The sequence below is a fragment of the Somniosus microcephalus genome, chromosome 1 (assembly GCF_052327205.1).
Source record: "Somniosus microcephalus isolate GS21.2 chromosome 1, FLI_Smic_1.0, whole genome shotgun sequence".
Lineage (NCBI taxonomy): Eukaryota > Metazoa > Chordata > Chondrichthyes > Squaliformes > Somniosidae > Somniosus > Somniosus microcephalus.
In genome coordinates this window covers 421,654,386-421,942,743 of record NC_140987.1, presented here as the reverse complement: position 1 = coordinate 421,942,743, position 288,358 = coordinate 421,654,386, and the positions used below count along the sequence as shown (strand labels likewise).

General features: G+C 44.7%; 3 protein-coding genes across 8 annotated transcripts; 1 reads left to right on the top strand and 2 right to left on the bottom strand.

Moving 5' to 3' along the window:
- Positions 1-66,360: 66,360 nt before the first annotated feature.
- On the top strand, positions 66,361-150,682 carry lnx2b (ligand of numb-protein X 2b). 2 transcript variants are annotated; one of them, XM_085999556.1, is made up of 10 exons: positions 66,361-66,590; positions 102,884-103,348; positions 124,585-124,775; positions 130,004-130,200; positions 131,875-132,249; positions 133,279-133,434; positions 135,184-135,358; positions 147,812-148,034; positions 148,582-148,740; positions 150,377-150,682. In XM_085999556.1, the coding sequence occupies exons 2-10, from the start codon at positions 102,960-102,962 to the stop codon at positions 150,510-150,512; spliced, it is 2,001 nt and encodes a 666-aa protein (XP_085855682.1). In that variant the 5' UTR covers positions 66,361-66,590; positions 102,884-102,959; the 3' UTR covers positions 150,513-150,682. The 2 variants fall into 2 exon arrangements, with proteins under 2 accessions (XP_085855682.1, XP_085855689.1); XM_085999563.1 differs by lacking the exon at positions 66,361-66,590 and adding an exon at positions 67,306-67,492.
- Positions 150,683-151,672: 990 nt separating this feature from the next.
- Positions 151,673-199,017, bottom strand: LOC147125229 (pre-mRNA 3'-end-processing factor FIP1-like). Of its 5 annotated transcripts, none has more exons than XM_085999584.1 (16): positions 198,575-199,017; positions 195,899-195,941; positions 194,114-194,189; positions 191,725-191,822; positions 189,538-189,593; positions 185,790-185,900; positions 184,191-184,321; positions 183,182-183,306; positions 170,768-170,873; positions 169,824-170,007; positions 167,759-167,785; positions 166,695-166,752; positions 159,773-159,831; positions 157,042-157,234; positions 153,420-153,566; positions 151,673-152,061 (listed from the first exon to the last, which is right to left on the bottom strand). In XM_085999584.1, exons 1-16 carry the CDS (start codon positions 198,678-198,680, stop codon positions 151,935-151,937), a joined length of 1,647 nt encoding a protein of 548 aa, XP_085855710.1. In that variant the 5' UTR covers positions 198,681-199,017; the 3' UTR covers positions 151,673-151,934. The 5 variants fall into 5 exon arrangements, with proteins under 5 accessions (XP_085855710.1, XP_085855703.1, XP_085855719.1 ...); XM_085999577.1 differs by having other exon boundaries at positions 170,768-170,885; positions 198,575-199,015; XM_085999593.1 differs by having other exon boundaries at positions 153,420-153,539; positions 170,768-170,885; positions 198,575-199,013.
- Positions 199,018-208,104: 9,087 nt separating this feature from the next.
- Positions 208,105-262,044, bottom strand: chic1 (cysteine-rich hydrophobic domain 1). The gene is made up of 6 exons (XM_085999545.1): positions 261,871-262,044; positions 246,431-246,485; positions 234,458-234,613; positions 217,646-217,702; positions 213,674-213,733; positions 208,105-212,971 (listed from the first exon to the last, which is right to left on the bottom strand). Exons 1-6 carry the CDS (start codon positions 261,990-261,992, stop codon positions 212,921-212,923), a joined length of 501 nt encoding a protein of 166 aa, XP_085855671.1. The 5' UTR covers positions 261,993-262,044; the 3' UTR covers positions 208,105-212,920.
- Positions 262,045-288,358: the final 26,314 nt, after the last annotated feature.

Genomic DNA, 288,358 nt, shown 5'->3' with positions numbered 1-288,358 from the left:
GCCACTCTGTCACGTGGGCAATGTAAGAGTTTGTCATCATTTCCTGTGGGCGGATCTGTTTATCTTTAGTTTTGTGTCTCCCCAGCAGGAGTGCTTTCCTTCCTTGTTGTGCCTGACATCTATTGCAAATGCAGCTGCCTCTTGTCTGTAGCATGTGGCCCATTATTTTAAGTGCCACTGTCTAAGAGAAATCAATAAAGGAAAGGACAGCTATCATGGAGGATGACTGGGCATCATTATGGGTTTCTGCGTCACCAGTTAGAGCTGGATCCACTCCACTCCATTTCTCACCTTTCGCATTACTGGGGAATTTTCTGGCTGCTTTTATTTTTGCTTACCCATTTTTCTCCCCTTTCCTGAAGGCATTGGCTCCTTGCTGGAGTGCAGTACTATGGACACCAGTCAACTTCTCTTAACTCGCCCAAGTGGCCATTCTGTGTGTGTATGCCATTCTTAATGCTCTGGCGGTAAATCGAAAATGACACCCCAGATTATATTGCACGGACTGGAAGTGGTCCCGGAATGAGATTTGTCAGGCAGGATCATCCCCTTCACAGAATTGAATCTCACTGTATTTTCTTTCAAAACTGAGGCAGTGAGCTTAAGGCTCACACTTCACTATAGAAGACAGATGAGCTATTTGGTGCTCACACAAAAGCATGTTTGTGTCTCAGCCCCACATCAAAGCGGTGAACGTTCTGTTTGATATTCGCCTTGTCTTACAAAGGATCAGACCTATGATAAGCAAATCATTAGAGGTGAACAATACTGCCCACTTCTTACTGCATATTTTCTGCTACAAGGAATTGGTTTACTCACAGTTGTGCTTGAGGGCAAGACCTGATGTTGCCTCAGTACAAATCAAACAATTTTTTACAATCTACCTGGATACTACTGCACTCTCCAGGAGGCAATTTCCTATATATATATATTTCTATTGCACTTAGATTGTATTTAATTTGTCCTCTTGAACTGTACTTGAGTTAAGATTGTCTCCAAGTTAGCTCACAATGCCTGTCTCTTACCTTAAGTAAGTTCATGCGTTAGAAGCATTGCCTGAGCCAGGCATCGGCCTTATGGCACTTTTAAAAGTGGTCCCAGGGAGCAGCACTCAAACAGAGATCTTCAACCTCCACGGCACTCTCTTCTTTCTGTCACTGCTCCCGATCAAGCCCAGAGACCTGTGATTCCCACTGCTAAAAGAGAGGAAATCTGGCACCATGCTTTTAGCTGAAGACTCGACAGCAGCTCGCAAGACACATGAGAATGTGGGTCTTGGACGCCATCCGCTCGCTGATGTTGAGCATTAATATTAAAGACTGCCATTAATGGAAGGAATACCATTGGGTTCATTTTAACCCAACCCGCCCAGCGGAAAGAACATAAGAACATAAAAAATAGGAGTAGGAATAGGCAACTTGGCCCCTCGAGCCTGCTCCGCCATTCAATAAGATCATGGCTGATCTTGGGCTCAAAGCCACTTCCCCGCCTGCTCCCCATAACCCTTCACTCCCTTATCTTGCAAAAATGTGTTTATCTCCACCTTAAATATATTTAATGACCCAGCCTCCACAGCTCTCTGGGGCAGAGAATTCCACAGATTTACGACCCTCTGAGAGAAGAAATTCCTCCTCATCTCAGTTCTAAAAAGGCAACTATTCTGAGACTGTGCCCCCGAGTTCTAGATTTCCCCACGAGGGGAAACATCTCTCTGCATCTACCCTGTCAAACCCACTTAGGATCTTATATGTTTCAATAAGATCACTTCTCATTCTTCTAAATTCCAATGAGTATAGGCCCAACCTGCTCAACCTTTCTTCATAAGTCAACCCCTTCATCTCTGGAGTCAACCTAGTGAATCGTCTCTGAACTGCCTCCAAAGCAAGTATATCCTTCCTTAAATAAGGAGACCGAAACTGTACGCAGTACTCAAGGTGTGGTCTCACCAATACCCTGTACAGTTGTAGCAGGACTTCCCTGCTTTTATACTCCAACCCCTTTGAAATAAAGGCCAACATTCCGTTTGCCTTTTTGATTACTTGCTGCGGCAGCAGGCCAGCCACCCGTTTTACGCCTGTTAGGAATGTTAGCCTGAAGGGTTGTATTAAAGAATCCATTTCATGTTAAAGATTCCATTTTGTAACAAACAGACAGCTTTTCCAGAATCTGCTGGCAACAGGATTTTGGAAGATGTCCAAAAAAAACCCAGCCTAGACGCTCAAGGTCCCTCCATGGCTGGTATCTTAATGACATTTGCCTATTCTTTATGTAGCTTCAACATCTATAGATAAGTTTACCTGTACTACTGTCTTAAGGCCAGATGAGTAAAGGCCATGGAACCTTCAGCCACTGATTCCACCTAGAAAGCGAGTCTTTGGAATGCTGAGCTGATGTAAGTTAGCACAAACTAAGGATGAAAGCCATGGAAGAGGTATGATGTAATGGCCTTTTAGCTGAGGAATAAAAGCAAGACTATTGTATCGAGAAGTTAGGAAGACTCGGATTGAGTTCCTCCTGGATCATTTACCATATAGAATTCATCGTGTGCCATCAGTAATTAGTATTTACACATCGAAATCTTTCTGTACCATGACTGATAGGCACTTACAAACACACTAACCTAGAAAACTATCAAAAGCTGACCAACAGCTACAAAAAGGTAAAACAGCCTCAAAAAAAGCTGACAACTCAAAAGCTGCCCTGTATATAAGAGCATGACATGTGAAAACAGGCAATTACATGGAAACTACAGTAGGAAAGGGGCTTGTAATGTAAACAGTACATATCCAGCATTCCTTTAATTGTTTTGGAGCAAATAAAGCAGAGGGTAGAGAGGCAGAGAGGTTTAGGCAGGGAGTTCCAGAGCTTAGGGCCTAGGCAAGAGAAGGCACGGCCACCAATGGGGGAGCGATTATAATCAGGGATGCTCAAGAGGGCAGAATTAGAGGAGTGCAGATATCTTGGGCGGTTGTGGGGCTGAAGGAAATTACAGAGATAGGGAGGGGCGAGGCCATGGAGGGATTTGAAAACAAGGATGAGAATTTTGAAATCGAGGCGTTGCTTAACCGGGAGCCAATGTAGGTCAATGAGCACAGGGGTAATGGTGAGTTAGGACACGAGCAGCCAACAGTATTTACTGGGGAGAAAAGTGTTAATTAATTATCTTCTATAAAAAAAAATCGTCCTTTCACAGAGGAAGTCATCTCCACCACTTCCCTCTGCCCCCCTTCATCAAAGCACATTTCACCGTCAAACCCCCATTACAGTTCACAGGCACTCTACCTCTTCCAATATCACCCATTCCCAGGTCACAGAGGCAGCGTACACATCCCTCAATTCAAACAGGTGCTTGTCTCCTCTTCCAACTTCAGCCTGGCTCTCCTCATCAATGGACAGATAGCTCTTCTACTGCTCCTGGCTCCACATTAAAGTATGATAAAAAAGAAAAATACATAACTTTATGTTGGCGGCCTGGTCCCTTTACAGACACCTGGTTAGGCAGCAGAAGGAACCAGAAAATCATGCATGTTTCTGACCGATTTTGGAAAGAAATCCATAAACAGGTGTTAAGCCCTACATTAGCATATATAAGGGACCTAGCACCTGTTAAAGGTGGCTGCGAGGGACATCTGAATATCACCCAAGCCAATATAGTGTTGGACGTATTTCATAGCCCCATGAAATTGGACATTTTGTCCCTGTTTGGTGCCCGAGAAATGGGCAAATTTTGCCCCGTTTGTTTAATCTGAAACTTTTCAGGCAGCTATTTTGGGTAGTTTAAACTACTAATTTCATCTTCTAAATAAATATTTTATTTCAAAAGAGATCTGTCACTTAGAATGTTCCTGAAAACTCAATGCAGCAGCTCAATGTGTCCATAACTCAATCAATTTTGTGCAAGTGATCAAGTTCAGCATTGTGAGAGGATTTGAAATTCAGAATTCCATGACTCGAATCCTGCCAATATTGATCTACTTAACTAGTTCATTGCTGCTGATGGGATAAGCCATTGGCTGTGCCGCTTCTCAGGTCCCTGATCCACCATTATGTTCACTGTGGCGTATTCAAATTACTTTCCCAGGAAATTTTGGACAGAGTTTGCAATGGGAAGATCAGGGCACTAAATGGCAAAATTTATGGCATAAGTCACAGATGGAGCTGTTCCAGAAAATTCTGGCCCACTATGCCCAGAGATGATAATGGTACATCGTATTTTTAAACAGTCGGCAAACCACTACCTTAATTGCAATTTACATTGTCCTTCATGTAGCCAGTGGTCCAAGATTTTATTTGTCTGGGACTAATTTAACTGTTTTCAGTAGCACTGTCAGCTGTCACTACTGGAGCTTAGGGCACTCTCCCACAATGTACTGTATCGGCAAATACTCTAAATCGAGAAATGTCAGCACAAAGAATATTTCAGGCAGCCTAAAGCTGCCTGTTGTTTCATGCAAAATTAATTTGCAACAAACACTTGCAGCAAATTTAAATTTGAGAAAGTATTTATTGAACAGCATAATATAATAATAATAATAATTCAACTTTATTGTTGAATGTCCCTTTACAGTATTCAGCTTTTCCTTAGTACACCGGACAAGTAATATCTGTTCTTTTAACTGTGAGGCTTTGCAGCTATGTAAGTGATGAATCTGACAATGATGTGTGAACACTCTAGCCTAGTGCTAAATGGGAGCTGGGTGGAGCAGGTATATGCACAGCAGCCTTGCCTATTGTTAGTCACATACCAAAATGCTGTGTTGACTATTGTTAGATAATGGCTTCTCTTTCTCCTCCACAATTAGGGTTCATCTGAAGTTTTTCTATGCTTTGCTTTTAGATGGTCATCACTTCCTATTGAGGGTCAGCGTAAGGTCATGACTTCATACGCTAGGTTATGTTGTCCATACTTCCCCTTTCCCTCCTAGCAAACTACAAAGTAACATGTAGACTCTGCACTCACTGTGATGGGTAAACCCTCCACTTAAGGCTCTCTTGCATTGTGGGAGGGTAACACCAAAGCCACCTGCATGCACTTTCCCATGTTTATACTACGCAAGGCTTTTCCTCCACTCTTAGGCTGGATGACTTGCTTCCACATTAAGAATGAGTTCTCAGGTGACTGATGAGCCCAATGCGAGACCTACAGTCCCTGTCACAGGTGGGGCAGATGGTGGTTGAAGGGGCGGGTGGGTGGGGTGCTTGGGTTGACGTGCGCTCCTTGCGCTGCCTGCGCTTGGCTTCCGCTTGCTCCCGGCGAAGAGACTCGAGGTGTTCGGCGCCTTCCCAGATGCTTCTCCTCCACTTCGTGCGGTCTTGGTCCAGGGATTTACAGGTGTCGATGGGGATGTTACACTTTTTCAAGGAGGCTTTGAGGGTGTCCTTGAAGCGTTTCCTCTGCCCACCTAGGGCTCTCTTGCCGTGCCGGAGCTCCGAGTAGAGCGCTTGTTTTGGGAGTCTCGTATCGGGCATGCGGACAATGTGACCCATCCATCGGAGCTGATTGAGCGTGGTCAGAGCTTCGATGCTGAGGGTGTTGGCCTGAGCAAGAACACTATGGGCATGTTGGATGCAGATTCAGAAAACAGATACCTGAGGCTTCAAATTCCAGCCCCTCAGCCCCTGGGCAGGTAGAATTCCAGCGCAGTTGGGGTGGGGTGAGGGGGCGGCTCTCACATTTTGGGGTGGAAGCCCGATCTGCTGTGTTTTATTCCCCAGTTTCCATTCCAACCCCCAATGGTGGACTTGATGCTTTTTCTGTCCACCCTCGCCACTCTTTGGAAATCCCTCCCTAAACCCCTTTGCCTCTCCATATCTTTCACTTCTTTTAACACCTTACTTAAAACCCACTTTTTTGATTAAGCTTTTGGTCACCCTTGCTCTATAAATCCAAGTTGTTGTCGTTGATCTACGTTTGACTGGGCTATTATGACAGGTTAAAAAGTCTTCTGGTTAAGTTGGCACCAGTTCAAAGAGGGCATGGTATAAAACTAACCCAAATTTACTTTATAACCAAGACATTCTGTTACCTCATTTATCACTGCTGTTTTGATTGGATTGAGATGTCCCTTCTATGGTAGTTTCTTTGGTAGTTTCAGAGACTTAAGGCATTTTTATACTTACTTTTTTTATTCCAGTCTCTAGGAAATTACCTGTGTGCTGCCACTTTGCCATGTTTAGATTTGTGAGCTGATCATCATGGGCCTGCTGAATGTAATGCAGAGACTCACTTCTTTACAGGTGCAGCCCCCATGGTTAGCTGGTGTGATGAGAAGGACTTGATCCAGCAAATTTAGAGACACACAGGTTCCAGCAGGTTATGTCATTTATATTCAGGAGTGCAGCTGATGGTGCAAGATCTGTGTATTTGTTGTCGGCTGTACTCTTCTAATGTAACGGTACCTCTACACACAAACGTATACACACACACACACACACACACACACACACAATCATATCGACAACAAATAAAATCAAGTGACTCACTGTGACATGACCTTCAAAACCAATGCCAGGTGGGGCATGAGCTAGTTCCTTTGGCCTCAATCAGCAGGAAGGGCAGCTGTGTTAGTTTTTTTATTTGTCTCTGGTTATGTGCTTTAATGACAGAGTTGCTCAAAAGCAATGATTAGCATCTCAGTGCAGGGACAAGGCTGTGTTTGATATCCAAATGAAAATGCAAAGAGGATCAGCAGTAATGATCGTTTTGCGTACTCAGTGACTGCACACTCTCCTCAGCTGGAGTGTCTGATAGGGCAGCCTTGTTCCCTTGGTGTTTCTTTAAAAAAAACTGATGTTAGCTATAAGGGCTGATTCCCTAATTGGACTCTCCCGGCAAAGGGGCAGTGTTTGTAGAGAATACTGGTTGGCAACTCGTGGACACACTTGCCTGAAGTTCTGTAATTTAATGGATGGAGAATTGGGCCTGTGATATCCTGACCAGCACGCCCTCGCGAGTGACGCTCCACCAGCGCCTGATCGTAGAATCAGAGCTATAATCTGAAAGTTTCTCACTTTGACATGAAGGAAGATAGATGGGTGGCTCAGAATCAATTTAGAATCATTTTAATGTTTTTTTAAAAAAAAGAATACGTTGCAAGAGTCCCAAAATAGCACATAATTGTATCATACAACTAGGTGGCAATTTTCTCTCTCTAACTTTTCACCCTTTTCTTTCCTTCTCTCCCAAAGGCAGTGCCTCCTGTTGGGTACATTTCCACAGAGTGCTGCACTGTCGGAGGTGCCGTCTTTTGGATGAGACGTTAAACTGAGGCTCCGTCTGCTCTCTCAGGTGGACATAAAAGATCCCATGGCACTATTTCGAAGAAGAGCAGGGGAGTTATCCCCGGTGTCCTGGCCAATATTTATCCCTCAACCAACATAACAAAAACAGATTATCTGGTCATTATCACATTGCTGTGTGTGGGAGCTTGCTGTGCGCAAATTGGCTGCCACGTTTCCTACATTACAAAAGTGAATCCACTTCTTTTTTAAGTACTTCATTGGCTGTAAAGCATTTTGAGATGCCCAGTGGTCGTGAAAGGCGCCAGTAGCAGTATGTTTGTGTGTGTGTGTGTGTGTGTGCGCGTGTGCGCGTGCGCATGCGCTAGGGCGTTGTAGCAGAGCCTGGTCTCCAATCATCTTGGATCTCCTTGCCATTGGACCAAGACCTTGCTCTGTCAAGCCCGTGTGGTAGCTGGTGTGCAACGGCCACCCCGCATTAAAACAATTCACGCACAGGCATCTTCCACCCTTTAAAATGAAGTTCGGGACCTGGAACGTCAGGACCCTCATGGACAACCCCAACAGTGACAGACCGGAACGCCGTACTGCTATCGTTGCCCGGGAGCTCAGACGTTTCGACATTGGCATCGCCGCCCTAAGCGAGACCCGGCGGACAGCGGAAGGCCAGCTCAAGGAGCAAGGCGGTGGTTACACCTTCTTCTGGAAAGGCAAACCTGAAGAAGAATGCCGCCTCCATGGGGCAGGCTTCACCATAAAAAATGAACTAGTGGGGCATCTCAGAGACTCCCCTAGTGGTATAAACGAGCGCCTCATGACTCTTCGGCTCACCCTAGCCGGGAACCAGTGTGCTACGGTCGTCAGTGCGTACACCCCAACACTGGAAGCCACAGACAAGACCAAAGAGGAATTCTACTCCAGCCTCGAACAATCCCTGTCCCGAGTCCCAACGGGCGACAAGCTGATCCTCCTTGGCGACTTTAACGCCAGAGTTGGAAAGGACACAGACCTCTGGGGAGGTGTGATCGGCAGAGAGGGGGTAGGGAAAGCCAACTCCAACGGTACCCTCCTCCTGACAAAATGCTTAGAACATGGCCTTGTCATAACCAACACCTTGTTCCAGCAGAGAGACAAGTACAAGGCTTCATGGCAGCACCCTCGCTCCAAGCACTAGCATGTGCTGGACTACGTCATCGTCCGAGCGAGGGACCGCAAGGACATCCACATCACCTGTGCCATGACAGGAGCTGACGACTGCTGGACAGACCACCGCCTAATCCGCTCTGTCATCTTCATCAATGTAGCAACAGAAACAATGCCGCAGGAAAATCAACGGTGGAGCACACACAGACCCCGCTAAGAAAGCTCTATTCAGCCTGCACCTCACAAACAACCTGACAGCTCCCAGTGATGCAGAGACACAGAGTGTCCACAGTGCCTGGTCTGCACTCAAGGCCTCCATAATCAGCACCTGTGAAGAGATGCTCGGTCACTCGACCAGGAAACACCAAGACTGGTTCGACGAGAACAACCAGGAGACCCAGAAGCTAATAAGCTGCAAGTGCAAGGCATTCCTGATCTGGAAACAGCAACAGAACTCGAGAGCAAGAAAGCAGCTCTACAGACGCCTGAAGGCCAAGGTCCAACAAAAGGCTCGCGACTTAAAGAACAGATGGTGGGTGGAGAAAGCGCAGGAGATCCAGCAGCTAGCCGACAACCACGACGTGCGTGGATTTTTTAGCGCAGTCAAGACTGCCTATGGCCCAAGCACCCAAGGTCCTACCCCACTGTGGGCCAAGAATGGAGAGGTACTCATCAAGGACAGGGAGGCAGTCAGTGCCCGCTGGAAGGAGCACTTCAAAGATCTCCTTAACCGAGTCTCTGTCTTCGACACGAGTGTCCTCAACTCCATCCCGCAGCATGCTACCCGCCACCATCGCAGCACAACCCCAGCCCGGCATGAGATTGAAAAGACCATTCGACAACTGAAGAACAACAAGGCCTCAGGAGCAGATGGAATCCCTGCTGAGGCGCTAAAGCATGGCAGAGGAGCACTACTGGCACGAATTCATGAACTAATTTCTCTTATCTGGAAGGAGGAGAGCATGCCAGGGGATCTCAGAGATGCCGTAATTGTGACCATCTTCAAGAAAGGTGACAAGTCCGATTGCGGTAATTACAGAGGAGTTTCCCTGCTGTCTGCCACAGGGAAAGTCATCGCAAGAGTCCTCCTCAATCGCCTTCTCCCAGTGGCTGAAGAGCTCCTCCCAGAGTCGCAATGCAGATTCCGCCCACTAAGGGGCACAATGGACATGATCTTCACCGCATGTCAATTACAAGAGAAATGCAGGGAACTGCACCAACCGCTGTACATGGCCTTTTTTGACCTCACAAAGGCTTTTGACACTGTCAACCATGAGGGATTATGGAGTGTCCTCCTCAAATTCGGCTGCCCTCAAAAGTTTGTCACCATCCTCTGCCTGCTTCACGATGACATGCAAGACGTGATCCTGACCAACGGTTCCACCACAGACCCAATTCATGTACGGACCGGGGTCAAGCAAGGCTGTGTCATCGCACCAACGCTCTTCTCGATCTTCCTTGTGGCAATGCTCCATCTCACCCTCAGTAAGCTCCCCGGTGGAGTGGAGCTAATTTACAGAACAAACGGAAAACTGTTCAACCTCCGTCACCTCCAGTCCAGATCCAAGGTCATCCCTTCCTCTGTCGTCGAATTACATTATGCAGACAACGCTTGCGTCTGCACACACTCGGAGGTCGAACTCCAAACCATCGTTAACACCTTCACCGAAGCGTACGAGAGCATGGGCCTTACACTAAACATCCGTAAGACAAAGGTCCTCTACCAACCTGCCCCCGCCACACATTACTGCCCCCGATTATCAAAATCCATGATAAGGCCTTGGACAATGTGGACCACTTTCCATACCTCGGGAGCCTACTGTCAACAAGGGCAGACGTCGATGACGAAGTCCAACACCGCCTTCAATGTGCCAGTGCAGTCTTCGGTCACCTGAGGAAGAGAGTTTTTGAAGATCAGGACCTCAAACCCGGCACCAAGACCATGGTCTACAGAGCAGTAGTGATACCAGCCCTGCTGTATGCCTCAGAGACATGGACCATGTACAGCAGGCGCCTCAAAGCACTGGAGAGGTACCACCAACGCTGCCTCCGCAAGATCCTGCAAATCCATTGGCAGGATAAGCGCACCAACGTCAGTGTTCTCACTCAGGCCAACATCCCCAGCATCAAAGCTTTGACCACGCTCACTCAGCTCCGATGGACAGGTCACATCGTCCACATGCCCGATACGAGACTCCCAAAACAAGCGCTTTACTCAGAGCTCCGACATGGCAAGAGAGCCTCAGGTGGGCAGTGGAAACGCTTCAAGGACACCCTCAAAGCCTCCTTGAAAAAGTGTAACATCCCCACCGACACCTGGGAATCCCTGGCCCAAGACCGCACAAAGTGGAGGAGAAGCATTCAGAAAGGCGCCAAACACCTCAAGTCTCTTCGCCAGGAGCAAGCGGAAGCCAAGCGCAAGGAGCGCACGTCAACCCAAGCACCCCACCCACCCGCCCCTTCAACCACCGTCTGCCCCACCTGTGACAGAGACTGTAGGTCCCGCATTGGACTCATCAGTACCATTTTTAATGTGGAAGCAAATCATCTTCGGTTCCGAGGGACTGCCTAAGAAGAAAAGATATAATTGCAAGTCTTTCTTTCTTTTCATTGTGCAGATATCTGCAATAGCCTGTTATGAGAAGCACAATCCCGTCTTACACTGCTCCTCACCGAGATTCATGTAGCTCAGTCTGGGCCTGTAGACATGAGCAAGGTAAGGTTGCTTGCGAGCAGCCCTTCTGCTTCCAGGACTCCTTCCAGGGTTATGTGCTACTCTCTGGAGCGCCGCTACCTGTTGCTACTGCTGCTTCTGTTCCTCCTCCTCCTGCTGCCAGTAATGGGTGGCCAGCATCACTCCCATTTTCTAGTAGGGCAAGCACCTCTTTGCGCTACCGGCCCATTCCTGCCTAAAATGGCAAAAAATGTCAGCCAGAAAATACTTTCATTAAACCTCCTTCAACTCTTCAGATAGATACCAATGATCTGAGTATTTTCAGGTAAGTGCCCCTTTAAATAGCGCTGGAAATGTCCGTTTCCGACCTTCACTGTCCAGTGGTGCCGGTTGGGTCCAGTACTGAGCGGTCACCGTGCTAAAGTGCATGAAGATGGCAGGAGCGTCTAATGGAACCCTGATTTGCATACTTTAATGGCCCGGAATTTGCGGTGGGTAATGACGGTGAACTGTCAGTGTTCGCCGTTATTACCCCTCTGAAACTGACCGCCACTTCAGGATTTAGCGCATGCCCATCTAAATGCGGCGATCCTGTGGTCAGTCGTTTACTGCTCCGACACTGGCTACACTGTGGGCCCAACCTGCTCAACCACCCCCCCTCAAACCACCCCCCCACCGCCCCCCATCCCCTGCCATAGCCGGCAATCAGTGAAATCAGTGAAACTGATGAAAACTTAAGCCTTTCCGCGGTAAGATCACTGTTAAATACCCCATTAAATGTTAAGCTTTGTTGGATTAGGTGCTTTTAACAGCATATTGACTGCTAAACAAACGTTGTGGCTGTGAAAAACTAATTTTTATATTTATGGAGTGTCAAATTTCTCCATTATGATCAAAATTACAATTTTTTTCAAACGTAACTTTTTTTTAAGGTTTGTTCATATTTCAGGTTCTACCTTATCCCCATGTGAGAGTCCCAATCTTTGTTTCACTCTCTGCAATGCTTTACTAAAGTCCGGATAAAAGCAGCTTCTCATTTCCTGGTTTCCTGTCTGTGAGAATTCTGCTTTGTGATTGGCTGCTTAGACAGCTTGTTGCCATCACTGCAGCATCGCACTGGGGATTCCCATGACGGAGCGCTGAAATCAATTGAACGTCGAAAAAGGCAATCCTCTCGCCACAGAAATCGTGAGATCTCTGTGGGCAGCTTTCGTCGGGGCCAGCAGTGAGCGTCTTTGCTTCGCCGCATGACCGCAAATTCCGGGCCAGTGAAACTCCCGCCTATTTCAGGCAGCTGTTCTGGACGCCTATGTCGAGGCCCTGATGGAAATGGCAGATCAGCAATGGGAATGAGGCAACAAGTCCTGCTGTCTGACTATGATAGCGCTACCGGCCCATTCCTGCCTGAAAGCAGGGGCAAAAATTAGCCCCTCTGTTTTTATTTCAGATTTCAGGCATTCACAGTTTTTTTTTCTTTTTATCTCTGCTTATTTTAACCTGTTTGCAGATCATCAGGATATTATTTACCATCAATTCATTACAACACAGAACACTGCAAGTTTGCATCTGCATGGATTAAATATCAATACCACGGCTGTGGAATTGGAGAGTCAGCAGGGTAAGCTCGGGAGGCTCTGCTCATTTGGACTACTGACTTGGATAAAAGCTCTGGGACACAGTATAAACAAGACATCAATTGACTCATTGCCTGAGTTTTAAATAAAACAGGTATGCTGTATAAAATAACAGGCTCTGCAAATCCGTGGTGCAATAGATTTGCCTGAGTCAGTGGACTAAATATACAGAAGGAATCTTCCGGATGTTCCCGAATACTGCCTGCAAGATAAAATGCTTTGGAGAGCAATAAATCCCAGACAGTTGTCAGTAGGTTCCTACCCTGAAGGCACACTGATTGCTTATTACTCAAGATGGAAGTTAGATAATGTGTTTTAGAGAAAATCCTGAAAGGAAAATTCCTAGTAACAGACCTCTGAGACCTCCAATGAAAGAAACCATTACCCTTCACTGGCCAGATAGTGGCAGCTGGGCCAACAGCAACTACAAATGCTATTGTTTGTTTTTTCATGTAATTTTTATTAAAACTTTGGCCACATTATTCTGTACGTATACTCCATTCCCCAAAACAGCACCTAGGTTTTGAAATTCCCTTCGATGTGAAAATGCCACTGAGGCATATGGGGGTCAGGGAGGTCACAGGTTTAGTCCCTGGATCTTCCTTTCTCCTGCTTGTATTGTGTATAATAAAGGGTGAAATGAGGAAAATCATTTGGCCATCAAACTCAATCCTCTGCGCAGTCTTCAATCCGTCCTATCAAGAACTCTACTCCATCCATTTAATCTCCTGATGGGTCAGGGTTCCCATGAATCACGGTAATCCCCATGAAGGTGGCGATGCTGTGAATTATGGCCACTATAAATCCATAGTACGTGACATGGATTCAAATATCTCAAAATGTCTCACTCAACACATTTTTTGTTCCGTCTCATTTTTGCATGTGGGCTAATACAGTTAGATTTTCACATGTGTTTTATAATTTGGTGAACAAAATTAATAGGAAGTAAGATAGAGAAGTGTGCCTGTTAGATAAGAAAAAGTGATTTCATGTTAAAATAAAGATATCTCAGTGACTCAGTGAGTAAATGGAAGGTGCGGTACAGAGCAGGAAGGTCACAGATTCAATCTCTGGTCTATGCCGAGCTAGCTGCGTCCCGGTACACTTCCTGTTTTCCACTCTTACTTCCCATGTTACGCTTTTGTTATGCTTTGGTGGAATGCTTGGCTATTACTTTTATGTACGTAAAGTTACTTTTCAGTGTGCCATAACTAGGTGGCGCTGCATTGCCCATGTTTGTTCCTCAAGGTGGCACTGCAAGCAAGTTTTAGTAAAATTTCATATTTATTTTGAACTTCTCTAGATCCTGTTTCCTGAACGTTACTATTTGTTTTAAGTTTAAATTTTTATTTTTATTATTTCTGGCCACCCATCTGACTTCAGGCCTCTGGCCTGCTCACCTGCCCCACTGGCGATGCTCCCATGCCCCTGGGCCACGGTGTCCACCTCCAGCTCCCTGTGCCCCGCTCCTCACTCAAGCCCTGGGTGCCTGGCCAACCGTCCTTGTCCTGTGGTCTCTGCCCTTCACCCTGTTTCCTATCATCATTGCTTTTCCAGCACTAAGCTAGAAATTGGCAGCTTGTAACGCTCTATATTCTATTTATGAATGGGTGAGAGATAGGCGAGGGGATGGGGTAGAGGTAGGGGGAAAGGGGAGGAGTATAATGGGGAGCAGAGTGGATGGTGTGAGCAGGAGGATAGGGTGATGGGGTGGAAATAGAGTGAGGGGTGGGGATGAAGGGATGGGTGAGGGAGAGAGAGAGAAAAATAAGTGACAAGCAGAAAAGAACAGAAAGGCACAGAGAGAAACAGAAGAGCAAAGTGAGGAAGAACCAGCAACATGAAGATGACAGAGACAGGTAAATGAGAAAGTTTTCACTGTGACTAACCAGAAACATGGAAAATGTATTTTTAAAGTTCCATTAAATTGAGGTATTCTTTTTTATAAAACACAGCACCCAGCATAAATCTTTTCTTTCCCTTCTCCACCAGAAATCACAAATCCTGCCCTTTCCAACTTGAAAGCACTGACTGTTATGCTGGGGTACAGTTTGTCCAGTCTTCGTGTATAACCCTACAAGGCTGTTTGAGCATCATACCCAAGTGTGACCCTGTCCTGCCCTGGCATCCACACAGGCACATTTTCCAACTGCAGTTCCTGGATAACCATCAGGAGTAAGAACATCGGCCGGTTTTTGCCCTTTCTATCTCAAGGGCACTCAGACCAGTTACTGTGCCCGTACTGCCAGCTCAGCTAACTCAGCATAGATTGGGGAGCAAACTTGGTACTTCCCTGGTCTGGATGATTCAGTTCCACTCCAGGCAGTGAACTGTGGAATTAGACCATCGGGAGCCGATTGTGATGTCACATGATTCTCAGAAGGCAATTATTTTGTGCTCTGAAGCAGAGTTACAAGAGAACTAACAGCCCAATATAATACCCTATAAGATTAGTCATTATTAGAGTCACTGGCAGGTTATCTGTGCTCCGAATCTGGGAGGCTGTTGATTGTTCACTTTATTCAGCAATGTTCAGAAGTGTTGTGACAATATATTATTATTCATTTGTATTTGTTCATAGGAACGCCATATCCTTTTTTATTCCAGATGGAATGAGAGTCTCTCTCAATTTATGGTCACTGGGGAGCTGTTCAGAAGAAAGTAATTGTACCATCAGTTGGAGCAGACAGGATCTGAGTGTTCTGATCTGTCTGGACTCAAGCAGATGTTTCACAGTTTGTTCCCTCTTGCATGGAGGAGCAGAGATGGGAGGGGGGGTTCCTCTGCTTCTGCCACGTATTTTTACGACTCATAATAAACCCCCACAAGTTGGAACAACCTGTTGTGCACCTGTGCCACAGAGTAGTTCACTAATCAAGCGTTGATTTGAGACATGGCTAGAGGGGGGGATAATAACAGAGTAGAGAGCCGAAACCTTGAGGCTGAACTGGGGGAGGGTAAAACCTTGATGAAATGTTTCACTGCACGAAGGCTAAATGCTTAATTGTTTGCCCACAACGTTCTTCCGAAGTTATAAACCAGATAATTAGAGCAAGGATGTCAGATTGTGGCTAATTCAAAATGAAAGTACCTCAGAGAATTTGATAAATAGTTGATTGCACTGAAGTGAATAGCTGGAAAGTAAATGGAGCCTGAGCAGCTCAATCCATTCTATCTATTAAATGTGATTGTTTTAAGTTGCAGGCTGTGACAGCGAGAATTTATCCCCTCCAACTCAGTCATGTATTATTAATATATTTACAGCCACATTATAAAATCCATGCGCTGTACTGGATCCTGGGTCTTACTTCCCTGCTGTTATAGCACTTTTAACATTATTTTTTACTTTTACTGAATTACAAGGTAAAATTTAAGCCTACAGTACAAACAGTATAGTCAACAATGAAAACTGAAAATTTTAAAATATGCCACATAATCTTCTTTCATTTAGCATCTGAGAAATGTATATTTTGTAAATGTCTAATCCTGATTACCTACATTGGCTACCGGTCCACCAACACCGCCATTTTAAAATACTCATCCTCATGTTCAAATCGCTCCATGGGTTAACCCCTCTATCTCTGTAACCCTCTCCAGACCTACAACCCTCTGTGAACTCTGCGTTCCTACAATTCTGGTCTCTTGCGCATCCCCCACTTCACTCGCTCCACCATTGGCGGCCGTGTCTTCAGCTATGTGGGCCCTACGCTCAGGAATTCCCTCCCTAAACCTCCCTACCTCTCCCTCCTCCTTTAAGACGCTCCCTAAAATCTACCTCTTTGAGCAAACTTTTGGTCACCTGTCCTACTGTCCTCCACCTTTGGCTTGGTGTAAATCGTTGTCTGATTACGCTCCTGTGAAGTGCCTTGGAATGTTTTACTACGTTAAAGGTGCTATATAAATGCAAGTTGTTGTTGTTGATTGTCCACAGGATAAAATATACCGGCTGGTGTGTGTCATAGGATAACACACAGACTACAGCATATCACATACAAAGTAACACATATGCTGGAATGTGTTGCATACAAGATAATAACCAGGTTGAAGTGTGTCACATACAGGATAGCAACCACAGGTGAAAGTCTGCTACATACAGGATATCACACAGGCAGTGTTACAAGGCAGTAACACAGTCATCGAGAAGTTCAAATAACGTCAAAAATCAGGCAGGTACTTCATTACCGTATTCAAAGAGGGACATGGACGATTTCCGCACCATTTTCTGCCCCAGGGGCATGATGTACGGTGAGTCTCCAACATGTCAGTCAAACCTGGCAGGAGATAAAACCTGGGGCGGATCTGCAACAGAAAAACATTTAAAAGGCTCCTGCAGTTTTGTGGTAAGTGCATTAGGCCTTTTAAAGGCCATTCTTGTCGTTTTTATGGGATTTCTTTTGTTTCCAGCTGGCACTTAGGCTTTCATGAGCCTTAGTGCCAAGTGAAATTATGGCCCGTAATTTGCGCTCTGCAGCGAAGCAAAGGCATTCGCCGCTGGCCCCGAAGTAAGCTTCGCACAAAGATCTCGCGGTCTCTGTGGCGAGAAGTTCGGCATTTCCGACGCATAATTGAAATCAATGCAAGTTAATGGGGATTCCTAGCGAAGGGGTAATGTGACGTCAACAAGCTGTCTAAACGGCCAATCAAAATGCAGAACTTTTCACAGATCGCAAACCACAAAGTGGGTAAGCTCAAATGAAAACAGAAAATGCTGGAAGTACTCAGCAGGTCAGGCAGCATCTGTGGAGAGAGAAACCGAGTTAACGTTTCAGGTCGATGACCTTTCATCAGAAAGTGGCTAAACTCCTTTGATTCTAACTTTTTAAAAATGTTAGAAAGAGCAAAACAAAGATTGGGGCTCTCACATGGGGAAAAGGTAAATCTAAAATAAAGATGAACAAACTTTTAAAAGGTCGGGGGGGGGGGGCGTGGAGGAGGAGGAGGTTGTGCAAAGGCACAGCGCAGCCTGTGGAGGAGCAGTGACTGACAGATCGCAACTTCAGGATTTCCGCGGTAGGCTGCTAATGCGCTAAATCCTGAGGCTGTGGTCAGTTTCAAAGGCGAAATGACGACGAACGCTGCCAGTCATCAGGACCGCAAATTCCGAGCCTATGTATTTATTTATTTTTGCCCCGAGCTCCCTATGTTGGCACCAGAGGGTTTGCCACCAGGAATTCTTTGAGCTGATGTGCTTGCAGGAACAGGCTGACCAGCAGAAGGATGCCAGGCAGGTCAGGCTGCCCGAGAGGTGCTCTGAGCCCACCCGTCTGCACCTGCACCCCAACATCTGTAGAGCGAGGTGGCAAACCTCGCTTTGGCAGATGTTGTCGATGGAGTATCCTCTTCCCAGTGACGGCTGTGCTAGCAGACCTCCCAGTGGCATCACAATCAGATGCCTGACTACCTGTCTAACCTTTATACTGGAAGGTTCTTCAACAGTCTTCTTCCCTTCTTAGGCAGTCCCTCGGAACCAAGGATGACTTGCTTCCACATTAAAAATGAGTTCTCAGGTGACTGATGAGTCCAATGAGGGACCTACAGTCTCTGTCACAGGTGGGGCAGACGGTGGTTGAAGGGGCAGGTGGGTGGGGTGCTTGGGTTGACGTGCGCTCCTTGCGCTGCCCGCGCTTGGCTTCCGCTTGCTCCCAGCGAAGAGACTCGAGGTGTTCGGTGCCTTCCCGGATGCTTCTCCTCCACTTTGTGCCAGGGATTCCCAGGTGTCGGTGGGGATGTTGCACTTTTTCACGGAGGCTTTGAGGGTGTCCTTGAAGCGTTTCCTCTGTCCACCTGGGGCTCTCTTGCTGTGCTGGTGCTCCGAGTAGAGCGCTTGTTTTGGGAGTCTCGTATCGGGCATGCGGACAATGTGACCCGTCCATCTTGCTGATTGCGCGTGGTCAAAGCTTCGATGCTGGGGATGTTGGCCTGAGCAAGAACATTGACGTTGGTGCGCCTATCCTGCCAATGGATTTGCAGGATCTTGCGGAGGCAGCATTGGTGGTACCTCTCCAGTGCTTTGAGGTGCCTGCTGTACATAGTCCATGTCTCTGAGGCATACAGCAGGGCGGGGATCACTGCTGCTCTGTAGACCATGGGCTTAGTGCCGGGTTTGAGGTCCTGGTCTTCAAACACTCTCTTCCTCAGGCGACCGAAGGCTGCACTGGCACACTGAAGGCGGTGTTGGACTTCGTCGTTGACGTCTGCCCTTGTTGACAGTAGGCTCCTGAGGTATGGAAAGTGGTCCACGTTGTCCAAGGCCTTGTCGTGGATTTTGATAATCGGGGGCAGTACTGTGTGGCGGGGGCAGGTTGGTAGAGGACCTTTGTCTTACGGATGTTTAGTGTAAGGCTCATGCTCTCGTACACTTTGGTGAAGGTGTTGACGATGGTTTGGATTTCGACCTCCGAGTGAGCACAGACACAAGCATCATCTGCATACTGTAATTCGATGACAGAGGATGGGACGACCTTGGATCTGGACTGGATCCAATCACACCATGCCACGCTTTACATGGTATTGCATGAACGACGGCATGCCAGGGTGATCAGGATACCATCATCTGAACATTGAGATGAAACTAATTATGAAGCTGGTACTGTGGCGAGGGTGCCTTTGTTAGTTTGGATACACTTTACCAGCAGTTGATCCATCAGTGGCTGTTGTCAGTGGGGCCAGTGGGCTCTGGTGTTATTAATACGTGATAGGGGCCCCATTTTCATGTGGCCCATTCATCGGGCAGGCAGTAGGCGGAGCAAGCGCGCTGCCCACCTGGTGAAGCTCAAAGGACACCTGAATCATTTGAAGAGAATCAGTGAGCTGCTCAAGCTGCATGTTCTTTGCTGCAATGATCATCTTGCTGCTGCCCCGTTCTTGTCGAAAAACGAGGCGGTAGCAAGATGACAATTAGTCTCCTAATGTCCACACTGAAAATATTGGATCATAGAATCGTAGAAATGTATGGCACAGAAGGAGACCATTCGGCCCATCGTGTCTGTGCCGGCTGAATATGAGTTATCCAGCCTAAGCCCACTTTCCAGCACTTGGTCCGTAGCCCTGTAGGTTACGGCACTTCATGTGCATATCCAAGTACAGTACTTTTAAAATGTGATGAGGGTTTCTGCCTCTACCACCCTTTTAGGCAGTGAGTTCCAGACCCCCACCACCCTCTGGGAGAAAACATTTCTCCTCAACTTCCCATCCAATCCTTCTACCAATGATGTGAAATCTATGCTCCCTGGTTATTGAACACTCTGCTAAGGGAAATAGGTCCTTCCTATCCACGCTAGCTAGGCCCCTCATAATTTTACACACCTCAATTAAATCTTCCCTCAGCCTCTTCTGCTCCAAAGAAAACAACCCCAGCCTATCTAATCTTTCCTCACAGCTAAAATTCTCCAGTCCTGGCAACGTCCTCGTAACTCTCCTCTGTACCCTCTCTCGCACAATCACATCCTGTAATGTGATGACCAGAACTGTACGCCGAACTGTTCGCCTTCTAATTTAATGACTGTAAGTTAAGAACATAAGAATTTGGAGCAGGAGTAGGCTATGCGGCCCTTTGAGCCCGCTCCACCATTCAATAAAATCATGGCTGATCTTTGACCTCAACTCCACTTTCCCGCCCGATCTCTTGATTCCCCTGGAGTCCAAAAATCGATCTATCTCAGCCTTGAAGATACTCAAAGACTCAGCATCCACAGCCCTTTCGGGTAGAGAATTCCAAAGATGCACAACCCTCTGAGTGAAGAAATTCCTCCTCATCTCAGACTTAAATGGCCGACCCCTTATCCTGAGACTCTGCCCCCTAGTTCTAGACTCTCCAGCCAGGGAAAACAACCTCTCAGCATCTACCCTGTCAATCCCCCTCAGAATCTTTTATGTTTCAATGAGATCACCTCTCATTCTTCTAAACTCCAGAGAGTATAGGCCCAATCTACTCAATCTCTCCTCAAAGGACAACCCTCTCATCACAGTTTTTCAAGTAATAATTAACAATGGATTGCTGGCAATCACTGTACATGTATTATGCACTCTATTAATTTTAGGAGATGGCTTTAATCAGTCTTGGGTCTATTATTGAGACAACAGTGGCTGTAAATGGAGATTGCCAGTTTGGGTGCTGACTGTTATTGGGCATCAGGGCCACTGATTTGTGATTAGATGCACAGTAAAAGACTGATGGGTGTTTGTTTTCGCTTTTTTTACCCCACATTTCTTGTCTTTAATGCCCTCCTCTTCACCTGAAAGCAATGACTTGCTGGGTAAAGTTCCACATGTACCAACAGCCGTGCCAAGTAGCCATACTTCATCTGTGAACCTAGGCAGTGAGAGCGAGAAACTTGACCAAATTTCCGCTCCCTAACCCTGAGGCCAATTGTAGCATCCGTCAGTAACGCAGCTGAGATCAACTAACTCAACACAGAATGGAGATCCAATCTGGGATCTTCCTCATCTCATAGTCATAGAGTCATAGAGTTATACAGCACGGATAGAGGCCCTTCGGCCCATCGTGTCCGCGCCGGCCATCAAGCCCTGTCTGATCTAATCCCATATTCCAGCATTTGGTCCGTAGCCTTGTGTGCTATGGCATTTCAAGTGCTCATCCAAATGCTTCTTAAATGTTGTGAGGGTTCCTGCCTCCACAACCCTTTCAGGCAGTGAGTTCCAGACTCCAACCACCCTCTGGGTGAAAAAGTTCTTCCTCAAATCCCCTCTAAACCTCCCGCCCTTTACCTTGAATCTATGCCCCCTAGTTATTGACCCCTCTACTAAGGGAAAAAGCTCCTCAGCATCCATCCTATCTATGCCCCTCATAATTTTGTACACCTTGATGTAAGAAAAAGGAGACTTACCATCAAGTAACTTTAAAGTAAGCTTTAAGTAACTTATAAACACACTATATACACAAGAGAGGTCTTTACCATGCCTCTGGTAGAAGCCTCTTACAATACTGAACAGACCAGTATTTATACCAGTCCAACAGGAAGTGACATATGACAGGAAGTGAGGTATGTACACAGTTCATAGTTCATAGTTCACAGGAAGTGATGACATAACTTCCCGGAAGTTATCATTTTTATCACATTCTTCCCTCCTGCAGGATTAGGAGGCTGTGGTCTACCTTTTGGTCCGCAGCCGCCGAACAAGGAAGAGTCTCACCCGTTTGGATTCCCGTCATAGAGGGTCGCTGGTCCGCTTACATGCGGTTGGCCATTGGTCAGAGTCTGTGTGGCCTGGATTGCCCTGTGAAGGGTCGGGGAGATCATGGCTTCGAGTACGAGCCCCAATAGGTTCAAAGTCGGACTGCCTCTGTTCAGAGGGAGGTGCAGAGCTGTTCTGTGGCGGATCAGTACTTTCATGCGCGGTACTGGGAGGGTCGCAACCTTGAGCACGGGGTTCTACCGGCACCAAGCTAGTTGGTGTCCGATCAGGATCCTGGAGAGGGGTACCCGATAGGTCCCAAGAGTTTCCTGGTGAAATGCCATCACCCGATGTCCCACTAGGTCCTGGTGGGCAGGGAGCCAGATCCCGTAATGATACGGTAGATTCTCGGCCGTCGGAATATCGTATGTTTGCATAGGTGGGGTTGGCATCGATTAGTTCGACCTCGTCTACAAGAGGGTCATTTTTAGACGTCCGAACGTATCTTCGGAGTAATACAGGTCCAGGAGTAGTTAGCCATGACGGGAGTGATGTCCCATGAGATGAGCGACGCTGGAATCCAAAGAACCGCTCATGAGGTGTAGTATTTGTGGCTGTAGAAAGCAGGGACCATATAGAGTGCAATGCATCCGGAAGCACTGTTTCCCATTGCTGGTCTGGTAGGCCCCGAGATCTTAAAGCGAGACGTACGGAATTCCAGATGATACCGTTATACCTCTCTACCTGCCCATTTCCGATGGGATGGTATGGTGTTGCTTTGCTTGTAGCAATTCCCCGTTCTGAGAGGTAGTCCTTGAGTTCCCTTGACATAAAGGATGGACCCCGATCTGAGTGAATATAAGCCGGCATGCCACAGAGAGAAAATACCTGCTCAAGGCAGCAGATTACTGTGGACGCCAGCATATTGGAGCAGGGGAAGGCAAACGGAAAACGTGAATATTCGTCGATCATGGTGAGCAAATATGTGTTCCGAGTTGAAGAGGGCACTGGGCCCTTAAAATCGATGCTAAGTCATTGCATCGGTTGGGTTGCATGTATGAGTATACCATCTGAGGGGCGGAAGAACTGAGGTTTTAATTCCGCACAAAGCCGGCATTCTGAGCATATTTTCTTTACATCTCCAGTGGAAAAAGGGAGATTCCGTGATCGTACGAAATGTAGCATGCGCGTAACGCCAGGATGACACAAACCATTGTGGACATCCATGAGAGTGGAGGATGACATAGTGGAGCAGAATGCCCATGTGAGGGTGTCCGGGGCCACATTCTCCTTGCCAGGCCGATAGAGAATGGTATAACCAAAAGAGGCCAGTTCCATCCTCCAAAGTTGTATTTTATTATTCTTAATTTTGGTTCGTTTTCGATTATCGAGCATGAAGGCGACTGATCGTTGGTCCGTGATCAATGTAAAGTGCTGGCGAGCTAGAAAATGGTTCCACTTCCGTACTGCCTCTATGATGGCTGTGGCTTCTTTCTCAACCGGAGGATAATGTAGCTCGGCACCTTGTAAGGTCCTGGACATAAATGCTACAGGACGACCTTCCTGATTCAGAGTAGCCGAGATCGCCACCTCCGAGGCATCACATTCAACCACGAAAGGGAGATTCTCATCAATGGAGTGAAGAGCCGCTTTCTCCAACTGTTTTTTGAGAAGGTTAAAGGCTGCAACAGCCGCTGTTCCCAGTGGAAATGATCTAGCATGCAGCAAGGGTTGGATTTTGTCCGAAAAATGAGGAATCCATTTAGCGTAGTATGCAAACAGACCGAGAGCCCGACGTAAAGAAGCTGGATTCTTAGGTGACGGGAGCTCTTGGAGCGGGCGAAGTCTTTCTGGGTCTGGCTTAATGATACCATTGCCTACGCAGTAGCCAAGGATGTTGATGGTCGGTTGCGACTCAACAGATTTGGATTCATTCAGGGTCAAATTACGGCGATGGAGGGCATCCCGAGATTTTTGGAGGTTGGAGTCGTGTTCCTGTTGATCGTGACCTGCAATGGTAATGTTATCAAGATAGGGAAAAGTGTCCCTTAGGTTTTCCTGCTTAACCAGGCCATCCATTGCCCGTTGAAAGACAGCCACTCCATTAGTAACCCCGAATGGGAGGCGACGAAATTGGTACAGCCATCCATTAGCCTCAAAGGCTGTGTACTGCTTATCTGAGACCTTCAAGGGTAACTGATGATAGGCACTTTTTAAATCGTAAGTTGAGAACACTTTGTATTCAGCCAGTTTATTAACCATATCATCAATGCGTGGCAATGGGTAGGCGTCCAAGTCAGTATATTGATTGATGGTTTGCGAATAATCGATGCATAGTCGCTGTTTGTGAGGTTTTAGAGGGTTCTTGACAATGACGACTTGAGCCCGCCAGGGCGACGAACATGGTTCAATGATATCCTCTGCTAGAAGTCGAGAGATTTCAGCCGCAATAAAAGATTGGTCTTCCTGATTAAAGCGCCGCGATTTCGTTATTATCGGTTGGCATTGAGGCGGAATACTGGCAAATAATGAGGGTTCATCAAGTGAAGCTGCTGATAATGCACAAAATGGTAATTTAGACGGTATATTAGAAATAGTAAGTCCGGGTTTGGATCCACCAAACTCAATGGTGAGTTTCTTATGCTGTTTTTGGAAGTCCAGCCCTAAGAGCAGATCACTACATAAGTCCTTGAGCACCGAAAGTCGGGTGGAGGGATACATACGACCATGAAGTGTCATATCAACAACACAAAAGCCGGAGATTCTGGTATTAAGTGATGACTGGGCCATCGCAATTGCCTGGTCCGATGGGAAGACATGTAGTTTCAATTTCGCAACAATCTGTTCCTTAATGAAACTATCAGTACTTCCTGAGTCAATTAAGGCATCTAAGGTATGCCCTTTAATTGAAATTTTTGTGGCTGCATGAGACAGGTTCTGTGGGCAAGCAGCTGTAATTGGTGTCGTTGCACAGAGAGTGGCTAAAACTCTCGGTGTGCTTCTTCGGGAGAGAGCTCAAGAGGAAGCTTGATAGGTCCTAGCTGGAGCATCTTGATAGGCCCTAATTGGGGCAGTTCGGTAGGCCTTAGCTGGATTGGCCCTCGTAGAGGCCCTTGATAGGCAAACTTTAGCAAAGTGTCCTTTTTTCCCGCAATAACTGCAGATTGCATTGCGAGCAGGGCTGGTTTTCCTAGGGTGAAAAGCATCTCCACAAAAGAAGCATTCCTTCCTAGATTGCCAAGAGGCTGTTAAAGTGGGGTCGTCCTCCTCTTCTTCATCAGAATTATCAGAATTAGATTCCCCCATGATAGGGTTCACCTGAGACCGCTTGAATTGTCTGGTTGCAGCTATAGCAGCAGATCGAGATCTGGGCAGCTGATAGAGGTCTGCATTTCTCTTTGCCAAATCCAGTGAACAAGCTAGGTCAAAAGCTTTTTGTAGCTCAAGTGTTTTACTTTCTAGTAGACGCTGGCGTATAAATGGAGAGGCAATCCCGCAGATGAAAGCATCACGAATCATTTCTTGGCGGTACAGCTCAGCTGAGGCTGCCTGAAAGTTACAATCTACGCTGAGCCTGCGAAGTTCTTGCAGGAATTCGTCAATTGATTCCCCTGGCCCTTGTCGGGCTGTGGCCAGTAGATGTCTAGCATAGACCTCATTTGGGGTCTTCGCATACAGTTTCTTAAGTTCCCGAATCACCTCTTCGTAATTATCCCAGTCATCAACATATTCGAACACTTTTGGGGTCACATAATTGACAAGTATCTTCAATTTAGCAGGAGCATCCGCTTTACATTCATCCAGAAAATTCTCAAAAGTACGATACCAATGCTTCCATACCCTGCCAGCTACTGGTGTATTCGGGTCCAAGTCCAGACGAATAGGTCTAAGGATTTTCTCCATGATGGGTGGTTCCCTGGATCCTTAACTTCCGAGTTTGTCTGAAGGTCTAGTATTTGTCAGTGTAAATACTAAGTTACTTAAATTGATGTAAGAAAAAGGAGACTTACCATCAAGTAACTTTAAAGTAAGCTTTAAGTAACTTATAAACACACTATATACACAAGAGAGGTCTTTACCATGCCTCTGGTAGAAGCCTCTTACAATACTGAACAGACCAGTATTTATACCAATCCAACAGGAAGTGACATATGACAGGAAGTGAGGTATGTACACAGTTCATAGTTCACAGGAAGTGATGACATAACTTCCCGGAAGTTATCGTTTTTATCACACACCTCAATCATGTCCCCCCTCAGCCTCCTCTGCTCCAAGGAAAACAAACTCAATCTGCCCAGTCTCTCTTCATAGCTGAAGCGCTCCAGCCCTGGTAACATCCTGGTAAACCTCCTCTGCACCCTCTCCAACGCGATCACATCCTTCCTGTAGTGTGGCAACCAGAACTGCACACAGTATTCCAGCTGTGGCCTAACCAGTGTTTTATACAGTTCCATCATAACCTCCTTGCTCTTATATTCAATGCCTCGGCTAATGAAGGCAAGTATCCCATATGCCTTTTTTACCACCTTATCCACCTGTTCCGCCGCCTTCAGGGATCTGTGTACTTGCACACCCAGATCCCTCTGACCCTCCATCTTGCCTAGGGTCTTACCATTCATTGTGTATTCCCTTGCCTTGTTAGTCCCCCCAAAGTGCATCACCTCGCACTTTTCCGGGTTAAATTCCATTTGCCACTGTTCCGCCCATCTGACCAACCCATCTATATCGTCCTGCAGACTGAGGCTACCCTCCTCGTTATTTACCACCCTGCCAATTTTTGTATCATCCGCGAACTTACTGATCATACCTTTTACATTCATATCCAAGTCATTAATGTAGACCACAAACAGCAAGGGACCCAGCACCGATCCCTGTGGTACCCCACTGGCCACAGGCTTCCAGTCACAAAAACAACCTTCGACCATCACCCTCTGCCTTCTGTCACTAAGCCAGTTTTGTATCCAATGTGCCAAGGCACCCTGGATTCCATGGGCTCTTACCTTCTTGACCAGTCTCCTGTGCGGGACTTTATCGAAGGCCTTACTGAAATCCATATATACCACATCCACTGCGTTACCCTCATCCACACACCTAGTCACCCCCTCAAAAAATTCAATCAAATTAGTCAGACATGATCTTCCCTTGACAAAGCCATGTTGACTATCCCTGATTAATCCTTGCCTCTCCAAGTGGAGACAAATTTTGTCCCTCAGAATTTTTTCCAATAATTTTCCTACCACTGATGTTAGGCTCACTGGCCTGTAGTTCCCCGGTTTTTCCCTACTTCCCTTCTTGAATAATGGTACTACATTAGCGGTTCTCCAGTCCTCTGGCACATCCCCTGTAGCCAGAGAGGTCCTGAATATATGTGTTAGAGCCCCCGCAATCTCTTCCTTTGCCTCACACAGCAGCCTGGGATACATTTCATCCGGGCCTGGGGATTTATCCATTTTTAGGCCAGCTAAAACCGCCAATACCTCCTCCCTCTCGATGTGAATATGTTCGAGCATATCACAGTCCCCCCGCCTTATTTCTATGTCTACATCGTCCTTCTCCATAGTGAAAACAGATGCAAAAAATTCATTTAGAACCCCTCCTACATCTTCCGGCTCCACACACAGATTGCCACTTTTGTCCCTAATGGGCCCTATTTTTTCCCTAGTTATCCTCTTACCCTTAATATACTTATAAAACATCTTAGGATTTTCCTTTATTTTGCTCGCCAGTGTTATTTCATGGCCCCTCCTTGATCTCCTAATTTCTTTTTTAAGTATCCCCCTGCACTTTTTGTACTCCTCTAGGGCTTCCTCCGTCTTTAGCCTTTTGTATCTGCCAAAAGCCCTCCTTTTTTTCCTAATCCATTCTCGTATATCCCCTGACATCCAAGGTTCCCTGTGGTTTTTGGAACCACCCTTGACCTTTACGGGAACATGTTGCCATTGTATGATCCCAATCTCCCTTCTGAAAGCCTCCCATTGCTCTGATGCGGATTTTCCTACAAGTAGCTGATCCCAGTCCATTTTGGCCAGATCCTGCCTTATCCTATTAAAATCGGCCTTCCCCCAATTTAGAACCTTTATTTCCGGCCCATCCCTGTCCTTTTCCATGACCACCTTAAATCTTACCATATTATGGTCACTGTCACCAAAGTGCTCACCTACTAGCACTTTTTCCACTTGGCCGGCCACATTCCCTAGAATTAGGTCCAGTACCGCCCCCTCTCTTGTAGTACTTTCTACATGCTGGCTCAAAAAGCTCTCCTGGATGCACTTTAAGAATTCTACACCCTCTGAGCCTTTCACACTCTGACTATCCCAGTTAATATTGGGGAAGTTGAAATCCCCCATTATTATTACCCTATTATTTGCACATTCCTCTGAGATTTGCCTACATATCTGTTCCTCTATCTCCCCCTGACTGTTTGGAGGCCTATAGTACACTCCCAGCAAAGTGCTTGCCCCCTTTTTGTTTTTAAGCTCCACCCATATGGCCTCATTAGAGGAACCTGCTAATATATCATCCCTCCTTACTGCAGTAATTGACTCCTTAATTAATATTGCGACACCCCCTCCTCTTATACCTCCCCCTCTGTCTCGCCTGAAGATTCTGTACCCCGGAATATTGAGCTGCCAGTCTTGCCCCTCCCTCAACCATGTCTCCGTGATAGCAACAATATCATACTCCCATGTGTTTATCAACACCTTCAGTTCATCCACCTTACTTGCAAGACTCCTTGCATTAAAATAGATGCCATCCAGCCTTGCCCTTATATATTTGCCCTGTCTACCAAGCTGACTTGTTTTTTTCTCTATAATTGGCAACACATCACCCCCTATTTCAGCTCCCCTCTGTATCCCATCCCCCTGCCAAGTTAGTTTAAACCCCCCCCCCAACAGTGCTAGCAAACCTCCCCGCAAGGATATTTGTCCCGCTCTGGTTCAGGTGCAACCCGTCCGACTTGTACAAGTCCCACCTTTCCCAGAAGCAGGCCCAGTGATCCAGGAAAGTAAAACCCTCCCCCCTACACCAACTCTTTAGCCACGCATTCACCTGCTCTATCCTCCCATTCCTATACTCACTAGCAAGTGGCACTGGGAGTAATCCAGAGATTACAACCTTTGAGGTCCTGCTCTTTAATCTGTTACCTAGCTCCCTAAATTCTTGATGCAGGACCTCATCCCCCTTCCTATCTGTATGGCTCAGTGACTCACTGGAGAAAGTACAGTAAGTTGAAACAGGTTCTTAAACACAGATGCAGGTGTTTCAATAAAGCTACTGGTGCCAGTGACTAGATGTGTTGCAATTCTCTGTCTGTCCACCAGGTGTCTGTATAGTCTTACCTTCAAACACATGTCAAAAGGACGTATCACCTCGAACAGCTTGTTATGAAAACTAAGCTACAATGCCTCCATTTTGGATGTTGTGGCAAATTTGCATTGTGTGACATTTTACATTGCATTTAAAAAATATATATTTTTATCAAAACTATAACATTTTAAAATTATATGTTAGCAGCCTGAGACTGGATAACATTACCAACTTTTTTGTCAATTTTTACTAACCCCCAAATCCCCCCATCCCAAGGTGTTGACTGACTCTGAGTGTATGGGTTCCACAGGTGCCAGGCACTGTCTGCTGTAGTGTCCGCGCATTAATAACACACGGACTGCAGGAGAACGATAATAAGAGATGTTTACTGCACAGAGAGTATGCTGGAACTGAAAGTACAGAAGCCTGCTACTGCTTTATATACAGGTGTGGTCACTGCCGGTACTACAGCATAAAAGCAGTTCTCTCTTGAAAGGTACATACACAACAATTCCTCCGCTTTTAGATAACCAGTACATAACATTCATTTAACAATTGAATAATAACTAATTACAATTACAATTTTCTTTGTACTATATACATCAGCTGAAAGTAAACATTTATAAATTCAGTCTTTGAGGAGGCTTCCTGATCCTGTCTGGATAGCGCCTTTCTAGAGTATCCTGTTCTTGCGGCGGAGTCGATTCTGGCTCATTGTCATTGGTTGGTTCGTCAGCTTCCAATACCACTGATTCTGAGGTAGACGCAAGCTGTGCTTCGGGTTCATCACCAGGTGCACATGCTCGTGGTATGGGTTTGACTTGTTCCTGTGACTCTAGAATCTGGTCAGCATGGCGTCTCACGATGCTCTCTCCAACGTCCACTGTGTACATTAGTGGTCCCTGCCGTGTGCATATCGTTCCTGGCTGCCATTTGTCTGTTCGGTAGTCGCGGGCCAAGACTGGTTGCCCTATCTTGAAGCTCCTGGTTGGCCTTTCATTGATGTGCTGGAATTGCTTATTCTCAACATCTCGTCTTATGTTTGGTTTGAGCAAGTCCAGGCAACATCGTAAACCGCGGTTAAAGAACATCATGGCTGGAGATTGGTTGGTGACCGCATGTGTCGCATTTCGGTAAGCGAACAAGAAATTATCCACCTTGTGTTGCAGTGGTATGTTGTCATTATACATCGCCTTTATTGCTTTTTTAAAGGTTTGAACAAACCTCTCGGCCAAACCATTTGTGGCTGGATGATATGGGGCGGATGTGTAATGCTTTACCCCATTATTCCTCAAAAACCTCCGGAAATCCTCGGACACAAACTGTGGTCCATTGTCGGAGCAAATCTGTTCTGGCAAGCCATTCCTGGCGAAGATGGTCCGTAGGACTGCAATAGTTTTCTCCGTGGTGGTGGAGGACATTTTGATGACCTCTGGCCATTTTGAATGGGCATCCACGGCGATTAAAAACATTGAGTCCATAAATGGACCAGCAAAATCAATGTGTACCCATTGCCATGGAGATGAGGGCCACTCCCATGTGTGTAGCGGGGCCTGTGGTGGAGCGTTTTGGACTTTCTGGCATCCTGTGCATCTCTTGGTCATTTCCTCGATTTCTTTATCGATTCCCAGCCACCACACAAACGCCCTGGCTAGGCTCTTCATTTTTACCCCTCCCAGATGACCCTCATGAAGCTCATTGAGCACTCTATCTCTCAACTTGGGTGGAATTACCACTCGGGATCCACACATCAAGGTCCCCCGGCACACTGACAGCTGTTCGCTCCTTGGCGAGAATGCTGGCAACAGTGAGTCGCCATGTGCTGGCCATCCCTTCACCGTCAAATCATAGACCCGAGAGAGTGTCGGGTCATTTCGGGTTTCCTTCTCTATACTTGAGTTAGTAACAGGTAGACATTCGACTATGGTCGAATGGAATATCTCAACAGGGTCCACTGCAGGTGCTTCCTCCACCGTAGGCAGCGGCAGTCGTGACAGCCCATCAGCGTTTCCATGCTGTTTCGTGCCCTTATACTCTATGTCGTATTGATGTGCTCCTAGAAAAAGGGACCATCTTTGCAGCCGTTGCGCCGTCATCACCGGAACGCCCTTCTTTGGGTTAAAAATGGAGACAAGAGGCTGGTGATCAGTCAGTAGGGTGAATTTCTGCCCGTGCAGGTAGTGATTTAACTTCTTCACCCCCCACACCAGGCTGAGGGCCTCCCTGTCAATCTGGGCGTAGTTATGCTCGGCTGATGTTAACGAGCGTGACGCAAAGGCTATTGGCCCCTCTGAACCGTCAAGGAATTTGTGCGACAGCACCGCTCCAATGCCGTAGGGAGACGCATCACATGCCAACCGAATCGGTAGTGATGGATTGTAGTGAGCCAATAATTCTTTTGAAGCGATTAGGCATTTACATTTCTGAAAGGCACGCTTACACTCATCACTCCACTTCCATGCTACTCTAGTTTGCAGCAGGGCATTCAGCTGGTGCAGAATTGTAGACAAACTTGGCAAGAACTTATGGTAGTAGTTCACCAACCCGAGGAACGACCTCAGTTGTGACACATTTTCCGGTGCTGGAGCCTTGACTACTGCCTCAATCTTGTCTGGGGACTTATGCAACCCCTCTTCATCAATCACGTGGCCACAATACGAGATTTGTTTATTGAAAAACTCGCATTTGGGGCGGTTGGCTCGTAGTCCATATTCTTGTAATCTAGTGAGCACCTGCTCCAGGTTGGCAAGGTGTTCACTGTCATTTCCGCCCGTAACCAGGATGTCGTCCAAATAACACTGGGTCCCCGAGATCCCTTGCAGGACTTGTTCCATCGCCCTCTGCCAAAGCTGATGCTACCCCGAATACCAGTCGATTGTACTGATAAAGACCTTTGTGAGTGTTTATCGTGAGGTATTTTCTAGATCATTCATCTACCTCCATTTGTAGATACGCTTGGGCCAGATCAATCTTCGTAAAGCGTTTCCCCCCAGATAGTGAGGTGAAAATATCTTCTATCCGTGGAAGTGGATATTGTACCGTGTGAAGGACTGGGTTCACAATAACCTTAAAGTCCCCACGGATGCGAACCTTCTTCGGTTCCCCAGGCATGCTGCTCAATGATTTCTTCATTACAGGGACGATGGGTGTGGCCCACTCGCTCCAGTCCACCTTGGACAGCACACCCGAATGCTCCAGACTCTCCAGCTCTGCTTCAACGGCTGGGCGGATCGCATACGGTACCGGTCTGGCCTTAAAAAATTTTGGGTTTACGTTATCTTCAATTTTTATCATTGCCGTTATGCCTTTTAGAGTCCCAAGTCCTTGCTGGAACACCTCTTTCGCGTCAGTTAGAATTTTTGACAGTCGTCTAGGTGTGGCGTCGTCATCTTTTTTGTCAGCCACAGTTAGTGTCTGAATGGAATGCCAATCCAATTGCATTTTTTGGATCCATTCACGTCCCAATAATGGTGGTCCTCCATCTTGCAGTATATATAGATACAGTTCCTGTGTTTCCTTGCCGTTGTATTTAACGGGCACCCTTATTTTTCCTCTGGGGCAGACTTTTTGCCCCGTATATGTCTTCAAGACAATTGACGTATCCTTCAAAGGAACGTGTGAGAATAGCTGCTCGTAGTCTCATCGATTCATGACTGTTAGGGCTGATCCTGCGTCCAATTCCATCTTTACTTGGGACCCTGCTATCACGAGGGTGACCCAAATGGTTCGGTGATCCTCCTTTGCGATCACGTTGTGTAGCTTTAGACAACTTAGTCCCCTGCTCCCGGAGTCATTGTCACTACTCTGGTCTTCTGAACTACTGTCCGTCATCTTTTTTACTTTCTTGTACTTTTCCTTAGTAGTTCTTTTAGTGTTGGTTTTCTTTCCCGACCTGCAGACTCGTGCTATGTGTCCCATTTTTCCACATTGCCTGCATACTTTGTCCTTAGCCCAGCAATCCTTCTGGTCATGGGTTGTTCTGCCGCAGTGATAGCACTTTTCTGCTCCATATGCCATTTCATTAGTGCTATATTCTTGCGGTTTCTGTTGTATTTCCGCAGCTCCCCGTGCTGCTGCTTCGTAGGATACTGCAACGCTGAAAGCCTTTTCTAGCGTAAGGTCCTTTTCCGAAAGTAGTCATTTCTGGGTTCATTCACTCTGGAGCCCGTAGACAAACTTATAATAATTCAACTTTATTGTCATTGTACAATGCACAAGTACATGAACAACAAAATGTGATCTTGCAAGCTCCCATGAGTCCAGTACAAATAACATTAACATTAAACGTAAATAGCACCGTCCTGGGAGAAGCAAAGCCGCTGCGTCTGTGCGCGCCGCCATTCCATTTCCACCATTCCTCCTGTCCGACAATCTTCAGCCCAACGCCCGGGCCTGCTCACCAGCCGCCCCTCCCGGGGCTCCTTCCGTGACCTTCTCACCAACCGCCCCTCCTCGAGGCTCCTTCCGTGACCTCCTGTTCCGAACTGGCAGTGTGTCGATAACTTGCGTAGTTCCGTAAGATAGTCAGCATTACTCTCGTCTTTGTGCTGGTTTCGTTTATGGAACTTGAATCTTTCTGCTATCAGCAGCAGTGTAGGGTTTAGATGTTCCTGTAAGATATTGACAATCTCTTCAAAATTTTCTCCATTGGTTTAGCTGGGGTAATTAAATTTCGCAATAGGCCGTACGTTCTCGCGCCCATCAAATTTAATAATATCGACGCCTTCTTTTCAGTGGCCACCTCATTTGCCCTGCAGTACACTTCAACTCTTTCCACATACGTGGTCCAGTCTTCTATTTCGTTATCGAAAACAGTGATGCTGCCACTCTTTGGCATCTTGGGTGGTTTAAAATTGCACCTCCCGCGCTTTTCCTTCTTCCCCAATGGATTAAAATCGCACCTCCCGCGCTTTTCCTTCTTCCCCAATGGATTAAAATGGCACCTCCCGCGCTTCCCCAAAGGATTAAAATGGCGCCTTGCTGCCAATGCTGCTCCTCGCGTTCTAACAGGTAATGGCGGTGCCCCGCGGCTTTCTGCGCGTCTCTTTTTCAACGCTGCCCGACTCTTGAGCACCGGCCGCGCCCTGTGGGTTCCACCCTCTCTCTCTCTGTCTTCCCGACGACGCTGCTCGGCCCCCTTACAGAGCCGCTCACCCGAGCTCTAGCCCGCCGCAGTCCGGGGAGGGTCAGCGCACTACCTGCTACCAGCCCGATTTGCTGGGACACCTTGATTGGAGAACCAGGCCCAGCTCTCCACAGCTTCCCCTGCAACTCTCTGGACTCCGATGGATCACTGGGCGGTTGCCCCCGGTCGACGCCCGTTGCTCTGGCTTCGACCTCCAAGAAGCTTCTTCCCAGGGATGGATCCCCGTGAGGTGATGCAGTACTGCAGGTGAGTTTGAACCTGCTTGTCGCCACTGTAGTGTCCGCGCATTAATAACACACGGACTGCAGGAGAATGATAATAAGAGATGTTTACTGCACAGAGAGTATGCTGGAACTGAAAGTACAGAAGCCTGCTACTGCTTTATATACAGGTGTGGTCACTGCCGGTACTACAGCATAAAAGCAGTTCTCTCTTAAAGGTACATACACAACATCTGCTACTTTGCCAAAGTGGCCATTTTTCATGTATGAGCCTTGAGTGCTGATAGGCTATTCAACAGTGGAGGGAGTTCAATCCTGTTCTCACTCAATATCGACAAGCATGCACTGTTCAACTGGATAGCAATCAAGAGTTGGGATCCTGGATGATTTTCCCACTCCTCAGTACAGGGGTAATGAGGTCAATTGTAGGACCCTAACGGTTGCCCAGCCTGAGATCGGCTAGTTCGGCACGTACCCAGGGGGGTGAAATTGGTCTTCAGCGGTAGCGCAAAGCGGGCAATAATGATGTGGCAGCCCATTTTACACCCCACCCAATTTTCTTTTCCATTGAAGTCAAGGGACAGAGAGCCACTGCAGGTTGGCAAGGATGGGTGTGCAGGATTTTAGTCATGAGAGTAGTTGGGACACAGAGTTCTGGATTAACAGTTGAAGTAGAAGTGTCAGCTGTGGCTCAGTGGGTAACTCTGAGTCAGAAGGTTGTGGGTTCAAGTCCCACTCCAGGGCTGACACTCCAATGCAGTGCTGAGGGAGTGCTGCACTGCCGGAGGTGCTGTCTTTCGGATGAGACGTTAAACTGAGGCCCCGTCTGCTCTCTCAGGTGGACATAAAAGATCCCATGGCACTATTTAGAAAAAAAAGCAGGGGAGTTATCCCTGGACTCCTGGCCGATATTTATCCCTCAATAAACATAACAAAAAACAGATTATCTGGTCACTATCACATTGCTGTTTGTGGGAGCTTTCTGTGCACAAATTGACTGCTGCGTTTTGCACATTACAACAGTCCACTCCAAAAGTACTTTGTTGGCTGTAAAGTGCTTTGAGACATATGGTGGTCGTGAAAGGCGCTATATAAATGCAAGTCTTTCTTTTTTTTAGCATTTAGGACCTCTAGTCTGTATGGTTTAGTCCTGCCCTCGGGCAATGATTTCACTCATAGGTGCAATGACCGCCCGGGACAGTTGTGAAAGTTCCATCTAACATTTGCTGATAGAATGGAAAGCAGAAGAGGCAGCAGCTCCTGTACAGTCAGCTTTTACAGGAAATCCCGGAGTTAATACGGAAGCACAGTGCTGTTTCTCTTGCTCCCGCAACACTTCTGTATTAACTCAGAAACTCACTATAAAAGCCAACTGTATCAGCACCACTGCCTCACTCAGTCCTGAATCCAGCATTGTCCACTAGTTCCAGATTCTGGCTGCTGATTCCTCCACCCGCTGCTCCTGATTCTACCCGCCACTGTTCCTGTAACCTTGGGCACTTGAACTCCCCTTCCCCCGTTTATGCTACAGGTGCTTATCTCCTGTGTCTAGCTGTACCCGGACTGGCTGTGGAATGCAGCAGCAGTCTTTTGACAGCAAGTTCCACTATTATTTAAGGGTGCACTTCTTTTCAATGTTTGTTGTTCAGAGTTGCCTATGCACTGCGCTCGCAAGGATGGATCACTGTGCAGTAATGAAAATAAAAGAAAGAAAGACTTGCATTTATATAGCGCCTTTCATGGCCTCAGGATGTCCCAAAGTGCTTTACAGCCAATGAGATACTTTTTGAAGTGTCGTCACTGTTGTAATGTGGGAAACACAGCAGCCAATTTGCGCACAACAAGCTCCCACAAACAGCAATATGATAATGACCAGATAATCTGTTTTTTGTTATGTTGATTGAGGGATAAATATTGGCCAGGACACTGGGGATAACTCCCCTGCTCTTCTTCGAAATAGTACCATGGGATCTTTTACGTTCACCTGAGAGAGCAGACAGGGCTTCAGTTTAACGTCTCATCTGAAAGGTGGCACCTCCGACAGTGCAGCACTCCCTCAGTAATGCACTGGAGTGTCAGCCAAGATTTTTGTGTTCAAGTCTCTGGAGTGGGACTTCAACCCACAACCTTCTGACTCAGAGGCAAGAGTGCTACCATCTGTGACACTGTTGACAGATATGAAATGAGGTTACTGAAACATTAAAAGCCATGTGGGTGGGATGGGGTGTGTCCCACCCTTACCTTTATTTTGTCTTTAGCCATTGGAGGAGCATTGCCACAATGAATTATAAAATTGCATCAGAGCAATGGTGCATGTTCCTGGTATGGTGCACGCCTTCCCAAAAGTGCACGCCTTCACTTAAAGAAAGAACTTGCATTTAAATAGCACCTTTCACAACCTCAGGACATTCCAAAAGGCTTTACAGCCAATGAAGTACTTTTTTGAAGTGTAATCACTGTTGTAATGTAAGAAACGCGGCAGCCAATTTGCGCACAGTAAGCTCCCACAAACAGCAATGAAATAAATAATCAGATCGTCTATTTTAGGTGTTCGTTGAGGGATAACTATTGGCCAGGACATCAGGAAAACGTCCCTGTTATTCTTCAAATAATGCCGTGGGATTTTTTACATCCACCTGATAAGGCAGATTGGGCCTCAGTTTAGCGTCTCAACTGACAAACGGCACCTCCGACAGTGCAGCACTCTTCCAGTATTGTACTGAAGTGTGTATCAAGTCTCTGAAGTGGGTCGTGAACCCATGACCTTCTGACTCAGAGGTGAGAGTGCTACCTTTGAGCCAAGATTGATACCTTAATATATTAAAAACGTAATACATTCACCTATAAAATCTCATAAAACAAGACTAATTTCAAGATTTTTTAAATTATTCATTCATGGGATGTGGGCATCACTGACAAGGCCAGCATTTATTGGTCATTCCCTAATTTCCCTTGAGAAGGTGGAGGTGAGCAGCCTTCTTGAACCGCTGCAGTCCGTGTGGTGAAGGTACTCCCACAGTGCTGTTAGGGAGGGAGTTCCAGCATTTTGATCCAGTGACGATGAAGGATCGGCGATATACTTCCAAGTATGGATGGTGTGTGACTTGGAGGGGAACTTGGAGGTGGTGGTGTTCCCATGCGCCTGCTGCCCTTGTCCTTCTAGGTGGTAGAGGTCGCAGGTTTGGGAGGTGCTGCCGAAGAAGCACTGGCGAGTTGCTGCAGTGCATCTTGTAGATGGTACACACTGCAGCCATGGTACACCGGTGGTGGAGGGAGTGAGTGTTTAAGGTGGTGGATGGGGTGCCAATCAAGCGGGCTGCTTTGTCCTGGATGGTGTGAAGCTTGTTGAGTGTTGTTGGAGCTCCACTCACCCAGGCAAGTGGAGAGTATTCCATCACACTCCTTACTTGTGCCTTGTATAAATGGGTTATCACTCTAGTCCATGTGTAATATCACATTTATGCAATGTAAACAGATAAGAAAACAATCATCACATTGTGATTTATGTCATTGTTACCCCATTCAAACCATGTGTGTAAATGTACCACAGCAGAAAGCATGTGACAGCCTCTTTGGGTGTGGGGATGGGGATGAAATTCCTTCTTTCCTGAAAAATACAAGAGCAGCTTGCTTCTAATTCAATATTCCAAAAGCGCTAACCAAATGCAGTAAAACACAGTTTTGTAATATGTGATTCCTGTGAAAAAGATTTTGAAACCATATCAGCCAATCAACAAAGCATCGACAATAATACTCCTTCAAAGCCTTTCAAGCAGCTATTGAGCCACTTTCTCTAAACTTTGTTGAAGAGCTTGTTAATCCAGCTGTGCAGTGCACAGTTCTAATACAAAGAGACTCAGGCCCTCAAGTATCAATCCTCTCTTTCCTTCTCAAGGATGTTTCGAAGTGCAGCAATGATAAAAAACTGTTATTTTTGACACTGGTAGCAGTTTCTGCACAGCAGCCTGATCCAACTATTTAATATACATTATTTTTTGAATTTTGATGTTCACTTTCATGTGATTTAAAATATTAATAAGTGTCTTCAGCCACACAGAACATCATACCCAAGATCAATCCTGCCCTAGCCTCACATCCACATCCAGCAGGGGTCACAGGATAGCAACCTGAAATAGAAACCTGGCTGAATTCATCTTTCCTAACGTAGGGCATTAAGACCAATTGTACCTGCCCTTCTGCCACCACACTGAGATTAGCTAAGTCAGCACAGATAGAGGATTGAACCTAGGACCTATCAAGTCTGTTTAACTCAGCTACTCACTGCCTTAACCAGCTAAACTACAAAGGGAGCTCAGTGTTTTATTTTAAAATGGAGACTATGGCCTAAAAAAGGCCAGTGCACACTGGACACAAGTGCCGATCTCTTCTCCTGATTGGGTAGGCCCGAGGCACACCTGATATTGGGCCTCAGGCTTCATTAAAATGAGACGGGCAAGCTGCTGACACCTGCTGGGCATCCCCAGGCAGCTTGCCAGTGAAGAGGCTACGAATCCCGGGCCACTGCATTACCAGCAGCAGCCCTAACATAGGCCATTAAAGGGGAAGGGGATGCGACCGGGAGGGGGGCAACTGGGACATCAGGGTGGGGGCGATTGGGACTGGGAGAAGTGGCAGTGGGATGTAGGGGTGACGAGCGGTGGCCGGCAGCAGCCTGCGGTTTTAATGTGGGATTGGGAGGAGCACTCCTGCTCCTTCCAAGCTTCAGATTCAGGTAAGTATTTTTTTTATAATGTTACCTTTTTGGTAGCAGCCGGTTAGGCCACATGTATGTGGACCTGTTTTTTCTGAATGCAGCTGGCCCAATTTTGCACAGGGGGCTTCCAATAGGCATTGGGCCCCTTATTTGCATATGCAAATGTCCTAACACCTGTTTCAGGCACAGGCCCTGGATGCCTATTCTTTTACCTATGCCAGTATGGCAGATGGTGCACTTCTGACTCATAATGAGGGCACGCTTTCTGGAGGCTCAGGCACGGCACCATTGAATTTCTAGGCCTATAGCAAAGATGGATGCCTCCAGAGGTCCTCTTTTGCATTGTCAACCAAAGTAGTGTTAAATAGGTTATTCACTGAAGAAAAGGAGGACACTTATGGTGAAGTGATCACCTGTACTTCCTCTTGAACGTTATCCTACTGATGATGTACTGGGAGATTCTTTACCTCATTTCTGGGCCTGTTGTAGACTAATTGACAGATTGATTGCCATGATTAGTCAGCAACTCCATTATTGTTTTATCATGTGACTACCAGAATGGTAGAAGTTGAACTAGATGGACTTTAGTCTTTTGTTGTCTAGCAATTCCGATGCCAAAGGTCATGGCTCCAGGTCAAAAAGTTGTGATGGGAGAAGTCATCAAAGCGAGTCAATGTTTCAGTTGATAAATGCTCTGCCCAATACAGAACTGAGTCATACAGACCAGGAGATCCCTAGATTTGATCCCACTCTGTAGTGATGTCATGATGGAGATAAAACTTTCCAGTACAAATCTAGCCAGGTTTAACAGGCACTCTTCCTTTGCTGCCTGTCTTTGCTCTGCTAGCTTGGCCCAGTGGTGGCACTCCCACCTCTGAAGTCAGAAGATTTTGTATTAAAGCCCCATTCAAGGGACAAACATATAATCTAGGCGGGCACTTCAGTGCACTATTGTGGAAGTACTCCGTTGTCAGAGGTGCTGTTTTTTGGATTAGGCGTTAAACATAGAAACATAGAAGATAGGAGCAGGAGTAGGCCATTCGGCCCCTCGAGCCTGCTCTGCCATTCAGTGAGATCATGGCTGATCATTCAAATTCAGTACCCTGTCCCTGCTTTCTCCCCATATCCCTTGATCCCTTTAGCCTTAAGAAATATATCTAACTTCTCCTTGAATATATTTAATGAATTGGCCTCAACTGCCTTGTGTGGTAGAGAATTCCACAGGTTCACCGCTCTCTGGGTGAAGAAATTCCTCCTCATCTCAGTCCTAAATGGCTTACCCCTTATCCTTAGACTGTGACCCCTGGTTTTGGACTCCCCGACCATCGGGAACATCCTTCCTGCATCTAGTCTGTCTAGTCCTGTCAGAATTTTATAAGTTTCAATGAGATTCCACTGAGGCCCCACCTGCCTGTTCAGGCAGACGTTAAAGATCCCATGGCAGTATTCGAAGAAGAGCAGGGGAGTTCTGTCAAGTGTTCCGGCCAAGGTTTATCCTTCAATTAACACCTCCAAAAATAGACTAGCTGGCCATTTATTTCATTGCTCCCAGTGGGACCTCACTCTGAAAACTGGCTGCTACGTTTGCCTGCAAAACAATATTGGCTACATTTCAAAAGCAGTTCATTAAGTGTGACATGCTTTGGGAGAACCTGAAGACGTGAAAAATGCTATACCAAGGCAGGTTCTCTCTGTGTGCGCGCTCTAGCTATTTTTCATTTTATAGAAATTAAATAACACATTATAGAATCAATAGTCATGTTCTTCTGAGTGAGTGATCAGTTCTCTGGTTGACTTAAAAGCCTTAAATAATTTCCCATAACCTTATGATATCCCTGGTGTATCACTTGAATCTTTCACGTTAAAGGGTATTTGAGCAACCTCTGATGTTGCTGCTGGCATAGATTCAATTTCTGAATGAGATTCAGAGTTACTATGAGTTCTGTTGCACCAATCCTCTGTCTCATCTGATTGGACCTTATTTCTGTTCCGCTCTACGTTGGAGTTTGTTTCAGGCATTGGCCTCGATTTTAACTGACCCGTGGAGTCGGGATTGGAGGCGTGCGGGGGGGGTTAAAGTCCCAAATTCAGGGGTCCCAACACCATCCCACCCCCAGCCCGCCTCCATGTAAGTTTCAAAGGAGGCGGGTACCCGCCCCGCACTGGGACCCGCCTACCCGAGGCGGGAAGGGATTAGTGACAATTAACTGCCTGTTAACAGGTAGTTAACGGGCAGTTTTTAGCCTAATCCCTATTTTAAAGCTTGAAGTGTGGGATTCCCGACGGCTCCAAACCACGCCAAGTTAGAGGAGTTGGGCCGTCGGGTTGAAGGACTTGGAGGGGTCGAGATGTCGGTGTTCAGGTGAGTGATGTGTGCATGAGTGCAAAGGTAAGTGTGTTTGGTGTGTCTAAAGTGTGTAAAGAAGTTTAAATTACCTGTACTTACCTTTACAGCCTTCCTTCCTCTAGGTTTCGGGAGTCCATCACCTAACCGGCACAGAAAGCAGAATGGCTGCGAACTGTCAAAAGTGACAGCCTGCAGCTTTTTGTGCAGGAGAGATTTCTAACTGAGTCTGTGGAGAAGGACTCAGGTTAGAAGTAAGGCTGTCAGTGTTTGACAGCTTCAAACAGCTGTGAAGCACTGATATTTCATCTGTCAAAACGTCTTGACAGATGAAATTTCAGTCCGTGACCTCACCTGTTGCCGGGTGGCCCTTACCTTAATTGGCCTGCTGAGCCCGCTGGGCGGGCTCAACAAGTTCAATCAAGTAAAAATTGCATGGATTGGCCGCATCTCGATGGAGGCGGGACTACAACCCCGAAAGTTGTAGTCCCGCCTCCTTCCCGACATCTGAGTGAAAATCATCCCCATTATGTCCAGCACTCCCATATATTCAGAAGGGCTATTCACATCATCTGGCTCATGCTGCTGCATTCATTCTTCAGACTGAGTTCCACTATTTACAGTTTGTACACCTGGTCCCTTCTCCCAGAGCTCTCTATATTTGGGCTTTCTCCTGTTGTTGTTGTTGTTGTTGTTTTCTCCTGTCAGTGAAATGAAACTATGGTCATTTCTCCTATCACTGAAAGGAAGGACATTAGTTTGCATCGGACGGTTCCTGTGAACGCTTCACCATTGAGACATCTTTTATTCTGTATACTAGGACTTGCCTGCACTTCCCATTGGTCTGCTAACTTATCTTTTTGTTAGCAAGAAGTACTCAATTGCCTACTTCTATTGAGGCTCCTTTTACATTTCAATCATGCTGCTTTCTCTGGCATTGACACTCATCAGTAACATTCTGCTGGCTGACTCAGATAGCTTCACAGAGGTCATCACATCGATTTTTGTTATATGCACCGTAATTTACACTGTTCTCATCCTGCAGAACGCAGCATTTATAAAGCGTTCTGGAATCTCCCTGAACACAAGGATGGTGCAAATCCAGCTAATTGATATGTGGTAAGGTTCTAAGAAAAGGGAAGGATCATCACCATTTGACGCCACTTACTCTTGCAGCAAAGAGGCAGAGCTCTAGTCACGCTGCCAAGCGTCCAATTAAATCGTTCCATTTTGTGTTGAACTGACTGATCTCCATTGAGATGCTGCAATTGGCCTCAGCATCTTTGGGTTAGGAAGGGGAAAAATCAGCCCTGTTGTCCATTTCTGATTACATTCCAATAAACTCTGCTGGAAAGCGTGGATGTGTGCATGTCAGATTCACACTCGGCTATGATGATGGGGAAACAGTCTGCCAACGCTTCCTGTCCAGGCTCACATGTTAAGAATAGCCACTTGAGCAAAGTGTTGGAGGGTGGCTGATGCCTGTGAAACACTTCACAAGAGGAAGGGAGAAATTGGAGGGGGAGAATCAAAGGTATTCCAATCTACCTGATTAAGACTGTAAGGGGACAAAAATGACTTCTTAGAATTAAAAGTTAGGAGAAACTATAACTTCTTAGAATTAAAATTAGTGGAAACTAGAAGCTGATAAGTTTGTCTCCTATCCTTGCTTAGGAATGTAGGACCTAGACAAAACAGGAACTGTAAAGCTAATAAGCTGGTCTTGTGTCCTTGCTTCAGATAAGACAGGAACTGTAAAGCAAATAAGCTGGTCTTTTGTCCTTGCTTAAGATAAGACAGGACATACAGATTCTCAAAGCATGATTCTGTAAACCAATCAATGAGCGTAGAAGGGGGTGGAAGAGGGGTGCACACCTCAAGTTAGGGTATCATTGCTGTATGTATTTGATACTCGGTGGAAGAATCCTTTCTCTGGGATGAGTCTGAGATTTTCCCCTTGCATATGCTTGAATAAAGATTGTGAAACTTATCCAAGGTGTCCATCTGGTGAATTCGTGGTTGCTATAGGGCAAGTGTCGACCCCTTATCTCAGGGGGTCCGCTTGAGAGGAGGGAAGACTTCTCTTTTACCCCAACAAGACCAAGCAGCCCCGAAGAAACCAAAAGAGAATATCCCAAATCTCCCTATAAACAGTGTGAGTGAATTGTTTGAAAACAGAAAAGTTGCCCACATCCTGATCTCACAAAGGTTGTCATTGTAACAGCCCCTAGTTTTCTCCAATAGCAGCAGAGAGAAGGTGGGGATATAGGGGGTTTGATTTGGGTGCCCAACGAACGCGATGAGTGATACGACCATGGCTCAAAGAGTGGTGTGGGCGAATCGAATAACTAGGGCTGTAGATAGGGCTTTAAACTAAAACGGGGGGGAGGGGTCAGGTGAGAAGAAGACTTGCATATATATTGCACCTTTCACGACCACCGGATGTCCCAAAGTGCTTTACAGCCAATGAAGTACTTTTGAAGTGGAGTCACTGTTGTAATGTGGCAGCCAATTTGCACACAGCAAGGTCCCACAAACAGCAATGTGATAATGACCAGATAATCTGTTTTTTTTATGTTGGTTGAGGGATAAATATTGGCCAGGACACCGGGGATAACTCCCCTGCTCTTCTTCGAAATAGTGCCAGGGGATCTTTTACGTCCACCTGAGAGAGCAGACGGGGCCTCAGTTTAACGTCTCATCTAAAAGATGGCACCTCCAACAGTGCAGCACTCCCTCAGCACTGCACTGGAGTGTTAGCTTAGATTTATGTGCTCAAGTCCCTGGAGTGGGACTTGAACCCACAACCTTCTGACTCAGAGGTGGGTATGCTACCAATTGAGCCACAGCTGACACTGGAAAGGGAAATTTCAAAATCTAAAGAGAAAAGTCAAGTCAATCAAACAGCGTAGCGATTTGGGTAAAGATAAGCAGAGTGTGACAGGAAGGGGCAGAGAGTTTAAAGGTGACCATGCACCAACAAATACGATGAAAGCAGGGAATAATGATAAAAGGTTAAAATTAAAGGCTCTTTAACTGTATGCACGAAGCATTTGTAACAAGGTAGATGAATTAGTGGCACAATTAGTGATACATGGGTATGATCTAATAGCCATTCCAGAGACATGGTTGCAAGGTGACCAGGGTTGGGAACTAAATATTCCAGGGTGACCTGACTTATTGAAAAGACAGGTAGACTGGAACGGGGGGCCGGTGGGGGGGGGGGAGGGGTGCGGTAGCCCTGATAATTAAGGATGACATAAGGACAGTAGTGAGATAGGATCCTGGCTCAGAAGATCAGGAAGTAGAATCAGTATGGGTGGAGATAAGAAATAACCAGGGGCAGAAAACAGTGGTGGGAGTAATTTATAGGCCCACTAACAGTAGCTATACCATTGGACAGAGTATTAATCAAGAAATAATAGGAGCTTGTAACAAAGGTAATACAATAATCATGGGGGACTTTAATCTGCATATAGATTGGGCAAATCAAATTGACAAGGTTAGTCTGGAGGACGAGTTCATGGAATGTATTCGAGACAGTTTCCTAGAACAATACTTCATGGAACCAACCAGGGAACAGGCTATTTTAGATCCTGTACTGTGTAATGAGACAGGGTTAATTAGTAATCTTATAGTAAAGGATCCTCTCGGAAAGAGTGATGATTATATGATAGAATTTCACATTGAGTTTGAAAGTGACATTTTTAAGTCCAAAGCTAGAGTCTTAAACCTAAACAAAGCCAAATACATAGGTATGATGAGGGGCGAGTTGGCTAAGGTAGATTGGGAAATTAGATGAAAAGGTATGACGATAGATAAGCGGTGGCAATCATTTAAAGAAATATTCCAAAATTCTCAACGAATATACATTCCATTGAGAAATAAAAACTCCATGGAAATGTGAACCATCCGTGGCTAACTAAAGAAGTTAAGGATAGTACAGCCTATTAGATTAAAAGAAGAGGCTTATAATGTTGTGAAGAATACTAGTAAGCCTGAGGATTATGAGAAACCAGCAAAGGATGACCAAAAAATTGATAAAAAGGGAGAAAATAGAATATTAGAGTAAATTAGCAAGAAATATAAAAACAGATTGTAAGAGCTTCTACAAGTATGCAAAAAGGAAGAGAGTAGCAAAAGTAAGCTTTGGTCCCTTAGAGGCTGAGACAGGAGAAATTATATTAGGGAAAAAGGAAATGGCAGAAACATTAAACAAATATTTAATATCTGTCATCACAGTAAAAGAGAGGAAAAGTATACCAAAATAGTGGGGAACCAAGGGGCTAATGAGATCATTATTAATAATTATTAAAGTAATTAATATCAGTAGAGAAAAAGTACTTGAGAAACTAATGGGACTAAAAGCCAACAAATCCCCTAGGCCTGATCCTAGGGTTCTAAAAGAGGTGGCTACAGAGATAATGGATGCATTGGTTGTGATCTTCCAAAATTCCCTAGATTCAGGAAAGGTCGCAGCGGATTGGAAGGTAGCAAATGTAACCCCGCTATTCAAGAAAGGAGGGAGAGAGAAAACCAGGAACTATAGGCCAGTTAGCCTGACATCAGTCATCAGGAAAATGCTGGTATCTATTATTATTATTCATAGGCAGTCCCTCGGAACCGAGGATGACTTGCTTCCACATTAAAAATGAGTTCGCAGGTGACTGATGTGTCCAATGCGGGACCTACAGTCTCTGTCACAGGTGGGGCCGACGGTGGTTGAAGGGGCGGGTGGGTGGGGTGCTTGGGTTGACGTGCGCTCCTTGCACTGCCTGTGCTTGGCTTCCGCTTGCTCCCGGCGAAGAGACTCGAGGTGTTCGGCGCCTTCCCGAATGCTTCCCCTCCACTTTGTGCGATCTTCAGCCAGGGATTCCCAGGTGTCGATGGGGATGTTACACTTTTTCAAGGAGGCTTTGAGGGTGTCCTTGAAGCGTTTCCTCTGCCCACCTGGGGCTGTCTTGCCATGCCGGAGCTCCAAGTAGAGCGCTTGTTTTGGAAGTCTCATATCGGGCATGCGGACAATGTGATCCGTCCATCGGAGCTGATTGAGTGTGGTCAAAGCTTTGATGCTGGGGATGTTGGCCTGAGCAAGAACACTAACGTTGATGTGTCTATCCTGCCAATGGATTTGCAGGATCTTGCGGAGGCAGCATTGGCGGTACCTCTCCAGTTCTTTGAGGTGCCTGCTGTACGTGGTCCATGTCTCTGAGGCATACAGCAGGGCGGGTATCACTGCTGCTCTGTAGACCATGAGCTTAGTGCCGGGTTTGAGGTCCTGGTCATCAAACACTCTCTTCCTCAGGCAACCGAAGGCTGCACTGGCACACTGAAGGTGGTGTTGGACTTTGTTGTCGACGTCTGCCCTTGTTGACAGTAGGCTCCCGAGGTATGGAAAGCGGTTCACGTTGTCCAAGGCCTTGTCATGGATTTTGATAATCGGGGGGCAGTACTGTGTGGCGGGGGCAGGTTGGTAGAGGACCTTTGTCTTACGGATGTTTAGTGTATTATTATTAAGGAAGTGTATCTATTATTAAGGAAGTGGTAACAGGGTACATAGAAAATCATAATATGATTAGGCAGAGTCAACATGGTTTTATGAAAGGTAAATCATGTTTGACAAATTTGTTAGAGTTCTTTGAGAATGTAACTAGTAGGGTAGATAAAGGGGAACCAGTAGATGTATTATATTTGGATTTCCAAAAGGCATTCGATAAGGTGCCACATAAAAGGTTGTTAAGCAAGATAAGGTCCCATGGGGTTGGGGGTAACGTATTAGCATGGATAAAGGATTGGTTAACAGACAGAAAACAGAGAGTAGAGATAAACAGGCCATTTTCAGATTGGCAGGCTGTAACTAGTGGGATGCCGCAAGGATCAGTGCCTGGGCCTCAGTTATTTACAATCTATATTAATGACTTAGATGAAGGGACCAAGTGCAATGTATCGAAGTTTGCTGACAATACAAAGCTAGGTGGGAGAGTAAGCTGTGTGGAGGACGCAAAGAGCCTGCAAAGGGATATAGACAGGTTAAGTGAGTGGGCAGTAAGGTGGCAGATGGAGTATAATGTGGGGAAATGTGAGGTTATTCACTTTGGTAGGAAGACTAGAAAAACAGAATACTTTTTAAATGGTGAGAAACTATTAAATGTTGGTGTTCAGAGAGATTTGGGTGTCCTCGCACAGGAAACACAGAGGGCTAGATTTTCGGGGAGCCATCAGGCGGGGTTTCAGGTGTGTGGGGGGGGGAAAATCCCGAATTTGGGGGTCCCGACACCATCCCGCCCAAAACCCCGCCCCACGTAAGTTTCAGGGGTGGCGAGTACCAGCCCCGCACTGGGACCCGCCAAAACCAGGCGGGAAGGGATTAGTGCCAATTAACTGCCTGTTAACAGGTAGTTAACAGGCAGTTTTTAGCCTAATCCCTATTTTGAGGGGTTTTGTGTGGGTTTCCCGACGGCTCCAAACCACGCCAGGTAGAGCAGGCGGGCCGTCGGGTTGAAGGAGTTGGAGGGGTCGCGATGTTGGCGCTCAGGTGAGTGATGGGTGCATGAGTGCAAAGGTAAGTGTGTTTGGTGTGTCTAAAGTGTGTAAAGAACTTTTACTTACCTTAACAGCCTTTCTTCCTGTAGCCATCAGGAGCGCATCACTCAGCCGGAACGGAAATCTGAACGGCTGCGATCTGTCAAAAGTGACAGCCTTCAGCTTTTAGTGCCGGTGAGAGTTCTAACTGAGTCTGTGCAGAATGACTCAGCTTAGAACTCAGAGTGTCAGTGTTTTACAGCTTCAAACAGCTGTGAGACACTGATATTTCATCTGTCAAGAACTCTTGACAGATGAAATTTCAGTCTGTGACGTCACCTGTTGCCGGGTGGCCCTTAATTGGCCTGCTGAGCCCGCTGGGCGGGCTTAACAAGGTCAATCAAGGGAAAATCACGCGGATTGGCCGGATGTCGAAGTAGGCGGGTCAAAAACCTGAAAGGGGAAGTCCCGTCTTCTTCCCGACAGGTTCGGCAAAATCTACCCCAGAGAGTGAGCATACAGGTACAGTAAGCAATTAGGAAGGTAAATGGCATGTTGGCCTTTATTGCAAGGGGGTTGGAGTACAAGAGTAAGGGGCCTAGAAATTCAGTGGGCTGCGCCACCCGTTAGTGCCTTAAGAGGGCACTAAGTGGGTTGGACGCCACTGGCCACGCCTCCTGCTAAATTTAGCGGTACGCTAATGGCGGCGCTAGCCGTTAGCGCTGCGCCACTACCGATGACGTCATCGGTGTGCGCAGCGCCCCGCTACCGCCCCGATCGCGAAATTTAGTTGCGCCCTCTGCTTTAACGCCGGTCGCTATTCGCAACCGGTTCAGGGGGGCCTACCTGCGGCGGTAGAGGCGCTGAGGTGCGGGGCGGCCTTTTTTTTGCTGGCCGCCTGCCAGCACCTCTCCGCGCCGCCGTCCCCGGCCTCCTGACCACCCCCCCCCCCCCTCCACAGAGTGCCAGCTGTGTTCCAAGAGCCCGGCACTTCTCCTCGGTGCCGGGCTCTTTTTCCGGCACTCGTGATCTTTGATCGCGCTGCAGCAGGCCCCTCCCCTTTAAGAAGGGGAGGAAGGCCTGCAGTACCGCAGCGCACCGTGCCACAGTGTGTGGTGCTGCGGCATGTTGCACAGCGATATTGAGTTGCAGCGCCCCAAGAGGGATGCGGGGCGCCTCCAGTAGCGCCGCGCTTCCCTCTGGGGCGCGCAAAGTCAATTTCCGGCGGGCAGCCGCGACTACTTCCGGGGCACTACTTTTAGCGCCCTGGCGAGGCTGGCGCCCCAAACGGGGCGCCACTGAATTTCTAGGCCAGGAAGTCTTACTACAATTGTACAGGGCTCTGGTGAGACCACACCAGGAGTACTGTGCACAGTTTTGGTCTCCTTATTTAAGGAAGGATATACTTGCCTTAGAGGCGATGCAATGAAATTTCACTAGATTGATCCCTGTGATGGGAGGGCTGTCCTATGAGGAGAGATTGAGTAGATTGGGCCTATACTCTCTGGAGTTTAGAAGAATGAAAGGTGATCTCATTGAAACATACAAGATTCTGAAGGGGATTGACAGGATAGATGCTGAGAGGTTGTTTCCCCTGGCTGGAGAGCCTAGAACTAGGGGGCAGAGTCTCAGGATAAGAGGTTGGCCTTTTAAGACTGAGGTGAGGAGGAATTTCTTCACTCAGAGGGTTGTGAATCTTTGGAATTCACTGCCCCAAAGTTCTGTGGATGCTCAATCATTGAGTATATTCAAGGCTGAGATCGATAAATGTTTGGACTCCAGAGCAATTATGTTCTAATTGTAGACAGCAGGCGTTCTTTGGTATCTTGCCCAAGTGTCCATTCTCCACATAGGAGACTAGACAATGGCTGTTGGCAGGTTATTCCCTAGCTGTGGAGGGATCAAAACCAAGTTTAATTCACCGCTCCACTCCCACTCTGACCTCTCTATCTTCGGCCTCTTACACTGTTCCAACGAAGCTCAACGTAAGCTCAAGGAACAGCACCTCATCTTTCGATTAGGCACTTTACAGCCTTCTGGACTCAACATTGAGTTCAACAATTTCAGGCTATAACCTCTGCCTCTAGTTTTTCACATGGCAGCTGTTGATGATTCTGCCATTCCCATTTATATCTCTTCTAGACTCATCTTTTGTTTCTTTACTTGTCCCATTACCATCTCCTTTTGCTTTGTACTATCATACCTTTTGTCATTTAATCTCTCCTGCCTTCCACCCTATCACAGACCTTCCCTTTTGTTCTTTCCTCCACTCCCTCCTTTCTCTGCCCCCGCACTTGTTTAAAACCTGTTACATCTCTAACTTTTTCCACTTCTGACGAAAGGTCATCGACCCGAAATGTTAACTCTGTTTCTCTCTCTACAGGTGCTGTCTGACCTGCTGAGTATTTCCAGCACTTTTTGTTTTTATTTCTGATTCTGTTCATACTCGATGTCCACACACATGCTTTTTGCAGCAGGGGTCACAGGAGTCGGTTTGCCCATTCCTAACCAGGGTTGCTGAGGACACCAATATGGCTTCTATCATCAGCCCAGTTGTGAATAGTTAGCTCAGCACAGTCCATGATTTTCAATAACAATTAGAAACCCTGAATTTGGGGGTGGGGGGAGGGCTGCGGTAGAGTGGAGAGAAAGTTACTCACCAGAGAAATGTACAAATATGACAAAAATCAATGTTCTTTTTCAAAGGGACATTTAGAGAATGGGATCAAAATATGTCAAGCAGTCCAAAATGGGGCTGTTCATTTTCATCAGTTATATGGTTGTTTAAATATTTGCAATAGGCTTGGCATTGCATGCACTGAAATTGTGAAATTGCTAGATCTGCCCAAATGTATAAGCCCATATTTTGTGCTGACGTATATGTGTAATACTTTGTAACACCCTTCACCTGGTCTCTTTTTAACACTTTCTTTCCTCCCAATTTTCTCCCCTTCACTTTTGAAGGTCTGATTCCCGCTGGGGTATCCTCACATGGATGCCAGGAACCTGAAGTCACCATTCCGTATGCGTGAGCCTAGATAGTGAGTTCGAGCAGATTGTGGTGTGAATCTAGATAGTGTCAGCAGGCTATTCTATAATGGGTGATCACAGCCAAGCCCGACCCTGTCCTTACCTGAAGACCGCATATAGGTGTACGGGCCAGTGGATGGCAAACAGGAGCAGATACCCGTCCTGGAGCAGTTGTAGTGCCCCACCATGACACAGTTGAAAGCAACTTAACGAAGCACAGACCTGCATTTGAACCAGGAATCTTCCTGGTCTGTATGGCTCATTGCCACTCCACATGGTACATCTACCCACAGAACTTTCTGGGGGAGCTCCAACATACATTTTTAAAAAGAATAATTATTTACAGAATTTTATTTGTTGTTGCCAAGACTCTGGCACCTCAAAAGAGAATATCCTGAAAATTGCACCAAACAGCTGTAACATCATGGGCTAGATTTTAATTCAGGGGCAGGCTGGGGTCGTGTAATCCGCATTTCGTGTTATCCACCCGAATCTAAATCGATGTGGGAGATTGATACGATTTTAACTTAATTGGCCAATTGAGTTCCAACGTGTGGTAACCCATGGCCAATGAGTTTTTCCAGTCTGAAAGTCGCCTCCGATTACGTCATCATTGCTGCTGCATTTAAGGTCTGCAACAAGCCTTGCTTCTTCTGCAGACTTCCAACCTTTTGGCCTTTCATGTTAGAGGGACCTGGAGTCAGAATGACCAGCGAGAGACCTAGGTCTGCTCCCAGGTTTGATGACGTTGCCTTGCAGGCTTTAGTTGAGGGAGCAAGAGCCAATAAAGAGGTGCTCTTCCCTTCTTTAGGGAGGAAGAAGCCTCCCCAGCAGACCAAGGCTGTGTGGATCCAGGTGGCAGAGGAGGTTAACTCGTTGTCAGTAACCCGCAGAACCTGGCTTCAGTGCAGGAAGAGATTTCATGACCTTCTGCGCACTGGAAAAGTGAGTATGAATTTCCCATCACCCTCAATCTGATCCCCATTGCCTCTCCTCACCAGCACTCAGCTTTAGCAATCTCTTCCTCCACATCCCACTTGACACTGACATCCCTGCACCCTTACCCATTCCCTCTCTCTCTATGGTCACATTCACCTAACTATTCGACTATGCAGCCCTCACACTCCCTTTCACTGTGATGCTATGAAAACAACTGACAACACATAGGGAGGGCCCTTGGTCTTTCCACCTCACTCCATCTTTGTCTCCTTCTAAGTATCTATTTTATGGAATCTCTACACTCACTCCTTCATTCTCACTCAACCTCCACTTGTCTCCCTCATTGCAGGAAAAGAGAGCCCATAGTAAGAGAGAAAGAGCGAGGACAGGAGGAGGGCCACCCTCAGTAGCCCACCTCACCTCCTGGGAGGAGGCAGTCCTGGAGATTGTAGGAGTGGAGGAAGATGCACAAGTGGGGACGGACAGAGGGGTGCATCACAGCAAGCTGGTGACAGAATAGTTTTCCATCTCTCTCATTGACATTGCATGAGTCGCTGATAATGATTCTGAAGCTCTAACAGATGGACTAATGATCATCTGCAATATGCAATGTGCGTGTAACCTTGGCATCACATCTCTGACTCTTTCCTTTACTCCCCCACAGGACCATCGCAAGCACCCGTCCCCACTAGCCAGGAGGAACAGCATGAGCCTCAAGACTCCTCAGAGGAAGCTGCAACCTCTGAGGGCGCAGTGTCAGCAGAATTGAGCGCACCCAGCACCAGCACAGACACTCACACCTCGGTGGGACCTTCGTGACATAGAGTAGTGTTGTCACCTGGTGTATCACAACTCACAAGTGAGCATCAGCAGATTGTGGAGACAGGGACAGCAGTGGAGAGTCCTAGTCGGAGGGCGCAGGACTCTGCCAGCTCGGCTCAGCTGCATGTCGACCCTCTGTCTCTGGGTCCATCCATAAGATCAGCAGTGCTGGAACTCCAGAAATAGATGCAGGAGTCTCTGGCAGGTTTTGTCTCCAGGGTCGCTGCGAGTGTGGAGCGAATGGAGGAGCCCATAGCGAACATGAGCAGAGCCTTTGTGGAATCATTGGCGCATGAACGCATCACCATGGAAAGGATGGCAACCTCCATGGAGGTGATAAGTCGCCAGAGTGCAGAAAACATGATGAGTGTTCAGAATAGAATGACATCTCTGGAGGAGCGATGGTCATCTATTGAACAGAGAAACCAGACCTTCATGGAAGTCCTTCTGAGTAGGACTGCCAGTGCAGATACAAGTCCCCATGGCTCCCCTGATGTGCAGCAAGGTGCTCTCAAGCCACTTGCAAGCGCTGAGGGGGACCTGACCCATGAGAGGGAAATTGGTGGCAGACATCAAGGAAGTGGGGGCTCCTCTCCAAGCGCTCACACTTCCATGCCACTGCAGAGCCCTCGGTCAGAGCCCCACCAGAGTCCACACCCATCTGAGATTGGCGTCTCAACCCTTGCACAGCCGCAGGAGCAGCAGACTGTTGCCAAGCCCTCACAGGTTCGCAACCCCAGAGGATGCCCGCCAAAGGTGTTGAGACAGGAGCAGCAGGAAAGTGAGCAAGGGGCCTCCACATCTGCTGAAGCCACAGGGGAAGCACCACATAGGAGCACGCGTAAGAGAAAGATACTGCACAAATAGTCACAAGGGTAGTCACTTGGTTGAAATTTGATGTTTTATGTGAAAAAGCCATCAGATGAATAATGTAAATAAAAAATCTGATGGCTACTGCTGTAGTTGTGGCGTGTGTCATTTCGCGAATTGGACTTTCACATTGAGGGCTTAGGATTACTTGCAATTGTCAGTATGGTGGTCAAATTGCTAGGAATCCGCTGGTCCTTGGCCATTTTCGATGCTCAGGTAAGAAGCTGCGAGGCAAAAGTGCTTGATTGGCTAGGCTAAGCAAATCTGGCCAAGATGAGTGCGTTCCTTGCATCCCGGGCAGCAATGTTCTCGCGTACTGCTGCCGCTGGTTGATGGGCCTCTGCAAGATGTTCGTCTTCGCTCTCCTCATCTGAGGAGGATATGTGACGAGCCACTTGGTCCTCGGGAATCTGCAAGCCACGACGCTGTGCCATGTTGTGAAGTGCACAGCAAACCACGACGATTCTGGAGACCCTGGCTGCTGAGTACTGCAGGGCTCCACCTGATCTATCCAGGCATCTGAAGCGCAGCTTCAGCAAACCGATGGTTTGCTTGATTATGGCTCTGGTGGACATGTGGCTGGCGTTGTAGCGCTCCTCAGCTTCGTTGGCTGGGCTCCTCAACAGCGTCATTAGCCACGTCTTCAGGTGATAGCCCTTGTCTCCAAGTAGCCATCCGTTAAGTTGGTCTGGCGGACTGAATAGCGGAGGCACACTAGACTGGCGCAGTATGAAGGAGTCATGGCAACTGCCAGGGTACTTGGCACAAACATACAAAATTTCCTTCTTGTGGTCACACACCAGCTTAACGTTAAGGGAGTGGAAGCCCTTGCGGTTGACAAAAATTCCTGGATTGCGATGGGGTACCTTAAGGGCCACATGTGTGTAGTCAACGACGCCCTACACCCTTGGAAAGCCTGCCAGATTAGCTAATCCAACCGCACGCGCCGTGATACTTGCTTGATCCTTGGTGAAATGGATGTGATTGTGCGCGATGGCAAAGAGGGCATCGGTTACCTGCGTGATGCAAGTGTGTGCGGTCGCCTGGGAGATGCCGCTGATGTCTGCTGCTGATCCCTGGAATGAGCCTGAGGCAAAAAAGTTGAGTGTGGTGGTGACTTTGACGGCCACTGGTAAGGGTTATCCACCTGGTCCTCTGGCCTGCAGGTCTTGTTGCATCATTGCACAGATGTCACCCACTACCTCTCGCGAAAGTCGGAGCCGCCTTTGGCACTGCTGCTCAGACATGTTGAGATAGCTGACCCTGTGTCTGTAGACCCTGTTTGGGGGGTATCTCCTGAGCCGACGGGCTTCCATGCGCTGGCCCCTTCTGGCCTGTGCAGCTTCAGGTGGGTGAGCAGCAGCTTTGCGCTCCTGTTGTTGCTGCTGCTGTTGGTGCTGCTGTTGTTCCTGGTTCTGCTGGTGCCACGGCTGGTCTTCGTCCTCATCTGATGTCCAGAAGGGAAGGAAATAAATGCCTCCCATGCTTCTGGTATATGCCTCAGTTGAGGAAGCGCTCAGTCAAGGTGGCGAGAGGGGTTTCCCAGGAGGTCACACTGGAGATGGGTGTCAGGCTCCAAACTTCCACAGCTATGGTTATGCCTTCTAAAAGTTACCCTAAACCTGAGACTACAAAGTCCTGCCACCTGTAAATGATGGCTGATCAAATCTCCTCTTTAATGGTTGAGCTGCAGCTGATAGTCAGCAATCCAATAGTGCTCTCGGCAGGTTTCACCGTCGTATTTCAGAACAGGCGTGTTTCACGTGGGAAAAGGGTTAAAATCGCAAAGGCCTTTCAAAATGGCATTATAGAGGCAATTTAGTGCTTGTTAAGGGCCTTAATGGCCTATCCCGCCTCTTGGAGGCGGGATGGAGATGGGACCATTAGACACGAATTAATGAAAATTGCTTGGAGGCGGGATGGAGGCGGGGTTGGACCCGCACGCCAGTTTTTGTTATTTTAACCCCCCACACACCTCTAATCCTGCCTCCATGGCCCAATGAAAATCCTGCCCCATGTGTCTGATGATCTCATTGTCAGGTGGATTGCGCACCAGGGGATGTTAATATCACAATTAGTTTAAACCTTTAATGTTGTAATTCATTTCAATATTTTATTTTGCTTAAACTTTAACAGCCTTAGTTTTTTTTGAACCATGACGAGGCCTTGGACAACGTGGACCACTTTCCATGCCTCGGGAGACTACTGTCGACAAGGGCAGACGTCGACAACGAAGTCCAACACCGCCTTCAGTGTGCCAGTGCAGCCTTCGGTCACCTGAGGAAGAGAGTGTTTGAAGACCAGGACCTCAAACCCGGTACTAAGCTCATGGTCTACAGAGCAGCAGTGATACCCGCCCTGCTGTATGCCTCAGAGACATGGACCATGTACAGCAGGCACCTCAAAGCACTAGCGAGGTACCACCAACGCTGCCTCCGCAAGATCCTGCAAATCCATTGGCAGGATAGGCGCACCAACGTCAGTGTTCTTGCTCAGGCCAACATCCCCAGCATTGAAGCTTTGACCACGCTCGATCAGCTCCGATGGACGGGTCACATCGACCACATGCCTGATACGAGACTCCCAAAACAAGCGCTCTACTCCGAGCTCCGACACGGCGAGAGAGCCCCAGGTGGGCAGAGGAAACACTTCAAGGACACACTCAAAGCCTCCTTGAAAAAGTGCAATATCCCCATCGACACCTAGGAATGCCTGGCCCAAGACCGCACAAAGTGGAGGAGAAGCATCCGGGAAGGCGTTGAATACCTCGAGTCTCTTCGCCAGGAGCAAGCGGAAGCCAAGCGCAAACAGCGGAAGGAGCACACGTCAACCCAAGCACCCCAACCACCCGTCACTTCAACCATCATCTGCCCCACCTGTGACAGAGCACAGAGACTGTAGGTCCCGCATTGGACTCATCAGTCACCTGAGAACTCATTTTTAATGTGGAAGCAAGTCATCCTCGGTTCCGAGGGACTGCCTAAGAAGAAGAAGAAGACATTTCTAAAAAGAATAATTATTCACAGAATTTTATTTGCTGTTGCCAAGACTTTGGCACTTCAAAAGAGAATATCCTGAAAATTGTGTCTGATGACCTCACTGTCAGGTGGATTGCGCACCAGTGGATGTTAATATCACAATTAGTTTAAACCTTTAACGTTGCAATTCATTTCAATATTTTATTTTGCTTAAACTTTAACAGCTTTAGTTTTTTTTAATCTAAGCAATCAGTGACTATACAGTTATTTGTTAACACAATTGGTTTTGTTAAATGACCAGCTCTCAGCAAAATTTACCCTTTGGTACAATAACAATCTACATTTCTGTAGCGTACAGCTTAAGTTAAATAACCTCCTTATATTCACATTATCCATAGATCATGTCTGTGCTCAGCTATTTTTCTCCAATCATTCAATTGTGCTGCCTCTCTCATAATAAAGATCTTGAAATTATGCTGTGCAAGTATTAGCATAACGACGTCAAAGGGAAACATGAAAAACTGGTAAAGTGGAGTACTGCCAAGTCCACTCTTTGAAATAGATCTGGAGATTTAAGGGTAGAAGTTACTGTCAGTGGTGTTAATGTATGAATGCTTAATGTGGTCATCAAGTTCTTCTCTCAATGTATTTTTTAGTAGCCATGACTTGTCCAGAATTCAGAGAGTTGGATTCTATGTTTTATTGTTTCCTAAGGAGGAAGGGTTTTCATGGTTTGATAATGTTCTCATTACCCTACTCTTTGGCAGTCCTCATCTCTGTCTCTCCCTCTGTCAGGATGTCAAAGTAAAAAGAGATGATGGCGCCACCTTGTTTCTTACCTTTCCACATTGGGTTCTTTAAAGTGTAGGAAGTCTTCAGATTTGGTCCGATATAGTATTTACATTTAAAAAGATGTATTTTATGAATAAAACAACTTGCATTTACATAGTGCCTTATCGCATTTTTAGAACATCCCAAAAAACTTCAGATTTAATGAATTGATTTTTGAAGTTTAGCCACTGTTGTTATGTAGGTGAACATGGTGGCCGTTTTGCACAAAGCAAGATCCCACAGATAACAATAAGATGAATAACTAGTTAATCTGTTTTTGCTGGTGTGGGTTAAGGAAGGAATGTTGGTCAGGACACCTGCCTGCTCTTTTTCAAATAGTCACATGAAATCTTTTACATCCACTTGAATTGGCAGACAGCACCTCAATTTAAAATCTAGTCCAAAAGCAACCCCAACAACGCAGCACTCCCTCAGCATTAAAGTGTTAGATTATATTCTCAAGTAATGAGTTGAATGGGGCTTGAACCCACAACCTTATGACTGAAAGACTAGTTTTATCAACTGAGCCAACCTGATATTTAGTAAAAAAATTTATTGCATTTAAGATAAAAAAGAATATACACTGATAAATTCAATTGGTAGGCCTCTATTCTATTTTCTTGTTTCAAGAATGTTTTTTATGTATTGATACCAGAATTATATGAATAGTAATTTATGCAACACTATTAACATAGATTTGATTGGAGCAGAATATCACTGTTAATACACAATATATATATCACCCACCATGTGAGGAGACCAAAACTGGACATAGTATTCTAGATGCGGTGAAACCAAAGTCTTATACAAGGATAGAAAAGCGCTTTTTGTTTTATATTGAATAGTCCTAGCAATACATCCTAACACTCTATTTGCTTTTGCTATAGCCTCGTGAGAACCTTTAGAGATTCATGTTCTATAACACCAAGGTCTTTTTGCCGCTCAACAGTTTTTTAGTTCAGAACCCTGCATGGTATACAGATGTTTGGTATGAGCCATATCCACATGTATAACACTGCATTTACCAATATTAAATTACAGCTGCCAGATGAGAGCCCCTTTCCTCTTCACATCTAAATATAATTGTAGTAGTTTTTTTCTCATCTAAGGTCCTAACGTTCACGTAAATCTTTATATCATTCACAACTTGCAGACAGTTCTTCCAATGCCTTCATCCAGATTATTAATAAAGATTTTGAACAGCAATGTCCTAACAAAGATCACTGCAAGGTTCCACTAGTAAGCAGTCTCCACACAGAACCTGTACCATTAATAAAAAAAACCTTCTGCCTATGAGAATGCAACCAGTTCCTTGTCCACCAATCCCAGAGGACTTTATCTTATTGAGTGGCACCTTGTCAGAAAGTTTTTCTGATATTGAATGTCAACCGGGCTACCTTCATGGACCAACCTAGTAACTTACTCAAAAATTTCAAACAGGTTCTTTCCCGTAAACCATGTTGAGAGTTTTCTAATAACCCTTTCTCTGTCCAGGTGGTCATACTGAATATCTCCAATGAGCCCTTCTAGCAACTTGCCTCTAACCAAAGTCAAGCTAATGTGCCTTTTTATATTCGTTCATGGGATGTGGGCGTCACTGGCAATGCCAGCATTTATTGCTTATCCCTAGTTGCCCTTGAGAAGGTGGTGGTGAGCCGCCTTCTTGAACCGCTGCAGTCCGTGTGGTGAAGGTACTCCCACAGTGCTGTTAAGGAGGGAGTTCCAAAATTTTGACCCAGCGACGATGAAGGAACAGCGATATACTTTCAAGCCAGCATGGTGTGTGACTTGGAGGGGAACTTGGAGGTGGTGATGTTCCCATGCACCTACTGCCCTTGTCCTTCTAGGTGGTAGATGTTGCAGGTTTGGGAGGTGCTGCCGAAGAAGCCTTGTCGTGTTGCTGCAGTGCATCTTGTAGATGGTACACACTGCAGCCACGGTACACCAGTGGTGGAGGGAGTGAATGTTTAAGGTGGTGGATGGGGTGCCAATCAAGCGGGCTGCTTTGTCTTGGATGGTGTCGAGCTTCTTGAGTGTTGTTGCAGCTGCACTCATCCAGGCAAGTGGAGAGTATTCCATCACACTCCTGACTTGTGCCTTGTAGATGGTGGAAAGGCTTTGGGGAGTCAGGAGGTGAGACACTCACCGCAGAATACCCAGCCTTTGACCTGCTCTTGTTGCCACAGTATTTATGTGGCTGGTCCAGTTAAGTTTCTGGTCAATGGTGACCCCCAGGATGTTGATGGTGGGGGATTCAGCGATGGTAATGCCATTGAATGTCAAGGGGTGGTGGTTAGACTCTCGCTTGTTGGAGATAGGCATTGTCTGGCACTTATGTGGTGTGAATGTTAACTGCCACTTATCTTCCCAAGCCTGAATGTCGTCCAGGTCTTGCTGCATTCGGGCATGGACTGTTTCATTATCTGAGGAGTTGCAAATGGAACTGTGCAGTCATCAGCGAACATCCCCACTTCTGACCTTATGATGGAGGGAAGGTTATTGATGAAGCAGCTAAAGATGGTTGGGCCTAGGACACTGCCCTGAGGAACTCCTGCAGTGATGTTCTGGGGCAGTGATGATTGACCTCCAACCACCACAACCATCTTCCTTTGTGCTATGTATGACTCCAGCCTGTGGAGAGTTTTTCCCCTAATTCCTATTGACATCAATTTTACTAGGGCTCCTTGATGCCAGACTCAGTCAAATGCTACCTTGATGTCAAGGGCAGTCACTTTCACTTTACCTCTAGAATTCAGCTCCTTTGTCCATGTTTGGACCAAGGCTGTAATGAGGTCTGGAGCCGAGTGGTGCTGGCGGAACTCAAACTGGGCATCTGTGAGCAGGTTATTGGTGAGTAAGTGCTGCTTGATAGCACTGTCAGTGACACCTTCCATCACTTTGCTGATAATTGAGAGTAGACTGATGGGGCCTTGTTGCTCTTTTGAATATTGGCACCACATAAGCTTCCCTCCAGTCCATGAGAACAATCCCAGACGCTAGTGAGCTATTAAATATATAGGCATCAAATGAGGATAGGATCTAGCATGGCTGTGAGGCTCTCCCTGAATGAATATCTTGCCGACATTGATTGTCTAGTTATGGACCGGTTAAATGGTTACTTGGGTAAGATACCACAGCACTTCTATACTTGTAGAATTATACCTCAACTTGAGACATAGCATTTAGAAATTCAGGGAAGAGAAAATTGGGCGGGATCTAAGGTTCCTAAATTCTTTCTTGTAGGTGCTCAGAATTTAAGAGAAAGGATTTTTAATTTTGTAGACTGTACGATAAGAGGATTTCTGCAGGGCGTTTTTGTTAGGATTTGTTTTTGGCAATCCTTAGCTTGTAAGTATTTTGGCCAAAGGGTTTTGGCAATGCCATTTTTATTTTATGCACTAAAATTGGGAACCGGGGTATTCCAATAGGATCGAAATGGAGGAGCAACAAAGAGATGCTAAGCCAGAGAGGTTGCATCGCTGGCATGCTGCCTAGGTCCACTGTTATTCTTGAACCCAGATATTTGGCAGAGGTGTACTTACTTAGATTTGTCAGAGGAACTCTGTCTAGGGTGGTTGTGACAGAGGTGTACAGCACACTCGTATCTGACCTCCAGCCAAACTCCACCACAGGCACAGCTCTGTCAGTGGCTGTCAAGGTCACTTTAGCCCTGCACTTTTATGCCTCGGGCTCTTTCCAGGATGCCACAGGGGACATCAAATGATCTGCATGCACATATATATGAAGCAAGTGTTGTTTACCAGAGCAAGCAACTTCCCCATATTCCCTATAGATTACTGATAACACCAGGAGAGGCTGCTGCACTTTTTCCAAATGGCAGGATTTCCCAAATGCCAGAGCATTATTGATGGTACCAGCCGTGGCTCAGTGGCAGCACTCTCACCTCTGAGTCAAAAGATCATGGGTTCAAGCCCCACTCCAGAGACTTGAGCCAACATTTATCCCTCAACTAATATCACTAAAACAGGATATCTGTCCATTATCACATTGCTGTTTGTGGGATCTTGCTGTGCACAAATTGGCTGCTGCGTTTCCCTACATTACAACAGTGACGACATTTCAAAAGTTCTTCATTGGCTGTGAAGTGCTTTGGGAATGTCCTGAGGTTGTGAAAGGCGCTATATAACTGTAAGTCTTTCTTTCTTCTATATGGCTCCTACACATAATAGTTGCACATTCACGAACTGCAAAGGCTACCATTTCATCAATGTGCTGCTTGTGTGTGAGCATCAACAAATAACCAGTGTAGTACTGAGGGAGTGCTGTACTGCTGGTGCCCATTTCCCAAGCAACAGGCAAATTGCATTTATTTTAAGATAACCTGCAGTGCCTCCGTTATTTGAGTCAGACAGAAGAATGCAAAGTTGGTTACATAGAACCATAGAAGATAGGAGCAGGAGTAGGCCATTCGGCCCCTCGAGCCTGCTCCACCATTCAATGAGATCATGGCTGATCATCCAAATTCAGTACCCTTTCCCTGCCTTCTCTCCATATCCCTTGATCTCTTTAGCCTTAAGAAATATATCTAACTCCTTCTTGAATATATTTAATGAATTGGCCTCCACTGCCTTCTGTGGTAGAGAATTCCACAGATTCACCACTCTCTGGGTGAAGAAATTCCACCTCATCTCTGTCCTAAATGGCTTACCCCCTATCCTTAGACTGTGACCCCTGGCTCTGGACTTCCCCCACCATCGGGAACATCCTTCCTGCATCTAGTCTGTCTAGTCCTGTTAGAATTTTATAAGTTTCAATGAGATCCCCTCTTATTCTTCTAAACTCCAGCGAATATAAGCCCAATCGACCCAATCTCTCCTCATACGTCATTCCTGCCATCCCAGGTATCAGTCTGGTGAATCTTCGCTGCACTCCCTCCATGGCAAGAACATCCTTCCTCAGATAAGGCGACCAAAACTGCACACAATACTCAAGGTGTGGTCTCACCAAGGCCCTGTACAACTGCAGCAAGACATCCTTGTTCCTGTACTCGAACCCTCTCGCTACGAAGGCCAACATACCATTTGCCTTCTTAACCGCGGGGTTGCTGAATGAATCATGACTCATAGTGCATGGCTCATGACACCCTTCAGATAGCAGCAAATACCATTAGAGCACAGGTACAATAAGATGCATGCAGCCACAAGGATTATAATAAAACACAACATAGGTATCTTCAAGCAGTGCTTCAAATACATTCACAGGAACATGCTCCAATACAGTCCAGCAAAGTCTTCCCGGATCATCATTATCTGCTGCACATTGCACAACTTTGTAATGCAATGAGGCATAAACATGGAGTGGGTGGAGGAGCAGCGCAACCAAGGAGAGCCAGGAGATGAACATTAGCAGAATTTCTCCCTGCAGAATAAACCTTTGCAGACTGCTACAGCCATAAACCAGGCTCTATTAGATGAAAGCTTCTAATAAGTACGCCATCCACTCAGAGCATCAGCACTAATTTCTGCATCTTCACCATGCCATACCCATATACTCCCTCATTTGCATTACTGCATCTACACAACCATGGATGACATTAGTTTTCCTCTGCTGAACCGTTATCCAACATCGTACCAAGAACACTCTCTGGACACAATTAAACTGAAATGTAACCAAATTTTAATGAATTTAAAGTGGTTTGTGTCTGGTGTGTGCATTCCATGGCAAGAATAAGTGAGGTGGTTTTCTGCTGTGTGTCTGTATGAGTATTTTGGGAGCAAGGTGGCCCTCTATCTCTCTGAGTGGAATCGTACATAGCCAAGCTACTGACACTATCATGTCTGTATCTGCAGGGGTGGCTTGGTGCTACACAATTTTTTGCATATCTACAGTTATTTGAGTGGGGTGGCAGCAGGGTCCTGAGAGACAGCAGCTTCATCCGTGCCAACCCCAGCCATGCCCCTGCTCCTGGGCACTGCCTCACTATTCATCTGCGTGACAGGTAATCTGAGGGCCCTCTCAGATGCATCCCCAAGTGTCCAAAACCCCAAAGGAGATAGCCAAAGGCCTCTATAACTGCAGCCTGAGCATTCACGAGAGATGCTATGACTGGCCTTTGAGTTTCTCCCAGTTGGAGTTCCACTGCAGTTGTCCATGAAGTTGCCATATGCTCCATGGTGGCTTGCAGTTCTGAAAATGCATTCAACACCATTTCACAGACGTGGGTAGTGGACTCCTCCACATTTCCTTTAGTTTCTTCAGTTGTTTAGCATGGTCTCCAATGACTTTGTCAAAGTTCTGTGCTCAGAGAGTATCCTTCTTTTAAAAGCCTGCCCGTGAGGTCTAGAGCAGACCCCGTTAAGTTTGGATTCTTGGGCTCAACTCTTATGTAAGGATGTAATCAGGCCCTTTTGGCAGCTGGTTTGTGGTCCTCTTTTCCCTTCACTGCCTGCTCCTGTGTGCTCTGTGCATGCTCTAGTTCAAACAGAGAAGAGGCAAGAACTTGATGCTGTCAGAAGGACAAGCAGTGATACCCCAGTCCCACCATGCAGCCTACAGTGAGTGCAATTAGACATTCATGCATTGTGCAATTATATTGAGATGGGAGGAATTTCTTTAGTTGATTCCTTTAAGCTTGTGAATGCAGAGAATTTACAGGTGTAAGTTGCTGGTGCAAAGTGTGTCCTGCTGCAGTGTCCATGTGTGGCAAGCATTCAACACACTTTACAATAGTGTGAGGGGGAGGAAAACTTTGAGCTACGAATACTTTGGATGGATTCTTTTAAAAGGTACTGACGGTTAGCCCTACATGGCTGACCTAATGAAGTCTTTAAATATCTCCCCGAGTTGCAGGGAGCTCCTCTGAATGTTGCTCTCTTGTGTTGACATGTGTTGTTACCTCCTGGTAAGCACCCTGTGCTGTTCTCCCATGTGGATGGTGGCCGAGGGTGGAAAAGAAGACCACCTTTTCCTGTCACACTTACTCAGTAAGACTTCCACAGAAGCAATGGAACATTTTAGGAGCATGTTTTGTCTATGGACTTTCAAAAGGCGTTTGATAAAGTATCATGTATTAGGCTTGTTAGCAAAATTGAAGGCCATGGGATAAGGGGGGTAGTAGCAGCATGGATACAAAATTGGCTAAGGGAAACAGAGAGTTGTGGTGATTGGTTGCTTTTCGGACTGGAGGGAGGTATACAATAGGGATGTATACAGTGGTGTTCCCCAAGGTTCCGTACTAGGATCATGGCTGTTTTTGATTTACATTAATGACTTGGACTTGGGGGTACAGGGCACAATTAAAAAATTTGCAAATGACACAAAATTTAGAATTGTAGTAAACAGTGAGGAAAATAGTTATAGACTTCAGGAGGACATAGGCAGACTGGTGGAATGAGTGGACACATGGCAGATGAAATCCAATGCAGAAAAGTGTGAGGTGATACATTTTGTTAGGAAGAATGAGGAGAGACAATACAAGTTAAATGGTACAACTTTAAAAAGGATACCAGAACATAGAGACCTGGGGGTGTTTGTGCACAGATTTTTGAAGGTGGCGGGACAGGTTAACAAAGCAGTTAATAAAGCATCTGGGATCCTGGGCTTTATAAATAGAGGCATAGAGTACAAAAAACGGGAAGTTATACTAAAAGTATATAAAACACTAGTTTAGCGCTAGCTGGAATACTGTGTCCAATTCTGGCGCCATATTTTAGGAATGATGTGAAGGCTTTGGAGAGGGTACAGAAGAGATTTACTAGAATGGTTCCAAGGATGAGGGATTGTAGTTACGTGGATAGACTGGAGAAGCTGGGATTGTTCTCCTTAGAGCAGAGAAGGCTAAGAGGAGATTTGATAGAGGTGTTCAAAATCATGAAGGGTTTAGTAAATAAAAAGAAACTGTTTCCAATGGCTGAAGGGTCGATAACCAGAGGGCACAGATTTAAGGTGATTGGCAAAAGAACCAGAGGCGACATGAGGAAAACAGCAAGTGGTTAGGATTTGGAATGCACTGCCGGATAGGGTGATGGATACAGATTCAATAGCAGACTTCAAAAGGGGATTGGATAAATATTTGAAGGAGAAAATATTGCAGGGATATGGGGAAAGAATCGGGAGTGGGACTAACTGGATTGCTCCTCGAAAGAGCCGGCGCAGACTCGATGGGCCGAATAGCCTCCTTCTGTGCTGAGCTATTCTATGATTCTATGTTGCTCTTTCATGTGCCCAAAAAAGGCCGACAGTCATTTATATAACTCAAAGAAAAGATTTTAAATCCTGCCAGTTTCAGATATTCCGCCCTCCAAGCAGGAGGAGTTGGTCATGCTTGGAGCTCACTGCTCTTGTGAAAATGGAGCTGACTTTGAGCATTTTACCAGTTGTCACGATTGCCATCTGGTTCAGTTCAGTCTGGAAAACACATCCTCAAAAGGTCTTTTTTTAATGTAATGCCATTTACTTCTGTGTCGAGGTGGTGGTGGTGTGTGTGTGGGGGGGGGGGGGGGACGTTGGTTATCATGGATAATAAGATTTCCAATGAATATTCATCGATATATAATTTCAGATATAATCCTACCCTGTGTCCCTTGTCTGATTTTGGGCTGGGCTTAAATGTGACAATCCTAGTTGCAAATCTAAGTATCTTTCACTAAATGGTTAGTTGCATTTTGCAGTGAGATATAATCTACACCGAGACGGGACTCATATTTCACAGCTAAATTATTAAACCCAAGGGCATTGATCACACATGAGTGAGCCAGAACCTTCCCAGAGTGGCTGGCTGACGCACAGGTCTGCAGGCTGACGCAGCCCGCCTCTCAAAACGTCAGTTCCTTTCTTTTATTTCCCCCCTTCCCAAAGGGATTAGGTGAGGAGTGAGTCTTCAGTCAAAGAATGTTCACTGTGCGCCTAGCGATTGGCAATTGGTGAACGCGGTTTGAATGTGTCTCTTTTTCTTTGCGGGGGGGTAAAGATCTGTGTTTTTGAAGCGCTTGTTGAATGGACTTTTTCTGTTCCTGCTCAATCAAACAAGGACTCTTTCGACTTTGGTAATTCCCTCCCACTTTCCGGAAAGATTCTACAGGTAAGTTTCAGGCGCAGGCAAACCTGAAATTAAACGGCGCGTTAGTTGCTGGTCTCTGATTCGCGGTCTGTATTTTATTTTTTTAAATTATTGTTGCCCCAGCTCTTTGTTCTGGAGAGCGATGGTGATTGGCGTCAGCCGGGGAAATGAGTTGAGCCGCAGGTAGAGAGGGATATATGTATGCATGGTGGCGCGGAGTGCTGGAGAATGGAATGACCGGCACTAGTTAGTGGCGGGCTAGCAATTCAGTCATTTTTTAATTACATTAAAACAAAATTACAGCGCTGGGACAAAAAAAAATCCACAGCCCATGACCCCAGAACAGTGATACTGTGTTGAAATGAGAGCGGGGGAGTGAAATCGCAGTGAGTGAGGGTCCCGAACTGAGCAATCGTGTTGAAATTACAATAATGGGGCATTGTAATCCCAGACTTTGAGATCGTGTTGGATTTATTACAATATAGTGGGACTGGGATCAAGTAATGAATTAGTTGTAGGATAAATCCAATTGTACGAATCTGAGTGTTCAACACTTGGGTAATTATGTTCACGGTCAAGTTGGAGATCACAAGACCGGTGGCATCGAAGTTGTAACATTGGGAGTCTGGAATTTCCATCCCATTGAATTACAGTTCTGGGCACTGAGATGGAGGCTCTCGCTGATAACATCAGTCAGTGCGACATCATAATTCAATTGCAGTTATTGAATTGAACAGTCAGAAACTGTCGGAAGCATTGCAGACTGTGTAAATCCGAGTATTTACTGTTTAAACGGCATGGAGACACCAAACACTGGTCGAATGATGATTGGCTCTGGCTGAGGTGGGGGTGTCGCTATAAATCGGTTCTATTCTAGGAGGGGTGATTGAATGTGTACTTGGAACTCTGAACACGTCAGGCAGGTAAAACAGGTTAAGGTGCAGGATTCAGGTCCAGAGTTTATTTGTATTTGGCGTTAGTCTTCCAAATCTACATTTTGTTATTCAAATGTTTGGAATGTCCCCCAAAGCCATGGTTTTCACAGTTTATTTTTGTAATACTGTACCACATCTATACTGCAAAACCAGTTCTAAATGGGGGTGAAGCTACTGGTGTTCTGAATTCATTCTTTACATGAAGGGCAACATACCAGAAAGTTGTCTTTTTCTCTTTACAGATGTTGACTGACCTGCTGTGTATTTCCAGCAGGTTGTTTTTATTTCACTCTTGTTTACACTATGGGCTGTACTCAAAGCAGCACTGGCAACAATGCTGCAACTGCACATTTGCAGTTACATAAAATGTACATTTGCTGATTTAAAGATGTTTTTACTTTGAGAGAGTGCTGCTGATGGTCTTGGTGGCACTCACAGTCAAGATGGCCGCCTCCAGCGACCTAATAACACATAAGAACCACAACTGTGTGGGTTTCGTGAGCTGCTGTCAGATTAGGCGCCTTCTATGCTTGTCTGCTAAACATCTGGAGCTGATCCCATGTACCTGTATGTTTGCATCATAATGCTGTTCGTACTATGACATGAGCATACAGATGTGCAGAACCACCTCGTGGTCAATTCCTAGTCTCTGCTATGGAGATTGTGCTGCAGTTGGGGCACTTTGATTTGGGAATATTATTTCCGCTGCCTGCAGTTTGTAAATGTTATTGCATTATTGCCTGACAATTTTTAATGCAACCTACACAAGTAGATGATGCATACAATTTTCAAAACTTGGATTATAGTTTGATTTTTTTTTGTTTCTGGTTTCGAAACTCAGACCTTGGTTCCACACAGTAGGAAATACTTGGGGTCTAGCGCCTGGAATAAGTGTCTTTCAAAATCAGACAAACAGTATCGTCGGTTAATCAGGCTGTGGAATTACAATGCTATGCCTAATTTATTTCCTGCTATTCGGAGCAGCAGTAACATTCTCGGCCATTACTTTAACAATTAAATTGCCATCAAACCACTTGAGAAGTGCAAACTGAGCGTCGTTGCAGATGAGTCCTCATTGACCTGATTTCTGCTGGGACGGCTGAAGAAATTCTCTAGTCTGGACCGAACTTGCCTAGCAGAAACTGAAGTAGTTAGCACTTGTATTAGTTAGCGTTAAAATAAATGTGGCAAGATTACACTCCAATTTCTAAAAGTAGAAAACAATCTGTTAAATTGCCAATCAAATTTCAACAGAACAAGGCTTTCTAAGATGGGTGGGTTTCTCTCCCACAGCAGCCTCTCTCAAAGTCAATCACCGTGGGCTCAGGAAAAATAACGGTCAGCTTTATCATTCAAATATCAGCGCTAAGAACAACAGGCTGATCTTAAATGCATGCTAATTTGTCCATTGAAGCCAGTCTCTTGAAGAAAATCTTTACCTCCTTTTTCCAAGAGTACATTTAAATGCTCCTCTACAATTTTGAAATTATTTTTTCTTGAAATGTTACATTTCCCTATGGCATCATATTGTGAATTTTTTTTTGATATGCAAGGTTTCAACTGACTACTTATTCTCTAACAGTGGCTGTTGAATGGAAAAGAAACTTGCTGTACAAACCTGTGCAGTGTGAAATCTGTGAATTATTAAATATGCTTTATTCGCCATAATTATAACCGCTTACCATCGTAAATGTTGCATTTTAGTCAACTGGTTGTTACATATTTTGTGAAGCTGTCAGAAGGAACAGGAGTAAGTTGTTCAGCCCCTCAAGCCTGTTTTGCTATTCAGTTAGATCATGGCTGATCTGTATCTTAATGCCATCTACCCGCCATGGTTCCATAACCCTTAATGCCCTTGCCTAACATCAATCTCAGTTTTGAAATTTTCAATGGGCCCCCAGCCTCAACAGCTTTTTGGGGGAGAGAGTTCCAGATTTCCACTACTTTTTGTGTGAAGAAGTGTTTTCTGACATCACTCCTGAATGGCCTAGTCCTAATTTTACTATGCCCCCTTGTTCTGGACTCTCACATGAGGAAATAGTTTCTCTCTATCCTTTCAAATCCATTAATCATCTTAAACATCTCAATTAGATCGTCCCTTAATCTCCTATACTCAACGGAATCAAAGCCTAGTCTACGCAACCTGTCCTCATAATTTATCCCTTTAAATCAATAAGTTAATACATACTTGCTGCACTGGTGAAATACACATTGTCTTCAACACTTAAAGAGCCCTTTCTGCAGTTGTGCGCCGGTTTCCTCTAAAAGGGATAGGGTATATTCAAGCAAGCAGTGCATTCCGGGTAGGGACATCCGACATTCAGCCCCCGAATCGCAGAACAGATCCTATTCCATACACAAACATTTGAAGGTGGCAGGACAAGTTGATAAGCTGTGTTTTTTTAAAAGCATACAGGATCTGTGGCTTTATAAATAGAAGCATAGAGTACAAAAGCAAGGAAGTTATGCTAAACCTTTAAAAATCATTGGTTAGGCCCCAGCAGAAGTATTGTGTATAATTCTGGGCACCACTTTAGGAAGGATGTCAAGGCCTTGGGGAGGGTGCAGACGCGGTTTAATAGAATGATACCTGCGATGAGGGACTTCAGTTATGTGGAAAGATTAATGAGGCTGGGATTTTCTTAGAAGAGCAGAGGAGGTTAAGGGGAGATATAATAGAGGTGTTCAAAATTATAAAGGGTTTTGAGTAAATAAAGAGAAACTGTTTCCACTGGCAGGAGGGTCAGTAACCAGAGGTCACATATTTAAGATAATTGGCAAAAGAACCAGAGGGAATTTTTTTTCTTAACGCAGCAAGTTGTGATCTGGAATGTACTGCCTGAAAGGGTGGTGGAAGCAGATTCAGCAGTCACTTTCACAAGAGAATTAATCTATACTTGGAAAAGGAAAATATTGCAGGGATATGGGGAAAAGAGCAGTGACGTGGGGCTAATAGGATAGCTCTTTCAAAGGGCACAGGCACAATGGGGCGAGTGGCCTCCTGTGCTGTATGATTCTCTGATTAAGATCGGGACTGGGGAGAATCATTTTTGGAGCAGGGAATTGATAAATTGAACTAATTACTTTAAGTTCCTGGCTGCAGTTTGGGCCTGTCTCTAACCCTTGAAGTGAGAGTGCACAGCAGCAGACCGTGAATGTGAAGTACTTTCCCCCCCCCCCCCCCCCGTGGGGCCTGTCAGCCGCAGTGCCCGGGAGACCAATCCTCCACTCTGGGAGACTCCCGGACAATCCGGGAGGGTTGGAAACCCTACCCCTGGATCATCCTTGGAAACCTATCTCGAGATGAATTTGATTGCCTCCTGGGGTACCGGAAACATCTTGTTTATATTACTTTGCTGCCTTTTGAAGGCAGTACAAGAAACGGCAGGTCAGGGCTTCCCTGCTGGCTCAGTGAATTTGTCTGGAAAGTAGGTGAGTCACAGACCGGGACGGTTCCAGTCCATTCCTGTGCTGAAGCAGCTGTTCTCGGTGGGTGTTGGGAGGGTGTTAACAGTTGCCTGCAGTACCCTTTTGCTTAGGGAGTGGGATATTCAGCTGGGTTCCAACTCCTGATCGTTATCCAGTGACCCCTGCTGGATGTATATAGTAGCCCAGCAAGGAGTTAATACAAAATAACAGCGAATGCTGGAAAAACTCAGCAGGTCAGGCAACATCCGTGGAGAGAAATTTTGTCCCCACGGGCCTATTACCATCTCATCTGGCTTCTAATACCTTTTATTGTTTCCTTTTCTTCTTTTGTTTGATCACAGCTTTGCCTTCGATCTTTTTATTTTCTTTCCAGTTTTGAAGAAGGGTTTCAACCCGAAACGTCAACTCAAATTTCTCTCCATGGATGTTGCCTGACCTGCTGAGTTTTTCCAGCATTCTCTGTTGTTATTTTGGATTTCCAGCATCTGCAGTATTTTGCTATCGTACAAGGAGTTAATACAGTTGGGAGAGGGAAAATAGGGGAGTAAATTTATGAGGGGAGAAAAACAGTCCAAATTATTCCTAAAGACTTGCTTCCTTGTGTTTGTTTTGTGTGTGTTTCTTGGAAAATGCAAGTGTATTACAACTGTATTTTATCGGGACAATATATAAAAGAATCATTTGCCACATGCGATGACATCATGAAAGATTTGTCCGTATGTTGTCAGGTTGGGCTCAGGAATGCAAGAATTCTGCAGCAAGTTTCACTGATTCACGAGCTCACCTCAAGGAGTGGATTGAATCATTTTTCAGAAATTGTAACACAATTGAGTTTAGTGTCAGTTTATGATGAGGTCTTCACGTAATACAAGGATGTTGTAATGTGTCTAGTATATTTTGTTGTTAAGCAAATCATGTCATAGTAGCTCCACCTTGTAATGTGTTTTGACTGTTGTGTTGTTGCCATCACAACTGAGTAAAACCCAGTATGAACAAGGTGTACCCAATAAGTGGCTAAATGTACTGTGTAGTCTGGTATCCAAATGGGGATGATCTCAGATTTGTTCGATTCCCAATCAGCAGTTGGGCTGGGAATGAGGAAAAATGAGTCAGTGTTCCGACTTCTGATTATTGTCTCAGGGCTCCTGATGTAAGATGGTGTTTATGTCTGATGGGGGACAGCGTTAGGCTTGACTGATGGGGACAGTGTTGGGCTTGGCAATGATTCCTCCTGCAGTCAGGTGATTTGCTGGCAATCACTTTCTCACAGCTGGGAACTGGCCCTTTGGCAATATACTAAAGGTCTCCCAGCCAGTACTTGTGGAACCATATTCAATTATGGGTCACTGCTTTACAGGGAGAAAATTGAGGGGGCAGGGGGAGGGTGGCCCCCCAAAATCAAACAAAACAATTGTTTTCTGTTCCCTCCCAATTTTTGCTGCTCTGCTGAATAAGTTGACACCCTTACTTGGTTGGATCCGTGGACAGCAGTGACTCTCTGGTATCGCCCTAAGTGGCTATCGCTCATGTGTAAGCTTTGAGAGTCAGTGCGGAGGGCATCAAAGTTGGGTGTGCCTTTCCCTTCAGCCAAGCATCCACACATTACCAGTTCTAGCAGGGGGTCACTGGATTGTGGCCAGGAGTAGAAACCCATGTTAATTTTTTTGCTAACCCAGGGGGACTGAGGTTAGTTGTAGCTCCACTGCCCCTGCCTTGGCTCAGACCAGCTAACTCGGCATAGGTTGAGTCTGGGACCTTCCTGGCCAGAGATGGTACTTCACCTTTGAGTCATAATGACCATGTTACTTTACTCACGTGTTTCAGCCCCATCTGCAGTGGTATTTATATTGTCACACTTCTAGTGAGAACCTCGGGTCTTGAATGCTAATGGCTGCGCAAGGTAAAGAACATGTATTTAAAAATTGCAAAGTGGCTGTGTCCACTTCATGTAAGGACAGGCTTGTCTGTGATGCCTTCTGCAGTTGAATAGCTCAAATGTGGAGAATGGCCACTTTGGTGAGGCACCGGAGGGTTGCCAGTCACCATGGAACTGCACGTCAGCAGGATTCGTATCTTTGGTGTATTGGGGGCAGGGAGAAAACCCTGTAGAAAATGACCCAGATGAGTGAACAAAGGCCCTTTTTGGTTGCAGCCCAATGACGCAGAACCGATCTCCATCCCTCCATGTGTGTTTAATTCCACTTTGTTTCTGTTCCCCCAGGAGTTAATTCGAGGCTAGCTCAGAAAATGGAGACCCAGTATTCTGGGCATGTGATCCGCTCTCTCTTATCTCAGCTGTCCTTCATTGGCACCCACAAGAGAGCATAGACAGAGGGTAGTAAAGACAATGCTTCCATTTAAAAAAAAGTCTTTAAAAAAAACACTTAAAAAGAAACCTGGGTAAAGTTGTTGCATCAGCCCACTGTGCTATGTGTGCCGTGTAATGGTGCACTTTTATGACACAAGGTATACTGCCACTTGCTCAGGATATTTAATGGCCCAAAAACAGAGGCCATAGTTCCAACAACACATCAAGAGACCTGGAAAAAGGTGAGTCTGCAAACCCATTGTGGAGGCCAGTAAGTTTGTATTTGCTGGGTCTCACTGCACAGGACTGTGTGTGGGAGTCCGTAACACTATAATAATAATTAGAGTAATGTAAAAGCAGATTAAATTTTGCTGCATATAAGAAATTAAATTGGAAGCATAAGTGAGACTTTTTTTCCCCCCTACAGCATATTGATACCAGCATGCCAAGTAAGCTTGGTGACAACACTGTACAATCACACTATTAATGATTCCCATCAATAAACAGCATCAGATTGAGACAGAAAACTGAAGCTGACCTTAAGATGTACACCTCGGAGTGCAGTTGATCTTTCCAGGCCTGTTATGTATATGAAGGTTGCAAATGGCTACTTTCTGCTTAATTCAGATTGATTGCAGAAGTTCTACTGGGTCTGCATTGAATGGCACGGCAGCTGGGGAGGGCTTTCTACGGCTTGATTATGTTGAAAGAGGTTTTTGAGCATTATATTTTTTCTATTGTTTTTGAGACCTGGGTAGGTGGTCTAGTGCGGAAGAGGAACGAGATTAAGGCTGCATTAATCCTTCTGGTTAAAGGAAAGCAATTTATTGCATGCAGTAGTGTGGTGAATAGAGAAATAACACGTGAATCAGTCGCTGGAACCCTGACTGACCCGGTCAAAGGCCTTAGTAAATATTGACTACGGGAACACTCCATTCCAGTTACGTGAATACTTTTTGTTCAGTGAATTTTTAATAGTCAGCTGACAATTAGAAATTCCATTTTGGATTTTTTTTTCTAGAAGTGTGCTGCTCTGAGACTTTGATTTATAACATTTGTATGGAATAGTCAGTGCTGATGAGGTTGCGGGGGGGGTGGGGGGAGGAGAAAATGGGTACAACTTTACCAGGGCCCCAAGCTCAGAGTGGGGCAAATTTATGTTTACCAGGGCCCCAAGCTTGGGGAGTGGGGAAAGTTATTGGTTTTCTGTTAAACTTAAAATCTTGTATTATTTTATTAAATGGTGAAAATTACATAGTCATTTCCTAAATTCCATTTGATTTATAATCTGTAGCAAATTTTGGAATTGAATTCATTGGCAACAAAGCTCAGCATATGGGGGTGATCCCCAACGAAGGCGATATACTGAGCCCCCAAATTCCCCTCAATGGGCCTGGGAATAGCATCAGTAGAAATTCTTCAAACCAGATTTACTGTAATAGTGATGAATTCATATGTTGCAAAATCTAGCACAATTTACATTTTATATCAATTGCATTGAATTTGGGTGAAGTGTTGCTTCTGTCTTTAATATTAAATTTGCTACGTGTGTCACACACTCCTTATTTGGGCATCACCATTCTGTGATACACCCTGAAGCTTGCAGTGGCAGTAGATGTCATTTTGTAAACTCCAGAAACTGCAAATTCCATACCTATACTTATAGTATCACTCACACACTCTTGAGGGAAAATTGCTGATTCTGACTTTCTGGGGGGTGGGGGGGCGGAGGTGAACTCGGGAGGTCCACTAGTTTATATTTTTGGAAATATTTCCTCTCCCTCCTCGCAACTTATCTTAGACTGTGGTTCCATGGACATGAACAGCTCTCTGATACCTCAGGTGGATGTAAATGATCCCATGGCACTATTTCAAAGAAGAACAGGGGAGTTCTACCCAGTGCCCTAGACAATATGTATCCCTCAACCAACATTACTAAAACAGATTATCTGGTCATTATCTGTTTGTGGGACCTTGCTGTGTGCAAATTGGCTGCTGCGTTTCCTACATTACAACAGTGACCACTCTTCAAAAAGTACTTCATTGACTGTAAAGCGCTTGGAGATGTCCAGAGGCCAGGAAAGGTGCAAGCCTTTCTTTCATCTAAGTGGCTATTTTTCACACGGGAACTTGGATAGTGGTCAGCAGACTATTATACCATGGAGGTACATTACAGCCAAGCCCAATTATGCCTTCATTTGACATTCACGTGCACTTTTCAGCAGGGCTCACTAGTTAGCAGTTAGGAGTGGTGACTGCAGCTGATTATTTTTAACCCCCTTCTTGGGCAACTCAAGCCACTTCAAATACTGTTGCTGAAGCCCTGTCACTCCCATCCCCTGTGCATGTAATGAAGCTTCACTCTTATTTTTCTGTAGAGAGCCTTCCCATCATTGAAGACATCAGAGGGTGGAATAAAATAAATTCAATCTTTTTCCAAAACAGTTGAATGAGAGCAAGCTGTTGCTTGCACATGTGTACTTATTGTAAAGTTTTAAACCTATTTTGTTCTGGTTACTTCCCAATGCCCAAGGAAACTCCATATAGCTGAGATGTACTAAAACTGCTTCACTGCAGGCACAGGGCAAATGGGCTTCAGAGACTTGGCCTGGTGACCACTATTTTATTGCTGTTTTTGCTGCCTCTTCCTGACCTAGTTTCTGTTAAAACCATCCTGTAACTGTAAAGGCAATTGTTTCAACATTAGGGATGGAGGGCTGGAATGTACAGAGGTAGTTGTATACTATGAATAAATTATAACTGACCTCCTACTGGGACCCCTGTGTAACTTGTTACAAAAAGTCTCGCTGTTAACTTTTTAGTTAACAACTCATTTTTTAAAAAGTCACTGCGATCATGTTGCAGTTTTTGTGGCGTCTGCAATGTTGCTAACTATTGGTGGTAGTGAAGGAAAGAAAATGAAGAGCAGAATAGGATAGCAGCCAGGCCACGAAAAAACTGAGAGTAAATCCAAGAATGAAGCAGGTGTGGAACAGGGATGAAGTAATGTCCAAAGATAAATGATATGGTGGAAAGAGAGGGTAGGGAAGAAAATAAGAGGGGAGGGGGGAGATTAACAGAGCAGCAGACTTGGAAGCAGAGAGAATAAATTGACAAGGGTCTGAATGGACAGAATTTTAAAGTTCCTCTAAGCTTGTATTTATTTTCCCAAAGTTTTGGAGGTGTTTATCGGTAGAGTTTTGTGTCCTTAGTTTATTTTCGCAGCATGTGTGATGCATGTGATTTTGTTGGTGGTCCCATGCTGCACCTGTAATTGTGTGTAAAAGGACTGACCGACTCTGGAGATCACAAACTTGTGAACGTAATGACCACGGGCTGTCTTGATGACTCGGTTAGTGAAAGGTACAGCCCGTGGTCATTACTGAACCAGACAGATCAAGAAGATCCCAGCATCACTCCATGGTCTGGTGAGTTAGTCGAGCTCTGCTGGGGTAAATAACTCCGATGAGGTGGTGCGGTGGAGTGTTGAATTTATTTAACTTCAGTGCCAAACAGAAGAAAGTGGCAATTCTTTTATTAAAAAAAAAAAACCACAAGGCTCCATTTACACCAGTGACAGTTTGTTTGCCTATCATCAGTGTGCAAAGACATGTTTCAGATTAATTTGCAAAAGGATGTAATTGAAGTGTGAACTACGTATATCTGTTATCACACAGTGTGCTCTCGGCCATGATTCAGCAGGTAAATTACTGCACACTTATTAATCATATCCTCCAATAACTGCTGCGCTACCCTTTCTCTGCTTTCTTAGAGGTAAACTTCCCAATCTTTGGAGATTCTATTCCTTATTAAATGAGGGAGCGAGATGTGGTAATATAAATAAAGCAGGGAGCAGTGGGCAGAGAGATCTCCATTTCCTCAGATGGTTCATGCTGATTAGCATACAGCCGGCTGATGAAATGGAAAACAAGTTGACTTGCTGCCAAGCCTCTACCTTCAAATAGGAGCCTACAGCAGTGCTGGCTCACAGCTGCTTGCAAATACATGTCCTGATAAAGGTTGTTACTGTTAATAATGGGTGGGGTTGTTTGACGACTTTGTACAGTGACAGGTGTGTTCTTTTTGATAAAATGTATCATTGCTCTAGCTGTGCACATTTGATAAAAGAAATGCGAGAGGTAGCATAGATCCCTTGGAGTTATTCTCAAGAGCTGATGCCTGGAATAGTTGGCCTGTTGTGACATTTGTTATTGGATTGTTTTCAGATTTAAATCAAAAACATCCATTTAAAAGTATCACCTTTTTAATTAGACTTGAGATCAATTTACAAAGATCGCTTGCATACATTATCAGCTCCTTTTAAGCCCCTCTATCAAGCATATGAAATGTACATCATAACCTACATGAATTTCCTGTAAGCAAAATCCAAATGAACAAACTATCGTGTTCACACATAGCATACGCCTTCAAATAAATATAAAAAAATTCTGCTTTGCACATACCTGCCCCTTTTAGAGGTCCTGACTGTTCCTAGGGTAAGGTTTCACAGGCTCTGTACACCCTTGCCCAAGTGGCCATTCTTTACATGATTTCAGACAGATTTAACTAAGGGGGATGTAACAGCTGAGCTCGATACTGTTCCAACCCTACGTACTCTTTAGCAGGGAGTGACTGGATAGTGAGTAGGAGTACCAAATACTAGCTGAATGTCCTTATCCTAGTCCAGAGACAATTATACCTACATCTGATGGGAGGAATTATTTGGGTAAGTGATGGTGGCAGTTATTTGTAGAACTAACACTTCCCTTTTAACCCGACAACTATTGGTCCAGTTTCCTGCAGTCCAGTGAGAGGGGCATGCCTGATTCCTGCCACAGCATGTGTTTCACTGCTTTGTGTTTCTGAGATTTTGGTGATGACTGAGCAGTCATTGGCTCCCTGGTGGGCTATAGTTATGGATTTTCCTTGACAATTTTCTTCCTTTCCCTTCACCACCTATATAACAATCACCTGAGCTCCAAAAGTTAAATCATTGTTTGAAGCATGTTGAGATGTTTGAGAAATATAAGCTGCTGTATAAATACAGGATCAGTCTCTCTCTCTCTCTCTCTCTCTCTCTCTCTCTCTCTCTCTCTCTCTCTCCCCCACACCCTTTCTTTTACCTGTTGCTAACTTGGACCATGGGTAGGAACCACTGCTACCTTCACATGTAGACCCTAAAATTTAGATTTTGGATTTGGAAACAAATTTTGGATCATTGGGAGACTAGTCCAAAGTCTTAAATGATTCCAATGCTCATTCTAGTCGTGATCTTCCTGTCTCAGCATTATCAAAATGTCCCTATGTTTTGTCTGTTTTGAAATAATTCTGTGCTATTGATGGATATTTTGCCCTCAAGGATTCTTGACACAGCAGGTCTGATTACACAAGATGTAGTTAATTTAGAGAAATCTGATCATGATTTTCTTTTGCTTTCTTGTTTCCATAGCAGAAAGTGTCAAAAAGCAGAGAACTGAATAGCGAATTAAGTTACAGTAATGATGATACACAATGCCGGGTCTCGTAACTGTCAAAACCAATAACACTGATCTTTCAAGACTTGCTGTTTGGTCCATGTCACAGTCTGGAACACTGCAGGGCAAGTTTAACAATTATACTGCCAGTGAAGTAATTCTATTGGGATGGTGTAGGGTGTGGGATACAGCTCAAATGTAGAGCAGGGTAGATAATATAGACAAGGGGGAACCAGTAGATGTAGTATATTTGGATTTTCAGAAGGCATTCAATAAAGGTGCCACACAGGAGGTTGTTACCCCTAGTCCCATGAGCCCTAATCTTGTGTAATATATTAGCATGGATTGGTTAACGGACAGAAAACAGAGTAGGAATAAACGGGTCATTTTCGGGGTGGGGAGGGTGTAACTAGTGGAGTGCAGCAAGGATCAGCATTTGGGTGTCAGCTAATTTACAATCTATATCAATGACTTGGATGAGGGGATCGAGTGTAATATATCCATGTTTGCTGATGATACAAAGCTAGGTGGAGAAGTAAGCTGTGAGGAGCATGCAAAGGGATGTATACCGGTTAAGCGATTGGGCAATAAGGTGGCAGATGGAGTAGGGAAGTGTGAAATTATCCACTTTGGTAGGAAGAATGGAAAAGCAGAATTTTTTTTTTTTAAGAAGGTGAGAGACCAGTAAATGTTGGTATTCAGAGGGATTTGGGGGTCCTTGTACACTAATCACAGAACGTTAACATGTAGGTACAGCAAGAAATTAGGAAGACAAATGGTATGTTGGCCTTTATTGCAAGGGGTTTGGAATATAAGACTAAGGAAGTCTTGCTGAAATTGTATAGGACTTTTATTGAGACCACAGCTGGAGTACTGTGCACAGTTTTAGTCTCCTTACCTAAGGAAGGATAGACTTGCCTTGGAGGCGGTGCAACGAAGGTTCACTAGATTGAACAGCCCTCTCATCCCAGGAATCAATGAGGAGAGATTGAGTAGAATGGGCCTATATTCTCTGGAGTTTAGAAGAATGGGAGGTGATCTCATTGAAACATAAAATTCTCATAGGGCTTGACGGTGTTGATGCTGAGAGGCTGTTTTCCCTAGCCGGAGAGTCTAGAACTAGGGGTCATAGTTTCAGGATATGGGGTCGGCCATTTAAGACTGAGATGAGGAGAAACGTCTTCAGTCAGAGGGTTGGAATCTTTGGAATTCTCTACCCCAGAGGACACTGGATGCTCATATCGATGAGAGTGTTCAAGACTGAGATCGATAGATTTTTGGACTCTAAGGGAATCGAGGGATATGGGGACAGGGCGGGAAAGTGGAGTTGACGTAGAAATTCAGCCATGATCTTATTGAATGGCGGAGCAGGCTCGAGGGACCGTACGGCCTACTCCTGCTCCTATTTATTGGGGCAGTAATTCCTCCCCAAACGCGTGAGTACGGAAGGGGTACTCACGCGTCTGGCTGGAGGAAATGCCGGTTTTCAGCATGCACAGCGCATGTGCTGAAAACCGGCATTTCCTTTCCTAACCCAAGAGGTGAAGAGGCTAGCGCGTGCGCTGTAGGGGGCAGCGCGTGCGTCTTGGATTTCCTCTGTTTTGGGGGATTTGCGCGTGTGTAAAGGCCTCCGGTCTTTACGCTTGTAAAAAGCACACCTAAGTATTTATTTTTACAGGTAAGTGGTGTTTTAGTGCAATTTAGAATTTTTTTTCCCACAGGTTTATTATTTTAAAGAATCTACAATAAGGTAAGTTTAGTTTTAGACCCTTTTTTATTTAAAAATTTATTTTTTTCAAAAAAAAAAAATTATTGTTTAAATTATTTTTTAAAACTTATTTATACTTAATTTAATGATTGGGATGTTTTTTTTAAATTTTATTTAAAGTTTAAGTAGTGTTTTGGGGTGCAGTACTTCTCATGAGTTTGACAGTTCTTACACTCAAACTTATGAATGAAGTTTCCCCTCCCCTGATTGGCTGAACAGTGCTCACCTGATCCCAGCCGGCACATCGCACTAACTACGCCGCTGGGTCAGGTTAGCACAGCGCGCCGAGATCAGAACCGGGCCACTGACAGGAAATCCACTGCGGGCCAGGTTTCAGATGTCGGCGTGCCGGGTAAGTGCACATCGGGGGCTTGCACGCGCGGCAAGCCCCCGACACCAAGTTCTGGGCCATTATGTTCTTATGTGACCGCCTCACAGAGAGGCATAAGGATGGCTGGATTTGGAAATGTCACACTTAAGTAGCATGTTCCTCTACCACACTAGTTGTAATATTAACCTCTGTATTGTGAGGCAAGGGTTTTAAAAAAAAAAAAAAAAAAAAAAAAATTGCTGTTTATATACTGGATAGTGGAACACCTCTATTTTTGGCACCTAGTTTTAACATCAGGTACTCCTGGGTCAAATATAATACAGCCAAATGCAAAATACCCTCTGCCTAACAACATTCCTCAACTTTGCCCTCCGACAAGAAGCCTAACCCAAAGACCAACAACTTCTATTTCCCACATAGCCTATCCTGTAGACTGAGCTGAGACTGCCCAAATGTATTTATTATAATACTGTTATGGCTAGCAGAGGGAGCAAACCTTTATTCTCTCTAAGCTGGGTTCAAACCTGGGTCCCAAAGGTGAAAAGAACCACCACACCACCCAATCCTCTGTAAAACAAATATACTTCCACAGTTCTCATTTCCATTTTGTTTTAATTGGAATTATTGTCATTTCCAACATGCATTTATGCATCATTGGGATACTTCACAATATTCTCAGTCTAGTGTACATGATTCGAAAAAAAGAAATAACTCATGCTAAAATGTCTTTCTCATCCTCGGGTTGTCTTAAAGCACATCACAGCCAATGAATTACTTTTAAATAGTGTCTTGGGATCTTTGGACCTCGGTTTAACGTCTCGTCTGAAAGATGTTCTGGCTCGGTATCGGGGAATAAGCCTTATATAAAAGCTGAAAGATAACTTGGGTTGGGACGTCCAAACTTTGGCTGTGAGGCATAAGCTGTGGTGAGCCCCTGATTGGCAGGTGATTTAGATTTATATGCATTTATGTTCCTTTCCCTCTGCTTTGTCCTGTTCGAATATTGTGGACCGGAATAGGGCTGATTTTTAACATTGTTGCTTCATTTAAGAAATAAATCCTAAATCAGAACACCAAAAACTGTTGGTATCAGGTTCTTGATATATGCACAACTTAATGGGAAAACGTTATGTGGCCTGCCAGGCTCCATGGTATGTATCTAAGTGAAGACAAAAAAAAAATGGTAAACTGCTGACCAAGGGACTGATTTTGGTGATTGGTATTGCTATTTACTATTGTGGCTGCCTGTTGCAAGGATACCTATGTTGGATCCATGGACAGATGGGTTGTGACATGTTCCTTTCGAATGGTACCTTGGCATATTGGTGGGGGCGGGAGGATATCAAATATATACCGACCACCTGATACAGTTCTTATTTTTGGTAGTTTACATAGGGTTACTGGAATGATTTTTGTGAAATAAAAGAGCAAAATGGAAGATTTTCCGGCATTAAATTGGAGCAGGACTTAGCCCCTTGGTCAGTTCAAGCACGTCGAGATGGTTTACATAAGCAGACATAGTTTCCTGTGAAACAAAACCTGTGTCCTTATTAGGGTTGCAAAATTCTGGGAATTTTTAAGAGGAAACTTTCCATGGGAATTTATGGGAATTTTGAGTTTTTTTGCACACTGATGGTTTCTGTCTCTGATCCTTATATTATCGTTGTCGTCAAAATAGACATACTGTTCCATACAAATAAAAACAGGCTTTCAAAACTTTATTTAGGTTATAATTTTGAACTTTATTGAACCCCCACAAAAAAGACCCATCTAAAATAAAATAAAAAGAGCGTCAGCTTATTTAGCCTGTAATTTGTCCTTATTTTGTCCCTTTGAGTCTTCTACTCATGAGTCTTCTACTCCTCATTGCTCCTCCTGATTCTCTGACTCTGGCTCTGACGTGTCCATTTCCTCCTCTGTGTCAGTGTCTAGCTGTGTGGTGGACACTTCTGTATCTGGCTCAATAAGTTGTAGGTTCGCCCGGATAGCCACCAGTTTCTCCACTCTCGTTAGTCAGCCTGTTGCGCACCTTTGTATGCGTATTCCCAAAAAGTGACCAGTTTCGTTCAGAGGCCGCTGATGAAGGTGGGATTTGGAGTATCACCGATGCAATAGGTGACAGGGCCTCAGATGCACAAAGTCCCTTCCACCAGGTATGTGCACTGATATGCTTGCATGATTCCCATATCCCATCCCCATTCCAAAGACCTTGCTTGGTCGAGAACTTTGCCAGACTTCCCAGAACTTTGCCCACATCCAGATTGAGATGGTGTGAGAGGGTAGAAATCACACTGTAACCGCTGTTGATCTGTTCTCCAGAAAGTATTGGTCTCCCAACATGCTTTGGGTCCAGCATGTATGCTGCAGCATGAATCGGCTTGACACAAAATTCTTGACGCGTCTGTATGAATTGAACAATTGCCTTCTCCTCTGCTTTGAGCAGCAGGGATGTGGGTAGGGCAATGCTGATTTGTTCTTTTAAATCAGTAAAAAGCCTGAACATCTGACAAGACAGCGTCATCTCCTTCAATCTGAGCAATTGCAGATGCTACTGGTGAGAGTAGTTTAAGGCTGCTAACCACTCTCTCCCAAAACACATCATCCAGCAGTATTTTCTTGATGGTGGTTTCCATATCCCCAGATTGGGATATTGCCATTTCTTGCAGCGACTCCTTACCCTCCAGAAGGCTGTTGTACATTATGACAACACCACCTCATCTAGTGTTGTTGGGCAGCTTCAGTGTGGTGTTCTTGTTCTTTGTCATTTGCTTGGAGTTGTAGGTTGCTGCAACTACCTGTTTTCCCCTGACATACTTAACAACTTGCTTGGCTCTCTTGTACAGTGCTTCCATGGTTCTCAAACCCATGATGTCCTTGAGGAGCAGGTTAAGCCCATGAGCTGCGCACCCAATAGACGTAATATGAGTGAAGTTGTTGCATTTGGATAAATGCTGCTGCATCTTTGTGGCATTCTTTACATATGGCTTTCTACAGTGTTTGCACATGTACACAGTCTTTCCATCTTTAATGCCTGGGGTAAAATGCTTCCACCGACGGTAAACGTGGCATTGTTCTATGCCCTTTATTTCTCTGCATTCATCTGTGTCGACAGCACGATTGCAACAGGGTGAGTACATTTTTGCTGATGCTCCATGTGATGGAAGCATGACCTGTACACATGATGCTACATCACCAATAGTGTATTATTTTGTATATTTTAAATTGAAGGACAACAGAGTTCAACAAGTAACTGGTTTATTTGGTATAAAGTCTGATTTACTTACTGCATCATCACAACATCAGCAGAAAACAAAATGATTTCCCTCAGGACCCCTAACCTGGATCTTAAAAAAACTATAGCAGTCTTACAGATGCCTGCAGGCCAATCACAATTCGATATGCAAATATTACAAATCGAGGGAGCTAATCGCTCATCCACTCATCCAACCAATCAGGACACATTTGTTCACAGTCACACACAAAACTTGTAATTATTAAAACAAGCCAAGTAAGAAGATAAACATATATTGATTAAGAAATTCCTTAATAATTAAGATTCCATCTCTGTTAGTAATTTTAAGAGAGGACCTGTGGGGGGGAAAAAAAAAGAAAGAAATACAAAAAAACCAATATTATGCTAGCATGTGCTTTTTTGGGCAAAATTCCCAAGCTAAACTTCCCGTGGAAAATTTCTGGAAATTTACCGGAAACTTTCCACCCCTTTGCAACCCTAGTCCTTATACCCGTCCTGAAATGGGTTAGAGTGCCCAGGTTCAACAATCAACCTCTAGTTGCAGTATATCAATCACTGGAGAGTATGTGAGATGCCCACCGTGTTCTCCTGTCTTTTCTGAGAGGCAGAAAACAGCATCAGATCAATTAAATAATCAAGTTTGTTTCTTGGTAGACTTTTCACATGTGATCTTTTATGTGGACAATGTAAATTTCTAATTCCTCCACTGAGTTTGGATCTCGACGGGGCTAAAACTGAGCCAACCAGAGCAGTGATTTATGCCATGGGATATCATTTACATCGCAACCATTTGCTTGACGTAAACAAATAGACAAAGTTCACCAGATTTCATGCCTCATTAGTTGAGGTGTTAATGTCAGAATGCTCACCACTTCTGGTCTCCATTTCCCATAATGGCTCAGTAATGAGAACATTAAAATAGTCTATTCCACTGTCTAAATCCACATAAACTAAAAAGAAAAGACTTGCATTTATGCAGTGCCTTTCACAACCTCAGGATGTCCCAAAGTACTTTTGAAGTGTAGTTACAGTTGCAGTGTAGGAAGCACAGCAGCCAGTTTGCACACAGCATGCTCCCACAAACAGCAATTGAATAAATGACCAGATAATCTGTTTTAGTGATTCTGGTTGAGGATAAATGTTGGCCAGGATAAATGTTGACCAGGACACTGGGGAGAACTCCCCAGCTCTTGTACAAGAACAAGGATGTCTTGCTGCAGTTGTACAGGGCCTTGGTGAGACCACACCTTGAGTATTGTGTGCAGTTTTGGTCGCCTTACCTGAGGAAGGACGTTCTTGCCATGGAAGGAGTGTAGCGAAGATTCACCAGGCTGATACCTGGGATGGCAGGAATGACGTATGAGGAGAGATTGTGTCGATTGGGCTTGTACTCACTGGAGTTTAGAAGATTGAGAGGGGATCTCATCGAAACCTATAAAATTCTGTCAGGCCTGGACAGACTAGATGCAGGAAGGATGTTTCTGATGGCCGGGGAGTCCAGAACCAGGGGTCATAGTCTAAGGATAAGGGGTAAGCCATTTAGGACTGAAATGAGGAGGAATTTCTTGACCCAGAGAGTGGTGAACCTGTGGTCTTCTCTGCCACAGAGGGCGGTGGAGGCCAGTTCATTAAGTATATTCAAGAAAGAGTTGGATATATTTCTTAAGGCTAAAGGGATCAAGGGATATGGGGAGAAGGCAGGGACAGGGTACTGAATTTGGATGATCAGCCATGATCTCATTGAATGGCAGAGCAGGCTCGAAGGGCCGAATGGCCTACTCCTGCTCCTATCTTCTACGTTTCTATGTAATAGTGTCATGGAAACTTTTACATCGACTTGAGAGGGTAGGTTTAACATCTCATCCAAAAGGTGGCACCTCCAACAGTGCAGCACTCCTTCAGTACTGCACTGAAGTGTTAGCCTAGCATTATGTGCTCAAGTCTCTGGAGTGGGACTTGAATCCACAATCTTCTGACTCGGGCGAGTGTGCTACCACTGAGCCACAGCTGACACTACAAACTAGCATATGACCTAGGCTGTTCTAACCACCAAAGTAGCATCTGAACAAAGGCAATGAAATAAACAAAGAAAACTCACTTTAGGATGAAAAAATAGAACAGTTGGAAACACTCAGCAGGTCAGGCAACATCTGTTGAGAAACAGAAGTCAGTTGACATTTCAGGTCTAATACCCTTCCTCGCTTTAGGACAGCTGTTTCCCTTTCAACGTGCTGTCAAGGTCTGATTGCACAGCCAGTTATATGTATAGGTCATTGTTGCCACGGAAGAATGAGGTCCTCATAGAAATGGTCAATTTTTTTTAACTAATTGGCATCACAAAATAAAAACACACTTCTTTTCACAAGATCATCTGCAGACTGCCTATGATAAGCTGCAAAGGACTCAATAAATATTGTAACAACTATAGGTTTTTAGTACAACTACCATACAGCCTGATGTGGGAGAAGGGATTTCAAAAGCTGTATATCTATGGAACTCAGTGATAATGAAACAAAGTGCCACTTTACTAGTGTTACTAATTCATGTGTAGGCTGGATTCAGCCCAAAGCTGACTTCAGTCCTGTGGCCTCCTTGTGTTCAATTCAGTGCTTTAGAATTGGCTTGATGCTGCCCCATTTGTACAGTGTTGTGTCATCTATTTTCTCACCTACAATTTCCTTCACTCCTCCTGAAGGTACTGACTGTTACTGAGAGCACTCTGGTACCTTGCCCAATTGTCAGTTCTGAACCTGGATACTGGTTGCTGACAAACTATTTGATTGTGGATGCATCACAGCTGAGCTCGACCCTGCCCTTCACATGTGCTTTCCCGAAGGATCATTGGATAATTATCAGGAGCAGGATCCCTGGCTGATTTCTCACAGACCTGATTGTCCAGGTGTTGAGACTAATTTTAGAGCTCTGACTGACATCCTGGCTGATCACTGAGCAGAGACCAGGGATCAAACTTGGGACTTTCTGGGCTGTATGGAGCAGGTCCCCACTGGGAGTATCTTTTACCAGCCCAGCCTTCAGGTGAGCCCATGCCATGTTGTGTAAGACAAAGGTGTTGTATGAACGCATTAAAACATAGAATCAGGCAGACGGGCTTCTAACTGCGATGTTCTCTTTATTGTGTAAAATGGTGACTGCCGTTTTCCCGGGTAATTCCCATAATGCAATGCACATTACATTACCGTATTGACTGGTGTCAAACTCGCAATCAATACACGACATCCCCCTCTTCCTTGGAAACAAACTTGCAGTTTACAAACAGTTGCTTACAATAACACTGCATAACTTATTTGGTTTATAAACTTTTTACCAACTTGTGTCTTACCACACAACTAAATAATTCCCAGGTTTAAACATTTAACATCACCCATGCAGCTCTCGCACAGTTTATGTTGTGACATAATCAGACAGTCTTTGGGGTTTTCTTTTAACCCTTTGAGGTCTGGCTGTATTGGGTATGTCTGACATGTTGGGGTCAGTGGGCATTGCCTGTGTCACAGTGGTATGTGTGTCAGGGTCTACTATACTGTCCTCAGTCCCTTGTGTTTCCTCCTGCTCATGGAGTGTCTCCTTTGGTCCATTGGTTCTGTATTTCTTCACAAACGTAGTGTTTCTCGAGTAGTGTGCTCTGTCTGGAGATTCTACTACTACTTGACTCCCTCTTTTACTCAACTTTGTGGGGTGTGGCATTAAAAGGAGTGGTGAACTTGTCCACTTTGTCCTGCCGTATCTGCATCGTGTCGCCAACTTCCACCTCCTGAGTATTGTGTTCTCCGCTGTTCATCTGCGTACAGTTTGGACTTGCCTTTTAGTTCTGTGTCCCGGTCACGTACTTCCATGTCTGCGCGCGACTCTGTGATGTCTGGTAGCTTTCCTCTCTTTCCGTTTAAAGAGCAGCTCTGCCAGGCTCTTTCCTGTCGTGGCATGGTCAATGCTCCTGTACACAGTCACATATTTCCTAAGTTCATGTTTCCAATCCAGTCCTCTGACTGAGCAATTCTGATTCTCTTCATCAGCGATGCATTCTGGCGCTCAACTTCTCCGTTAGCCTGAGCCCATTTTGCTGTCGTTTTCAGGTGTTTGATCCCGTTGTTTTCACAGTATTCTTTGAATAATTCAGATCTGAATTGGGGACCATTATCAGATTTGCAGGTGATTGGCAAACCATGACGGCTGAAGATTGACTCTAAACTACCTTCTCCGTTGTTGTGGAGGTCATGATGTCGTATTCATAGTAGCGACTATAATAATCAACTACCAAAAGAATGGAGTGGTTGGATGGCAAGGGTCCCAGTAAGTCTATAGCTACATCCTGCCAGGGGCCCTCCGGTAATGGTGTTGGTCTCAACGGTTCAGGTGGGTCGGGTCTGGCTGCTATCTGACAGCCATGGCATGCTTTACGGTGTTTTTCAGCTGCCTTGTCCATGCCAGGCCACCAAACCTTGGTTCTGAGATGTTGCTTTGTTCCAACTATTCCCAAGTGTCCTTCATGTGCTAACACCAGGGCTCGTGCGTGTAACACTGTGGGTAGCACGATGCGTGTTCCCCGAAGAACTAGGTACCCCACTACGCACAGCTCGTTTGCAATTGCTGTATAAGCTTTACAGTTCTCAAAATGTCCGTTTGTGATTGCCTTCCGTACCTCAATCAGCTCTGGGTCGGTAGCAGAGGCTTCCTCCACCTCTCTAGTAGTGAGTGCTTTTGGTGTCGCACTCACAGCTACAAATCTCATGTATTCATCTGAGCCATGAGAATGTGTCTCCTGTTTTGCTGTCTCCCCCCAGCAATCGTGACAGTTGGTCTGCAATGTTTTGCTTGCCTGGAATATGTATCACCTTAAAATCGTACGGCTGTAATCTAAGTACCCATCTCTCTATACGGACACAGGGTTTAGAGTGTGGGCCGTATATCACTTGTAATGGCTTATGGTCAGTTACCAAGTTAAATTTTCGGCCATACACATATGGATGCAGCCTCTCAAGCCCATACAAGAGCTAAGGCCTCTCTGTTTGAGAGTATTTCCTCTCACAGTCTGTTAAACTACGACTTACATAGCATATTGGCACCTCTTGTCCCTGTTGGTCCTGGACTAGTACTGCGCCTAAACCTACAGGACTGGCGTCTGCTATCACCTTGGTTGGTGCGTCCTTATCAAAAGATGCTAAAGTGCCGGCTCTGGCCAACTCTTCCTTGAGTGCACTGAATGACTGTCTGTCTCTGCTGTGATCCAAATTTAAATGGTGTGTCTTTTCTCGTCCGGCGTCGCAGTGGCTCTGTTAGCGTTGCAAACTGCGGGATGAATCTGCTACTGTACCCAACAAGTCCCAAGAAACTCCTCACCTCTGTAGCATTCTCTGGTTCCCGAGCTTCTGCCACTGCTCGCACTCTCTCTGCTGTTGGTCCGATGCCCTTTTCAGACAACAGGATTCCCATGAAAATCAATTGGTCCATGTTGAATTGGCACTTCTCGGAGTTTAGTGTCAGTCCACTTTCCATTAGTCTGGTCACGACAGTGTGCAGGCATCTGTCGTGCATTTCCTGGTCGTGTGCATGCATGATAATGTCATCTGAGATGTTTTCAACACCCTCTATTCCAGCTAAGGCATTAGCTATCTCGTGCTGATATTGCTCACTAGCTGAAGATACACCAAATATCAGCCTCTTGTACCTGTATACTCCGTTATGTACTGCAAACGTTGTGATTTCTCGTGACTCGGGTCAGTTCTAGCTGGTGATTACCCCATTTCAAGTCTAGCTTACTAAACGCCGTCGAGCCGTTCATACCTTGGAGTATCTCATCAATGGTGAGTATTGGATATCGTTCCCTCACTATTGCCTGGTTTGCTCGTCTCATGTTTAGGCATAACCTTACATCCTTATCCGCTTTTGGTACAATAACCACAGGATTTACCCATGGGGTAGGACCAGTTACAGGTTCGATAATGTCCATGTCCCTCAATTGTTTTATTTTGGCCTCTACTGCCCCCCTTAAGTTGAATGGTATACGCCTGAGTGGCTGGGCCACAGGCCTCACTTGTGGGTCGAGATACAAACTGATCTGTTTTGTGTTCAGCCTTCCTACTCCCTGGAACACCTTTGGATACTGCTGTTCTAGTAGCTGTCTTACATCTACCACAGCTGAGACATCTGCGCCTATTATTAAAACTCCCAGTTTCATGGCTGTCTCCCTTCCTAGCAACAGCTCTCCATGGCCTTTAACCACAATGAACTCTGCCTGCTCAGTTCTCTTACCTATTGTAATCCCACATGTGAATATACCTTTAACTGACAGTGGTCGGCTAGAAGCATAAGAGAATAGCTTTCTCTCTATCTTAGGGACATGTGACTGACACTTAATGTGTTCTGACTTTAATCCTTCCCATGTATTGTCATCTATCACATTACTAGTTGCACCCGAATCAATTAACATTCTCAGGTTTACTCCCCCCACACAAAAGGTAAGCCTCTCCGTCACGTTATTTCCAGTAACAGCAAATGCAAAGTCATTTTGTTCCTCTACATTGTTCACACTGTTTCTTTGTACCCTTTGTGCGGCATACTTTAGAGAAATGATCCTTTCCCTTGCACTTATGACACGTTTGTCCGCGTGCTGGGCATTTCGGATCTCTGCCCATGTGGTCTGTGTGTCCACATCTGTAACATTTCCTTTCGTTCCTATCGCCATTTCCCTTTGGTTTCTCTGTCGAGCTTTTTGCTTAATACCCTCTTTTCTGTGTAACACGACGAACAGTATCTGTCTCCGCCTTCTCTGTACATGACATGACATCTGCTCCTCAATGTTTTCACATTGTGAGGCCAATTGTAATGTGCGGGCGAGCGTTGGACCTTGCCCTTCTTCTAGCAATTTCCTCCGCACATAGGCTGACGTGCACCTACTCAGGATAGCATCTCTTATTTGATTATCCGCATCCCCCCCCCCCCCCCCCCCCCAAAAGCACAGTCTTTAGCAGCCTGCCGCAAGCAAGTCGCAAATTGTTGCACAGTCTCACCTGTCTTCTGGGACAACTTATGAAAAGTCTGTCCAGCAAATGCTGCGTTGACTTGGGGCACAAAGTAGTGATTCAAAGCACTAACTGCCGCCGTGTAGTCTGCTGGCTCTCCTGTGTCCGGTAGAGTCGAAAAGATATCCTGGATATCTGGTCCTGCTAGGTGTAGAAGTAGAGCTCTTCTCTGCTTTGTGGGAGCTGTAGAGGTATCGTCGATAATGAGTCCTTTGCCGTCGGCATAAAGCTCAAAAGACGTTAACCACCTCGTCCATCTTGGACCCAACGTGGCTGGCTCGGCGAAGCATGCAAAATTTTGAATGCCGGTCTTCTCCATCCTTGCTAACTAAAACTTGGGCAACTACCTATCTAAAATGATTCCGTTCGTTATCCTTGTCGCCAATGTTGTATGAACGCATTAAAGCATAGAATCAGGCAGACAGGCTTCTAACTGCGATGTTCTCTTTATTGTGCAAAATGGCTGACTGCTGTTTTCCCAGGTAATTCCCATAATGCAATGCACATTACATTACTGTATTTACTGGTGTCAAACTCGCAATCAATACACGAAAAAAGGGGATTCATTTATTGAGTGCGATATATAGCGGGCATTCTGTAATTTCTAACAGCTTGCTCTCTTCTGATAAGTTCTGAAGCATCTTCGTGTCTGGCACAGAATGCGCTACTACAGAGCAACACAATTGAGGAAGTTTGAGATGAACAATAGCAAAGTTCACACCACTTATAATTTGGACTTTTGGATTGTTTTACACTCTTGTAATCAAACTGCTGTTATAATCAGTAGTGTACATAAAATGGAATTTTATTAGAGGTTCACCACAGCTAAAGACCATTATTGTCAAGATGTGTGGTACTAACGGCTATTTAGCAGCTTGAAAGCAAAGTACCATGCTTTTTATTCCTCTCCCCAGTTAGTGATGGTGCAGACAAATACTAACTTAATGAGGTGCAGCAAGCATTGGCAAAGGAATGAAATCAGCCAAAAAGCTCTGGCCTCCACCCAACAGAGCTGATAATGCTACCTCAGAGTGGTTCGAAGGTGGGCAGACCAGATCAAAGACTTTAAGATGGTTGAACTTAAATGTAACATATGAAAGGTGAGAGATGCATTTGCCAGAGGTGACGAATTGAGAAGCACAAGTGAAGGGCCAAGGCCTGCGATACAGGACACCACCAAGGTTGGAAAGAGTAGGAGACAAGTTGAGGTGAATTAGGCAGTAGTGGTTCGGTGGAGTCAAACTTGGATTTAAAAGCCTGTAGGTTGTACAAGGATGGGAATACTAAGGAAGGTAAGCAGTTTCATAGCTTTGAGGTCTTGGGAAAGAATGAGTTACTAGTTCAATGAGCTAACCTAATCCCCTACTTAATGAGCAAAGCCACCAATGTAGAATCGTCATGGGAAAATAGGCAGATTTGTGCAATTCGATCCCTGGTTTAAAAAAAACTCAGAAATCTCGTTTAATAAAAGAATCTGAACAGTGATCATGCTGAACCAAAATTAACTTCATATTTACAGTGAACATCATCAAATAAATAATTTAATTAAGATTAAATTCAAAGACAAAAGTCTCACCATAGTTAGCTTCAGGTCCTACATGTACCAGTTCTGAAGATAATGCTTGAACTGGTTCAATTAAGCAAGAAGAATAGATTTTTAAAAATCTGAGTAACCATTTTCCAGGAGATAGTTACCTCGTGCTGAATGTCCTCATCTTATTAGGCAGTCCCTCGGAACCGAGGATGACTTGCTTCCACATTAAAAATGAGTTCTCGGGTGACTGAGTCCAGTGCGGGACCTACAGTCTCTGTCACAGGTGGGGCAGATGGTGGTTGAAGGGGCAGGTGGGTGGGGTGCTTGGGTTGACTTCCGCTTGCTCCCGGCGAAGAGACTCAGTGTTCGGCGCCTTCCCGGATGCTTCTCCTCAACTTTGTGCGGCCTTGGGCCAGGGATTCCCAGGTGTCGGTGGGGATGTTGCACTTTTTCAAATAGGCTTTGAGGGTGTCCTTGAAGTGTTTCCTCTGCCCACCTGGATCTCTCTTGCCGTGTCGGAGCTCTGAATAAAGCGCTTGTTTTGGGAGTCTCGTACCGGGCATGCGGATGATGTGACCCATCCATCGGAGCTGATCGAGCGTGGTCAAAACTTCGATGCTGGGGATGTTGGCCTGAGCGAGAACACTGACGTTGGTGTGCCTATCCTGCCAGTGGATTTGCAGGATCTTGCGGAGGCAGCGTTGGTGGTACCCCTCCAGTGCTTTGAGGTGCCTGCTGTACATGGTCCTCATAGTGAATCAAGGGTTGCTATATTTATTGAAACCTTTCAGTGTTTGTGATTTTTAAAATATTTTTGTTGGTGAATTTTGTACTCCTTCAGGTGATTGATGTTGATGCTGGGAACACTGCCCCACTCTCCCACCATTAGTTTCCGTCAAGCACTCCAACATCAGGTAGCGGCCACGACTATGGTGCACCTTTAACGTGTCAATTCTTAGACTGTCCAAGATTCTGGCTTGCATGCAGTTGTGTCTGAAGTTTTGTTTCTTTTTGACTGATGTATTTACATTTGACTTGACACTCAATGTGTCCGTTTAAAAACTTATCCTGAATCACAAACGGGTCGTAACTAACTGTTCTGGTGAGTCCCTTACAGGTTTATTTATCTCAGTGTACTAAAAAAAAGACAAAGGATTTGAATATTGTTAATGTGCTTTCAGTGGTAGGTACATCATGTTCCTGCCATACACTAATATACAGCAGGTGAGTTGCTGCAGTAAAAAAAATTCCCCAAAACGCTAGATTTTTGGGGAGGATTTAGCATTGTTGAACATTTCTAGAGGTGAGCCGTAACTCCTGAAGTCCCAGTGCTTTCCTTTGCTCAAATACCTACACCTGTTTGTAGAGCCGGAAGATGTAGGTGAGGTTTTAAATGAATATTTTTGCATCTGGGTTCACCTATGGAGAAGGACGATGTAGGCATAGAAATCAGGCAGGGGGATTGTGATATACTTGAATAAATTAGTATTGAGAGGGAGGAGGTACTAGCGGTTTTAGCGGGCTTAAAAGTGGATAAATCCCCAGGCCCTGATGGGATGTGTCCCAGGCTGCTGTGTGAGGCAAGGGAGGAGATTGCAGGGGCTCTGACATAAATTTTCAGAACCTCTCTGGCCACGGGAGGTGCCAGACGACTGAAAACAGCTAACGTAGTACCATTGTTCAAGAAAGGTAGAAGGGATAAACCAAGGAATTACAGGCCAGTGAGCCTAACATCAGTGGTAGGGAAATTATTGGAAAAAATTCTGAGGGACAGAATTAGTCTCCACTTGGAGAGGCAAGGATTAATCAGGGATAGTCAGTATGGCTTTGTCAGGGGGAGATCAGGTCTGACCAATTTGATTGAATTTTTTGAGGGGGTGACTAGGTGTGTGGATGAGGGTAGTGCAGTTGATGTGGTATACATGGACTTCAGTAAGGCTTTTGACAAAGTCCCACATGGGAGACCAGTCAAGAAGGTAAGAGCCCATGGGATCCAGGGCAATTTGGCACATTGGATCCAAAATTGGCTTAGTGGCAGGAGGCAGAGGGTGATGGTCGAACATTGTTTTTGTGACTGGAAGCCTGTGTCCAGTGGTGTACCACAGGGATCAGTGCTGGGTCCTTTGCTGTTTGTAGTGTACATTAATGATTTAGATATGAATGTAGGAGGTATGATCAGTAAGTTCGCAGATGACATGAAAATTGATGGAGTATTAAATAGCAAGGAGGGAAACCTCAGGCTACAGGACGATATAGACAGGATGATTAGATGGGCAGAACAGTGGCAAATGGAATTTAACCCTGAAAAGTGTGAGGTGATGCATTTTGGGAGGACTAACAAGGCAAGGGAATATACAATGAATGGTAGGACCCTAGGAAGGACAGAGGATTAGAGGGACCTTGGTGTGCATGTACATAGATCCCTGAAGGCAGCAGGACAGGTAGATAAGGTCGTTGAAGGCAAGTATCCCATATGCCTTTTTATTAGCCGAGGCATAGAATATAAGAGCAGGGAGGTTATGATGGAGCTGTACAAAACGCTAGTTAGGCCACAGCTGGAATACTGTTTGCAGTTCTAGTGCCACACTATAGGAAGGATGTGATTGCATTGGAGAGGGTGCAGAGGAGATTCACCAGGATGTTACCTGGGCTGGAGTGCTTCAGCTATGAAGAGAGATTGGACAAGCTGGGGTTGTTTTCCTTAGAGCAGAGAAGGCCAAGGGGGGACCTGATTGAGGTGTACAAAATTATGAGGGGCATAGATAGGGTAGATAGAAAGGAACTTATCCCCTTAGTAAAGGGGTCAATAACCAGGGGGCATAGTTTCAAGGTAAGGGGCAGGAGGTTTAGAGGGGATTTGAAGAAAAACATTTTCACCCAGAGGGTGGTTGGAATCTGGAACTCACTGCCTGAAAGGGTGGTAGAGGCAGGAACCCTCAACATTCAAGAAGCATTTAGATGAGCACTTGAAACGTCATAGCACTTGATATACCTATCAATTCGTCCAATAAAAAGCGACGAGTTAGGAACATAACTAAAGGTTTTTATTGACTAAATAACAGAGCCCACCCTCATGGGTGATCGGGTCCAACAAGGAGGAATACCAGCCAGTCGACTACCTTTATACCTGGGCAGGTAGGTGGAGCCATGGGCGGAGTCGGAGGTGGTCAGCCCAGGTATAACAGCGCGACAAGAGGCGACCTCGTATAGTGATACAACAGTGAGAACAGTGAGAACAATACAACAGTGATAACTATAGTGTAACGATAGTGAACGATAAAAGTGGTTTACCACATTCACCCCTTGTTTAGATTTGAGTCCGGCGGGGTGAAGTGTACTACCAGTTCTGGTATGTCAGTCTGTCCGGAGGCCTCGTAAGCCTCTCCGATCGTCGCAGCGGCGGTGCTGCATTGTCCGGTGTTAATGCTGGTGTCTGCGTGGTCGGCGAAGGCTCGTGGGGTTCCGGCATGCCGTCTACCTGGGCTGGAATTGGGGGGGTGGTGGGGGGGTAAAGGTGGTGTCTCCGGAGTGCCCGAGGGTGCGAGGTCTCGTAAGGAGACAGTGTCCTCCCGCCCGTCCGGGTAAGCCACGTAGGCGTACTGGGGGTTGGCGTGCAGGAGGTTCACCCTCGACCAGGGGGTCCGTTTTATGGGCCCTCACGTGCTTTCGCAGCAAGACGGGCCCCGGAGAGGTCAGCCAGGTTGGTAGAGTGGTTCCCGTAGTCGACTTCCTGGGGAAAACAAACATTCGTTCATGGGGGGTGGCGTTAACGGCAGTGCAAAGTAGTGACCGGATGGAGTGCAGCGCTGTCGGGAGGACTTCCTGCCAGCGGGAGGTTGGGAGGCCCTTAGACTTTAAGGCTAAGAGGACGGCCTTCCATACCGTCGCGTTCTCTCTTTCCACCTGGCTGTTCCCTCGGGGGTTGTAGCTGGTGGTCCTACTTGCTGCAATACCTCTCGCTAGTAGGAACTGACGGAGTTCCTCGCTCATGAAGGAGGAGCCCCGGTCACTATGTATATAGTTCGGGAACCCGAACAAGGCGAAGAGGTCGTTCAGGCACTTGATGACCGTGGTACTGGTCATGTCTGGGCAGGGGAAGGCAAAAGGGAAACGGGAGTACTCATCAACGATGTTGAGGAAGTACACATTGCGGTCAGATGACGGTAGAGGCCCCTTAAAGTCGATGCTCAGGCGCTCGAAGGGGCGGGTGGCCTTGATCAGGCTTGCTCTGTCCGGCCTATAGAAGTGCGGTTTGCACTCGGCACAGGTCTGGCAGTTCCTGGTCATGGTCCTGACCTCCTCGATGGAGTAGGTCAGGTTGCGGGCCTTAATGAAATGGTAAAGTCTGGTGACCCCGGGGTGGCAGAGGTCGTTGTGGAGGGTCTGAAGTCTATCAATATGCGCGCTGGCGCATGTAATTCGTGAAAGAGCATCAGGGGGTTTGTTCAGCTTACCTGGCTGGTACAAGATATCATAATCGTAGGTGGATAGCTCGATTCTCCACCTCAAGATCTTGTCATTCTTGATTTTGCCCCTCCGCTTGTTATTAAACATGAAAGCAACCGAACGTTGGTCGGTGAGGAGGGTGAATCATTTGCCTGCCAGGTAATGCCTCCAGCGCCGTACCGCCTCCACAATTGCCTGGGCTTCCTTCTCGACCGACGAGTGTCGGATCTCGGGGCCCTGTAGGGTCCTTGAGAAGAAGGCCACCGGCCTCCCCTCCTGGTTAAGGGTAGCGGCTAGGGCGAAGTCGGATGCATCGCTCTCCACTTGGAAGGGGATGGACTCATCCACTGCGTGCATTGTGGCCTTGGCTATGTCTCCCTTGATGAGGGAGAAGGCCGCACACGCTTCCTCCGTGAGGGGGAAGGATGTGGACTTCATGGGGGTCTGGCTTTGTCCGCATAATTGGGCACCCATTGGGCATAGTAGGCGAAGAGCCCCAGGGTTCTCTTAAGTGCCTTAGGGCAGTGGGGGAGGGGTAGCTCCATGAGGGGGCGCATTCTTTCGGGGTCGGGGCCGATGAGTCCGTTCTCTACTACACAGCCAAGGATGGCAAGGCGCGAGGTGTTAAACACACATTTCTCCTTATTGTAGGTGAGGTTCAGCCGTTGGGCCGTACGGAGGAATTTCTCCAGATTCACGTCATGGTCCTGCCGGTCGCGGCCGCAGATGGTGACGTTATCTAGGTAGGGGAATGTGGCCTGCAGTCCGTTCTGGTCAACCATCCGGTCCATCTCCCTTTGGAAGACCGAGACCCCGTTGGTGACACCGAAGGGGACCCTAAGGAAGTGGTATAGGCGCCCATTCGCCTCGAAGGCGGTGTACTGGCGGTCCTCGGGGTGGATAGGGAGTTGGTGGTAGGCCGACTTAAGGTCGATGGTCGAGAATACGCGGTATTGTGCAATCTGATTGACCATGTCAGATATGCGGGGAAGGGGGTATGCGTCCAGCTGGGTGTATCTGTTTATGGTCTGGCTGTAGTCGATGACCAGGCGATTTTTATCGCCGGTCTTAACGACCACGACCTGGGCACGCCAGGGGCTGTTGCTCCCCTCGATAATGCCCTCTTTCAGGAGGCGCCGCACCTCAGAGCTAATGAAGGCTCTGTCCCCAGCGCTGTACCGCCTGCTCTTGGTAGCGACGGGTTTGCAGTCGGGGGTGAGGTTAGCGAACAGGGAAGGTGGCGGCACCTTGAGGGTGGATAGGCTGCAGGTGTTACGCGGTGGGCGGTTTAACATTCGCTGGTTGTCGACTGTGAGTGGGGGGAGGGGTCCACCGTATGCTAGGGTTACACTTTGGAGGTGGGATTGGAAGTCCAGCCCTAGTAGGACGGCAGCGCAGAGCTGGGGGAGGACGAGGAGTTTAAAATTTTTATACTCCGTACCCTTAACCGACAAGGTCACAACACAGTAGCCGCTGATGTCCGTGGCGTGGGACCTCGATGCCATCGAGATTCGGTTGCGCGTTGGCAGGACAGGGAGGGAGTAGTGGCTCACCGTGTCTGGGTGGATGAAGCTCTCCGTGCTTCCGCTGTCGAACAGGCAGGTCGTGGCGTGGCCGTTTACTTTGATGTCCATCATCGACTTGGACAGGTGGTGCGGGCGGGCTTGATCCAGAGTGACGGAGGCTAGTGTGTAGGTAAGCGAGTCGTTGTCGTCTGCGGGCGAGGCGGTCGTCGGGTCCGGGGGCCCGGTGGCAGTCGGGCGTGGTGGGTAAAATGGCGTCTCCCACGAGGTAGGACAAAATGGCGGAGAAGATGGCTGCTCCCATAACTCACATGAGGCTCTATTGGGGTCGGTTGCCTTGATCAAAGATGGCCGCCCCCATGACTCACGTGTGGGGATGCTGGCCTCAGTTGCCTTGAAAGAAGATGGCCGCCCCCACAGTTCGCATGAGGCACTGCTGGCCTCTGAAGATCCGCTCCTGCAGGCCTTAGAGAAGTGGCCTTTCTTCCTGCAGGTTGAGCAGGTAGAGTTCCTGGCTGGGCAGCGCGACCTCGGGTGCTTCTCCTGGCTGCAAAAGAAGCAGCTGGCGGCCCGATCGCGGGTGCCCGATGTCGGAGCCGGTACCGGGGGTGGCGGTCCCAGTCGGGTCCGGGACGCCGACACTGAGGTAGGTCCCGGGGGCGGCGCTGCGAAGGGTATTGCGGTAGGGGTCGGGCCCGAGTCCCAGGGTCGCGAGCAGTACCTGGAAAACGCCTCCTGGTCCTGATGGGCCACCTCTAGGGAGAGAGCGAGGGCTTCAGCTTTGTCCAGGTCGAGGTCTTTAGCTTCAAGCAGTCTTTGCCGTGAGTAGTCGGACCGTAGGCCTTTCACAAAGGCATCGCGGATATTATCTTCCGTATTTTCAACAGCCGTCACCGCTTTAAAGTCACAGTTCCTGCCGAGTGCTTTTAGCGCCCGTAAAAATTCAGCTACAGACTCTCCTGGCTGTTGCGGGCGGGATCTTAGGAGGTGCCTGGTGTACATGTAATTTACCGGGCTCCGGTACTGCTGTTTCAGTAGGTTGATAGCGGCCTCGTATGTAGTCATGTCCTGGATGAGTGCGTATACTCTCGGGCTCGCTTGGGCGTTCAGAACTCTTAGTTTGGATCTCTGAGGGACGCCGGATTCTTCCAGGTAGGATTCGAAGCAGCCCAGCCAGTGTTTGAAGTCGAGGGCTGAGTTTGCTGCCTGTGGGTTTAGATCCAGGTACGGTGGTTTGAGGGCTTGCAGCCAAGCCGGCTGGTGTGGCTGGTGTAGCCCGGTGTCTGAAGGCTGCTGTGGCTGTGCTTCTGGGAGGGCTTCTGGCTGGCTAGTAGTAGACATCTTTAAAATTTAGTCAATAAAATTGATATACCTATCAATTCGTCCAATAAAAAGCGACGAGTTAGGAACGTAACTAAAGGTTTTTATTGACTAAATAACAGAGCCCACCCTCGTGGGTGATCAGGTCCAACAAGGAGGAATACCAGCCAGTCGACTACCTTTATACCTGGGCAGGTAGGTGGAGCCATGGGCGGAGTCGGAGGTGGTCAGCCCAGGTATAACAGCGCGACAAGAGGCGACCTCGTATAGTGATACAACAGTGAGAACAATACAACAGTGATAACTATAGTGTAACGATAGTGAACGATAAAAGTGGTTTACCACAGCACTTGAAACGTCATAGCATACAAGGCTACGGACCAAGTGCTGGAAAATGGGATTAGAATAGATAGGGCTTGATGGCCGGCGCAGACACGATGGGCCGAAGGGCCTCTTTCTGTGCTGTATAACTCTATGGGCTGGATTTTCATTCAGGAGTCGGGTTGGAGGCGGGATTACAGCTTTCGGGGTTGTAGTCCCGCCTCCATCGAGATGCAGCCAATCCACGCGATTTTAACTTGATTGACGTTGAGCCCGCTCAGCAGGCCAATTAAGGGCCACCCGGCAACAGGTGACGTCACAGACTGAAATTTCATCTGTCAAGAGATTTGACAGATGAAATATCAGCGTTTCACAGCTGTTTGAAGCTGTCAAACACTGACAGTCTTACTTCTAACCTGAGTCCTTCTCCACAGACTCAGTTAGAAATCTCTCCTGCACAGAAAGCTGCAGGCTGTCACTTTTGACAGTTCGCAGCCATTCTGCTTTCTGTGCTGGTGAGATGACGGACTCCCGGGACCTAAAGGAAGGAAGGCTGTAAAGGTAAGAAAAGGTAATTTACACTTCTTTAATCACTTTAGACACACCAAACACACTTACTTTTGCACTCATGCATGCATCATTCACCTGAACACTGACATCTCGACCCCTCCAAGTCCTTCAACCCGACGGCCTGCCTCCTCTAACTTGGTGTGGTTTGGAGCTGTCTGGAATCCCACAGTTCAACCTTCAAAATAGGGATTAGGCTAAAAAAACTGCCTGTTAACTACCTGTTAATTGGCACTAATCCCTTCCCACCTCGGGTAGGTGGGTCCCAGTGTGGGGTGGGTACCCGCCTCCTTTGAAACTGGCATGGAGGCGGGTTGGGGGCGGAATGGTGTCGGGACCCCTGATTTCGGGATTTTAACCTCCCACACGCCTCCAATCCCGACTCCACGGCACAATGAAAATCCTGCCCTATGACTCTAAGTCTAAAGATTGAATAGAAAATCCTCTGTTTTATTTTGAGTTAGTTACTGATTTCATTACTTGCCTGTCTGTCAAATAATTCTTTTGTCAAAATCTCAAAAGATGTTGTCAGTAAGACATAATTCAAATCGATACTGCAAGATGTTTGTGTTTGTATTTGAATTGAATGGCTTGTCCCCTCCTTCAAACAACTCAGTAAGACAAACAGCTAATTGCTCCAATCATCATTGTATCAAAAGTAAACTGGAGCATGTTTTCTTTGAATGACTAAAAACCCAGTTACACCTCTTTTAAGCCCTTATGTCACAGGAATGAGGGACTTCAATTCTGTGGAGAGACTAAAGAAGCTGGGATTGTTCTCTTTAGAGAAGAGAAGGTTAAAGGGAGATTTAATAGGCATTCAAAATTTATGAAGGGTTTTGATAGAGTAAATAAGGGCAAACAGTTTACATTGGCAAGAGGATCAGTGGCCAGAGGATACAGATTTAAGATAATTGGCAAAAGAACCAGAGGGGGGGTGATGGAGAATTAAATTTAAAAAAAACCACTGCGAGTTGTTATGATCTGGAATGCATTGTCTGAAAGGGTGATGGAAGCTGATTCAATTGGGAGTTAGATATATACGTAAAAAGGAAAAATTTGAAGGGCTATGGGAAAAGAGCAGGGAAGTGGGACTAATTGGAGAGCTATTTCAAAAGAGCCGGCATGAGTACAATGGGCTGAAGGGCCTCCTTCTGTGCTGTAAGATTCTGTTATAATCAAAGAATATCTTGTTAAATCTTAAGACATTTTGTCATATTGAGCTCTGTGCCTCCAACAATGACCAACTTCTGACATTGTATGCCAAGCCGTAGGAGGCATGGAAAAAAAAAAAATAAGGCTGCTTCTTATTACTCCACCAACAAATCGGTCAATACGCCATTAAAAACCCAGTTGCACCTCTCAACAAGGCTTAACGTTTTATGGGGTTTTTAAACAGCAATATTCCATTGTAAAAGGGAAGTTTTCGTTGGTTCAAGTGATTTGAATTGATTGCCGGTTCTGGGGAGTTCCACGGTGCAACCTGTGGCGGAGCAGGAAATGACTGACCGCAACTTCAGGACTTCCATGTTTATCGGCGCATGCGCTAAATCCTGAAGTTACAGTCAGTTTCGGAGGGGTAATGATGGGGAACACTGACAGTTTCGCCATCATTACCACCGCAAAACCCGGGCCAGTGTTTACAATTGATGTCGCCATTAGGCTCCCCTTTCCAAAATATCCGTACTTGAAATGGCAGTTGAATGACACATCAATGCTTCGGGACCGTTTCCTGAAAACAAATATAGGGAGAGCTTGTGCATCACGTGACTGTTATTTTGAACATGAAACTTGAGCAAAGGTGGAATTAATGGGTGTACCCATTATTGATGTCATGTACACATACATACCTTGGAAAAAAGTGTCATTTTTAAGTTGTAACGCGGAGAATGTAAATCGACAGGCAACTTGCCAGACTTGTTAAAATTACCAGTAATTCTCGTTTGGCTGAACCTTTTCCCTGGAATGTTATTGTTAAACTACATATTGGTTAATGCTGCTGGTTGGGTTCCATAGTAAATATTTACATTTGATTAATGCCTTTTTCAAAATTGCCTTTCTACTGCAGTAAAGAAATAGCTGGACGAAAGTATCTAGAAAGGATCTGCAACACATTGAGAAGCTGTTAGTACCGTGTGGACATAATGAGTGACCCCAACCTTGAAGATGCAAGCTCAACTGTGAATGAATTATGTTGCGAGTGTGGCCAGACTCACATGGTACTAGAAAACCACCTGTACGATTATCAGGATGAAGTGGACGATGAGCTAGTTTGTCACATTTGCCTCCAGCCCTTGCTGCAGCCTCTGGACACCCCATGCGGCCATACATTTTGCTTCAAGTGCCTGGAGAATTTCCTGCAAGAGCAGGATTTCTGCCCAATGGATCGCAAGAGGCTTCACTTCCAGCACTGTCGGAAATCCAGCATTCTGGTGCGGAACCTTCTTGATAAGTTGATTGTTTTCTGCCCTTTTCGACTGGACTGTGAGAAGGTGGTGCAGCGCGGTGAGCTTGACCCTCATCTCCAGAACAGGTAAGTGGCGTGTGGTTCAGCTTCAGTGGGGGGAAAGTGCGTAGTAGGTATTTTGTCATGACCTCATTAACCAAATAGAGAAAGCGGCACTGAGATTCAGAATTTACTGTGCCCAAAATCAAACTATAAAAAAGTGAAATCTGATCTAAAAAGAACAAACTTGCATTTATATAGCACCTTTCATATCCTCAGGACGTCCCAAAGCGTTTCACAGCCAATGCACTTTTGAAATGTTATGTAAGCAGACTCGACAGCAATTTGTTGTCATACAATAAAAAATGGGATTCCCTCCTTCAATGCTAGTGTACCTCCTCATTAAAACCCAACTCTTTGATTAAACTTCTGACCCCCACCCCCTCCCAATCTCTCCTTTGGCTTGGCATCTATTTTTCTTCATACCTCCATGAAGTGCCATTGGAAGTTTTCCTATAGTAAAGGCACTATAAAAATGCAACAACTTCCTTTTCCTGTAGTAAGCTTTCCTGATGGCTCAACGATTAAAGGCACTGACCAGCGTAATATTAAGTCATACCAAGCAGAAAGTCCCAGGTTGGATTTGGTCTGCACTGAATTAACTTATTTCAGCCAAGGAAGCATTTGAGCACTGCAATTAGACTCCATGCTCCTGGGTTAGGGAAGTAAAAAAAAAAAAAAAATCAGGGAAGGTTTGTTCTCTTGATTGCTGCTGGAGCATTCACGGGTGGATGACTGTTGAGGATTAATAGTAATGACCCTCATGGTCAAATATGCTGTCAACATTTACTGTCTTGACCTGTCACTTGATTGAGCTACTGGAGGAGTGCTGGCGACCATGGAACCATATCCCAGCAAGTGTTGGCACCTTTAGGGGAGAAAGGGCAAGAAAAAGGGGAGATTGGCAAAAACAAAGAGTGCACCATGCAGTAAGTTATAAACCACCTTTTATACTGGTGCTTGTTTAGTGAGGATTCTGGGAGACTGCTCTGTGAACTGGTTCCTGGCATTTAAATTCCTTAACCTGACTCCATTGTCCCAGCGGTAGACCTGGATTTTAATTCTACAATTCTGCTCTCTAGCTAATCAAGCCAGATTTAATAGTGTAAACACCGGCATAAGGATTGGCTCTAAGGGCTGGGGTGTGAAGCAGGGCTGGGCAAGTGCCCATGCCTTGGGGGGCTGAGGCCAAATGCTTCCACTGTTTTCCAAAATTCAACCAAAAGAAGTGCAAGTGTAAAAGTGGCTATAAAGACCAAGCCCTGGAACTGAATTTAAATGCATCATTCATTATAAGTTGTAACATTAGCCTTTTTGATTACTTTTTTTGTATAGCGCAAACCATTAATCCATTAAGGGGAATTGAAAGTTTTGGCTGCATGGATTCAAATGAGCATGTACCCATTCTTGATCTCGATGATCTGACAATCACCACCACTCCCCTCTCCCCACCCTAGTCATCTCTTCCTGCTGTAAGTCTCTGTGCACCCTTCGCTTCTCTTAACACCAGCCTATTTCTCGACTTCCACTCCACCAGTCATAGGCTGCTCATTTAGTCACTGTGCTCCTGTCCTCTGGAACTCCCTGCCTAGAATCTTCCCTTTGCTTCTTCCCTCCTTGCTATCGAAACTTTTTTCCTTGACTGTGCTTTTAGCCTAACCGTTTCCATTTCTCCTCTTACCTCTCTTGCTTGGCACCCACTGCTTTGTCCTCAATGTTAAAACAATTTAATATATCCTCCTGCATTGTCTTCAGTCCCTGCCACAAACTCCATTCCCCAGCCACTGACTCCATCCTTCTCCCTAGCAACTGTCTGAGGCTAAATATTGGTGGTGTCATATTTGACCCTGCGATGAGCTTCCAACCACATATCTGTACCAGCAGTAAGGCCGCCTATTTCCACCTCCATAACATCGCATGACTCAGCCCCTACCTCAGCTCATCTGCTGTTGAAACCTTCACCCATGCCTTTGTTACCTCTAGACTTGACTATTCCAACACACTCCTGGCCGGCCTCCCACGTCCTACCCTCCGTAAACTTGAGGTCTTCGAAAACGCTGCTGCCCGTGTCCTAACTCGCAGCAAGATTGGCTCACCCGTTACCCCTGTGCTCGCTGACCTACATTGGCTCCCGGTTAAGCAAGGCCTCGATTTCAAAATCCTCATCCTTGTTTTCAAATCCCTCCATTGCCTCGCCCCTTCCTATCTCTGTAACCCCTACAACCCTCAGAGACCTCTGCGCTCCTCTAATTCTGGCCTCTTGAGCATCCTGGATTTTAATCGCTCCACCATTGGTGGCCATCCCTTCAGCTGCCAAGGCCCCGATCTCTGGAATTACCTCTCCACCGCTCCACCCTCCTTTAAGATGCTCCTTAAAACTTACCTCTTTGTCATCTGCCCTAACATCCTTATGTGGCTTGGTGTCAAATTTTGATTGATAACACTCCTGTGAAGTGCCTTGGCATGTTTGACTACATTAAAGGTACTGTGTAAATACAAGTTGTTGTTGCAGCACACGAGGAGTGCTAACAAAATGCAAGCTGTTGTCTATTATGGGCTTCACGGCTTAAAATCTTTCATTTGAGCACTGTTTGCTGTTGTCAAACCATCTGTTAACGTTCCCTTTTTTCATTTAAGGGACTTTTACTTTAAAGACTATTCCCATCTCAGACAAACAACCTCCATGCACCACTTTAGCTCTTGATATTTCCATTTGGTGCAGATCTCCGTAATACTGCCTGTTGTGTAATATAGAAAGCTGATTGCCAAGAGCAAAGAATCCTGTATAAAACAGAAACCAGCTTTGCTCATTTATGTTACTGAAACCAGAGACTTCAGCCCAACAGCAGTTCCATTGAGCCATGCTTTCTGTCACCAGGATAAGGGAGTCATTTTTCACAATGTAAATGCAGGGAGCTGACGCACAAACATCACTTTCTCTGGTTCGAACTACAAAAACAGCAAAGGCGAGAGTGTCTGCCATTTGTACTCGGGACTGTAGCTGATGGCAGGAGGACTGTGTGTCTGCTGTTGACTTAGTGTAAAAGAAGCTTGAGTGGTCCATTGAAAGAGCAGCATGCAAGCTCTCTGCCAATGCTGTGAACTCCATGGATAAAACGGGACATTTTGCCTTTCTAAATTCTCATCTAGTGTTTTACATTTCAAAGAAAGTTAGTCAGTATGAGACAGTTACAGAAGGTTTAGTACTTTTAAAACTTCTAAGCTGCAAAATCCAGGTGGAAGGAATAAGAACATAAGAAATAGGAGCAGGAGTAGGCCATTCGGCCCTTCAAGCCTGCTCCTCCATTCAATGAGATCATGGCTGATCTTCTGCCTCAACTCCATTCACCGGCCCTATCGCCATATCCCTTGATGCCCTTACTAGTCAGAAATCTATCGACTTCTGTTTTGAATATACCCAATGACTGAGCCTCCACAGCCCTTTGGGGTAGAGAATTCCAAAAATTCACCACCCTCTGTGTGAAGAAATTTCTTCTCATCTCAGTCCTGAATGGCCAACCCTTTATCCTGAGGCTCTCTCAACTTACGCAGAATGATGGGAACCAGGCAAGAGTTTCATACCTCATTCAGTAGTCGAATATTGTACTACCCTGCAATAAGAATTTTGTACTTCATTCCACTAGAAGAATTTTGGCTGTAGAATTTTTTTTTTTTTTTTGCTAATCTCTACAGTTGAACTGTGGCTCCTGTTTTTGGTATCTGCTGTAGAATAGCAAACTGACTGACTTATGCTTTCCAGTCTCCTATGTGGAGTAGGGCATACAAATGGAAGGCATGTTTTCCTAAACAGCCACTAAAACATGAACTTTACTGTCTGGTTTTATTCCCCACAAATATGGAGTAGTCCATCCCAAAACCAGACCGCTGATTATGCGACTGAATTTGTGGCACAAAACCACCAATAATCTAGCATTATAGTGTCTGTCTCGCCCTGATCACAAGGAGGGCTGGTGTGGAAAATGAGAAATGTTGCATCAGTGCTGTGAGTGTGCTGGAGGGTCAGGGGCTTTGCTGGGGGCAGACCAGAAAAACTTTACCTTTTGTATCAATCCAGTGTCCTATCGTAATAGTGGACACTGAAAAATGGTGAAATGTTTCCTTTGTGGGGCACCAATAATAGCTTTCACCCTCACCTTCACCGATTTTAAATTGTTAGTCAAAGAATAAATGAATACTAGTCAGTTTGTGAGGGGCAGCACTTTGTGATGCTAATGCAGTAAGTTATTCTGAAATAGGAAAAATAGCAATTGGACATGGGTAGAGTGAATAATCCATCATCTAATCTGTTCATGTCAATACATTTTGTGTTTGCATGCCACGTAATCAATGCTACACAAGTGTAATGTGTTTTTGTAAGTTTTATACGGGGATTTCTTTCCCTCCCCATTTCTCTCTGCCCCCCCCCCCCCCCTTTCCTCAAAGCATTAAATCCATGCTGGGTACAATTCCCACAGGTGCCGTGTGGCTATTAGTCACGTACGAGCCTTGACTGGCGTGTTGGCAGCTATTTGACTGATGAAAAACATTTCTGGTGAACTTGATTTTGCCCTTACTTGATGTTCACTTCCAGCAGAATGGGGAGCAAGAGCCTGGGATAAACCTTCCCTAACCCAGGGATGCTGAAACTTGGCTGAGATTAGCAAATTTAGCACAAGCTTCGGCTGGAACCTGGGACCATCCTGGTCTGCATGGTTCAGGTACACACTGGATAAACTCACTACGCTGTTGAGAGATAATGTATACATGGTTATATCATGTGAGCAAGTGGTGAACTGTCAAATGGATTGATTATTAACTGTTAGCATTGTTCCCATGTGGTGCACCCTTGAACATTTTAATATTTTGTTAAGGCACTAATATTGAGGTAGGCTCATTTTTATCTTGAATATTTTACCCTGGAGCTTGTCCAACTGCATCTTAAAACGGCATTATATGTTTTTTTTAATTCTATGCCCTCCTCTTCTCCCTCTCCCTCAACCACCACCACTGCCTTCCTGTCTAATTGCCCCATATTCTGAAATCTGGTGCTGTGATTGCTTCAGCCAAACCAATGCCATCAAGATTTGGGTTGCTAACATTGCTGGCTGCAACTTGTGTTCCAATGACCTGACCTCCTTTAGACTAGTGCATTTAGGAGATAATAATGGGAGTGTTTGCACGTTGGCATGTGCAGTGAAAAGATCTGTTGATCAACGAGATGCTATCGCAAACACTTTTGTTTATGAATCTGGGCGGAGTTTAACCACAGGGTTTAAGTTCATTGGATACATTCAGCTGGTTAATAATTGACCAAATGATCAAACAGGCAGAGTTGGGCTGCTCGGCTGAAAACAAAATACATGTTTCTATGACGCTGATTTGCAGCCTGGCATTGGGACCCGAGTTCAGCTGCACTCCTTTAATGCTTCAATCCTTAGTTGCTAATCTTTTTTTCCTGACCCTTATTTCTAAACATCCTCTTTTTTTTGTCTTTTGCAAAACCTGTTAATTGGACAATTATCCCCAAATTTGCCATTACACAGAACCCATTCAACTCCAATTTCCAGTGAATACATTTAAGCATTTCAAAGTCTTACTAAAGCAAAATGCTGCGGATGCTGGAAATCTGAAATCAAAACAGAAAATGCTGGAAATACTCAGCAGGTCAGGCAGCATCTGTGGAGAGAGAAACAGAGTTAACGTTTCAGGTCGATGACCTTTCGAATGGTCATCGACCTGAAACGTTGGGCCAGATTTTCAGTGTGCCGTGAGGCGGGCTTTCAGGCGTGCGGGGGGGCAAAAATCCCGAATTCAGGGGTCCCGACACCATCCCGCCCAAAACCCACCTCCACGTAAGTTTCAAAGGAGGCGGGTACCTGCCCCACACTGGGACCCGCCGACCCAAGGCGGGAAGGGATTAGCGCCAATTAACTGCCTGTTAACAGGTAGTTAACAGGCAGTTTTTAGCCTAATCCCTATTTTGAGGGGTGTCGTGTGGGATTCCCGACGACTCCAAACCACGCCAGGTTAGAGCAGGCAGGCCGTCGGGTTGAAGGACTTGGAAGGGTCGTGATGTCTGTGTTCAGGTGAGTGATGAGTGCAAAGGTAAGTGTGTTTGGTGTGTCTAAAATGTGTAAAGAAGTTTTACTTACCTGTACTTTCCTTAACAGCCTTTCTTCCTCTAGGCATCGGGAGTCCATCACTCAGCCAGAACTCAGCTTTCAGTGTCGGTGAGAGTTCTAACTGAGTCTGCGTAGAAGGACTCAGGTTAGAAGTCAGACTGTCAGTGTTTGACAGCTTCAAGCAGCTGTGAAACACTGAGATGAAATTTCAGTCTGTTACATCACCTGTTGCCGGGTGGCCCTTAATTGGCTTGCTGAGCCCGCTGGGCGGGCTCAACAAGGTCAATCAAGGGAAAATCGCGTCGATTGGCTGGACGTCGATGGAGGCGGGACTAAAACCCGAAAGTTGTAGTCTTGCCTGTTGTGTATGTACCTTTAAGAGAAGAACTGATTCTATACTGCAGTACCGGCAGTGACCACCCCTGTATATAAAGCCATAGCAGGCTTCTGTATTTCAGTCTTGAGTTCCCCTCTGTTCAGTAAATACCTGTTTTATTGTTCTCCTGCAGTCCGAGTATTATTGATACCCGGACACTACATTGGTGACGGGCAGGTTCGAACTCACCTGCAGTACTGCATCACCTCACGGGGATCTTTTCCCTGAAGAGAAGCTTCTTGGAGGTCGAAGTCAGAACGGCGGGCGTCGACCGCGGGCAACCGCCCAGGGATCCATTGGAGAGTTGCAGGGGAGGCTGTGGAGAGCTGGGCCTGGCTCCCCAGTCGAGGTGTTCCAGCAAGTCGTGCTGGTAGCAGGTAGTGCGTTGACCCTTCCGGACTGCGGCGGGCTCGGGCTCGATCGAGCGGCTCTGCAAAGGGGCCGTGCAGCGTCGTCGGGAGGAAAAGAGAGAGCGAGGGTGGCGCGCACAGGGCGCGGTCGATGCTCAAGAACCGGGCAGCGTGGAGAGGATAGAACGAAGGGAAGGAAAAGTGATACGCGCCGAAGCCATGGGTCGCCGCCATTACCCTGTAGAACGCTAGGAGCAGCAAGGAGAAGGAAAAGCGCGGGAGGCGCCATTTTATTCCATTGGGGAAGAAGGAAAAGCGTGGGAGGTGCCATTTTATTCCATTGGGGAAGAAGAAAAAGCGCGGGAGGCGCCACTTTAAATCACCCAAGATGCCGAAGGGTGGCAGTGTCACTGCTTTCGACAACGAGGTAGAAGACTGGACCACGTATGTGGAAAGAATTTAAGTGTACTGCGAGGCAAATGAGGTGGCCGATGGAAAGAAGGCATTATTAAATTTGATGGGTGCGAAAACGTATGGCCTATTGCGGAATATAATTACCCCAGCTAAACCAATGGAGAAAAGTTTTGAAGAGATTGTTAATATCTTACAGGAACACCTAAACCCTACACCGCTGCTGATAGCAGAAAGATTCAAGTTCCATAAAAGACACCAGCACAAAGATGAGAACAATGTTGACTATCTTACGGAACTACGCAAGTTATCGAAGCACTGCCAGTTCGGAGCAGGACTGGCAGACACCTTATGGGATAAGTTTGTCTGCGGGCTCCAGAGTGAAGGAACCCAGAAACGACTACTTTCGGAAAAGGACCTGACGCTAGAACAGGCTTTCAGCATGGCAGTACCCTACGAAGCAGCAGCACGGGGAGCTGTGGAAATACAACAGAAACCACAAGAATACAGCGCTAACGAAATGGCGTATGGAGCAGAAAAGTGCTATCGCTGCGGCAGAACAACCCATGACCAGAAGGACTGCTGGTTTAAGGACAAAGTATGCAGGCAATGTGGGAAAATGGGACATATAGCAAGAGTCTGCAGGTCGGGAAAGAAAACCAACACTACAAGAACTATTAAGGAAAAGTACAGGAAAGTAAAGAAATTGACAGACAGTAGTTCGGAAGATCAGGAGAGTGATAAGGACTCCGGGAGCAGGAGACTAAGTTGTCTAAAGTTACACAACATGATCACAAAGGAGGATCACCGAACCATTTGGGTCACCCTCATGATAGCAGGGTCCCCAGTAAAGATGGAAGTGGACACAGGATCAGCCCTAACTGTCATGAATCGACGAGACTGAGCAGCTATTCTCACACATACCCTTGAAGGACACGTCCATTGTATTGAAGACATACACGGGGCAAAAAGTCTACCCCGAGGAAAAATAAGGGTGCCAGTTGAATACAATGGCAAGGAAACACAGAAACTGTATCTATATATACTACCAGATGGAGGACCACCATTATTGGGACGTGAATGGATCCGAAAAATACAATTGGATTGGCATTCCATTCAGGCGCTAACTGTGACTGATAAAAAGGATGATGATGTCACACCTGGACGACTGTCAAAAATTCTAACTGACGCGAAAGAGGTGTTCTAACAAGGACTTGGGACTCTAAAAGGAGCAACGGCAATGATAAAAATCGAAGATAACGCAAACCCAAAATTTTTTAAGGCCAGACCAGTACCTTACGCGATCCGCCCAGCCGTTGAAGCAGGTCTGGAGCGTTCGGGTGTGCTGTCCAAGGTGGACTGGAGCGAGTGGGCCACACCCATCGTTCCTGTAATGAAGAAATGATTGAGCAGCACGCCTGGGGAACCGAAGAAGGTTCGCATCTGTGGGGACTTCAAGGTAACTGTGAACCCAGTCCTGCACACAGTACAATATCCACTTCCACGGATAGAAGATATTTTCGCCTCACTATCTGGAGGGAAACGCTTTACGAAGATTGATCTGGCCCAAGCGTATCTACAAATGGAGGTGGAAGAAGCATCTAGGAAATACCTCACGATAAACACTCACCAAGGCCTTTACCAGTACAGGTAGACTATCCTTTATCCGAAAACCTCGGGACCAGCCGTGTTTCGGTTTTAGGAAAATTTCGGATTTCGGAAGGTGCGTGAAAACACTTCGGTTTTCAGAGGTAATTCGGTTTTCGGGAGTGCGGATAAAGGATACACTATCCCTTATCCGAAAGGGTGGGATAAATAACGACTATAAATACTGTAGTTACAGGGATAAATACTGTAGTACAGTTTATTTGTAAGGAAAACATTCAGTAAAACTTCAAACATGTACAGGTACAAACTAAGTTAAATACCTGTACATAAACATGCAATAAAGGTACATTACATCTGGCTTGAGGATCTTGGAGAAGATGGTACATCAGTGTTGTCATCATTGTCATCAGGTTGGAGTTGGACATCTGAAGATGGGCCAGGAACAGGATTCTCAAGTGATGAAGCATGACTACGACAGACGGCCTTTTTAAAGACTTCTTCCAGTGTCATCTGTCTCATTAACATTGGTTTCTGTCTAAGCAGTCTCTCTTTAATTGAGTAAACTTGCATAATCTCTTGCTCACTGATAAATGCACGTTTTTCAAGGCCAGCAATTAACTGATCACACATTGTCACCATATCGTCTATGGGGATTTTTTCACCTGTGTTCACAATGTCATCATCATCATCACTACTGTCCTCATGCTTGTCTTTATTTAACACCATTTCAGCAATTTCCCCATCACTCAATGAATTCACAACAGGTGCATCATTGTCAATGTTCAGCACTTCTTCGACATCAGCTTCCTCTAACGTATTTACACTTTCGGATGATAAACCTTTGGCGTAAGTGAGGAGGTTTGATATCATCATCTTCTCCTGACTGACAGGAAATCCTTCAAACTCGTCATCTGCAGGTCCATCTTCATGAAACATCGTTGAAGGCCAAAGTCTGTGCCAAGCATTTGTTAATGTTGGTTTGTCAACATCGTTCCAAGCATTAGCAACTGCATAAATGGCATCCTTAACATTGAATTCTTTCAGGAAGCTTTGGATTCCTTCGCCTCTGTTGATTGCATCAAGCATAGAGTTCAAAAAAACGTCTTTATACTTGCTCTTCATGGAGCGTAAAATTCCTTGGTCACAAGGCTGTATTAAAGATGTCACATTAGGGGGAAAGTTAATGCCGAAAACATAACTTTTCACAAGAAGTTCAGGAGGGGGATGTGCGGAGCAGTTGTCCAGGAACAATAAAATTTTGCAGTTTTCTTCCAGTCCAACTTGCCTGCAATGAGCTCGTGTCGCTGGTACGAAGTGGTTATTGAACCAGTGAGAGAATATTCCTCTGGTTACCCATGCTTTCCTGCTCGCATAATAATGAACAGGTAAATTGCATACACCTTTCAAACATCTCGGATGTTGGCTTTTTCCAATCACTACCAACTTTAACTTGTGTGTGCCTGCAGCATTGGCACACCCAAGAACAGTCAACCTGTCCTTAGCATCCTTAAAACCTGCTGGTGCACTCTCATCAGCCGTTGCTAATGTTTTTCTAGGAACGTAGCGCCAGAACAGAGCTGTTTCACCAGCATTGTAAATTTGTTCAGGACCGAGGTTTTCATCCGATATTATTTTTGCAAACTCATCTATGTAATTTTCAGCTGCTTCATGATCAGCAGAAGCTTTTTCACCACAGATTTTCAGATATTTTATACCATGACGCTTCTTAAATTTATGCAGCCAACCTTCTGAATATTCACACTCAACTTCAATGTTCAGTTCTTCATGGTATATTCTAGCTTGCTTCATGACCATCAAACCAGTCAGTGGCACACGTTCACCTCTGCGTTGTCAAATCCACTCAATCAGCACACAGTCAAGATCTTCATTTTTTGCCCTATGCAATGTTTTCCTAATTTTCATTAGTTTATGGTCATCACTGTCAGTGTAAAATTTCAACAACTTGTCTTTCTGTTTCTTTAAGTCATATACGGTGGTACTTCCCACACCATATTCTTCAGTAAGATGTCGCACAGACACACCACGATCAAGCTTCTGCAATAACTCCACTTTCTGCGATATCGATAATGAGTGATGCTTCCTTCTCTGCTTCTCACTGTTACCCATTGGGGTATCTGCAGCTCTTTTTAGCATTTTCACAAATTGTTAAAAGCCAGCAAATATCTGAGAGCAGCAAATATCACACAGAGCAGCATAACACCTGCGTGGGTCAAGCATCGGCAGCGTCGGGTCATGCTTTGCGCCACTTTCGGCTTTCAGAGGTTTTCTGGTTTCGGATGTGCGGATAAAGGCTGGTACACTATCTCTTATCCGAAATGGGGTGGGGGTCGGCGGGGGTGGGGTACGGCTCGGGGGTCGGGGTCAGCGGGGGTCGTGGTCGTGCGCATTTTGGTTTTCAGAAGTCATGCTTTGTTCCACTTTCGGCTTTCAGAGGTTTTCTGGTTTCGGATGTGCGGATAAAGGCTGGTACACTTACGCTGAGCGATTTCGGTTTTCAGAAGTGCGGAAAAATGCTACACTATCCCTTATCCGGCTAGGCCTGTAAGTCGTGCGCCACTCTGGTCATGTGCGCACGACTTACGCTGACCGAAAAAACCTTCGGTTTTTAGAGGGTTTCGGTTTTCAGAAGTCTGGATAAAGGGTAGTCTACCTGTACAATTGACTGGTATTCGGGGTGGCATCAGCCCCAGCTATTTGGCAGAGGGCGATGAAACTAGTCCTGCAAGGGATCCCGGGGACCCAGTGTTATTTGGACGACATCCTGGTTACGGGCGAAAATGACAGTGAACACCTTGCCAACCTGGAGCAGGTGCTCACGAGATTACAGGAATATGGGCTACGAGCCAACCGCCCCAAATGCGAGTTCTTCAGGAGACAAATCTCGTATTGTGACCACATGATTGATGAGGAAGGGTTGCATAAGTCGCCGGACAAGATTGAGGCTGTAGTCAAGGCTCCAGCACCGGAAAATGTGTCGCAACTGAGGTCGTTCATCGGGTTGGTGAGCTACTACCATAAGTTCTTGCTGAATTTATCTACAATTCTGCACCCACTGAACGCCCTACTGCAAACTGGAGTAACATGGAAATGGAGTGATGAGTGTAAGCGTGCCTTTCAGAAATGTAAATGCCTAATCACTTCAAAAGAAGTATTGGCCCACTACAATCCAACACTACCGATTCGGTTAGCATGTGATGCGTCTCCCTATGGCATCGGAGCGGTGCTGTCACGCAAATTCCCTGACGGTTCAGAGAGGCCAATAGCCTTTGCGTCGCGCTCGTTAACCTCAGCCGAGCGTAACTACGCCCAGATTGACGGGGAGGCCCTCAGCCTGGTGTGGGGGGTGAAGAAGTTCAATCACTATCTGCACGGGCAGAAATTCACCCTACTGACTGATCATCAGCCCCTGGTCTCCATTTTTAACCCAAAGAAGGGCGTTCCGGTGATGACGGCACAACGGCTGCAAAGATGGTCACTTTTTCTAGGGGCACATCAGAACGACATAGAGTACAAGGGTACGAAACGGCATGGAAACGCTGATGGGCTGTCGCGCCTACCATTGCCTACGGTAGAGGAAGCACCTGCAGTGGACCCTGTTGAGATATTCCATGCGACCGTAGTCGAATGTCTGCCTGTTACAAACTCAAGTATAGAGAAGGAAACCCGAAATGACCTGACACACACACTGGTCTATGATTTGACAGTGAAGGGATGGCTAGCACATGGCAACTCACTGTTGCCAGCATTCTCGCCAAGGAGAGAACAGCTGTCAGTGTGCCGGGGGACCTTGATGTGTGGATCCCGAGTGGTAATTCCACCTAAGTTGAGAGACAGAGTGCTCAATGAGCTTCATGAGGGTCATCTGGGAGGGGTAAAAATGATGAGCCTAGCCAGGGCGTTTGTGTGGTGGCCGGGAATCGATAAAGAAATCGAGGATATGACCAAGAGATGCACAGGATGCCAGAAAGTCCAAAACGCTCCACCACAGGCCCCGCTACATCCATGGGAGTGGCCCTCATCTCCATGGCAACGGGTACACATTCATTTTGCTGGTCCATTTATGGACTCAATGTTCCTAATCGCTGTGGACGCCCATTCGAAATGGCCAGAGGTCATCAAAATGTCCTCCACCACCACGGAGAAAACTATTGCAGTCCTACGGACCATCTTCGCCAGGAATGGCTTGCCAGAACAGATTTGCTCCGACAATGGGCCACAGTTTGTGTCAGAGGATTTCTGGAGGTTTCTGAGGAATAATGGGGTGAAGCATTACACATCTGCCCCATATCATCCAGCCACAAATGGATTGGCTGAGAGGTTTGTTCAGACCTTTAAAAAGGCCATAAAGGCAATGCATAATGACGACATACCACTACAACACAAGGTGGGTAATTTCTTGTTTGCTTACCGGAATGCGACACATGCAGTCACCAACCAAGCTCCAGCCATAATGTTCTTCAACCGAAGGCTAAGCTGTCGCCTGGATTTGTTCAAACCAAACATAAGACGATGTTGAGGATAAGCAATTCCAGCACATAAATTAGAAGCCAACCAGGAGCTTCACGATAGGGCAACCAGTCTTGGCCCGCGACTACCGAACAGAAAAATGGCAGCCAGGAACGATATGCACACAGCAGGGACCACTAATGTACACAGTGGACGTTGGAGAGAGCATCGTGAGACGCCATGCTGACCAGATTCTAGAGTCACAGGAACAAGCCAAACCCATACCATGAGCAGGTGCACCTGGTAATCAACCTGAAGTACAGATTGCGTCTACCTCAGAAGCAGTGGTATTGGAAGCTGACGAACCAACCAATGACAATGAGCCAGAATCAACTCCGCCGCAAGAACAGGATACTCGAGAAAGGCGCTATCCAGTCAAGATCAGGAAGCCTCCTCAAAGACTGAACTTATAAATGATTATTTCAGTTGATGTGTATATAGTACAGAGAAAATTGTAATTGTAATTAGTTATTATTTAGTTGTTAAATGAATGTTATGTACTGTTTATCTAAAAGGGGAGGAATTGTTGTGTATGTACCTTTTTTAAGGTAAGAACTGATTCTATACTGCAGTACCGGCAGTGACCACCCCTGTATAAGAAGCCATAGCAGGCTTCTGTATTTCAGTCTTGAGTTCCCCTCTGTTGAGTAAATACCTGTTTTATTGTTCTCCTGCAGTCCGAGTATTATTGACACCCGGACACTACACCGCCTCCTTCCCGGCAGCTTAATGAAAATCCAGCCTGTTAACACTGTTTGTTTCTCTTTTCACAGATGCTGCCTGACCCGCTGAGTATTTCCAGCATTTTCTGTTTTTATTTCATAATCTTACTATTTTGAAATATCACTTTTCTTACAATACATTCATAGTCCACCTGAACCTTTACACTTGGTTATTGGGTTTGTCGGCATCCTGGCACTTCAGAGCTACTTTTATTTGATTTGCAAAAGGGGCAGATCAACTCTTGTAGATTTTTACTCTTTTAAAAATGTTCTTTTGCTATCAACTGAGCCCTCCCCCTCTCAGGGGTTCTGATACTACGTTTGTTGATGCATTCACAATAATAACGGAGTGTGATTGCCCTCTCAGACCATATAATCTGTCTATCCTACAATTTCCACATCTCTAAATATATATTTTTTGCCTTTTATTGCTGTACGCGCCTGTCTGCATGCTATTTGTTCCAGTAAGGTACGAAACTTTAGTCTTCAAAAAGAGTTGTGAGGTATTCAAAATGTAACATTAGTAGCAGTGCATCTTTAGACATAGTGACAAAAGAATTAGGATCTTTTTATATCATGGGGTGGGGCTGAACGCAACTCCTTTTCAACTGATCTCAAAGCGATGGAGATTTTCTTTTAATTGTGCCTTCACCGGTGGAAAATACCACAAGGAGAGTTTGAACGGAACAGTTCAACCTGGAATTGCCAACGGCTTCCTCTCCTGCTGAGGCTGATGACTAGCTCAGCCCCAACACGATTGAGTGAGTAGTTTATCGCGTTTCACCTGAATGACAGCCAGTTTCGAGCAGCTTTTATTGTGCTGCACACATTCTATAGGCAAAAAGCATGGTCTGCAGCAATTACTGAGACACTTGACAGCGTTGTCACCAGGTTTATTTAGACTAACTAATGCCAATACACTACAGGACAAGTCACACATAAACCAATAGGCTTGCAGTCATAGCACAATCTCTTAAGCCACATTTTATGTATAACAGGAGTGCCACTGGTGGCAGATACATAGTGCTCTGTCAGTGTGCTGCACTTCACGATATAAACGGTTCGACATTTGAAGATTCACCAGCATTGTTAATCCATGAAAACGCAGATCTACCAAAACGTGGGTCTCTGAATGTGCCGTCATTTTAAAAGAGCTGGAATCAGTAAACACAGGGAAGAGGGTTCTTTCCATTTATGTTTCATTAAGCGATTGCTTCTCTCTGTGACACAATAGACTCCAGTGTAACCAGCATCTGGTTCAAAAGTAAAAGGGGGAGAGCAGAGCAAAGTAGCTACTCTGCCCAAATAGGAACAAATGGGAAATGGGCAGCGTAAAAGTGCCTTTCATTCGTTACCTCAAATAGCTCCTGCTACCACAATCAATACTTCACCCTCGTGCTGTACTATACAGCTCAAAATGGCTTCTCTAGACTCAACCCACATTTGGAAGGACAAAAACTATATTTTTATTGCTAGGTGTCTCTTGCTGTACAATTAGACATAACACAGAAATTTAACACCGCCGTTTTGCCTGACTGAAATCTTTGTGACTGCACGTGTGTCAGTAAAGGCCTGTCAGTAACTTATCAGCCAGGAATTTCCTGTTGAGTGGGGTAGACTGGGGTAGGAAAAAGGCAGGGACCATGTACATTGGATCCTCACCTATTTTTTTTTTAAGGCTGTCCAACTTTTCGTTATCACCTCCGACAGATTACAGAATCGCCTGACCAAAAAAAGGACTGTCTTAATAAAATAGGTGGTAATGACAGCTGAATTTCCCAATATTATCATTATCATTTCAATAATGATGGGTGTAACTGAAACTGCAATACAACAGTGTTCCAGTGTTGCCAAGGGCTAAATGCAGAAGTAAATTTAAATTGAAATAGCAGTTACTTTAAGTCAGAGAGCCATATGCCATGTAATATTTTTACAAGCTACTGCAGGAATTTGAGAGGAACATTGGAGGTAGCTTGACATTGGCATTTAGGAATGCTGCCAGGAATTCATTCAGGGCATACATCTCCTACTGTTGTGGGCTGACTATGAGCTAGTTACATGTATTGATCACCCGTAGCACTGAAACAATGAACCTGAATGATATTGCGGTCTAAAGCCAATATTTTAAATCACAATTACCCTTCCCATCTAAAGTCTTGCAAAGTCACGTTTAAATAGAATACAGAAATCCTTCATTTTGTCCCAAGCATAATGTGGTTTTTGAGTAGGAAGTGGTGGAGGTAACACATTGAGAACTCGGGGTAGTGACAACACACTGGGGACTCGGGGCAGAGAGAGATGTCAGCAACAGCAAACAACACATTATTTGGTTATTTATCTCATTGCTGTTGGTCGGACCTTGCTGTGTGCCATCTTGCTGCCATGTTTCCCTAATTACAACAGTGACTTCATTGGCTGTAAAGTGGTTTTGAATGTCCTTAGGTCATCAAAGGTGCTACATAAATACAAGTTCTTCCTTTTTATCTGACGATCTGAGCTCCATCGATTGGAAATACACATTATTCACACACCGCTTTGCATTACCATAGACTACGAAAGACTGTTTCGTCCAATAATATAGTCACTTTTCAAGCTGTGCAAGATAAGTCATTCTAAAGAGTATTTTAACCCTTGAACCCAATTCAATTTTCATTGTTTTAAGTTTTGTATTTCTTGCGCTTTATTGCTTCTGTGTAAATAAATCTATTGGTGACAGTCTGTATCAGTTAGTCTGGCAGTGTGGTGTAAGTATTGAGAGCATGGTGGACATTCATGGTCTTAATAAAAGGGTAATCCTGAGTTTGCTATCACTGACATTGAGAGTATAAGTGCACAGCTTCTGGTTCACAGGAGACTCTGTCTGCTTACATAAACTGCTCTTTGGCTGTGGATATAGGGGAAAGTGTTGGAAGAAAGCTTTGACTATCACAGTACAGTCAATGCTTGTTCTCAACCATACTCCTTAGTGTGCTCCATGATCCAAGACCCCAGTGAACTGGCAATACCTCTTCTCACTGAATCCCTCTGTAGGTATGAAGACCTAAGGACACCCAAAAGCACTTTACGGCCAATGAAGTCACTGTTATAATTAGGGAAACATGGCAGCAAAACGGCACACAGCAAGGTCCGACCAACGGCAATGAGATAAGTTACCAAATAATTTTTTGTTTGCTGCTGCTGACATCTCTCTCTGCCCCGACTCCCCAGTGTGTTGTCACTACCCCGAGTTCTCAATGTGTTACCTCCGCCACTTCCTACTCAAAAACCACTATGTTTGGGACAAAATGAAGGATTTCTGTATTCTATTTAAACGTGACTTTGCAAGACTTTAGATGAGAAGGGTAATTGTGATTTTAAATATTGGCTTTAGACCGCAATATCATTCAGGTTCATTGTTTCAGTGCTACGGGTGATCAATACATGTAACTAGCTCATAGTCGGCCCACAACAGTAGGAGATGTATGTCCTGAATGAATTCCCGGCAGCATTCCTAAATGTCAATGTCAAGCTACCTCAAATCTTCCCCTCAAATTCCTGCAGTAGCTTGTAAAAATATTACATGGCATATGGCTCTCTGATTTAAAGTAACTGCTATTTCAATTTCAATTTACTTCTGCATTTAGCCCGTGGCAACATTGGAACGCTGTTGTATTGCAGTTTCAGTTACACCCATCATTATTGAAATGATAATATTGGGAAATTCAGCTGTCATTACCACCTATTTTATTAAGACAGTCCTTTTTTTGGTCAGGCGATTCTGTAATCTGTCGGAGGTGATAACAAAAAGTTGGACAGCCTTAAAAAAAAAAAAAAAATTAAATAAATAAATAAATAAAAAAAATAGGTGAGGAGTCAATGTACATGGTCCCTGCCTTTTTCCTACCCCAGTCTACCCCACTCAACAGGAAATTCCTGGCTGATAAGTTACTGACAGGCCTTTACTGACACACGTGCAGTCACAAAGATTTCAGTCCGGCACAACGGCGGTGTTAAATTTCTGTGTTATGTCTAATTGTACAGCAAGAGACACCTAGCAATAAAAATATAGTTTTTGTCCTTCCAAATGTGGGTTGAGTCTAGAGAAGCCATTTTGAGCTGTATAGTACAGCACGAGGGTGAAGTATTGATTGTGGTAGCAGGAGCTATTTGAGGTAACGAATGAAAGGCACTTTTACGCTGCCCATTTCCCATTTGTTCCTATTTGGGCAGAGTAGCTACTTTGCTCTCCCCCTTTTACTTTTGAGCCAGATGCTGGTTACACTGGAGTCTATTGTGTCACAGAGAGAAGCAATTGCTTAATGAAACATAAATGGAAAGAACCCTCTTCCCTGTGTTTACTGATTCCAGCTCTTTTAAAATGACGGCACATTCAGAGACCCACGTTTTGGTAGATCTGCGTTTTCATGGATTAACAATGCTGGTGAATCTTCAAATGTCGAACCGTTTATATCGTGAAGTGCAGCACACTGACAGAGCACTATGTATCTGCCACCAGTGGCACTCCTGTTATACATAAAATGTGGCTTAAGAGATTGTGCTATGACTGCAAGCCTATTGGTTTATGTGTGACTTGTCCTGTAGTGTATTGGCATCAGTTAGTCTAAATAAACCTGGTGACAACACTGTCAAGTGTCTCAGTAATTGCTGCAGACCATGCTTTTTGCCTATAGAATGTGTGCAGCACAATAAAAGCTGCTCGAAACTGGCTGTCATTCAAGTGAAACGCGATAAACTACTCACTCAATCGTGTTGGGGCTGAGCTAGTCATCAGCCTCAGCAGGAGAGGAAGCCGTTGGCAATTCCAGGTTGAACTGTTCCGTTCAAACTCTCCTTGTGGTATTTTCCACCGGTGAAGGCACAATTAAAAGAAAATCTCCATCGCTTTGAGATCAGTTGAAAAGGAGTTGCGTTCAGCCCCACCCCATGATATAAAAAGATCCTAATTCTTTTGTCACTATGTCTAAAGATACACCGCTACTAATGTTACATTTTGAATTCCTCACAACTCTTTTTGAAGACTAAAGTTTCGTACCTTACTGGAACAAATAACATCCACAGGCAGGCTCATGCAGCAATAAAAGGCAAAAAATATGTAGAGATGTGGAAATTGTAGGATCGACAGATTATGTAGTTTGAGAGGGCAATCACACTTCGTTATTATTGTGAATGCAACAACAAACGTAGTATCAGAACCCCTGAGAGAGGGAGGGCTCAGCTGATAGCAAAAGAACCTTTTGTACCTTTTTTTTAAATGAGGAAAAATCTACAAGAGTTGATCTGCCCCTTTCCCAATCAAATAATCTGCCCCATACTGTACAGCATAGATATTGAATCCCTAATTTTGTTAACGGGTAGGTTATTGTCAACACTGGCTCAAAACCTCTATTTCCCGTGTTCCAAAAAGCACATGTTGGTTTGAACCTTGTGACTAACTGAAAAATTCACTGCAGCGTCTGCCAAATTATAAACCAACTCTCTTGATCCTTAATCAGCTTAGCTTCACTCTTATTAATAATTCTCCCATTGATTTAGGTCTCTTTAATGGTGAATGCTATTGAATTTCTATTTAGTAAAAGGCCAATCTGATTGGCACAAGGGAAAGTTGGTGTGGGCTTATGTTTTTGAAAAGTTTACCTATGATGATTAGTAATTTACATCAGGAGATCAAATGAGTTGTGCAGAGTCCATGATGGGGCAGATTGGACAGCGTCTCTAAGGAGTGAGATCAGTGGAGTCAATAGACAATTTTACATTCAACACTTTCTTGTGCTCTTCCCCTTGTCATGTCACTATAACTGTTAGGAAGTGCCAAGTTGGCTCAGTAGTTAGGAGGTCATGAACTTGACCACATGATCAGTGCAGTGCTGAAGGAGTGCTTTATTGTCGGAAGTGCCATTTTTTGGATGAGCTGTTGACCTGAGGCTCTGCCTGATTAGGTTCTATATCCCAGGGCACTAATCAAAAACCGTGGGCGTTCTCTTGATGTCTAATATTTATCCCTCGGCCGACACTAAAAATAGATTGGTCATTATCCCATTGCTTTTTGTCGGACTTTGTGCACAAATTGGCTGTCATATTTGCCTAAAAAAATGACAAAGGTAATGAATTGGCTGTGAAACACTTTGGGACACCCTGAGGATGTGAAGGCGCTATATCAATGCAAAATCTTGGAGCATATGTTTCCAAATTGGGATCGGGGAGGTCCTGACGAAGGGTTTTGACCTGAAATGTTGACTCTCTTTCTCTCTCATAGAAACATAGAAGATAGGAGTAGGCCATTCGGCCCTTCGAGCCTGCTCCACCATTCAACGAGATCATGGCTGATCATCCAAACCCTAGCACCCGGTCCCTACACCGACAGCCATCCCACCCAAGCCCTATCCCCATAACCCCACGTATTTAATCCCCCCTAACACTAAGAGTCAATTTTTATCATGGCCAATCAACCTAACCCGCACATCTTTGGACTGTGGGAGGAAACCGGAGCACCCGGAGAAAACCCACGCAAACACGGGGGAGAATGTGCAAACTCCACACAATCACCCGAGGCCAGATTTGAACCCGGGTCCCTGGCGCTGTGAGGCAACAGTGCTAACCACTATGCCACCGTGCCTGGTCTGCTGAGTTTTTCCAGCATTTTCTGTTGTTATTTCGGGGCGGTCATCCTATTTCTGCCTGTCTGGTGCTGGGCATACCCTACGCTGCCAGCACAGTGTCCTGAGAATTGTGTATACTGTATTTTGATTACATTTGACACTAATAATACACATTTTTAGCAATGCAAGTGCTGTTTTCCTTTGGGTTTCAGACACTGTCTTTTGGAAGTTAGAATGGAGAGGGGAGGGGGAGGAAGAGACTCGGAGTGCATCAGTATTGGCAGGGTTGCCTGAAATGCATCACTATTGGCAGAAGGTCCCTGGAGTGTGTCAGTATTTTCCAGGGGTGGGGGTCCTTGGGAATGTGTTGTTGGTATATGCAGGTGCCCCACCACAGAAAAATGTTTTCAAAAGTAGTGGCTGAGAGGCAGTTAAAATTTGATTTTCAAATTTTGCATGTGACAAAATAGTTTTTTGATTGTAACATAGTCTTGTGGTATAGCTATAATAATTTCTCTCTCAATACAGTGATGAGCTTTTGATTTTCTTAGGTGCCCTGGTCTGAAGAAATACAGAGATAAGATTGAAAACAAGAGACTGTCTAGCTTCAAGAGAAATCAAGACACTGCACCAGATGATGCAACAACTGCAGCAGAGGGTTCCGCAGCAGCTGTTGTTTCACTCCAAACAGTCGAGCCTGGACTTGTTAACCCTGCTTTTGAAGAAGATCATGAAGAAGATGGTAAGAAGCTGCCTAGTCTCCATAAAATTGTAAACAACTTCACTTGCAGAAAGTTGTGTTTGTGTTTAAACAAAATGGCACGTCCTCGATTGGCGACCAGTAGTGGCCCATTTTTCTCTTGCTTTCAAAAGTTTTTTAACCTCTATTTTACCCCTGGGTTACATGCCCCTTCCTTTCAGATTCCGTCTGTCGTATTCGTGAGCTGCCAGATGGAAGATTTAAGTAATTAAATCCAGGCTTCACTGTCCAGACTGGAAAACCATCCGTCAAACCCAAACTAGCGGCCTGTGATTTTAAATATGGCAAAGATCACCTTTTAAAATTGACTTTAAAATTATTAACTAAAATGTAATAAATATCCAGGAATAATTTGAATGGCCTAATCTGATCTCTGGGTTTAGATGTGGTTAAAATCTGCATGAGTTTCATTGTTGTAATTAGTGGCATCACCTGGATCCCTCTGTCTCGTTGTGCATCCTATTGTATATAATTAGTAGATCCAATCTCGTGTCCCTCTCCAACTTTGAATTGTCATCTCCTGAATTAATTAAATTATATTTGCCATCAGTGGGACAGGGAAGCCACTAAATGAATGGATTGGAATTGGCAAATTAATAAAGTAACTCCCAGTAAATAAAATCAGGTGTGGGTGGCTGCAAAATAATTAAATAAATGGCAGGTCATGAAATAGAAATTGGGCTTCAGGGGACCAGCTAATTTGTTAACTAGATAAGCTGTGGATCAGGAAATACAATCAGGCTTTGGGACGTGTGGGCCAGTGAAGTAATTAATGAAGTAGCCCATGATTCAGGAACTGAGATTTGGGTGGGGGGGAAGTGCGGGCCAGTGAACAAATTAATGAAATGACCAGCAGCTCGGGAAATAAAATCAGGCGACAGGGACATAATTTGCAGCTGAAATTAGCCTGTCCTCTTTGGCCTCACTCTATCGCTACTGCTTGCATCCACCGAACGAACAAACTCACCCGTGACCCCTGCTTCCCCCTCCCCCCCCGTGTCGTGTCCTCCTTTTTCTTTCCCCTCCCCTTTCCCCCCCCTCCCCCATGTCCTCCATATCCATTCACTGGCCATCTTCAAGCTACAGGCTGTATTCCCTTCCCCCAACTACCTACCTATTAATTGCCACCCACTAACTAGACTTTTCTATTCTATTCCCAATACTGACTGACTACCCCTTCGTTGCACACTTGCCCACTTACACACAAACAAATTCCTCACAGTGCTCACCGATTATTGACTACCACAAGCTCCCCAAATACTTACTACCCACAGTGCTCCCTACCCCTCCACTACTCACTGTACCTCTTGACCCCTGAACTACTCTGTGCTATTGCTGTGAGGCAATTGGAGTAGTATAAGGTGTAGTATTTTCATGCTCACTGAGATGACACTAGGACACAGCACTATATTCTGGATGGAATTTTCCACAACACTGCAGTAACCACATTTGCACCAAAATCAGGTCTTCAACTTTCCAACCAAACATGTCCACCATTATGTTTCTCGGCTATGCAGCTGCTATCATGGTTACTAGTGACTACAAATAAGTATCTTTTAGGCCTATGCACTATTACTGATTGTGGGTTCCTTGAAAACTGGACTGTCTTTACTTTTTTGAAAGATGTTTAAAGCTTGATTGGATTGTGGACAGACCTGACAGGAATTCACGAGAGTTTCCTAATTCCAGCCACACCTTGAGAAAGGAAAAATTGGAGCATGAGTCACTGCTGTCTGGTTTTAGAGTGGGACAGGTAGAAGTCTGAGATCAGCTTATAGATTATCCTTTAGGCTACACAATAGTATGTGACGTGGGAAGGGAACATATCATTTATCTGGCCAGCCTCAATTGTAGAAATATTTACTACATTACAACAGTGACTACACTTCAAAAGTACTTAATTGACTGTGAAGTACTTTTGGGACGTCCTGAGGTCGTGAAAGGCGCTATATAAATGCAAGTCTTTTCTTCTTCTTTATACATGACATAGCTGGCCACAAGCTATCCTCTGTATACTCACCTTTCAATATCCTGCATCTAGACTGCGGCTGTAAAGCTAACAAGTCAAAGTAGCTGAAAACAGACTCAATGTTATTGAGGGGAGTGACTGCAGTTAGTTGCTGGTCTTTCACCTCTGGGACCTAAGTTCACCTTCAGTGCAAGCTGATGGGGTGGAAGCCCCCATCGCTGGTTGTAAAGGTCCTATGTGAAATGAGGTTGGGTAAATTGAGCCTGGTTCCTTGCGGCTATAGGCTTCCAGCACAAACTGCTTCCAATTTGGTGCTATGTTGGAGGGCTGATATGGAAAACGCCACGCGGTAAGAGTATGGGGTACTCTTCTGAGGTTCAGGCTAAGGTACGTTATGTAGAATAGAACACTATTTTAATCTTCATCTAACTGGGCTGGACATCACCTAGGAGTGCGTTCTTGTTGTTGACATTGGATGTCTTAATAGTCATTTCCTACTGTCAACATCATTCAGCTGGTGAGCACAAAATGTTATCAAAATTTAAAATGCACACAATCTAATCACCATAATAAACAACAGCCTGCTTATCTATATGTTTTAGTCCATCTTATCCTAATTCATCTTGTTGGTCGTCTCCATCATTGTAAACCATACGAACAATTGGGGAATCATTTAAATTTTAATTGCCGGGTGGGAAAAGGGCTTTCGATTCACTCTTGCCTGTTTTTTGCCCCTTCATTACCCCCTTGATGTCCAAGGCTCAGACAAGAAAAATGGGGAATTTAATGAGTTTACACTTTGTAACTTCTTCACAAATGTAAAAATATTAAAGTGCCCACAGATCTCAAATTGCAGGTGTGTTAACATTTACAAAGTTTGAAATTCTATAGATAGACGGGCTTAAAACTTCTTAACAGTTTTATGGAACGTAAGCTGAATTAAAAATTGTTGCTTCGAGCAGGACTTTCCACATCATTGCTGAGAATATAAGGAGGACAACTTGTACAAAGCAAGCCATTGCCAGGTATTTGCTTGCATCAGGATGACCCAGATGGAGGTTTAGCTAGCTCAAACATACTGAGAGGGTAACGTTTGCGAAAGGCAAACACTAGTGATTTAGCATAAATGTGGCAAACCCATAACACGTGAGAATCGGAGCCACAAGTTTGGAATGTTTTTGGAATGAGAGTAATCCCATATTCTTCAAGGCGTCATTCTCCTCCCACCTCTTTAGGTAGCGATGTGTTTTGACAAAAGAACCTTATGCAAGATGTAGGTTTAAAAGTGGGCGTTTTACTCAACATCTAATCTATGGTATACCTGATCTGGGAGCACCTGTGAGTAATACTGGGTGTCAAAAAATTGAAAACATTTCATAGCAATGACATCCCTTGGATCTTAGCTGATCCAAGAAAAAATAAATCCACTGCAGTGGGGCACTTTGATACTCTTGTCCTGCTCTATGAAGTAGTAGGGTGTTACCTGTAATTCCTGCACACTGAGTTCATGGTGTTAATCCTGGCAACAGAGAGAAAGTACAAAGGGGAGGCTAGTGAAAGTAGTACAGTAACAGATGATGCACCTTTATTGTCACCATCACTGTTGAAGCCTCTCAAGCTCCACACTACTCTGTGGATTCCCATACAGCCTGCAGTGTGAGCTGTGTTCTTTCTGTTGTTTCTGCGACTGCCAGTGCCACTGAAGTGAGTGCGCACTACCTGTATGGGCAATATATCCTTGGCCATTTGTTAAAAATGCTCAAAGTATTTTCTTCATTCTGTCAACAGAGTTATTCCATAAAACAAAATACTGCAGAGTTTTGGAAATCTGAACAAAAGCAGAACATGCTGGAAACACTCGACAGGTCAAGCAGCATGTTCTACTCTTGTTGAAGGGTTATACCTGAAATGTGAACTTTTTTTTCCCCCTTTGTTCACAGATGTTTCCAGCATTTTCTGTTTTTGTTTCGGACTCATTTCCATATGTGATTTGCCATTTGATGTCCCCGTCTATCATCTTTGCAATATCCAATACTTTCGAAAGCAGAACATTTCTAAACTGAGAAACTTAGTTCTTGTTCGATTGTTTAAATTCCATACCTCACCGCTAAAAAGTAACCGTGATAGTGCAGAGGATTGGGAACAGGATAACTTGTCCACTCTCCTGTGTGTGCTTGTGCGTGTGTGTTTGTATCAGCAAGGAAGAAACCTAAACATTTGTGAATGAAATAAAATGTTCTAGACATAGTGCACTATTTGCATAAATCTATCTACTTGGGCCTAACTGCATAGAATCCTGTGAGGAAGATGAGCTTAATATATACAGTGAACATAGCTAAAACAAAGGGGAATCATTTCCTTTCTGTTATGGATATGTTGCTGCAAAATGCTATAGCCTGCAGGGACCGCAGTGCTAGCCTAGATTAAATTTAGTGTATTGCCATCAGTACTTAATAGGAAACATTACACTTCAACTAATATGCTTTAATGTTATACCAAAAAGCTGTATATGTAGTAACTTTAATTTATTGCATCAAATTACTCTTCCCGCCAGCAGCTCGACCTGTCGTCACTGGTATGTCACCCTACTATTATAAGCTCGCAATGCTCTCTGATACAAATCAAGTCTGGAAAAGCTATGTGGCTCATTGGTAGCACTCTCGCCTGAGTCAGAAGGTTCAAGTCCCATTCCAGAAACTTGAGCACAAAATCTAGGCTGACATTCTAGTGCAGTACTGAGGGAGTGCTGCAGTGTCAGAGGTTCGATCTGTCAGGATGAGATGTTAAACTAAAGCCCTCTTGGGTGGACGTAAAAGATCCCATGTCACTATTTCGAAGGAGAGTTCTCCCTGCTGTCATGGCTATCCCTCAACCAACATCACGTTTATAAAAAAAAACATTACCTGGTCATTGTCGCAATGTTGTTTGTGGGAGCTTGCTGTATGTAAATTGGCTGCTGCGTTTCCTCCATTCCAACAGTGACTACACTTCAAAAAGTACTTTCATTGTCTGTTGCGCGCTTTGGGGCACCCTGAGGACGTGAAAGACACTATATAGGTGCAAGTTTGTCTTTTCATTTTTACTTCTGGATGTTTTTGCACCTCCAGTGGATTTATTTCACACCCACCGTTACACTTTACTAAAATACTCGTGGCAACAATGGATCAATTTAATGGGTGGTTAATTTTAGCTTGATCTGCCAGATAGACTGAAACTGATGTGGGTTTTCTTTTTGTTGCAGACTTGCCTCGATTGTCCAGCCTTTTAGCAGAAACTACTGTTGTTGAACTTCATCGCATGGATCCTCAGGAGGAGCTGGGAATTCAAATAGTTGGCGGTAAAGATACACCACTGTGTAACATTGTGATTCAGGAGATTCTTCGTGACAGCATTGTTGCTAGAAATGGAAAGCTTGCACCTGGAGACCATATAACAGAGGTAACTGGCTAGCCGCCAATAGTGCTGTTTATGAATCTGATAAGATGCACAGCGTAACTTGTAAAGCCTCAGGTGTCATCCCTTTTTAATTATTGACGGAGACTAAGGTTGTTTGTGTCATATTAGATTTTAGAGTGTGAAGCGCTTTCAAAAAAGCATCTGCTCAGGGAGGAAAGTGGGCGGTGCAGTGGGTCGGCAGGCTTTCATTTCGCTGCTGGGATGTGGTTCAAGGGCAGCACAGATTAATGGGATAAAAGACTCCTCTTTCTGATGGCTGTGAAGGCCCTGTGTGAGATGTGTTTAAACAGCCTCCGCCTCCTTCCTTGTGGCTACCGGCCCAAAGGACAATACGACCCATAATTGGGTAGAAGTGCCAATTTTGCTCAGAAATCATGAGGTTGGCTGTCATGGGGAAAGGTGAAGTGTACAGTCGGAGTTGTTCTTCTGAGGCTGGGGGTGGGAAATATTGTTGCTTGTAGAGCATCTGGCTGCGATATACTTGAGCTACAAGTGTTGGATACTGAAACAGGATGACCAAAGTGTGAGAATTGTTGACCTCACTCACATGATTGCAAAAATATAAATTGCAAAGAAAACCAGTCTGATTACATCTTATGTTCGCGAATCAATCTGTATCTGTGCAAAGACAAATGTCCGATTCCTGCTGGCTGTGATTGAAACAATTGATGTGTTGATGCAGCGCTCCCTGCATTGAAGTGTTGGCCTCAATTTATATGCTCACATCTTGGAGTGGGGCTTCAACCTGCAATTTTCTAAGTTAGTAGATAATGCTCCCACTGAGCCACGGTGACATTAACATTATGGAAACTAATGGGCCTTTCAGTTTGTTTCGTCAAGCATTCCGAGCTTATGTCGCTGGATGGCAAATGTTCTTCAGCCCATTTGGTCTCCTCCTTCCAGAATAATAACCCTACTATCTTCCCAAAACAGCATCCAGCTGTTTTTAAATGAGTCCAGTGTCCTGGTCCCAGTTATATTGCTGGTACCCATTCCAGCTGTTTAACCTCTGTATAGAGAAATACTTCCTGACATCATCTGTCCTAAATTTCCCTTTATACCTAGATCTGTGCCATTTTTTTATAGCACACTTTGGTACAAAGTGAAGCTCACTCAGTCCGAATAATGAACCTTCTTCCAAACCCCTCAAGCACCAACTCCACCTGTATTAATTCTTCCACTTTCAATATCAACGGTTTGTACTAATACCATGGGCTGTTTTGTATGTACTATATTATTAATGAGACTTTTATCATTTGGTTGTCTAAGATTAATGTCTCTTCCAGCGGGAGTGCTCCTCCAGGCCCCACAAAGGACGCTTTAGGCCTCCGCTGCCTGGGCGCCTTCCCCCTCTTCCTAAACGAAACCCCTCCCTGTGATTTGCCCGAGTGCCATCGACCATTCCTTCGGTCCCAGTCGGCGGTATCGCTGCCTCCTGCTGCCCAAAGTTATGCTCCTGCCAGCTGCCCCTTCCCCACCTGTTACAAGCTGCCAGCTAACCAGGGACAAGCAGATGAGGTTTGGGAGTTAAAATCGCTGAGGTTGAAGGGTTTTGCTGCTCACTTCCCGATACGGGTACAATAATGTTACTAACTCTTCGGTCAGGCATACTGAATGCGTGCAATCTGGTTCTTAATCATATCCTGTTCCTCGCAGGTGAATGGTGTAAATATCACCAGTGTCCTACATAGCTATGCCATCGGCATACTGCGGCAGCCCAGCTCTCTATCGCGGCTCACAGTGCTCCAAGAAAGAGGCTTTGCCATTCGAGGATCTTCACAAGAAAGGAGCAGCAGCAACAACACACACAAGCAGACTCTGCATGTAACCTTGCATAAAAGAGACCGAAGCGAGCCGCTAGGCATTAAACTAATTCGGAAGGCGGATGAGCCTGGAGTGTTTATTCTGGATCTTCTGGCCGGTGGCTTGGCTGCTCGGGATGGAAAGCTGCGCAATAATGATAAAGTGCTTATGATTAATCAGCAGGACCTCAAAAATGGAACCCCAGAGATTGCAGCACAAATAATCCAGGTACTTTCAGGGAGGATGTATCTTCCTAAAAATTCTTCTGTTCTTAACTCGGAATAGGCCATTTAAGACCAAACAAGTTCATTCCTTTTAACTTTTATCATATTCCTTGATATTTGCTTTCTCTCTCTCCTTTTTTCCTCCTCCCCCCCCCCCACCAACCCCCACCTCAGAAGCAAATCCAATTTCCTCTTGAAACCATTTATACTGTTAAATTTAACGGCCTTCGCTGGTAACTTATTCCACTAGATTATTGGACTTCTCCTACTCCCAATTTCCTAATTTTTAAGTGTGTCCCCTGATACTTGAGTTCCACTAAACCAGTGTGTTTTTTTGGGCTAACTTTTTGTCGGTGGCTACAAGCCAAAGCAGTCCCTTACTCGAGGGTCACTCCCAGGCACACACCAAAACATTGCAGAGTGGCGGGATCGGATGTGAATCTGAATTCACCGTTCCCAACATGGTGAAATTCTGATTTCAAACCTGTTTTCCTGAGGAGTTGCTGAATGCAGACCAGGCACTTCCCCCAAAGGGGAGGAAAATAACCCACAGGATTGATCATCATTCCATTAAAGCAATAGGCCTAGTAGTTTTAATAATTATACAGGCCTGTCCATGTCGTATGTAGCAGTAAATCAGATTTCAGTGGAGGTGAAAACCTTGGAATTGTTTAAAAGCAGGTGGATGCTGCTGTGATTGGGGGGAATGGGTGTTAGATGGCCTTTCTAGATGAACTAGGCTGTATCTATCTTGTGATCAATGCTATGTTCTGAATACAAATAGGCAACAAATCTTGTAATAGGGATAAAACATCTGTCAGTGGCTGATGGAATTTTGTTCAATTAGCCATGTCCACCCTAGATACCCAGCATGAACCCATTCAATTGAGCAGAGGTGGTACTCTCGGGCTGACATTATCCTGTGAATGACATGGTCGTCTTGCTGCAAATGTATTTCAACCTAAAAGTCGAAAAAAAATTCTGATTCAATTGTGTGTGAAATAAATGAACCAATTGCTGTTCATCACTCTAGTCCAGTGAGGGAAATGTTAACTTTGCGATCCAGAGATGCTCTGATCAACAAAGCCCTGAAATAATCGAGGAAGCTGGATCGAGTAACAGCAGCCCACCACGTCATCGCAATAAATCACTGCAGCATCACTGCCGCCGGCGCTCTCACTACCAAAAGGTAAGAAGTACAGTACAGGAATGTTGTAACGGTGAATGACTGCCACTTGTGTGGGCTTTCCACCAAGGAGTTCTGTACCCACTCCACTGACAGTTGAAAGACCAAACAAAGCAAGTGTTCTGACAACAGCTAACCTAGTACAGAGGAGAATTTCCTTATTTTCAGAATGTAGGAATTTTTGGAGAATCACCTGAGATTTAGAATGGGTGGGAGAGTGTGAGAATTATTGAACTGCAGATTAATCCCCGATTTTGCAGTCTGAAGAGGAATCTGAAACTGTGGTAATTTAATCCTGGTTTAATATATATAATATTTTCTCAATTAGGCCTGTATTTTTGTTTATATTAAAAACAATAGTATAACACTGAACCTCCATTGCTCCTGTCAAAATGGAAATTGGTGAATAAACCTGGTCTTGTGTATATTTTATATCAATGCCTTAGGCATGAAAATGAAGACAAGTAGAGTACAAAAATTAAATTGAATTTAATCTTCCTTGGGCTGTGAGGTTGATTTAATGTCAAATAAAAGGAGATTAGTGTTAGTGAGCTGTGGACCGAGTCTGTGGCTTGAACAAGGCTTTGTTCTCCAAATATTCTGGAGGATAATTTGGAAGATGATTAATGGTGGTTCGAGTGATTTATTTTGAGGCAAAGTATTATGAAAAAGTTACAGTTACTTTTTAGGTCTGCTCTCTTCAGCTACTCCCAGTGAAACAAAACAAATGTAAATCAAGGTTTGGTCTTCCTGCCAAGATGAATGAAACCAATGCAATAAGAAGTATATCTATTTGTTGACTCTGAATTCCAGGCAAGTTTTGTCGTGAGAAAAAACTTAAGAGCACTGAAAATGCTGGCAGTTCACAGTCACTGATGACGTCTCTTTGTTCTTTAATGACACCCTGAGGACCAAATGATTTCCTCTCCGCCATTCTGTCTCCGTTGTGACAATATCATATGTAGACATAATGAAAAATGAGTACATCTGTATTAACATGCCTGCTCTTAGATTTTGCTTTTAGTCTGTTGTGTGAATGAAACCAGTTTGCTCATGACCGTAATGTGAGAAGGCCCCAGTTGTGTTCCATTTATCGGTTTATGCTTAGCTCGCAAACCCTGCATAAGGATCAGTGTCGCACGGCACTTTGGTCTACCACCAGTGTTCATTGTGAAAAGATGTAGGCTCGCACCTGCAGCTTCTCCACGTGGTGGCTTCATCGACTGAAGAGCGGGAAAATGGGACCGAGGTCTACCATCCAGTCTCTGCCTGGTGGCCAGTTGTGAGCGGGCTAAAGGCCTGGGAGCAAGTTACATCCCAATCATTTCAGTGGAAAATAGAATATGGTCAATTAAAGGGGGAAGGAAAATTCCATTTAAAAGGGCGGGGGGGGGGTGGAATAACTACGTGGATTAGATTAGTTCCTTAATTGAAGCCCTAGACTGTTGATACCCTATGGTCTGTCCTATGCTGTTCCCCCGATTTGGGGAGGAGGAGGCTTCCTTTCTTAATTATTGGATGGCAAAATACATAATTTCCCGTCAACCTTTAGCTTCCACTTTTTAAAAGTTCCCAACAACATAATTCCAAGAACTAATGAAACTCGAGCAACAATGTCTAATCTTTTAATGAATTTTGAAGTGCAAATGAGGCCAAAGTACTATCTTTAACATCAAATTAGCTAACTCCCCATGAGGTAAACATCTGCAGTTTTACTGTTTTCCCTCTAACAATACTGTTATTTCCCCTAAGGATCTATCACAGGCTTCAATGTGCCTGGAGAAGACGGTTCCAGTGAGAAAGGAATCTCGCGAGTCTCTGGGAATAACTATTTCAGGCGGCCGTGAAAATAAATATAAGGTTCCGATTTATGTGACCAGCATCCAGCCTGTTGGTTGTCTCTACAGGGATCGCAGAATCAAAAAAGGTAATTTTATTTTTAGTCTATTTGTTCTTGGTTATAATATAGGATTACGTAGGATATACGGCACAAAAACAGGCCATTCGGCCCAACCAGTCCATGCTGCCGTTTATCCTCCACTCGAGCCTCCTCCCATCTTTTCTCATCTAAATCTATCATTATAACCCTCCATTCCCTCCTCCCTCATATGCTTATCTAGCCTCCCCTTTAATGCATCTGTACTATTCTTGGATAGAGAACTGGTTGGCAGACAGGAAGCAGAGTTTGAATAAATGGGTCTTTTTCCAAGTGGCAGGCAGTGACTAGTGGGGTACCGCAGGGATCGGTCCTAGGACCCCAGCTATTCACAATATATATTAATGATTTAGATGAGGGAACTAGATGTAATATCTCCAAGTTTGCAGATGACACAAAACTGGGTGGGCGTGTGTGCTGTGAGGAGGATGCAGAGAACCTCCAGTATGATTTGGACAGGTTGGGTGATTGGGCAGATGCATGGTAAATGCAGTATAATGTGGATAAATGCTAGGCTATCCACTTCGGTGACAAAAACAGGAAGGCAGATTATTATCTGAATGGCAATAGATTGGGAAAACGGGAAGTGCAACAAGACCTGGGTGTCCTTGTGCACCAGTTGCTGAAGGTAAGCATGCAGGTGCAGCAGGCGGTTAAGAAGGCAAATGGTATGTTGGCCTTCATAGCAAGAGGATTTGAGAACAGGAGCAAGGCTGTCTTGCTGCAGTTGTACAGGGCCTTGGTGAGACCACACCTTGAGTATTGTGTGCAGTTTTGGTCACCTTATCTGAGGAAGGATGTTCTTGCCATGGAGAGAGTGCAGCAAAGATTCACCAGACTGATACCTGGGATGGCAGGAATAACATATGAGGAGAGATTGGGTCGATTAGGCTTATATTCGCTGGAGTTTAGAAGAATGAGAGGGGATCTCATTGAAACGTATAAAATTCTAACAGGACTAGACAGACTAGATGCAGGAAGGATGTTCCTGATGGCGGGGGAGTCCAGAACCAGGGATCACAGTCTAAGGATAAAGGGTAAGCCATTTAGAACTGAGATGAGGAGGCATTTTTTCCACCCAGAGAGTGGTGAACCTGTGGAATTCTCTACCACAGAAGGCAGTTGAGGCCAATTCATTAAATATATTCAAGAAGGAGTTAGATATATTTCTTAAAGCTAAAGGGATCAAGGGATATGGGGAGAAAGCAGGGACAGGTACTGAATTTGGATGATCAGCCATGATCTCATTAAATGGCAGAACAGGCTTGAGGGGCCGAATGGCCTACTCCTATCTTCTATGTTTCTATGATTTAATGTATTCACTTCAACCACTCGCTGTAGCAGCGAGTTCCACATTCTCACCACTCTCTCTGGGTAAAGAAGTTTCTTCTGAATTCCCTATTTGATTTCTTGGTGGCTATCTTATATTGACGGCATGTAGTTTTGCTCTTCCCCACAAGTGCAAACACTCTCTGTATCTACTCTATCAAAACCTTTCATAATTTTAAAGATCTCTATTACATCACCCCTCAGCCTTCTCTCCAAGAGAAGAGACCCAGCCTGAACATCCTTTCCTGATGGGTGTACCCTTGCATTTCTGGTATCATCCTTGTAAATCTTTTTTGCACCCTCTCCAGTGCCTCTATATCCTTTTTATAATATGGTGACCAGAATTGCACACAGTACTCTAAGTGTGGTCTAACCAAGGTTCAATACAGGTTTAGCATAACTTCACTACTTTTTAATTCTATCCCTCTTTTTAAAAAAAATAAAAAAAAAAAATTAAAAAAATAAACCCTAGTGTCTGGTTTACTTTTTTATGGCTGTGTCACTACTTTCAGTGATTTTTGTACTCCGAGATCCCTTTGCTCTTCTGCTTTCAAGATCTTAAAGGGAACAGGTAGGGTATGTAGTGTCCGAGTATCAATAATACACGGACTGCAGGAGAACAATAAAACAGGTATTTACTGAACAGAGGGTAAACTTAAGACTGATGTACAGAAGCCTGCTATGGCTTTTTATACAGGTGTGGTCACTGCCGGTACTGCAGTATAAATCAGTTCTTCTCTTAAAGGTACATACACAACAATTCCTCCCCTTTTAGATAAACAGTACATAACATTCATTTAATAACTAATTACAATTACAATTTTCTCGGTACTATATACATCAACTGAAATAATTATTTATAAGTTCAGTCTTTGAGGAGGCTTCCTGATTCTGACTGGATAGCGCCTTTCTCGAGTATTCTGTTCTTGCGGCGGAGTCGATTCTGGCTCATTGTCATTGGTTGGTTCGTCCGCTTCCAATACCACTGCTTCGGAGGTAGACGCAATCTGTACCTCTGGTTCATTACCAGGTGCACATGCTCGTGGTATGGGTTTGGCTTGTTCCTGTGACTCTAGAATCTGGTCAGCATGGCGTCTCACGATGCTCTCTCCAACGTCCACTGTGTACATTAGTGGTCCCTGCTGCGTGCATATCGTTCCTGGCTGCCATTTGTCTGTTCGGTAGTCGCGGGCCAAGACTGGTTGCCCGATCTTGAAGCTCCTGGTTGGCTTCTCATTGATGTGCTGGAATTACTTATCCTCAACATCTCGTCTTATGTTTGGTTTGAGCAAATCCAGGCGACATCTTAGCCTTCGGTTGAAGAATATTATGGCTGGAGCTTGGTTGGTGACTGCATGTGTCGCATTCCGGTAAGCAAACAAGAAATTATCTACCTTGTGTTGTAGTGGTATGTCATCGTTATACATCGCATTTATTGCCTTTTTAAAGGTCTGAACAAACCTCTCAGCCAATCCATTTGTGGCTGGATGATATGGGGCAGATGTGTAATGTTTCACCCCATTATTCCTCAGAAACCTCCGGAAATCCTCGGACACAAACCGTGGCCCATTGTCGGAGCAAATCTGTTCTGGCAAGCCATTCCTGGCGAAGATGGTCCGTAGGACTGCAATAGTTTTCTCCGTGGTGGTGGAGGACATTTTGATGACCTCTGGCCATTTCGAATGGGCATCCACGGCGATTAGAAACATTGAGTCCATAAATGGACCAGCAAAATCAACGTGTACCTGTTGCCATGGAGATGAGGGCCACTCCCATGGGTGTAGAGGGGCCTGTGGTGGTGCATTTTGGACTTTCTGGCATCCTGAGCAGCTCTTGGTCATGTCCTCGATTTGTTTATCGATTCCCGGCCACCACACATAAGCCCTGGCTAGGCTTTTCATTTTTACCCCTCCCAGATGACCCTCATGAAGCTCATTGAGCACTCTGTCTCTCAACTTGGGTGAAATTACCACTCGGGATCCACACATCAAGGTCTCCCGGCACACTGACAGCTGTTCTCTCCTTGGCGAGAATGCTGGCAACAGTGAGTCGCCATGTGCTGGCCATCCCTTCGCTGTCAAATCATAGACCCGAGAGACTGTCGGGTCATTTCGGGTTTCCTTCTCTATACTTGAGTTTGTAACAGGTAGACATTTGACTATGGTCGCGTGGAATATCTCAACAGTGTCCACTGCTGGTGCTTCCTCTACCGTAGGCAATGGTAGGCGCGACAGCCCATCAGCGTTTCCATGCTGTTTCGTACCCTTGTACTCTATGTCGTACTGATGTGCCCCTAGAAAAAGTGACCATCTTTGCAGCCGTTGCGCCATCATCACCGGAACGCCCTTCTTTGGGTTAAAAATGGAGACCAGGGGCTGATGATCAATCAGTAGGGTGAATTTCTGCCCGTGCAGATAGTGATTGAACTTCTTCACCCCCCACACCAGGCTGAGGGCCTCCCTGTCAATCTGGGTGTAGTTACGCTCGGCTGAGGTTAACGAGCGTGACGCAAAGGCTATTGGCCTCTCTGAACCGTCAAGGAATTTGTGTGATAGCACCGCTCCAATGCCGTAGGGAGACGCTTCACATGCCAACCGAATCGGTTGTAGTGGGCCAATACTTCTTTTGAAGTGATTAGGCATTTACATTTCTGAAAGGCACGCTTACACTCATCACACCATTTCCATGTTACTCCAGTTTGCAGCAGGGCGTTCAGTGGGTGCAGAATTGTAGATAAATTCGGCAAGAACTTATGGTAGTAGTTCACCAACCCGAGAAACGACCTCAGTTGCGACACATTGTCCGGTGCTGGAGCCTTGACTACAGCCTCAATCTTGTCTGGCGACTTATGCAACCCTTCCTCATCAATCATGTGGCCACAATACGAGATTTGTCTCCTGAAGAACTCTCATTTGGGGCGGTTGGCTCGTAGCCCATATTCCTGCAATCTAGTGAGCACCTGCTCCAGGTTGGCAAGGTGTTCACTGTCATTTTCGCCCGTAACCAGGATGTCGTCCAAATAACACTGGGTCCCCGGGATCCCTTGCAGGACTTGTTCCATCGCCCTCTGCCAAATAGCCGGGGCTGATGCTACCCCAAATACCAGTCGATTGTACTGGTAAAGGCCTTTGTGAGTGTTTATCGTGAGGTATTTCCTAGATGCTTCTTCCACCTCCATTTGTAGATACGCTTGGGCCAGGTCAATCTTCGTAAAGCGTTTCCCTCCAGATAGTGAGGTGAAAATATCTTCTATCCGTGGAAGTGGATATTGTACTGTGTGCAGGACTGGGTTCACCGTTACCTTGAAGTCCCCACAGATGCGAACCTTCTTCGACTCCCCAGGCGTGCTGCTCAATGATTTCTTCATTACAGGAACGATGGGTGTGGTCCACTCGCTCCAGTCCAGCTTGGACAGCACACCCGAACGCTCCAGACTCTCCAGTTCTGCTTCAACGGCTGGGCAGATCGTGTACGGTACCGGTCTGGCCCTAAAAAATTTTGGGTTTCCGTTATCTTCGATTTTTATCGTTGCTGTTACTCCTTTTAGAGTCCCAAGTCCTTGTTGGAACACCTCTTTCGCGTCAGTTAGAATTTTTGACAGTCGTCCAGGTGTGACGTCTTCATCCTTTTTGTCAGTCACAGTTAGCGCCTGAATGGAATGCCAATCCAATTGTATTTTTCGGATCCATTCACGTCCCAATAATGGTGGTCCTCCATCTGGTAGTATATATAGATAGAGTTTCTGTGTTTCCTTGCCGTTGTATTTAACTGGCACCCTTATTTTTCCTCTGGGGTAGACTTTTTGCCCCGTGTATGTCTTCAATACAATGGACATGTCCTTCAAGGGTATGTGTGAGAATAGCCGCTCATAGTCTCGTCGATTCATGACAGTTAGGGCTGATCCTGTGTCCAATTCCATCTTTACTGGGGACCCTGCTATCATGAGGGTGACCCAAATGGTTCGGTGATCCTCCTTTGTGATCACGTTGTGTAACTTTAGACAACTTAGTCTCCTGCTCCCGGAGTCCTTATCACTCTCCTGATCTTCCGAACTACTGTCTGTCAATTTCTTTACTTTCCTGTACTTTTCCTTAGTAGTTCTTGTAGTGTTGGTTTTCTTTCCCGACCTGCAGACTCTTGCTATATGTCCCATTTTTCTGCCCCATTTTCCCACATTGCCTGCATACTTTGTCCTTAAACCAGCAGTCCTTCTGCTCATGGGTTGTTCTGCCGCAGCGATAGCACTTTTCTGCTCCATACGCCATTTCGTTAGCGCTGTATTCTTGTAGTTTCTGTTGTATTTCCGCAGCTCCCCGTGCTGCTGCTTCGTAGGATACTGCCACGCTGAAAGCCTGTTCTAGCGTCAGGTCCTTTTCCGAAAGTAGTCGTTTCTGGGTTCCTTCACTCTGGAGCCTGCAGACAAACTTATCCCATAAGGTGTCTGCCAGTCCTGCTCCGAACTGGCAGTGCTTCGATAACTTGCGTAGTTCCGTAAGATAGTCAGCATTGTTCTCATCTTTGTGCTGGTTTCTTTTATGGAACTTGAATCTTTCTGCTATCAGCAGCGGGTGTAGGGTTTAGGTGTTCCTGTAAGATATTAACAATCTCTTCAAAACTTTTCTCCATTGGTTTAGCTGGGGTAATTAAATTCCGCAATAGGCCGTACGTTCTCGCGCCCATCAAATTTAATAATACCGACGCCTTCTTTCCATTGGCCACCTCATTGGCATTGCAGTACACTTCAATTCTTTCCACATACATGGTCCAGTCTTCTACCTCGTTGTTGAAAGCAGTGATACTGCCACTCTTCGGCAACTTGGGTGATTTAAAATGGCGCCACCCGCGCTTTTTCTTCTTCCCCAATGGAATAAAATGGCGCCTCCCGCACTTTTCCTTCTTCCCCTTGCTGCCACGCTGCTCCTAGTGTTCTACAGGGTAATGGCGGCGACCTGCGGCTTCGGCGCGTCTCACTTTTCCTTCCCCTCGTTTTATTTTCTCTACGCTGCCCGGTTCTTGAGCACCGACCGCGCCCTGTGCGCTCCACCCTCTCTCTCTCTCTTTCCTTCCGACGACGCTGCGCGGCCCCTTTGCAGAGACGCTCGATTGAGCTCGAGCCCGCCGCATTCCGGAAGGGTCAGCGCACTAACTGCTACCAGCACGATTTGCTGGAACACCTTGACTGGGGAGCCAAGCCCAGCTCTTCACAGCCTCTCCTGCAGTTCTCTGAACACCGATGGATCCTTGGGCGGTTGCCTGCAGTTGATGCCCGTTGCTCTGACTTCGACCTCCAAGAAGCTTCTTCTCAGGGAAAGATCCCCATGAGGTGATGCAGTCCTGCAGATGAGTTCGAACCTGCTCGTCGCCAGTGTAGTGTCCGAGTATCAATAATACACAGACTGCAGGAGAACAATAAAACAGGTATTTACTGAACAGAGGGTAAACTTGAGACTGACTTACAGAAGCCTGCTATGGCTTTTTATACAGGTGTGGTCACTGCTGGTACTGCAGTATAAATCAGTTCTTCTCTTAAAGGTACATACACAACAGGGTAGATAGAGAGAAACTATTTCCGCTGGTTGGGGATTCTAGGACTAGGGGGCATAGTCTAAAAATTAGAGCCAGACCTTTCAGGAGTGAAATTAGGAAACACTTTTACACACAAAGGCTGGTAGAAGTTTGGAACTCTCTTCCACAAATGGCAATTGGTGCTAGATCAATTGTTAATTTTACATCTGAGATTGGTAGCTTTTTATTAGCCAAAGGTATTAAGGGATATCGGCCAAAGGCGGGTATATGGCGTTAGATCGCAGATCAGCCATGATCTCCTTGAATGGCGGAACAGACTCAAGGGGCTGAATGGCCTACTCCTGTTCCTATGTTCCGACCCCACTTAGATTTGTATTTTCCAAGTAATCTATGACCTCCTCATTTTTCTTACCAAAATGTGATACCTCACATTTATCACAGAATCTACAGTGCAGATAGAGGCTATTTCGGCCCATCGAGCCTGCACCGACACATATCCCACACTATCCCCGTAACCCCACGTATTTAATCCCCTAACACTAAGGGTCAATTTATCATAGCCAAATCAACCTAACCTGCACATCTTTGGACTGTGGGAGGAAACCGGAGCACCCGGAGGAAACCCACGCAGACACAGGGAGAATGTGCAAACTCCACACAGACAGTCGCCCGAGGCCAGATTTGAACCCGGGTCCCTGGCGCTGTGAGGCAACAGTGCTAACCATTATGCCACCGTGCCTCCATCTGTGTTGAATTTCATTTAAGAACATAAGAACATAAGAAATAGGAGCAGGAGTAGGCCAATCGGCCCCTCGAGCCTGCTCCGCCAGTCAATAAGATCATGGCTGATCTGATCCTAACCGCCAATCCACTATCACAGAACCATCCCCTGAATCTAACAGAATTAGACACACGAAATAAGAGCAGGATCAGGCTACACGGCCCCTGGGCCCGCTCCGCTACCCACAGGGCCATGACCGATCCGAACCTAGACTCATGTCCAAATTCCTGCCCGCTCCCCATAACCCTTAATTCCCTTTACTTCTAGGAAACTGTCTATTTCTGTTTTAAATTTATGTAATGATGTAGCTTCTACAGCTTTTTGGGGCAGCATATTCCATGGACCTACCACCCTCTGAGTGAAGTAGTTCCTCCTCATCTCAGTTTTGAAAGAGCAGCCCCTTATTCTAAGACTATGTCCCCTAGTTCTAGTTTCACCCATCATCGGGAACATCCTCCCCGCATCCACCCGATCCAACCCCTTCACAATCTTATATGTTTCAATAAGATCGCCTCTCATTCTTCTGAACTCCAATGAGTAGAGTCCCAATCTACTCAACCTCTCCTCATATGTCCATCCCCTCATCCCCGGGATTAACTGAGTGAACCTTCTTTGTACTGACTCGAGAGCAAGTATGTCCTTTCTTAAGTATGGACACCAAAACTGTACGCAGTATTCCAGGTGCGGTCTCACCAATACCTTGTACAACTGAAGCAATACCTCCCTATTTTTATATTCTATCCCCCTAGCAATGAAAGCCAACATTCCATTGGCCTTCTTAATCACTTGCTGCACCTGCATACTAACCTTTTGCGTTTCGTGCACCAGGACCCCCAGATCCCTTTGTACTTCAGTATTTTCCAGTTTCTTGCCATCAAGATAATAACTTGCTCTATGATTTTTCCTGCCAAAGTGCATAACCTCACACTTTCCAGTATTGTATTCCATCTGCCAAATCTCTGCCCACTTACTTAGCCTGTCTATGTCCCCTTGCAGGTTTTTTATGTCTTCCTCACTCACTACTTTCCCTCCCATCTTAGTATCATCTGCAAACTTTGATATGTTACACTCGGTCCCCTCCTCCAAATCGTTAATATAGATTGTAAAGAGTTGGGGACCCAGCACTGACCCCTGCGGAACACCACTAGTTACTGATTGCCAGTCTGATAATGAACCATTTATCCCAACTCTCTGCCTTCTGTTAGATAGCCAATCCTCTATCCATGCCAGAATATTACCCCCAATCCCGTGATTTTTTTATTTGCCAATTATATGCCCATTCTTCAAGTTTATTAATGTCATCTTGTAATTTGTTGTAGTCCCCTTCAGTATTGACTATTCCTCACCCCCAATTTGGTGTCATCTGCAAATTTAGAAATTGTGTTTTTGATTCCAAAGTCTAAATTGTTAATATAAATTGTGAACAACAGTGGTCCCGGCACTGATCCTTGTGGCACACCGCTTCCCACCTTTTGCCACTCTGAATAGCTAACCTTTACCCCATCTCTCTGCTTTCTGTCTTGAAGCCAGCTAGTTATCCATTCTGCTACTTGTCCCCCCCTGACTCCGCAAGCTCTGACCTTATTCATTAGTCTATTATGTGGTACCTTATCGAAGGCCTTTTGAAAATCCTAGATAAATTACATCATCTGCATTACCCTTGTCTACTCTCTGTTACCTCTTCAAAAAATACATTGACATACATTACATTCATAGTCTACAGTGTACGTGGTACAGCATCATGGCACATTTTTAGATGTATGGAGGATTTTGGTTGTGTTACCGTGGCTGTGTGCATTCATTTTCTGCTACGTTTGCAGTTTAAGCAGTGAATCACTACCTAACTCCTGTGTCCGGGCAGAATGTAATCAACCCGTGTACTCTCCCCTTCTCTCTTGAAGGCATTAACTCTTTTTACTGAGATATATTTCCACAAGTGGTGTTTGTCCCCCTGTACCTTGTTCAAGTGGTCATTCTTTATGTGCAAACTTAAGACAGTAATTGTCAGCAAGATATTAACTGTAGGGGGCACATCGCAGCAGAGTTCCAGCCTGTGCTCACCCAATGTACAAACACCTGCACTTCCATTAGAGACCGCAGGATAGGGATCAGGAGTGGGAACTCTAGCTCAATTTCCCTTCCATAACGTAGAGACACAAGCCAATTCTAGCTTTCTTACCACATGCCTCACTAAAATCGGCTAACTCTGCATAGACCAGGGATTATACATGGGATTTCCTGCTCTGTGTGGTTCAGCTAATACAGTAGTCTTTTTTAAATCTCATCTATACCTTTTAAACAAATTTTGCACATGTCTTCTGATGTGCGATGAGGAAATATGCCATTTTTTTAATATTTGGATTTTTATCAATGCCAATTATCTGCACAGAGATAAACAATTATTATAATGAAATCAAAAAATGACATTTAAACATAACTTGAAGTTTGAAAACTGAAAGACAGCCTTTGTTGCACCCTGGTATTTACTGGTTAGAGGTGTAAAAGCTTCTCAAATATTTTCTGAATTGAACTCAGTCAGAAATAGCTTCTTTGTTCAGCAAAAGTATTTTCAGCTCGTACGAATTGAAGCCATTGCAATATCACAAGGCTGTTTGTAAATTGGAAGGCTGTTGCGAATCTCCTTTCCTACATCTGTGTGTCCTTGACTTATTTTCAGACTGGGTTTCTGTGCAGGGGACTTGAGGGAATTGTGTAGCAGAGGAAGAGATGTAATAAATTCTAATTTTCAGAAAGCTTGTATTCTGAGGGCAGCTCAACCTGTCACAAGCACTACCTGGTTTCTACCCCTTTTCTTGGCTAGCTGTGTCAATGAAATGAAGGCTGTCCTCTTATTACAGTTAATATCTGCAGTGACTCACATTTATTATGAGCCGGCCCACGGGTGGGTCCTGGGATGGGGGAGATGGAGGGTGAGCCCGGGCCCACAGGTAGGTCCAGGGAGAGGGGGAGGGGGAGCCTGGGCCCGCAGGTAGGTCCTGGGGCAGCAGGAGGGTTAGCCAGGGCTGGGCCCGCAGATGGGTCCTGGGGCAGAGGCGAAGGGTGAGTCTGGGTAGGTCCTGGGATGGTGGGGAGGGGGGTGGGTGAGCCTGGGTCTGCAGGTAGGTCCTGGGGCGGGTGGGGTTGAACCTGGGTCCGCGGGTAGGAGATGAAGGGTGAGCCCCAGCCCCGAAGCCCGCAGTATTTTTTGGTGGAGCCAGGAGGAGCACCCTACCCATTTGTAGACTAATTTTAATCTGGATTTCACAATCGGCATTAGGATCCTGATTATCAGGGCCCCTATACACCTGGAACTTGCCCGCTACCAATTTGGCAGCTGGCGCACTTCCAGGGGAGATCAGGTATGGGTAGAGCGTGACTCAAAATTAGTATCCGATCCTTCATTTATCGCCCCAAAACATGGGTGAAAGAATGTTGAATTTTAATCGCCAAATGTTTTCCATGTTGCAGAAAGATGTAATAATGTGGTTTGTTCCTCAGACTGCACGTAATCTTAGCACTGTGAATTTAACATCCACCAAGTCAATGGACCTTAAAGGGACAGTGGGCAAAATGACTGCAAACTCCATTGTTTGACTACTACTACAGTGCTGATTGGTGTTTGTGTGTCCATCAGAATACAATCCATTTGAATAGAAGAGGCCGTTCATGAATTCCCTTTGCCTTGTGTGTTTATTGCAACATCAGTTGAAGCTTTTGTTCTTTCCAATTTTTCTGCACTCCTAAAGGTGACGGTTGCTGTGTTTCATGGACAACTCATGTTGTCAGACTTCCTGCCGGTCAATTTCCTTTAATGTTTTTATTGCTCGTTAAATTTTAAAACAAATTGATGGCTCAGCCAATAATAGCTGAGACATAATTACCAGAAAGGTCTCCGGTGCTGCGGCCACGGTAGGAGTGTTGCAATTGGCATCTAAACCCCTGGGCTAGGGCAGGGAAACTCAGTTCGAGTCCCTTCTGCTGATCACTGGCTGGCAACCCTTGCTGGAAATGTAGAGTAGGTTGAGCCTAAGGTGAATAGCCTACTGGCTTTTGGGAGTAATTTCTGCCCGGCAGAAAACCGATAGAATCGGATTGGGCGGAGTGTAAAATGGGGCACCTGATCTGATCCGGTCAGTTTCTTGTCAGCTGGGTTAGGTTAAAATCACCTGTTGGTGTCTGGGCTCGCACGTGAAGAATGTCTAATTGGACAACCAGCACTTGTCTACATAAGAAGTAGGAGACGGCCCATCAGGCTTGCTCCGCCATTCAATAGGATCACGGCTGATCCGAACCTAGACTCACGTCCACTTCCCTGCCCTCTCCCTGTAACCCCTAATTCCCATATCTGCTAGGAAACTGTCTATCCCCGTTTTAAATCTATTTAATGTTGCAGCTTCCACAGCTCTCTGAGGTAGCAAATTCCATAGATTTACTACCCTCTGAGTAAAGAAGTTTCTCCTCATCTCAGTTTTGAAAGGGCAGCCCCTTATTCTAAGATTATGCCCCCATCAGTGGAAACATCCTCCCCGCATCCACCCGATCAATCCCCCTCACAATCTTATATGTTTCGATAAGATCGCCTCTCATTTTTCTGAACACCAATGAGTAGAGGCCCAACCTACTCAACCTTTCCTCATACGCCAACCATATCCCACATGAGAGAGTGCCAACAGGAGAGAAAGAGAAAACATTAATGGCACTTTGTAATGGTTTATTTTTCTTTAAATATCAGTGATAACATTTACTCTAGTAAAGTTGGTAATTTCTGCTTTGTGGCATTGAAATGGGTCAAATATTTTCTGTCATAGGAAATGTGCTGCTGAGCATAAATGGAGTGGACCTCACGCAACTGAGTTACAATGAAGCAGTGTCTGTTCTCAAGTTAAATGCAGCCTCCTCTACAGTGGTGCTGAGGGTCCTGGAATTCCCCAACATGGAGATGTCATCAGCAGCAGAGGAGCTTTTGGAGGCAGGCAAGGAGAACGATTATGATTGGTCCCCGTTATGGGTCATGTGGCTTGGGTTACCAAGGTGAGGACTGTTCTATCAAAGTAGTAAGTGCATAACTTTTTTTTATTGCACAGGTGCAATGTGAAAGAAACTCCCAAAATATTGTAAGCACGCGTGAGCTTAAAAAATTGTGATGCTGTTATAATAAAGGACAAGTAGTAAACCAGAAGTGTGTGTACACTCTGATTTTAACTGCCCATCTGCCAGGCAGGTAGAGTTAAAATCAACCCCCGTATTTTTAAAAAGGTAGAAAAATAGAAATGGAGAAAATTGTTTGTGCTTTAGGATTGTATTCGCAACGTTGCTAAGATATGAACGTGTAAATATTCAAACATTCCCAATGTTGCTATACACTACAAATAGACCAATTCTTTACTTATTACTGATGGATAAGACATCTAATTCAGATGTCATGAGATATGTATCTTAAACTCTGAAGAAGTCTTTTCAATACTTGAAGTGTTAAACAAAATTAAAGTCCTTTTGATCATTATTCAGTGTGAGTGGCCTTCATGAACAGCGTAACATTATTTACCTTGACATCCTCTTTCCTGCTCTCTATTTGCAGTTACCTTCACTGTTGCAATGACATTACTCTATACAAGAGTAACGCTGAAAGCTGGGGATTTAGCATCGTTGGGGGCTTTGAGGAAAGCCAAGACAACCAGCCTTTCTTTATCAAAACCATTGTTCCTGGAACATCAGCATACTTTGATGGAAGACTAAAGTAAGTTAAATCTATAAGCACCAGCCTGGTGTTTGGCTGCAGTGGAAAAAGGCAAATAAGGTACTGGGCTGTATTGCCAGGGAGAAAAAGCACAAATCAAGTGGTTATATTATTGCTGTATAAGGCATTGGTTACACTCAATCTGGAGTAGTATGTGCAGTGGCAGTAGTCACTTAATCACAGGGAGGATATTATTGCTCTTGAGAATATACAAGAGTTGGCAACAAAGGAATACCAGTTATCAAGAATTTTAATGATACTTTTTGAAAGGTTCAAGGTAACCTAAAGATAGATTTCGTATCTAATTTTAAAAAATCCAAATGACCTATTCTCCACTACCAATCAACTTGTTAAAACCCTCTCCCAAGGCACATTGCAGGAGTGTAATCAGACAGGATTTGACACCAAGCCACAAGGAGACATTAGGACAAGTGACCACACACTTGATCAAAGGTAGATTTTAAGGAGCATCTTAAAGGAGTGACAGAGGTTTGGGGAGTGATTTCCAGAGCTTGGGGCCTAGTCGGCTGAAGGCGTGGGCGTCAATGGTGAATGCACAAGAAGTCAGTTCTCGGCGGGTTGTAGAAATGGAGGTTGCAGAGATAAGGAGCGGTGCGGTCATGGAGAGATTTGAACACGAGGATAAGAATTTTAAAATTGATTTGTGGGTGGACTTTGAGCCAGTGTAGGTCAAGGAGCACAGAGGTGAATGGGACTTGGTGCAAGTTGGGATACGGGCAGCAGAGTTTTGGGTGAACTCAAGTTCATGGAGTAGAAGAGGGGAAGCATTAAAATAGTTGAGCTTGGTGGTAACAAAAGCATGAAGGTTGCAGCAGCAGATAGGTGGTGATATCAGAGGTGGAAATAAGCAGTCTTTGTGATGGATAGGATATGGGGTCAGAAGCTCAGCTCCTGTTCAAATAGGACTCTCTCAACCCCTCTGTCAAGATGAGCTGCAATTTGATGTTTTGACAGAGGTCTGAAGTGAGGAGCAAATAACCTTCAGCTGGGGAAAAACTATGTGGCCCAGAAGTAAAAGATCAAAAATGGAATACGTTGGAAACACTCAGCAGGTCAGGCAGCATCCATGGAGAGAAGAGACAAAACTCAATAGAGGAATGAGGTGAAAAGTAGGTGGGGTTTGTGTATGAGAAGGGGATTGGTTGTGTTTGGCTAAATAGCTTTTATCTGTTTATAAAGGCTCCATTCTTACATGAATGCAAGCTCAGATCTTTAAAAAAAACAAAATTCATAGTGAAAAGGGGTGCTCTGTTCAATAAATTACTCCATCTGCAATTTTGTCCATGCATGCTAGAGCCAGGAAAAATTTGACCCACCTGCCTACTTTTAAGGACTAGGCTTGCATTCCCTTGAATATAGATTAAGGGTTACGGAACCAAGGCGAGTAAATGAAGTTACGATACAGATCAGTCATGATCTAATTGAATGGCAGAACAGGCTTGATGGGCTGAATAGCCTACTCCTGGTCCCATGACTCCCAGGCTGACAAAGTAAATTTTGTTGTAAATTAATTAGCACCTTAAAATCCCTGCTCAAGAGCTAGCTCTTTTTTTACTTTGGGAGTTTCGATGTTGAGTAGAGCAGTTGGTCATTTTCTCTTTACTGTGTCCCACAGGTGCGGGGATGAGATTGTAGCTGTAAATGGAGTTTCCACTGCGGGCATGAGCAATTCAGCTGTAATCCCAATGCTGAAAGAACAGAGGAACAGAGTCACTCTCACGGTCGTCTCCTGGCCAGGAAGTCATGTGTGAAAGTAAAGTGACGAGAGACATCCACCTCAAAGCCTTAATCAAGAAACAGGAGCAGTACAAACTAAAAAAATAAGAAACCGTCGCACTCGAGCAGAGAAATTACCAGATCACCAAAGTGCATTTGTTAAACAGTAATATTTTCCTACATAAAGACCTATGGTTTCACACTTCACCAGCATGATACCTTACACTTCAATTAAAAAAAAGTTGTTTGTAAAGGCAATGAATGGATCATGGAGGAGGAGGAGGGGCGGGGTTCAAAGTCTGGGTGTAAATTTCCAAATGGATTTCCAGTGGTATGAGTTTCTGCATTCAAGGCTCTTACGTATTGAATTAGCAATAATATGACTGTCATATAAATGGACTTCACACCAGCGTGACATGACTGTGCAGCTCCTCAGAGCGGGATGATTCATCCTCTGATCTTGCTACTGACAATTTAGAGAGTATTCAGGCACAGACTTGTTATTAACTTTCTTTTAGAGCAGAAAGCTCACCTTAAAATGATCAGCATTGGGAGTAGTTAGGTTGCATATTCAGATACCACTTCTCTTTGCCACAATAGAGGAAATAGATCTGAGAAGTGAAAATAAGTTCCAGGAGTTGAGATTCAACTCTGCCTCCAATCTTATCAGTTTGATAGTAAGGATACTAGTGCAGTATCCTGCGGTGCGTCTCTCGGCAATTTGATTTATAGGAAGACCTTGCATGCTGTTGCCACAATGGACATCAGTAACTGGGATCATGTAAATGATTATGGATCAGAAACATGGGGGGGGGGGAAAAAGTCAAGCTTGCTAGAATCAAAACTGTTCATTGTGGTAAAATCACTTCATGTATTCTTGAAGCTACAGACAAGTGCATTAGCAGTCCTTTTGGTTCATGCAACTTAACTTGGCTCCAGTTTAAATCTAAAAAATTAAAACCAATCAAATCTTAATTCCTTATCCAATAAAATCTTCACACTAGAGCTTTTAAAAATGCAAATAGGTTTCATTAACTTTTTGAATCACATTTTATCTGGTTCATTACTGCCTTAAATGGTTGTACAACTGAACCATAAATATAAATTTGATAAGCCTTAAATTGTATAACTTCATAAAATCAGTTTTCAAATTTGGAGTTGTCAAATTCTGAATTTAAATATGCATTTAACAAACTATATTTAGAAAAACTTTTATTAATTTTTTGTTTTACAAGCACATACAAAAAAAACAATATAGTGTAAGTATGTAGAAAGGTGGGATCAGGCCCCACATTGTACTGTTATGCAGTGGCTTTCCTAGGCATTACTGTCCATGGAGTTTTTTTTTTAAGTTGTATTCACAGCACCTTGAACAAAAATGGGTCTGGAACATCAGAGCTAACTGTCCATGAGCAGTATTCCCCAATGGAGGGGAGCAGCAAGCAGTTAATTATTCTTTAGGTCTCCGTTCCCTCTGTCTCTGCAGCACCTTCATCCCCAGCTTCTTTGTCCTCTTTGTTTCGTTTATTCTTCTTGTGTTTGTGACGTCTGTGACTTTCTCCTTCCTCGCCCTCGTGCTGTTTTCTGTGAAAATAAGTCAACAGTAAAACATGCTCTTGTGATCCAAAGATGGTGTGTACAGAACTGGGAGCTACACCATGGAGGTGAATTGCTGCAGGGGTTCTATGGCGTGTCTGCCATAACTTGGTGCAAGAACCACAGAATTCCCAGAAAGACTACATAAAGTGTTTAACACTGTTTTTCCCAGGGTTGCTGCAGTCTTTCTATATTGAAGTTACAGCAGGCAAGAGGAAAACTCATGGATTGTTCCAATATACCAAGTCAAATGTTACTTTGGCTTTTAAATTAGCTAAAGTACTCACACTAGGCTTTACTAATTTTAGAGTCGATCTTAAGAGCTCTCTTAGTTCAGTGTGTAAAGGCAGCACCTGTAATGGTACTAACCCAGATGGAACAGAAGATCCCACGTTCAATCCTAGACTGTGCTGAGTTAGCGGATCTCATTTCCGATTTTGAGTTGTTTCTTATCCCTAGCTGATCTTAATTGGCTTCAATGGCCATGGGCTGTTGAGGGGAGGGAAGTAGAAAGGCAGAGTTTGCTATCCAGTGACCGCTATTGGGAAAGTCAGGCTAGAACAGCCAAATAGCCTGCTGCCATTCACTGTTTGAGCTCACACATGAACAATGATCACTTGGGTGAGGTACTGCAGACACTCGTGGAACAATAACCCAGGAGGGGAGAAAATAAATTGGAAAAACCCATTCCGGGAAAAAAATGGTTAAAATTCTGTGCATTTAAATTACTGTTTCCTTTTCGTCAATATGGCATCACTGGTGTGTCGACCTACTCTGGGGCTATGCAGTAGCTAGGTGTGTGAAAGTGAGCAAAGGCTGACTGTGACTTTCCTCTACTGGTATAGAAGAATTATCTAGCTGCAATTAAGCATTTCCCCCTCCCATGGCGGAGATCAGTTGAGCATTTGTAGGTAGGAACCCATTTTGTGTGCTGCTGTACCTGTACAGTCCTGTCACTACACCACTTAAATTTTGTGCATTTTCTTATTCCTTGTGCCCTGCTCATCCACTCCAGCAGATGTCAATTATTCAGCTATTAAATCCTATCTGGATTTTCCTTTCCAAATCACTTTCACTCTCCCTGCCTTCAAAAAAAAAACCTTTGACTCTTCATTCTGTTTTCCAATTCCATCACTTTCTCCTGTGAAGTGTTGATGTTCTTATGTGAGGAGTACGATATAAATGCAAGTCGTATTTTTTTTTCCTGAACCACAATTAGACAATCCCAGGCAGCAATCAGTAAAGACTAGTGTACCTCAGCTTTACAGCACCAAAAGTGAGCCATGCACTGTACAAATAAAATCCCCATTGCAGTAGAATTCCTGAAGAGAAAAGCAAATATGTACCGTCTTGACGACTTGTGCTTGGAATCGTCTTTGTCCTTGTGCCGCCGTTCCCTGTGGCGATCTTCTCCGTCTCTACTGCGATCTCTGCTCCGATGATACTCTCTGTCGTAGTTTCGTTCTCTGTTGTAAAAATAGTGTGCATCGTCACTGGATCAAAGCAAGTGGAGTCAAAATTACCAGCTGTGCAAAAATTTTTTAGACTTAGTGGCAAAGGACCCTAATATATCTGAGGCTCGGTGTCAAATTTTGTTCGATAACACTCCATTGAAGCGCCCTGACATTTTTACTATGCTAATGGCACTATAGAAATGTAGAGTTGTTACTGCTATCTCAGGCTGCTCCCTGAGCTTTTGAGAACTGGAAACAAAATACTGAGGAAACATGATTGTGAACAGCAGCCCCAGCCTGGGATTGAACTCTGATTCACTGACTAAAACCACTGCTCCCAAAAAGCAGAGCATTTTCCTCTGTCCGGACACTACTTTTAGCACTCTGATTAACGTGAGCACATTGACCAGTGTACAGAACAAAGGTGAACCCCCCCCCCCCCAACAAAAATGACAGGAAACACTAACTTTTGGTTGAGTGTATGACCATTTGAGTCAGAATTCTAAAATGATCCGATTCAGAAAAAGGAAAACAACTCCAAGTTGCAAAAACCTCTTTGGCACAGAACACCCCTCCAATATCTGGTTCTTTTCATAGATTTATTTGTGGTCATTTGCATTCTATTTAGCTACACTTGGGACTTTCACTCAGAATAGTTTCTGATCACCAGCTTGCATGACATAGTCTGCAAACTTGCACAGAAATTAAAGGATTCTAGGTGTAGTGATTTTTAAAAAAAGCCCAGGTGAGTATAACTTTCCGCCATTTCCACCACCTCCAACGTGATCGCACCACCAAACACATCTTCCCCTCACCTCCCCTTTCAGCATTCCAAAGGGACCACTCCCTCCGCGACACCCTGGTCCACTCCTCAACCACCCCCAACAGCCCTCCTTCACCTGGCACCTTCCCGTGCAAGCGCAGGAGATGCAACGCATACCCATTTACCTCCTCCCTTCCCACTGTCCGGGGCCCCAAACACCCCTTCCAAGTGAAAGTGATTTACTTGTACTTCTTGCAATTTAATATACTGTATTCGCTGCTCACAATGCGGTCTCCTCTACATTGGGGAGACCAAACGCAGATTGGGCGACCGCTTTGCGGAACACCTCCGTTCAGTCCGTAAGGGTGACCGAGCTTCCGGTCGCCGGTCACTTTAATTCTCCACTTCACTCCCTCTCTGTCCTCGGCCTAATACATTGTTCTAATGAAGCTCAAGGAACAGCACCTCATCTTTCGATTGGGCACTTTACAACCTGCCGGACTCAACAGAGTTCAACAATTTCAGATAATCCCTGCCCCCATTTTTCATGCAGTATGATTTTGCCATTCCCATTTGCAACATTTTCACAGGATGTTCTTTCAATCACTCCCTCCCCCCCCGTCTCTGCACCTGCTTAAAATCTGTTACATTTCCAGTTCTGATGAAGGGTCCCAGACCTGAAACGTTAACCCTGTTTCTCTCTCCACGGATGCTGCCTGGCCTACTGAGTATTTCCAGCATTTTCTGTTGTTATTTTGAGTATAACTATTGTAAGAAACTGATTTAATCACTAGTTTTGAAACCTATCAATCAGACTTGGTGGATGATCATTGTCATTCAACTCGCATTTATATAGCACATTTAATGTAGGAAACCTTGCAAGGCGTTTCACAAACATGTCAGATTGGAGGGGGGGGGGGGGGGGAGACATGACTGTACACTGGTTATTAATCCTCTTCCTTTTTTTTTAAAAAACAATAAACAGCATTTGCAGTGAAGTGGAAAATTGTCAAGCTGCTCTTGCATCCAAAATGGATGGTGGGAGCAGGGAGGCTGAAAAACAGAAAAGCAAAGAGGAAAAATAAATGAAACAATGTCATTGTATATTAGGTAAGAGAAAATTAAACTTAAAATAAAACAATAAAAGGGCAAAACAAAGGATGGCTTGTATAGTTTATTTTGACTGTTTATTTTTGTTGTCTGGGATTATTAAGTGATAAAGCTAGTCACATGGTATTGGCAGCTTCACTACTGTAAAAGGTACTCTTTTCAGGGTGACAGTACATGAGCTAAACAAAACTGGTCTGCTAAGCAGAAGGAAGTTTCCCTGCATCTCTCAGTAGTCTCAGGGTTTGGAAGAAATTTCCCCCATAAGAAATGCCATCCTTCCACCCCACTTCCCCCTCGCCAGGTGCCTGCAAGAGTAGGGCTCCGGAGGGAAATTGTTAGATAGATTTAAAACAGAAGACAACTACAGGAAACTTTCTGGTATCTGGCACTGACGGGACCGAGCTGGTGCCGTCCCATCAAAACTGCCGTAGAAACCAGCGCCAGTGTTAAAACATACGGAGCTTCTGAGCTCCGTCTGAAGCAACAAACCCTGTTGCTTAGCAACAGCTTCAAAACAGTCGGCGCAGCTTGCAAGCGTCTCTGTAGCTAAGCAACAGCTTCAGCTAGACGCTTGCAGAGCCGGACTGGAGAAAAAAAGCGACGAAAAGTAAAATAAACTTATCTGCACCGACTCCTGAATTTTGCCGGTGGGTAAAGCTTTCCGGACATTTAACCTCCGGTTAAACAAAAGTTTCCTGTATACTGGTTTAACGATTTTATTGAATCATGTTCTTTTACTTTATTTTTAGTTCTGTGTCCTCAGGTTACTAATAAAATAAGATGGCAGTCAAAAGACTTTTCAAACAATATTTTGAATGATTTCATTGATTTCCCATGTGCTTGCTAGCTGTTTGCTGACTGCAGATTCTCAACCCACCCAAGATCAAATAGCTGCTATCTGAATCCTCCTTTTATGTGACCCTCTGGATCAAGAAAACATTACTGAGCACCAAAACAATTTCAAAGACTGGTTTTGATCTCATTGCTTCGGGCGAGCTTCCTCCGAACTCCAGTTCAATCTCATTGTTTTGCCCTGCACTGCTCATTTATACTTCAAGATTTACAAACTCAACTGTCCTGGCAGACACACATTATTTCAGCGTGGTTATATCCCAATCTTACCACCTTTCTTTGACTATATTCTTCCTCCTGTCTAATCTCCACCCACATATATTCATGACTCTAATGCCAATTGGGAGGAGGGGGTGGAGGACAGAGAACCCGAAATGCAGAAAGCAAGTCTTCACCACCCTCTAACTCCATAGCTCACCAGCATGGCCATCTGCTTCTTTATCATTTGGCTCAACTTGTTCTCTCAACAATTTCCCTTTTAACATTACACACTTTCGCCAAATCAAAAGTGTCACATGGGAGCCAAAGTCAAATTGTTTTCAGTAGAATTTGTGGACCACATTACATTTAAATCCTGATCAGGTCCCCTTAACAATCCCTTCCTGTTATACTGATCATTGTTGCAGCTGCTGCTTTCTCCTCTTGCTCTAATCTGGACAAGTTCATTGACTACCCTTCCACTCGCCATCCACCTTTTGCATTTATGTGGTCCATCTACCTTTCCCTTTGCTTTTTTCATTTTGGATTTCCAGTATTCAATTTTTTCTTTTAATGACGACATTTACTCACTTGCTGTATTCAGCTGTTGTAGGCGTTGGTCCACGATCTCGCTCACGCTCACGATTTCTCTCTCGATCAGGTTCTCGCTCTCTTTCTCGCCGAGGTCCTTGGTACTCCCAGTGACTGTTGGTGCTTTTGTCAACAGTGCTCATCCAGAGTGCGTGTGTCGTAGAGATAGTAGGATAACCAATTAGTCCAGAGTCTGAAAAAAAAAAAATTAAAGGAGGCAGGATGGATATTAGAAATAAGCTCCCATTACTAGAGAAGAAGTCATTTATAACAATCATCTTTACAATACATGAGCTAATGAGTGACAAATTGAGAGATGGCAGGGGAGAGAACCTGAAAAAAAAGTTTAAGCACGGGGTCATTTGCCTTGTATACACATATACTGGGCACGGAACAGACACTCATTTCCCTTGCTGACATATAATGGAAACTGGTGGATAACCGAGGGTCACATTAGACTGAAGTGCAATGGAATAAAGCAGTACAGGAAACGGTGTGTTATCCGGATGCTAAATGTCCGGCAAGCTTGAGCCACCGGCAAAAATCAGGAGCCGTTTTTTTTTCTTTTCGTTGCTTTTTTTTTCCCCCCAGTCAGGCACTGCAAGGTCTGTAGCTAGAGACGCTTGCAGCTGCAGCCGACTGTTTAGAAGCTGTTGCTAAGCAACAGTGTTTGTTGTCAGATACAGAGATGAAAACCTCTGTATGCTTCAACATTAGAGCTGGAGTGTCCGGCAGCTTTGAGGGAACGGCAACAGCTCGGTCCCGTCGGTGCCGGATAGCACAAAGTTTCCTGTACAAGGATGACTTAATGGCCCGTAATGTGTGGTCAGCAGCGAAGCGACTGTGAACTTGAAGAAAACCACCCACAGAGATATCTCAATCTCTGTGGCAAGAATTTGAGCTTCCTCGACGTGTAGCGCTGTCAACAGGGGATTCCTAGTGTAGGGCAGCAATGATGTCATCAAGCCATCTAAGTAGCCAATCACACTGAAGAATTCTCAGACAGCAAACCAGGAAATGAAAAGCACTGACTATCTGCACTTTAAAATGTTAAAAAACGAAGATTGGGACATAAGGTAGAAGCTGAAATATCACGAACAAACTTAAAATTATTTTTAAAAAATCTAGTAATTTTCATCATGAGAAATTTGACATTCCACAAATGCAAAATTAGTTTTTCAGGGCCAGAATGGCTGTTTAGCAGTTACACCTATTTCAACATGGCTCAATATTTAGTAGGGTGTCTAACAACGATATTAGCATGGAAAAGCTTAAGTTTTTGTCAGTTTCACTGATTGCCGGCTATGGGGAGTTCCACAGCGCAGCCAGTGTCGGAGCAGTGAATGACTGACCGCAACTTCAGGATTTCCACGTTTAGCTGCACATGTGCTAAATCCTGAAGTCACGGTCAGTGTCAGAGGGGTAATGACGGCAAACACTCACAGTTCGGCGTCATTACCCACCACAAAATCCAGGCCATTATATACTTGTCTCAGGCACAGGCACACACACACAAACTCAGTTTCAGAAAACATGACAAATGGTTATATTCTATTACTAGTTTATTTTTTCATACCGTTAGATATTGTATTTGATTTATGTAATGCTATCTACTGTTAAGGCTTTAGTTTGTATCCAATCTTGGCTTCTGTTGCATGTGTACAAAGAACATTCACTCCCTGCCGAAAACATATTGTAGGAAGTAATGAAAACTGACTTTTATTTTTTTGAAACATTACAAGGTGAATTAACTTCCTCTGGTAGGCTCTCAATGTTTTACTTTACAAAACAGCAACCAAAAGAAAACATAACTAGCCTGATTCCCCATGCTTTTTCGACCCAACCAGGACTCTCGCAAATAATTGGATAACGAATGTAGATCATCAGAAAATTATATATGTAATTTCCTATTTTTTTCTTCCAAGGGGCCGATGTCAGAGTTAAACTCACTGCAATGAACAAATCTGATCTGTGACGCCCAAGGTGCGACAGAAGGCTTCCTAGTATCGGAACCTGCACATTATTTACATTTTGTAGTTTACAGTCTCTAGTTAATGATTCACTTTCCATTGCCTGTAATATTTTGCTCGGTTTCAATACGCCAAAAAGAACTTGCACATAATGTAGTATTTTTTTTTTAAAAAGCATCCCGTCTTAATGGTTAAAGTCAACACTCTAAGTAGATCGAACAGATAAAAACTAGAAGCTTCCAGGTTCAATCCCCAGTCTATGGTGAGTCAGCTGATGTCACCAGCAGAGCAACTGAGGCCTATAATTGGTCTTCAGCACTTCTTGGACAAGGAAGGTGATGGGGGGGGGGGTGTCAGTCAACCGGAGTTCCCATTCCTGGCCTGTATGGAAGTGCGCATGCATGTATGTGGAGTGAAAACAGGACCAGGCTCGGATGTGATATGCCTCAGTGTTACACAGCCTGCCGACACTCACCATCCAGGCACATAGGTAGAATGGCCACTTGCGCGAGGTACCAGAGGGCGTCCAGCACCCACGGAACCATACTTCAGCATGAGTCAGCGCCTTCAGGAACAGAGGGGAAAAAACTGGCAAAACAAAACCAAAAAAGGGAAACACAAGAATTTTTTTTACATTTTTTTTAAGTATGCACGTCATCGGGGAATTGTTACTGGAGATTCTGATTAGTTAGATTGTATTGCTAATTAATGTCATACTTAAATAAAATAAGATATTTCCAGTAGAATATATTAACAATTACCTGCAGAACTATAGGGAAATAGAGGGGGTGGTCTGTTGTCATAGCCTGGAGGTGGACCACTGGAAGAGTGAGAAATGACTAATTAGGCACAATAAATAATATTTACACAAGAAAACAGTATCTCTAAATTCACATTTTTCCAATTTCTTGCAAAGTAAAATATAGTTGGAAATCTAAGTGACATTGACCCATCAGTAAGGCATCTTGTATCATGCCTTACAGCATAAGCAAAAAAGACTAATGTTCAGAAGATAAGCAATTCTATTCAGCAAATTTTGTAAATTTGTGCTGTCTGAATTTACACTTGAATTTTCCCCACAGATCCCATTTTTACCTTTCACCCTCCCCCAATCCCCTGGTCTTCACTACTTTTGGTCCCTGGGTTTCACTCCCACTGCTCCTCGTTCTTCTGGTGGTGCACACTGCTGACATCTGAGGCCACGACACACATCTGCTGGACCCAGGATTAACCTCTGCTGGCTTGTGGTTGATCCTCTGCTCCTCCTCCGCCCTCTAATTGTCAGCTGTGGCTCAGTTGGGAGCAAACTCGCCTCCCGAGTCAGAAGGCTGAGAGTTCAAGTCCCACTCCAGAAACTTGAGCACAAAAATCTAGGCTGACACTCCAGTGCAGTACTGAGGGAGTGCTGCACTGTCGGAGGTGCCGTCATTCAGATGAGACGTTAAACCGAGGCCGTCTGCTATCTCAGATGGACGTAAAAGATCCCATAGCACTATTTTGAAGAAAAGCAGGAGAGTTATCCTCCCCCGTGTCCTTGCCAATATTTATCCTTCAAATCAATATCACAAACAGATTATCTGGTCATTATCACATTGCTGTTTGTGGGAGCTTGCTGTGCGCAAACTGGCTGCCACATTTCCTACATTACAAAGGTGACTACACCTCAAAAAGTACTTCATTGGCTGCAAAGCACTTTGGGACGTTCGGTGGTCGTGAAAGGCGCTATATAAATGCAAGTCTTTTAATTCTAATGGACAACCTCCACTAGCACCTCAGCTGATATCATGCCTCTCGAATAACTCCTGGATCCACCCCTCTCCACAACTGATCCGAACCAGAACACTGGCTTGAGGATACTCTGATTCTATGCTGTGCACAAATCGACTTCATCCCACCAGAGGGTCTCAGACTTTGAACTGCTTACATCATTGTGGTAAACCACTAATCTGCCTGTACAGAACATGTCTGGGCATGCCTCAGCTGGCTCCGCCCCTGGCTCCACCCCTAAGCCCAGGTATAAAGGTGATTGACCTCCAGTCCCCCTGGCTTTAAGGATCGGTCTACCAGCAGAGGCATGCTCGTATTCTTTTGTTAATAAAAGCCTACTTGTTATAAGTTTAACTCTTAGTCTTCTGGAGTTATTGATGGCGCATCAATCATCTCCTCCCTGTCTTGTTTATGACCATGATACGTTTTGCCTAATCGGTCACGTTTATTTAACCCGAATTCCCTTTGTATTCATTATTTCGATCACCCTTTGTGACTTGGCCCCTTCCCTTCCAGTCGCCTGGCCAGGTCACTTTTCATTGCTCCCCTCAGGTATTTTGCCCCTGCATGCACATTTCCGTTCACTTGCAAATAAGGCCCTTACCATCCGCAGCCTAATTATCAGTGACTGTATTGACATCATGGAACTTGACTCATGGGTGGCGACATCTAGCCTCTTACCTCTCTGCCTGGCTACACTTTCCATCGTCCCTGTCCAAAACACCACAGTTGCAGTGTGGCACTCATTCATTTCTCCTTACTACTCTAGGCTCTTCAACTCCTTAGAGCACCTCGCTCCATTCCATTCATCTCCAAAATGTGTTGGATTTCTTTGTCGCCAAGGTAGAGATCATCTGTTCAGCTCCCTCTGTTTCTCCCCCTTGCTCACCAAGCCAAACTTGTCCTAGGCCTCCCAACCCTTGCCCTGAAACCTCATCTCTCTAGTTTCTCTCCCATCTAGCTCACGGCCTCTCTAAGCTTATCCCATCTGCAAGACCCACCTCCTGCACCCTAAATCCCACTGCCATTAAACTGACCACACAACCTTCAGTGTTATGGATTTACTGCATTCATTAGAAACTGGGATGTAACTGCCCAAAACTTCTTTCACATGGATCTTTACATTAAATCAGTCTGGCCTGGCCTTAATCACACAGGACACAAATGCAGAAGTGACAAAGTGATCCATCCTGCCCAGTCACTGGAGTTCTCTTTCTGGATCTTAATGGACTATTTTTAATGTCCCTTATGTCCCCACATCAATCTTATATGCATCTATTAAAATGTTAGGCCGATTTAAAAACAATGGCCTAGAAATTAGGTATAGCCCCGCCAGCGCCCAGAATTTACCGCTGGGCGCAGAGCCACTCGCGCCCATCGGATATTCAGTTTCAGCGCCCCAAGTCGAGGACGGCCGCTGTTCAAGGGTGTGGCCGCCCCCGCTTGGGGCGCTGAAACTGAATATCGGCGCGCTAGTTGCCGCAGCGCCACCCGCAGCGGAGCGGCACGCTGCGGTACTGCAGGCCTTCCTCCCTCTCTTAAGGGGGAGGTGCCTGCAACAGCCGGAGCCCCGATCGCAAGTGCCGGCAAAAGAGCCCGGCACAACGGAGAAGTGCCGGGCTCCCGGAAACCAGCCGGCAATGCCGCGGGGGGGGGGGGGGGGGGGGGGGGAGGTGGAGGAGGCCGGGGAAGGAGGTGCGGGCAGGCGGCCGCCGAAAAAGCGGCCGGCCGCACCTCCACCTTAAAGCGCCCCACTAAGGCTGCAGTACGGACCCGGTCTCTGAATGTTATTAGCGGCCGCCACGGAAGAGGCGGCCGTTACTGAAGATGGGGGTCGGGCCGGTGTCGGGGCGGAACCGGGGCACTGCGCACACCGATGACGTCATCAGTGGCGGCGCAGCGCTACCGGCTACCGCCGCAATTAGCGCGTCACTGAATTTAGCCCGAAGTTTCCAGACTGGCGCAGAAGCCCTCTTTGGGCGGTAACTGGGCGCAAAGCCCACTGAATTTCTAGGCCAATATATCTAGAAGCATGTAAAATCAAGTGTTTTACTCCAATGGACCACAGTTTCACTTTCGCTTGAATTGGAAGAGGCATATTGTATTTGCCAAAATTATACTCAAGTTTAGATTTACTGGGGGAGAAATTCTGTATCGCCCCATTTGGGGCGCTAATTTTTGAACTCCTGAAAAATTAGCGCCAGGCGTTAATGATTCTGTTCTTCCCCTAAATTGGCTGTCAGCGCTCCAGGAAGGAAGCAGAACGCTAAATCAAGCGCTCCACTTCCTTCCTGGAGTTCTAAAGGACGCAGGCGGGGCGATAGTGGTGCAGCACTACACAATGTCCTGTGCAGCGCTGCCGAGATCCGAGGCTCCTTCCCTCCCTTAAGGCGAAGAGTCATCGCGGCAGGCTCTGCATTGGGACCAGTTAGCTGGTCCCCAATGGCAGCCGTGATCCGGCCCAATCAGCCCCATCCACTCCAGCAGAGCGCCGGGCTGATCGATCGAGGCCGAAGAGAAATGGAAAAAATTGAAATAATGCATTGCAACAATTTTTATACTAACCATGCCAACATCCCCTTTAGCGTGCGCTCCCGAAGCACCCGGCCTCCCGAACAACGCCTCCTGCAGCTGTCGGTGTTGTCGCCCGGCAATGCTGCAGGGGGCGGAACCGAAGTTCAGGTCTGGGACGCTACCGGGGCGATGCGCACGGCAATGACGTCACAATCTCTGGGCGCAGGAGATCGTGGCGCAAAGTGTTACCGCCACAAACCTCTCAGCCAATTTAGCGGGAGTCGTTCATTTCACCGCGCCTGGCCGATAAGTTGTTAGCGCCCCGTTATCGCCCCCCAGAGGCGATAACGCGAGGCGCTAAGGAACCAAATTTCTCCCCCATTGCCTTTTAAAAATCAATATTTATCCTTCAACCAACATCCACCACCACCCTCCTCCGCCTGGCTGAACTTGTTCTCACATTGAACAACTTCTCCTTTAACTCCACTCATTTCCTCCAAATCAAAGGTGTTGCTATGGGTACCCACATGGGTCCTAGCTATGCCTGCCTTTTCGTGGGATATGTGGAACATTCTTTGTTCCAATCCTACTCGGGTCCCCTCCCTCCCCTCTTTTTCCAATACATTGATGACTATCGGTGCCGTTTCCTGCTCTCGCTCTGAACTAGACAATTTCATTCACTTTGCCTCCAATTTCCACCCTTCCCTCACCTTCACATGGTCCATCTCCGAATCTTCCCTTCCCTTCCTTGACTTCTCCGTCTCCATCTCTGGGGATAGGTTATTGACCAATATTCATTACAAGCCCACTGACTCCCACAGCTACCTGGACTACACTTCCTCCCACCCCGCCTCCTGTAAGGACTCTATTCCATTCTCCCAGTTTCTCCGTCTCCGCCGCATCTGCTCCGACGATGCCACCTTCCACACCAGTGCTTCCGACATGTCTTCCTTTTTCCTCAACCGAGGATTCCCCTCTACCGCGGTTGACACGGCCCTCAACCGGGTCCGTTCTATCTCCCGCACTTCTGCCCTCACCCCTGCCTCTCCCTCCCGGAACCACGATAGGGTTCCCCTTGTCCTCACCTTTCACCCCACCAGCCTCCACATTCAACGGATCCTCCTCCGCCATTTCTGCCACCTCCAAAGTGATCCCACCACCAAACGCATCTTCCCCTCCCCTCTCAGCATTCCGTAGGAACCACTCCCTCCGAGACACCCTCGTCCACTCCTCTATTACCCCCAGCACCCCTTCCCCTTCGCCTGGCACCTTCCCGTGCAAGCGCAGGAGATGTAACACCTGCCCTTATACCTCCCCCCTTCCCACTGTCCAGGGCCCCAAACACCCCTTCCAGGTGAAACAGCGATTTACTTGTACTTCTTGCAATCTAGTATACTGTTTTCGCTGCTCACGATGCGGTCTCCTCCACATTGGGGAGGCCGCTTTGCGGAACACCTCCGTTCAGTCTGTAAGGGTGACCCCGAGCTTCCGATCGCCTGTCATTTCAATTCACCGCTCCATTCCCACTCAGACCTCACCGTCCTTGGCCTCTTGCATTGTTCCATGGAAGCTCAACGTAAACTCAAGGAACAGCACCTCATCTTCCGATTAGGCACTTTACAGCCTTCCGGACTCAATATCGAGTTCAACAATTTCAGATCATAACCTCAGCCCCTATTACATTTTTACTTATATTTTTTATCCACACCTTTGTTTTGGGTTTTTCCCTCCCCCCACCCCCCCTTTCCTTTTTTTTCCCCTCTCTCCCACATGGCAGCTGTCTCCCATTCTGCCAGCACATTACACACCTAATCTAGAGCTGTCTTTTGTCTCCACTAGTCCTATCACCATCTCGTCTCGTTTTGAATACCTCTTAATGTCTCTTCTCTTTTGTTCTCTCCCAGCCTGGCCTCTTAATCTATTTCATTCCCTGTGCCTCTTTAGTCTTGATAAAGGGTTTTGACCCGAAACGTTGACTCTAATTTCTCTCCACGGTTGTTGCCTGGCCTGCTGAGTTTTTCCAGCATTTTCTGTTGTTATTTCAGATTTCCAGCATCTGCAGCATTTTGCTATCATATCACTAAAAATAGATTGGCTGGTCATGATCACGTTGCTGTTTGTGGGACCTTGCTGTGCGCAAATTGTCTGCCGCGTTTCATAGTTACGTAGCGTCAACAGCACAGAAAAAGACCATTCGGCCCAACTGGTCTACGACGGCGTTTGTGCTTCACAAAACCCTCCTCCCACCTCACTTCCTCTAACCCTATCAGCAGATCCTTCTATTCCTTTCTCCCTCAAATGCATCTATGCTATTCGCTTCAACTACTCCTTAAGGGTAAAGAAGTTTCTCCTGAATTCTCTATTGGATTTATTAGTGACTATCTCACATTTATGACCTCTAGTTTTGGACTCCCCCACAACTGGTAATATTTTCTCTACGTCTACAGATCAAACCCTTTCATAATCTTAAAAGACTCCCCCCGCCCGCCAAAAAAAAAATCAGGCCACCACTCAGCTTTCTCTCTTCAAGAGAAAAGAGCCCCAGCATGTTCAGCCTTTCCCAGTAAGTATATCCTCCAAGTTCTGGTAACCTTGTGATCTCTTTGATCCACTACCCCATTTAGACTATTATCCACACAGTATGTGATCTGTTCTGATGAAGGGTCCCAGACCTGAAACGTTAACTCTGTTTCTCTCTCCACAGATGCTGCCTGGCCTGCTGAGTATTTCCAGCATTTTCTGTTATTTCAGATTTCCAGCATCCGCAGTATTTTGCTATTGTAGTGTGTGATCTCATTCTTCCTACCAAAATTCACCACCTCACACATATATTGAAATTAATTTGCCAACTGCACGCCCATTCTGCAAGTTTTTTAATGTCTTATATTTTGTCGCATTCTTCCTCAGCATTAAGTATATCCCCAATTTGGTGTTGTTCACAAATTTTGGAAATCGCACTTCCGATTCCAGAGTCCAAATGGTTTATGTAAATTGTGAACAATAGTGGTCCTAGCACCGATCCCTGTGAAACACCACTTCCCACCTTTTGCCAGTCTGAGTAGCTACCCTTAAAACCTACTCTCTGTTTTCTGTTTTTTAGCCAGCTTGCTATCCATTCTGCTACTTGTCGCTTGACTTCACATGCTCTGACCTTAGGTAGGAGTCTACTATGCAGTGCCTTATCTAAGGCCTTTCAAAAATCCAAATTTCCTACATTATAACAGTGACCACACTTCAAAAGAAAAAGTATTTCACTGGCTGTAAAGTGCTTTGGGACATCCTGAAGTCAATAAAGGCACTATATAAATGCAAGTTCTTTCTTTCTTTCTTTATACGACTCGGTTTTCTCTCCACTCTAACACACTCGTCAGAAACTCATGCTGGTGGCACACTTTATCTTACCCTTCTATGGCTGGCAACAGTAATGCTGGAGGGGGCACAACTGGCGGTGGAAATAATCCTGCATAAAGAAAGCAGAGCTCAGTTCAATTTACACACAAAAAAATTCAGATGTATTATTTCATAAGTAAACTATGGTGCAGAAGATTATAAAAGTTATCTCTGGCAGTATTGCTCACTGGTTTACATATATTGGATTTTTACCTCTGGTGAGCAGCGCTCAACACATCATGATTGAACATTCTGGTCTGATTGGTCTACAACACTACACCATAGACAGAAACAACACAATGGCTAGCTGGATGGATGTATCCCCCAATGTTTATCCTGTAACTGGCTGAGCAATACAGACTGCAAAGATTCAAGGTTTGATCCCTGATCTGTGCCGAGATAGCAGACCTCAGCTAGGGCATCAACAGGAGCATTAAAGTGGCTTCAGCACATCACATTAAGGAAGGGAAACTTGAACACAGTTCCCAGATGCTGTGCAGCAACTTGTCAGAAGTCCATTGTTACTTCAGTACTGACATTAGGTCTTAAGATTAGCTACTTTGTTTCTTTATACATTAGATTCAAACATCATGGAAGCTGCTCAGATGTCCATTAATATTACAATAAGCAATGTGCTATCAGGAGTATTTCTGAGTGTGACAATTGGCAAACACATCTATACTATCCATTCACATTATGCTCAAGTCAGGAAAGTAGAACTTCGCGCATGTGGGTTTAAATGTGCACACATGCAGTTCTGATCAGCTTCTGAATGCTAGTGAAATGTCTTCAGTTAGAAAAGCACCCTTTTCTGTCAGAAATTTAAAAGGTGACCCAAGTACTGCTTTTTGAGTGTTCGTGCTAATTGTGAAACCACTTCTTTGGTCTTGCTACTAGTCTTTGTGAAATCGGCAGCATTATTACTGCCCACGTGAGTTCTGTGCAGAAGGATTGCATCGCTAAATGTGCAGCATAACTGGGGCATAAAATTATTCCATTAAAATTCTCACTAATTGTAGATCCTCTAAAACAACCCAAGTGCATTTCTTAGTCGTAAATGTAAATTGAAAGATTACCTGGAAGAGGCCCGGGTGGCAGCATTCCTGTGAACACAACAAGTTTCACCGGCTTAAAACAAATCAACTGTATAAAAATGTTAGCCGACTCTTAACATTCAGTTAATCGATGAAAAGAAAGTTCTCCAATTACCTGGAAGAGTGGTTCCTTCTGAACCATCCTGAGGCAGCAAAGAAAACCATTTTTAAACCAATGATGGAGTTGCTAAGTTACAGTAAACAGGCACCAGTAATGTTACACTGGTAAACACTGGATTATTGTTGCATTAATCTGTTCAATCACTGATCATTTTGTTGATTAGGGCGCTGAAAACAATCGCCCTGATTTTACCTAACCCACCAGGCATGAACATGTGTTCAAGCGGGACGGTCGTGTTACACCCACCCGATTTTGCACTCCACTGACTTTAATGTCACTGACTGAAGAGGTGAATGTAAAGGGAATTCTACTGTGCCCAAGCAATGCGTTTCAGTATCAGCCTGAGAAGAACTTCAACCACTGAAACAGAGTGACTATTTCCCATTTTCCCACACAAGCTACACTCAGGGTTTCATTTTCTAAGCAACTCTGCCAGATGGTTGCCAGCGCCGACTACTTTATGTTGTGCGTGTACACACATTCAGAAGAGTACTGAGACAGTCCTCCTCATTTCAGTTAGGTCCCTTATACCCAAAATAAAAAAAAGAGATTTTCATTAGCCCGTTATGGTTTTGAATCTAACTAAATAAAAAAGGAAACTTTAAAATACCTGCTATTGTTTATCATATGTCACTAGAGTCCCATGAAGAATTTAATTCACCTATTTGTTTTTCAGTTCGAGGAAAACAAGCAATTGAAGCAAGGAAAAAAAAAAAACTGGTCTGTCTATCTGTCCTGATTCTGCTGTTGGACGATCAGAGGGGGTGGTTATAGATGCAAGTCCAGTAGTCAACAGGTTGACATTCTTGCCCTATTGGTTGAAGGAAGCTGTGAGGAACAGATTTAGAATCTCTCTTCTCCCTCCCCCAAAAGAAAAAAAGCTGGCTGTGTCATTTTAGTTGCAATTAAAGACTTAATTTATTGAATCTATTGATTATGCAAGATCAGGATAAATCTGTTAAACCGATATGAAGGAAATGGATCATTTATAGGGTAGTAAATTCCAAACTCATCCTCCGCCGATGGCAGCAGCACTCTACTATCACACACAAGAAGCCATTCTTCAGGTCAGTGATGACAGATTATTCAACATGAAGGCATTACACCCAAACCTGATCACTTTCTCACTTGATGTTCACACGCATGCACATTCCAGCAAGAGCTCCTAATCCAGGGATGTTAAAATTAAATTACTGAACTCGTAACACTCAGCACAGACCAGGGATTAAATCTAGGACCTTCCTGACCTGTGTAGCCCAGCATAACAGCAGGTAGTATATTTACTCACTGAGGGAAGCTACTTTCATAATCACTCTTACACTGTACTGAAGGAAGAGCTTTATAGTTTGAATCAGAGTGTAAATAAACCCAGCCCCAGGATGGACTTGAGGTAAAGACCCCAAGTCGCCCCCCATTTAATGTGCATTAAAAAAAAAATCAAACTTACAGGTGCACTATAAAAGAAAAATACATATGTAGAAGGAGAAACAGAAATTGATGTTTTTTCTGGAAATTACAATACTAGAAGTACTTTGAAGAGATTAGAGGGCAGTTTAACTTCAAATGTTTGAATAAATTCCCCACAACCTTTTTGATCAGATAGGTCATATTGTTCATAAATCAGAAAATATGTTTTGTACCATCACAACAGCCTATAAATTAAAACAAATAATAGACAAACTAAAAAGTAAAATGGCAATTTATAGCAGGTTAGGCCTGACGGTGATTTTCTGGTTGCAACACTTTCAAATGTGTGATTGTCACACACTGCATTAATCGAATGCAGTTTCACGGACACCAGAAATTCCAGTATCCACTCCCCTTCTTGGTGTTCTGTTCTTGTTGAATCTTTCTTTAACTATTATAATCACAATATACAACCATAACCAAAGTATATAAAACACAAACATAATCAAAGGTTCTTACCTGGTGGGTGCATGGGTGGTGGTCCACTGTTGACAGGAGGGGGTAGGTGTAAGAAATGAGGGGGTGGTCCAGATATTGGAGGAGGAGGAGGAGGAGGAGGAGGAGGAGGAGGAGGAGGTGGAGGAGGAGGAGGACCTGTAGGGGTTGGAAACGGCTGCCTTTTGTTTCCATGGTCTCCAAGAACCTAATTCGCCCCCCAAAAAAAAAATATTTTTATAAGTCAGTCAACAACATTTCTGCTTCAAAATTGCATTTTCTAAAGATAGGAAGTTAGGAAGATGGAAAAGACTATCGAGCTGCTCCCAAATATATATTCTTATATTGGCCCCTCTTGAATTTGCAGACACCTCCACAATCTCTCTGGGAAATCTGGTTCACACAATCACCTGTGTAAAGGTGTTAAATCTATTTTCCTCTATTCACCTTCCCTATTCCTAACTTAATTAAATTGGTGCCCCCGATTAGATCGGACAATTTATTGAGTTTTGGTTTATTATACCCCTTAAATTGTTGGGAACTATGCTAAGATATTTTTAGATGCGTCTTTTTCCTTAGTGCATCTTTGACTCTCTCTCTCTCTCTCTATAGCAGGAACCTTTCCTTCCTGTAGTTCAGATGCACTGAGGTCAACTATAGCTCACTTACTTGCATCCCAGCAGAGATCATCAAATTCACCTCAGACCTGGGACCAACGTTTCCACTAAGCTGCATGGCTGTCTGGAGGTCCCGCGCAGGCTGCTTACCAGCTTTTGAATGGGAGATTTTGTGCATGTGCAAAAGTGTGAATGGGCTGCACAGCCTGTTAAAGGGACTGTGCACCCAAACAAAAATTAGGGGGGACATTGCCTGGGGCCAAACCTTACTCTGACAAGACTACTCAGTTTTAACCATAAACATGACCCAATTTTGTTTGTGGTTATCAGAAAAAATATATATAAATTTACCTGAATTGTACTCTCATCCCCTCCATGTTTGTCTCGCCGCCTTCCTTCAACCCTCCTGATGGAACCCGTGTATCCACCAATAACATCAATTGTGCCAGCAAGTTTTCTGGAGGGAAAACTTAATTTTACATTAAATCTGATAGTTCTAAAAAGGCAAGTCAAATTTTACATTAAATCTGATAGTTCTAAAAAGGCAAGTCAAATTTTACATTAAATCTGATAGTTCTAAAGAGTTGGGTCAATATAACAAGAACTGCTAGAATTAGTCCCCATTTAAAAATACCTTATTGCATATTTTGAAAGTTACTGGTTTAGCTCAGGTTTTCCACAATGTTATGCATACAGCAAAAATAGTTATGTCCACAAGCCACATCCAGGTGCGTACAAATGCTTAACTTTACAAGACTGCAATAGCACTTGAGCAAAAAGAGGTGGAGAGAAAACAGATATTTGGTTTTCTACATTACTGAACTGTGCTTTGAGCATTCAGCATTAGAAATTATTTCATTGCATACATTGGATGATAAATGTACACAGATGCAAAGAACATTCGGTACCGACAGGGTTAAATGAGGTTTGAAAATATTGCCATGGTGATCAAGAACATTTACATGATGATGACGACGCTGGGCTTGACCAGTCACTAAAAGACTGACTCAAAGTAACAGTTTAGGCAAGTTTATATTACTGTAAAATACAGTGCACTAACTGCAGCAGTTTAAAAGTCCTCTTCAAACTCACTACTCTTGATGAGAACACAGTGCATAACTCGCTACCGCAGGGAGTGGTTGAAGCGAATAGTATAGATGCATTTAAGGGGCGGTTAGATAAGCATATGAGGGAGAAGGAAATGGAGGGTTCTGCTGATGAGTTAGATGAGGAACGACAGGAGGAGGCTCGAGTGGAGCATAAATGCCAGCATGGACGGTTTGGGCCAAATGGCCTGTTTCTGTGCAGTATATCCTATGGAATAAATCATACACTGAGCTCTGCAGGTCATTAAAAAAAAACCTGCATAAAATATACAACCTATCACTGAACTTTACAGTTTAAAAAAATCAAGTCGAAGTTGCTTCATGAATAAGCAAGTGATGAATCTGTGTTTCAACAAGTTATGTCAAATCACCAGTCATAGATAAAGTTGCACTTGATCAAATATGCTTTAACAGTAAAGGAGTCCCACCACCATCAGTGTAAAGGAGTCCCACCACCATCAGTGTAACGGTAAATAATCAAATCACTGCACAGCAAATATGATTGACTTCACAAATCCTTTTCTCCCCCCCTACTTGTTGAATATTTTTATTTAAACTCTACTGATGACATCTTAGAGAAAACGGCCTGAGAATGAACCAAACAGCCCAAGGACACGAAATAAAGTTCCCCATAGCTCATCCCAGATAAACTGCTTTTATAAATCAAGACATATCGCACTCATTCTTTCCAAAGAGTTCCTCCAATCACTTCATCGTTACTTTTTAAATTAAGAATTTTATTTTTGATGCTCATCAAGGTGAAGGATGTTAGCACTCCCAGCATCATTCACCGCAGAGAAAAACTCCCTCTGCTCTGCACAAAAACATTGCTTTAGCCCCAGTCTTGTAGTTTGAGTGAGTTTGCCAATTCAGGGATATATATTTTGATTGCTGCTTTTTGCTGAATGACAGAAGTGCTTATTGCAAAATTGTTTATTCCAATTTGCAAGTTTCAGTCCAGGGAGCAGTAAATCAGAATTGTTTAACCCCTGGGTGCGAATTTAAGGTCCGTTTTATGTCACCTATCACCCAGCGCCACCACTAAATTTATATCGCGCCTTTAACGTAGCAAAACGTCCCAAGGCGCTGCACAGGAGTGAGACAAAAAAAAGACACCGAGCCACATAAGGAGAAATGAGGGCAGGTGACCAAAAGCTTGGTCAAAGAGGTAGGTTTTAAGGAGCACCTTAAAAGAGGAAAGAGGGGTAGCAAGGTGGAGAGGTTTAGGCAGGGAATTCCAGAGCTTAGGGCCTTGGCAACAGAAGGCACGGCCACCAATGGTTGAGTGATTATAATCAGGGATGCTCAAGTGGGCAGAATTAGAGGAGCGCAGATATCTCGGGGGGTGTTGTGGGGCTGAAGGAGATTAGAGAGATAGGGAGCGGCGAGGCCATGGAGGGATTTGAAATCGAGGCGCTGCTTAACCAGGAGCCAATGTAGGTCAGCGAGCACAGGGGTGATGGGTGAACTCCACTTGCAACTGGATTGAAACCAACCATACGCAACAAAAATGGCTGCAAAATCAACATAATCTAAGTATTCAATTGTTTATAAACATTTGAGATTTTAAAAAGGAATGAAGAAATTAAAAACATCTTAATCCACAACAAATGACATTTCCCCCACTACAATTTTATCCCTTCTGAAAACACTGACCCATGCTGGAATACACTTCCATGGGTGCCAGTCAACTTCCAGTAACTCCCTCCCTTCTTCAAGTGAGCTTCGACAGCAAATGGTTCAAGCAGGTGAACATCACAGCCAAGCCCAATCCTGTTTTCATCCACACACACACTTTCCACCAGGGCATCAATGGATAGCAATCAGAAGCAGGGACACTGGCTGATTGCCTTCTCTACATCACAGTTCTGAAGCTAGGACCTGATAAATTGGAAGTCACAGCACCCATTATACGCTGATGACACCCAGCTCTACCTCACCACCACCACCACCACCTTGCTTGGCCCCTCCACCATCTCTGATTTTCCACGCTGCTCGTCAGATACCCAGTACTGGATGAGCAGATATTTCCTCCAACTAAATATTGGAAAGACTGAACCCATTGTCTTCGGTCCCCGCCACAAACTCCATTTCCTAGCAACCGACTCCATCCCTCTCCCTAGCCACTGTCATGAGGTCCTAAAAGCTGAATATAGGGAGTTAGGAGGTAAATTAAAAAATAGGACCTCAAAAGGTAGTAATCGCAGGATTGCTACTAGTGCCACGTGCTAGTCAAGAGTAGAAATAGAAGGATATTTCAGATGAATACGTGGCTAGAGGAATGGTGCAAGGGGGAGGGATTCAAATTCCTGGGACATTGGAACCGGTTCTGGGGGCGGTGGGACCAGTACAAACCGGACGGTTTGCACCTGGGCAGGACCAGGACCAGGACCGATGTCCTAGGGGGAGTGTTTGCTAGTGCTGTTGGGGAGGGTTTAAACTAAAATGGCAGGGGGTTGGGAACCTGTGCAGGGAGACAGAGGAAAGGGAAGCAAGGATAGAAGCAAAAGACAGGAAGGAGAAAAGCAAAAGTGGCAGTCAGAGAAATCAAGGGTTTAAATCAAACATGGCCAAAGTAAATAATAATTCTAAAAGGTCAAAGAGTGTTAAAAAAACAAGCCTGAAGGCTTTCTGTCTTAATGCGAGGAGCATTCATAATAAGGTGGATGAATTAGCTCCGCAAATAGATGTAAACGGATATGATATAATTGGAATTACGGAGACATAGCTCCAGGGTGACTGTGGTAAACCACTGTTTGTATTCCACTGTGTACATGCCTGGACATGCCTCGGCTGACTCCTCCCACAAGTCCTAGTATAAAGGTGACTGCTCCCCAGCCCTTTGTATTTCTGGACCGGTCGACCACTCGAGGCAGACCTTCATTCTTTTGTTAATAAAAGCCTTTAGTTACTCTCTTAACTCTCAGTCTTTTATGAGTAATTGATAGCGCATCAATTTTATTAACAAAATTTTTATAATGGAGAAGATCCTCACACCAGCATGCCTGGACTTAGATCATCGGGAGGCAGACTCATCCACCAAGTTTACTCACTGGCTTAAGTGTTTCGAAAAATTCCTGACCGCCTCCACAGCAATCAAATCGGACGAGGACAAACTGGATGTCCTGACCTCCAAAGTGAACCACTGAGTGTACTCGGTCATCCAAGACGCGACCTCGTACGCGGACGCTATCAAGCTCCTCAAGGACCAGTACACGCGCCCAGTGAACGAAGTGTACGCCAGGCACCTTCTGGGGAGTCGTAAACAACCACCTGGGGAATCGACCGTGGAATACCTTCAGGCACTGTCTGTGCTTGGCCGGGCCTGTGGTTGTAAGGATGTAAAGGCCGCCGTGTACACAGAGGAACTTATCCGGGACGCTTTTGTAGCGGGCCACAGATCCAATTACACCCGACAGCGACTGTTGGAGCAGAGTGATCTCGACCTCAACAAGGCCTCTGAACTCGCACTATCATTGGATGCAGCCTACCGGGGCATGGATGCCTACTCCTCTGCACCGTGGACGCCGCGGGGAATGACAGCCTGGGACACGGTAGGACCGCCTCATAGCGCCGTGCCACCCCAGCAACGGCCCAACTACCGCAGCAGTGCCCCAAGGCCAGACAGCAGTGCCCCAAGGCCAGAAATGCTACTTCTGTGGCCAGGCAAAACACCCCAGAGCGCGCTGCCCGGCGAAAATCGCGATCTGCTCGGGCTGCGGGAAGAAGGGACGCTACGCTAACGTCTGCAGGGCCAAAGCCACCCCGAACCCCAGCAGCGCCGCGTGTGGGCCATGCGGGCCGCCATCTTGGGCCTCCCCGGCCATGTGCGAACCACCGGTACAGCAGCCATTTTGGACGCCTCCAGCCACATGGGGATCATGGATGCCGCCATCTTGGACGACAGCCAGAACGCAGCAGGCCCCCAACACCGCCTCATCTGATACCCGCAGCGACACACCGACCCCTACGCTGGCATCCGTTACACTGGACCAAGCGAGACCGCACCAGCTGGCCAGTTCTACAATGGACATTAAGGTAAATGGCCACGATACAATCTGCCTTTTTGACTCTGGGAGCACGGAGAGCTTCATCCACCCCGACACGGTGCGGCGTTGCTCTCTCCCAGTCCTGCCTGCGCACCAGCGGATTTCTATGGCCTCCGAGTCCCAGTCGGCGGACATCGGCGGCTACTGCGTAGTGACACTCGTAGTAGACGGGACCGTGTACGATCATTTTAAATTTCTGGTCCTGCCCGACCTCTGCGCTGCCGTCCTGCTGGGGTTAGATTTTCAGTGCCACCTTAAAAGTGTTACGATGGCGTACGGTGGACCCCTACCCCCACACTCAGTCCGCAGCCAGCAGCTCCCAAATTGCCCGCCGCGCACCAGGTGCAACCTCTCCGCACTGAGAGTCACCCCCCCCCCCCCCACTGTTTGCTAACCTCACCCCCGACTGTAAGCCCATCGCCACAAAGAGCAGGCGATACAGTGCCGGGGACAGGGTTTTCATTAAAACCGAAGTGGAGCGGCTCCTGAAGGAAGGGATTATTGAGGGCAGCACCAGCCCCTGGCGAGCCCAGGTTGTGGTCGTTAAGACCGGCGAGAAGCAGCGCCTGGTCATCGACTACAGCCAGACAATAAATCGCTACACCTTGCTGGACGCCTACCCACTCCCCCGCATAGCTGATATGGTCAACCAGATCGTGCAGTACCGCGTCTTCTCGACCACTGACCTGAAATCAGCGTACCACCAGCTCCCTATCCGCCCTGAGGACCGCCAGTATACTGCCTTTGAGGCAAACGGCCGCCTCTACCACTTCCTTAGGGTTCCCTTTGGCGTCACCAACAGGGTCTCCGTCTTCCAAAGGGAGATGGACCGGATGGTAGATCAAAATGCGTTGCAGGCCACTTTCCCATATCTGGACAATGTGACCATCTGCGGCCGTGACTTGCAGGACCATGACGCAAACCTCGAAAAATTCCTCCGCACCGCCCAACTCCTGAACCTGACATATAACAAGGAGAAGTGCATATTCCGCACAAACCGCCTCACCATCCTTGGCTGTGTTGTGGAACACGGAGTCATCGGCCCCGACCGGATGCGTCCCCTTATGGAACTCCCACTGCCTCAAGGCCCTGAAGAGGTGCCTAGGGTTTTTCTCCTATTATGCCCAGTGGGTCCCTTACTATGCGGACAAGGCCCATCCGCTGATCAAGTCCACCTCTTTTCCCTTGACGGCAGAGGCCCGCTTAGCCTTCCACCGTATCAAGGAAGACATTGCCAAAGCCACCATGCACGCAGTGGACGAATCCATCCCCTTCCAGGTGGAAAGCGACGGGTCCGACTTTGCCCTGGCCGCTACCCTCAATCAGGCGGGGAGACCCGTGGCCTTCTTTTCACGAACCCTCCAAGGCCCGGAGACCAGACACTCCGCTGTTGAGAAGGAGGCCCAGGCGATTGTGGAGGCTGTGCGTCATTGGAGGCACTACCTGGCCGGAAAACGATTTACCCTGCTCACTGACCAACGTTCAGTTGCTTTCATGTTTAACAACAAGCAGAGGGGCAAAATCAAAAATGACCAAGATCTTGAGGTGGAGAATCGAACTTTCCACCTACAATTACGAGATCTTGTACCGGCCCGGGAAGCTCAATGAACCCCCGGATGCGCTATCGCGTGGCACCTGCGCCAGCGCGCAGATCGATAGATTGCGGGCCCTCCACAATGACCTCTGCCACCCGGGGGTCACCAGGTTCTTCCACTTCATCAAGGCCCGCAACCTGCCTTACTCTATTGAGGAGGTCAGGACCATGACCAGGAACTGCCAAGTCTGCGCTGAGTGCAAACCGCACTTTTATAGACCAGACAGGGCCCACCTGATAAAAGCCACTCGCCCCTGAGCGTTGATTTTAAAGGGCCTCTCCCCTCCTCCGACCGCAATGTGTACTTCCTCAATATTATTGATGAGTACTCCCGTTTCCCGTTCGCCATCCCCTGCCCGGACATGACCAGTGCCACGGTCATTAAATGTCTGAACGACCTCTTCACCCTGTTCGGTTTCCCCAGCTATATCCATAGCGACCGGGGCTCATCGTTTATGAGCGACGAACTCCGTCAGTACCTGCTAACTAGGGGTATTGCCACAAGCAGGACCACCAGTTACAACCCCCGGGGGAACGGACAGGTGGAAAGAGAAAATGCGACAGTTTGGAAGGCCGCCCTGCTAGCCTTAAAGTCTAGGGGCCTTCCAACCTCCCGCTGGCAGGATGTGCTCCCCGATGCGCTCCACTCTATTCGGTCACTGCTCTGCACTGCCACTAACGCCACCCCTCATGAGAAAATGTTTGTCTTCCCAAGGAAGTCCACATCGGGGACATCGCTACCGCCATGGCTGACGTCCCCAGGGCCGGTCCTACTGAGAAGGCACGCGAGGACCCATAAAACGGACCCCCTGGTCGAGAGGGTCGACCTCCTCCACGCCAACCCCCAGTATGCTTACATTGCATACCCGGACGGGCGGGAGGACACAGTCTCCATAAGAGACCTTGCACCCTCGGGGGCCGCAGTAACCCACTATTCACTACCACCCCCCCCAACGATCCGATATCCAGCCCCAGCAGACGGCAGGCCTGGGCCCCGCGACCCGCTCGACATCTACGAGGACGACACGCCTGTGCCACAGCCCACGCAGGACTCGACGCCGGAAGCTCCACTGCCCCTGCCGTCGCCACGCCGATCACAGCGGCAGACAAGACCTCCGGAGAGACTCCAATACACTAACTTTTAATACACTTCACCCCGCCGGACTCAATTTTAAACAAGGGGTGAATGTGGTAAACCACTGTTTGTATTCCACTATGTACATGCCTGGACATGCCTCGGCTGACTCCTCCCACAAGTCCTAGTATAAAGGTGACTGCTCCCCAGCCCTTTGTATTTCTGGACCGGTCGACCACTCGAGGCAGACCTTCATTCTTTTGTTAATAAAAGCCTTTAGTTACTCTCTTAACTCTCAGTCTTTTATGAGTAATTGATAGCGCATCAGTGACCAAGGCTGGGAATTCAACATTCAGGGGTATTCAATATTCAGGAAAGACAGGCAAAAAGGAAAAGGAGGTGGGGGTAGCATTGCTGGTTTAAGAGGAGATTAACACAATTGTAAGAAAGGATATTAGCTCTGATGATGTGGAATTTGTATGGGTAGAGCTGAGAAATACCAAGGGGCAGAAAACGTTAGTGGGAGTTGTATACAGACCCCCAAACAGTAATGCTGAGTTTGGGGATGGCATTAAACGGGAAATTGGACACGTGTGCAATAAGGGCACAGCAGTTTTCATGGGTGACTTTAATCTACATATAGATTGGGCTAAACAAATTAGTAACAATACTGTGGAGGAATTATTCCTGGAGTGTATACGGGATGGTTTCCTGGACCAATATGTCGAGGAGCCAACTAGAGATCAGGCCATCTTAGACTGGGTTTTATGTAATGAGAAAGGATTAATTAGCAATCTTGTTGTGCGAGGCCCCTTGGGGCAGAGCGATCACAATACAGGTAGACTATCCTTTATCCGAAAACCTCAGGGCCAGCCGTGTTTCGGTTTTCGGAAAATTTCAGAAGGTGGGTCGGCGGGGGTCCGGTCGGCGGGGGTCCGCGTCGTCGGCGTCGGCGGGGGTCCGCGGGGGGGTCCGCAGTCGTGGCTTGTCCGTCGCTGCTAGCCTGGAATGCAATGAAGTTCCGCATTTCCACCAACAGGTCGTCGTGCTCGGTCGGAACAGGGGCCGGCACCGCCGCGGGCTCAGAGCTCTCGTTGCTTTCGAGCCTTTGGAAGAGAGTCAGGTGGTTCCGCGGGGGGGTCGGCGGGGGGGCGTGCGCACGACTTACGCTGACCCTCTGCTCAGCGTAAGTCGGCGGGGTTCGGGGTCGGCGGGGGTCGGGTCGTGCGCACGACTTACGCTGACCCTCTGCTCAGCGTAAGTCGTGCGCCACTCTGGTCATGTCGTGCGCACGACTTGCGCTGACCGGAAAAACCTTCGGTTTTTAGAGGGTTTCGGTTTTCGGAAGTTCGGATAAAGGGTAGTCTACCTGTATGATTGAATTCTTCATTAAGATGGAGAGTGAAGTAGTTGACTCAGAGACTAGGGTCCGGAATTTAAATAAAGGAAACTACGATGGTATGAGGCGCGAGTTGGCTAGGATGGATTGGGGAATGTTACTTAAAAGGTTGACGGTGGATAGACAATGGCAAACATTTAAAGATCGCATGGGTGGACTACAGAATTTGTTCATCCCTGTTTGGCGTAAAAATAAAACAAAAAAGGTGACAACCGTGGCTAACAAAGGAAATAAGGGATAGCGTAAGATCCAAGGAGAGGACATATAAATTGGCCAGAAAAAGCATCAAACCGGAGGATTGGGAGCAGTTTAGGATTCAAAGGAGGACAAAGGGATTAATTAAGAGGGGGAAAATAGAGTATGAGAGTAAGCTTTCAGGGAACATAAAAACTGACTGTAAAAGCTTATATAGATATGTGAAGAGAAAAAGATTGGTGAAGTCAAGCGTTGGTCCCTTGCAGTCAGAATCAGGGGAATTTATAATGGGGGGAACAAAGAAATGGCAGACCAATTAAATACATACTTTGGTTTTGTCTTCACAAAGGAGGACACAAATAACCTCCCAGAGATGTCAGGGAACATAGGGTGTAATGAGAGGGAGGAATTGAATGAAATCAGTATTTGTAGGGAAATGGCGTTAGGGAAATTGACGGGATTGAAGGCCGATAAATCCCCAGGGCCTGATAATCTACATCCTAGGGTACTTAAGCAAGTGGCCCTAGAAATAGTAGATGCATTGCTGGCCGTCTTCCAAAATTCTATAGACTCTGGAACAGTTCCCATGGATTGGAGGGTAGCTAATGTAACCCCACTATTCAAAAAAGGTGGTAGAGAGCAAATGGGGAATTATAGACTGGTAAGCCTGACATCGGTAGTGGGGAAAATGCTAGAGTCCATTATAAAAGATGCAATAGCAGAGCACTTGGAAACCAGTGACAGCATTGGACAAAGTCAACATGGATTTACAAAAGGTAAATCATGCTTGACTAATCTACTGGAATTTTTTGAGGATGTAACTGGTGGAATAGATAAGGGAGAACCAGTGGATGTGGTGTATTTGGACTTTCAAAAGGCTTTCGATAAGGTCCCACATAAGAGATTGGCGTGCAAAGTTAAAGCACATGGGATTAGGGATAAGGTACAGACTTGGATAGAGAACTGGTTGGCAGACAGGAAGCAAAGAGTTGGAATAAACGGGTCTTTTTCCAAGTGGCAGGCAGTGACTAGTGGGGTAGCGCAGGGATCGGTGCTAGGACCCCAGCTATTCACAATATATATTAATGATCTCGACGAGGGAACTAGATGTAATATCTCCACATTTGCAGACGACACAAAGCTGGGTGGGCGTGTGTGCTGTGAGGATGCCGAGAAACTCCAGTATGATTTGGACAGGTTGGGTGATTGGGCAGATGCAGTATAATGTGGATAAATGCGAGGTTATCCACTTTGGTGGCAAAAACAGGAAGGCAGATTATCTGAACGGCAATAGATTGGGAGAAGGGGAAGTGCAACGAGACCTGGGTGTCCTTGTGCACCAGTCGCTGAAGGTAAGCATGCAGGTGCAGCAGGCGGTTAAGAAGGCAAATGGTATGTTGGCCTTTGTAGCAAGAGGGTTCGAGTATAATAACAAGGATGTCTTGCTGCAGTTGTACAGGGCCTTGGTGAGACCACAGCTTGAGTATCGTGTGCAGTTTTGGTCACCTTATCTGAGGAAGGATGTTCTTGCCATGGAGTGCAGCGAAGATTCACCAGACTGATACCTGGGATGGCAGGAATGACGTATGAAGAGAGATTGGGTCGATTGGGCTTGTATTTGCTAGAGTTTAGAAGAATGAGAGGGGATCTCATTGAAACTTATAAAATTCTAACAGGACTAGACAGACTAGATGCAGGAAGGATGTTCCCGATGGCAGGGGAGTCCAGAACCAGGGGTCACAGTCTAAAGATAAGGGGTAAGCCATTTAGGACAGAGATGAGGAGGAATTTCTTCACCCAGAGTGGTGAACCTGTGGAATTCTCTACCACAGAAGACAGTTGAGGCCAATTCATTAAATATATTCAAGAAGGAGTTAGATATATTTCTTAATACTAAAGGGATCACGGGATATGGGGAGAAAGCAGGGACAGGGTACTGAATTTGCATGATCAGCCATGATCTCATTAAATGGCGGAGCAGGCTCGAGGGGCCGAATGGCCTACTCTTGCTCCTATCTTCTATGTTTCTATGTCTGTAGCTGAACCAGACCGTTCACAATCTTGGCATCCAATTTGCCCCCGAGATGAGCTTCCGACCACATATCCGTTCCATCACCAAGACCGCCTACTTCCACTTCTGTAACATAGCCCGTCTCAGACTCTACCTCAGCTCATCTGCGGCTGAAACCTTCATCGATGCCTTTGTTACCTCTAGACTTGACTATTCCAATGCTCTCCTGGTAGGCCTCCCATTTTTCCACCCTCCATAAACTTGAGCTCATCCAAAACTCTGCTCCCCGTATTCTAACTTGCACTAAGTCCCGTTCACCAATCACCCCTGTGCTTGCTGACCTAAACTGGCTTCCGGTCCGGAAACACCTCAATTTTAAAATTCTCATCCTGATTTTCAAATCCCTCCAAGGCTTCTCCCTTCCCTATCTCTGTAACCTCCTCCAGCCCTATAACCCTCCGAGATCTCCGTGTTCCTCCAATTCCGGCCTCTTGAGCATCCCTGATTTTAATCGCTTCACCACTGGCGGCCATGCATTCAGCCGCCTAGGCCCCAAGCTCTGGAATTTCCTCCTTAAATCTCTCTGCCTCTCTCCTCCTTTAAGACACGCCTTAAAATCTACTTCTTTTAGTGGTCTCATGGTTCAGTGTCAAATTTTGTTTGATAACGCTTCTGTGAAACGCCTTGGGACATTTTACTACATTAAAGGCACAAGTTGTTGTTGTAGAAAATTTTCAAGGTGTTTATATGGTAGAACAAAGGCCAAAGAACATTCTTGGGCTTGTTATACCTATAGAAAAAAGCTAGAAGTGGGGAAGGAGGGAGCAATTACTTAGCTACTTTTTGCAAGTTGGCTCCTGGACTACTAATTGTACGGTCCCATACTGCTACCTGGTTGCGATCAGCCAACTCAATACAGACCATCGATTGAACTTGGAGCTTTCCTAGTATGTATGTCTCAGTTGTACACGCCTTTACATCTGAGCCATCAGAAGAGCATCAAAGTATTACATTTAAGATTTTCTTCATTCACAAAGTTGTACAACCTGTGGCGTCCCGCTGCCTCTACAGGGCCTAAGAAAGGAACAATAGACCTCCAGTAGCAGTGTTCTGAATATTAACCTCATTAAAAAACTAATTTTTCTTTTAGGATGTCATTAAATTCTGAATTCAAAGCAAACAGCTCACCACCACTCAAAAAAATCTCTCTATAAAGAGGGCTTAAAGGTCTGGACTGAGCTCTACCTATACCTACTGTACTTTGTTTTACAGTTTACTTAACCTGCAGTTACCCAAAATAAAATATTCAGTGATCCTCAATAGCTATGCATCTTACCTATTAGGTGGTGGGCCTGCTTTCATCCTTCCGCCAGGTGGAGATGTAAAATCAGCCTTGAATTCCATTTTTGGCAAATTGTTTTCTAGGTCCTTCTCAATGTTGCATACTCTCCCTTGCTGAATCTAAAGGAGATAGTTTTAAATAATACTTATAGAAGACATGGACTATATGCAAAACTTGTACAAAACACAGGTCACCCATATCACACAGAAAAATAAGGTGAACATGAAACAGTTTACAGACTACATAGCCACTACAGGACTTGAGCGTATAATTTAGGCTGAACCAATTGCAGTACTGAGGGGACTGCTGCATTGTCAAACGTGCCGTTAAACTGAGACCCCATCTGCCTGGTCAGGTGGATAAAAAGATTCTATGGAGCTATTCAACAAGGAGTGTCCTCGCCAACATTTATCGCTCAACTAACACCACCAAATAAATGTATTTATTTATCAAAAACTAGTCATTTATCGCATTGCTTTTTGAGGGATATCTTGCTATGCACAAATTGTCTACCAGGTTTGCTTACATAACAACTGCGACTATGCAGTGCCTTGGATATCCTGAGGACATGAAAGCCGCTATATAAATGCAAGTTCTTTCTTTACTCTCACATACCTGTAGAGAGCAAGAAATCAGATAGAATCTGGGTCCTGTGGAGTGTGCTACCTACACATACCGAACATTGACCGGAGAATGCATTACCGACATACATTATATCACACACAGTATCTGTAATGAGAAATTTTGACTAGGACACTGCCTGAAAGTTCCTGCATTTCCAAGTAAAATGACAACGATTAGCTAACTCAGCACAGACTAGAACAGAACCTGGACCCACAGGCTGTTAATGTAAAAGGGTCCAAGCATCTTCTGACCACTTTCTGAACTTTGTTTTATTTCAACAATAGTCCACTTAAAACTGAATGCAAAATTCCTAAAACTAATACAAAGTGAAGTTGTAAATCAATTATTATCAGTCATTAAGCAGCTAAGTATTCTGTACCAATATTTTGTTCTCTGAACCAGATGCAAGTATGAGATCAAGTCCTAACTGAAGTCTTCGCTGTTTCTCACAATACGCTTTCCAGGTCTCTTCATTGAAGCCATAGTTAAAATAGTCAGAAAGGTCAGCTCCTAAGAAAGAAAATAAATGGAAGAATACAGAAACATGTTGCTTAAGAGTCAGTTAGTCCAATAGGAAATGTTCCCTCCCACCTCCCAAATGAAATATTGATTCTCAATAACCACCTCCGCCGCCCCCCCCCCCCCCCCACTCAAGTGAACTATAAAAGATTACAGCTCAGGAGGTCGCCATTCGGCCCATCTTGTCTGAACTGGCTCTTTGCCAGAGCAATCCAAAACTGAACCCACTGCCCTGTTCTCTTTACATAGCTCTGTATCTTCTCTGCTTCAAATATTTATGTCATTTCCCCTTAAAAGATGCAATGGTCTCTGCCTCAATTACTCCCTGTGACAAAACATTCCATGTTCAAACAGCTCCCTTCATAAAGACTGTTTCCTGACCTTTCACACTGTACAAGAATGAGAACAATTACATACTAATGAGCAGTTAAACATGCGTCACCTCAGTCTCAAGCATCTATGAAGAAACATACAATTAAATCTGCCAATGTAATAAAGACCCTTTATCTTAACTAATTTCTCGATCTATGACCTAGCCTACATCAAAAACTATTTGTATGTTAACATTTGATGCATATATAAATAAATACAATAGCAGCTCAGCATTGCCAACACCCACAACTCTCAAAGGGATTCCCAAGCAGCATCTAAGTTGGGAGTCTGAAGGTCCTGACTCCTTTCACTCTATTTTGATGATATGTCAAGACTCCTGTTTAGAAATTACATTGTACAGGAAATTTTCTGGTATCCGGCACTGACGGGACCGAGCTGGTGCCGTACCATCAAAACTGCCGTAGAAACCAGCGCTAATGTTAAAACATACGGAGCTTTTGAGCTCCGTGTGAAGCAACAAACCCTGTTGCAACAGCTTCAAAACAGTCGGCCGCAGCTTAAAAGTGTCTCTGTAGCTAAGCAACAGCTTCAGCTAGACCTTGCAGAGCCTGACTGGAAAAAAAAAGCAACGAGAAGTAAAAAAACTTATAGGAAACGGCTCCTGAATTTTGCCGGTAGATAGAGCTTTCCGGACATTTAACCTCCAGTTAAAACGAAAGTTTCCTGTAATTGGGAAGTTGCTGGCAATTCCACAAGAGCTACTGAATAGGTCACATCTGCACACTAGACATTCACAATATTAAATGTTTTACTGTTCTTAATCAAAAATTCTTATACTAAAAATCCAAGGGGCAAAGCACTCTCCTTCTCAAGTCTAATCTTTCAGTGAGATATGACTATGCACAAATCAGCTGCGCATTTGCCTATGCAACAAAAGTGACTAAACTTCAAAAGCAATTAAGTGACTAAACACTTTGGAATGTCGGAGGATATGAAAGGTGCTCAGTAAATGCAAGTTCTTTTGTTCCTCATTTGCAACATGCACCAAATAGAACTGTGCCAAGCCCCAAAAGATAATAAACACAAAAACTAGAGTTTGAAAACATTCTTTTTATTCAAAACTTACCTGGCTTTCTCCAGGGTTTGTCTTCGAACACGGCCAAGTCTGCCTCAATCACTGGAATTCCATTGATGCTCCCAGAGGCATCCAGGTCAATGCCTCTGGAATGCAGCTTTGCTGTAGCGGGAAGAGAGAAGACACTTTATAACTACTGTAGTACAATTTACCATTGTTCAAATTTCAAATCCTTTAAACCATAACCAGCCAGCTACCCATGACAGCATTATATTTGAACATGATAGGAGTCTGATCAGAGCTATGCCAATATCACTCCCATTAGAAAAATCCTAGAGTGGAAAGAGAAAAACCATCTACTTTCAAGCAGCAGTTCAAATATTTTTATGGAGTGTTTTATCTGACTGAATTTATTAAAATTTGTCTGACTGAGAATGGATCAGGTGAAAATTGGAGAATCTCACTTTTAAGAACATCTGTTAAAATCCTTTTTGCTGTTTATTCTCTACATTTTCCCCCTGTATTTCATTAGAAACGGTGCAGAAATTGCAGCAGAAATTTCCAAACTACCTTATTAAAGCAAAACATTGCATTAAGTTGATACGCAGCCAATAAAAATCTAATGGCTTCTGCAATAATACTTCCGGTTCATCTTTATCAATGTGTTAAGTCTTAAAGCAATAGTTTTTGTTAGGCTCATTTTATAGTGCACGCTACAGACTTGTACAGTTCTACGGACACTAGTTAGCTTCTAATATCTCACTCGTGTGGCTATTATATCATGGGCAAGCCTAGACAAGCTGTTGCCGAACTATTCAACTATGAGGAGCATCTATTACTCTCACTCGCTCTCTTACACTGGTCATTGGGTAGCAATCAGAGGCCAAAAGCCAGGTGATTTTACTTCTTCAGAATCTGGGGATACAGAAGCCAATGGCAGTGGACCCACTGCTAACCCAGACAAGACTAGCTAACTTAGCACAGACTAGTGATCTGTAGGGAAAATTGATGAGGATTTACATTTGTGTCTAAGGTGGTATCTAACTTAACTCATTCTGAATCATCCTACATAAACCGATTCAATTATTGTTGATTAAGCTCCTGTTCTGCTACCAGCAGGACTGCAGTACAGGTACACTATCCCTTATCCGAAAGCCTTGGGACCAGCTGAGTTTCGGTTTTCGGAATTTTTCGGATTTCAGAAGGCTGGGAATTTTGTATTTAATATAAATTGTAAAATTTCAGGCTACCTCTTGCGACTGTTCCGGGGGGGGGGGGGGGGGGGGGAGCGGGGGGAAGAAAAGAATATCGGACGGGCCGCGGTTCAGTTCGGGTCGGGTCGGGGAGGGGGGGGGGGGGGGAAAAAGAATATCGGACGGGCCGCTGCAGCTATCGGACGGGCCGCTGTATTGTTGGGTTCACTCTCCCGGTACCTCCTTCACACTGCCCAGCTCGGCCTGCAATCTCCTACCCAGGAGGGAACTCTGTGACCCTCTGCCCTGCGCAGCGTAAGTCGTGCGCCACTCTGGTCATGTCGTGCGCACGACTTACGCTGAACAAAAAAACTTTCGGTTTTTAGTGGTTTTCGGAAGTTCGGATAAAGGATAGTCTACCTGTACAACATTGGTTGAAGTGCCATTTAACTCGTAACTCACCCGATATATTAAGGACTGAACAGGACATAGAAGCATTATTAATAACTACTTTATTTAACCACGTCTACATTCAAGGATAATATGATCACATGAACATCACAATAAATTGGTTTCAAAATTACAGCATCATAACTTTAGTTGTTTTGCATATTAAAGCACAGTCTGGTGAAGTTAACACTTTCCAGCTTACATGACAATGCAACAAGTAACTAACACGTGCTCTTGCTTAAGCCTATGGTTTGAATGAGGTTTAGTGTAAAGTAATATCACCTTTCCGACCAGGTAGCAGTTTAAGTGAATAGAGATAACTCAGTCTGTCTCTGCATTGCGTTGGTTCCATCTTTGGTTAATGTCTTTGGCGAGTCATTGGTATTCTCTTTTCCTGGCTTGTCAATCATCTTCTTTCCTTTGGCTCTAGCTAACATCTTGCATGCACTTGAACTCCCTTTTCTTACAGTCTGAGCATCTGTGCTACTGAGTTACTGTTGGTTTCCTCTGCTCCCCAATTCTACATTGATTTGAATATCCTTCACACTTCTCTACTTCTTTAAACAATCTATAATCTTCCTCAAACGATCTCTACACTTCCGCTCCTGCTTGTCTTCTCTTCAAACGATCTAGAATTCAAGAACCAACTCCTTTAAGCACTTGATTTCTTTAAATCAGGTTTAAAATATTAAATCAGGTAATCTGTCAATCTTTCTCAAGGATAAAATCCTAAAATAAAAAAGTTATAGACAAAGCTGCACGTAACAGTTAAGTTGATATTATTAAAATTGTCCCAAGGATATTGATAAATTGCGATTGCTGATACTAACTTTCTCTCTGCCAGTGCCTTGTATTCATAGTTAACTACAAATTACCGTGGCCTATATTATTATTATTGATTGAACGAAGTTACAATATTGTTTGACCAAAAGATAATTCTCTTTGTCTGACTGGTACCACCTCCTTATCTCTGTGCAGGGCTCGTTACTGAACGAGTACCGAAATTATGTAAGGAAACTAATCCCAAACAGGGAATCCTAGAGATTGAACTAGGTCTTTCCTAATCTGTTTGGCGGAGCACAATGCCATGTGGTGCATTAACCCAAATAGTTAAAAAAAAACTACCCTGGTTGTCTCCAGACTCAACTGGACTGTGGATTATGAAGATATATCATATCTCTTGAGGATATAAAAAGGGGGTTTGCCAAACAGCAAGGCGGATTGTACAAGGCTTCAAGAACACAGACACGTTAGTGGAATGGGTTGACTGGTAAAAAATGCAATAGTGTGCAGGGAAGTGTGATGAAATAGATTTTGTAAAGAAAAACAATGTAAAGACACTGAACGGTGTAGGTGAACAGAAACACCTAGGGAGAATCATATACATAATTCCTTAAAAGTGGGAATGTAGATAGATACAACCATAAAAAGGCCATCATTTTGGATTTTATAAATAAAGACAAGAGCAAAAAGGTAATGATATATTTGCACAAGGTAACGGTCAGGCCAGTTAGAGTACCGTGTGTAGTTTTGGGCACACTATTTAGAAAGGACATTAGAGCCATAGGGAGCATATGGCATAGATTCAGGACAACACCAGGGTGAAAAAACTACAGTTATGAAGAAAGACTGGAAATACTGAAGGCTAAGAGGAAATTTATTTGGAAGTTTTTAGACTTATGAAGGGTTTTGATCAAGCAAGCAGGGGAAGACTATTTCCTCTGGTCAGGGCTCATCAATTTAAAATTGTTACAAAGAAAGTGAGGAGGGAGATTACGAGAAATATCTTTATAGAGTGTTATTAAGAGCATGGAAAGCTTTGCCACAGGGAGTGGTTCAGACAGAGACATTGTATCTTTTAAGAGAAAAGTAAGTGGATACACATTTGAGCAGAGCTAAGGAAAAGGAGCAGAGGGATTATTTTCGGATTCCTTTAGCAAAGAGTCAGCACAGACATGATAGGTCCACTTGCCTCCCCCTATGTTGTAAACTTCTATGGTCGAATAGTCTTCCCTATGCCAGCAAGACTGGTCGTGAGTTATCTAATGGTCTATCAATGAAAATGTATGTATTCTCAAATCAAATTGAAAAGCCTGGTTTAATATAATAATTTACGAGGTACTACTGAATAACTGTTGGATAAACCCCTCACTGACCTGCAGAAGAGCTATAGGGACGGCCACTCTTCAGATTCAAGTTCATTGGAGTCCCCCTGTATAAAATTTAAAGTCTCCAAAGTAACACAATTTCCAAAACATAATTTAAAAAAATTAGTGCACACACTATACAGTACTAGCATTAGCACTGGAAAATTACAGGTAATGGCCCATGTTTGCTATTTGTCCATCATCCTACCCCATTGTACAGTTAAATATATTTTTGAATGATAAAAGTTTTGGCACATGTAACCATTTATAAAAAAAAGCTTCTAGTTCAAAATTGGACTTGCATTTCTATAGCGCCTTTCATGACTTCAGGATGTCCCAAAGTGCTTTACAGCCAAAGAAGTACTTTTTGAAGTGTAGTCACCAATGTTCACTTTAAGCTGCGTGGCTGCGCAGCGCTTCAGGGGTCTTGCGCTGCCGGTTTTTAAATAGAAAACGCGCGCGGTATTTTAAAGGGTTCATGCGGTCCCCCAAAATATTACAGGGAACATTGGTAATCACTTGTAATATAGGAGATGTGCAGCTAATTTGGGTACAGCAAAGTGAGAATGACCAGATAATCTGTTTTTACGTGTTGGTTGAGAGATAAATAATGGCCAGGACACCGGAGCAAACTCCCCGGCTCTTCAAAATAGTGCCACGGGATCTTTGAGGGGGCAGTCGGAGCCTCGGTTTAATGTCTCATCCAAAAGACGGCACCTCAGTACTGCACAGGAGTGGAGTGTCAGCCTAGATTATGTGATCAAATCCGTAGAGTGGGACTTGAATCCACAACCTTCTGACTCAATGGCGAAAGTGCTACCACAGAACCACAGCTGACAACTATCTTCGTACAGTCAACAAAGAAAACAGTTCTGGAGAAGGGTTTTATATTGAAATGTTAATCTATCTTTTCTCTTTGAAGATGCTGTCTCCCCTGTGTATTTCCAGCATTTTTAGAACAGGATTATTATTACATATAAATGAGATCAAGAAACACCAAACAAAATCCCACACCAAACAGCTAAGGATCCAATAAAATGGGTAACCCTGTGAATTTAACAAACCCTCCAATCTCAACTCAATCACAAATATTCCTCACTTCACAAGTCTGTACATGGTGAAAAATCATGGCTGTCTGCAAATGTGCTGTTTTATAAAGTGTTTGCAGAGGGGGAAAAAAAACAAATTCCATATCCCTGCAGAATTAGTCCCTATAAATATCTGATTTGCATAACTCTTTTGTAAGAGTGCAGAAGTAGAATCTCTAGAGGGTTGTATTTGGAAAATTGCAACTCACCAATATTTGTTTTAAAAAAGCATGTGGAGCAGTGGAAGAAGTGGTTAGCACAGTGGGTTTGACATTGACCCTTCACCTTTGGAGCCTTGGTGCATTATTACTTAACTCAAGAGGCTGAAAATTCACAGTCAAAAATAACTGCAAAGACAATCAACAAAATTGCTTTCTGGTAATGTATATCTTTTGCATAAAGACAACAGGCTGGTGAAGGGTTGGTCATTTATATCTGACACTATTTGACATTTCAATGACACACCTGTAAATAGTATGTAGATATTGCAGCCATTTGAATCATAGGAGTTATTATTCTAAAAATAAGATACTAATCTGAATTAGCAGAGATAAATCAAGATGTTATATTGTTGCTGTGTAAGTGCTATGTGCAGTTCTGATCACAACCATAGGAATGAGGAGTGCTGTGGGTACAAAGGCAAGCAACAAAAATGATTGTGTGTTATTAGGAATCTAAGTCACGAGAAAACTTAAGGAAGCTAGTTTAGTTTCTTTGAAAAGCTGGCAAATGACCTAATTGCAGTTTTCAAGACCATGAAAGGAACTGATAAAATATTCCCTGTGAAGACTTCAAAAACACAAAAGTTTAAAAGTTAAAGTCAGCAACAAGAAAGGAAGATGATTGGAACTTCTTTCTTTATGTGAAGAGCAAGACTTGAGGAATAGGTTGCCAGGAAATCCCACTGAAGCAGGCAACATAAGCTCAGGCTGCAATTAGATGTGCTTCTGGAACGAGAGAAAAGATGTGAGGGATGCTGTGAGAAGGCTGGCAAGAGGAGCCTAATGGTGCTTTCCTGTTCATACAATGTATGTTTTATTCTACCAACTTCAGTAAAATAAAGCAACTTAATGAGTATACAGCTGCAGAAACACACCAGTTCACTTACATATATTGTGGCGCACCCGTTTTAATGTTGCCAATGGTGACCTTCACATCATCATCATCGCTGTCACTGTCACTGTCCTCATCACCGTTTTGTGATGCCTAAAATACAAAGTCAATCCTTTTCAACCAATCAACACACTAGCAAACTTTTATTTAAGTATCCTTTTTGATATTAGGTCAGAACCATGATTAAGTTGCTTCTTGGGGGCTCTTATGACATTAGTCCAAAACACAGGAGACAAATGTGGCCATAATTGGCAATAATAAATTCAAAATTTGTTGTTGGTAGGTGGTTGACAGTTCCTTTCTCAAGATACTAAAGGAACAGCTGCAGTATAGTTAGTTTACTGGACTTATGTGGGTTGGGAAGAGGGTGATGCATTAGCACACTGGCATTCTGAGAACTGGTTTAAATCCAGCCCAGACTGAGGAGATAAAACTGACTGCAAGGATCCTCCAGTTCCTAGCTGGCTTGAGTCCACAATTTAAGTGCCTGTAATTTGGCAGACTGAGGCGTCATAAGGATGACCACAGTAGGAAATGGAAACACTATAGTGACAGCAAGGTGTGCGCTTCGGAGGTGGGACTGAAGATATATCGTTGAGGAACAATGGAAGGAACTTTATTTTTGCATTTTCAGAAGCAAATACTTTCTATTTCTGAGTGACATCACTTCATCTTGCCGAGCACAACATTTATCCATAAATTCAAAATCCTTATTTTAAAAAGAACTCCTTCATAGAACCCAGAAAACACTGAACCCAATCCTGGCCTCATCCAAAGTCCCCAGACGTGCACTTTCCAACAGAGACCATTGGATAGTGATCACATACAGGATCCTTTGCCGATTTTTCCCTCCCTAACTCAGGGTGCCGTGGCTACTGCTGTCCCAGCTGAGATCAGTTGACTCAGCATAAGCAGAGAACAAGCCCGAGACCTTTCTGGTCTGTATGATGCAGTGCACACCAGGGCCACTAAGTTATTGATGGGGAGCTCCATTATATCCTTAAGAGCAACCCCTAAGAAAATGACAGTAAAAATTCCTCCTCTTCCCCACACCCAATCACAGTTATTTTTGCTCTTCCTATTTAAGACACTGTTTCTCCCTCCCCACTGAGATCAAATCACTAAACCTCTGCTGATTTTGCTTGATATTCATTCAGTAGAACAACGTGTGTCAAAAATGTCTGCCTTCATTGACCAGTTGCTTATCAAGGACCCCGGATACTCAAAGTGCAATATGCAAGATAAAATTGAAGAAATACTTCAACGAGGACAACACTTTTCACTCATTAAAAATGCACTACATGAATATGCTTATCTAAATAGAAAACAAACTTTTATATATATATATTTCCTAGTTAAATATTTATACATCCAACAATTTTGCAAACACCAATATAAACTGAAATCTCTGGAAGGACAGGCAGTGCGAAGATAGCCAAATTTAGAGTTGCCCAATCTTTTCCCAGCTGCCCGTTCAACTCATCTCCACTGGTGCTCCTCAGTCTCTATCCGTGGCCCTACTTGCTCTCCCCTGCTGCTTCGCCTAATTCTCCTCATCCTCTCCTTTTAGTCTTAATTATGAATATGGGTCTGTCGCAGCTACCTTCTCAGGTTATGGGGAGTCAGCTGCACCCCCCCACCCCCAAATAAGCAGCCGAAATGCCTTCCCTACAAGAATGATTTCACACTCTTCACACTCTCCTATATCGACTTAAATGATAAAATAACCTGGGGGTTTAACAAAAAGCACCTCCTTGATGCCTGTAATTCTTCAACAGCTCTGAAGGCAGATCGAGAATACACTCAGAAAAGGCTTCACACAAATCATTAGGCTGCTTCATTTCATAGCAAGCGGACATAGAGCAACAGTTATGATCAGATTCATTTAGTTCAATCAGTACAATTTATCTTTGTGTAATAATTGAAAAATAATGAACACATTATACTGCCGCACACAGAGGGTCATCTCCTGCAGTCCAATTTTCCCCCACAGCCTTTTGCTACTCGACTTGCAGCACTTCATTTCAAAAACCTCTGCTTGACTGCCACGTCTGTGCATTTTATCTTTCACTGTTTACAGTCAGAAAGGGAGAAATTAGCTTTGCAGGCTGATAGCTAGTGTGCAGGCAGTAGAAGGTGTGGAACAGCATCCTTCAACTTTCCCACCCTCCCATGAGTAAAGTGGAGAAAGTGTTTTACCAATGCATCCTGGCCAAAAGCAGCACCCAAGTATAATCCTACCACTCCCGAGGCATATTATGACAAAAAAAAATTTAAATCCATTCCACAGAACATGAAAAAGATTTCATTCTTTTTAATTGAAATTTCACCCAATTAAATAAGAGACAGCAAACTAATGCTGGGAACACTCTTCTGAAACTTACACCCTCAGCCATGTCCAAGCTGCTGACTTTGAATTCTTGTGACGGCTCCTGCAGCATTTTCACAGAGTCTTCTCCCCTGCACAAGCAAGTAAATCAAAAATGAGTAGCCAAGTTAAATCAAAACAAAAAGCAGGACTCACCCATGTCAAATTTGACAGGCGATTTCAATAACTGCAACATTCTTATTAGAAGAGGGCTTATGTTATCTGTATTTTTTATATTTACATTAATGCATTCATCTTTTAAAATGCCTACCTTGTCCCCTTTTTTCTGAAGACACTGACTCATGGTGGCCATAGTTGCACAGGAACTGGCATTAACTTTAGTACTTTATTCAAGTAGCCATTGTGTTAGCCTAGACAACGTGCCTCAACAGGTCATTTGACCACCGAGTTCCTTTTTATGGTTAGTTCCCAAATTTTCAGTTAAAAATGATGAATTCTCTGTAATAAGTGCTCTTTCATAAAGATATCTCTGGCTAGCATAACTCTGTCTAAAGAGAAAGCACAAAACCGATACTTCCCAATTAGGTTTCGGGTACAGTATGTACATGGCACAGCTATGGAATTTGCTTCCAAATTGAAATCCTTTTGGGATGAAAGAAACTAAACAGTTGTTGGTAATCAGCAAAACTTTCTTTAAATTAGGATGAGAGAACATCAAGAGCAAACAAAGTAATCCATCATGTTTTGGGGCTCAGAACAGGAGTAAAGAAAATAAGGAATTTGAATGTGAAAGATAATTTTATGATGCCAGTTGTCTCCGTTTATATTAAATAAAAGTTTTACCAACATAATTTTCAAGTTACAAAAAGCAATTCTATTCATATTTGGTAGCCTGCATTCACTACAGTTGTCACGCTTAATTCCACCTGGCCTCGACAAAACAAATAGATTTGCAAATCTGAGTACAGTGATTATAAGGGATACTAAGGGATCCAAGGGATATGGGGATAGTGCGGGAAGATGGAGTTGAGGTAGAAGTTCAGCCATGATCTTAATGAATGCTGGAGTAGGCTCGAAGGGCCGAATGGCCTACCCCTGCTCCTATTTATGTTATTATGGTAGTGAGGCAAGGTGAGCTGGGAAAATTGAGCTCGCAAAATTGAGCTAGCCACTGTTGACTCAACATTAGAATGCAATATTTCATATTTTTTTAAACATGGGATTCCAAAACCTGAAAAAAGCAGAAACCAGTGTGCACTGGCAAGACTGGTTTTCAAACCACAATTTCAGCAGCTTACTTGTATATAGTTAGAAAACATTACAGGTGTAATGTTTCCCGGAATCAAAAATCACACAAGAGGACCTCCAACTCGCAGATCATACCAGTCAGTGGTTAGGAGAGCCCGAGTATCATGGGCATTAAAGATTAATGCTCGAATGCACAGGGAGAACGCAGATGTGCAGAGCCAAGAACCCCACCCTGCAAATAAAACGCTGCAACAAAAAAATTACATAAGTGGAAATTCCAGTTCACACCATTCCATCAACGTTGTGATCACGTCTGAAAAGACAAATTAAATACAAGTGGCTCAACAAGTGAGGTATACATGTGTGCAGAAATAGGGGGAGGTTAACAGTGTACAAAGAAGCATTTCTCTAAAAGCTTTAGAAAGGAATGAAGGGCTGAATCTGCAAGCCTGATTGCCCTGATGGATCAGTTGTTTTTCTGCTGATATGTACAAGGTAACTGAATAAGGAACTGCACTTGAATTCTTGATGAAATAGGAAAGGAATCCAAACTACCTAATACAGTACTGCACATTAAAATCCTGATTCTTACCCATCAATCAAAGCCACCTCCTCTTGTTTACCAAGGTTTTCATCTACAAACAGAAACACAGTGTTACATCTGGAAAAATAACCAATACTATGACACATTGCAACCTTTAGTGTAAAATCTGACGGGCCGGTTATAGTACCGCAAATGTACTGATGCAAAGCAGTTTCGCAAGTGCAAAATAGCAAAACTCGAGGTACAGCTCGGGAGTCAAAATGGCAATGTGATTCCTGACTACACTAAAACCATGAGGTGCAAGCCCACCTCTAGAAGGTAATCTTTCACTGCTTAAGCATTGTACTGGTGTTGTCCAGTGCAAAAATGAAGGTTAAAAAGTTCCCATGGATGAACTAGATCACCCCTTAACCTTCTATACTCAATCAAGGAATACAAGCCTAGTCTATGAAACTATTTCCTCTGCGGGTGGGGGGGGGGGTCCAGAACAAAGGGACATAACCTTAAAATTAGAGCTAGGCCATTGAGGGGTGACGTCACAAAGCACTTCTTCACATAAAGGGTAGTGGAAATCTGGAAAACACTCCCCCCAAAAAGCTGTTGAGGGTAGGTCAATTGAAAACTTCAAAACTGAGGTTGATAGATCTTTGTTACCAAGGGTATTAAGGGTTACAGTACCAAGGTAGGTAGATGGGAGTTAAGATACAGATTAACCATGATCTAACTGAATAGTGGAACAGGCTTGAGGGGCTGAATAACCTACTCCTGTTCCTATTTGCCACCTGATGATATATGAAACATTACCATTGCCTTTAGTATTGTTCATCTCGGACATGCAACCTCAAACCAGCGTATGTGCTCACCATGTATAGAAATGCAGAAATTTTTAAAAGTAAATAAAAGCTTTACTGATGGCCTCACAGCACAACAATGGTGCAAATGGAGAGCTGCTTGGAAAAAAATGTCTGCACATTACCATCGAATGGTGACAAGTAAATTCTTATGGTTTAGAGACTTCCCTAGAAGCACCAAGTCATACAGACTAGAAGTTCCATGGTCCAAGTCCTGGTCTGTGCCGAGTTAAGTTAATCTCAGCCAGTGGGAGTAGTACAATTAGATTCCGTATCCCTGAGCCAGCAAGGGGCAAAATAACCAGGTTTCCTGCTCCTGCTCACTTCCTACTTACCCCTGCTGGGAAGTGTACATGTGCGAGCATCAAATGAGAAGAGGTTTGGATTTGGCTATGAAACCCACTGTGTTGAAATAACCTGCTGACACTACAATTGGCCTCTGTATCTCCGAGCTAGGGTTGGAAAGGTTAGCAAGGGTTCCTGCTCTTGACTGGCAATGGAAAGAGCTTGCGTGAACGTTTGACGAGGGCACGATGGGGCTTCAGTGTGATGCCGTCCATGGTAATATTATAAATTGGATCATCAGGCAGCAACCCCAGCTCATGAAGTCAGTAGGGCAGAACACACACACACACACACGTAGAGAATTTTATGAAAAATATCCAATCCCAGACTGCTCTTATTAGCACAAAACTCACCAACAAATACACATCTTCATTTAGGTCACCTCTCCCAATGGCTCCGTTCACAAAGACGATGGGCCAGATTTTGATGTCAAAATAATGGAGAGGCTAATGGCGCTCACCATTATTTATGTGTAAATGGTACAGCAACTTCAGGCGAGGGTCAGATGCGCGGTTAAATGCCAATATCCAAAAGTTGCTGTCAGAGTTGTGCTGCTCCGCCGTTAGCTTCATAAAAACGGCATCTCGCTGTTTGCATCACCATTGACAGGCATCGAATGTCGTGACGTTGCTGTATTTGTGTGGTAGATACGAACTAAACTCGCCACAGAAAGTGAAGTCTTGTCATTTCAAGCACAAGTACCCTTTTAGCAGCGTGATAATTTTTAATTGCCATTATTTAACTCACGGTTATGTCCAGCAGCAAAATCTAGCCCAAATGTATAGCTAGAAACCAGGAAGAATTCTTGCTCTGCAGTGAGTTAGTTGATCTCAGCCAGGACGGCAAGAGACGCCCTAGAATTAAACCTTGGTGGGCAGCTGTGAAACTTTATCCCAGTGCAGGTTACAAGGAAAGAACATTGGATGGGGCGGGGGATTTCACAAATGAGTGACTATTTATGGGACAAGTCAGTAGAGTATAGTTTCCCTTTAAATTGGCCTGTAACAGTGATAAGCGAGTCATTGGCTGAGAGGCAAAGTGGGGCGTCCTGAGGAGGTAAATACAAGTTATTCCTTTACTGTAGTTAATTTGTAAAAACTCAAGTAAAATCTCATGACTGCATTCCTCCCAAGGAGTTCATAGGAAGAGAAACTTAAAACTCAAGTTACCCGGCCCCTTGCAAATAAACTTTAGAAACTTGGAATAAGTTTAAGTGAATTACTTGAAATACAATGCTTTTGATTACATCAACAATAAAGAAAGACGCTACAAATCCGCTTACATCGAATCCAGGACAAGCTTATAACAACATTATAGTGCAAGAGCGAGAGTGCGTACATTTTGCTGATGGAACACAAAGGATATTGTCCCTTTAAGCGAAGTGTTTACCTGCTCCCCAAATGTTTTGGAGACACTTACAACAAACGCAGAGTGCGCATTTCGAGCACCTCTCGCACTCCTGAATAAAATGCATCAATGCAAAACAATCACCCAACTTTGATACAGCGACTCGCCCCGACTCACTCACCTCCGTACAGCCAGTTCTCCTCATCATCGTCAGCGGCCTCTAGGCCGGCGCCCGGCGCTGCCCTAATCTCTGCAGCCGAGCTCAGCGACTCCATTCCGGTGGCCATGATGAGCGGGAGAGAGGTGCGTGGAGAGTCCGCCAGCGCTAAAGCAGAGTGGCGGGGAGAAAGTCAGTACACCAATGGATGGGGAAAAGCTGCAGGGCCCCCGGTCAGGCGCGGGCGGTGCACTGCCTCCGACCGTCCATTTCCGCCAGCAAGTTCACCCTATTGAGTCCGCGCCGCCAGCCAGCGAGTTCACCCTACCGAGTCCGCGCCTGCAACCAGCGAGTTCACCCTACCGAGTCCGCGCCGCCAATCAGCGAGTTCACCTTATCGAGTCCGCGCCGCCAGCCAGTCAACGAGCGAGTCCGCCCTGTCAGCGAGTTCACCCTATCGAGTCCGCGCCGGCGGCCAGCGAGCGAGTTCACCTCCGCTGGGTCATAGCGCCCGGCCGGATCCCTGATTGGTACAGCGAACCAATGCGCAGAAATGATCAACTTTGCAGACCTAAAACAAGTTTCATTAATTTTGCAGTAAGAAGCATTCCTCTTTTTAATTCCTATGCTTGCTTAAAAATCTGTTCCATCTCCAGCTTTTTCCAGTTCTGACGAAGGGTCATCGACCTAAAACGTTAACTCTGTTTCTCTCTCCACAGATGCTGCCTGACCTGCTGAGTATTTCCAGCATTTTCTGCTTTTATTTCGTGTTTTTAATGAACTATTTCCAAGCATCTCGCTTTTAAAAATAAAGATGTGTTTAAATGAGTCTATAATCTATCCCACTCTTTCATCTCGGCCCAATATGGATAGCTATTAAAACACATGGATGGAATATAAACAAAAACGAATTGCAAAGGGGGAGTTTGTTCAATACTTCAGCGGAGAACAAATGAAACGCATTTAAAGGTGCTGAGCATTCGTGATAAAACACATATCCAAAATCAGCAGAGACTAAACGAATGTGAGCACAAGTGAGTTAACAAATTAATCAGGAGTAAAATAAGGAGGAAAACAACATCCATAAATTATTTGAGGAGAAAGGTGAAGGAGTTCATGGACAGGTCTATAAAAAACATGTTTTTCAAATCAAATCAAATCAAATCAACTTTTATTGTCATTGTTAGTGCACAAGTGCAGTACAATGAAATGTAGGCTTGCGGCTCCCGAGAGTGTACATTTGGATTAAGACATTTAAACATTCAACATACATTTGGCTTGTAGTATATTAACATAAACATAACCATAATAAAGTGCATTGGCAGATGTGCAGGCTTTAGAGTTTATTTGTGGAGTTCAGTAGGATGACAGCCCTGGGAAAGAAGCTGTTCCTAAATCTGGTCGTACGGGTGCGAATGCATCTGTAGTGTCTCCCAGATGGCAGGAGGGCAAACAGACTGTGGCTGGGGTGGGTAGGGTCTTTGATGATGGACCATGACCTCCGTAGACAGCGTTTCTGGTATATGTGCTCTATGGTCGGTAGCCGGGTGCCGGTAATGCGTTGGGCAGTTTTGACTACCCGCTGCAGGGCTTTCCGGTCATAGTAGCTACAGCTGCCATACCATACTGTGATACAGTTTGTCAGGATGCTCTCTATAGTGCAGCGGTAAAAGTTAGAGAGGATCAGGGGTGACAGGTTACATCCCTTCAGCCTCCTTAAGAAATATAGGCGCTGCTGGGCCTTCTTCACCAGAGAGGAGGTATTGAGGGACCAGGAGAGGTCTTCCGTGATGTGGACTCCGAGGAACTTAAAGCGGTCCACCCTTTCCACCACAGCCCCATTGATGTGGATGGGGGTGTGACTTCTGCCTTTGGACTTCCTGAAGTCCACAATGATTTCTTTGGTTTTCTTGATGTTAAGGGCCAGGTTGTTATCGGCGCACCACTTCACGAGATGCTGGACCTCCTCCCTGTAGGCTGACTCATCATTGTTGGTGATCTGGCCTACTACCGTGGTGTCATCCGCAAACTTGATGATGGTGTTGGAACCATTAACAGCCACACAGTCGTGGGTGAAGAGGGAGTAGAGGAGGGGGCTCAGCACACATCCTTGTGGGGCCCCCGTGTTCAGGGACGGGGGGGGGGGGAGGTGTGGTTACCAAATTTGACAGACTGGGGTCTGTTTGTTAGGATGTCCAGGGTCCAGTTGCAGAGGGAAGTGTTCATGCCAAGAGTTTGGAGTTTGGTGGCCAGTTTGTTGGGGACGATAGTGTTGAATGCTGAGCTGTAGTCTATGAACAGCATTCTGATGTAGGTCTCCTTACCATCTAGGTGATTCAGTGCCGAGTGTAGAGCAGTTGTGATTGTATCCTCCGTTGATCTGTTTGCACGATAGGCAAACTGGTGTTGGTCAAGAGAGGCAGGAACACTGGCTTTGATGTGGGCTAAGACCAGTCTCTCGAAACACTTCATTATGATGGGTGTGAGTGCGACAGGTCGATAGTCGTTCAAGCATGTCACAGCCGTTTGCTTTGGCACAGGAATAATGGTAGCGGTCTTGAAGCATGTAGGGACTACTGCCTGGGCCAATGACAGATTGAAGATGGCGGTGAAGACATCAGCCAGCTGATCGGCACATTCCTTGAGTACCCGTCCCGGGATGCTATCCGGTCCAGCAGCCTTTCGTGTGTTCACTCCGCGTAGAACACCCCTTACGTCGGAGGTCGACAGAGTGAGCACCTGATCTTCCGGGGGTGGCAAGGCTTTGGTAGCCGGCTCCCTGTTGTCCCTGTCGAAGCGAGCGTAGAAGTTGTTAAGCTCCTCCGGGAGGGAGGCATCGCTAACTGGGGGGCTGGTGTTTTTGCCCTTGTAGTCAGTGATGGACTGGATGCCTTGCCACATGCGCTGGGGGTCCGAGTTGTTGCGGAAGTGATCCTCTATCCGCAGTGTCTGTTTCCTTTTGGCAGTCCTGATACCCTTTTTTAGGTTGGTCCTAGCTGCACTGTAAGCCGCCGCGTCGCCAGATTTAAATGCTGCGTCGCGTGCTTTCAACAGTGACTAAGTCTAGTTACTTAGAGAGATAGGGATACAATTTGTGCGATCGTGATTATTATAAGGGAGTCAATGAAACACGGCAGGTCATGGTATATTGACAGCAGGCTAGTTTGATGCCCATTTTCAAAAAAGGCAACAAAACAGACACAATTGCAGACACATTAGTCTTGCTTTAATAACTGGTAAATTAAAGGAATTAACTATCAGGAATAGCCTTGAGGATTACATGTATGATAACTTAGTAAATAGCAGCTAACATGGATTCAGAAGGGGAAGATTCCGCCTGATTTTTTAGGAAGAGATGTCCCAAGCAGATTGTGAAGAGCCTAATGATAAAAGCATTTTGCAAAGTTCCACATGAAAAGGTGCTTTTTAAGTTTAAAGGAACCGTTGCTGTTTCTAATTTATATTAATGACTTGGAAACACTATGCATTTTGATAAAATTAGCAAATGACACCAAACAAGGAGAGCAGTTGAATCTGAGGAAGCAGCTAGAGAACTTCAAAATGAGTTACACAAAATCATAGAATGATACAGCACACAAAGAGGCTATTCAGCTCATCGTGCCTGTCAGTTTTTAAAAATTCATTTGTGGGATGTGGGTATCGCTGGCAAGGCCAGCATTTATTGCCCATCCCTAATTGTCCTTGAGAAGGTGGTGGTGAGAAGCCTTCTTGAACTGCTGCAGTCCGTGTGGTGAAGGTACTCCCACAGTGCAGTTAGGGAGGGAGTTCCAGGATTTTGACCCAGCGATGATGAAGGATTGGCGATATATTTCCAAGTCAGGATGGTGTATGACTTGAAGGGAAACTTGGAGGTGGTGGTCTTTCCATGCGCCTGCTGCCCTTGTCCTTCTAGGTGGTAGAGGTTGTGGGTTTGGGAGGTGCTGTCAAAGAAACCTTGGCGAGTTGCTGCAGTGCATCTTGTAGATGGTACACACTGCAGCCACGGTGCGCCGGTGATGGAGGGAGTGAATGTTTAAGGTGGTGGATGGGGTGCCTTTCAAGTGGGCTGCTTTGTCCTGGATGGTGTCAAACTTCTCGAGTGTTTTTGGAGCTGCACTCATCCAGGCAAGTGGATAGTATTCCATCGCACTCCTGAGTTGTGCCTTGTAGATGGTGGAAAGGCTTTGGGGAGTCAGGAAGTAAGTCACTCACGGCAGAATACCCAGCCTGTGACTTGCTCTTGTAGCTAGAGTATTTATGTGGCTGGTCCACTTAAGTTTCCGGTCAATGGTAATGCAGTTGAATGTCATGGGGAGGTGGCTAGACTCTCTCGTGTTGGAGATGGTCATTGCCCGGCCCATGTGTGGCGCAAATGTTACTTGCCACTTATCAGCTCAAGCCTGAATATTGTCTAGTGGGCATGCAGGCACGGGCTGCTTCATTATCTGAGGAGTTGTGAATGGAACTGAACACTGTGCAATCATCAGTGAACATCTCCACTTCTGACCTTATGATGGAGGAAGCTCATTGATGAAGCAGGTGAAGATGGTTGGGCTTAGGACACTGCCCTGAGGAACTCCTGCAGCGTTATCCTGGAGCTGAGATGATTAGCCTCCAACAACCACCTTCCTTTGTGCTGGGTATGACTCCAGCCAGTGGAGAGTATTCCCCCTGATTCCCATTGACTTCAATTTTACTAGAGCTCCTTGATGCCACACTCAGTCAAATGCTACCTTGATGTCAAGAGCAGTCACTCTCACCTCACCTCTAAAATTCATCTTTTTAGTCCATGTTTGGACCAAGGCTGTAATGAGGTCTGGAGCTGAGTGGTCCTGGCAGAACCCAAACTGAGCATCGGTGAGCAGGTTATTGGTGAGCAGGTTATTGGTGAGTAAGTGCTGCTCGATAGCACTGTCGACGACATCTTCTATTACTTTGCTGATGAATGAGCATAGGCTGATGGGGCGGTAATTGGCCGGATTGGATTTGCCCTGTTTTTTGTGGGCAGGACATACCTAGGCAATTTTCCACATTGTCGGTTAGATGCCAGTGTTGTAAATGTATTGGAACAACTTGGCTAGAGGGGCGGTTGGTTCTGGAGCACAAGTCTTCAGCACTACAGCTGGGATGTTGTCAGGGCCCATAGCCTTTGCTGTATCCAGCGCGCTCAGCCATTTCTTGATATCACGTGGAGTGAATCGAATTGACTGAAGACTGGCTTCTGTGATGGTGGGGACCAATGCTCCCCCCATTTTTTTTTTGGGTGTGCGGTCCCTTTAACCGACTGCACGGCCACTCAAAGTTTTGCACATGCGCAAGATTTTACATTTGAAAAGCCAGGCCCAGGCTGTGCAGGACCGGCAGACAGCTGTGTGGCTGCGAGGAAATGTTGGTGGGGACCTTAGGAGGAGACCAAGAAGGATCATCCACTTGGCACTTCCGACTGAAGATGGTTGCAAACGCTTCAGCCTTGTCTTTTGCACTCACGTGCTGGGCTCCAACATCATTGAGGATGGAGATATTCATGGAGCCTCCTCCTCCTGTTAGTTGTTTAATTGTCCACCACAATTCATGACTGGATATGGCAGGACTGCAGAGCTTTGATCTGATTCATTGGTTGTGGGATCGCTTAGCTCTGTCTATAGCATGCTGCTTCCACTATTTAGCACACGTGCAGTCCTGTGTTGTAGCTTTACCAGGTTGGCACCTCATTATTAGGTAGACCTGGTGTTGCTCCTGGCATGCCCTTCTACACTCCGCATTGAACCAGAGTTGGCCTCCTGGCTTGATTGTAATGGTAGAGTGATGGATATGCCAGGCCATAAGGTTACAGATTGTGGTGGTATACAATTCTGCTGCTGCTGATGGCCCACAGTGCCTCATGGATGACCAGTTTTGAGCTAGATCTGTTCTGAATCTATCCCATTTAGCACAGTGGTAGTGCCATAAAACACGATGGAGGGTATCTTCAGTTTGAAGACGGGACTTTGTCGGGACTGTGCGGTGGTCACTCCTACCAATACGGTCATGGGCAGATGCATCTGCAATAGGTAGATTGGTGAGGACGAGGTCAAATAGGTTTTTCTCTCGTGCTGGTTCTCTCACCACCTGTCGCAGGCCCAGACTGGCCGTTATGTCCTTCAAGGCTCGGCCAGCTCAGTCAGTAGTGGGGCTACCGAGCCACTCTTGGTGATGGACATTAAAGTCTCCCACCCAGAGTACATTTTGTGCCCTTTCTACCCTCGGTGCTTCTTCCAAGTGTTGTTCAACATGGAGGAGTACTGATTCATCAGCTGAGGGAGGGCAGTATGTGGTAATCAGCAGGAGGTTTCCTTGCCCATGTTTGACCTGACACCATGAGACTTCATGGAGTCCAGAGTCAATGTTGGAGAGTCCCAAGGCCACTCCTTCCCAACTGTATACCAGTGTGCTGCCATTTCTGGTTGGTCAGGACACACCCAGGGATAGTGATGGAGGAGTCTGGGACATTGGCTGAAAGGTATTACACTGTGAGTATGACTATATCAGGCTGTTGCTAGACTAGTCTTTGGGACAGCTCTCCCAATTTTGGCACACATCCCCAGCTGTTAGTGAGGAGGACTTTGCAAGGTTGATTGGCCTGGGTGTGCCTTTGCAGTGTCCAAATCCGGTGCCTAGGTCAATGCCGGTGATCCATCCAGCTTTATTCTTGTTTTCCTAGTGGTTTGATACAACTTACTTACTTGCTAGGCTATTTCAGAGGGCAGTTAAGAGTCAACTACATATTGGCCAGACCAGGTAGGGGCGGCAGTTTTAAACTTTAATCACTATACAGTGGAACAGTAGAAGAAAACTGCTTGGGTGGTTGGGAGAAAATGAAGGTTGTGGTATTGAAAATGCAGAAGCAATGTCCATTTTCCCAAGGCAGCTGGCTTATTATTAATAAAATGGTTTCACCACCCAGATTTCACCACTCTAGCTATCAAAACCAAGTAAATCATAACATTTAAAGGAGAATTGAGATTAAAAAGATAACGTGCTGTCATGACTAACAAAATGGTGGATCAAGCTGAATTACATATTCCTGTTCTGGACAAATTAAACAAAGAAACAGATTAAAGGGTACAGGGACAGAGGAATGTGATTTGAGTATATAATTCTCAGATTTAGACATGATGGGCTGAATGACCACCTTTCTGTAACTCCTATGAATTCCAATGGGTGTTAAGTATTAAGGTACCTAACAGAAATTTCTGATGACCTTTCAGAATCTTGAGATGAAACACTTAATCAGTATGTGATCAGATAGAACAGTGGGTTAGTACACAAATAAATCCACATTGAACTGATGAAGTAAGTCTATTCCAGACTCGAGGAATGAAGGTCTCCTCTCCCCGCTGTCTCTAATCCATTTCCTAATAGGAGTTAATTCACTATAAAACTGCTCATAATGCTGCATTTGTTTGGGTTTTGCTCAAAAGTCTACAAAAATAGCTGATGTATAGCTGGAAGAGGTATTTGGAGATCAGGCAGATTAATGCTATAACTGCTTTAAAGTAATTGATACTGGATGCAAAAAGTGTTCCATGTTAAAATGAGTTTGAGCAGTCTTAACCTGCTTTTTTTAAAGCATAGGTCCCATAGCACAAATCTGCTTTACTAATGGCCTAAGTGAAATTTCCAGTAAGCATATATGGTGTTGGAAGTACAGTATTTTCACTTTTCTGGTAATGCTGGGGCAAAGAAACATTGTTAGGCAGGGGGAAAGGAGCTTTACTAAACTTGACTTGGGTGGGTCTGAAACTCTTCTCCATGCCAAGAGTGGAAAATGCTCCATTTCCATGTCACTGACACATCAGGCTGAATCTTAACTGCAAAAAACGGGTGGGTTGGGGTCGTATCAGAGGTTAAAATGCAAAGAATCTGGAACAGGAACTGAACCCGCCCACTTCTGGTTTTAACAGAGACGGGCGACCAATCCACTCACAGGAAGCGGGTTGGTCAATAAATATTAAAATGATGAAGGCAGACAGCCTCATTATAACAGTCATTCTATTTTTAACCACAGGCAGTCGGGTTTCACAGGGCTCGAGAAACCTGGCAGCTTAAAGGAGGCGAGAAGGGCTGAATCCATAAGGTAAGTGCTTTTACAGGACTGCTTGCAGGAGTATGTCCTCCAGGCCCAGCAAGCTACCCAATAAATACACCCCAGGATCTGTCTGCCCCCCCCCCCCCATGGGCCCCACTGGACCACCATCGAAACCCCCCCCCCCCAACCAACAATCAAGGACCCCCAGACCACCATCGCATACCCCCCACAATCGGGACCACCCAGACCACCAGCAGACACCACCCCGCCTCCCCCCCACAATCTCTCTCACTCCCCCAATACACTTACCTGCTCTTGCAGGCCTCCAGCATGTCAGTCAGGCTGCCTGTGGGTGGGAACCTCACTTAAAGGGGTCCTGCAGTTAAATTAGGCAGGACATTCGGAAAACCCTTTCTTCCGGGTTTCCTGACCTCAAAACATCCCCCCACACACACACAGAACTCACTTCCAGGCTAAAATCCAGGCCATCATCTTGATGCATAAAAAAAGCCATCTTTTTCCAGTCTAGGCAATGATCGGAGAAAAGGCTGTTCAGTTACAGTCTTTGTGGGCAGTATTTAATATCTAAAATGCTGCATCAGTGAGTCAACAACTTAAAATATTCATAAATATTGGAAAAATTCTCAAAGCTGATGCCTTTTCTTTGTGGTCGCTCATACCAGTTAAAGTATCAAAACCAATGGACAAAAGGCGCAATGTATTTGTAATCAATTCTGTGCAAGGTTCTTTTGCTGTACAATTTTCAGATCACAGAAACCCCACAATGCAGATAGAGGCCATTTCGGCCCATCGAGCCTGCACCGACACATATCCCACCTGATCCCCGTAACCCCTACACCAACACATATCCCACCCTATCCCCGTAACCCCACGTATTTAATCCCCCTAACACGAAGGGTCAATTTATCATAGCCAATCATCCTAACCCGCACATCTTTGGACTGTGGGAGGAAACCGGAGCACCCGGAGGAAACCCACGCAAACACGGGGAGAATGTGCAAACTCCACACAGTCACCCGAGGCCGGATTCGAACCCGGGTCCCTGGCGCTGTGAGGCAACAGTGCTAACCACTATGCCACCGTGCTGCCCCGCTGCACGGTGGCATAGTGGTTAGCACTGTTGTACTGCAAGGTAGTACTTTGAGACAAGAGCTCAGTGAGAAACCAAGAAGTGGAGAATAATCCTGTTCTACTGTAGTGATCAGTTAGCATGCAGTGAAGAGTCTTACCACCACTATATTCTTCAAAGGGTAAAACATGGTGGGACTCGTAAACAGAGGGATTAGTTGGTAGGTTTTGTTAAATATTATAAGTGATCCATTCCAACATCACCACCTGCCACCTGTGTGAAATTATAATGGTGGGTTTTATGTATTTTGGTAATAAGATCAAAGAATCATGGATGTTTTATTTGAAGATTTAATGAAGGGGTGGGAGTAGTGGAGAAAATAGTCAAAACACCACATTATACTTAAACTTGCTTTATTTATACATGTTCATAAATGACCTAGTAGCATGGAAAACATTAACAACTGAAAGTAGTACATTCTATAAATACACAAATAGCTAACAGTAAGCTTAATTATGACAAAAAGATTTTGGGGAGGGGTGGAGAAGAGAAGAAAGGGAATTAGATACTTCAAGTTGTAAAGATTCAAACAATGGCAAAGTGATTGTTTGAACTACTGACCCGTTAACATTTTCTAATGCTATGTGCAACTCAATTGAAATAACAGCATTTTACTGGTTAGGCCAATACTTTTGAAAGGATTTCACAAAACACGGACATTTATTCATGTACTTATCCATTGGTCTACGGCACATTCAACACTTCCAGCATCTGGTTTAGATGAAGTAATTGGAATACAGTGCAAAGGCTCGGTGTTACAATAATGGATTCCAATTTATGTTTGAAAAGTAAGTGTTGATTTCTTCTCTTCCCCTACCCATGTTTAATAACTCAAACAACCAACATTATGCAACCATGGCAAACCTTTGCAAATTTTCCCCTTTATTCAAATAAAAATGTTTGAATTAATTTACTTTCTTCTGCTGACATCACTTAAGTACTGACTGAAAACATGCTCCACTTGACAATTGATCTTTTAAGCTGTCAAATAATTTTACTAAATAACTAAAATTAGTTTTAAGAAATTACATGTAGTAAAATGTGTATTCTGCATTTTTCACCTATAATGTTACCAGCAAATAACTGCTTTAATTTTTTGATGTAATTTACAACTGTGTATAGTCTATCATGCACCCACACTAGTCTTGATTGTTGGACCAATTTTTAAACTGCTTCATCCACAAGCTACAAGCAGATTTGAAGAAAATGCTTCCAGAACAGCATAAACCTGCATTTGAAACGTTTTGTTTTTCTGCAGTTAACAAGACCCATTCGTGGCACTTTCAAATAAACAAAAAAATTGTAAATTAAATAAAAAAACATGAAAAATAGGTTATTCAAAAATATTTGAGATGGAACATTCCCTTCCCTGTTAGGTCCTGTACTAGTAACATCCAAATTAAACAAACTGTATAGATTTTAAAAAAAGGATGTGTAGGAATATCAGGGTTCACATATCTCCTGAACCCTTCAAATTGTTACTACCTTGTAACATTTTCCTATTAATCTATGATGTAAAATTCTGGCAAAGAGCACAATTATGGTAAAATATAAAAAAGTCAGTATACAGGAAACTGCATTATAAAATCATCCGGCCAATACAGTGATCTAACATGCTAAACATACAATGCCTGGTCAGTTTTTTACAAATCTAATGTGTATTAAATTTTACCTCAATACAACCAAGTAGTTATCCCTACTATAACTTTAGCAACACTGATGCAATTAGATAGTTTTTAACTAACCCACCCAATATTAGTAAGTGATCCATCAGAATTAAAGTGAGGGAATACAAGGCAGGAATTGGTTTGTTATATTTAAAAGTGTGGTTATGTGTAGCCATATGGTAATCGGCATACCTTTTGCTCCTGGTAAGTACTTTTATCTATTAATTATGTTTCTTCATAATTTTAGAAGTTACTGTGAAACAATCTGGGTCAAATGTGGTTCGACACAGTGATAATCCATAAACTTCAATTACCTTGGTTTTATCCTGAGATCGGTCACTTCTGATAAACAGACACATTTGTAGATGACTGCAGTGGCTTGGGCAACTACTTCCACAGGTACAACTATTTGGTTAATTTGGCACTTCCACCACATCTCTGGACCAATTTTACTCAGTTTAACAACAACTAGTTAAAATTCACATTTGACAGAAATTTATACATTTGATTGATTCTTAAAAGTTCCAAAATAAAGTTCAGTTCTGGCAGTAAAGGAGGAGGGACAGGAAAGATGTTAAACTAAAATGTGTTTGTGTTGGGGGGGAGGGGGAAGCAAAAGGAGGGGTCCTCAATTAACTACATAAAAACATTAAATGGCATAGACAGTGTTAATCTAGAATATTAAGGTAAACCAGGAAAGTAGGGCCAAATCACATAAATTTAAAACAGATATTAGGAAGAACTTCTTTATTCAAAGGATCAAGTGTTTGGAATAATTTACCAAGCAGGGTAGTGGAGCCAAACACATTAAGGGCATTAAAACTGTAGCTGAATACTGCGACGGGAGAGAGTTAGGGTTCTAGAGAGATCAGCTTCTGTGCACCAAAAGGCATTTTCTTGTCTTCCTGTCCCTAACACTAAATGGGGCACCCTCTAGTTATCTAGTTACCCAAGAAAATTTGTGTTACTGAATGCAATAGCAGGTACATGTGTTAAGAGTTCATAAAATTCTCAAATGTTCTGCCTTTTTTAACTATAAAAAACCAATACTTTGGTATTATACTAATGAATATCTCGAAGCAAGAAGGTATAAGTTACTGAAAGCCTAAAAAAGACAGACAAAAATGAATTGCAGCTCCACTATTTTAAAGGTTTGCAGCGGGGTCAACTCCACTTACTAAAAAAGGGGCCAGAAATTCGGGTCCCCACGGATGAGTACGCATGGGGTACTCACACGTAGGGCCAACGAAAGTGCCGGTTTCGTGCATGCACTGCGCATGCGCGGGAAACCGGAACTTCCGTTCCCTTGAAGGAAGGGATTCACAGGTCGAACGCGTGCGCCGGAGAGGCAGCGCGTACGCCTGGAACTTCCGTTTTTTTTTTTATTTTTAAATACAGGTTTCTCCGGGAGGGTAAGTCTCCAGCAGCTACGCTTTTAAAAAGCAGTCGCAAGGCCTGCTTTTAACAAGGTAAGTGGTGAATTAAGTAAAATTAAAACATTTTTTCCACAGGTTTATTATTTTTAAATACTTTAAAGAAAGGTAAGTTTATTTTTAGCCCTGTTAAAATCTGTAATTAACTTTTTCAAAAATTTAAATTATTGTTTAAAATAGTTATTTTATGTAATTTAGTTATTTAAAAAATATGATTAAAAAAAAAATTATTTGAAGCTTTAGTTAGGTTTTGGGGCCGATCTCTATTCATAGATTTGACAGGTCTTCCCTGCTACAGAGATTCCCTACTACGATTGGCTCTCCATGGCCCACGTGATCCCAGGGGACGCTTCGAACTAACTGCGCGGCATAGTGGTTAGCACTGTTGCCTCACAGCACCAGAGACCCGGGTTCGAATCCGGCCTCGGGCGACTGTCTGTGTGGAGTTTGCACATTCTCCCCGTGTTTGCGTGGGTTTTCTCCGGGTGCTCCGGTTTCCTCCCACAGTCCAAAGATGTGCGGGTTAGGTTGATTGGCTATGATAAATTGACCCTTAGTGTTAGGGGGATTAAATATGTGGGGTTACAGGGATAGGGTGAGATATGTGTTGGTGTAGGGGTTACGGGGATCGGGTGGGATATGTGTCGGTGCAGGCTCGATGGGCCGAAATGGCCTCTATCTGCACTGTGGGGTTTCTGTGATTCTGTGATATGCAAGCACTGCGCGCCGGCAGCTGGAGGAGGCCCAGGATCGGAATCCCACGCGGGCCCACAGCACAACGGCCGGCGCGCTAGGTAAGTGCAGGTCGGGGGCTTGTACCCGCGGGAAGCCTCCGACCCAGATTTCTGGCCCAAGATGTACTTAACCTTTGTTGTGAATTTTATATTTAAAAATTAATATTCCAGAATAGGAAGCTCAGCAACATGTATAATTTGCATCTTCACTAACTTTGGCCCCCAAATCTTTGTAGACTTGTGTTCCCATTCTACAAGAGCATGCTTTGGAGGGAGAGAAATTAAAAACTCTTGTTGATGCAAATATTGATAATGCATTCTTCTTTCACAATGAGAACTTTCAACAATTATAAAGAATATGTGTTACTTAGCAACATGTCTAAAACTCATCAGAGGGGGTGTTACCAATGAAGCAAAGAACATTGATTCTCAAAGGGAAATGGATCTTTTAGTAAAGTTTCAGCAGGACTCCCAAGCTAAAGCAAAGACTAAAAAACTAACAGTATTGTGGGGGTCGAGGGAAACCCATTAAATAAGGGTGCTTTGATAATAATTGGAACCACAAGAAAACAAGCTCCTTAAATTGCTATACACTGAATCTTTCATCTGTTTTATCCTTCATCCAAAATGAAATATAATATTCAACATTTTTATGCTTGCAGTGATTAATACAATAACATTTACAGTTAAATGTAGATGACAATAATGATCAGAATACTTGAGAAGTTCAGTAGCTCTATCCCAGAAATATTAGTTTTTATCTACTCCACTTCCTTGGTGATTTTTCACATGCAGTGTACATTAGATTTGATCTTTTACTTCATTGGGAGTAATTGTTTCTACTGTAATACAAAGGCACTTTCTCTTCCAGTTGCATTGCTAATCTCGTTATGAATAAGGTATAGAGATTAAAATCTGGACAAAAATTCTCACACTTAATCAAAAAGTCTTTCCATAATTCAAGATTCTTGGGGTGTAGTAAAGGAGCAACATTACATTCTGTAAACATTGACATACCACACTGTACAATATGAACTGAAGCACTATGTACAAGATTTGAGTTCTTTCAAAGTGAACACCTCGGTATTCATCAGGTGAATGCGGTAACAGATTGAGTGCAACACTTCAGAGAAAGGGAAAATAATACATGTGCAAAAATATGCTTCGTGAAAGAAAGAAAATAGATTAGAAAGGTATCTACACTTACTAAAGTATATTACTGTTAAAACAGGTGTATTGGCAGTCATCTGTTCAGATATCTACAAGGCACTAAGGGCAGGAATGATATGCTTATACTTCTCGATGGCTGGGCCATTTTTCAGTCCGGTCGGAATATAGGATATTTTGGTAAGAATTCTATTAGTATTACCTGTAAAGAACAAGAAAAGTTACTTTGTTTGTAAACAGCATTTGGCGTTAAACCTTTTATGGACTGCAGAATAAGGATCTGAAACTTTCAGAGAACTGATAAATTATGTGCAATGTAGGAATAAGTTCACTTAGATAAGCAAGAGAAGGAATTATACACATGCTGACACAACTAATACGTGCACAACACAAAATAACTCTTTAGGTCCTGCATGTTGTATTATTCCAAACTAAGAGCGCAGATGGGCAACTATTCTCAGACCTCTACCAAAGCTGTTCTTGAGCCAGCCAGTAAGAATCAGACAAGTGGGGGTGACCAGCCTACTGACTTTTGCTTCCTCTCCTCATTTCAATTCCAGGTCTTCGGCTGGTTAGCTAATTTCAATCAGGGTAGTGGTTATGGTGACCTTGGTGAAAAAAAATAATCAGCCAGGCCTCCCGCTCTTGCTTGTTTTCCAGTAAATCCTGCTAGAAAATGTTCATGTGGATGTTAGGCAAGGATAAGATCAGACTCAGTTGTGATGTCCTCAAACATCCTGTTGACATTCACTGTCTAGGATCACACATGAAGACTGGCCACTGGCAGTGCCCGTGGAATTATGCCCTAGCAAGAATCAGTGTTTTCAGAGGAGGCGGGGAGAGATTGGCAAAGCGGGAAAAAAAACATTTGGAACTAGGTTATCAAAAATGTAGGTATACTTACATATTCCATCATGTTACTGGACTCGCATTTCCTTTTACTTAACTTCCAGTGCAAACCAAGCTAATCACAAAACAAGAAACACACATTTAGCTGAAGATAAATAAAACTTTCTCTTAAAAAAATCCTAGTGCGAGTGCTATATTAGATAAGCCAAAGATTTCAACTTTTGGGCTAATTTGATTACTTCTGTATATGAACAGTAAAGAGAAATTCCAGTAAAACAACATTTACCAAAGCATCTGCCATTCAGAATACTAGAGGATATCAGTATCTGAATGTCTATCTTTTCATCCTCACTACTCACTCTTCTATGCTGCAAGTGGTGATTTATAGAATCAATAGAATGGTTACAGCACAGAAGGCGGCCATTCGGCCTGTCAAGCTGCTGCCAACTCTCAGCTAGTCCCATTCTCCTACCCTTTCCCCATAGCCCTACAAAGGTTTTTCTTTCAGATACATATCCAACTCCCTTTTGAAAGAGAAGATCGAGTCTGCCTCCACCACCTTTTAGACAGTGCATTCCAGGTCTTAACCACTCACTGTGTAAAAAAGTTTTTCCTTTCGTCGTCTTTGGTTCTTCTGCCAATCATCTTAAATCTGTGTCCTCTGGTTCTCGACCCTTCTGCCAATGGGAACAGTTTCCCTCTATCTACTCTGTCCAGACCCCTCATGATTTTGAACACCTTGATCAAATCTCCTCTCAATCTTCTCTACTCTACTCTAAGAAGAACAACCCTAGCTTCTCCAGTAACTGAAGTCCCTCATTCCGGGAATAATTCTTGTAAATCTTTTCTGCACCTTCTCTAAGTCCTTCACATCCTTCCTAAAGTGTGGTGCCCAGAATTGGACACTGTACTCCAGTTGGGGCCGAACCAGTGCTTTATACAGGTTCATCATAATTTCCACACTTTGGTACTCTATACCTCTATTTATGAAGCCCAGGATCCCCTAAGCCTTTTTAACTGCTTTCTCAACCTGCCCTGTCACCTACCACCAGGTCTCTCTGTTCGTGCACCCCCTTTAGGATTGTATCATTTACTTTATATGTCCTCTCCTCATTCTTTTTACCAAAACGGATCACTTCACACTTTTCTTCATTAAATTTCATCTGTCACGTGTCCACCCATTTCACTAGCCTGTTTATAGCTTCCTGAAGTCTATCACTCTCCTCCTCACTGTTCACTATACTTCCAAGTTTTGTGTCATCTGCAAATTTTGAAATTGTGCCCTGTACACCCACATCCAAGTCATTAATATATATCAAGAAAAGCAGTGGTCCTAGAACCGACCCCTGGGGAACACCACTTTATACGTTCCTCCAGTCCGAAAAACAATTGTTCACCACTACTCTCTGTTTCCTGTCACTTAGCCAATTCCGTATCCATGCTGCCACTGTCCCTTTTATTCCAAGGGCTTCAACTTTGCTGGCACTTTGTCGCACGCCTTTTGGAAATCCATGTACATTACGTCAACTGCATTAGCCTCATCAACCCTCTCTGTTACCTCATCAAAGAACTCAATCAAGTTGGTTAAACACGATTTGCCTTTAACAAATCCGTGCTTGCTTTCCTTAATTAATCCACACCTATCCAAGTGACTGTTAATTTTGTCCCCGATTACTCAGAGGTTAAACTGACTGGCCTGTAGTTGCTGGGTTTATCTTTACACCCTTTTTTGAACAAGGGTGTAACATTTGCAATTCTCCAGTCCTCTGGCACCACCCCCGTATCTGTGGAGGATTGGAATATTATGGCCAGTAGCTCTGCGATTTCCGCCCTGAATTCCCTCAGCATCCTAGGATGCATCCCATCCGCTCCTGGTGACTTATCAACTTTAAGTACAGCCAGCCTTTCAAATACCTCTTCTTTATCAATTTTTATACTATCAAGTGTCTCCACTACCTCCTCCTTCACAATGTCTACAATTGGTATTGCTAATTCAAAGATTATTCTTCCTCCTTTCCTGTATGTTCAACAAATAAAGTATTCAGGTGAAGAACAACTTGCGTTTATGTAGCAACTTTAACGTGCAAAACATCCGAAGACGCTTTAGAGAGAAAAATAAGAGGAACAGATTCTAAACCATGGGATAGAGATCAAAGAGAAGATTTATGGCTATGTCAAAAAGATGGGTTTTTGGAAGATTTTCAAAGGAGTACAGAGAAGTAGAGAGATAGTAGGGATTAGGGAGGGAGTTAGAGAGTATGGGTAAGACAACTAAAAGTTCTGCCGTCAAAGATGGGACAAAGCGAGGGCAATTCACAGGAGGCCAGAGTTGGAGGACTGAAAGATGGGAGAGTGGAAATAAGGCTGGAAGAGGCTGCAAAAGTATGAGGAGTGAGGCCATGGTGGAATCTGAAATGAGAACAAGGATTTAAATTAGTTGTACTGGGGAAACAGTCAATGGGTGAATGAGACAGGATAGCGACAGCTGCGTTTTGGAAAAGTTGAAGTTTATTAAGTGCAGACAATGGAAGTCCAGCAAAGAGGGCAGTGAGGTAATTAAGTATGAAGATGACCAAAGCTTGGATGAGAGTTGCAGCATCAGGAAGTGCTGAATTAAGGGCGGAGGCAGGCAATGCTGCAGAGATTAGAGTAATCTCTAATCACAAACTGTCTTGGTGATTGAATATATTCAGAGAGAATTGAACACGATGCAGAGACTGCACATGATTCTGTTCAGCCTGAGCAAATGTCCAGGGCTGCAAATGACATCAGTGTTACGGATTTCTGGCAGGTGTCCAAAAATGAAGGCCATGGTCTTCCTGATGTTCAGCAGAAAGAAGCTGTGACTTGTCCAAGACTTGATGTCAGATAGGCAGTCCATCAGCATGAAAGTGGTCATGGGGTTAAGAGCAGAGGTAGAGAGATAGACCTGGTTACCATCAGCATATATACAGAAGCTGATTTAATGCCTGCAGAAGCTATTTCTGAGGGGCAACATGTAGTTCAGGAAGACAAGGGAGCCAAGAATCGATCCTTGGAGAAGGCTAGAGATAACGGTGGAGAAGGGAAGATGCATTGACTGTGTCCAGATAGATAGAACACAAGAACATAAGAAACAGGAGCAGGAGTAGGCCATTCGGCCCTTCGAGTCTGCTCTGCCATTCAATAAGATCGTGGTTGATCTTCTACCTCAACTCCACTTTCCTGCACTATCCCCATATCCCTTAATATCCAAAAATCTATCGATCTCTGTCTTGAAGATACTCAAACGACTGAACATCCACAGCCCTCTGGTGTAGAGAATTCCAAAATTCACAACCCTTTGATTGAAGAAATTTCTACTCATCTCAGTCCTGAATGGCCGACCCCTTATTCTGAGACTGTGACCCCTAGTTCTAGACTCCACAGCCAGGGGAAACATTCTCCCAGCATCTACCCTGTCAAGCCCCCTAAGAATTTTATATGTTTCAATGAGATCACCTCTCATTCTTCTAAATTCTAGGGAATATAGGCCTAGTCTTCTCAATCTCTCCTCATAGGACAGGGTTTTGGGAGAATTGGCCATGTAGCTGAGAATATTAATGTCAACATGCTAAATACATCGGCGTTCCTCCTATAGTTTAATTTTCATTTTCTCCCTCCTCCCCAAAATAAGCCTTCCACAATACAGAGATCTGTAATAAAGTTTAATGATTTGCAAGCAGATCAGATAGATAAGATGACTAAATTCTTCCTTAAGGCAATATAATAATTCTATACCTCATAACAATATAACTTGGCAGTGGAGAAAAAATACAAAAGAATAATATCTTGGACATTTAAAAGGTCAATCTCAATGTGTTAGTGTACAAGTAAAATATAGCGCCACCATGTGGAACTTACTGGTTGAAAGTCTCTGAATTTTGGTGAGAACCTTTATCAATACAGTTTCTGGCAGCAAAAGGTTTTGTCAATTCATAACACAACAAAACTACAGTATTTATGTATGCACTTAACATATGCAGAAATACTTCTTTAATTTTCTCACCTTGTGATACAATCTGTTATTCTCCCACTCTAACAGCTTTTGTATTGATCTTCTCGTCTGAAAAACATTAAATGAAAGATTTTCTCTCAGCATTATAGTTAACACAAAGCATTTCCACAATAAAGTGGGACGGTATTGTAATAAAACAGAAGATTCAGTTATGCATTTTGGACTTCTGGTTACAGCATTATAAAGGTGGTCCATTACAAACAAACCTTGACCTACTAATCAGCAACTTCTGAAGAGATGGGAACCAGTCTACATAAAAATCTTACCAAAATCTAACAAATTAACATAAAATTTCACAATCCAGTTTTTCTTAAAAGAAAAAGACTTGCATTTATATAGTGCCTTTCACGACCACCGGATGTCCCAAAGCGCTTTACAGCCAATGAAGTACTTTTTGAAGTGTAGTCACTGTTGTAATGCAGGAAATGCAGCACACAGCAAGCTCCCACAAACAGCAATGTGATAATGACCCGATAATCTGTTTTAGTGATGTTAATTGAGGGATAAATATTGGCCAGGACACCGGGGATAACTCCCCCTGCTCTTCTTCGAAATAGTGCCATGGGATCTTTTATGTTCACCTGAGAGCGCAGACGGGGCATCGGTTTAACGTCTCATCCGAAAGACGACACCTCCGACAGTGCAGCAGTCCCTGGAGTGGGACTTGAACCCACAACCTTCTGACATTATAGGCGAGGGTGTTTATTAAAAATAGAAATCAAGTGGCAGGACACACAGGTTAGCACCTCCAGTATCCTATATGGAGATTTCAGGAAAGCTATCAGATAGGCACAGAAGAAAGTTTAGCTGTTGCCTGCAGAGTGAGCCAACCATCACACCTCCAGTGAAGCATTAAAAAAATGGAGCTGCAAAGACGATTTCCTGCCACTCTTGACAACAAAATACAGATACATATGGATGCAGGCACTGCTGTAACTTCTTCCTCACTTGCAGCTCCTGTACCTGGTGCAGTTCTCCAACAGCAATAAATTCAAGGCCACAAGCGAGAACCGATGCTGGCACTTACCTCCTCAAAAGAAAACAGCAATTCTGCCACATAACTTGATCTGTTGGAAGATTTTAGGGAACATTCTAGACTCTCAGTGTAGAGCAATACAAGAAAACAAACATTTCATTCATAATAATACCACACTGCACTAGGGGAAAACTATGCAGATGTGAATGCCAATGTTTTTAATGTATTAATAATTTAATAGTAGACAAGGCACAACTGAGTATTGTGCAACTAATGTACACCCAATAAATTGATACTAGCATTAAAATCAGAGCATTTGATCTAGCAGCAAGAAGCTTTGCACAGTCTAATTATCATAACCAAAGCCCACAAATTCCAAAACAAGAAAATAATAAGCCAATAGCATGCCATATGGCAAGAAAGAGGTGTACCTTTTCTTAAATTAACTTATAGTGGAGTTAAGTTATTAAAAATGTTGAGTGCAGGTTGCTGGATTAGGTAAATTGAATTGTGTAAATACACAGATTTCCAGTAAGTCAACTCTACCAACTTCTCATTCACCTTTTCCCTCTCTCTCTGGCTACCTGCGTATTCCTAAAACATAGACTATGCTCAATTCCTTATTTGCTCCAGACAAGATTTGTGTACTTTGATCCTGTAATGAAATCTGTTTGTCTTGATCCTGTATTCGTTTTGCACTCATGTATATTACCCTCCCCCACTGTGTATAGTTTCACTTCCTCTTTCCCGACTAACCTGGGAGGTTCCAGGTCTTGGCTCTTGGCTCCGCCCCTGACTTCTCTTACATAAAGATCCCAGGATCTGTATGACTCATTCATGTGAACCAGTCGGCGTGTTGAGATGTTAGCTCTGATCTTAGTGATTAAAAGCTAACTTGTTTAAGTCTATAACTTCTAGTTTTGTGGTTATTGAAGGCCCATCAATTTTAATCACTAAAGAATACTAGGATGGATCGACTCCTAAAACCAGAGCGTCTGGACTTGGATCCACATTCTGCTGAAGCATCAAATCAATTTGGACACTGGCTCAAATGCTTCGAACTCTTCGCGGGGGCCTCATCCGCTAGCAAGGTAGATAAACTGAGTCTACTGACTACTCGCGTAAGTCATCGGATTTATTCGTTCATCCGGGACGCCACCTCTTACACGGAGGCCATCACTATCCTGAAGGCCCAATACCAGAGGCCGGTAAACGAAGTGTACGCCAGACATCTGCTGGCTACACGCAGGCAGCGACCAGAGGAATCAATGGACGATTTCTTACAGGGCCTAAAGGACCTGGTCCGGGACTGTAACTGCAAGGCCGTGACGGCCAACGCGTACTCTGGCGAATTGGTCCGCGATTCCTTCATCACGGGCCTCAAATCGAATTATATCCGGCAGAGACTGCTGGAGAAGGAGGTCCTGGACTTAAAAAAGGCAGTGGCCACTGCGCGATCGCTGGACGTGGCCCAGAGAAACTCTGACTCTTATTCTTCCGGCCATGCGGCCCTCACCGCCTCGTGCGCGCCGAGGGGGCCGCCATCTTGGAATCAGCCATCTTCCCCATCCAGGTCTCAGACCAGCTCTACGCCGCCGGAGTCCCCACACAGAAATTCACCCAGGAGTCCTACTACAGCAGCAATGTCTCGAGGCCCGAAATGCTACTTCTGCAGCCAGGCCAAGCACCCCAGACAACGATGCCCAGCGAAGGACGCTACATGCTTCAAATGTAAGAAAAAGGGGCATTTTAGCAAAGTCTGCAGGGGGAATCCGATTTCCAACTCCGTCACCGCCTCGTGGGTGCTGTGCGGGCCATCTTGGGATCCGCCATCTTTTCCCGACTCAACGGCCGCCCAGGGCCCAACAGTGGCTTCGATCACGGTGGATCAATCCAGGCCACACCCGTTGACAAAATCCATGATGGACATACAGGTAAACGGGAATTTAACTAAATGTTTAATTGACTGGGAGTACCGAGAGTTTTATCCACCCTAGCCTGGTACGGCGGCACTCATTAACGGTAACCCCTACACGGAGCAGAATTGCTATGGCTGCTAAGCCCCACACTTCGGACATTTTGGGCTACTGTGTGGTAACACTGACTGTAAAAGGCACGGACAACAAGGATTTTAAACTCCTCGTGATGCCAGAACTCTGTTAATGTAATCTTGGGCCTGGACTTCCAGTGCCACCATAAAAGTGTCACGCTAGCATATGGCGGGTCCCAGCCGCCACTCACAGTCTGTGGCCTATCAACCTTAAAAATCAGCCCGCCCTCTTTATTCGCTAATCTCGCTCCGAACTGTAGGCCCATAGCGACCAAAAGTAGATGGTACAGTCTGGAAGACAGACACTTTATCAAGGCGGAAGTGGACAGACTCCTGCGGGAAGGCATTATTGAATGCAGTACCAGCCCGTGGCGTGCCCAAGTAGTCATAGTTAAAAATAGCGAAAAGAAACGGATGGTAATTGACTACAGCCAGACTGTTAATATTTATACCCAGCTGGACACCTACCCTTTACCCCGCATATCAGAAATGGTCAACCAGATTGCGCAATACCGAGTCTTCTCGACTATCGACCTCAAATCCGCATATCACCAGCTCCCCATTAGAACGGAGGACCGCCCATACACCGCCTTCGAGGCGAACGGGCGCCTCTACCATTTTCTCAGAGTGCCCTTCGGGGTAACAAATGGGGTCTCGGTCTTCCAACGTGAGATGGACCGCATGGTTGACGAGAATAAACTACAAGCTACCTACCCCTATCTGGACAATGTCACTATCTGCGGGCACAACCAGCAAGACCACGATCTAAATCTTGCGAGATTTAAAAAAATTGCCCTAAAGCCGAATCTAACCTACAACGAAGACAAATGTGTCTTCAACACAACCCGTCTCTGTATCCTCGGCTGTGTGGTGGAAGATGGGGTAATTGGACCGGACCCTGACCGATTACGCCCCCTAAAAGGAACTGCCCCTGCCACACAATCCCAAAGCTTTAAAAAGGTGCCTGGGATTTTTTTCGTATTATGCCCAATGGCTGCCCAATTACTCTGATAAGGCCCGACCCCTCAGTAAATCGACATCCTTCCCACTATCAGCTGAAGCTCAGGAGGCTTTCACCAGTATTAAACAGGACATTGAAAGGGCTGCAGTGTGTGTAGTGGACGAATGCATTCCCTTTCAAGTCGAAAGCGATGCGTCAGACTTTGCCTTAGCTGCGCCCCTCAATCAGGCTGGGAGACCTGTGGCCTTCTTCTCCCGAATCCTTCAGGGACCTGAAATCAGGCATTCTTCTGTCGAGGAGGCGGCACAGGCTATAGTGGAGGCAGTGCGGCACTGGAGACACTACCTAGCCGGCAAACGTTTCACCCTGCTCACCGACCAGCGGTCGGTGGCTTTCATGTTTAATAACAAAGGGGGAAAATCAAGAATGACAAAATACTCAGGTGGAGGATCGAACTATCCACGTTCGACTATGATATTATGTACAGGCCGGGAGCCCTTAATGAACCCCCAGACGCCCTATCGCGGGGAATGTGTGCCAGCATTCATACGGACAAATTACAGGGTCTCCACAACGACCTCTGTCACCCGGGGTCACCCGACTATACCATTTTATAAAGTCCCGCAATCTGCCCCACTCCATCGAGGAGGTCAGGGCAATGACCAGAGCCTGCCGCATCTGTGCGGAATGCAAGCCTCGTTTCTACAGGCCTGACCGTGCACACCTCATCAAAGCCACACGGCCATTCGAGCGCCTAAGTCTGGACTTCAAGGGACCCCTTCCCTCTGCCGACCGTAACGTATACTTCCTCAATATCATTGATGAATATTCCCGCTTCCCCTTCGCCATTCCCTGCCCAGACATGGCCAGTGCCACGGTCATCAAGTGTCTCTGTAATCTATTCTGCATGTTTGGCATGCCGAACTACATACACAGCGATAGGGGGACGTCATTCATGAGTGACAAGCTGCGCCAGTTCTTGCTCTCGAAGGGGATAGCCACTAGCAGAACCACTAGCTACAACCCCCGGGGTAATGGGCAAGTGGAAAGGGAGAATGCTACTGTTTGGAAGGCTGTCACATTAGCCTTAAAGTCAAAAGGCCTTCCGACCTCCCGCTGGCAAGAAGTCCTCCCAGACGTGCTCCACTCCATAAGGTCTCTGTTATGTACTGCCACTAACGCTACCCCTCACGAAAAGATGTTCGTTTTCCCCCGGAAATCCACCTCGGGCATATCTCTACCCGCGTGGCTGACGTCTCCGGGGACAGTACTATTGCGGAAGCACGTGAGAGGCCATAAAACGGACCCCCTTGTGGAAAAGGTACAGCTCCTCCATGCAAACCGTCAGTACGCCTATATCGAATGCTCTGATGGGCGAGAGGACACTGTTTCCATAAAAGACCTCGCTCCCTCGGGGAGCGGAGAGAACGATGGGAGACTACCCGATGAAGACCTACACTACAAAGAGACAGGACGCCCAGAGGTATCAATACCCAACTTTAACCTGGAGGACACTGCAGATAACCTGGAAGACACTGCGGCGGCCCGGACAGCGGAGAAACCAGAATCCACTCCCCTAGAGGCACCCCAACCGGCTTTGTGCCGATCACTGAGAACTGCAAAACCTCCTGACAGACTCACTTATACCAACTTTTAAGAAACATCACGCCGATGGACTAAATCTATAGAAGGGGTGAATGTAATGAAATCTGTTTGTCTTGATCCTGTATTCGTTTTGCACTCATGTATATTACCCTCCCCCACTGTGTATAGTTTCACTTCCTCTTTCCCGACTAACCTGGGAGGTTCCAGGTCTTGGCTCTTGGCTCCGCCCCTGACTTCTCTTACATAAAGATCCCAGGATCTGTATGACTCATTCCTGTGAACCAGTCGGCGTGTTGAGATGTTAGCTCTGATCTTGGTGATTAAAAGCTAACTTGTTTAAGTCTATAACTTCTAGTTTTGTGGTTATTGAAGGCCCATCAGATCCAAATAGTTCCATTATCTGCAGCCTCTTCCTTTTGTTTTTTGGGTTCTGTGCAAACTTTGTTGTCACCTTGAACTCCTGAGTTCAGCAACAGTTTCAGCTTAAGCAGCTCATACTATCAAAAAGGAGCTAGATAAAAATCTGATTAGGAATGGGATCAGAGATTAATGGGCTAAATAGACTGAGATGATCAAACACTCCACAGTATATGTTGTTTGGAGCTATGCCAGTGGGATAAGGGGGCAGGAGACAGACTACTGTTTGTAGAGTGCATCACATTGGGTTGAATAATTTGGGGGACCAGGGAAATATTTATGCAAAGCTTTCTCAGGAAATCAAATGGGTGAGGTATAGCCAATGATAGATTAGACTGTAACTAGTCTGTGGGAATTGCAAGCTTCATGGGGTAAATAATCTTCTCATTCTATGTTTTATGTTCTCAGCTATGCTGCCTGATTTTAAAACTTTAAATTGGGTATTGATTTTTGAGTATGTAATATTCATTCTATATTCAACTACAGTATGTCTGCTCTGCTGCTCAAACATTCCAGCACCTGTGCACTTATAGAAAAGCAGCATATATTGAAGATGTAGGGTTTTCTGTGTTCTTCTGCACTATGGAAAACCAGGACCTCGAATATGATCTTTAGGTGCAAGAGCAGAAGACTGGGTTCTTGGACACCAGAAGTGTGCCAAGACATGATTGTCTGGAAGATATGAAGGATGCAAGCTGTGTATCTTGTAAGCTGTGCCCCTCTACTACATTGCTAACTGGCTTCTGAAAATTGTAGTTTGTGCTTATGGACTACATGGACAATGGTATGCTCAGTACATTAATTATATATTCGATTCAGCTTTTAATAAACGGGTATCAGCAGGTCTGCGCCAACTGAAAGACCATCAAAAATGTTGATTTTGAAAAATAAATTTACATTCGCAATTGCATTAGTCAGCAAAGTAGTTCAAACCTTAGTCATATATATTTTGCTGATTTTCACTAATTTGCATTATTAAACACACATAAGTGCACAAGAATCAACTCGTTTGGACAAACCACAAGCTTCAAATACTAAATGAGAATTTAAAAATATCAAATATATTAAAATCCAAAGCTAATAAAATTACATTGACATTTTCTATGTAATTGTAAAAGTATGTATGTATATATATGCTCTACTCAACAATTATGGTGAATTTGTCATTACACAAAGCAATTTTAAAACCAAAGCTGTAAGGTGCTAATTATTATTTTTGGACTCTCAATTTATTTTCTCACATCAAATTCTCCTTTCTCTTTACCCAGTAAGTGCGAATAAACTCCATCCTCCTGTCAGTTACATTAGATGCAGCAGGATCACTTACACACATCAATTTAGGGTATGCATACTGCTTACAGACTAAGATGGCTATATGCAAAAATAATTCAAAAATCTGAAAATGATTCACTAGATTAAAAAAAAATCCATGTTAACCATCTAAAAGTACTTGGCATTGTACTAGTACGGTAGTCAGATTTACTTCCAATAATAATGTTGTAATCTTGCTAAAGGGAAACATTACTCAGAAAATCTATTGGGAGAGTTAGGATTGCATCCTCATCACCCTGGCTGCCAAAACCAATGCTCAAACATATTTCAGCATCAGCTAAGACAACCCTTGGGATGTTGGAATCAGCTTCCTGTAATGAGACAGATGTTTCTGGCTGTGTCATCTTAGCTCATTTTGTAACAACCTCACTTTAAGAGTCAGAAGATTGGTTCAAGCCCTACTCTAGACTTGAGCACATCATAATAATACTCCAGTGCAGTCAAACAACATAGAATGTCAGAGTTTGACAGCTTCACAGGTGTAGAGCTATTGTTTATCACACTTCTTAATCTTCTCCTTCTTAGGCAGTCCCTCAGAACCGAGGATGACTTGCTTCCACATTAAAAATGAGTTCTCAGGTGACTGATGAGTCCAATGCGGGACCTACAGTCTCTGTCACAGGTGGGGTTGTCCATGAGGGTCCCGACGTTCCAGGTCCCAAACTTCATTTTAAAGGGTGGAAGATGCCTGTGCGTGAATTCTTTTAATGTGGGGTGGCCGTTGCACACCAGCTATCACACAGGCTTGACAGAGTAAGGTCTTGGTCCAAAGGCAAGGGGATCCAAGACGATTGGAGACCAGGCTCTGCTACAACAGCCTAGCACATACACACAGGGAAAGCTGCATTGTTAAAGGAGCTATCCTTCAGTTGATGTGTTAAACTAAAGTCATGTCTGCCTGAAAGAGCAGTACTCCTCCCTCAATCAACACCACCAGAAAAGATCAACTGATCATTGATGATGTGGCATCTAACAATGAGCAAAATGGCTGCCACATTTGCCTACATAACAATAGTCACTGCACTTCAAAGTAATTCATTGTATGTAAAACCATCCAAAACATTTCTGAGAGATGTGTAGGATAAATATAATAGCAAGTCTATTTTTCTTTTTCTCAATAGCATCTATGCAGATCCTCTCCAGTCAGGTGCATCAATCTGCACTAACATGAATATCATCTTTCGGGCAGAAAACATATTTAGTAATTTTCTGTAACAGGCTGTATTTGAGAATGAAGGAATACTTAAAAGTAAAATGTTTTTCCCTCCCCTTCATTAGAGAGACACTTCGAGCACCAACTGTGTACATGATGGTCCGTGTAGCAGCTTCCAATGTTTATTTTGGCAGCAGCGAAGGGGTGCGAAACAATACAATGGCAGTGTGATAGAAATCTAAATAAGCGGGGTCACTCAGTAAGGTTCACTCAAGCAAGGTTGGTCCTGCCTCATGTCTTTTCTAAAATTACCACACTATTCAATTATACCAGGCAATCCACAATGGTTATCCATTAAAAAAAAACACAAAAATCATACGCCTTTGCAATCATGAAAACTGTGATAAACCGCCACAAAATGGGTTAAATATAATTAAGTTTTACTTCGACAAGACGTTAATGTATTCTTTTGAATATCCATTCAACACGGAGAACTGTGGCTCATTTTTCTCCCAGTCGTGTGGTGTTCCACTGTGACACACCTCACATAACAATAGCATTGATGGTGGCAGTGAAACCAAAGCTGAAAAGCAAAGCTTGATAGTCACAGAAGAGACTTCTACATGTTTATATTGAGAAATCTAGGCAACAAACTGAGGTCCAGAGTGGAGGATGCCACCAAAGGTAAAAACAGGAGGAAAGAAAAAGTAAAATTCTAGAAATAGTGGGTTTTAAAAGTGTGCAGCTTCGAAGGTGGAAGGGAAGCCAGGTTTTCTATGAATTTAAGGGTCTAAGATTTTGAATTGGAGTAGGAAATGGTGAGAGAGTTTTGATTTCAATAAAGTGAGAAGTGTGGAATATTTGGGGGCCTAAATTCGGTTGATTTGCCCCTCCCGTTAACGCCCAAATCAACTAGCGCCTGGGCGCGGTGCCGCTAATGCCTCCTGCGAAATTCAACGGGAGATTAGCGGTGGCGCTGCGGGCGATGACGTCATTGCCATGCACAATTCCCCGTTTGCGCCCCGGCTGTAGCATTGGGTGGCGCCCCCGACTTACCGCTGGACGCTATGCCCACTGGAGTCAGGGGGGCCTACCTGCGGCCGGGGCGGCGCTAGTTAAAGGGGAGGTGACGGGCGGCCAGTTTTGTTGCTGGCCGCCTGCCAGCACCTGCCCCTGTTGCTGTCTCCGGCCCCCGTGGAGCCCACCCTCCCCCCCCCCGCGGGGTGCCGGCTGCTCTCCGTATGCTGGCACTCCCGATCCCTGGTGGCCCAGCTGGGCGTCGGGACGCGCTTCACCAGGCCCCTCCCCTTTAATAAGGGGAGGAAGGCCTGCAGTACCACGGCGCTGCAGCACATAGCGCCACGATATTGACTCGCAGCGCCCCAAAATCTGTTGAGTCAAAAATAAGTGTTCGCAGAAGTGACGAAGACAGCTGAATGTCATAATGGGATATATGCACATTATATTAGCAGAAACACTGGAAATGTACAGCAGGTCAGTCTGCATCTGTGAAAAGACAGGTTATGTGGTTTTGACTGTGTATCCTTTATCCGAACTGAAAGCAGGGAAAACATTGTCAGTGTAATGCCTGCATTTTCTCCTTATATTTCAGATTTCTATCGTGTACTGCTCTTCCATTTCATTTTACATGCACATAATAGCTGACTTGGACAATAGGATACAAGATTATGAAATCTCAGTCAGAGACTTTATGAACTGTTCAAGCTTAAGTGCTTAGTTTTCAAAGTCATCTGAACTCAATTTTGCTACAATTTTGTTAGTCTTGCAATACATTTCAAACCAGCTACATTCTATATTTTCCAGTATATCACAATAGAAAAAAACTTGCATTTTTAAAGCGCCTTATCAGGTCCTCAGGTTGTCTAAAAGTGCTTTATAACCAATAGATTACTTTTGAAATGTAGTCACTGTTCTTATGTAATCAAAGAAGAAGGAAGTTGTGAAAATGACTAATAGTACCTTGTATGCATTTGTTTGTACAGTCATTCGCGATATCTCCCCAACCCTCGCCACAATGCACTAAATTAAAGCCCTTTGTATTTAAAATGAGATATCAAAAGAACTTTTGGTCTAAACTATTTATACTACCAACTGGGTTTGAAATCCCTGCCAAATAACCACAGGCTTCAGTTTGAAAAGAATATCTACACATAGCAACTTCAGTTCTGAAAAACGCATCTTGTTCCAATATTGCACTGCACAAATATATTGACTACCACTCAAGCAGTTATTCAGTTCATGACAATATCCTAATGTAGTTGGCTTTTCAATGAGTGCAATAAAGTAGCCCATGGATTCATAAAAAAAACAGAAGTGTGCCAACAGCAACACCCTTGTAACATGTGAGTCACTGGTTTTATCTACTGGTTCCTATTATGCAAACACTCTACAAAGCAGTACACTGAGCCCAATTAGACAGCTTGGCAGTTGACTAGTCTGAAGGATTAAATCATTAACCCTTTTGCAATTGCAGTCTTGCCTTAGGTGAAAAAGGATGTAAAACTTACTAACTAAACTCAACAGGACTGGACCTACTGCAAGAAAACGGTGTGAAGTTATACAAGTTCTGCTCAAACAGCACAGTAGTAGTAAAATGAATGTTTTGCAATCCTGCACAAAAATCAACCTAATATCAGTAGTAAGCTCCTATAGACTACAATAATACAAGATAAAATTAATACTCACTTAGAATTTGTAAAAGGCAAGTCATCTCTGACAAATTTACTAGTGCTTTGAGGAAATAATGGAGTGTAATAATAAAGGTAGTGCACTGGGAGGAGAGTGTGACAAGTTTATATAGGCAGTTTTCATGATAAATGTGGACATTGGAACTTATTATGGAAATGGTTGACCGAAGTGCACACAGGCATAGTAGCTTCTCTAGGTTTGTACCACATTCTAAGGTATACTTGGTGCTGCTCCTGGCATGCACTTGTACACCAGGGTTGATCTCCTGGTTTGATGGTGATCATGGAGTGAAGGATGTGCTGGGTCATGAGGTTACAGATTTTGATAGTACACAATTCTGCTGCTGCTGATGGCCCATAGAACCTCATGGATGCCCAGTTATGGGCTGCTAGATCTGTCCTTTGTCTTTCCCACTTAGTACAATGGTTGTGTCACACTACATGATGGAGGATTCCATCACAGTGGAGGCGAGACGTTATCTTCACAAAGATTGTGTGATGGCATCTCTGCCAGTGCTATTATGGACAGGCGAGTCGGTGACAAGTAGATGGGTAGAAGATCAAGTAGCTAACTTCCTTGTGTTGGTTTCTTCACCACCTGATACAATCTCAGTCTGGAGGCTAAGTTCTTCACGACTTGGCAGCTGGGTCACTGATGGTGCACCCTGGACTCCCCCAACCAGAGTACAATGTGTGCCCTTGCTTCCCTCAGAGCTTCCGCTAAGTGATATTCAATATGGAGGAATACTGAATCATCAGTTGAGAGGGGTGGGGGCAGTGGGTGGTGATCAGCAGCAGGTTCCTTGGCCTTGACTGACCTGAAGTGATGAGACTTCATGGGGTCTAGAGTCAATGCTGAAGACGCCCAGGGCCACTCCCACTCAACTAGCAAGAACAGAAACAGGTTCGTAGATTGGGCAGGTAGATGTCAGATGACATTTAATGTTGAGAAATTTGCGATGATACATTTTGAGAGGAACAATAAGAAGAAGTTTAAAGTAATTGGTAGAAGGATTAGAAGGGAGTTGGGGAGAACTTTTTTTCCACTGTCTGAAAGTGTGGTTGAGGCAGAAGACCTCATTGCATTTAAAAAGTACTTGGATATGCACCTAAAGTGCTGTAACCGTCAGGGCTACTGACCAAGAGCTGGAAAGTGGGATTATGCTGGATAGCTCTTTTTCGGCTGGCACAGACACGATGGACTGAATGGCCTCCTTCTGTGCTGTAAATTTCTATGATTCTAAGAAATATACACTAAATGGCAAAACTTTAAAAAGGATTAAAAGAGCAGAAACACTTAGGGGTTCAGATAGACAAATCTTTAAAAGTTGGAGGACAAGTTGATAAAACTATAAAAGATAAAAGCATAAGCAATCTTTGCTTTTATACTCTGTCCTTAATTATAAAACCTAAGAGTTAATGCAAACATGTAAAATCACTGAGCAGAATTTAGTTAGAATATGATATTGAGTTTTGGGCAACTTCTTCAGGAAGGATGCCAAGGCCATGGATAGGGTACAGAAGAGATTTACCAAGAAGATACCAGGGGCTTTGAGAGACGAGAGAAACTGGGTCTCTTTTCAAGAGAACAGAGAAGGTTAAGGGGAGATCTAATAGAGCTGTAATGAGGGGTTTTGATAAGGTAAAGAGAGGAAATAGATTTCCAATTTGCGAGCTAGTAACCAGAAGACATAAATTTAAGATCACCACCAAAAGAATGGAGAAGCTAGGAAACGATTGAGATTGTAAAAAAAAAAAACAGAGGGTTGCTACGACATGGCCCTACCAGAAAGTGAAAGCAGAGTTCATAATAGCTTTCACAAGTGACGAGGATAAATATTTGAAAAAAATATAAAAAAAAGAGGTATGGGGTAAAAGATGGGTATGAGACTAAATAAATAGCTGTCAGAGATCCATGCAGGCACTATGGACCAAATGGCCTCTTGTGCTCTAAAATTAGGATTCAATAAAGCAACATATCTTATAACTTTTCCTGTAATCTAGTAGTTTTGTCCCGTCCCCCCACCATCTCTATAGAATATAGAGGGATTAATTTGTGCCATACCTAATGGTCAATATATTCAAAGTTTCCATTAAATACCAGTTACCAGCAGTACCTAGTTCTTTCCTTAGTTTCCCATTTCATAATATCTCAATGTTTCACAAGTTGCTCCCTTACTAATGGTTTGTGGCTTTTTAGATAGGTTCGAAAGAGAGCAAAGTCTAAGAAGTGCAATAATGCTTGCTGCATGCCAAGTAAAAGAAAATTAGAAATCTCGCGGAGGGGGATGATCAGATCTGATCTGAGCCGTGTCAACAAGGGAGGCTGTGGCTTCTCCCAGCAAAGGGCGGGTGGAAAATGTCAGAGGGCAGATCAACACCTAGGCAGTCTCTGGTACCTCTGACAAACAGCAGACAACTCACCTGCCTTTTGCTGCCAAGTGTTTGAAGTAAAAAACATAAGGGGAAGAAATGTATCTAAATATCCCCACTAAAGAAAACTCAGACCACATGTTTTTTGAAATAGGGAGTCTCACTACAGATACCCCCTTTAAAACAATTAGCTACACTCTAAAATGATAATCTGGTCTTGACTTTGGCAATCTTGACTGGAGTGTGATCCTCCAGCATTGGAAAGACACAGATGTAACCCTGATTCAGGATGCAATAATATTCTTTGCTGATGATCCTTCCTACGGATACTTAGTGTATTTAAGATAATTCTTTGTTTCATTTTGTGATGTAAATAAAATGAGTTGTGAAGAATTACAATTGATATGAAACATTTAATGAATATTTTTGTTTTAACAGCTATTTAACTGAGATTTCATTAGTATGGCTAGGGTAAGCGTGATTAGGTTTCACATATGCAAGTGTTACCAATTTCAGGTCTGCCTTAGATATTCTCTTGTATACAGCAGTGCTGGTTATTCCCAAAAGTGGTCTGAACGTCTCACGTTCAAGAGTGTGCCCATACTGCACAATGTCTAATAATACGATAGTGTAACCCGGGGGCGTAACAGTGATCGGTACCGGATGTTATGTCTTTCACATATGCCCTCAATTGCGCTGATCCAAACTTTCAAAAGGTGGACTGAAAAACATTTTAGTGCGAGAACACCTGCTGTAAATCATTAAGCTGCTTTATTTTACAGACATCCTCATCCTTCTCGACCTATCTGCAGCCTTCAACACAGTTGACCACACCATCCTCCTCCAACGCCTCTCCTCCGTTGTCCAGCTGGGTGGATCTGCCCTTGCCTGGTTCGATTCTTATCTGTTCAATCGTAACCAGAGAATCACCTGCAATGGCTTCTCTTTCCACTCCTGCACTATTACCTCTGGAGTCCCCCAAGGATCTAACCTTGGCCCCCTTCTATTTTTCATCTACATGCTGCCCCTCGGTGACATCATCCGAAAACACGTCAGGTTCCACATGTATCCTGATGACACTCAGCTCTATCTCACTACCACTTCTCTTGACCCCTCCATTGTCTCTGATTTGTTACACTGCTTGTCCGACATCCAGCATTGGATGAGCAGAAATTTCCTCCAACTAAATATTGGGAAGACTGAAGTCGTTGGCCTCGATTTTAACTGACCCGTGGAGTCGGGATTGGAGGCGTGCGGGGGTGGGGTGGGGTGGGGGGGGGGGGGGTTAAAGTCCCGAATTCGGGGATCCCGACACCATCCCGCCCCAAACCCACCTCCATGTAAGTTTCAAAGGAGGCGGGTACCCGCCCCGCACTGGTACCCGCCTACCCGAGGCGGGAAGGGATTAGTGACAATGAACTGCCTGTTAACAGGCAGTTTTTAGCCTAATCCCTATTTTAAAGCTTGAAGCGTGGGATTCCCGACGGCTCCAAACCACGCCAAGTTAGAGTCGTCGGGCCGTCGGGTTGAAGGACTTGGAGGGGTCGAGATGTCGGTGTTCAGGTAAGTGATGGGTGCATGAGTGCAAAGGTAAGTGTGTTTCGGGAGTCCATCATCTAACCGGCACAGAAAGCAGAATGGCTGCGAACTGTTAAAAGTGACAGCCTGCAGCTTTCTGTGCCAGAGAGATTTCTAACTGAGTCTGTGTAGAAGGACTCAGGTTAGAAGTAAGACCGTCAGTGTTTGACAGCTTCAAACAGCTGTGAAACACTGATATTTCATCTGTCAAAACGTCTTGACAGATGAAATTTCAGTCTGTGACGGGTGGCCCTTAATTGGCCTGCTGAGCCCGCTGGGCGGGCTCAACAAGGTCAATCAAGTTAAAATCGCGTGGCTTGGCCGCATCTCGATGGAGGCGGGACTACAACCCTGAAAGTTGTAGACCCGCCTCCCGAGTGAAAATCACCCCCGTTGTCTTTGGTCCTCGCCACAAACTCCATTTCCTGACCACCGATTCCATCCCTGGCAACTGTCTGAAGCTGAGCCAGACCGTTAGCAACCTTGGTGTTGTGTTTGACCCCAAGGTGAGCTTCCAACCACATATCCGCTCCATCACCAAGACTGCCCGCATCCACCTTTGTAACAACATCACCCAACTCTGACCCTGCCTCTGCTCATCCCTGCCTTTGTTACCTCTAGACTTGACTATTCTAATGCTCTCCTGCCCAGCCTCCCATCTTCCACCCTACATAAACTTGTGTTCATCCAAAACTCTGCTGCCCGTATCTTAACTCGCACCAAGTCCTGTTCACCCATCACCCGTGCTTGCTGACCTACACTTGCTCCCGGTTTGACCACGCTTCATTTTAAAAATCCTCATCCTGGTTTTCAAATCCCTCCATTGCCTCGCTGTTCCCTATCTCTGTAATCTCCTCCAGCCCTACAAGCCCTTAAGATCTCTGCACGCCTCCAATTCTGGCATCTTGTGCATCCCAGATTTTAATCGCTCCACAATTGGCGGGCGTGCTTTTGGCTGCCTTGGCCCAAAGCTCTGGAATCCCCTCCCTAAACCTCTCCATCTCTCTATCCTCCCTTATGATGCTCCTTAAAACCAACCTACCTACTTGACCAAGCTTTTGATCATCTGTCCTGATAGCTCCTTTGTGGCTCGGTGTCAAATTTTTATTGAGATCACTCTTGTTAAGCGCCTTGGGACATTTTGCTATGTTAAAGGCGCTATATAAATGCAAGTTGTTGCTGTTGTTCCGGCTCAGGCCTGCATCTTGCAATTTCCTGTTTAAAACCCAGGTAATTACATCCAGTAGACAGTGTGAAATTTCACTCAGGGTGCTTAAATTGGCTTCAGCCCCTCTGGACTAAGGATAGGAAAACTAGCCAAGGTTTCTGTTAAGCAACTATTGCTGAAAATGTATGCGTGGACAGAAATGGGCTCAGCTATGAGGCCTCGTGATTGAACTGCCCATCGATACTTACCATCAACGATCACACATTAATAATGGCTGCTTGGGCAAGATGCCCAAGGGTGGCCATTGCCTGTTGCATTTGTACAACAGTAAGAAATCAATGTCTTCACAAAAATTGGGAGAAAGGTGACAAAAAATGGAACCAAGACTAGCCCATTTCTAAAGTTTGCAACCAACTTCCATTAGTCCCATTTGCTTTAACTGATGTGTACGAATTTGTGGAGGATTAAAATTAAGTACTTACTCTTTTGTTAAGACAGATGACAGGCCACAGACTGCAGCCCAAGGTGCAACAGCAACACAGACAACCACATAGAAGCCACTTCACATTGATGGGAAGATTTTTCTTTAAACATCCATTTACTCGACCAATGCTCGTCTTGTACTCCTCTGGAGCCACCTAACAGAAGAAAGCAGGAATCATCATAAAGAAGATAGTTGAAGCATCTTGGCCGATTTCAAATCAAGTTAACAAATGAGAAAAAAAGGCTATTTTACAGATGACTTTGAACCCACTTTACAGTTTTGAACTGATTTTGTTAAGTATTGTCGACATGAGATCAAACTGAAGAGGTGCGTGTGTGTGTGTGTTTATGTATCCATTTACATACTATGAAAAGAATAAGGCAACATCCACCATAAAAGTGAAACCAGAGGTTACTTTTAAAATTCAAATATGTAATTTGCTAGGCCTCACTGCAGATTAAATGTAACTCCAAACTATACTAGGAATGTGTGTTGTGCTCATGTTAAACACATTTCTACCAATTCTTTGAAGCTGTTACTTAACAGTAATGTGAATTCAAAGCAAAAAAGCCCAAGTGGAAATTGTATTTTAAATCATTGTTAAGTGCCACTCAATCGTTATTCCTAATTTTGCTTAATCATCCTTTTCCCACTTTCTTTTTAACTTCAAAAAACAGGAAAGAAAATGCATACAGTGACAACTCAATGTGGTTTCCCTTCCCTTCTTTTCCCTGTATTTTGGTTATTGGATTACAGTGGATCATTTTCTACAATAATCTTTAATTGTTTGAGATTTACAGTATTAGGATATAGGTACACAAGGATTTTTTTGTCTCTATATCTCCTTTCCTTTAAAACTGCAGACAGCTGTATGGGTAATTATCAGTAATTTTTTAAAAGCCACCCAAAGGCTCCAAGAAGCCACTCATGAACACCCAATACATTAACTTCCTGAGGTATAAGGTCACTCAGTATTTACAAACGGAAGAGACGTACAGACATGGTTTCATTATTTTTAAAAAATCAGAAAGTGAGGAGGTCCATTATCAAGTTTATTTTCCTGTATTTCTGAGGTAATAGATTTTTTTTTTTTAAATGTCAAATCCATCAACAGATAGGGATGCATGTTAAGGGAGATTAACAATGGTTTACAACATTAAAAAACATTACTGAACATCAAAATGTTAACACTGAAGTAAAGAGTGCTGAAAAGCTTACAGGATGAGCAAAAATATTCTTAAAAGAATCATACAATTACATTGGTCTTTGAAGGGGGAAAACATAAAAGCTCATTATTTTGCATAAAAATTCCAATCAAGGTATAACAGAGCTATTTTTCTATTACAAATATATACACTCGAATAGTTGTTGATCAAAAAAGCTAATTTCACAATCAGGGCCATCTCACAGTTATATTACACATTGAAAATTGGGTTCAGTGATGGCGTTATTTCAGTTGGGACTTACGAGTTCTATGGCATACATAACCCTGAATGTTATTCAATAGCTATCATTTCAATAGTTGGAGATAGCAGTTTATGGCTCCCTCTTTAATAGAAAGCCCATATATAAACATATTCCTTAACTTTTTGTATGACTTGGATAAGACATCCTACCAGGGAGGATTTACTGTGGTATATTTGCAAATGTCAAAAAGAAACCTTTGAATTATAGATTGCTAGCAACATATATCTGTTGTAAACTATAAGTCAAGTAATTCTTGCCACAAGAAAAATGCAAATGAGCATCCAGCTACTGGTCAGTAAGGCGAGCTTCCCACACTGCAAATGAGTCTTACTTCCTCTTAGCTTTATATTGGACCTGCTAATAAAACATGGTTGTAACATTTTACGACAGGATGCAAAAACACTTCACAAATAGTGAAAAGACTGGCAAAGCCCAGCAGGCTAACCATGCCTCTTCAATCATAATAAGCAAGCCCTCTAATCTATCAACTGTCAGGTACAGTCACAATGCAGCTCACTTGTTTATTGCTTACACTTCTCTGCAATGCACAACCACCTCACCACAGGTTCTTTCTTTGTTGCAGATTTAGAGTAGGAAGCTTCCTTTCTTCCTATATATACACATTAGGGTTTAGTCATCCAGTGTGTCCCCATGAGCTGTATATTACACCACAAGTGACATTTACACTACATTTTTATTCCTGCTTTTTTGTGGGGGAGGGGAAAAGAGAAGATACACATATGTCAAGAGCAGAATTCTGCATTAATTTGTTGACAGGGAAGCCATTAAAATGGATGCTATAGCATAAAGCGAGAAGGAACACATTTAAGCAAAATTAATTTACACAGCAGGCAATAGTAAAGTGTGCCAAATGGTCTTAGTTACAAAATACACACTCAATATTTCTTGCAAACATTCACTCAAAAATGAGAAAGGATAAATTTGCCAATGTCCTTTCTTGCAGCAGTACATGAAATGAGATCATGACCTGCAGAACTACTGTGCCTTAATTCTACAAATTGGTAGAAATAGCATTTATCCCAGTAAATTTCCTGTACTAATGTACTTTTATAGCCTGAAGCAGCATTGTCACTCAAAAATTATAAGATGAGCATCTTTCTCTAAAGTATACAATTTAAAGAACACTAGTTAGATCGTGTAATCAGGATATGAAATTAAAATTAGCTGACACACTGCAACTACTAACCTTGTGACAGCTGCATTTTTATTCTTTTTCACCATGACAACTATGTGTATGTACCCTGACTATATTACAGCTTCATTAAATAGTTTAAAACAATTAAATATGCAAAGCATATTATAATATCACTCTCCATACCAAATTCAACCAAGCACTTACAGCAGACATGCGTCATCTTCTGAAAGTGCCTTCCCCTCCTTCCTCCCCACCCGCCCTGACAAGGCAGTTATATTCTTAGGTGAAAATTATTACTCCAGATTCTTTATGTAAATATGTATTTCAAATCCTGCCTGTAATGAACAATTTTATAAAATAGCCTTTGGAGCATTTGTGCACTGATAGCTTCTTATAATTACTCAATACAGGGTCCCAATATACTCATTCTTACAGTTTGCTACCAAAGAATTTCTGATCAGCCCCCCACCCCACCATGGCAGGTTTACACTGTAAGCATTTGAGCCATGAAGTTTCCCATTTTGATTCCCATTCTGTGCTGAGTTAGCGGATTTCATCTGGGGCAATATTTGGAATGCTCGGATTGGTCTCAGCTTCCCTGAGTTAGAGGTGGAGCTCCTGATCACTATCCAATGGCCCCTGCTGGAAGCATGCATCTCTGGGTATCAGGCAAGGACAGGCAAGCTTGGCTGTGATGCCCCTTTGGGCAAATAGCTTGCTGACACCAACAAGGCTCATACAATAATAAGGGACATTTGAAGCCTGCCTGTAGAACTGTATCCTAGCCAGGAGTCCATGCCTCAAAAAGGAAGGAAGGGGAGGGGAAATATTTCAGAAAAACAAACACCAATTTAAACAAAGAACTCTGATCCAAATTTAACTTATTAATCATCAAGTTAACATTTGAATTTCACCTCATTTAATCATTAATGTAATCTAAACAGTATAAAGATCAGGACCTTTCAGAAGTTGTGTGTGGAAACAAGGACATTTACTTTGTTGAACAATGAAATCACACATAATAGGGGATTTTTTTATGCTTTGATTAGGATTATACATTAAAAGCAATTTAGTATTTTAAAATTACTAGCGACTACAACTATAAAAAAGACTATCAACATTCCCAATTATTTTTAGGTCATTTTGATTCTCCATAAAATATTGCCGAATTGATCCCTGATTAATCTTCAAATCGGGTAATGGAACTCCATTGTGTAGCAAATGGGTATACAGTGATTTTATGCACTTAAAAGATTACTACATCTGGTTGGTGTTTGTATAGTTTACGTATTGCATTATCCCAAAGTCCGTAGCAGAGGTAGTAAAATGCCAACTGTCTATTTGCGAAACCTGATCTCAGATGTAAACAAATTAATGGACAAACACACAAATGTACTCAGTCATCCAACATGAGAGATAAAGTCAGAGAGCGGGAAAGAGAGAAATATAGCAATAAGAGAGGGAGAGAGATAAGAGAAATAAAGATAAAGAAATAAAGAATAGGGCATAAAAGAGAATGAGATGATAGAAAGAAAGATTAGAGAGAGATAAGAGTAAGAGAATCAAGAGAAAAAGAGGAGAGAGAAAGAGAGAATAGGGAGAGATGATAAAGTCAGAGAGATAGAAAGAAATAGAGAGAGATATAGAGATAAAAGAGGGAGAGAGATAAGAGAAAGAGACAGAATAGGGCACGAGAGAAGAGAGATAGAGAGCGAGATGAGAGAAAGAAATAGAGAGAGATTAGAGAGATAAGAGAGAGTAAGAGAATCAAGAGAAAAAGACAGATGAGAGAGAGAGATAGAGAGTAGGGAAAGATGAGAGAGATAGAGTGCACTGAGATGAGAAAGAAATAAAGAGATAGAGAGAGCAAGAGATTGAGGGATAGAGAGATAAAGGGAGAGAAACAGAAATATAGAGAGATAAAAAGACAGATAAAGAGACAGGTAGAGCGAGCTAAAGAGATAAGTGTGACAGTGAGATCAGAGCGAAAGAAAGATAAAGAGAATAGGGAGAGATGAGATAGAGAGCATGAAAGAAAGAGAGGTAGAGAAAGAGAATCAAAAAAGAGGGATAGAGATCAGAGAGAAAGAAAGATAAAGAGATAGAGAATAGGGAGAGATGTGAGAAAGAGACAGAGAGTGAGATGAGCGATAAAGAAATAAGGAGGGGGCAACGAGAAACGGATAAAGAGAGCTGGAGAGATAGATATTGAGATAAAGAGAGACTATTTTGGCATTTCCATTTTTATAGAGATTAAACACATGAATCACAGATTCTGTTGTGACTGCATCACACCCATACTGAATATCTTACAACAAGAACAAAGGTGCAGAATAAAAATATAAAGCAACGGTTAAATGCATTTGATCAGTGTAGCTATGGATAAAAGACTGTGACCTCTTCCTAAACGGACCAAATTTCATTACAATACGCTGAAGTATTAAATTAAGGACCAATAGTGATACCATAAAAATGTCAGTAATCTGAGATTTTCAATTCAAAAACACCCAAACACACACTTTTCCTGGTTGAAGCCTTTATTACTACCAGTGTGTGACTTATAAGCTTAACGGTTGGCACCAGTGTACTGATAATCAAAACAGAAGTTCATGTTTTAACAAAGTTTCCATCTAAATTTAATTATAGTTTTTGCTTACCAACTTAGCATTACCAGCCTAATGTTTCTTCTTTTTGGTGGCAGGAACTAAGAGGGGAGCAAAGGAATTAGAATTACATCTAACTCCTGATAAGTATGTATAACTGGTTTGTCAGTGCACTCTTCTTTATAGTACTGACTACTGAGCCATAAAGACCAGACAAGTGCCAGATTCGTTTCCTGGTCTGTGCTGAGTTAGCTGATCTTAAACAGGGCAGTATTTGGAGCAGTAAAATTGGCCTCAGCACCTTTGAGCACCAGGGATCCTGGTTGGCATTGTCCTTCATAGCCCATACATGCGAAGGCCAACTACATCCAGTTTTTGTAACCCCAGCTGAGATATCTCATTCAGCATGAATCAGGAATCGAACCTGGGATCTTCTAGTCTGTAAGGTTCAGTTGCGGTTACCAAATAAGGGATCATCATAGAATGGTTACAGCACGGAAGAAGGCCATTCGGCCCATTGAGCCTGTGCCGGCTCTCTGCAAGAGCACTTCAGCTAGTCCCACTCCCCCGCCCTTTCCCCGTAGCCCTGCAATTCCTTTTCCTTCAGGTACTTATCCAATTCCCTTTTGAAAGCCGTGATTGAGTCTGCCTCCATCACCCTTTCAGGCAGTGCATTCCAGATCCTAACCACTCGCTGAGTAAAAAAGTTTTTCTTTATGTCGCCTTTGGTTCATCTACCAATCACCTTAAATCTGTGTCCTCTGGTTCTCGACCCTTCTGCCAATGGGAACAGTTTCTCTCTATCTTCTCTGTCCAGACCCCTCATGATTTTGAACACCTCTATCAAATCTCCTCTCAATCTTCTCTGCTCTAAGGAGAACAACCCTAGCTTCTCCAGTCTATCCACGTAACTGAAGTCCCTCATTCCTGGAATCATTCTTGTAAATCTTTTCTGCACCCTCTCCAAGGCCTTCACATCCTTCCTAAAGTGAGGTGCCCAGAATTGGACACAATACTCCAGTTGAGGCCAAACCAGTGTTTTACACAGGTTCATCATAATTTCCACACTTTTGTACTCTACACCTCTGTTCATGAAGCCCAGGATACCGTAGCCTTTTTTAACTGCTTTCTCAACCTGCCCTGCCACCTTCAACAATTTGTGCACATACACCCCTAGGTCTCTCTGTTCATGCACCCCCTTTAGGATTGTACCCTTCAGTTTATATTTCCTCTCTTCATTCTTTCTACCAAAATGTATCACTTCACACTTTCTGCATTAAATTTCATCTGCCATGTGTCCACCCATTCCACCAGCCTGTCTATGTCCTCTTGATGTCTATCACTCTCCTCCTCACTGTTCACTATACTTCCAAGTTTTGTGTCATCTGCAAATTTTGAAACTGTGCCCTGTACACCCGGACAGTGTGACTACGAGTGAGGAAGGTACAGGGATCCAGGATGTAGTGTTGAAGGAGATGCAGCCCTTGTTCTTGTCCAGCAGGATCGAGGTTCTTACTCCCTGTGAGGGCGGGAGCGGGGACTGTAGGGAGGATGAGCAACCTGGTCACAGCACCATGGTACAGGGGGCCATTCAAGTGGAGGGAGTAAAAAGAAATGTTGTAGTGGTAGGGGATAGTATCATTAGGGGGATAGGGTTCTCTGCAGTCAAGAGCGGGAGTCCCGAAGGCTGTGTTGCCTGCCCGGTGCCAGGGTTAAGGACATCTCTTCTGGGCTGGAAAGAAACTTGGAGTGGGAGGGGGAGGATCCAGTTGTCGTGGTCCATGTTGGTACAAACGACGTAGATAGGACAAGGAAGACGGTTCTGTTAAAGGAGTATGAGCAGCTAGGGGTCAAATTAAAAAACAGAACCTCAAGGGTAATAATCTCTGGGTTATTACCTGAGCCACGAGCGAATTTGGCTAGGATAAATAAAATTAAAGAGTTAAATGCGTGGCTCAAAGACTGGTGTGGGAGAAATGGGTTTTGCTTCTTGGGACACTGGCACCAGTACTGGGACAGGAGGGAGCTGTTCCGTTGGGACGGACTCCACTTGGCCAGTGCTGGGACTAGAGTCCTGGCGAATCATATAACTATGGCTGTAGAGAGGGCTTTAAACTAATTAGTGGGGGGGAGGTTTCTAGAGAGCAAATAATAGAAATGACAACAGAGAAGGTCATAGACTTAGGTAGCAGTGGGAGGATTAAAAAACAGAACGTGTCAGGAAGGGACAGAAGGTATGGAGTAAAAAGTAAAGTACTAAAAAGGGAAAAAACAGGAACTAAGTGTTACAAAACATATTTGAAAGTTCTTTATCTGAATGCACGTAGCATTCGTAACAAAATGAATGAGTTAACGGCACAAATAATGACATATGGGTATGATCTTGTGGCCATTACAGAAACATGGCTGCAGGGTGACCATGACTGGGAATTAAACATACCAGGTTATTTAACAATCAGGAAGGACAGGCAGGAAGGGAGAGGAGGTGGGGTGGCTATGTTAATAAAGGAAGGAATCACTATAATACAGAGAAATGATATTGGGTCAAAGGAGCAGGATAGTGAAACAGTTTGGGTGGAGATAAGGAATAATAAGGGGAAAAAAAACTAGTGGGTGTAGTCTATAGGCCTCCGAACAGTTGCAACTCTGTTGGACGGAGTATTAATCAGGAAATAGTTGAGGCTTGTAATAAGGGAACAGCTATAATTATGGGGGATTTTAATTATCATATTAACTGGACAAATCAAATTGGGCAGGGATGCCTTGAGGATGAGTTCATTGAGTGTATTAGGGATGGGTTTCTTGAGCAGTATGTAACTGAACCGACCAGGGGGCAAGCAACCTTAGATTTGGTCCTGTGTAATGAGACAGGATTAATTAAAAATGTCGTAGTAAAGGATCCCCTTGGAATGAGTGACCATAACATGGTTGAGTTCCATATTCAATTAGAGGGTGAGAAGGTTGGATCTCAAACAAGCGTGCTAAGCTTGAATAAAGGAGACTATGAAGGTATGAGAGCGGAATTGATTAGAGTGGACTGGGAAATTAGATTAAAGGGTAAGACGGTACATGATCAGTGGTGTACATTTAAGGAGTTATTTTACAACTTCCAAAAAATATATATTCCACTGAGGAAAAAAGGGTGTAAAAGATAGCCATCCGTGGCTAAGTAAAGTAATTAAGGATAGTATCTGACTAAAAACAAGGGCATATAAGGTAGCCAAATCTAGTGGGAGGATGGAAGATTGGGAAGTCTTTAAAAGACAACAAAAAATAACTAAAAGATTGATTAAGAAAGGGAAGATAGATTATGAAAGTAAATGAGCAAAAAATATAAAAACAGACAGCAAAAGTTTCTATAGTTATATAAAAAGAAAAAGGGTGGCTAAAGTAAATGTTGGTCCCTTAGAGGATGAGACCGGGAAATTAATGGTGGGAAACATGGAGATGGCAAAAACACTGAACAATTATTTGGTATCAGTCTTTACAGTAGAGGACACTAAGAATATCCCAACACTGGACAAACAGGGGGCTCTAGGGGGGGGGGGGGAGGAACTAAATACGATTAAAATCACTAAGGAAGTGGTACTTGGTAAAATAATGGGACTCAAGGCGGATAAATCCCCTGGACCTGATGGCTTGCATCCTAGGGTCTTGAGGGAAGTAGCGGTAAGGATTGTGGATGCATTGATAATAATTTTCCAAAACTCATGGACTCAGCAAAGGTCCCGGCAGATTGGAAAACTGCTAATGTAACACCCTTACTTAAAAAGGTTAGCAGGCAGAAGGCTGGAAACTATAGACCTGTTAGCCTAACATCTGTGGTTGGTAAAATGTTAGAGTCCATTATTAAGGAGACAGTAACGGGACATTTGGATAAACATAATTTAATAGGACAAACTCAGCATGGTTTCATGAAGGGGAAGTCATGTTTGACAAATTTGCTTGAGTTTTTTGAGGAAGTAACATACAGGGTGGATAAAGGGGAACCAGTGGACGTAGTGTATTTAGACTTCCAAAAGGCATTTGACAAGGTGCCACACAAAAGATTATTGCTCAAGATAAAAAAATCACGGGATTGGGGGTAATATTCTGGCGTGGGTGGAGGATTGGCTCTCTAACAGAAAGCAGAGAGTTGGGATAAATGGTTCATTCTCAGATTGGCAACCAGTAACTAGTGGTGTTCCGCAGGGGTCAGTGCTGGGTCCCCAACTCTTTACAATCTATATTAACGATTTGGAGGAGGGGACCGAGTGTAACATATCAAAGTTTGCAGATGATACAAAGATGGGACGGAAAGTAGTGAGTGAGGACATAAAAAACCTGCAAAGGGACATAGACAGGCTAAGTAAGTGGGCAGAGATTTGGCAGATGGAATACAATACTGGAAAGTGTGAGGTTATGCACTTTGGCAGGAAAAATCATAGAGCAAGTTATTATCTTAATGGCAAGAAACTGGAAAGTACTGAAGTACAAAGGGATCTGGGGGTCCTGGTGCACGAAACTCAAAAAGTTAGTATGCAGGTGCAGCAAGTGATCAAGAAGGCCAATGGAATGTTGGCTTTTATTGCTAGGGGGATGGAATATAAAAACAGGGAGGTATTGCTGCAGTTGTGCAAGGTATTGGTGAGACCGCAGCTGGAATACTGCATACAGTTTTGGTGTCCATACTTAAGAAAAGACATACTTGCTCTCGAGTCAGTACAAAGGTGGTTCACTCGGTTAATCCCGGGGATGAGGGGGTGGTCATATGAGGAGAGGTTGAGTAGATTGGGACTCTACTCATTGGAGTTCAGAAGAATGAGAGGCGATCTTATTGAAACATATAAGATTGTGAAGGGGCTTGATCGGGTGGATGCAGTGAGGGTGTTCCCAATGATGGGTGAAACTAGAACTAGGGGGCATAATCTTAAAATAAGGGGCTGCTCTTTCAAAACTGAGATGAGGAGAAACTTCTTCACTCAGAGGGTGGTAGGTTTGTGGAATTTGCTGCCCCAGAAAGCTGTGGAAGCTACATCATTAAATAAAGTTAAAACAGAAATAGATAGTTTCCTAGAAGTAAAGGGAATTAAGGGTTACGGGGAGCGGGCAGGAAATTGGACATGAGTCTAGGTTCGGAATGGTCATGGCCCTGTGGGTAGTGGAGTGGGCCCAGGGGCCGTGTAGCCTGGTTCTGCTCCTACTGTGTTCTAATTCTGTGTTAGATTTCAGGAGATGGTTTTATTCCTGTTCCTGGCTGGGGTGGAGATCGCCTTTACAGAAGGTAAGTACTGTAGAAAATATAGGGACAGAGTGATCTCCTGGAAGAATTTCGATCGCCTAGATGGGTCGGAGAGGAATTTCCCAGATTTTTTTCTCCCAAATTGGCCATTGGGTCTTTATCTGGTTTTTCGCCTCTCCCGGGAGATCACATGGGTTCGGGTGGATGCAGAGTGATAGAAGATTTGAGGTTAGGATCAGATCAGCCATGATCTTATTGAATGGTGGAGCAGGCTTGAGGGGCCGATTGGCCTACTCCTGCTCCTATTTCTTATGTTCTTATACACCCACATCCAAGTCATTAATATATACCAAGAAAAGCAGTGGTCCTAGAAGTGACCCCTGGGAAACACCACTCTATACCTTCCTCCAGTCTGAAAAACAACCAGTTTCCTGTCACTTAGCCAATTTCGTATCCATGCTGCCACTGTCCCTTTTATTCCATGGGTTTCAACTTTGCTGGCAAGCCTATTATGTGGCACTTTTGTCGAACGCCTTTTGGAAATCCACGTACACCACATCAACCCTCTCTGTTACCTCATCAAAAATCTCGATCAAGTTGGTTAAAAACTATTTGCCTTTAACAAATCCATGCTGGCTTTCCTTAATTAATCCACACTTGTCCAAGTAACTGTTAATTTTGTCCCTGATTATTGTTTCTAAAAGCTTCCCCACTACCGAGGTTAAACTGACTGGCCTGTAGTTGCTGGGTTTATCTTTACACCCTTTTTTGAACAAGGGTGTAACATTTGCAATTCTCCAGTCCACTGGCACCACCCCTGTTTCCAAGGAGGATTGGAAGATTATGGCCAGTACCTCGCGATTTCTTCCTTCACTTCCCTCAGTGTCCTAGGCTGCATCCCATCTGGTCCTGGTGACTTATCTACTTTAAGTACAGCCAGCCTTTCTAGTACCTCCTCTATCAATTTTAGTCCCATCCAGTATCTCCTCTACCTCCTCCTTCACTATGTCTATGGCTGCATCATCTTCCTTGGTGAAGACAGATGCAAAGTACTCATTTAGCACCTCAGCCATGCCCTCTGCCTCCATGCGTAGGTCTCCTTTTCAGTCCCTAATCAGCCCCACCCCTCCTCTTACTACCCGTTTACTATTTATATGCCTATAGAAGACTTTTGGATTACCTTTTATGTTAGCTGCCATCCTATTCTCTTACTCTTATATTTGGCTGGATTCTCAGATGTATTCTCGACCTGACATCTGCCATACGCGCGGTATAGAAGGGTCTATAATACCAGCTGTATATTAGGAGCTAAAGTAGGTTAGAAAAGGTCATGCCAGTAAATAATTAGCTATTGTTCAAATTATTTCATGTTAACCACCTGATCTTTGTAGAATATTTTCTGAATAAGCCTTGGGTATCAATGTATGCTTTGTATGGGGGAGGGGGCTGGTGAATGAGTAAGGAAAGGAATCTGAAGAAGTGAAAGAAATTAAGTAGGATACTAAGAAGGAAATCACAACTCACCTTCCCTGTAAGAACCGAGGGAAATTCTGGATCAAATTTGTTGCTGAGGCCAAACCTTAAGAAAAAATACAAAAATGTTTAAGTGCTACTCAAGGAGGACAGTGCCTTTACAGCAAAAGCTACTGTGCAAGTACCATGCATGGGTTTCTTTTTTGAGAAAAATATATGCTGTAATGACAGAAAGCTGTATTTTCAAAAACAAATCCCTTATTACAATTGATAATATGAAGATATTCTTTTCAAGCCATTCTGAAAGTCATGGTTATATATCTTCAATCGCCAATAAAACAGTCAGTAATGATTTAATCAATGAGGTAATGAACAATAACAGAAATCAATGAAGTGTAAAACATAATAAGTTAGTCTTCAGTTATTAAACAGTTAAAATATAGAGTCTGCATCAAATTTTGAAGTGTTTTGAATTCTAGAGTTGATTTTTTTTGGACAGAGCTGGTTTCAGTAATACAATGTGCACATCACAACTCGTTTAAAAAAAAAAAGTCACTTCAAATCACAATTACATTCCCTTAATCTTTTAACCAAATCCTAAATGCTGGATGAAATGTTTTCCAAAACCCATTGATTTTCATAACTGTGGAATATTTTTGTACAAGATCCAAGAGAATTTTCAGATTTGCTTAAGCATGAGAAACATTAATCCATACTAAGTTAATGTAGTACACCCCAATGATGATACTGGTTTCAAAACAAGTGACAGATAGAACACCAGAGAGCCAGCTAGCGTATCAAAGAGCAAAGTGTACACCTTGGTACAATTAAAAAAATATCACCAGTTATGCTTTCAAAGGCAACTTAATCAGTTTCGAACCAGCATTTTAATTTGGAACATTTCTCTAAATTGAACATAAACCACACCTGACTGAGAATTCCTGGTTTACTGCATATTCATTGAAATGACAATTCTATAATGTAACGTTGCTTTGTATGTCAAAACACACTGTAGATGTTTTAAACATAGGAAAATAAAGCCTATAGAAGTTGTTCAATGTAGCAGGAAGATTGCACATTACATACAAAATGAAGGGAGGGAAGAAAACCTTTCCTGCCTTATTTAAATAAAATCCTTTCTATCTCAGAATGGAGTGCACACAATGGCCCGTATTTTCCCGATACCTACAGGTGTGTACGAGCTGTGTACACACCCGTAGGGGCCTCGCAAGTGCCGGTTTCAGGCATGCGAAGCACATGCGCTGAAAACCAGCACTTCCAATCTGTCAAGAATCCTCTTGACAGATCATCCAGCTGCCCTGAAGAAGGGCCTCTGCGGGCAGAGAGATCCGCTTTCTGCAGAACCTCCGCCCACTGAAAACCTTTCAAAATCTTACGCCTGGTAAAAGCAGGCGGAAGGCCTGCTTTTACCAGCATAAAAGAGTTTTAAAAAGTAAAAAAATCATTTTTCCCCCCACTCATTTATAATGTAAAAATACTTTTTGAAAAAAAGGTACGTTTATTTTTAGCCCTGTAAAAAATTGGTTATTTTAAAAAAATGTAATTTTTGTTTAAAATATTAAATTTAATAATGTAATTTTAACTAATTTTAAATGTGATGGTTTAAAAAAAATGATTTAATGTTTTAGTGTGTTTTTTGAATGATCCCCATTCATACTTTTGACAGGTCTGTCTGGAGTTGCCGAAAGTGTGAAGGGGGATTCACTTCTTCCATTGGCTCCCCATGGCCCATGTGATCCCAGGGACGCTTGCAAACTGCCTGCGACTCTTGGGATACCTGGGCCTCTGCACGCGCGCGCACCAGGAGAGGCGCAGGAGCGGAAGTGTCAGGACCTACGAAGCCAGCAGGTAAGTTCGGAGATTTTTTCCAGATCGGAGGCATCCGCACGCAAGAAGCCTCCGATCGGAAAATCCATTAGTAAGGATCATAGTTCACTGTTTATAGTAAACAGCACGTTCAGCAACATATCAAGTTACAAAAAGTACTGGATAGTAGAAACAAGATCTTTCAACCCACAGTGTGTGGACTAGATTAGAATACAATAAAGAGGGAAGGATATGTACACATTCTTGCAATATAACAAAGAATAGCCATTACATTGAAAGTGTTGTTTATCTTGACAGTTATTAGGTTCCTAGGTTCTAGAAACCTCATCAGAAAGTCACAAGGTGCTGCAATGAGTTAGTGTTTTTTCATTTTTTAAATGAATTTAAACAAGCTCAGTTTAGTGAGGGCTCAAAATTGTACTCGTCAGTTGTCTAATGAGCAACTAATGACTATCCCGAAAACACGTCAGGTTCCACATGTACGCTGATGACACCCAGCTCTACCGCACCACCATCTCTCTTGGCCCCTCCACACTCTCTGATTTGTCACACTGCTTATCCAACATCCAGTCTTGGTTGAGCAGAAATTTCCTCCAATTACATATTGGGGAAGACCAAAGCCATTGTTTTCGGTCCCTGCCACAAACACCGTTCCCTAGCCACCGACTCCAACCCTCTCCCTGGCCAATGTCTGAGGCTGAACCAGACTGTTCGCAACTTCAGCGGGCTATTTGGCCCCGAGCTGAGCTTCCAAACCCATATCCTCTCCATTACCAAGCTCACCTACTTCCACCTTCATAATATCGCCCATCTTCGTCTCTGTCTCAGCCCATCAGCTGCTGAAACCCTTATCCACGCCTTTGTTACCTCCAAACTTGACTGTGGATGACAAGAGTGGCAAAAAAAGTATTGGCCCAGAAATTCGGCTCTCCACGGGTGAGTACGCACGGGGTACTCACCCGTAGGCCGAATGGAAGTGCGGGTTTCCTGCATGCACTGCGCATGCGCGGGGAACCGGCACTTCCGATCTTCTGAACGAAGGGGTTCAGAGGTCGTACGCGCGCACAGGGGAGGCCTGCTTTTTACAAGGTAAGTGGTCAATTAATTAAAATTAAAACATTTTTTCCACAGGTTTATTATTTTTAAATACTTTAAAGCAAGGTAAGTTTATTTTTAGCCCCTTTTTTTATAAAATTATTTTTTTCAAAAATTTAAATTATTGTTTAAAATAGTTATTTAATGTAATTTGTAGTTTATTGAAAAAGTGTGATGTTTAAAAAAAAATTATTTGAAGGTTTAATGCTATTTTGAGGCCCGTAGTATTCATAAGTTTAGACAGGTCTTCCTGTCAATCTTATGAATGGGCTTTTCCCTCCTCCGATTGGCTGCCCATGGCTCACGTGATCCCAGGGGACGCATCGCACTAGGCCCCGGAGCGGAATTCCACGGGGCCCTAGAGCTCAACTGCCGTCGCGCAAGGCAAGTGCAGGTCGGGGGCTTGCACCCGCGGGAAGCCCCCGACCCAAATTTCTGGGCCATTGTATTTCATAAGAACATACGAAATAGGAGCAGGAGTAGGCCATTCGGCCCTTTGACCCTGCTCCGCCATTCAATGAGATCATGGCTGATCTTCTGCCTCAACTCCATTCACCGGCCCTATCGCCATATCCCTTGATGCCCTTACTAGTCAGAAATCTATCGACTTCTATTTTGAATATACCAAACGACTGAGCCGCCACAGCCCTCTGGGGTAGAGAATTCCAAAGATTCACCACCCTCTGTGTGAAGAAATTTCTCCTCATCTCAGTCCTGAATGGCCTACCCTTTATCCTGAGGCTGTGGCCCATGTTTCTAGACTCCCCAGCCAAGGGAAACATTCTCCCAGAATCCACCCTATCAAGCCCTGTAATAATTTTGTATGCTTCAATGAAATCCCCTCTCATTCTTCTGAATTCAAGGCCTAGATTTTCAGTGTGCCGTGAGGCGGGCTTTTAGGCGTGCGGGGGGCTAAAATCCCGAATTCGGGGGTCCCGACACCATCCCGTCCAAAACCCGCCTCCACGTAAGTTTCAAAGGAGGCGGGTACCCGCCCCGCACTGGGCCCGCCGACCCGGGAAGGGATTAGTGCCAATTAACCCCTCCAAGTCCTTCAACCCGATGGCCCGCCTGCTCTAACCTGGCAGTTAACAGGCAGTTTTTAGCCTAATCCCTATTTTGAAGGGTGTCGTGTGGGATTCCCGACAGCTCCAAACCATGCCAGGTTAGAGCAGGCGGGCCGTCGAGTTGAAGGACTTGGAGGGGTCGCGATGTCGGTGTTCAGGTGAGTGATGGGTGCATGAGTGCAAAGGTAAGTGTGTTTGGTGTGTCTAAAGTGTGTAAAGAAGTTTAAATTACTTGTACTTACCTTAACAGCCTTTCTTCCTCTCGGCGTAGGGAGTCCATCATTCAGCCGGCACTGAAAGCAAAATGGCCGCGATCTGTCAAAAGTGACAGCCTGCAGCTTTCAGTGCCGGTGAGAGTTCTAACTGAGTCTGCGTAAAAGGATTCAGGTTAGAAGTCAGACTGTCAGTGTTTGACAGCTTCAAACAGCTGTGAAACACTGATATTTCATCTGTCAACACGTCTTGACAGATGGAATTTCAGTCTGTGACGTCACCTGTTGCCGGGTGGCCCTTAATTGGCCTGCTGAGCCCGCTGGGCGGGCTCAACAAGGTCAATCAAGGGAAAATCGCGTGGATTGGCCGGACGTCGTTGGAGGCGGGACTAAAACCTGAAAGCTGTAGTCCCGCCTCCTTCATGAAAATCCAGGCCCAAGAGAATACAGGCCTAGTTTACTCAATCTCTTCTCATACGACAGTCCCGCCATCCCAGGAATCAATCTCGTGAACCTTCGTTGCACTCCCTCTATGGCAAGTATATCCTTCCTTGGGTAAGGAGACCAAAATTGTACACAGCACTCCAGGTGCGGTCTCACCAAGGCCCTATATAATTGAAGTAAGACTTCTTTACTCCTGTACTCAAATCCTCTTGTAATGAAGGCCAGCATACCATTTGCCTTCCTAATGGCTTGCTGCACCTGCACGTTCACTTTCAGTGACTCATGTACAAGGACACCCAGGTCCCTTTGAGCATCTGCATTCCCCAATCTTTCACCATTTAGGAAATACTCTGCCTTTCTGTTTTTTCTACCAAAGTGGATAACTTCACATTTATCCACATTATATTCCATCTGCCATGTTCTCGCCCACTCACTGAGCCTGTCGAGATCCTCCTGAAGCCTCTTCACAACAGACACTGGCACCTAGCTTTGTATCATCAGCAAATTTGGAAATGTTACATTTAGTCCCCTCATCCAAATCATTGATATAGATTACTAATAGCTGCGGCCCAAGCACCGATCCTTGCGGTACCCCACTAGTCACAGCCTATCATCCTGAAAAAGAGCCGTTTATCCCTAGTCTTTGTTTTCTGTCTGTTAACCAATTCTCAATCCATGCTAGTATATTACCCCCAATTCCATGTGCCCTAATTTTGTTCACCAACCTCTTGTGTGGGACCTTATCGAAGGCCTTCTGAAAATCCAGATACACCACATCTACCGGTTCCCCTTTGTCTACTCCACTAGTTACATCCTCAAAGAACTCTAATAGGTCTGTCAAATATGATTTCCCTTTTATAAATCCATGTTGACTCTGCCCAATCTTACTATTATTTTGCAGCAAACATTCCTCGACTTGATCAACACAAAATCAATAAAATATATAAAACTGCACAAAAAACTTCGGAAAAGTTCCTGGAAAGTAGTAATCTCAATTGAACTATCCATATTTATAACAGCTACTCAAGAATTCATACATAATTTAGTGCCAAACACAAGAATTTTCAGGAACAGAAAAAGGTACAGGAAACTCTTTTATCCGGTATCGACGTGGTGCCGGTTTATCAAAAAGTCCGGATTACAGAGAGGTACAGTTAAAAGGTACGAAAGCCCCGTACACAGCAACAGATCCAGGCTTCCCTGTTGCTTAGCAACAAGTGCAGGAACCCCGATTACACAGCCACAGATCCAGGAACGGCCACTAATATGAAGTAAAACTTACCTGAACCTACTCCTGAATTTTGCCGGTTAACAGAGATTTCCGGTTATTTAGGTGCCGGTAAATCGAGAGTTTCCTGTAATTAGATCCAACAAATCTGACCCTTTTTGATAGATCAATCCCATTTACCAGCCTGCTTATCATATCCCTGAATCTCTTCTCTCTCCAGATTATCTTTTGAACTCACTTATACTGTCCCTTTAATGACCATGTTCCCATCAATAGTACTGCACGTATCAGAAACTACTCCAATCTAGTATAATTTATACCCTGCTGTTTTCACACATACATTAAGTTGGGGGAGGGCAAGAGAGACAAAATTTGAAAATATGCAAATATTCCTTGAATTAAATGCACAAAACCCTTTGTTCTTCCAAATAAAAGTTCTGACAGCAATTTTTTTTAATTTTTTTTAAATCACTCACAAATATTATTGTTGCAAACTCCATGCAGTGAATTTAGAGGAGCTACATACCATAAAAAAAATCACTAAAAACGCCAATTTATTTGATGCCCAGATCCTGTTGGTTAAAATAAATACTATTAATTGCGCAGGAGGGGGTAATTGATGCGACCTTCAGCATTTCCAGTAACAGCATTTTGGAATTAAGTCTCCCTCTACATTTACAGTAGCATCATTGAAAGCTATCTTTAAAATATTATAAAATTGCAGCAAAAATTGGATACTGCTGCTAACAAAAGCTACAGGAAGGCATCTTAGAGGGACCTATAAATGTAAAAGCCTCAACATACACAGTGGCATCTGTTTCCCCTTCTGTTTCTAGAATGATTACAATGGTGCCCTGCTAAATTCTGAAGTAGACACAAGCTGACCTATAACTTTCAAACCCGAGGTGGGCTTTCCATCTCACTGGCACCCAATTAGAAAAATGTAAAGGTATTCAATCTGTTCACTGGATTTTGGAGATTATTCAGAATCTATTTCAGATTACTTTTTGTCTGCCGTGGTACAATAAAACTCTCCTCAATGACCAGTCAAGCTGCTTATTATTGACTGTATATGTGTACCAACAGGACATCTTGTCTATCCTGTGGTCTGCTTCTCCATGGTGAAGCATAGAATCATAGAATGGTTACAGCACGGAAGGAGGCCATTCGGCCCGTCGAGCCCGTGCCGGCTCTCTGCAAGAGCACTTCAGCTAGTCCCACTCCCCCGCAGCCCTGCAATTTTTTTTCCTTCAAGTACTTATCCAACTCCCTTTTGAAAGCCGTGATTGAGTCTGCCTCAATCACCCTTTCAGGCAGTGCATTCCAGATCCTAACCACTCGCTGAGTAAAAAAGTTTTTCTTCAAGTCGCCTTTGGTTCATCTACCAATCACCTTAAATCTGTGTCCTCTGGTTCTCGAACCTTCTGCCAATCACAGAATCACAGAAACCCCACAGTGCAGATAGAGGCCATTTCGGCCCATCGAGCCTGCACCGACACATATCCCACCCGATCCCCGTAACCCCTACACCAACACATATCCCACCCTATCCCTGTAACCCCATGTATTTAATCCCCCTAACACTAAGGGTCAATTTATCATAGCCAATCAACCTAACCCGCACATCTTTGGACTGTGGGAGGAAACCGGAGCACCCGGAGAAAACCCACGCAAACACGGGGAGAATGTGCAAACTCCACACAGACAGTCGCCCGAGGCCGGATTCGAACCCAGGTCTCTGGTGCTGTGAGACAACAGTGCTAACCACTATGCCACCGTGCTGCCCAATGGGAACAGTTTCTCTCTATCCACTCTGTCCAGACCCCTCATGATTTTGAACACCTCTATCAAATCTCCTCTCAATCTTCTCTATCCAAGGAGAACAACCCTAGCTTCTCCAGTCTATCCACGTAACTGAAGTCCCTCATCCCTGGAATCATTCTTGTAAATCTTTCTGCACCGTCTCTAAGGCCTTCACCTCCTTCCTAAAGTGAGGTGCCCAGAATTGGACACAATACTCCAGTTGAGGCCAAACCAGTGTTTTATACAAATATTCGATCCAGCCATCTGATCACCTTACCAACTGACAACTTGGCACTGCACACACTAATTGAAAGGATCAAAGGCATCTAAATTGGACGGACTGTCAATACCAGTTCTGGCAAGTGCAAACTGATTTTGCAGCTCAGAAAAAGGATTGATACCGAAGCCCAAGTAAATAATTACATGATTATCCTCTCCGTTGACAAGCTTTGTAAATAATTTCTCCCTTTTATAAAAGGGGGACAAAGGCATGAATTTGACTATTTTCTCTCCAGGCTACACATGTTCTTCAGTCAATTTGCTTCCATGATTACATCAATATTGCTCTTCAACCAGCTATTCAGAGCAATAGGACAGCATCCCATTGGTAACTCGGAATTAATTTTCCCTCCCCTCTTTCCCCGGGATGCCCAGAATATGAAACAAAAACAGTAAAATGCTGGAAACGCACAGTCGATCAGTCAGCATGTCTGGAAAGATCAGACAAGTTAATGTTTTGGGTGTGGACCCTTCAAAATTCCTTTCCAAAACAGTACAGCCAATGTCAGGAGAGATGAATTAAATTTATCCATCCATTCTATTAACCGAATCTTCTCAACTGTAGTTAAATGTGCATCAACTGCGTACTGCCCCCTCCCCCATGTCATTTAAAAAAAAAGTACTTGCAAAGCACAATTATACAAAGATCAGTTTTTCCCCCAAAAATTATATGGACTGAATAGACCCATCGGCAAATGCTTGCAGGTTATTTGATTGTGGGGGCATTACAGTTGAATCCAATCCCGTCACACGACAGATAAAGATGAGAAAGGCCATTTGGCCCATCTTAGCTTATCCATCCAGTAAGACCCTACACTCTTCTGCATCATGGCAATCAACCCTCTCTTACAAGCTGGGTTTTACTTCCACTACCTTATCTGGAGGTCCATTTCACATATTAATCATTGTGTGACGAACCTCCTGATTTCAGTCCTAAATTTGTCTTTTACTACTTCAACCTATCCCCATCCTACTATCCTGGTTTAGTTTGAAGTAGTGTGCCAGATCTACTTTTCCCATATTGTCTGCCATCATACAGGAAACTTTGGTTTATCTGGAGGTTAACTGTCCACCGGCAAAAATCAGGAGCCGTTTCGTTTGGTTTTTTTTTGTTGCTTTTTTTTTTCTTTTTGTTGCTTTTTTTTCGTTGCTTTTTTTTCCCACCAGTCAGGCTCTGCAAGGTCTCGCTGAAGCTGTTGCTAAGCTACAGAGACGCTTGCAAGGTACGGCCGACTGTTTAGAAGCACAGGGTTTGTTGCCAGATATGTTTCAACATTAGCGCTGGTTTGTCCGGCAGTTTTGATGGGACGGCAACAGCTCGGTCCCGTCGATGCCGGATAGCACAAAGGTTTCCTGTATATATTTCTGTAAGGCCACCTCTCAATTGTCTTAACCCAATTCTGGCATCTTGCGCATCCCCGATGTCAATCACTCCACTATTGGTGACCGTGCCTTCAGCTGCCTAGGCCCTAAGCTCAGGAACTCCCTCCCTAAACCTCTCTATTCTCCTTTAAGATGCTCTTGAAAACCTAACTCTTTGACCTGCCCTAATATCACCTTATGTGGCTCGGTGTCAAATTTTGTTTGGTAACGCACCTGTGAAGCAAGCGCCTTGAGGCTTTTTGCTATGTTAAAGGCACTATATAAATGCAAATTATTGTTATTGTCTCCTTTCAAAGCTGAAAAGCCCAAGTTTCTCCAGTCTTTCCTTATAGCTGAGTCCTCTGGTGCTAGGCATCAGTCTCGTGGCTCCTCTCTGAACTATCCTCAGAGCTTGATGTCTCCCTGTTTGTCAGTGACCAGAACTGAATACAGTACTCAAACTGTAGTCTCACCAGAGCAACATACAGTTTGAACATGACTTCCTTTAACTTGTCCTCTACTGTTTTGACCATATAGTTCAGCAGTCTGTTTGCTCTGTTGATTGCTGCTCTGTAGTGATTGAATGTTAAACATAGAATTACTAAAACATTTTTTCCAACTTCATTTTTAACTATTTTGACACCACTCAATGTACTTATGCCAATATTTTTTCTTCCTACTAAACTTCATCTGACATTGTTCTGCCCACTTAATATATTTTGTCTTATTCTGTAGTTGTTGAGCTACCTTAACAACTGTCACGCCTAGTTTGCATTGAGTTTCTGAATCCAAATCATTAATGAAAATTAGAAACAGTAAAAGGTCCCAACACTGATGCCTGGGGCTCCCAGCTCAGCTCTTCCCCCACCCGAACATAACTCTCTAACCCACTCCTTACTACCTTTCAGCCAATTTCTTATCCATTCCCAAGTTTCACCCTGAATCCCCATCACTTTAACTAGTAGCCTTTCATATAAAACTGATTTTTGGAAGTCAAGGTACACCATGAGTTAGGATTTTCCACAAGCCACTTAGGATAGCATTATGTCAAGGAGGTTGATCAGGCAGGTTCTTCCCTGTCTAAATCTATATCGGCTGCTGATTATACAGGAATTCCTCAAGTTTCCATTACTTTACCTGCTATCGAAGGAAGACTAAACAGTATTCAGCTAACCAACTTTGTTTTCCCATCCTTTTTGAAAATGTGCCACATTACGCTGTTTCCAATGTATTGGTACCTCCCCATTGTTCACCGGTTTCCTCATAAGGAACAACGATGCCGCACAAATCTCATCTCCCTTATTACTCTGGAATCAATACCATCCAGCTATGGGAATTTGTAGTTGGAGCCATTTTAACCTGTCCGCTGATTCAAACACATTAATTAATTCTACTTGGATTATCACTACGTGAGGATGGCACTTTACTTATGTCTTCCCTAGTGAATGCTTGGAGGAATTAATAATTTATATGGTATACATTAAATATCTTATGATCAACCTTGATCTCAGCCTTGCTGGCATCTTTTGCAGTTTTCACCTCTTCTCCGCTTACCATTTTACTATTCCACTTTTTTTTTTGAACCAAGTGCCTTTTCCCCTCCGATCAACATTTTAATATATTTCTGCATGTTCTTATACTCATCTACGGGGCTGCTTCATTATCCTCCTTGTAGGATTTGTAGAGGTTGTTTTTTCTCCTTATTTTGCTAATCCATTTAAGGACATGCTTGTAGAACTATCAAAGTTTACAGCACTAAAAGGAGGCCACTCAGCCAATCGTATCTGTGCCTGCTCTATGCTAGAGCAATCTAAAACTAATCCCATTGCCCTACTCGCTCCTTACAGCCCTGTATCATCCTCTGTCTGGTTCAACTGTTTATCCACCTTTCCCTTGTTGTCTGCCTCAACGACTGCCTGTAATAAAGCATTCGCTGCTCCAACAACTATTCACAAAAAAAAATTCTAACCTCTTCCCTCACTCTCAGTAATGATTTGAAATTGATGGCCCATTGTCATTGACTACCCAACCAGGGGGAATCATCTTTCTCTATTCACTATTAAAACCCTTCACACTTTTGAAAACTTTTATTAAATCTCCAAAACCTTCTCTGCTCTAGTGGAAATAGTCCCAGTATCTTAAAATCATTCCTCATAAATACTGTCTCTCATCTCTGATAGAACTAATTGCTCACGTGGAAAGGAAATACCATTCAGATTAGTCAGGCTGAGTAGCCTATTTCAGCATTGTAACTTCTACGTATGTATTTTTGTTATGTTTACTCTATGCTTGCTAATCTTAGATGTAGATTTATTCTACATACTCAGTATTGTATCTTTAAAAGGTGATTTACTTTTCTTCTAAAGAAGTCTGTTCATAGAATTACAGAATCATACAGACGTGATAGACCGAATGGCCTCCTTTCTTGCTGTAAGAGAGCTATCCAATTAGTTCCACTCCCCTGCTCTTTCCCCATAGCCCTACAAATTTCTCCTTTTCAAGTATAGATCCAATTCCCTTTCGAACATTCCTACTGAATCTGCTTCCATCACTCTTTCAGGCAATGCATTCTAGATCATCATAACTCACTGTGTAAAAAAAAAAAAATCTCATGGCTGCCATGACTTCTATGTCCCACATGTGTCATTTACCATTATCAAGTCACAACATGCACTGGCTGTGTTAGCTTCCCCAACACATTGCATTATGCTCAATAACTTGAACTCCGAACCACTTGGATATTCCCTATTTTTATTTGATTAACTAATTGAAGTTGTGATTAAAATACCCATCCTGTTTTCATACACAATTTTTATTTATTTATAGAAATAACCATCTTAGTCTGACGGCGCAGATGATAGCATACCCTGTGGGCTGGATTTTCATTGAGGCGGGACTACAACTTTCAGGGTTGTAGCCCCGCCTCCATCGAGTTGTAGCCAAGCCACGCGATATTGACTTGATTGACCTTGTTGAGCCCGCCCAGCGGGCTCAGCAGGCCAATTAAGGGCCACCCGGCAACAGGCGACGTCACAGATTGACATTTCATCTGTCAAGACCTTTTGACAGATGAAATATCAGCATTCGACAGCTGTTTGAAGCGGTCAAATACTGACAATCTGTACTCTAAGTTAATTCCTTCCTCTCAGGATGATTTAGAGATCTCTCCGGAACAGAAAGCTGAATACTGCAATTTTTGACAGAATGCAGCCATTCTGCTTTCTGTGCCGGTGAGATGAGGGACTCCAGAGACCTGAAAGAAGGATGTAAAGGTAAGTAAAACTTCTTTAAACACTCCAAACACACTTACCTCTGCACTCATGCACCCATCACTCACCTGAACACCAGACATCTCAACCCCTCCAAGTCCTTCAGCCCGACGGCCCGCCTCGCTAACTTAGCGTGGTTTGGAGCTGTCGGGAATCCCACACTTCGCCAATGAAAATAGGGATTAGGCTAAAAACTGCCTGTTAACTACCTGTTAACAGGCAGTTAATTGGCACTAATCCCCTTCCTGCCTCGGGGAGGCGGGTCCCAGCGCAGATCGGATATCCGCCTCCTTTGAAACTGGCATGGAGGCAGGTTGGGGGCGGGATGGGTTCGTACCCCCCCGATTTCAAGATTTTAACCCCCCACATGCCTCCACGGCTCAATGAAAATCCTGCCCTTAGTGTCAGCTTTGTCTTCACATTTTAAAGATGCCCAACTATTGTACAGTGTGAAACTTTTCACCTTCCGTAGGATCAACATCTTTACTTTATCCGTGACATATAGGGCTACACAACCACCTTTCATATTTACTCCACTTTTCCTGAAAATCTGTCTCACTGTATTTTGTAATTGATCTCAACAGATGTTCATCGGGGTCATCGTGAAGCAGCAATTAAGAGTGAAACCCCTGGCTGCGTTTTCCCCTTCCCTAATACAGGGGTGCCGAGGCTAACTGTAGCATCTCCAACTACACCCAGGCTATCAGCTGATGGAACAGACGAGGAATTGAACTTGGGAAATTGTTGATCTGTGTGGCTCAATTCCACATCGGTGTGAGCTGTGGCTCAGTGGGTAGCACACTCTCGCCTGAGTCAAGTCCCACTCCAGACACTTGAGCACAAAAATCCAGGCTGACACTTCAGTGCAGTACTGCACTGTCAGAGGTGCCGTCTTTCAGGTGAGACGTTAAACCAAGGGCCCCGTCTGCTCTCTTAGGTAGACGTAAAAGATCCCATGGCACTATTTCGAAGAAGAGCAGGGGCGTTCTCCCCGGTGTCCTGGCCAATATTTATCCCTCAATCAACATCACTAAAACAGATTATTTTGTCATTATCACATTGCTGTTTGCGGGAACTTGCTGTACGCAAATTGGCTACTGCGTTTCCTACATTACAACAGTGGCTACACTTCAAAAAGTACTATATTGGCTGTAAAGCACTTTGGGATGTCCGGTGGTCGTGAAAGGTGCTATATAAATGCAAATCTTTCTACCTATCAGGTGGTGTATTCAGTGGCGCAATACTGCACCATGTGTTACATTTACACACATTAACTATGACACATGGATATTTTCAGACATAGTTTGAGACAGCTGCCTGGACAATCATGCTTAGGCAAAGCTTGCATATTTTGCACTTTGAAGAATATATCTGTGAAATTTCAAAACAGTAGGAAAAAGTCCTTCTAGCAGAAAATATATTATTTTTTAAAGTGCATGAAAATGTATGCCACATTCCCTCAAATCCTCCATGAGTGCCACATTCCCCAATACAGTTGAATATAGTAATCAACAAAATACAGATCATGACATTACTATAATGCATGGAGCAAAGTTTAACACCAATACTAATAAACAAATCCGGTCAATTATATTACACCACAACACTGTATTCAGTTTCCACTCCTAAAGGCATTTTATGGGGACATTTTGTGTTTTGGTAAGTGCACAATGAGAAATTGCACATCCCAGCCTGTGATTTTCCATTCATTAATTTTAATGCTTGGGAAATCATGGGTTAAGGCTGTGCAACTTCCCAATATGTGCTCTTGGTGTGCACCACAGGCATCAAAACAGTAGATTTCCTCTATAATGCATTTGTATACCTCACTTTCAAAAAACAAAATAGGCAAGTACTGAAACAGCAAAATTTCGAGTTAATACACTATTGTATTAAAATTATCTGCAACCCTTGTCTTTTTAGAAACTGTTTGCAATATTATTGCTTTTCTACATTAAGTCACAGCATCTTTAAAATTACACTCAAATTACAACAATTCAGTTTGATGAATCATACTGACACCAAACAAGAGAGAGATATATCTAAAGGCTATAAAGTGGTTACAATGTTTTCTTCAGGATTTCCTCCCAACCAGGGCTGTGGTTAATGCACGAAAGTTAATGCAGGCATTACCTATACATTTTTACTTCGAATGGGAGGAGTAATAATAATTCAAAGCTGATGTTGCAACCAAGCTAGGGTTGCAACACAGAGCTAACACTGCATAGCCAGACAATCAATAGGAATACACAAGTGAATTTATTGCATCACAAGTTTCAGGGTTTTAGCACCATCTCAGGCCCAGCAAATCACATTAATTTTGGTTTAAAATAATGTGACCCATTTAAATGTTATCACACGCTTAAAAGTAAAACAATGCCATTTGTTTGAATGGGTTCGCAATCGAATCACTCGGATTATATAAATCTCACGAACCACCGTTTCCTACATGTGACAGAATGCAGAGCTCTCAACAACTGCTAATAAAAAAAGATGGGCATTGCAATGATTTTTTTTAATGGAACTGTAAATATGGGGTAAACTACAAAGTGGGGATTGATGCTGGAAATTTTACACATAAATCAGCTTGTCATAATTTGGAAAAATAGCCAGACTAAATACAGACTGTATCAAGCGGATCTACAAATGACAACACCGCACCAATACTGATCGTGTGCACCAACAGCTGCCTGCCAGTGCGCTCTCACCGGGAATGTTTACGCGTCCCTTGCCTGGTTACAGCCGGCTCACGCTCAGCTGTTGTCAGCAAAGGCCGGGACCCGGCCCCGGGGCCGACTTGCTCAAACCTCCCCGGGAGAATGGATGGGGGAAGAAACTCTTCACCACCACCCTTCTCTCTCCCTCCTGTAATGTCCGAACTTACACTGTGATGTGCCCGGCCCCTCGCACCACCACGGGGTCGGGCGTGTATCGGAGCAAGTGTTCGTCCATCACCACACGCTCGTCCTCCTCGTCCAGCTCGTAGATAGTGTCGAAGTCCGCCATGTTGGACTGAGGGGCACGAGCTATCCCCGCGGCTGCGCGCGCGCCCGCCGACCCTGCGCGCCCACCGCCCCCTCCCCCCCGTGACGTCACAAGCCGCAGCTTGACAACCACGTGCGGGTTCAGCAACAACAACAGGGCAATGCATGCTTTAAAATCAGGAGCAAGACTGGGAAATGCATGCTTTAAAATCAGGAGCAAGACTGGGAACTGCATGCTTTAAAATCAGGAGCAAGACTGGGCAATGCATGCTTTAAAATCAGGAGCAAGACTGGGAACTGCATGCTTTAAAATCAGGAGCAAGACTGGGAAATGCATGCTTTAAAATCAGGAGCAAGACTGGGAAATGCATGCTTTAAAATCAGGAGCAAGACTGGGAAATGCATGCTTTAAAATCAGGAGCAAGACTGGGAAATGCATGCTCTAAAATCAGGAGCAAGACTGGGAAATGCATGCTTTAAAATCAGGAGCAAGACTGGGAAATGCATGCTTTAAAATCAGGAGCAAGACTGGGAACTGCATGCTTTAAAATCAGGAGCAAGACTGGGAAATGCATGCTTTAAAATCAGGAGCAAGACTGGGAAATGCATGCTTTAAAATCAGGAGCAAGACTGGGCAATGCATGCTTTAAAATCAGGAGCAAGACTGGGAAATGCATGCTTTAAAATCAGGAGCAAGACTGGGAAATGCATGCTTTAAAATCAGGAGCATGACTGGGAAATGCATGCTTTAAAATCAGGAGCAAGACTGGGAAATGCATGCTTTAAAATCAGGAGCAAGACTGGGAAATGCATGCTTTAGAATCAGGAGCAAGACTGGCACAGACATGCTTTAAAATCAGGAGCATGACTGGGAAATGCATGCTCTAAAATCGGGAGCATGACTGGGAAATGCATGATTTAAAATCGGGAGCAAGACTGGGAAATGCATGCTTTAAAATCAGGAGCAAGACTGGCAAAAGCATGCTCTAAAATCAGGAGAATGACTGGGAAATGCATGCTCTAAAATTGGGAGCATGACTGGGAAATGCATGCTTTAAAATCAGGAGCAAGACTGGCAAAAGCATGCTCTAAAATCAGGAGAATGACTGGGAAATGCATGCTCTAAAATTGGGAGCATGACTGGGAAATGCATGATTTAAAATCAGGAGCAAGACTGGGAAATGCTTTAAAATCAGGAGCAAGACTGGGAAATGCATGCTTTAAAATCAGGAGCTAGACTGGCAAAAGCATGCTCTAAAATCAGGAGAATGACTGGCAAAAGCATGCTCTAAAATCAGGAGAATGACTGGGAAATGCATGCTCTAAAATTGGGAGCATGACTGGGAAATGCATGCTTTACAATCAGGAGCAAGACTGGCAAAAGCATGCTCTAAAATCAGGAGAATGACTGGCAAAAGCATGCTCTAAAATCAGGAGAATGACTGGGAAATGCATGCTCTAAAATTGGGAGCATGACTGGGAAATGCATGCTTTACAATCAGGAGCAAGACTGGGAAATGCATGCTCTAAAATCAGGGGCAGGATTGGCACAGGCATGGTTTAAAATCAGGAGCAAAACTGGCATAGGCATGCTCTAAAATCAGGAGAATGACTGGGAAATGCATGCTCTAAAATTGGGAGAATGACTGGGAAATGCATGCTTTAAAATCAGGAGCAAGACTGGGAAATACATGATTTAAAATCAGGAGCAAGACTGACACAGGCATGCTCCAATATCAGGAGCAAGACTGACACAGGCATGCTCTAAAACCAGGAGCAAGACTGGCAAAAGCATGCTCTAATATCAGGAGCAAGACTGGCACAGGCATGCTCTAAAATTAGGAGCAAGACTGGGAAATGCATGCTTTATAATCAGGAGCAAGACTGGGAACTGCATGCTCTAAAATCAGGAGCAAAACTGGCAAAAGCATGCTCTAAAATTAGGAGCAATACTGGGAAATGCATGCTTTAAAATCAGGAGCAAGACTGGCAAATGCTTTAAAATCAGGAGCAAGACTGGGAAATGCTTGTTTTAAAATCAGGAGCAAGACTGGCAAAAGCATGCTCTAATATCAGGAGCAAGACTGGCAAAAGCATGCTGTCATGTATTGGATGCGAGTTTGATACCAGTCAATACGGTAATGTAATGTGCGAGTTTAACACCAGTTAATACAGTAATGTAATGTGCATTGCATTATGGGAATTACCTGGGAAAGCTGCAGTCAGCCATTTTACCAATAAAGTAAAGATCATAGTTAGAAGCCTGTCTGCCTGGTTCTATGCTTGAATGCGTTCATACAACATTGGCGATGAGGATAACGAACAGGAATCATTTTAGATAAGTAGTTGCCCAAATTTTAGTTAGCTAGGATGGAGAAGACCGGCATTCAAAATTTTGCTTGCTTCGCCGAGCCAGCCACGTTGGGTCCAAGATGACCGAGGTGGTTAACGTCTTTTGAGCTTTATGCCGACGGCAAAGGACTCATTATCGACGGTACTTCTACAGCTGCCACAAAGCAGAGGAGAAGAGCTCTACTTCTACACCTAGCAGGACCAGATGCCCAGGATATCTTTTCGACTCTACCGGACACAGGAGAGCCAGCAGACTACACGGCGGCGGTTAGTGCTTTGAATCACTACTTCATGCCCCAGGTCAACGCAGCATTTGCTAGACAGACTTTTCATAAGTTGTCCCAGAAGACAGGTGAGACTGTGCAACAATATGCTACTCGCTTGCGGCAGGCTGCTAAAGACTATGTTTTTGGGGGGATGCGGATAATCAAATAAGAGACGCTATCCTGAGTAGGTGCACGTCAGCCTATGTGCGGAGGAAATTGCTAGAGGAAGAGCATGGTCTAACGCTCGCCTGCACGTTACAATTGGCCTCACAATGTGAAAACGTCGAGGAGCAGATGTCAGCCATGTCATGTACAGAGAAGGCGGAGACAGATACTGTTTGTCGTGTTACACAAAAAAGAGGGTATTATGCAAAAAGCTCGACAGAGAAACCAAAAGGAAATGGCGATAGGAACGAAAGGAAATGTTACAGATGTGGACACACAGACCACATGGGCAGAGATCCGAAATTCCCAGCACGCTGACAAACGTGTCATAAGTGCAAGGGAAAGGATCATTTCTCCAAAGTATGCCGCACAAAGGGTACAAAGAAACACAGTGTGAACAATGTAGAGGAACAAAATGACTTTGCATTTGCTGTTACTAGAAATAACGTGACAGAGAGACTTACCTTTTGTGTGGGGGGAGTAAACCTGAGAATGTTAACTGATTCGGGTGCAACTAATAATGTGATAGATGAGAATACATGGGAAGGATTAAAGTCAGAACACATTAAGTGTCAGTCACATGTCCCTAAGACAGAGAGAAAGTTATTCTCTTATGCTTCTAGCCGACCACTGTCAGTTAAAGGTGTATTCACATGTGGGATTACAATAGGTAAGAGAACTGAGCAGGCGGAGTTCATTGTGGTTAAAGGCCATGGAGAGCCGTTGCTAGGAAGGGAGACAGCCATGAAACTGGGAGTTTTAAAAATAGGCGCAGATGTCTCAGCTGTGGTAGATGTAAGACAGCTACTAGAACAGCGGTATCCAAAGGTGTTCCAGGGAGTAGGAAGGCTGAACACAAAACAGATCAGTTTGTATATCGACCCACAAGTGAAGCCTGTGGCCCAGCCACTCAGGCGTATACCATTCAACTTAAGGGGGGCAGTAGAGGCCAAAATAAAACAATTGAGGGACATGGACATTATCGAACCTGTAACTGGTCCCACCCCATGGGTAAATCCTGTGGTTATTGTACCAAAAGCGGATAAGGATGTAAGGTTATGCCTAGACATGAGACGAGCAAACCAGGCAATAGTGAGGGAACGATATCCAATCCCCACCATTGATGCGATACTCCAAGGTACGAACGGCTCGATGGTGTTTAGTAAGCTAGACCTGAAATAACCTGAAATGGGGTTATCACCAGCTAGAACTGACCCCTGAGTCATGAGAAATCACAACGTTTGCAGTACATAACGGAGTATACAGGTACAAGAGGCTGATATTCGGTGTATCTTCAGCTAGTGAGCAATATCAGCACGAGATAGCTAATGCCTTAGCTGGAATAGAGGGTGTTGAAAACATCTCAGACGACATTATCGTGCACGCACACGACCAGGAAACGCACGACAGACGCCTGCACGCTGTCATGACCAGACTAATGGAAAGTGGACTGACACTAAACTCAGAGAAGTGCCAATTCAACATGGACCGATTGATTTTCATGGGAATCCTGTTGTCTGAAAAGGGCATCGGACCAACAGCAGAGAGTGCGAGCGGTGGCAAAAGCTCGGGAACCAGAGAATGCTACAGAGGTGAGGGGTTTCTTGGGACTCGTTGGGTACAGTAGCAGATTCATCCCGCAGTTTGCAACGCTATCAGAGCCACTGCAACGCCTGACAAGAAAAGACACACCATTTAAATTTGGATCACAACAGAGACAGTCATTCAGTGAACTCAAGGAAGAGTTGGCCAGAGCCGGCACTTTAGCATATTTTGATAAGGACGCACCAACCAAGGTGATAGCAGACGCCAGTCCTGTAGGTTTAGGCGCAGTACTAGTCCAGGACCAACAGGGACAAGAGGTGCCAATATGCTATGTAAGTCGTAGTTTAACAGACTGTGAGAGGAAATACTCTCAAACAGAGAGAGAGGCCTTAGCTCTTGTATGGGCTTGTGAGAGGCTGCATCCATATGTGTATGGCCGAAAATTTAACTTGGTAACTGACCATTAGCCATTGCAAGTGATATACGGCCCACACTCTAAACCCTGTGCCCGTATAGAGAGATGGGTACTTAGATTACAGCCGTACGATTTTAAGGTGATACACATTCCAGGCAAGCAAAACATTGCAGACCCACTGTCATGATTGCTGGGGGAGACAGCAAAACAGGAGAGACATTCTCATGGCTCAGATGAATACGTGAGATTTGTAGCTGTGAGTGCGACACCAAAAGCACTCACTACTAGGGAGGTGGAGGAAGCCTCTGCTACTGACCCAGAGCTGATTGAGGTATGGAAGGCAATCACAAACGGACATTTTGAGAACTGTAAAGCTTATGCAGCAATTGCAAACGAGCTGTGCGTAGTGGGGTACCTAGTTCTTCGGGGAACACGCATCGTGTTACCCACAGTGTTACACGCACGAGCCCTGGTGTTAGCACATGAAGGACACTTGGGAGTAGTTGGAACAAAGCAACATCTCAGAACTAAGGTTTGGTGGCCTGGCATGGACAAGGCAGCTGAAAAACACTGTAAAGCGTGCCACGGCTGTCAGATAGTAGCCAGACCCGACCCACCTGAACCGTTGAGACCAACACCATTACCGGAGGGCCCGTGGCAGGATGTAGCTATAGACTTACTGGGACCCTTGCCATCCAACCATTCCATTCTTGTGGTAGTTGATTATTATAGTCACTACTATGAATACGACATCATGACCTCCACAACAACAGAGCGGCGGCGAACCTGAGTGGAGCGGGCGGTGGCGGCGGAGCGACTACAAAAGCGACCCCGAGGACCAGGTAGGCCCCAGAGTGGCGTCAGACCTGAGTGGAGCGGGCGGCGGTGGCGGAGCGACTACAAAAGCGACCCCGAGGACCAGGTAGGCCCCAGAGCGGCAGCGGACCTGAGTGGAGCGGGCGGCGGAGTGACTACAAAAGCGACCCCGAGGACCTGGTAGGCTCCAGAGCGGCGGCGGACCTGAGTGGAGCGGGCGGCGGCGGAGCGACTACAAAAGCGACCCCGAGGACCAGGTAGGCCCCAGAGCGGCGGCGGACCTGAGTGGAGCAGGCGGCGGTGGCGGAGCGACTACAAAAGCGACCCCGAGAACCAGGTAGGTTTACCAATCTCAGACCTCCGAGTGCGGGAGAGAGAAGTAAAAAGTAATTCAAGTGTGACGTCACCAGAAAGCAGGTAAGTGATTAGTTGGTGAGTATTTCTCTCTTTCTCCTTTTTTACAAGCTTAAATTCTGCGGTTTATATTTTCTAGGGTCTCTGTGGTGTAGCGGGGACAGTTGGTAAATAAGCGCCCTGGAGTATATCTTTAATTGGTGGTATTGAATTAATTTAAATTAATTAAAGGGGTAAGTCATGTCAGGACACCCCAGCACCGTGTTATGCTCCACCTGCGCTATGTGGGAATTCAGGGACGCTGCCAGTGTCCCTGACGACCATGTGTGCCGGAACTAACGGAGCGCATTGAGGCGCTGGAGCTGCAGATGGATGAGTTTTGGAGTATTCGCGATGCTGAGAGGGTCGTGGATAACACGTTTAGTGAGTTGGTCACACCGCAGGTAAGGGCTGCACAGGCAGAAGGGAAATGGGTGACCATCAGGCGAAGCAGTAGAAGCAGGCAGGTAGTGCAGGGGACCCCTGTGGCCATCCCCCTCTCAAACAGGTATACCGATTTGGATACTGTTGAGGGGGATGACTTACCAGGGGAAGGCAGCAGCAGCCAACTTCCTGGCACCAGGGGTGCTTCTGCTGCTCAGGAAGGGAGGAAAAAGAGTGGGAGAGCAATAGTGGTAGGGGATTCTATCGTAAGGGGAACAGGTAGGCGTTTCTGTGGCCGTAGACGTGACTCTTGGATGGTTTGTTGCCTCCCTGGTGCCAGGGTCAAGGATGTCACTGAACGGCTGCAGGGCATTCTGAAGGGGGAGGGTGAACAGTCAGAGGTCGTGGTTCAGATTGGGACCAACGATATAGGTAGGAAGAGGGATGAGGTCCTGCAGCAATAATTTAGGGAGCTAGGTAGCAGATTAAAGAGCAGGACCTCAAAGCTTGTAATCTCAGGATTACTCCCAGTGCCACGTGCTAGTGAGTATAGGAATAGGAGGATAGAGCAGATGAATGCGTGGCTAAAGAGTTGGTGCAGGAGGGAGGGCTTTAGTTTCCTGGATCACTGGGTCTGCTTCTGGGGAAGGTGGGACTTGTACAAGTCGGACGGGTTGCACCTGAACCAGAACGGGACAAATATCCTTGCGGGAAGGTTTGCTAGCACTGTTGGGGGGGTTTAAACTAACTTGGCAGGGGGATGGGATACAGAGTGGAGCTATAATAGCGGGTGATGTACAGCCAAATATAGAGGAAAAAACAAGTCAGCTTGGAAGGCAGAGCAAATATGTAACAGCACAAGGGAGTAGGGCAAGGCTGGATGGCATTTATTTTAATGCAAGGAGTCTTGCGAATAAGGTGGATGAACTGAAGGTGTTGATGAACACATGGGAGTATGATATTGTTGCTATCACGGAGACATGGTTGAGGGAGGGGCAAGACTGGCAGCTCAATATTCCGGGGTATAGAATCTTCAGGTGAGACAGGGGGGGAGGGTAAAAGAGGAGGGGGTGTCGCAATATTAATTAAGGAGTCAATTACTGCTGTAAGGAGGGATGATATATTAACAGGTTCCTCTAATGAGGCCATATGGGTAGAACTTAAAAACAAAAAGGGGGCAAGCACTTTGCTGGGAGTGTACTATAGGCCCCCAAATAGTCAGGGGGAGATAGAGGAACAGATATGTAGGCAAATCACAGAGAAATGTGCAAATAATAGGGTAATAATAGTCGGGGATTTCAACTTCCCCAATATTAACTGGGATAGTCAGAGTGTGAAAGGCGTAGAGGGTGCAGAATTCTTAAAGTGCATCCAGGAGAGCTTTTTGAGCCAGCATGTAGAAAGTCCTACAAGAGAGGGGGCGGTACTGGACCTAATTCTAGGGAATGTGGCCGGGCAAGTGGTAGAAGTGTTAGTAGGTGAGCACTTTGGTGACAGTGACCATAATTCGGTGAGATTTAAGGTAGTCATGGAAAAGGACAGAGATGGACCGGAAATAAAGGTTCTAAATTGGGGGAAGGCCGATTTCAATATGAGAAGGCAGGATCTGGCCAAAGTGGACTGGGATCAGCTACTTGTAGGAAAATCCACATCAGAGCAATGGGAGTCTTTCAGAAAGGAAATTGAGAGAGTACAATGGCAACATGTTCCCGTAAAGGTCAAGGGTGGGACCAACAAGCCCAGGGAACCTTGGATGTCAAGGGATATACGAGAATGGATTAGGAAAAAAAGGAGGGCTTTTGGCAGATACAAAGGACTAAAGACAGAGGAAGCCCTAGAGGAGTATAAAAAGTGCAGGGGGATACTTAAAAAAGAAATGAGGAGAGCGAGGAGGGGGCCATGAAATAACACTAGTGAGCAAAATAAAGGAAAATCCTAAGGTGTTTTATAAGTATATTAAGGGCAAGAGGATAACCAGTGAAAGAGTAGGGCCCATTAGGGACCAAAGTGGCAATCTGTGTGTGGAGCCAGAAGATGTAGGTGGGGTTTTAAATGAATTTTTTGCATCTGTGTTCACTATGGAGAAGGACGATGTAGACATAGAAGTCGGGCAGGGGGACTGTGATATATTTGAACATATTAGCATCGAGAGGGAGGAGGTACTGGCGGTTTTAGCAGGCTTAAAAGTGGATAAATCCCCAGGCCCGGACGAGATGTATCCCAGGCTGCTGTGTGAGGCAAAGGAGGAGATTGCAGCGGCTCTGACACAAATTTTCAGAAATTCTCTGGCCACAGGAGATGTGCCAGAGGACTGGAGAACAGCTAACTTAGTACCATTATTCAAGAAGGGTAGTAGGGATAAACCAGGGAATTACAGGCCACTGAGTCTAACATCAGTGGTAGGGAAATTATTGGAAAAAATTCTGAGGGACAGAATTAGTCTCCACTTGGAGAGGCAAGGATTAATCAAGGATAGTCAGCATGGCTTTGTCAAGGGAAGATCATGTCTGACTAATTTGATTGAATTTTTCGAGGGGGTGACTAGGTGTGTGGATGAGGGTAGTGCAGTGGATGTGGTATACATGGATTTCAGTAAGGCTTTCGATAAAGTCCCGCATAGGAGACTGGTCAAGAAGGTAAGAGCCCATGGGATCCAGGGTGCCTTGGCACATTGGATCCAAAACTGGCTTAGTGGCAGAAGGCAGAGGGTGATGGTCGAAGGTTGTTTTTGTGACTGGAAGCCTGTGTCCAGTGGGGTACCACAGGGATCGGTGCTGGGTCCCTTGCTGTTTGTGGTCTACATTAATGATTTGGATGTGAATGTAAAAGGTATGATCAGTAAGTTCACAGATGACACGAAAATTGGTGGGGTGGTAAATAGTGAGGAGGGTAGCCTCAGTCTGCAGGACGATATCGATGGGTTGGTCAGATGGGCGGAACAGTGGCAAATGGAATTTAACCCTGAAAAGTGTGAGGTGATGCATTTTGGAGGGACTAACAAGGCAAGGGAATACACAATGAATGGTAAGACCTAGTTAAGACAGAGGATCAGAGGGACCTTGGTGTGCATGTACATAGATCCCTGAAGGCAGCAGAACAGGTGGATAAGGTGGTTAAAAAGGCATATGGGATACTTGCCTTCATTAGCCGAGGCATAGAATATAAGAGCAGGGAGGTTTTGATGGAGCTGTACAAAATGCTGGTTAGGCCACAGCTGGAATACTGTGTGCAGTTCTGGTCGCCACACTATAGGAAGGATGTGATTGCTTTGGAGAGGGTGCAGAGGAGATTCACCAGGATGTTACCTGGGCTGGTGTGCTTCAGCTATGAAGAAAGACTGGACAGGCTGGGGTTGTTTTCCTTGGAGCAGAGAAGGCTGAGAGGGGACCTGATTGAGGTGTACAAAATTATGAGGGGCATAGATAGGGTAGATAAAAAGGAACTTTTTCCCCTAGTAGAGGGGTCAATAACAAGGGGGCATAGATTCAAGGTAAGGGGCAGGAGGTTTAGAGGGGATTTGAGGAAGAACTTTTTCACCCAGAGGGTGGTTGGAATCTGGAACTCACTGCCGGAAAGGGTGGTAGAGGCAGGAACCCTCACAACATTCAAGAAGCATTTGGATGAGCACTTGAAATGCCATAGCATACAAGGCTATGGACCAAATGCTGGAAAATGGGATTAGATTAGACAGGGCCTGATGGCCGGCGCAGACACGATGGGCCGAAGGGCCTCTTTCCGTGCTGTATAACTCTATGACTCTAACAGAGAAGGTTATTGATAGTCTAGAGTCAATCTTCAGCCGTCATGGTTTGCCAATCACCTGCAAATCTGATAATGGTCCCCAATTCCGATCTGAATTAATCAAAGAATACTGTGAAAACAATGGGATCAAACACCTGAAAATGACAGCAAAATGGGCTCAGGCTAACAGAGAAGTCGAGCGCCAGAATGCATCGCTGATGAAGAGAATCAGAATTGCTCAGTCAGAAGGACTAGATTGGAAACGTGAACTTAGAAAATATGTGACTGTCTACAGGAGCATTGACCATGCCACGACAGGAAAGAGCCCGGCAGAGCTGCTCTTTAAATGGAAAATGAGAGGAAAGCTGCCAGACATCACAGAGTCGCGCGCAGACATGGAAGTACGTGACTGGGACGCAGAACAAAAAGGCAAGTCCAAACTGTACGCAGATGAACAGCGGAGAACACATTACTCAGAGGTGGAAGTTGGCGACACGGTGCTGGTACGGCAGGACAAAGTGGACAAGTTCACCACTCCTTTTAATGCCACACCACACAAAGTTTTGAGTAAAACAGGGAGTCAAGTAGTAGTGGAATCTCCAGAAGGAGCACGCTACTCGAGAAACACTACGTTTGTGAAGAAATACAGAACCAATGGACCAAAGGAGACACTCCATGAGCAGGAGGAAACACAAGGGACTGAGGACAGTATAATAGACCCTGACACACATACCACTGTGACACAGGCAATACCCACTGACACCAACATGTCAGACATACCCAATACAACCAGACCTCAAAGGGTTAAAAGAAAACCCCAAAGACTGTCTGATTATGTCACAACATAAACTGTGCGAGAACTGCATGGGTGATGTTAAATGTTTAAACCTGGGAATTATTTAGTTGTGTGGTAAGACACAAGTTTGTAAAAAGTTTATAAACCAAATAAGTTATGCAGTGTTATTATAAGCAACTGTTTGTAAACTGCAAGTTTGTTTCCAAGGAAAAGGGGGATGTCGTGTATTGATTGCGAGTTTGACACCAGTCAATACGGTAATGTAATGTGCGAGTTTAACACCAGTTAATATGGTAATGTAATGTGCATTGCATTATGGGAATTACCCAGGAAAGCTGCAGTCAGCCATTTTACCAATAAAGTAAAGATCATAGTTAGAAGCCTGTCTGCCTGGTTCTATGCTTGAATGCGTTCATACAACACATGCTCTAATATCAGGAGCAAGACTGGCAAAGGCATGCTTCTGTAGTGTATGTACCCGTCTATCTTTAAGGGAACTATTGAATGTAACCGTTCACCTTTAAGGGAACTACTTTAGGTGTGGCACTATTTGTTTGGCTTCTGTATACTGTAATACCGATAGTGACCACACCAGTATATAAGTGTTGTGCCAGGAGTTATTGGGCAGATTCACCCGGACCTTCAAATAGTAAAGACCTGTTTGTTTGTTACTTCTGAAGTCTGTGTATTTATTAACTGCACAGCCCACAGACTTTACAGTGGCGACGAGTCCGATCGTACCCTGCGGCAAGATTACCAAAGCAAGAAGAGCGTCGAAGAGAGGCAACCGCCCTCGTCGTGCTGCTGGAAGAAAACACGAGGCTGCAGCAGGAGAAAGGTGGAAGACTTTAGCAACAAAAGCTTCCATTAGCAACAGGCACTGACTACCCTTCTACCACGGTGCGGAGTGAGCCGATCAGCAGGGAACAAGGCGGCCGAAGAGACTGTGAGTAGGGGAAGGTGTAGAAGTAAGGGCAGAGCACTCGACCTCGGTCGAGGGGGAGCTGTGCCGGCCAAAAGTCGGGTCCAACGGCGTCGGGTGACAGCCGGACCGCGATCGGCGGGAAAAATCCGGGCAGCGACCGCAGCCACGAAGCGCTGAGCCTGCGAGTAGGCGCGGGAAGAGAAACCCAGCCGCAGCCGGGGAGGGAAACACCGGTCTGCGAGAGGGCTGGGGAGGCGAACGGGAACCGTGCGGGTGAGAGCCGGGTGCGGAGAGAGAGACTGCGAGGAGCCAGTCCAGCGGCTGAGCTGTTCTCCACCAACGGGGTACTCAGAGCCGGCAAAACCGAACGTGCGGGAGTGGGTGAGAGACACAGCCGAAAACGGGGTGAGAGACTGCGCGAGAGCCAGTCCAGCGGCTGAACTGTTCTCCACCAACGGGGTACCCAGGGCCGGTAGCACCGAACGTGCGGGTGAGAGAGCGACAGAGCCGGGTGCGGAGAGAGAGACTGCGCGAGAGCCAGTCCAGCGGCTGAACTGTCCTCCGTTAACGGGGTGTACCCAGCGCCGGTTGGGCCGTGCGGGCGGGAGGAAAAGACATAGCCGAGTAAGGGGAGCTGTGCGGAAGCCAGCCAGCGGCTAAACCTGTCCGCTGTGGGGGAAGCGTACCCCTTCCACCGGGAAGAAACGCGGAAAGCCGCCATTAGACGGAGAAGACGCCAGAAGCGGGAAACCGCCATTGAAGTGGGCGGGGCGAGAAAGGAAGAGCGGGAAACCGCCATTTTCACGGGAAAACCGCCATCTTGATTGACATACCGCCATTGAAGTGGGCGGGGAGAGAAGGAAAGAGCGGGAAACCGCCGATTTCGCGGGAAAACCGCCATCTTAGAAACAAACAAATAAATAAGAATACTTAAAGAAATACTGGTGCTGCTCCCAAGGGAAGAAAAATGCCTAAGCGAGGGAATATTAACGACTTTAATTCGGAAATAGAAGACTGGGCCACGTACGTGGAACGCATAGAGATCTATTGCGAAGCCAACAAAATAGAGGAAGACGACAAGGCGATAACATTGCTAAACTCGATGGGGGCAAAAACATACGGGCTCTTGAAGCATCTAATAGCACCAAATAAACCAGCGGATCAGACCTTCGAAGAGATTGTGGCTGTGCTGAAGGACCATTTGAACCCCACACCGCTGATGCTGGCTGAACGATTCAAATTCTACGCAAGAACGCAGAAGAAAGACGAAAGCAATGCGGAATACTTGGTCGAACTGCGTAGGCTAGCGAAATACTGCCAGTTCGGAGGGAATCTGACAGAAGCGCTGCGGGACAAGTTCGTATGCGGATTGTCCAAAGAAGGGACGCAGAAGCGACTACTGGAAGAGAACGACCTCACACTGGACAGGGCTGTCCTTATAGCTGCATCGCACGAAGCCGCAGCGAAAGGAATGGCGGAAATGCAACTAAAGGCGGCGGCACTTGGGGTGGACCAAATTACTTCAAGCACAACAAAATGCTACCGTTGTGGGAAGACCACGCATGACCAGAATCAATGCTGGTTTAAGAACCAAGAGTGTAGGAAATGTGGCAAACTGGGTCACATCGCGAAGGTATGCCGGTCCGGGAAAAAGACCAATAATCAAAGGAAGCCACCACAAGAAAAGTACAACAAGGTACACAAGGTGGCTGAGAAGAGTTCAGACGAACAGAATTCAGACTCAGACCCAAACAACCAGGAGCTGGGTAGTCTGAGAATCCACAATGTGGGTAAAGAAACGGATCTACAGGCCATCTGGGTCATACTAAAAATAGCTGGAGTCCAAGTAAGAATGGAGCTGGACACCGGATCAGCTCTATCAGTCATCAACCGAAGGGACTACCACTGGCTATTCTCTCACATACCTTTAAGAAATACCAAGTTCATATTACAGACATACACGGGGCATAACGTATACCCCGTGGGGAAAATAAGAGTCAAGGTGAGAGATAGGGGTAAGGAACACCCAAGAATGAACTTGAACGTATTACCTGAGGGAGGACCACCACTTCTAGGACGGGAGTGGATTACGAAAATAGACATGGAATGGCATTACCTAAAAGCCATAATGAGGGAGGACTCGGTGCAAGCTATTAGCTCAGATTCTGAAATGGATGATGATAAGACCAAGTCGAATATGGAAGACAAGGCTAAAAGGGACTTGCCGACGATGGGAAAGAAAACGAAGACATGCAGAAGGACTTATGGTACCAAGAAGAATAAAGCTGCAGAGCAGAACTCCAGGTTGACAGAGAATTCTGAGCCTGTTCAAGCAAAGGATTCATCCATGACGGAAGAACACCGAGCTCGGACGCAAACTTATGTCAAAGTACGACAACAATTAGAACGGTTGAGTGACCGTCTCGTACAAGAGATGAAAAATATGGAAAGGTTCTGGGACACCGAATGGGAGAACCTGGAAAGACTACAGAGACAGCTAGCTCAAGCAGAGAGCGACCATAGAGCCATCGTGGTCAAATACCAATCACATTCCCCTGATGCTGTTCAGGAACTAGAATATTTACAGAATGAACCAAAGGAAGAGGAATCTTCAGGGAGCCAGGATTTTATTCCAGTTCTTCTCTACGACTCCTTACAAGCAGAGTGTGAGAAGTTGAAAGAACAGTATGAACAGGCCCAGGCTACAATTCTGGAGGGGGTTAACTCGGCAGCCTCCGAAAAGCTAGTTTCAGTAGAAGCATATGAACAACTAAAGGTTGAACATGAGCAAGAAGTCCAAAGGCTGCAGGAAATTCTTGATGAGCTCAAGGCCAAGACAGACTCATCGGTAGGAGATCCATCCATAGATGAGAAATTAGAGGTGAAAATCATGGCAGAGCATGAAAGACAGGATGTCCAAGAACTTATAAAAACATTGAAGGACACCCAAGACAAATATGAGGCGGCAATGACCGAGGTTCAACAACTTGAAGAACAGATTCAACTGGGAATCCTTTCAGTGGAAGAACAGGACACTGTAAGAATGGTCCCTGAACATGAACTAGAGAGCATCAGGGCGCAACTTTTCCGAGCGCTGAAAGCCAAAGTTCAAGAGGAACGTAAGGTGGAAGTATTGGAGAAAGAGGTGGAGGACAAGACTCTGCAAGAGGAACAATCTGAACACGAGCTTCAATCTACAGGGGGAACGAGTTCGGAGCTCTCAAAAGTCACGGAGATAGCTGAGGTGGCAACACAAATTTTACAAGGATGCCAAAAGTACGTTGAATCACGTCAAGGTGAACAGAAGAATGTGGAAACCGTTACTTCAGTAGAAGGGTTAAATAGCCTGATAACGCAATTACCGATGGAAAGGAAGGTATTGAACTCACAAATGAGGTCCGTCGTGAAGGAATGGCAGATAACCCAGGAAGAGCGGGACGAATATGAATGCATGAGGAAGGCTTTTCAAGAAATATGTTTAGGGAAGGAACCACCGTCAGCTAACGTCCAGACGGGTGAGGAGGAAGAAGAAGTCTCTCTCGCTGGCCTAACTCAGGACGAACCCGAATATTACCATGACCTGTTGAGTGACACTGAATATTACGAGGATGTGGTCTGCCCAGCTTGTGATGAAAACTCTCAAAGTGCTGAAATCCGGAGGAAGCACTTAAGGTCTAAGGAACATAGAGAGTTGGTGGCGCTACAGCTGGCAGCCGAGAAAGGAGCTCCGAGAGTTTCAAAAAGGCAGAAAAGAAAAAGAAGAAGCAGAAGATAATAACTGTCTAAAATATTAGCACTTCTACCATTCCAGGCGGGACATTACGAAAGGAGCTAAATTAGTTGAAAAACTGGAAAATGTCAAGACAGCCAGTTGGTTGTAAAAGTCCGCACTGCTGGTTCAACAGGATGAAGGTTCAAGCTGTTACGTCAAGAAAAAGGCTATGGAGGAGTCACGCTAGCCAGGTAATCCGGCTACACCAAAGAAATGTTGTTCGGAACGAGTCAAGATCAGAGACTGAATCTATGAACTGTTTCCGCAGAGACTGAACCTGTGAACTGTTTCCACCGAGATTATATTTGTAAATTGTTTTATATGACATTGACTCCACCGAGATTATATCTGTAATTTGTTTTATAGGAAGTTGAAGATATGTATGTTTAATGGGGACTCTGTAAGCAATAAGCTAAAAAGGGAGGATTGTAGTGTATGTACCCGTCTATCTTTAAGGGAACTATTGAATGTAACCGTTCACCTTTAAGGGAACTACTTTAGGTGTGGCACCATTTGTTTGGCTTCTGTATACTGTAATACCGATAGTGACCACACCAGTATATAAGTGTTGTGCCAGGAGTTATTGGGCAGATTCGCCCGGACCTTCGAATAGTAAAGACCTGTTTGTTTGTTACTTCTGAAGTCTGTGTATTTATTAACTGCACAACCCACAGACTTTACAGCTTCAAAATCAGGAGCAAGACTGGGAAATGCATCCTTTAAAATCAGGAGCAAGACTGGCACAGGCATGCTCTAAAATCTGGAGCAAGACTGACAAAAGCATGCTCTAAAATCAGAAGCAAGACTGGGAAATGCATGCTTTAAAATCAGGAGCAAGACTGGCACAGGCATGCTTTAGAAACATAGAAGATAGGAGCAGGAGTAGGCCATTCGGCCCTTCGAGTCTGCTCCGCCATTCAATGAGATCATGGCTGATCATCCAAATTCAGTACCCTGTCCCTGCCTTTTCCCCATATCCCTTGATCCCTTTAGCCTTAAGAAATATATCCAACTCTTTCTTGAATATATTTAATGAACTGGCCTCCACCCCCCTCTGTGGCAGAGAATTCCACAGGTTCACCACTCTCTGGGTGAAGAAATTCCTCCTCATTTCAGTCCTAAATGGCTTACCCCTTATCCTTAGACTATGACCCCTGGTTCTGGACTCCCCGGTGTAGGATTTGCAAAATTGTACATTGTCTTATAAGGGTCTATTGGCAGAAAAGGCCTTAATTTTAAAGATTGTTTTAAAAGAAGCCCAGAAAAAGGGGCACACAAAATGGCCACCAGACCCCGTGACCAGCTTTTTGGGACATTTTAAAATGGTTCCTACAGTCCACAGACAGCTTTTGTGGATTCAGCCCACAGTAAGTTTCTGGAATGCGTTTTCAGAGAATGCGAAACCAGACAGAACCCCATACATATGGATTGGATGCAGATCCAATCAGATCGGCCTGTAGATAAAGGCCATCAAAATGTTTACCCAGACAGAGGGAAACAGCTTCAAATTCAAAGGGGGACATCAAGACCCATTAAAGACAATACAAGGTCATTCCAGACCAGAGATGGCAGTTACCGGCCATCCCGAAAGTACTTTAAACACAATGACTACCCCTCTGTGCTACAAGCCCGCCAAAAATTTAAACAAAGACTAACCTTGATATGGCGGGAGATAAGGGCCTCGATGAGAAGTATAATTGGAGACCCGGGGTAGCTATCAGGGGTTCAGAAGTTCGAGTTCAAGGGTTCGAGTTGAGACGATCGAGGAGAGGATCGGGATCGAGGATCGAGGATCGAGGTTCGAGTTCGGAGAGAAGTTGGAGAGAGAGAGGTTCGAGAGGGAAGATCGAGTCAGCACCCAGACCCGGGGTAGCTATCGGGAGATCATCGACAAACCCTGGTCCATTTGGCGAGATGAAAAGACGGCGACTCTCCAAGAAGAAAGCTATATGAAAATGGTCAAACAGTTGGTCTCTCTCCACGTCGACGTCCAGGCCTGCTAACATCCAGCCTGTCCGAGTCCATTACCTCGAGGGAGGAAAGAGTGTGACGCAGCCCGCTGCGTTCCGCTGACCACGTGGAGACAGGACGCCTGAGAGGACCAAAACGCAGACTTCAAAACCTCTATTTTCTAACTAGGACTGGTGAGCATGTTTCTGGCCCCTCATAATCTAATCTAGCTAGGTTTAGGGGGTGGGCATTTTAGGGGATAATTAACAATGAGTTGTTGTCCCTCGATGTTCCGTGTGTTTCCCTATTTCATGGTGAACCTTGTAAAGTATACTATGCCTGTAGTTATATAGGTTAGTACTGTATTATGATTTGTTTTTCCCTCCCATGTACCTTAATTTGGCTTACATTCAATTTTTCCTTTATGCAATAAAATTTCACTTTGTTTCATTAAACTTGGTCTACAGAGTATTCTCTGCATTGCAGTTCCTGCCTCAAAGTCCAGTGTACAGAACCTAAGGGGTGAGTGGGTCGAACCACTCGGTAAATTACTGTGCAAAAGAGAGAGAGGTCTCACCAGAGAGAGAGACCTACCTAGAGAAAACCCCTTACACTGGCCATCAGAAACATCCTTCCTGCATCTAGTCTGTCCAGGCCTGACAGAATTTTATAAGTTTCGATGAGATCCCCTCTCAATCTTCTAAACTCCAGTGAGTATAAGCCCAATTGACACAATCTCTCCTCATACGTCATTCCTGCCATCCCAGGTATCAGCCTGGTGAATCTTCGCTGCACTCCTTCCATGGCAAGAACGTCCTTCCTCAGGTAAGGCGACCAAAACTGCACACAATATTCAAGGTGCGGTCTCACCAAGGCCCTGTACAACTGTAGCAAGACATCCTTGTTCCTGTACTCGAACCCTCTTGCTACGAAGGCCAACAAACCATTTGCCTTCTTAACCGCCTGCTGCACCTGCATGCTTACCTTCAGCGACTGGTGCACAAGAACACCCAGGTCTCTTTGCACTTCCCCTTCTCCCAATCTATTGCCATTCAAATAATAATCTGCCTTCCTGTTTTTGCCACCAAAGTGGATAACCTCACATTTATCCACATTATAGTGCATTTGCCATGTTTCTGCCCAATCACCCAACCTGTCCAAATCGTACTGGAGTTTCACAACATCCTCCTCACAGCATACCCTCCCACCCAGCTTTGTGTCGTCTGCAAATTTGGAGACATTACATCCAATTCCCTTGTCCAGATCATTAATATATATTGTGAACAGCTGGGGTCCTAGGACCGATCCTTGCGGTACCCCACTAATCACTGCCTGCCACTCGGAAAATGACCCGTTTATTCCAACTCTTTGCTTTCTGTCCGCCAACCAGTTCTCTATCCAAGTCAATACCTTGCCCCCAATCCCATGTGCCTTAATTTTGCACGCTAATCTCTTATGCGGGACCTTATCGAAAGCCTTCTGAAAGTCCAAATACACCACATCCACTAGTTCTCCCTTATCTATTTTACCAGTTACATCCACAAAAAATTCCAGTAGATTAGTCAAACATGATATACCTTTTGTAAATCCATGTTGACTTTGTCCGATCCTGTCACTGCTTTCCAAGTGCTCTGCTATTACATCTTTTATAATGGACTCTAGCATTTTCCCCACCACCAATGTCAGGCTTACCGGTCTATAATTCCCCGCTTTTTCTCTACCACCTTTTTTGAATAGTGGGGTAACATTAGCTACCCTCCAATCCATGGGTACTTTTCCAGAGTCTATCGCGTTCTGGAAGATGACCAGCAATGCATCTACTATTTCTAGGGCCACTTCCTTAAGTACCCTGGGATGTAGATTATCAGGCCCTGGGGATTTATCGGCCTTCAGTCCCATCAATTTTCCTAACACCATTTCCCTACAAATACTGATTTCTTTCAGTTCCACCACCCCAGAACTCAACACCGACCCCAGACCCAGCCCAGAACTCAACACCGACTCCAGACCCAGCCCACAACTCAACCCCAACCCCAATCCCCAGCCCAGAACTCAAAATCAGGAGCAAAACTGGCATAGGCATGCTTTAAAATCAGGAGCAAGACTGGGAAATGCATGCTTTAAAATCAGGAACAAGCTTGGAAATGCATGCTTTAAAATCAGGAGCAAGTCTGGCACATGCATGCTTTTAATTGGCACCAACATCGCTCACAGTATCAAGGCAGTGGTTTAGCTAATACAAAAGCAAAATATTGCGGATGCTGGCAATCTGAAATCAAAACAGAAAATGCTGGAAATACTCAGCAGGTCAGGCAGCATCTGTGGAGAGAGAAACAGAGTTATTAATGGGCCAGAAATTCGGGTCCCCATGGGTGAGTACGCGCTGTGTACTCACACGTAGGGCCAACGAAAGTGCCGGTTTCGTACATGCACTGCGCATGCGCTGGAAACCGGAACTTCCATTCCCTTTAAGGAAGGGATTCACAGGTCAAACGCATGTGCCAGAGAGGCAGCGCGTACACCTGGAACTTCCGTTTTTTTTACAGGTTTCTCCAGGAGGGTAAGTCTCCAGCAGCTGCGCTTTTAAAAAGCAGCCGCAAGGCCTGCTTTTAACAAGATAAGTGGTGAATTAAGTAAAATGAAAACATTTTTTCCACAGGTTTATTATTTTTAAATACTTCAAAGAAAGGTAAGTTTATTTTTAGCCCCATTAAAAACTGTAATTAATTTTTTCAAAAATTTAAATTATTGTTTAAAATAGTTATTTTATGTAACTTATAGTTATTTTAAAAATGTGATGTTTAAAAAAAAAAATTATTTGCAGTTTTAGTTAGGTTTTGGGGCCGATCTCTATTCATAGATTTGACAGGTCTTCCTAGCAAATTTATGAATGGAGATTCCCTGCTACGATTGGCTCTCCATGGCCCACGTGATCCCAGGGGACGCTTCGAACTAACTGCGCCCCTGGGATACGCAAGCACTGCGTGGCGGCAGCTGGAGGAGGCCCAGGACCGGAATCCCACACGGGCCCACAACACAACGGCAGGCGCGCTAGGTAAGTGCAGGTCGGGGGCTTGCACCTGCGGGAAGCCTCCGACCCGAATTTCTGGGCCAACGTTTCAGGTCGATGACCCTTCGTCAGAACCAAGAGTTCTGACGAAGGGTCATCAACCTGAAACGTTAACTTTGTTTCTCTCTCCACAGATGCTGCCTGACCTGCTGAGTATTTCCAGCATTTTCTGTTTTGATTTCAGTAGCTAGACTTGCAAAGACTCACTCATTTTGAAGTTTCACTCACTTTCCAAGAGTCTTGAAAGAGGCGGTGTAACAAAGGTTCACTAGAGTAATCCCTGGGATGAGAGGGCTGTCCTATGGTGAGAGATTGTGTAGAATGGGCCTCTACTGCTGTGAGTTTAGAAGAATGAGCGGTGATCTCATTGAAACATAGAAGATTCTGAAGGGGATTGACAGGATAGATCCTGAGAGATTGTTTCCCCTGGCTGGAGTGTCTAGAACTAGGGGACATAGTCTCAGGATAAGGGGCCAGCCATTTAAGACTGAGATGAAGAGGAATTTCTTCACTCAGAGAGTTGTGAATCTTTGGAATTCTCTACCCAAAAGGGCTGTGGATGCTGAGTTGTTGAGTATATTCAAGGCTGAGATAGATAGATTTTTGGACTCTAGGGGAATCAAGGGATATGGGGATCGGGCAGGAAAGTGGAGTTTTGGTCAAAGATCAGCCATGAGCTTATTGAATGGCGGAGCAGGCTCGAGGGGCAGTATGGATAACTCCTAATTCTTATGTTCTTAGACTAGGGGTTTAATTTGTTCTGATAGTGCACTGGGGTTAACACACTGGCATAAAATTCCTTTGTATGCTATTTTAAGGCAGTCACCAATAACAAAGGTAATCGTGCACAAAGGAATTTTACATAAATATATTAACTAGTAAGCAACTAAAGGTAAATTAGACCCCCTAGGGAGGATATTTCGGGAGCATTGGCTGTTGCCATAGTGGCACTGAGTATTGGTGTGGTCACCCAAGACTGAAAACAAACAAACAATACCTATGTTTAGCAAATGGGAAAATTTTGACCTGGTCAACTGCAGGCCTATTGGCATAAGGTTACTAACATGTAAAATAAACAACAAGTGGAATGGAGTAAGCTGAAGGACTGTATGTGTGGCAACAATTCAATAAGAAACAGCTAGGAAGAATTTAATAGGGGAAGTTCCTGATTTTCAATCATCCCTGATGTTGCAAATAAAGTAGATGGTGCAATTCCCTATGATACAATTCATTTGGACTTTCAGAAAACATTGCACAAAAATTCTAATCAAACTAAAAAGCCATGGGAATCCAAGGTAGAACAAGAAGAATCTTACCAAAAAATAGGAAACAGGTGAGTTACAGAGTGTAGTCTCTCAGGAGTCCACACTTAATGGTTTCTGTTGGGTTGTTACTTTAAGCCCCCTGATCTTAATAGATAAGTCCAGGTAAATGTAACTACTTATAAGCTGCTGAAGTCACTCAGAGGGGACTTGTATCTGGTTGTAAATTTCAGGCTCCAGGAAATTTACTTTTTTAAAGATAGTTTTGCATCTATAACAAAGTGCAAGTGGTGTGTGATGTCTGGTGTGTGACACTGGACTATGATGAATACACATTCCTGAAACTAGATCGGGGGCTTGCCGCGCGTGCAAGCCCCCGACCTGCACTCACCCTGCGCGCCGACATCTGAAGCCCGGGCCTGCTCGCATTTCCTTTCACAGGCCCAGTTCTGATGTCGGCGCGCTGTGCTAACCTGATCCAGCGGCGTAGTTAGTGCGATGTGCCGGCTGGGATCAGGTGAGCACTGTGCAGCCAATCAGGGGAGGGGAAACTCATTCATGAGTTTGACAGTAAGAGCTGTCAAACTCATGAAAACTACGGGGGCCCAAAACACTATTTAAACTTTAAATAAAAATTTAAAAAACATCCCAATCATCAAATTAAGTATAAATAAGTTTAAAAAAATAATTTAAACAATAATTTTTTTTTTTGAAAAAAATAAATTTTTAATAAAAAGGGTCTAAAACTAAACTTACCTTATTGTAGATTCTTTAAAATAATAAACCTGTGGGAAAAAAAATTCTAAATTGCACTAAAACACCACTTACCTGTAAAAATAAATACTTATGTGTGCTTTTTACAAGCGTAAAGACCGGAGGCCTTTACACATGCGCAAATCCCCCAAAACAGAGGAAATCCAAGACGCACGCGCTGCCCCCTACAGCGCACGCGCTAGCCTCTTCACCTCTTGGGTTAGAGGAGAGGAAATGCCGGTTTTCAGCGCATGCGCTGTGCATGCTGAAAACCAGCATTTCCTCCGGCCAGACGCATGAGTACCCCTTCCGTACTCACGCGTTTGGGGAGGAATTACTGCCCCATTAGGTGGAAGAATTTCATATATGCTGGTGGATCTCCAGTGATATTGTTCACTGAGTTGGAGGGTGTGCTGTTTTATAATACTTTAATTGGGCTTTTAGCCTTGGCTCCGAGTCAGAAGGTTGTGGGTTCAAAACCCCCTCCAGAGACGTAAGCATATAATCTAGGCTGTCTCTTCAGTACAATACTGAGGCAGTGTTGCTCTGGAGGAGATACGGATGAGATGTTAATCCAAAGCCCCATCTGCCTGCTCATGTGTACATGGCATTATTTGGAGAAGGGCGGAAGAGTTCTCTCGGTGTCCTGGCCAACAGTTATCCCTCAACCAACATCACCTAAACAGATTATTTGCTCATCAATCTCATTACTGTTAGTGCAACCTTACACACCAACAATGTCAACACTGCAGAAATACTTTTTGGCTGTGTAGCACTTTAGGTTGTCCTGAAGACGTGAAAGACTATATAACAATGAATTGCATTTATATAGCGCCTTTAACATAGAAAAATCATCCCAACGCATTTCACAGTGGCATAATCAGAAAAAATGGATGCTGAACTGAGTTTGGTGGGAATGGGGGTCAATGAGCAAGAGGTGGATCTCATGGATGGGATGAGTTTGGAGAAGGCATGAGGGGAGACGGGAACAAAACTAGAGGCAAAGAAAAGGGAAAGCAGCAGAGGCAGATGAAAAGATGGTCCCAACCTTAGTAATAAAGAGGTCCATGAGCTCCTCACATTTGTTGTTGGCAGTGAGGATGGAAGGGACAAGGAAGAAGGGTTTAAGGAGATAGTTGGTATTGGAGAAAAGAAGCCAGGGGTTATTTTTGCTCTCCAGGATGATCTGAAGTAGTGAGCAGTTTTGGCAGATCTGATGATGGATGGTTAAACCAGTTGTGCATCAGATACGCTCACATCTGCACTCCTTGAATTTGAGGGAGGGAAGATGAGGACCATATCGGGGGAACAACCAGGGTAGGAGAGAGCCAAGTTTTTGTTGGGCTCAAGGGTATCAAAGATAAGGGAGCAGTTGACCAATTGACAGCTGCAGAATGAAGGCCAAAGGCTAAGCAGTTGTAAGTTTGAAAGTGCAGTTGTAAATGATTTTGGGGAGAGTTTTTTTTTCCAGAGATGGACGCAGAGGAAGTGGGGTTGGAAGGAGGTGGGGAATGTGCATGGTGGGGATACAAGGAAGTGGTCAGCGATGGCCTTGTCGATAATCCAGACCATGAGAGTAGAGAGGCCGTGGGAGATGGTAAGTTCGAGGAGGTGGGTATGAATATGGTGTGGTAAACCACGTTCACTATCGTATCACTGTTAGTAGTTAGCACTGTTCACCACTGTTCATTATAACTGTATCACTGACCACTATTGTATCACGGTACGAGGTCGCCTCTTGCCACACTGCTATACCTGGGATGACCACTGCCGACTCCGCCTTGGCTCCACCCACCAGGCCAGGTATAAAGGTGAGCGACTGGCTGGTATTCCTCCTGCTTGGATCGGATCACCCACGAGAGTGGGCTCTGTTATTTAGTCAATAAAAACCTTTAGTCACCTTCGTAACTCTTCGCCTTTTATTGGAGGAATTGATAGGTATATCAATTTTATTGACTAAATAACAGAGCCCACTCTCGTGGGTGATCCGATCCAAGCAGCTCCCAGGAGCCAAGCCACACCAGCCAGCTTGGCTGCGAGCCCTCAGACCGCCGTACCTGGACCTGAACCCACGAGCAGCAAACTCAGCCGCAGACTTTAAACACTGGCTGGTCTGCTTCGAATCATACCTGAGAGAATCCAGCGTCCCTCAGGCATCCAAACTAAGTGTCCTGCAGGCACAACTGAGCCCGAGAGTATACACTCTCATCGAGGACATGACTACCTACGAGACCGCCATCAACCTGCTGAAACAGAAGTACCGGACCCCGGTAAACTACATGTACGCTAGGCACCTCCTAAGATCACGGCCGCAACAGCCAGGAGAATCAGTAGCCGAATTCTCACAGGCGCTATATGCACTCGCCAGGAACTGTGACTTTAAATCGGTGTCGGCAGCCGAAAATACTGAAGATAATATCCGCGACGCATTCCTGAAAGGCCTACGGTCCGAGTACTCACGGCAAAGACTGCTGGAAGCTAAAGACCTCAGCATGGAAAAAGCTGAAGCCCTCGCTATCTCCCTGGAAGTGGCCCACCAAGATCAGGAAGCATTCACCAGGTACTGCTCGCGACCCTGGGACTCGGGCCCGACCCCTACCACAGCACCCTTCCCAGCGCCGCCCCCGGGACCTACCTCTGCGTCGGCGTCCCGGACCCGACCGGCCCCGCCACCCCCGGCACCGGCCCCGACATCGGGCATCCGCGATCGGGCCGCCGGCTGTTTTTTTTGTGGCCAGGAGAAGCACCCGAGGTCGCGCTGCCCAGCCAAGAACTCCATATGCAAAACCTGCCTGAAGATAGGCCACTTCTCCAAGGCCTGCAGGAGCGGATCCTCAGAGGCCAGCAGTGCCGCATGCGAACTATGGGGGCGGCCATCTTCGTTTAGGGCAACTGAGGCCAGCATCCCCACACATGAGTCATGGGGGCGGCCATCTTTGTTTAGGGCAACTGAGGCCAGCATCCCCACACATGAGTCATGGGGGCGGCCATCTTTGATTAAGGCAACCGACCCCAATAGTGCCTCATGTGAGCTACGGGGGCAGCCATCTTCTCCGTCATTTTGCCCTACCTCGTGGGAGACGCCATTTTACTCACCACGCCCGACCGCCTCGCCCGCAGATGACAACGACTCGCTCAGCTACACACTAGCTTCCGTCACCCTGGACCAAGCCCGCCCGCACCATCTGTCCAAGTCAATGATGGACATCAAAGTGAACGGCCACGCCACGACCTGCCTGTTCGACAGCGGAAGCACGGAGAGCTTCATCCACCCAGACACGGTGAGCCACTACTCCCTCTCTGTCCTACCAACGCGCAGCCGAATCTCGATGGCATCGAGGTCCCACGCCACGGACATCAGCGGCTACTGTGTCGTGACCCTGTCGGTTAAGGGCACGGAGTATAAAAACTTTAAACTCCTCGTCCTCCCCCATCTCTGCGCTGCCGTCCTACTAGGGCTGGACTTCCAATCCCACCTCCAAAGCGTAACCCTAGCATACGGTGGACCCCTCCCCCCACTCACAGTCAACAACCAGCAAACGTTAAACCGCCCACCGCGTAACACCTGCAGCCTCTCCACCCTCAAGGTCCCGCCACCCTCTCTGTTTGCTAACCTTACCCCTGACTGCAAACCCGTCGCTACCAAGAGCAGGCGGTATAGCGCCGGGGACAGAGCCTTCATTAGCTCTGAGGTGCGGCGCCTCCTGAAAGAGGGCATTATCGAGGGGAGCAGCAGCCCCTGGCGTGCCCAGGTCGTAGTCGTAAAGACCGGTGATAAAAACC

Bases quoted from the DNA above. Each gene is read 5' to 3' on its own strand.
- lnx2b (XM_085999556.1), top strand. From the start codon at position 102,960: ATGAGTGACCCCAACCTTGAAGATGCAAGCTCAACTGTGAATGAATTA. The intron at 130,201-131,874 runs GTAACTGGCTAG...TGTTCCTCGCAG, and splicing joins CTGGAGACCATATAACAGAG to GTGAATGGTGTAAATATCAC. The intron at 148,035-148,581 runs GTGAGGACTGTT...CTCTATTTGCAG, and splicing joins ATGTGGCTTGGGTTACCAAG to TTACCTTCACTGTTGCAATG.
- LOC147125229 (XM_085999577.1), bottom strand. From the start codon at position 198,680: ATGGCCACCGGAATGGAGTCGCTGAGCTCGGCTGCAGAGATTAGGGCA. The intron at 195,942-198,574 runs GTGAGTGAGTCG...TTCTGTTTGTAG, and splicing joins GGAGAACTGGCTGTACGGAG to ATGAAAACCTTGGTAAACAA. The intron at 152,062-153,419 runs GTACATATTTGC...TTATTTTCACAG, and splicing joins AAGCACAAGTCGTCAAGACG to AAAACAGCACGAGGGCGAGG.
- chic1 (XM_085999545.1), bottom strand. From the start codon at position 261,992: ATGGCGGACTTCGACACTATCTACGAGCTGGACGAGGAGGACGAGCGT. The intron at 246,486-261,870 runs GTAAGTTCGGAC...TTTTTTCTTAAG, and splicing joins GGGGCCGGGCACATCACAGT to GTTTGGCCTCAGCAACAAAT. The intron at 212,972-213,673 runs GTAAGTATACCT...TGTTCTTTACAG, and splicing joins CCAGTAACATGATGGAATAT to GTAATACTAATAGAATTCTT.